A 288,358-nucleotide genomic window follows, 5' to 3' on the forward strand; every position below is an offset into this window, starting at 1 on the left:
TTTACCGATTTGCCCGGTTTTGGCTTCCTTCGGGTCAATGCTGAGTTTGCAGCGAGCCCGGGGATTTCACAGGGACCCTTTCCCTCGCGAAGTGGGTAGAGAGAGGGGGGACGACGAGAGAGGGAGCGAGGAAGAGGAGAGTGTGCGCGTCTTTGTGGCTCCCTCTGCAATCGCAATTCAGATTGAGAGGAGGGGGGGGGGCGAGAGAGAAATATCTCTTCCCCCACGCAGATATTTGTGTTATTGTAAAAACTGTTGGAAATGCGAAGGTGTTTGGAGCGGAGTCGGGCTGCTGCTGCCGCTGCCGCCTGCTTGGCTGCCTGCGCGCAGGGAAGAGGAGAGCGAGCGAGACAGCTCCTTAGTTGAAAGGGGGGCAGCGAAGGGATCTCCGCGAAGCAAAGATCCGAGCCGCCTGGGAGATCTCGGAGCAGGTGGATCGAGCGAGACCAGGATGGATCCCGCTCCCTTCCCGGGGGGCGCCCACCTCAACCCCCTCCCGCCTGGCTCGCCGGGTCGAGCCCACCGCTCTCACCGCCCACTCTTTTTCTGCCTTTCCGGCGCCAGCCTGCTGAGCTTCACCAGACCCCTTACCTACTCGCCCCCCCGCCAGCGCTTCCCCCGGGAGACGGCCGTCCCTTTTGGGCTTCTTGCCAAGGGGCGGAGGAGGGGGGAGGCGGCTGCCCGGGCCCTGATCTGCCCCCTCCCGCCACCTAACACCCCCCAGACCTTGCCTGCGTCTCATCCTAAACCTGATCGGCGATGGTTTGGGAGAAAGGGACTCTCGGTCCCTCTTTTTTTTCCTGATTGGTCCTCTTTTCTTCCCCTTCCCCAGCTAAATTCTGCTTAATTTCATTTTGGCTGCGTGCTCCGCAGACGTAGCCCTGGCTAAGCAGTCGGAGCCGCGTGTGTGCTGGGAGTCTGTTTGAGGGTGGCTTTTCCCCCCTCTCCCTCTCTCTCTCTCTCCTTCCTCCTCTTTTCCTTCTTCTCCCCCTTCTTCTTGTTCTCTTGCAGGGTACAATGTTAAAAAGCCACCGCTAGTCGCCCCCAGTGCTCCTACTCTCTAGGTCTTTTTTGTCTCTAGTGCAGATTAAACGTCACGTCCGCACTTGAACTTGAATTTTATCCCATTGTACGGAGGCAGACCCAGCCATAGAGAGACAGAGCGCTCCCAGGGAACCAGGACTCCGCCATCTTCACATTGCAATATATCTCCTTAGTAATAGCCAGCACTAACCCAGAAGCACTGGGGGGCTTCCTTCCTAGCAAGACCCTGTGCCAAGCGAGGGGAGGAGGGGGGTTGAAGCCAGTGGCAAAGTGGTGCGAGCAAAGCAAAGCAAAAAAATAATAATATTATACAACAACAAAAAACCAACCCAGTGGCACTTGAACTGGCAAAGAGGAGACACAGTTTGGGCTAACCCCTTTTTCTTTTCTTTTTTTTGAAAAAAAAGAGACAAGAAAGCGAGAGAGAAAGAATTCTAATTAACCCAGGAAGGGTATTTTTTTTTCCTGCATTTTTCTCTGCGTGTGGGGAAATTCCAATTTTTCTACTTTTGTGCGAGCGTGTGTGTATGTAATCCATTTTTTTTTCTTTTTTAAAAAGATTCGTCCTGGTGGAAGAAGTGCACTTTGCTTCTCTCTCCCGCCCCCCTTCTGCTCTCTTGTTTTTCTTTTTCTCCCCCCCCCCGCCTCCAAAGCACTCTGGAAAAATTTAAAAAAAAAAGTGTCAGCGCTTGGTGAGGGGGGGTGGGAAACCATCCTTCTCTCCTGAAGTTCAAGAAAAGACCTGGAAGCGGTGAAAAGGAAAAAAAAAAACAAACCAACCAAACAAAACAGTTGTCTTGCGAAAACAAAAACCAAGGCTTCCCCACTCTTCCGATGATGATTTTTTAATTGAAGGAAGAATCTCATCTTGAGTGCTCCAAGGGGGTGTGTGGAACTGTTCCCCCCTCTTCTTCTTCTTTTTTTTTTTTAAGAAGAAAAGTACCAAGAAGAAAATAGAAGACCGGGAGGAAGAAGAAGATCGCTCCCCACCACCACCACCTCCAACCCGATCCCCCCCTACCCAAGTCCAGCTCTCCGGGCGATGACCGTGTAAATGCCAGGGCAATGTCCCGCCGCAAGCAGGGGAACCCGCAGCACTTATCACAAAGGGAAATTATCACGCGTAAGTTGCAACTCTTTCAAAGGAGCCGGATCGGAAAGGAAAGTGGTGTTTCTATGTGTGTGTTGGGAGGAGAGCAGTGATGGGAAGTTGGGGTGCGTTTGTGCGCGTGGTGTGTGAAGCTGACCGGGAAAGATTGGAGAAGGGGTGTGTTGTGCGTAAAGTGAAGGGTCTTGGAGAGTTTGCAAAGCATTGGCGCGGGGGGGACGACGGTGGCTGACGGGGAGAGGGGAGTCGAGGAGAGAGAGAAGCGGGGGGCCGGCAGGATAGGTGTTCTGGAAAGTAAAGTTTGCAGGGTAACGGAGGAGGCCGCGAAGCCGGCTGAGAGCGGCCGAGGCGAGCTGGGGACGGCGGGGAAGACGGCCGGGTGGGGGATCCGCAGCAGGGACTTCCAGACGAGAGGCTGGGTTGGAAAGGCTGGTCCAAAGTTGGCGAGCACGCGAGAGCAGCAGCCGGAGCGGCAGCGGCGGCAGCCGAGAAGAGGAAGGTGGCTGGAGTCGGGGCTGGAGCGGGGGGAGCCTTAATGGGAACCACATGCAAGGGACGCCTGGCAGGCCGGCGAGGGAGCGGCGAGGCCGGTCTGGGGAGCCGGGAGAGGCGGAGGCGGCGCGCGGAAGGCGAGGTTGGGTGTGTGTGTGTTGGGGGGAGATCTAGCGACGGGGGTCTGCATCTCCCCCCATCCCGGCTTGGTACCGGAGACATAACAGGACCGGGCGTTGGGGAAGGGGCCGAGAGAAATGTCAGTGTACAGGTAGACCGGCAGGCGGGCGGGAGCCTTTTGCTCGACTCCCCCCTGGGCAAGGTCCGGCTGCCCTGCCCAAAGCGCAAGGTAGCTTTTGTATGCATTTATGCATGTGCTAACCTTGCTGCAAAATGGTGTGTGTGGGTTTTTTTTTTTGGGGGGGGGAGACAGACAGGGAAGGGGTACATTTTGCGTGCACGTTGCAAAGTAAAGTAGCAGCAATTTTTTTTTTGCAAAGTGAAGCGCGCGCACAGTTTGCAAAGCGGCGAAGGAGTCCTGCAAAAAGGCGCGCCACTTTTGCAAAAGAGCGAGGTGGTAGGATCTCATCGTAGTAGCAAAAAAGCAGCCCAAGGCAGCAGTGTATTGAGGGGTAGAAGCGATCTAGAACGAGGTGTTCCTTTCACAGGAGCCGAGGGTGGTGTATGTGTTGTGTATGGTGGTGGTGGGAATCCAGGCCCAGAGTTGCCTGTATAGGGGTCCAGATCCGGGGTGGGTGGTGTCAGTCTTCCTTAGTATCAGCTTCGCTTTGCAAACATCTCCTGCCCTGCTAATAATGAAGGACAAAAACAAAGCACCCAAACTCTGCTCCTCTTTATTTCGCTTCTGCCCACTCCGCTATTTCCAACATTGAAATGCAATGGAAACCCAACACACCTAAAGGTTGCGCCTTGAAGGTTTGCAGGCAGCAGGGATTGGTGCATTTTGCTCTCCTGACCTGGGTGATCAATAATAATCATTTTTTATTTTATTTTGGAGGCTAGTTTCAGAATTAAAAAATAAGAATAATGCAAGGGAAGGAAATCGGCCTCTGTTCCTGTTAATGGGGCGGTGGGGGTGGCGCGGAGGGAGGGAGAAAAAAAGGAGAAAAATCACAGCCCCAAACATAACGCCAAAAAGAACAGCTCCCTTTGCACGCTTGGCTTTTGCAAAGCAGCCGTTGCGCGTGTGGAGCCGGGCGAGCGGAGAAGGGGGGGGGGGCGCAGTGTGTGAGAGAGAGAGGGGGAAGAGAAAGAAGCAAGAGGGAAGGGGGCCGAGCCGGAGAGGATGTTGGGGGGGGGGCGCATAGAGAGAATAATAGAATATGTATGTTATATTTCTTAAAAATTTAAATAAATATATATATATATAGCCCGGCGTCTCCCCTCCCCCTTGAAAGCCTAAGACTAGCAGCCATCTGCCAGCAGCATTTGGTGACAGCGCTCTCTCTCTCTCTTTCCTTTGTTACAGCTGATAAAAATTGTTGTTTGTAACAATACATCGGAATTATATTGATTGGCGAATGCTGCCGTTCGACCTTGGACGGTGCTTGGCTTGCGAATTTCATTTTTTCCCTCTCTCCACTTTTATTTTCTTCTTCTTTTCCTTCCTCTCCTCTCCTCTCCCCCCTCAAAAAACCCAACCCTTTCTTGCCACCCCCTCTAAAAACAACAACAAAAAAAGCCTTTATTAACCAGCTGCAACAGCACCAATGAAGATGCGTTGGTTGATTTTGAACACTGTTTTGCAACCGGGGAGTTTGACGGTGCTTGCCGAACCATGGGGGGGGGGGGCGGAAGAGTGGATTTTCTTTTCTTCTACTTTTTAATTTTTCCGAAATAACACACCAAACCTGTAACACCTTTCGACCAAACTGTATTTTTCTCTTTCTTTTTCCCCATTAAGAAAACCTAGCCGGATTGTAAATTGGGGAGTTGTTGATTCACCCTCCTTTTTTATTTTTTTAAAAAACCAACAAGATCCAGATTATTTCATGTAACTCTATTCCCCCCCCCCGTGTAGTTTGCATGGGGGACTTTGCTTGTTTGAGGTTGTGTGTATGTAATGTATGTGAAAAAGGTAAGGCAGACAGTATTGTGTGGAGATAATAGAAAAAGGAAAGAGGCATGTTTGCAAATGTTCCAAATTTTAATTGGCGTGAGGTTAGTCAGGTGGGATTCTTCCTGATTTCCAGCTCTTTCCCACCAACTCCCCCACTATGAATTTTTTTTTTGGGGGGGGGAGAAGTATATGTAATTTGGAATTGGGTACCAGGTGGGTGTTAAGTATAATGGAAGGATACCTTTAAACATCTGCCTGAACAGTGTGGCTCAGTGGGGAGGAAGGTTTAGAAGGGAGAAAAACCATAGCCAGGTCTTTTTCTCTGTTCCCCTATTCATCCTCCCATCTGGAAAGGACTTAACAACAGGACTGACTGAGGTCTCTTAAACTAAGGTTAAGGCAAAAGGGAAGACGATAGATGGGCATAAATCATGTGTATTTGGTGTGCCTAGATTTGCAATGGGCAGCCCGGGTGGGGTGGGGGCAGGAATCAGGAAAAAGCAACTGGATGTTTGAGCTAGAGAGAGAGACAGAGGTGGTTTCACCATGAAAGTGGCTGGACCAGTTTCTAGGAAACAGTTATACATTATTAAAAGGGGAGCCTGTTTGGAAGAGAGAAGTTTGACCAGAAGGGCCAAATAAAGAAAGAATTAACTTAGCACGGCAACTCCCCTCCGCACATACATGCAAATATACCTGCACCTCTTTTTGCTGAAGGAATCTGGAGTCAGATTCTGAGGTCCGCAGCTGTTTGATGGAGCAGCTTGTCAAGGAAATGGCATTGCATTTGAGGGTATAGTGCTAAGTGGAGGAGCAGGCTGGCAAATGGGTTTAATTCTAACCCTCTTCATTGGAGTTTATTAGATTTTAGTCCCTGTGGGGTGTTGAAAGAAAAACTGCTATCCTGAATGGCAAACAAGCAGAAAGTGAGCGTGAGAAAGGTGGGTGGGTTGGGGGAATATTTACAGCCTGGTCCTATTCATGTTTACTCAGAAGAAAGCACTGCTGAGCACATTGGGGTTCAGTTTTGAGTAGGTAAGCATAGGATTTGCAGCCGGAAGGGTACAATCCAGATTCATTTCAGATCCGGCGAGGGTTTTGTTATTATATACAATAACTGACTTTATTGCCATAGTATGGTATTTTTGCAATTCTGAGAGAGGCTCCTGAGACTTAAGTTCCCCACCCCAAATATATCTCAATACCCTGTTTTTGACAGAGGGATAGCTGATGGAATGAGCAAATTTGGGTATGTCTCCAGTGATGGTTGGTTGTGAAAAATACAGCAAAGTTGTATAATAGGAAAATGACATCTCTTATGTAAAAATCCCGACAAGAGATGTTCTAGGACTGTTCTGAATGACAGATGATAATGTTGGCTGGACATCTGCGATAGGTTTTAACTGCTTCAACAGTGAGATGTGAGCACTAGTTGTGAATTTTAGGAATGGGAGGAATTGTTGAAACGGATCACCTTCTGCCAGCAAAGTGACCTTCATTATTAAAAAAATATATATGGTTGAACCCTCCTGAAGAAAGTTCTTGTGGGGAGGGGGCTGAAAGGAGAAAAGCATAAAATAATCCCTGTACAATTTAAAATTATTATTTTTTTAAAAAAATCAGATTTGAAGTCCCTGGTCAGCAAGTTATTTGCTTCCTGATTTGACACTGTCTGTTTGCATTGTGCCCCTATGGCTGAGAGAAAACACCCTTTATTTATTTATTCCATTATTATCCTGTTTTCCTTTTGTGGAATAATTCCTGTCATTCAAAGATGAGCAAGAAAATTAACAGACACAGCAAAGAAAACGGCACATAGATGTAACTAACAGAATTAGCCAGGAAGGAAATTGCAGGGATGCTTGGATTTTTTTGGGCGTACCTGTAGGGCTGTAGCACATGCATGTTGTTAGCAGGTGTTGCAAGCTTGAGTTATTGAAAATACTGTGTTCTCCATTAGCTGCGTCTGAGCTGCACATCATCAAGTTGCACATGTTACATTAAACTTAAAAGCTGCAGAATTTAAAAGGATAGGCTCTTCTCTCGTTTTGGATACTTCCAAACATTCTGTCCACTCTTCCCATGCCTCCTTTGAGTTGTTTGATAAGAAACAGCTTTGTGAATGGATGATGGAATAAGAAACAGATTTGCTTTTCATTGGAAGGCAAACACAGAGGAGGCTATTTTGTCAAGCTTATTGAAGCATTTTAGTAAGCATGGCTGAAGATCTTTTTCTCCCCAACGTTCCTTATTAGCAAGGCTTGCATTGGAGTGAATGTCTGTGTCCTTATTTAGCATCAAATTTATTGTGCCGTGTGTGTGTGTTGAACAAAAGACAGCCCTCTAGTACACAGAACACAAATGACGATCTGAATGATTGTGGTCCAGGTGGGGAAGAGGCCAAAAGATGCCACTGGTTCCCGTTGGCACCTATTCTGCCTCCTTTATCAGAGCTCAGTGTGCCTGGAGCTTGATCTATTGGTTTAGCACATCGAGCGCAAGGCTTTTCTTTTCACTTTACATTTCCTGTCTAGATCGCCCTGCACACTCTTGTTTGTTGATACAAAGTACTTTCCAAAATAAACTTTGCTAGCTTTTCAGCTGAATTGCAAGTCACATTTGTGGGTGGTTGGCGCTCAGTGACTTGCCTTGGCGGCTAGGGGGCGCTCGTAGCCTGTCTCTTGGAGAAATTTGGGTTTCCCAGCACCCGCGGAGGAGGCGAGGAAATGTAAAAAGGCACAAGTGAGCCGGTTCCCATTGCTGCAAAATGTTTTAGGTGTAAAGTTGTGGTATTGATTTTCATGCCGAGATCTATATGGTACAAGATGAGAGAGATTGCAAGTTAGATAAATCTATTTTCTAAGCAAATTATGACTGATTAAGCAGCTCCAGCAAGATAGATGTCTTTTAATTAAAATTAGTTTTTAACGGTGTCTTTCACTGTCAACTCCTCATCTTTTCGCCTTCCCAGTTTTTGAGTTGTTTGACTAGCCGAGAGCAAAGGGGAGGCTTCTGCACAAGTATTAAAATGCACATGCATGCTGTGATTAAATCTTATGGGTAAGTTTAGGTGTTGCGCACACACTTGAGCCTCAAGACATTATTACAGTGGGACTGATAAATATGAGCATCGTGAATGGGATTGATAAAGGGCCGGTTGAACGAAATCTTCGAGAAAATCCGGCAAAGAAGCTATGCATTCAAAAGGGGGAGGCAATGCGTACTAGTTCAGACGGATCATGCCTCTCCTCTGTGAATGAATGCGTGTGCGCACAAATTCAACAGGAGACTAGTTAACAGAATAATACACATGCATATAGTTCATAATATTGAATGCCTAATGGAACCAGATGCTTCAAAGACCCGTGTAGCAGCGCAGGGTATTCTTGCGAAAATCGGTATCACACATAGCAAGCGTTTTCCTGCCACATGCAAAAGCGTTTCAGTGTGCAGCAAGAGATCCGAATAGTTATGAACGTTTATGTACTAAACGTTATGTGCAGTTGTTACGATGTGTACAGCTGTGAAGGGACATAGCCTTTGGCCGATGCCTGATTTTATTTGTGGCTCTGAAGGTCAGAAAATCCACCTGAGCAAGTTGCCTTACTTTTAATTGCTCTGCCTCTCTTGGAACAACGACGTAGGTATTTTCCACGCAGAAAGAGATAGAAGTCCATGTGGAATGTACAAAAGTTTTCTCTCTCGTTTGGTGTGTGTAGAAATGCGCGCGTGCTCCCCTTTTGAGTGTTCCCCCCAGCTTGCACACACACCTTGCTTACGTAAACGTCATTGGGACACTTCCTTGTCAAATGTATATGCAGCTTAGTGGGTTATAAAGGGGGGGGGGGGAATCTGGGAATGCCAGGAGTGAATGCTTGCGAAGAAGTTTGTCAGGTTGTGGCATTGTTCCCTGTTCTGCAGATTTCTTTCTCATGTTAGGACACAGTCTGTGGGTAGATGTTCTTCTCTGCTGACAGAGGAGAGGGCTTCATTTGAACTTGAAAGAGAAATAAATTGGGTCAGACAAAAGAGTAGGGCTGTCACCCACTATAGGAAAAGCCTTCACTCTGAACTAGATGGAGGTGAGTGGGGGGGGGAGAGAATGAGGTTGCAATGAATCTGAAGGTTCCTTCCTTCATTTAGGGTTTTCTGTTTGTTGGAAGCATAGAGACAGCGGGCAGCTGATTTTTACTAACCTGGAAAAACGAAGTGATCAGGAAGCTCCCCCTTTTCCCCTCACCTTTTATTGAAAAAAAATGAATAACCTCCTCCAACTTTGCCAGTAACAACTTGCTTCACTCCCAGAACTTTAAAACTTTTCGCATTTTTGAAATGATAAGAATCAAGGGCAGCAGTTCTTAATCAACGAACTTAATCTGCCATTTGGCACAATTTAAAGCATCTCTTATGAAGATGGTTGCTGTCTTCAAACTGCTTTCTTTTGCTGAAATAATATTCCAACTCCTCGTTTGCTTGTTGCTCCTTGAATCCCAATGAAGTTGAAGAGATGGATAAAGTTGGGCTGGGGCTGGGGCTGGGGGCAGAAATAAATGACCACCTTCCCCTCTATGTTTACTCAGAAGCAAGTTTCTTTGCATTCAGGGGTTGCTTACTCTCAGGTACGTTTGCATTGAATTGCAGCCTCGGGGACATTTTGGGGCTGCATGCAGACATACCTTGAAATTTAGCCTGGCTAGAAAAACCACCATGGAAGCTGTTATATAGTCGTCATAGTGCAGATACAAAGATGAAGAGCTAGGGCTGCTTCCATTCATTTTGATGGGCCTTGTGCTGGGAGAAACCTTGCAGTGCTGTTCTGCATCCAGTTACGCCTGTCTGGGACTTTGCTGGGACCAAAGCACATGGAACATGGGCGCATAAGAAGTGCGCAGAGATGTCCGCATATATCTTCATAACAAGATGAGGGGAAGCCGGTGTTCGCACAGAGCGGGCATTACTGATAAATGTGCCATGCTCCCAGCGGCTGTTATAGTGACACCTTCCTCCTTCCCTGCTTATTTACTTTCATAAAATGTCCTCATGCAGTCCCTAAGCAATCCCTTTCCACCCTCGGCTATCAGCCTCGGAGGCGGTTGTGTATTCACAGTAAGTTGCCTCTCGACATCAGTTAGATATTCTCCCTGCTCCACTATCCCTTGGAAAAAAAGAGAAGCAAACTGCCAACTAAGTCTTTATACAGGGGGTTCTTAAACGGTAGGGAATCCCCTCTCCTTGTTCTTCCCAAGGGATATATATTAACAATGTCTAATGTGCCTTTTTTTTTTTTTTTTTTTGCAAATACTGTAAATGAAAGAAGCAAACACTTCATGCAATGTACTCATGTACCAGGGAGAGAGACAGAGGAGGTGGGTAGCAACCGTGGTAGCGACATTATAAGAATATAATCATTTTCTAGCAAAAGCGACATAGCGGTTCACTGTATGGCATTCGTCGTACCTGCCTTAGTCATTTTATTTTATTTTATACGTTTGCGAGACCTTTGTCTCAGTGCAAATAATAAATTTCCTTTTATGAAGGAGCTAATGATGTGTGCTGCTTGTTGGGGGCAGTGTGTGTTTGCCGTGATGCAGGAGGAGTGAATGGGGAGTGATTGTATACAGAAAGTTCCTCCACTTGTGTGTGTGTGTGTGTTTGTGTTTTACGAGCCTGGAATGAACCCACAAAATCCGCTGGGTGTTGGAACACCCTGGCTTCTGTGAATCTTGAAAAATGGCTCAGAGTTTGGGTGTGAGCCGTGCAAGGTGATTTACAATCCCCTTGTTGAGAAAGGAACTTGACTCAGGTTCCACCCGGGTTTCAATCCACAGCAGAAATCAAATGCATTGATTTCCCCCCTTATTTGGGCAGTTTTGTTTTGTTTTCTTCATACATTGCTAAGAATCTATAATTCAGGCAGCCTGTTCTAGTATAGCCAAAAGTATAGAAATTCCCTGTGCAGACTTCTCCACTCCTCGTTGAAGTATCTATTTCCTCCCCCCTCTCCTTTTTCTATTTCAGTTTTAACTAAAACAAATCTATTCACGCAGGAACAAAAGGAGCTTTTGTATCACATCATCTCAATCCCTGATTTATCTGTGAAGATTTACCGCTTTCGTGGTCTATACAAGAACCTATGCATTTTAGCCTCCCAATTGCAATAAATCTTTTTTCTTCCTCCCCTTTCTGCACCTCGAGCCACTAGTTTATTTAGCAAAACGTACATCACCTTTTGTTCCATTAACATTGCATGCATGTAGCCTTTGATTTAAATAAGTGCAGAGGCATGTCTTGGGGTAGAAATTTAGGGAAGCGGGATCGGGGGGGGGGGTCATGCTGGACATTCCAGAGGCTGGAAGTGACCACTGCACCATACCACGTTTAAGTGGCCTTTGCGAAATCACCGGACTTCAGTTCTGCTGCAAGGTTTTTGGTTTCTGCTGGAATATGCTGGGCATTTTATGTTTTACCTCCTTTCACTTCGTCCCCTACTCCCCCCACCTTATAACCACTATGGTTCCCCCCTCCTGTTATTCAGAGCCTTTTGCCCTACATTCCTACATTTCATCTACATTGGTGGGGTTAAACTTTGTTTTCTAAGATAACAGACTAGTTCTGTGAAAGGTGTCTGGCTTGCAGGTTTGCAGAGGAGTGCTGAAACTCAACAGCCACCCATTTGCAGACGTTTCAATGGGGGGACTCCAAGCTCCTCTGCTTTCCATAGTGAGCAGAATCTGGCAACACCTGAAGGCTGGCCAGTCATCTTTACAAAACAATATCAGATCATCGTGTTGGTGTTGTGTACTGAGAGCAGACTCCCTTTTCCTTGGGGCCACGTGCAAATCCAGGAGCAGTTGTCACTTTTCGTGACACAGCTTCAGTGGCAAGCTTAAAGAACGAAAAACGCCACAGAGGCTGAATTGCCTTTTCCCTTCTCGGGGGTGGCACTGTTTTTTTATTGTCAAATAGTGCATTTGAGGCTCTTGGGTATCAGATTTCTGCCAGTTGCAAGTGTTGTTAATGCAAGATAGAATGCTGAAGTAAAACCGAACATGCATGTTCTACGTATTCATTATATCCTTACTGCCTTTCAAATCGGGACATAAAAGTTTCCAGCCGACAAAAGAATGGGTAGCCCACAGATACCTCCGGACGTGGCTGTTTCTGTCCGTGATTAGGCAATTGGCTATTTTATAAGGTTGCTGTGGGACATTATTTGCAGGCTGATAGGACTTTGTGGAGCTGCCAGGACATCTGCTTCATTCTGTCCATGACCAGCAGAAAGGGCCACAGCTCCACTGTAGAACCCCTGTTTTTGCGCACAGAAGACCCCACATTTAATCCCCGGCATCTGCAGGTAGGGTTGGCAGTGTCCCCTGTCTGAAACCCTGGAAAACCACTGCCAGTCCGTGTAGAAAATACTGATTTAGATGGACCAGTGGTCTCAAGGTATAAGGCATCTTCCTCTGTGATTAATAGTCCTGGCCAACCATTTCACTACATTGGAATTGAGTTACTGTTTCTCATGTGTGTCAGTGGCATCACCTTCCTTTTGGGTTTATTATTTTTTGTGTGGAAATCAATGCAAAACAACAACAACACACCTTGGCTCCTTAATAAATAATAATAATGATAATAATAATAATTTATTGAATTTATATACTGCCCGGAGTGTCCAGGGCTGTGTTATTGGTGAAATGTAGACATGAAATCTCTATCATAATTAAATTTTCAGTTTGAAAAGGATTTCCAGGCTAAATATTGGTACAGGTGGGATGGTTGGGCAGGCAAAGGTTTTGTCCAACTGCGTTCTTTTAAGCTGCGGCATCTTTAAAACGGTCGGTGAGTGATCCAAGTTATCTTCTCACTTGCAGACTGCATGCGTGTGTACACGCGTGAAATAAGTGCTGATGGACACACAGCACCATCTAAAAAAGATGGTTTTATGGGTAGCATCTTAAAGGCAAATGTGCTTCCTCCAGTGGGCAGCTGGGTAAGGCTTCCGAATGTTCTTCACACAACCAATATTCAGAATTCTCCCAGCTGCTGCGCCCAGATCTTGGGAGTGCTGGAAGATCCTCACGGAGGGGGGCGGGGCAGAAGCGGGGAGACTCTTTGAAGTTAGGATTTCCCGGTAGAGGGGTGCAGCTGGCAAGTGCTGCATGATTCATCAGTTCATCATTACAAAACGCAGTCAGATCTGGTTAATCTGCAGTCTGCTCATCTGGGTTTGTGAAGAGATTTACATGGTAACCAACCTTACAGTACCCATGGCAATTGTAGCACCCGCTAGCACCTCTGCAGATAAGTAGCAGCAGCAGCAGCGGCAGCAGCAACAACATTATTTCCATAGGCTCCTGGGCTTGAACATCTTTCTGGTGTTGTGCAGAACCTGCATGTAGGCAAGAACCTTGGGAAGCAGCGAGACATTGGCCCCTGATACAATCCACTATTCTTTCCCCTCCTTAAAAAAACAAATAATCATCTTTGCTCGCTTACGCTCTGGATTGATAAGATTAGAAAAGGGGAGAGAGCGTACAGCCATCTCTTCCACCCCCCTCCTTTCATTTATATTTCTGCCACATGAATACAATTTGGATATTTTGAAATGACGCATGACCTCAAAAGGGACCACTTCACATATTGCATTTTAAAAAGATAATAAGAATGTGATGTGCATTCTGTAAGGTATGCTCTCGTTGAGGAGCTGGGATTAGCTTACAGCTTCCTCTTGACTGTAGGGTTGGGTGGCAACAACAATATGTGAATCGGTTCTCAGGAGCTTGATTTGATGTCCACAGCAGTTGAAATCCACGTGATTTTTCATGTAGCGCTGAGGGTTTCTTTGCTCGTGCCCAAAGCAAAGCAAATCAGCTTTGCCCAGCCAGATAGATGTTGCTGGACTCACCATCCCTGACCATTGGCCGCACTAGCTGAGACTGATGTGTGCTAGAGCTGACTCTTGGACCTAGGCCTTGAGGACAGTTTTGGAGAACGGCCCTTGGAAGATGCATTCAGGCAGTGCGATATCAGATGTTCGATTCCTTCTTTGGGGCTGAAATCAGCTGCCTCAAACCCTCCTTTCTTGTTTGAAGGAGAATCTGGAGTTATTCTTCTCCCTCCATCCCTTTCCAAACTACATGACGGAGAGAGCAAAGTTTTCCAAACCCCTGTAACCTTTGAAATTCAGGAACATGGCTGAGGAGAAGCTAGACTTAAATCTGAAACAGTTGGGGCCTTATGTATATTATGGCACCTGAGCATAATGTAGATTTCAGCTTGGACCTATGCTGGCTTTGGGCATGAACTATTAATTTCTGCTCCCCATAAATGTGAATCCCAGTGTCTTGGGAGCTGTATTTTGTGGATCATGCCCCATCCACAGTGGATGTGTTAACATCACTAAGCGAGGGCAGCATTTTTGAAGGAAAGAAAAGAGCATTGTTCTGTAAGTACTAAACAGAGATTCTCCTCACATTTGGCCATGGATAGGTGATCAGGTTTTTGGATATTTTTATTTTTTTATGGCAGGTTAATTAGCAGTGGAGGAGAGCTCTAGCCTACCAGGCTCCGTTTACTCTGGGGCAACCCCGTCAAAGTTAATAGACTTGCTCTAGAGTAAGCAGGCTATTGGTTGCAGTTAACAGATAATGCCTATCACAATCTAGCTGATAAGCTTGACCTTCTTAAATGAGTTACTTTAATTCTGACTGTAATTTAAATAACTTCAAAAAAAATAACTACACTTTTCTTGATTCCTTTGAAATTGATGATGATCATTCAGGAGGGCTTTGGTTGGGGGGGGGTTAGTTCAGGGAGTGCAAAGCTGATTTCCAAAAAGGTTAAGACTGCCAAAGAATGAAAAGGATACCAGATTATTATTATTATTTAAAAAAGAGCTATTGCAGACTGCTTTGATGGTGGGGGCAGAGGAAGAGGAGAAGATTTCTCATGAATGGGCACATGCGGACTTAACTAATTACGGTCAAATGCTACTGAGACCATCGTAATGCAAGATGCCAAGTTGGGCAGATAAACCGTAGGAAATGGCAAGCTTAATAACTTTCGATTCCCGGACCATCTTGCAAAACGGGAGAACTGTGCGAGGTTTTATTTTATTATTATAATAATCCTTCTGTGGGTGCTTAAACGATTAGTTAGAGAAATGAAAAGGGGGAAAAGTGAACAATTCAAGTTGCTGACAACTGAAGGAGATTTTGGAATTTCTACATTGACAGAGTCATGGGAAGCTTAGCAAATCTTGCAGTTTTCCTGCTCTCTTCTTTTCCTGGAGCGGGAAAAAAAAATCTCCTTTATCAAAAAGATAATAAATGATCCTCTCTCCCCTCCCTCCCCGCACTTTAAAACAACAACAGCGACACCACCCTAATGTGCGTAGCCCGAATACTCTAATTTCAAGAGGCTGTCTTAACTTCGAAGCAGAGCAGGATGGCTATAGTAAATGCCAAAAGGTGTTTTTGGATCCTGTGCTGCAGCTTTACATACCTTGGCTCTGTTCAGCTCTGCTGCTTACTTTGCCTCTTCCAGTTCTTTTACCTTTATCTCTCCTTTTGTGCGTGCGTGTTTTAATATTTTGACACTCTGCTCCCACCTAATAGGAATTCTTTTCTAGAAACGGTGCATATGTTGTCTAAAGGAGTCTTTTCACAGCACTCGTATCCCCCCCCCCTCACCTCCGTTTCTTTCTTTCCCTTTTGGCTCTAAAATTATGTATATGTAATTGGTAATTAAAGGTGCAAGCTCTCTTCAATATAAACAGTATTGCTCAATGTTAGATCATTAAAGGGAACAGAAGCACTAAATAATTACCTTTTGCATTGTGACAAACCGTTCGCACAGAAATCCACTCACTTCCCCCTCAGCACCAGGGTTATGATTACATTTTCACGATGGCAAAGAGTCTTTTCATAAAATAAATTGGTAAATTAATTACGTTGCATTGTCTACCGGCTGCTTTTAAAGTAAACTTAGAGGAAGGGGTTGGGGGGGGGGAGGCTGAAAGTAATTAATGGGTTTCACACACCATGCATTATGCCTAGAGTTGAGTTACCTAGTGGATTAATTTGGCTACAAGTAAGTGGAGGAAACTCAAAAGCTTTCGCCCGTGAATCTTCTCTTCCTTAGGCTGCTTCTTGTTCATACACCTCCGTCGACTGTGAGGGGTGGCAGCGTAGGCCTAATTTGAAGTGCTGCGAAAATAATAAGCACCAGGTTCTGATACGCTTCTCTTTCTTACATAATGCGTGTGCTTAGTGGGCAGTGATGCAGTTTATGATACGTATGATTCATGTACCAATTAGCAATCTTTTTCAGAAAGGGAAGTTAAGATTTGTTTCGACCTCCAAATAACCATTTCTCTGGCTGAACCTGTGAAATTAGCCTCCGGGTTAGATAAAGCAGTCTTCTCTCATTATTATTACTACTACTGCTCTTATAATTTTAAATAAAAAAAAAAGATACAGCAGCTTTAACAAAAAATAATAATCAGGAAATATTTGGGCAAAGTTCCCATTCAGTTCAGGGATTGCAGTTCAGAATTACGACAAAACGTTTTGCATTGTCCTGCTGCTTTTAGATCTCCAGGAAATTCGGAAGCAAATCACCAATGCCAGTATTTCCATGCGTTCGTTTCCCCCCCCCCCCCCCTGCAGAGCTTTACTATTCCCATCTCCAGATAAAACTTCAGTGGCTCATCTCTTTTATTTACATGCTGTTAGTTCTCTGCGTATTGATCGGGCCAAATGATAAAATTTTTGTTCAAAGCAAAAACCCCGCCAGCCAATGGGAATTGTGCCTGATTGAAGACCATGTTTCGTGTGGTTTTTCAATTAGGCTGCAATGGAAATATATATATATATAAAATAAAAATAAAAAGTTCGTTGCGCGGCAGCCTGTGAATTAGCAGCTTTGAATGCGTTAGTTTTTCATGCAAACTTAGTTCATCGCAAACTCCTGATTATTCAAATTCATGGAGAGATGTCAACCAGCCCCATTTCAGTATGTAAAGGAGCATTTTCTTTTTATATGATCTGATGGTCTAGAAAAAGGTTGTGCTTCCTCCAGACAACTTGCCTAAATGTGGGTCTACGGAATCTTTAGGCAAAGCAAAGTATGGTATGAATGTGAATCTGGAAATCAATTCCTGTCCCTCAAATGCCTTGCAGTTTACAGCATCTTGAAGAAATTTTTGTGATATTTAAGAGGCTTTGCTTAGCAGCCGGTTTCACTGAAATTGAACTTACTCCCAAACGTACATGAATATGCTTCACCTGTAAGTTGACCAAATTAATTTGGACTGAAGTGCATGTTTGTTTGTTTTTGAATTACAGTATTTTTCTGTGCATTATTATTATTATTATTATTATTATTAATTTCCCTTCCGGCTGCTTTAAAAGTTGCTGCTCAGTGCAGCTGCCCTTTCAAGTTCACATTCTGCTGCCATCAGGGTTGCATGCAAATCCAGCGACGTAACGTAAATAAAATGGAGACTTGAGGTTGCCACGACCTGATATTAAAATTCCATAAAACCAGCAAGTATTTGGGGAGAGAAGATGGAAGAAAGGATGGCGTGTGGGTAGAATTGCTATCCGACGGGAGAAAGTTTGGTTAGAGCAGACATACGACTTTTTTTAGTGCTGCAATACCTGAAAAAGATGTACTTGAAAAGCAGCAATAGGAAGGTATTCATAGTGCTGGATATTTTCCATAGGAAATTAAGCCAAATTCATTCTGGCATCTGCTATAATCTAGAATCTGAATGCCTGGTGTCTGTATGCCTGTGGTGTAGAGACTGACCTCCAAGAACCCAGTAATTCACAAGGAACCTCATGCCCTTCCGTCTCTGTACATGGGAACAACCATGTAACCTAAGGCATTTAAAAAAATAAAATAATAAGCATGTTATACAGTGATGTGTGCACAGCATTGGCCTTTAGGGGTGGGCAAGCTGAGTGCTGAAGGTGTTGCTCAGCTGAGCTCGGTGTTTGAATGCACTGTCTGCAGTGAGCAAGGATGAAATTGTTGAGAGGTACTTCTGGCATCTTCTCATGGGCACTGCTGGGAATACGTGCCTGGCTGCTAGGTTTTGTAGTCCTGCATGAAGCTACACAGCTTGACAGCTCTGCAAAATTAACCCCTGAGGAAACACACTCAAAGTCTCCTTTGCCTATTTAATCCTAGGATTGGCCCTCAGTTCTGGCTCCTTAGTTCTCTGTCAACCAGGACATTAAAGGCATTTCTGGTGGTCCACATCACCTTGGGCCAAGCGTGGGCAGAGGAGGAACGGCGTTGTGGCCTGATGGTCCCACTTGCTCCAGGTTGAACACACGGGGAAGGGAGAATAGGAAGCACATCCTTGGCTTGGCTTGGGTGCAAGACATGTTGCTTCTTTCTCTCATAAGGCCGACCGCCACTTTGGCTCAGCTGCCAACAACAAGAAGCGATTTTGGTGCTCGTTCGGGCGGTAGCCCCAGTGGTTCAGTCAGGTTTGTGTTGGGTTGGCGGGGTTTGTGTGCTGAAAGCCTCTTCCTGCTCAAAGCCAGCCCAGGAAGCCCCCCTTCTGCACGTTGGTAGGTTGCCCATACTAGCAAATGACAGGGACTTGTTTCCTGAGTTGGTTTTGCCCTTGTAGGGCAGTCTTGCCTTGGGCAATGCTTCCGACATTTTCCTGGCCACCGTGATGCAAAGACTCTGTCCCTGGGATTGCCTCTTCACCATTGAGAAAGGGAGCCATTTTTGAGGCTTCATCTTTCTTGACCATTCTGGAAACTGAGCACACAAAGGCCCAAACTTTTTTTATGTAAGGTTTTCTGTTTGTCCAAAAGCTTTGTCGTTCTCTTTAGGCCGCAAATGAAATGAGTCTTGTACAGTAACATTGAGATGAGCACACACGGTAGATTTTTCCTCACAAAAATCTTAGTATTATTATTTTTTTTAAATATTACTACAATATAATCTTTAAAGAAAGCAATGAATGTGTTATTGCGTCATCACTAAAGTTCTCATTCCAAAAAGAAGGAAAGAGTGCTCAGGTTTGTCCTCACAGATCACAATTTCTCCTGAACGTAATATGTTGATCTATACATTATTGCCATGTCCCCTATTTCTGAAATAAACATTCTGGCAGGGAGGGTGGAGTGGAACCATCGTGTGGTGACCATTTTGACATCCACATTCTCTGCCTATCCTTCCGTGTGCTCTTGAAGTGTTTTTTTATCTTGTTGAACTGTTGCGTGCTTTAACACCAAAAGCTTTCCTTCCATGATATTTATTTTATTTCTATGCCACTTTTCAGGCACGCCTCGTGAAGTGGTTTACGTAGAAATATTGGAAGAATAGAGATTAAGTAAAACCATGTATTAAAACTGCGGAGACAAGCGACACGGCTATGTGTGTGTGTGGTGGGACTCTTTGAAAAGCAGAATTCTCCTCCCCTCGGGGAAAGATGGTCCTTGAGTAGCCTTGTGGTGATGGTTGGGGCAAGGAGAAGCCACCTCAGCTGAGTCGCTGAAGGGTGAAGAGTTGGCAACTCATTCAAGCAGTTCTTCTGTTTTCTCTTTACCCTTCTTCCCTCAGCGCAAGATGCTCCAACTCCTGTGGTGTTTGTTAAGAGAGAGGGAGGCTGCCTCAGGTGGAAGCTCTGTAGCTCAGCCACAGAACATTTGCCCTGCATGCAGAGCAAATTTGGGGTCAATCCCTGGCATCTCCTCATAGCGTTGGGAGAGACAACCGCCTGAAATTCTCGAGAGCCTCTTCTGGTGCATGTAGACAATATTGCACCAGGTGGACCCAGTGGTTTTCCAGCCTAACTCTGTGGTCCTCAACATGGTGCCCATGGGCATTTTGGTGTCCTTCCTTGCTGGCCAACAAGGCTCCCCTGCTTCTTTCTGCAAAGCGTGTCTCCTTCATGGAGAGCACGTGTTGCGGTGGGGTCTAGCAAGTCATCCCTCTGTTGCTGGGCGGGTAAGATTAGATGGCCACGTTTGCGATTGGGCTCCTCTATGTTGTTGGGGAGATTTTAATGTTGCTATTCCTGATTGACAGCCTATTAGCTTTATATTCCCTGCGCGCAGCGTTGAGCTTCCTCTTTTCTCTCCCCTGCTGCTTTCTGAAAATTTTTTATTTTTTAAATTTATTTGGGGCTTTGTTTATTGTTGCTTTTTTGGGGGGGGAGATTCCTTTAATTTTTGGGGGTGTGTGATTGCTTTTTTATTGCCTATGTTTGTTTTGTTATAGGAGGAGGTTTATTTTTAGGGTGTTCCGAGCACTGCCAGTTTTTCTTTTGCAAAATAGGTATTTTGTGGAGCCCACAGCAGTTTGTTAGGTTTCCAAATGTGCCCCTGGAGCCCAGAAGGCGTTTCTTCTGAGTCCTGTGACTGTACAGTATTTGTAAGACCAATCCAGTATATTCAGCTCTTCCAAAAGAACCACTGCATGTAGAGGACCCTACAAAGTGCATGTGTCTGGGTTGGGGTGGAAGGAACATGAAGATATCCTAAACTGTATAGGATAGAGTAATAGGACAGCACTCGGGCTTATTCACAAAGGCCTATTTAAGAAAAAAGCTCTTGAAGCAATTCTTGCAAAATATCACCTTTTTTGTTTATACATTTTTTTCAAGTGTGTGTGTGTGTGTGTGAGAGAGAGAGAGAGAGAGAGAGAGAGAGAGCAAGCAACAACCCTATCAGGTAGGTCAGTTATTGTTTCCATTTTGCAGAAGAAGACACTGAGGCTGACTTGGATAGGACTGCTTAATTAGTCCATAGAAACAGTTGACACTACCCATTGGATCAAATCAGTTAATGGCTCCGAAGGCAATCGTAACAGGCTATTATTGTTCTTAGCACAATGCTGATGGGTATTCTTTGAAGATACATTCAGGAAAGCCACATCAGACCCGCCTGTTATTTTGCTCTGCAGACAGACTCGGTTGCAAAACATTTTTAAATCATTTGAAGAAAGACAAGCAGGATGGGGAATATAAATATATATAAATGGCCTCGGTCCTGCATACTTGAAGGAGCGTCTCCTCCCCCATCGTTCAGCCCCAACACTGAGATCCAGCTCTGAGGGCCTTTTGGTGGTTCCCTCACTGAAAGAAGTGAGGTTACAGGGAACCAGGCAGAGGGGCTTCTCAGTAGTGGCGCCTGCCCTGTGGAACTCCGTCCCATCAGATGTCAAGGAAATAAGCAACTATCCTGCTTTTAAAAGACATCTGAAAGCAGCCCTGTTGGAAGTTTTTAATGTTTAATGCTGTATTGTATTTTTAATATTCTATTGGGAGCTGCCCAGAGTGGCTGGGGAAACCCAGATGGGTGGGGTATAAATATATTATTATTATTATTATTATTATTAAAAAGGTAACCTCTGTGTTTTAAGACAACCCTGTTCTAAGTCAGGCTATAAGAATGCATAAACAAAATTGCCCTCAGTTCTTTTTCCTCCCTTTTCCCCTGACCCTCACTTTCTCTTTTCTTTTTCTTTTTTGCTTACCCACTTAAAGCAGAGGCTGACCATGTGGAAACCGCCATTGCCCACGAGGATGAGACCCTAGCGATAGGAGATCCGGTTGGGCTCGGCCTTGCGACGGGTGGAGCAGACCCCGACCTATTAACCTGTGGACAGTGTCAGATGAACTTCCCCCTGGGAGACATCTTGGTTTTTATAGAGCACAAGAGGAAGCAGTGCAATGGCATTGGTGGTTCCTGCTACGAGAAGAACCTGGATAAGAGCAGCCCTCCCCCATCATCACGCTCCGAGCTCAGGAAAGTGTCAGAGCCGGTGGAAATCGGGATCCAAGTCACGCCCGACGAAGAAGACCGTCTTCTCACGCCTAAAGGAATTTGCCCCAAGCTGGAGAACGTTGCAGGTACAGCATGTTTTATTGTTTTTATACATTAAGTCATGTATGGTCTTCCACCACTGTCCTAACAACCATCCTCTACTTTTCCAGAGAGAGAGAGAGAGAGAGACTTGTGGAAAGTCCCGATAATTCTTAAGACTTCTGTAGTAGCCAGGGGTGGGGTGGGGATCAAACGTCTGCCCCATGCTTTGGAGAACCCATTTCTTTTCAGGCTTCTGTGGAACCTGTTCTAAATAGGATTTCGTTCCATGGGCAGTAGAGGGCCCTTTGCCAATCTGATTTTTGCGAGGGATGGCATAGGCCATGGTGGGCATTGGGGGGGGGGGCAGGTTTCTGAGCCCTCATTTGGCAACTGTGATACTCAGTGCTTTTTCTCTCTCTAGAAAACTCACCATGATGTTGTTAGAGTAAGTGCCGCACTTTTTAACAACAGGAAAAGAGGTACTGCATACCATTGAGTACCCCCTGGAAAAAAGCACTGGTGCTACATGGGTAAGGGGTTAGGAAAGGCCGGCTACCTCTCCCCTACTCCCATCCGCGACAGGTATCGGCCTGCCCCATAGTTCACAACTGGAAGACAATCTGCTTGGCGATAATGCTGAAAGCCTCACTTAGAAAACTTGGCTTTGGAAAGGTCTCACCTGGACAAAACGCAACGCCAGAGTTTCAGAGACGTTAATAAATGCAGATTTCTTCTTTGAGCTGTAATGCAGACAAAGGTAGCATCTCCATTAACTAGAAAACAGAAGAAAAATGGTTGAGGTAGGCTTTCTGCAGGGTTAAACACCCTTGGAGGTAAATATCAACCCACTTTCCCAAGGCAGACTGATGTCTGGACTAGGTAAAGAAAATGTCTTGGCTGACTTTTCTGCTAGCTCATCTTGACCACAAATGTAGATGCACCCTCTTTGTCTACGCAGGACAGTAAGTCAGAAGGGGATATCCTTTGATGGGGTGGGGGGCTTTTCTTTCTAGGGGGCTGCACTCTATTGGTGGGCAAAGCAGTGGATGCACCTTTTGACGTTTGCACATACATACCCAAAAGCAAAAGCAAGAATTTTCCACGCCCTCTGCGTTCTTCAGACAAGAGGTGTTATCATTGCTCAGAGTTACATCCCAGCTAGGAGGTTGGGAAGCAGGACACCAGTGTGGTACATGGCGTGTGTGTGTGTGCGTGCATTCTGAGGGCTGGAAAGTGAACATAGGAAGGCCACATTTTTAAAAAAACTTTGGATTTAATATTTGTACGTTGCTTTCCCAACAACGTTGAGCTCGAAGCAGATTGCAAGAATAAGCAAACAACATTTCCACCAGTTTTAACTGTATATCCCAAATCGCAGCAGCATATAAGCACAAAGCGAAAGCAAAACCATTCCACAAACAACTGATGCTGGTAAATGCAAGCTCATAATAATTCAAAAATAACATTTGCCCCCTGGGGGCTTGAGTTTCCTGACCCCTGCCCATATACAGTGATGTGAGGGGGTGAGGAAGGGCAGTTGCCTTTGGTAGGAGGAAGACGTGAACCTGAACAACAGAAATGTGTAGACCGCAAATAAGAAATGGCTTCCTTTCTTCTCCCCGCCACCCCGCAGTGAAACCTGTTTGTTGTAGTTCCTGTAGGTTCTTACCACCCTTGCAACTCTACTATTGCCAGGTGTCCGCCACAGTTAAATTGGTTTAAAACTGGATTAGGTGTGCGCTTATAGACAGGACAATACAAAACTAAACAGGTGCGCTTGTAAGCTGGATGTGTTAAGGTGCTTGTGCGTAGGCAGAACTGATCTCATTGGTTTTGGAAGCCCTTGAACAGGCCTCTGCCATTTCTGATATTTAAGTGCCCCATATGTTCCTAAATCTGGAGCAAAGAAAGGAAAGAGAGAGAGAGGAAACCACAGCACCTTTATAAATGCTTCACCCCAGAAATGAGTTTCTGCGAAGTACAGGGCGGAAAAAACAGCGCGAGGTGGTCTGAGGCCAGAAGATGACAAGTATGGTGTATTTTCATTTCTAAAGTGCCTGGACGTTGCGGTGAAATTAGTTGTGTAGGTCAAAGCTGCCTTGAGGCTGTCTTTACCATGTGCAGTCAACACTTCTTCAGCAGATTGCCACTGGTCTTCTTAAAGGGTTATTACGGAAAGGAGGACTGTGCCATCCACCTGGATGAGCACCTTAAAGAAATTGCCTTGAACTGCGCACAATGCAGAATAACTTTTTTTCTTTTTCTTTAGCACTGGGCGGCCGTAGAAAACTCTCCCGGTCTCAAACCAAACTGAAACTAGTCCAGACTTAACTGTGACAGCTCTGTAGCTGAAATGAATTGAATATAGCTCTGGAATAGAGAATCTGATGTCAGGGTTTGGGGGTTTGTTTGTGTTTTGGTTGTTGGTATTTTTAGAAATGAGTGGGGCTGATGCCTCTGCCTCAGAATTTAGCTTTCTTTCAGCTTTGAGATTTTATGGCAAGGAAAAAAGAAGCTTGGTTCTTGGTATCTCCAAGGCTGGGGGAACCATAGTCTGGGCTGTGCATTCTAAAGCCAAGTCGTAAGATGTAGGGACACAGAAGCTGCCATATTAGATTTGGATTACTGGCCAGCAGCAGATCTTCAGGGGAAATCCTGGGAGATAGTAAAACATATCTAAGCTTAGAATGATATGTGGGATAACTTTTTACATGTGTGTAATATTAATCTTGCAGTGGGTGAAATGACTGGGTATATCCCCGCCGTCGCCCTTAGGCTTCAAGCCCTTGTACATTGCAGATCAGCTGTTGCATCCACTTACAGGATTCTGTAGCTGATTTGAAGAGTGCAGACCTAGCACCCAAATTTCTCTTAAGGTGCTTTCCTTTGCTATATGGTGAGTTGCATTCCAGACTGCGTCCCAGCCTTTCAGAAAAGCAGGTGCCTCTTTGAATGCTTGGCGGAATCTTGGAAAGTAGAGGTTATTCCTGCATTGAAGAGGGCTTGGATTCAATGGCCCTTGAAGGTCCCTTCCAACTCTATGCTTCTGTGATTCTAGGTGGAGTTGCATATGGTTAGATATGTATACTACAGTGCCATGCAGAGCATCCTCACAGTTTGTCCCTTCCCATGATTATCAGAAGCCAAATAAACTATACACTGGGAAAAAATATAGCCAAATGACATTACACTCATTAAGTTGGCACACATTTCAAAATACCTAGCTTAGATTTTTTTTTGGGGGGGGGCGGGTCTCGGTTATAGGACCCAGCCAAGCCATGACATCACTGATTGTAGCTTTCACATGCTGAATAGTTCCACAAACTTGCAAGAGCTATGTGATACTGAATGGGATGAAGTCACTCATCCTTTCTCAAATTTGCCCTGTAAGTTTGTCTGTCAGAAAAAAAAAATGTCACACGTACTTATTCTGGGCCAAAGCATATGTAGATGTGGTGTTAAATTGATTTTTGCATTTATTCTTATTTTTAAAATGGCAAGTAGCAGCTGCTGTCTCTGTGTGTGTCATTATTAGAACTGCAGCAGTTGGGAAAGGGGTAGTTTAAACTTTTCCTTCCCTATTGCTGTCCTGAAGAAAATCTCTCCTTCTTAACATGAATAGTAATTGCTAAAAATGCAGCTGTTAATCTGAATGATTAATATACCAACTGAAATGTCATTAGATGTTAATAAAAAAAATAAGAACCTCAGAAATTTAAGAACAGGGGAGGGGGAATAATTGATCAAGGAGCGTGGAAAAATTGTATCAATTTGGAATTATTTTGGTGTTAATTGGAATCTGTATAATTGGCAAAACTGTGGTAATATTGGGTAAATATTGGAAAATTAATATAAATTTATTTTGTTAAAAATGAAGAAAACCTCTCATTTGAGGCTGTTACTTGGTGACTGGGGGAGTGCTTTTGCCTCAGTGCAAATAGCAGCTTTGAAGGAGTGATCTTCGTTAGGGCAGGGCTGGGGAGGAAAGCGTTAAGCACCTCCACCCCATCTGCTGCGGTATCGATAATAATCACACACACCCTAAGATGCACGTTGCATGCAGTTGTGCTTGTCCGTTGTACACGTTGCTGCAACCAGGAAAGAGAGCCTGCAATAAGATTGCAGAGCTAGAGATTCAGGAGCAAGTCTGCCTCACACCTTAATGATGTCTCTGAGATGCAAACCGTTGCTTTCTCCCAGAGAAAGGAATAGCATTCCTGTTGTAGGATGCTGCATTTGGGAGCCAAAAACCTCCTTGCTCCTGTGCACGCATAACCCACTAACTGGTGAAGCTTTAGCAAACATACAAACATTCTCTCCAATTCAAACCTCCCATCGGAAGACGTTTTGCCAGCCACGTTGCCAGCAGGTGCTGTGGAACTCGGTTTTGCCCACCTTCGATTTTCACACAGGTTTTGGGGTTGTGCTAACTTGGGTTTGTTTCTAGCACACTTTTGCTTTTGCCGTGGCAATTGTGGAGGGTTAGGACCCCCCTCCCCTAAAAAGAGAGAGAGAGAGGAGGCAAAAGGAATAATAATGATAATAAGCAAGCACACACAAGAAAGAAAGGGAAGAGCTGGAGCTCTTTAATCTTTCTCCCATGCTAAACCAAAGATCAAATGGAAATAAGCCGGATATTTCGAATCTGCAAATAAAATAAAAGAAGTGGTTCGTTTGACTCCCCAGCCCCATTTCCTTGACACTGGATAAAAACTCCCCCGGTAAATAATGGCAGAAATAAGTCATTCTCAAATTAGGGATTGAACTCTGAGATAAAGAGGTCTGCAGTGTCCTATTTTAGTATAGGGTTTTTTGCTCACCTTCTACTCCCTCCTTTTGCTCCTTTTACTTCCTTTCTTTTTTTTAATAGCAGAGGATAGTTTTCAATAGTAGGATAAAAGCTTCATATTACAGCCATGGAGGGTAGCCATGGGGAAAAAAAGCCCTTACAGAAGTCATTCACTGAAAAGGCTTTAGTGGGATATACCAAGCCCCTTATTTATTTTTCAATAGAACGGCTTTCTGCATTAGCCAAGAAAATCAGAATCTGTATTTAACATTAAAGGTATTTCCCAGTGAGAGGCTGTAGAGCATTGTTGTTAGATTTGTTTAAAAAAGAGACTAAATACGATTTCATAAAAGGGAAACTTAATCTCTAAGGCAGCTTTCTCTCCCCCCCCCCCGCCTTTTTTTTTTTGGTAATAATGCAACAGCCTACAATATTTTCACTTTCTATGCGACGAAAGATATTCTTAGCTTTTTCTGTGCTGCGACAGGAAGAATGAAAATTTCTTTATTCCACCAAGAAATATGTAAAATAATCCTTTAGAAGAGCGGGGAAGATATGTTTGTTCAAAGCATTTAAAATGTTATTTTAATCAAAGGCACAAAACAGCCGACATGCTATGTCAGCTAAAAGGAGACTATTACATTTGAACTGCAAACTGCGCTCATCTTTTTTCTTTTATTTCCTTCCCCCTACCCCAGCCCAACCTCTTTCCCCCTCCCTTCCCCAGCACTTTGAAACAAATTTAGAATAAAAAAAAATTGAATAAAAAAAGAAGAAGAGAAATAAAGATTAAAGAATAAAGTGTGTGTTGAGGGGGGAACTTCAGTGGCTCAAATGTGTAAAAGTAATTTAATATGGCGGAAGCATTAATTATTTTAGCTTAATTGAATTCTGAGGACTGCAGCCGTTGCATTTTTGTTAGACAAGCTCTGTTTATTATTTCTTTGTGTGTAGATTAACAGTAAAGGAAACATAGATAACTTTCACTTATTTATTGTAAAATAAATGTGTCAATTCATGTGTAGAGCAAGCTGTTCAAAGATAATGGAGTCTTTATGTTTGAAGAGTGGGGAAACAGAAATGGGAGGGGAGGGGGCGAGAAAAGAAAAATAGAGATCTATGAAATGCACAGTTGCCCTCACAGAGCTACTTACAAAGCTACTTTTCTCAAACTCATGTCATGTTCCTTGATCTCTTTTTACTTAGAACGATTTGTGGATGTCGCTGCATCTGCCTCTATAATATAGTTCCTCTGGCCGTGTGGAGCCAGGAAATGTCAAGCACTGAGTCAGGCTAATTTTTGCCTGACTCCTTTTTCACGGAGTCTACAGGCTGGACCTGCGAGAGGACGAAGGAAGGGGGGAGCAGGACCAGCTTGACCCTAAAAGGCAGACTAGGAAATGCTAGGAACTCAGATTTCTAAGCAAGACACCAAATGACTCCTTAAACCAGGGTTACCAGTTGACAAAACCGAATGCCTCGTTACCATTTTTGGTCCAGACGGCTCAAAAGTCGTATTATTTTTTTCTTGCACATAGGACACTTCGTTCTGATAGTGCAGATAAAATATAACAGATTGAATTCTACAGGATGCGTTGCCAGTGTGTGAAAATGGTCAAGATCCAAGGCATGCGCCTCTAGACGGTGGAGTCATTAGGCACCATGCTGGCTCCTGCACCTCTTCACTTGGTCGCAAGTGGCCAGTAGCCAGGTGCAAAAAACACCTTAGCTTGCATCCCTTAAAATGGAGGGCGTCCCAGAATCCTCGGTGGCGTGTAGGAATGTTCTCTGATGTGTAGTTTGCTTGTGAAGGATGTTTCTGCTGGCAGGCCTAGAATGGCGGAAAGTTGAACCATAAGCTGATGCTTCTAGTCTGAAAGATGAGGACAACGGTGTTTCTGGCATCAGGGAGCTAAATTTCCACCACTTAGTAATGTATTGAAGTTGGCACTGCATCCTTGTGGCTTTCTAAGTAGGGCGTAGGGCTATTTCACAGTGCTACCTATTAGTGGTGACATACTTGGCTGTGGTGGTTGGTCAAGAGTGTGGAAATCTACATGGCTGCAGGCTATGTCACTCTGTTGAATACATGCCTCTTGCTTTCCACCCACTTGCGATTCTGAGGCCAAGCCTTTATTTCCTTGTTCGTCCTGAATGCTGCTAGTAAACTCAGCTACTAAGTCTGAACCTCAGCAGGCTTGAGCAACTTCGGGGTTTGCAGAAGTACAAAAAGGGGGGGGGAATCCTAAAAGGAATAATAATAATAATAATAATAATAATAATAATAATAATAATAATAATTTATTTATACCCCACCCATCCGGCTGGATTTCCCCAGCCACTCTGGGCGGCTTCCAACTGAACATTTAAAACACAATACAGCATTAAACATTAAAAAACTTCCCTAAACAGGGCTGCCTTCAGATGTCTTTTAAAAGTCAGATAGTTGTTTATTTCCTTGACATCTGATGGGAGGGCACCACCACTGAGAACGCCCACAGCCTGGTTCCCTGTAACCTCACTTCTTGCAGGGAGGGAGCCGCCAGAAGGCCCTTGGAGCTGGACCTCAGTGTCTGGGGTGAATGATGGGGGTGGAAACGCTCCTTCAGGTATATAGGAGGGCGTGAAGGAACTCTGAAACAGCTGGACTGAGTATATTCTGTGGGTACCAAATGCTTGCTGGAGAGTGTGTGCAGAATGGAGTGCCCTGGAAGTCGTCCCGACAGGCTGGATCCTTGAAAAGGAGAACTCAACTTTGCAACATTTTGTTGCGGGCTTGATTTATTAGTAGCAAACATACTAGTAAATGTATGCAAGTTCTAGAGTCGAAACACCGATTCATATTTTCTGATTTACAAAATGTGAGCATCTTTTAGTCCAGAATTTCAAACACAGCCTTCGCAACAGCATGGACATATGTATTATGAGCAAGGTTTTTTTTTTAAAATCAGCTGAACCTAGCTGTGCAAATCCCTCTTTGCTGTCCCTCAGATAAGTCATAGGTCTCTATAATAAAATGCAGTCTGGTCAGTGAATTGGAGAGGTGTTACCAGTATTATGTGTGGGTTTCCCCCCCATTTTGTGTTTTAACTGTATATTCACTTATGGGTGCAAAAGAATGGACACACACACTCTGCCTAATTTGCAGTGGGAATTCCAACCACACTTTGTAACTCGCTTTCTTACTGTCCAGACTTAAGTCCCACAATTATTATTTCTTGCTCAGCATGTCCTATTTCTGCTGACTTCATATTTTTTATCTTGTGCTATTCCATCTCCCCTCGAATTTCTGTGTTGTCTTCTATGTTTATTTTGAGATTCCCATTCTCATTCTTTACAACAAAGAACATTACATAACAATAACCTTATTGCATAAGACCAAAAGTCCATCTCGGCTCAGTATAGCTATTGTGGCTAAAACCTGCTGATAGACTTATCCATGGCTTGTCTAATTCCTTTTTAAATTGCCACCACATCACTCACTGTATCTTCGCCCTGTTCCCCATTTCACTTTTCCTAAAATGAGCATGCTCCTCTGCAACTGGCTCTCCTCATTCCTTCTTTTGGGCACATCCCTGCTGTAGTTGTAAAATTGAATTGACAGTAATTCCAACGCCCTGGTACCCCTGGGAACTGCAAATTCGGGGGGGGGGGCTTGGGATCTTGTCGGCACCCTTGTCAAGCTATGGTTCTCAGGAATCTTTAGGAGAATCCATGTCCACTAGATTTGTATGTGTCTTAAATGTTTGTAGAGGTAAGCCTTGACTCCCATCAACCTTGACCAGCATGGCTAATGGTAAGGGTTGATGAGAGCTGTAGCCCAACAACATTTGGAGGACCACAGATTTCCCATCATTGCTTTATCTTCTGCTATATTGATGCTCATGCCTGATGCAGCCATCCTCTCTCTTCCTTCCTCCCAGTTATCCTTTCCCCTTGGAATCCTTTCTCAAAACCCACATCTCCTGACCGGCTTTCCTTACAGCCTCATTTAAGGCCTAGCTTATTGCTGCCATGTGGTGTCATTTAAAGCAGTGTCTTGTTACATGAGTTTCACCGCCCTGTTGCAAATATTGGGAAAGAGAGGTTTATAGTGACAGGCCAAAAAATTCCCAGTCTGCATAGTGAGTTTCATTGCTGCAGAATAATAATAATAATAATAATAATAATAATAATAATAATAAAAAAACACAACAAGATCAGGAGTGGGGAACCTGTGGCCCTCCAGGTGTTGCTGGACTACAACTCCCATGATTCCTCATGCTGGTTGAGACTGATGGGAGTTGAAGTTCAACAACATCTGGAGGGCCACAGGTTCCCCATCACTGAGTTAGGTGTAGCAGCTGGAAATGGTTTCCATGTGATGTCGGTAGTATGTCAGCCCGCTGTAGGGTAGTGGATAAGAAATTTCTGGATCAAATGTATTCCTTTGGCAGCAAACCACTGTTGTTTTTTTTACCTCAGCTCCTTCTCTGTACCAAAGCAATGCTGGCCTGCTCTATAGGGCTGTTTTACTGAGATAAATGTATATGAAACACTTTCTAAAATTCTGTATGCCTGCTATGTATTTTTATTCTGGGCAATCTGCCATTCATAACTCATCCTTTTCCTAGTTACTGAACCAGTTCTTACCAATCTTCCTACCCAGACAGAATAGTAGCATGGTACAGAGGGATCCCCCCGCCTTGTTTGTTATCAGTGTTTTAACTTTGGGGATGCAACAAATTTGTTTTGTTACTTTTTCCCTAGTTTCATTTTTTTTAAAAAAAAACATAATTATTTGTTGTAATGCACCTAAAGAACTTCAGGATGTGTGGCGATGCATGAATGCTATAAATAAACAAATACTATTTCAGACTTCAAGTGGGCAACAGTATGTTTCAATGATACCTAGTATAAAATAACTCATTGTACATATGTTCAGGAAAAGGATTCTAGTTCAACCTTCTTCCTCACATGTGAGCACAGGGAATTTTTAATATGAGGGAGCATTTAAAAAAATGCCCCCCACATTTGAAATGGTGCCGTCCAGCAAAAGTTGCATCATGTGATTGCCCTGACCATGCATTTTGGCGCGTAGAACATGGAAATTATTGTGTCATGTATATGTGTTCGGTACAGCTCCTGTACAACTATTAACCAGCAACAGTAGCAGAGCAGTGCTCCTAGACTTTCAAACGTTGCTCAAACTAGTAGTGTGAATTCATTAGGCAGCTGTGTTAATTGCTGCAAAGATTGCAGAAGATATTACACGAACCCCACATTATTATTATTATTATTATTATTATTATTATTATTTATTCAGCCCACCGAAGCAGCGTTCTGGACTTCCCATGTACTAGAACTTGATATACATGGTGGGAGAAGAAAGGGAGATTGGCCGGGCTGAGGGGGAAGAGCGAGCGTGACTCGCTGTCAAATGGAGGATTAAACTGCAACCCCTGCTCTACGAGTGCTCGTTTTGGCCTTTTAAATGGTAAAACTGCCAGTGAGAGGAACGAAATAACTTGCATGTGCTGGGAGCTAGAGATAAACACTGCTGCAGGTTGCTGTGAAAAGAAGCCATTTGATATATTTAGAATTGTTATTTTTCCTCCAAATTAAGATTAGTTAAAATCCATGTGTGTTGCGTGAGTGATTGTTAACTCAATGGCATGGATTATCCTTTCCTCACATCATGACAGCTAATTATTATTGCTGTCTACCCAGAGACATTCACTTACACTGTGTACCATTATGGATCCGGGCACCCCATATTAACGTTTAGGAGTCAGACAAGCCACGGTGGCATCTTAAGTGGGAGAGGAGAAGGAGGCAGGGAAGGCGTTCTGCTACTTGGCAATGAAAAAGAGCCCTTGTCTGAGGGCCTGTTATGCCAGGCAGGTTTGGAGCAGGTGGTCAAAGAAGAAGCGCCGAGCTGGCAGCCAGAGTTGGAAATCAGTCAGTGTTGACAGGTTTCTCCATTTCTTTGGGGGCTGAGCTATTGACAAGAGTCGGACAAAAGTCTGAGTTGTCCCAGAACCAACGGACGAAGTCAGGCATTAAGGCCCAAGGAGCACACCAAGATAAACGGGAACTAGGAAGACCATCGTTGTGTGAGCAAAATCTCAGGAAGTCCTTTATAGCTCTTCCCATTTAGAAGGGCCCAATCAATGGTCAGACTGGGTGGGCAGGGCCACGCCAGAGCCTGGATTACTTTGCTTTCCTCAAACATGTTATGATGCTGACCTAATAATGCATTAACTCAGGACTCCTTATAACAGGCTCCCTCAACCTCGGCCCTCCAGATGTTTTTGGCCTACAACACCCATGATCCCTAGCTAGCATGACCAGTGGACAGAGATGATGGGAATTGTAGTCTCAAAACATCTGGAGGGCCGAGTTTGAGGAAGCCTGCCTTATAACAACCCCGTAAGGCAGGGGAAGGGGATCCCTGGCTCTCTAGATGTTGTTGCACTCCAGTCCCAGCCAGCATGGCCAGTTGTCAGGGATGATGGGGGTTGTAGTCCATTATCACCCAATGTGCAATTGGCTCCCCATCCCTGCCGTAAAGCATGCCAGTATTATTATTTATTATGGCTATTATTTATTATTATCCCTGTATTGTAGTTGTGAGTGTGAATGTTGAAGGAGGGGGTCTGAGGCTAAAAAATAATGGCTTGCTTCAAGTCATATAACAAATAAATTGTTCCGGAAAGATTTGAACAGAGCCCTACCTGCTTCATAATGTAGTCTCCTAACTTCTGTGAACATTAGCTTTCTCTCTCTCTCTCTCTCTCTCACACACACACAGACAGACAGACACACAGACACCCTTACCCCTAAATGGACAAATAAGTGTAAACAGAACTGAAGCAATAACCCTCCTTTGCCACAAAACAAGTTTTTGGATTGGTATCTGAACACAGTGCCACGTTAATGGCCCTCCTGTTTAAAAGATCCCTCCTTTTAAAAAGTTTATTGTCTCTTTGCTGGTTGTGTGTTCATAGCAAAAAAAACTATACTAGTTATGTGTTCATGGTAGAAAAGTATACTAGCCACAGGTTGATGAAAGGTGCACTATTGCATGTGTGTAACTACTGACTTGATTATTTCTTCAGCCTGTGGTAAAAAAACCCAGGGTTGATTGCTAACAGATCTTATCCTCCACACCTCCTAGCAAGGAGAATCAAACCACCAGGAGTATTTCCTGTGCAAATCTCATTGATAGCAGGGAAACGGTTGGGAACAGCCATAGCTTAGTGGGAGAGTATCTGCCAAGTTCAACCTCCGGCATCTCCAAGCAGGGCTGGTAGAGAGCCCATTTTGAAATCCTAGAGTCTAGAGACAGTACTGAGCTAGATGGACCAATCATCTGAATTGATATAAGGCAGCTTCCTGCGTTTCTATATGGTTTTGGAGCACATCTGCTCTGGCCAGCTCTTTGTGAACAATGAAAATTTATATTATAATTGGTGTATCCAAGAACATATGTCTTACAGTGTATTAGACAGAACAAATATGTTTTTAGTCATTGCTGTCTTATCTGGTGTAGGTGAAAAAAAAGATGTCATCCCCCCCCCCAAAAAAAAAAACATCGAGCTTTATTCTGTCTTACAGAATAAATGGTTGTGGAAAATGTACGTGGCCATTAATTAATTCCTCCCTTTTGCAGTATGCAGCAGGCTTAACTAACTACTTTGTTATAAACAATTAAGGTGACCAGTGTATTAAGGATGCACGCAGAGTGTGTCAGTTGTAGTTTATTTATTTCTTGACTACATTTATATTTCACCTTTCCTCAAAGGAGCTCAAGGAAATGTGCACATGGTTTTCTCCCTGCCCCTCCATTTTTATCTTCATAATAACTCTGTGAGGTAAGTTAGGGTGAGAGATATTGACTGGCCCAAGATCGCCCAGTGAACTTCAGGGCTGAGTGGGGATCTGAGCATGTGTCTTCCTGGTCCTAGTCCAACTCTCTTGATGACACTCCAGTTTATGTAGTCCTTATCTACTGCATTTGTATCCTTGTCTCGTGGCACCATTGTCACCTAATTCTGAAGACATCACCTGAACTTAAGTGGTATCATCACAGTTGCCGCCTTTTGACATGCAGACAGTCCTTCTAGGAATGGGAACACCCAAACACTTTTTCTTCTTTTAAACTTTTGTTGTTGTTGTAAACCAGAACATTTATAAAGAATAAAACAAAAAAAACAACAACAAAATTAGTACATTGCAGTAAACCATGTCCCGTCCAGAACCATATGATACGAGTTGCATGAAATAGAGTACAAAGCTTGTTTGTGCTGTCAGCAATAAAAATGTGGAGGGGGGAAAGACAAACATAAGAGCGTTTATCAAAGTTACATAGCAAAGTTAATGTCAATAAGTCGTTCTAGAAAGAGTGATGTGTAAGAAGCGGTCTGGGTTCTCCCGGATTCAAATTAATAAAAGTCAGAAAGTGCATCCAGTCGTCTGCAAATGTATCTCAGTTGGTTTTTCCTTTAGATAATTTACTTTGCTTTGTCACTTCCATCAGCCAGCACTGATTGCCACTTCCTGTCATACTGGGAATGCCAAAAAAATTACCCAGGCCAGACATGCACTCCATCCATGCATAAGCAGCAAGTCTTCTCTTGAAGCACTTTCACTAGATTATTTTTCAAATGTACAGTCTTTTTTCTTCTTCTTGTTTTCCCTTTCTGTTTTTCAATGATGAAGTTCAGGTGAAACCTGTTTTTCCTGTTTGTAGCTGAAGATGGCAGTGTACAGTGCTTCAGCTAAGCTTCCTGTGAAGTCACAAGGCCACTTCCTCCTTTTTCTGGAGCACTTTTTCAGTGTGTGTGTGTGTGTGCACGTGCATGCTTTAAAAATAAAGGAACAGATTAATGCAACTTTTTTGTATTTGTATTTTTTTGTATCTGTCACAGGCATTCTGATTGTGGGATGAATCCACTTACGGATAAATACATCCTGTAATTTCTCTTCTTTGGCATTGTGTTAATTTACTTTGGAGCTTGGAATCTTCTTGAGTAAAAGAGGAAAAAAAGAGAGGCAGTGGTGGGGAATCATAGTCTGTTTCTCCAGCATTATACCATACATTTCCCATAAGATTCCCCTCCCAAAAGAGTTACAACAAGTTATTTCACACATGCTCACAGAGAAGGGGGACACTTTCTTCAGCTAGACTACCATTTCTCCCAAACATTGTGTTTGGACAGCTTGGTGTGCTGACACTAGATTGCAACTGATAGTGCATTGCTATAGGTGAATAAGGTACTTTGTTTCCACACAGCATTTTTTTTTGGGGGGGGGGATTCATGCATCAGACAAATAAGGCTGTTCTGTGACAACCTTAAGAAAGGTTCTGGAGGCCATCAGGTAGCGTGAGGTATTGATGGGGCTGGATCCCACCGTAGCTTGTGGAAATCATTATACATGTTGGTGTAGAAAAGGGAACAAGGGTGCAAACATTCAGAATAGCTTGATGGTGGGTAACTTGATGAAGAAGTCAACTTAGAGTGTAGCAGCTGTGAAAAACCTTAGTAAAGGGTTTGAAGATAAAATTGCCAATATTACGATGCTGGAATACAAATCTGTAGTGAGATCACACTTAGAATACAAAAGGGATGTTGTACAGCTGGAAAAGGTTCAAAAAAGGAACAACTCCCCTTTGAAGGAAAGGTTACCTCGTTTGGGGCTTTTTAGGTTTTTTTAAGTGAGCAAGGGATTGCGTTATAGATGATTTTAAAATTAAGCATAGTGAAGAGAAAGTGGACAGAGACCTCATCATAGCTTTCAGGGTCATGCAATAGATTTGGAAGACAGAGGACAGGGAAAAAAAATAGTACTTTTTTCACACAATACATAGATAAATTATGAAATTTGCTCCAGAAAGCTGTAGTAAAATGACCACCAACTTAGATGGCTTAAAAAGGGAGTAAACAAATTAATGGAGCTTAAGTGGGTGGCAGCATGCCTTGGAATACCACTTGCTGGGAATTGCAAGCGGGAACAGAGTATGGTTGCACTCATGCCTTGCTTATGGGCTTCCCATAGGCACTTGGCTGACCAAGTAAGATCAGAATGCTGGACTAAGGTGGGCCTTGGGGTTCACCCAGCAGAACTGTTCTTAATCTTACGCTGCAACTCAGTTATGTTGTTGGCCATTCCTCTTTCAAGGTGCAGGCTTTTTTGCTGGCCTACATTTCCTGCCGTTTTCTTTCGTTTTGGGAAGCTGCAGCTTAACGTTAATTCGAGTTCTGGTTTTCCCTGAAAATGTGGTGAACTGAAGAGGAGCAAATCCATTGGTGCTTTCCTCTTGCAGGCATTGGGTGTGGTTTGTCATTGGACATCTGGTCCAGACTTAACCTGTGGCCCATGGGAAGCCTCCTGGTGGATTCTGTTGATGGAGGGACAAACTTGGTTATGTGAAACCCAGGTAGCATTTCCTGGCATTTGTTTTAATTTGGCCATAATGGTAACTAGATTAATGTTGGCATTTACTTCCTCTGTAATGAGACTTCACAGATATTTAAACTTCAAAGTGCCTGGAAAGACTCAGTTCTGTTCTGGCCTTTTGTTCTGCTGCAACAAAAAGCAGCTACAATTGTTGTTCTCACTTTAGCCTACGGGTGCTTCCAGACAGGAGCGTTATATTGCAAGTGGGATGCAGGGTTTTTTTTTGCTGTGTGATTGGCACATTAGCTTCCACACGTTCTGTTTGTTCACTTATGGATGTTAGTTGCTTTTCTGTTGTTTGCTGCCCACACCAGAGGGAGGACCTTGACAGGTTGTATCTGGGTTGCTCCTTTCTTCCTTCCTTCCTTCCTTCCTTCCTTCCTTCCTTCCTTCCTTCCTCCCTCCCTCCCTCCCTCCCTCCCTCCCTCCCTCCCTCCCCCTTCCCTTCCCTTCCCTTCCCTTCCCTTCCCTTCAACCACTCCTTGCCTGTCCTCTACTACCTTTTACTGTTCTGGGATATTTACATGCCTGTTTTCACTCAAACTTATCCAGCCTGTCTGGATGCATCTTAAGTAACTGCACAAGCAAAACAACTTCTGCAGAGGGACTCCCCTTCTCTCTTCTTTCCGCGTGTGTCCTGTACCATCCCCATATCTGCTCCAGAGGGTTGAGGGACAAATGCAGGAGGCTTGCAAGATGAGGAGAGGGGTGCAAGAAGTCCTCGCCGTGATGGGACATTAGCCTTGGTGCTATGTTGAATTCCACCCATCGCAACGATAGGAGGCACCCTTCTAATCTGGGGTTGGGGAGATATCTCCCATGATGTAGTTGAAATGTTCTTGATGGGTCATCTCGGTAAACAGATTGGGAAAGGTCAGTGATACGTCATTCCTGGCTTCTTGTCCACTCCTGTTTGTTTTTGCCCTTTCGTTTTGGTTGTTGGATACTTGGGCCTGTGTTGCTAGCTATGCTAGTGCAATGACACAACTTTGGGATTTGTGCAACACCTTTGCTATATCAGTGCAACTGGAGAATGCTTGGGAGGGTAGCCTTGGGATGATTTCCAAATGACTTCATGTGAGAATTACCGGTCTCATATTTCAGTAGCACACTGATTGTTGTCTCCAGTGCAGGCCTATTGAAGCCAGAAAAGAGATGCAAGCCTTGAAGACTGCAGATTGCTGTGACTCAGCCAAGCAAGTGAATCATGCTAAACACAGCACCAGGAATACAATGCCAAATAGTAGCAAGCAGATTAAAAGTAGAGAAATGCAATTCATGCGTCTGACCTCTTTTGTTTGCACTAATCTTAATAGGAACAGCCCATGCAATTCACGCTTTATATGCTTAACTGCAGACAGCTGCTTATACATTCAAAACTAGTAGCTGTTTGTTACAACTGGAAAAGACCCAGGCGATAGCTTATGCTGTTTGTCTCTGGACAAAACATACTGGACATAATAGAGATTTGCAACAACATTCAAATGGCAGGGCTGGTTTAAACATTAAATAAAGCGATCTATAGTGTAGAGACCCAGCAAAATGGAGTCTCCTACTGCAGTCAGATGATGGGATAGTGGCTTGACAAATATACCCACCTTATCTATCAACCTTCTACGGTATTCCACCCTTGCCCCAAAGAACCAAGACTGGCATACTACTGGTGCAAACCACTGATAGCATGCCTGATCCTATCCCGTTACCCATACTGGTTGCTTTCAAAGCACCTGCAACACTGATTGATTGGGCTATATTCAACTCTTAGTATTACTTGAGAGGGGGACCCATTAAAATTCACTAACGTAGGCCCATTAATTTCAGTGCGTTTACTCCAAGTAGAACTTGTTTGAATGGAAGCCATTGTGTGGTTCTGTCGAATGGTCTTGCGAGGCTGTGTTTTGGGCATAGAGGATGCCTGACTTGAGGCTGCATTTGGTCTGTGCTGGGGGTGGGGGGGAAGGTAGACCTGGTATTTCTAAAACAAAAGGTTGTGCTGAGGAGCTGTAGCTCAGAGCTAGAGCATGTCCAGTTTAATGAGTATTGGGTACCAGGGCAAGAAGATGCCTCTGTCAGGTTTCCATAGGAGTGTTGACTAGACAGGTCTGTGTTCTGAGCAGTACTGGCACTTCCAATAGTTTGGAGGCTACCTCAGGAAACAGATGCTTGCTGGTAGAACCAGTGACAAGTATTGATTGATTGATTGATTGATTGATTGATTGCCCTCTATACAATTGTCTGAAGGTGATGTACAATAAAAAGAGTAGAAGCAGTAAAACAAACAAACAGATGCATTTAAAACTAAATTAAACCATACATGATAGACATTCGTAGCAAGGACCCAATAATCCAGCTAGGAAGAAGAATGTCTTCCAGTGGTTACTGGAAAGGGGCAGATAGTGTTGTCAGCATTGACGTAAGATTCAGTTACCAGTCTGGTGGTTTCAGCACATGGAATGGGTGGAGGGGGCACTATTTTGCCCTGCGTCTCGGGTAGCAACGTGACTTGGGCCAGTCCTGGATCTGAGTTATTTCTGAGGCTGTTCCAGTCACTTTATCATCAGGTGGTGCAACCTCCATATTTCCAATTTGTCAGGAAACTTTCGGGAAGAGCAAAACGACTGTGTACTCTTAAGGATTGGCTTATGGCAATCAAATACGTGACAACGCAAAAGCTTTTTTGTTGCATGCACAAGATTGGTTGCATTTGTTTTAGGAATTTAGGAATCTGCTTTATGTCAATCGAAGTTTACATCCAGCAGAGTTTGTGGTGGAAGTAGGGGAGACAAGTTTTGCCAATTCCTCCTTCCCCTTCAGCCTCCTGAATGTTCTGTTGTGTTGCCTCCTGGGTTTTTTTTGGGGGTGGGGGAAAGGGGCCGCAGAATGAGGGGCAATCAGCAAAAGTCACCTTCCCCTTCTGCCAAAGAAAACATTCCATGAACTAAAACTTGAGTTCCATGCCATTGTGTGTGTGTGCATGCACGTGAGAGCGATCGTACAGGTTCCGTGTGTAAGGACGGCATATATTGACAGGTTGAGTTTTATTCGATGCAGAGATTGTAAAAATAGGCACAAGGCAGTAACTGCCCAATTTGCTAGCCATTTTCCTCCTGCTCTTACAAATAAAGTGTGGGGAGGTAAACTTTGAGATGGACAGTAATTATTAAAAACAAAAGGGAAAGGGGAAAAACAAAAGCTGTGGCATTTGTTAGAATGTAAGTAACAGGAAGAGAGGAATACCAGCTACTTCACAGTTAGTGGAGTATTGATTGTAGGAGACATGTCATGCGAGTCCGCTAGGGAATTTGAGGTCGCATGGGAAAGTGGTTGAAAAGAACAGAACATCAGCCTTACCCCCCCTCCCGCCCACCCCCCCCCGCCCAACTTCCATCAGAAAAGCCAAGCCCGTGAGTACAAATTATTTGACAGCTGGAGGCTTGTGGATGATCAATAAAAGTCACTCTGACTTGGCTTTATCATATATAAATAAATAAACGGGACAGAAAACTCCTTCTACCCCCCCAAAAAAAACCCCTTCAGCCTCTGCTACACTGCAAGAAGAGAGTGCCGCGACATCACTGGAGTTAAGTCTAGCATCATCTATTTCCAGTGATTGTTTTGAATTCTCGGCCTGCATTTGAACCTGTGTTGCACAAATGCTCATTGACCAAGTGAGCTGTGACACAGTGGGTTCTGTCCCCCCTACAATTTTCTTTTCTTCTTCTCCAGGGGCTTCTGAGATAGGAACAATTGTGTGTCGTAGTTTGAAGCGCGTTGTTGTGTGTTTGTGTGTGAGATACACACACACACAATAAAGTGATAATTTTTTTTTGTTCTAGAGTGGGTCAAATTTGTCTGTTGTGACCTATAGCTGAGAAGGGCCATTGCCTTGAGCCTTGGCTTTTCATACTGCCTCCAGTGAGGGGGTGTGGGGGTTCGGGGCTAAGAGCAGCATGCATGTACAATCATGCAAGGGGAAGAAGGTATGGGAGCAGGAAAAGACCCCCTACCTAAATAGCAAGTCTATGTGAAATTGTGTTGCTTAATTATTGAACCACACTGGAAGTCCCAGCTTGCCACAGCTTTGGAGAACATGTCTTGTCAACTTCAGCCAAAACATTTCCCAGGAAAAATATATATCTTCAAACACTTCTCCCCCACTTCCCCACAAGTGCAAAATAAGATAAAATACAGTAATAAGAAAAATCCCAAAACCACAACGACTACCAAAAGTAGCACTCTTGATATGGTTTGTAGTCATCTTATACACACACACACACACACACACACACATTTAGTGGGTGGGATATCTTGGGATTTAGTATCTAAGCTAAGGAGCTAAGCCGGAAATCCCAGCAATGTAATGAAAACAAAACGGACTTTTCACTCGCGCTGTGGCATTCTGGCAGTCAGAGTGCTTTCGTGTGCCAATGTTTTCATTGTAGGTTTTCTCGAGAGAAGTAGTGGAAACGAATCGTTAACCCCTTAACTGGAATAAATGCCTGTAGCAGCAACAGCAGCACAGGAGGCGGCAGCAACAAAGTGGTTTCTGCCTCTCCCAAGCCCTGTTGGAGGGCCGAGAGCAGCAGATGAGGGCGTAGAGGAAGGTAGATGCTTTCTGTCAACAAGTTGGGTGAATCAGTGGCAAGTGCGAAGCAGCTGCTTTCCCTTTTGTCCTCCCGTCCCTTCCACCTGACTATTTCATTCATGCCTCTGCCATTTTTTTGTGTATCGTAGTAATATTTTATATACGTTAGTCTATAAAAAGTATTTATTATATAGAGTCATGTGAGCATGAAATGTAGTGTTTGCACTAACAGGAAATAACGATTTTAAAAGCCTTGCCGATATCAGTCATATATGTATGCACAAAATAAATTCTTTTTTTTTTTTTAAAGCACCACTATGGAAGATCTTTGTTTCTTGGGGGTAGGGGAAAGGGGCTAAATGTTAGGCTAATTAAGTTGTCCTTGCATAACTGTTTACATGTGAAAAAAAGGCTGGGCCCCCTCCTGCCTCTCTGTAGATTGTGCTGTGATTTTATTCTTGATATTTTCCTTTCACCTTTTGATCGCGACCAGTGCTTAACAATCTAAGCCTCCCCCCCTCCCCACCATTAGGATCTTTTATCTGCATTTATGCTTGCAAAACTGGATGGCGCATCAGGCCCTTTACTAGAGAGCGCCTTAATCTAGGCTTTAGAAATTTGCAAAGCAATTAAAATCATTCAGCATCTCCCTTTTTGGTGTCCCGCAAGCCTGTGTCTTCCTGTCTGGGTTTACCAGTCTCAATCTTTGGAATTTCAGTGCCATGCATAATTTAGGCATAATTGCGCAGCTGCTATGAGAGGCCATGCCTCTCCAGCTGACCTTGGTCAGCATGCCTGCTCCTTGAATAGATGCTCTGCCTTCTTTCTTTCCACTTTGACAGCTCCCTCCCTCCTCTTCAACCCCCCCTCCCTGCACACACACTCCTCCTTGGCCCTTTCTTTCTTATTTATTTTTTTAAAAAAACTCTGTGGTGGTTTCGGTAGAGGATTTGTACAGTACTGTGTACCCAAAATTGCTACACAAACAATTAAACCCATGAATTTAGCAAGGATAAATATCAGTAACAGCAGTATACCTCTTCTAACATTTGCAGTAATTATCTCAGCCGTCCTCACACAACAACCCTGGGAAGCTTATGTGGATCAGCAAATGCAGATTTTCCATCAGGACACAGTTGAAGTTGGGAGTTCAAGGTTGGGAATCTGGGCTCTCAAGGTGTTGTTGGACTACAACTCCCATCATCCCTGACAGGAGTGTGTTTTCAGAAGCACATCATGTATAATTTTCTGTTTTGGGGCATCTGGTTTTGCGTGGCTTCTGCAACCAGGCAACTCCTCTCCTTTTTTGTGAGTTTGAGGGGGGGACCCTTGTAGAGTGCCCACACCTGCCACTGTGATGGAGGGGTGGCATGCTTGCCCCCATGCTTGGAGACTTGCAAAGTTTTGAGTGTCTACACCAGGCCTTGTTCCTTTATGGTGCCACAGGTCTCTTTTATCATACAAGGTAGGTAGTTAACTATTGCACTTACAGCATATTCGTGCTGTGTTAATAACATTCAGAATAAAAATACATCTCTGGGGAACAGAGGTGAACAGTTATTTCACCTAGGGCATGGAAAGCATCGCGGAGGGGCAGACAAGAGTGAATAACATTTTATGAAGTAATAAATAACTTACCTGCATTTGCTGCCATTGTTCCTTTTCCTAAGTGACCACACAAAAGGAAAAGGGAAAAAAAAGAGCAAATACAAGCAGGGTTTAAAGGTGCCTTGTCCTCCTTTATAAAGACGTTTATTATTATTTCCAACATCATCCTGGAGCCTGATGCTGTAAACGTGTCTGTCTGAACTCTTGGCTTGGAGGTGGGGTCTGAAATCTTAGACGCAAGAGCTGCTGCTTATTCTGTACAGACAAAGTCCAGGCTAGGGGACTTGCAGGGAATGAAAACAGCCCTCGAATTGTTTCATTTTGCATTTAAGTCTCTCATCCCCCCCCAACTCACCCCGTCTCCCCCAATTAATTTTCACCTGGCTTCCTACTGTTGTTTGCTGGAGAGGCCTGTTATTAGCTCGTTAAAAACAAAACAAGAGACTTGAAATCGAAGGGAAGTTTCCCCGAGTAGGAAGGTTTCCTATTCCACACCCCCCCCCCTTCCTTCTCCCACCCTCTCTCTTCCAGTTCGGGTAGCTAGTTTTGGCTTAGTGCCAACCTGTCTCTCAACAGGAACAGAACATTTCCAAGCTGAAATTTATAGAGCAGGGTCCAGGTTCCTAGGCTGGAGTCTGCCACCAGACCCAGCCTCTTTTGTTACTGATTAATGCTGCAAGCTGGTTTGCTCACCCCTGTCTTCTCTCCCCAGCACTGCCTCCTTTCCTAATAAGATTTTATTCTGCTGCAAGTTCTGTTTCTCTTACTTCCTTGCCTCTGTTTCTCTCTCTCCCCCTCCACCTCCTCCTCTTTTGCCCCAATAAGAATATCTTCTTCCCCTTTTCTGCCACTTGAGGGCTGAAGTCTTTCTTGCACAAATTCTTTATTTCTTGCTCAGTGCCTGTCGCACTGCTTGGGGTTTCCTGTTTCAACTTCGGCATCGACCAGCGAGGTCTGGGCTCCCAATGTTTTACTAAGAGGCGTTCAGTGGAACAAAATGGCTCCTTTCAGCCACACACTGTGAGGGAGCCTACCCTCAAGAGGCTCAGGAGGCAAAGCAAGACCCTGCAGGCCTGTTGGTTGGAAATGTATTTTGGATGCGCACGGTCAGCCTTTTGCAAGCACCTGACATGTGCTTTGATGCAAGCTTCTGAAGCGGCTACCTCCAATTCCCCTTGAATTTATGTAAATAAGGGGCATCCTTTAATGTATACCACAAGAGCTGAGGATGAAAGTAGCCTGCCTTTGCAAATCAAAGACTGGTCCATGCCCAGGTGAGTCTCACCAACACACTGTCTAGGAAATGTTGTTAACTGAAACAAGACATAGTGATAGGACTTCTGCACCTGTATAATTTTTCTTACATGACATCAGGGCGTATTTTCCTCATCACTTAATATGGATTAATTGTGTTCTTTGCAAGTTAGTAACCCTGGTCTGGTGTGAGGGATGATTTCTCTAAAGCAAGATGGATTTTTCATCAGGGCAACCCCCCCCCCCCAATATATTGTTCTTCACCATGTGTAAGGCAAATTCCACCTATGGCTGTTAGTAGAGTCCAGGGGTGCCAACCAGAATAAACTATTGTGGTGGGGCAGATAAGCCCTGCCGCACATAATTTATCATAAGACACAGTGCACACATACCATTGGAATGGCAATGACCATCAACTTTGAGGGGGCCCGGTCCCTTCAAATATTTTATTGGGGGGTGGTGGTTGAAGGGACCTCGGCCCCTAGGAGTTGGCTCCTGTGGTAGAGTCATAAAGTGAATCTTTTTGGGTCTGCGGAACATTTTGTCGGATTTACTTGTTTAATTGTGGCATTTGCACCCCCACCCTTTAGCCCGATAGGCTGCCTGAGGAACTTACAAAAATCCGCACTAGGATGGCCCTTTCTGCTCTCTGGACCATAGCCTAAAAAGACATGTCACATGAGGGAAAAGAAATGGGCTGGAGGAAGGAAAAGCAAGCTCAAGTACAAGTCATTCAAATGACAGTCCTTATAATACAGTTATAGAGGTTCTGGCAGCCTTTGTGCTTAATAAATAGCAGTCGCTTCCTAGAAGTGCTCTCCCCTCGCTCCACTCGATTGGATCCAGGAGTAGAGAGCAGGAGGACAAGGCAGGAGAACTGCCACATGGTTCATAAAGCCAGCTTGATGGCATTCATGGTCTTCACAAGAGAGGGCTTGATGGAGGTACCTTTGTTGAAGTCGGTGGTGTTCGAGACTGTTCTGCCATCCCTTGGAGCGCTTCCTGCCGCCTCTGCCTGCCCCACCGCCATCTGCAGGTGACAGTGTCCAGGCTAGGAGGACAGGTGAGCTCCTGCCACACAATTATTTCCCCAGACAGCTGATTTGGTGGCAGAATGAATTGTGCGGCTCAGTGTTTTTTTTAGGCGAACTTCCCCACTCCAGAAGTTTCTATGGTTGCAACCCTAGAACCCTGACTTCAACAACAGCCGACAAAAATAAAACTAAACAAAAAAAGGTTCCGTAAATATAAAGGCAAATGAGGAAGGAGAGCAAAAACGTTCAAATTTATTTATTTTTAATCCAGATCATGATTTGTCCATAAATATATTCAGGATTCTTTAACAGCTGCCTTGCATTTTCATATGTGAAAATAAAACTTCTAAAATAGCAAGAATGTACCTACTTCCCCCAACCCTCCCCCCCCCCCCAGTACCGTCAACTCAAATTTATTATTTTTGTGAGCAGAATCTGGACATGGCGTGCTGTGACTTCTAGATGCTTCAAGTATGTGTCAAAGAATAATGACTCACAAAAATCCACTGAAAAGAATCAAATTAGGTTGTCGGCAGTATGTGTGAAAACGATAGTTCGAGTTTTATTTCCATGGCCTTAATCCCAATATACAGATATAAATGAATAATTGAAATCCAAGTGTATTTATAGCGGACTACCCAAACGCAAGGAGAGAAATATATATATTTAACATCAGACCTAAATATAATCTGCAGGATGCCAGCGAAATTGACTATCCTTGCCTGATGCTTCAATCTGCTATGAATAGGTTAAAAAAAAAAAAAAATTGGATAGGGCTAGGAGCAAGAAACATTTTGACAGGGTCACGCTGTTGCGTGTTGTGCTGTTGCACTGCCCATCTCAACATCTAGAATGACGTACTTGGGAAATCACATTAGGTACAATCTACTTCCGTGGAGACAATTTGCTTCACAGATTAAAGAAAGTACTGTATTTTTCGCTCTATAAGACGCACCAGACCATAAAACGCACCTAGTTTTTGGAGGAGGAAAACAAGAAAAAAAATATTCTGAATCCCAGAAGCCAGAACAGCAAGAGGGATAGCTGCGCAGCCTGCATTCTCTCCATAAGATGCACACACATTTCCCCTTACTTTTTAGGAGGGAAAAAGCGAGTCTTATAGAGCAAAAAACACGGTACTTCATACAGTGAGTGGCTGAGCTATGGCATTTGCTGCCACAAGAGGTAGCAATGGCCAAACAAGGCTTTAAAAGAGGATTGGACAAATTCATGGCAGATAAAGCGATCTGCTAACCACTATGGCAGTGTTCTACCTTCACTGTTGGAAATGGCATGCATCAGAATATCTGTTGTTGGGAATTTCGGGTCTGGATTTGCTTGCAGGCTTCCCAGGTGACATGGTTGGATGAATTTGGCCTCATGCACCTGGCTCTTTCTTATCTTCTTAAGAGAGCTACAGATTCATTTCCAGAGTTGCAGTGCAGCAAACATATCAACCCAAAGAATCCCCATAAGTACTATAACTGTATTAGAAGGCACATAATTTCTTGAACGATAGCCGCCATAAAAGATGGAGGTATTCGGCACCACTCACTTAACATAGGGTGCTAGCTGGCGGCAAGGCTGGTTTAGGGGAAGTCCTCTGCAGATATAAAACAGGGGCAGCTTGGCTGACGCTATTGCACTGTGCATTCCTGCTGTAGTTCTGAATACATTGCCCATCTCTGACCCAGGCAAAAGGGACTGCAATAGAAACAAACCAGAAAAAGGCATGTGTTGGATTGTTAAAGCACCTTGGGGAGAAATAATGCGCTGTTTAAAAATACCCCACGTTTTATAAAATAGTGATGGAATTAAGTCCATCAAAAGGCTTTCACAATGGATCCTCTGAAAAACAAATGTTCAGGACAATTGGCTTGAAATTCAGACCTGTTTTTCATTACCATATTTCTTTTATATTAACCAGAAATAAAAACTCGGGTAGATACTCACTTTGTTGTGGGAGTTTATTATCCTTTCCCTCGCTGCCACAACTCCCCCCTCCCCAACTTTTAAATTGTTATTTAAAGAACTCAAAGAGCACTTCAAGAGCCAGAAAAATAAAAAAAAAAATAAAAACAGTATATGCCCTTACCGCAAAGCTCTTAAATTCTTGTTCAAACATTTCTCCAAAGCTGTTACTCCGGAAATAAAAAATGTGCACTGTTTGCCTATAGCAGATTCAGAGTTTACCTTTTAAAATGACACTCTCTCAAGTCTGGAGTCGGAAATGTGTTGATGTTTTTGTGGTATGCAGAAACAGGTCTGGACCAGACAGAATATATTTTAAACTAAAAGGGAACAAGTTGTTGGTTTTTAAAAAAGTGATTTGTAATCGCAGGTCTTTTCTGCATCTGTCTCTCTTGAAACATTTTCCCCCTTAATGTGTAGAAATAGCAAACATGAAGTGGCATGATTTAAAATTTTAAAAGGAAAGCTTGAGGTTTAAAAATTGTGCAAACTATTCTATAAGAGCTGTTTGTTCTATAAGCATGAGAAAGGGAAAGGTCCTAGAGGTGAAAGTGTGATCTGGTCCAGACCCCAACCCAATTATCATAAGCATAAAAACTGAGCATAAATAAATTGCAGACTTTGCTTGACGATATTTCTAGGAACTTACTTTCCTGTATACAGTATATGCACCTGTTGACCAGATATTGGAATGTTTTCTGGAGCTAATCACAAGTAATAAATATCTCACCAAGGCCACTCTCAAGAACGGTGTCCTAGTGGTGTTTGTAGTTTGTTCTTTATGTGACATGTTTCTCAAGAGCTACTTGTCCCAGAGTTCTTGTTCCTAGACAGGAAGGAGGGACAGTGGGATCCACTGTTTCTAGTAGGATTTGCAGACATAAAATATATTTGAGTTAGTGGGCTAGTGCAGTGCTCTCTCATTTGTATACACCTATCATGTTTAACTGTAATTGTGTAAACTGATACTTAATATAATAAAATATATTAAATATAAGAAAAATATTGTGCCTTTCTCTCTCTCTCTCTCTCTCTCTCTCTCTCTCTCTCTCTGTGTGTGTGTGTGTGTGTGTGTGTGTGTGTATCTAGGTATCTGAAAAGCCCTAGTGTGGGTCATGGTAAAATTTCAAAAATGTAAACAAAATGTAAATTTAAGAAATACAATTGAAACCTTTATTTCATGATTCAAAGAAAGATGTGTGTGGGGTGGGTTCATGGTATGTGTGTAGAAGGAGACCTGTGTTTCAAGTTTTTACTTACCCCCACACCTCCCCAAAAATGATGGTAGGGGCACCAATTATGTAGGGTTGCAGGTAGATTCTCAAGGAGTAGTAGGTCATCAAGATTTTATGAGATTTGGTGGATTGTGTCCTGTGTCTGTAATAATCTGGTAAAGGAATCTGTTTCCTTTTAAATAATTGCTTATAATTTCCACGTTGGAAAAGCAACATGTATCTAAAACCTCAAAAGAGGAGCATCTAGGAAAAAACCGCTTTCGCAGCTGCCAAAGCCTGTGTGTGTTGATTCCCCGGGGTCCCATTTATAACAATCTAACAAGATAGAATCTGCCTTTGAATATCAGTAAATATGGCTAAAGATCACAAAACTGTACTCATAATTGTTCAAGTCAAAAAAGCAGAAAATTGTGATTCATTAACATTTATGGTACAGGGTATATTTTAGATGGTTGGTGGCTGGGAGATATCATGTTGAAACCAAACCAAACCAGTCTACATCTCTCCAAACGTACACTAGTCAATTGCAATTTTTAACCTGGTGATTTATTTTCAAATTTCAGCTTCACATAATTTTACCTTCGAAAATGTCATATTTGGTGGCTCAGCAGCCTGACCAAAGCTGCCCAGTCTTATTTTCTCTTAGTGGGGTCAGTTGGGGGAGTTGAATTAGTGAGAAAATAAGAACTGGCTTACTCTTTTCAGTACAGCAAGCCCACAACTTACACACATTTAATTTGTGCGCATTCAGCTTTATGTGCATGGCAAAAAATTCAAAAAGTTAAAAAGAGGGCTGGAAAGCCGGTCGGGTTCTGAGGAAAATGATTTTGGCCATCCCACCCAATGCTTATTGACTATATGTGATTTTGATCCCCAGAACATAACCCCCATATAAGTTGTGAGCTTACTGTATTTACTTCCTGGATGTTGGCTAGGGATGGGGGAAGAATTCATCTTAAATAGATTAGCACACAGAATTTGCTGGTTCTGACCTGACTGATTTTTGCTGGTATCAGATTGCCTCTTACATCAAATGCCTGCTTATGTCCAATCTTCTTATGCATTATCAGTTTGCTTTCTTTAAAAAAGCCTGACTAAATAAATGCAAAAATGGCATATATTACATGCTTAATACATATGAAAGAGTCAGGTCCCACAGAATGCTGTATCTCCGCACACACAAACATTTTTATACATTTATAGGCATTGTATAATACCTGGTTTAGAAATCTGTAGGGTATATGTGTATAATACTTTTAATGATGCATATTATATGTGAGAATGGTCAGGGTTTTTTTAGTGGAATAGTTTATTAAAACACTGTTGCAGAAAATCCCATGGCTGATGTTGTCTTTCATAGATGCCAACCTGGCTTCTCTAAGTTTGCTAAACTTTTATTATTAGGAGGGGAGAAATACCAAGATGATACTGAAATTTCCTAGCCAGTTCAAGAACATCTTGTGCCTCTTACTAATAGGCATAACTTAAAATACAAAGCGTATATTCCATTTTCCAGATGGCAGAACCGAGGCTGAGAAACTGACTTGCCCAGGGCCACCCAGAGAATTTAAAAATGATCAGGTGTTTGAAACCATCTCCCAGATCCACGACGAGCTGTATAAAAAAAGATGGTGGATGCTATTGAACTGCATGGCGCAACAATGCAGAATATTTAGCTTGGTTGTGGAAGACTGATGTTCAGATGCTATCAGATGAACAAAGCTCATTAAATGGCCTCAGAAAAGACAGAGCCTTCATCCAGTAAGGGGGGGGGGGAATCCCTCCTTCTCCCAGTGCAGGAGAAAATCCTAAATATGCAGCTGATTGACTTACGATTGATGTTTCCTACCCTCATACTGAAGCCCATCAGTTCAGCAGCAGGCCTTTACCTTTATACATAATAATAAAAAACCACTATTATTATTTAACACTTGCAAAGTGCCTAAAAATTTCTAACCACTGTACGTATATTAAAAGATAAGAAGCCCCCTGCCCAATGTAACAGACACATGACTCAAGAGAGAAAAGGAAGAAGCAAGCAAGCATTGGTTGATAGATGGGTTGGCCTCTCCCTTACACCACATGGGCACACTTGCACCACAAATTTAAACCAGTTTGAAGCAGGTGTGTAATTCTCTTGGCTTCCCCTCAAAGGGTTATAGTAGCATGAGGGTACTACAATTGCCAGAGACCCTTGTTGCATACAGGGGCTGTTAAATTGGAAGTGTGGACTCCTTCTGTTTTGGCCTAACTTTCCTCACAGGGCTGTTGTTGTTGTTGTTTTATCTTATTTTTTAAAAAAGGTTACCTGAGATGGGCTTTGTAAAGTGATTTGCACGCTTAAAGGTGCCCCCTCGCAGAAACGGTTAAGTGCAATTTTCACGAAAGTTGTGTTTTTTTTAATTGGAGCTGGAAGCTGCAATGAGTAGCTGTGGACACTGCGTTTCATCTCATTTGGTTATTGGTTTCGTGGCAGCCGCCTTCATCTTTGGCATACCAAGAGCCACCTTTGGAGCATCAGTGAGAAAATTGATTTTCAATGACTCCTTCATTGGTCTGGAAGGCTGTAGATCTTTGAAAGGAGGGGGTGGGTGGGGATAAAAACGCAGCCTGTCTGTGTGAAAACAGAGAGCCAGAAAGCAAGCAAGCTGACACCTTTTTTTATTGGATTACTTTCTGTTGGTGAGTGTCCAAGATTTCAGGCGTCATAGACCATGCATTCTGCTGAATAATTCAATTTAAATATGTCTTGTAAAATTGCTGGCTTTGATGCTCAAATAATAAATTACTATTAGCAGTAAAAAAAATATACATAAAACGTAGCCCTTTAAAAAAAAAAAAAAATTAAATAAATAAATAGGTGGGAACATTGCCCTCTGGGATTAATCCCAGAAGGATGTTCCATTTTTGGGTGCTTCTCTAAGGCTCCTTTGTTTTGACTTGATTAAGTTGGCCAAGAGTTTGCATTGAAGAATATATATCTGTTAAAAAGATAAGCAACGTAGTAATCATGATAATGATGTTAGGGATAGGTTTGTGCAACATTACGTCCAATTATCTGTGTATTCAGCCCTGCAGTTGTCTGCCTGTGAAAACACAGGCTTTGGCCCCCGGGGCAATAAAACAAAGGTGTCTAGAAGAGATGGGTGTTGCTGAGGCAAAACTAGAATCAGCTGATGGAATGAGGGAACGGGGAAGACACAGACAGGAATGATTTGTGAGCTGGTATTATCAGTAGCGGTTGTGAACTAGGAAATCTCAGGTTCAGATCTTGCCTTCATCAGGAACTCACTGAGTGAGTTTGCATGTAATGATAAACCATACATTGTGTGCGATCTAGCGTGCTCTTTACTAGTTGAGATTCCTGCATTGCAGGGGTTGGACCAGATTGGGGTCCCTTCTAACTCTGTGATTCCTCCTGGCCACTTCTGGCTACACCTCCTTCCCCAGTTAAATGGCCCCTCTTTGTTTTTCCAAATTGTTTTTATTCATTTTCCAAATTACTACAAATAAGAAAAAAAAACTTTTAATTTAGTAAAATTTCTTAAAATCAGGTTTCCCTCTCCTGTTGCAAGTGCATGTCGATCGTAGCTGCATCATTTTCTTATTTAATGTCCAGTGGCCATCCTTCACTTGTCATTAGTCCATTCTTCCAGCTGACCGCTTTTTCCTCCTTACAAACAGTGCCTCTGTGACATCTTAGGAATATAAAAATCCATTTTGCGTGTGTAGTCCTTCACATACATCGTTGTTCCAGACCTGGTGTGCTGGGAGAAATGGCCCCTGTTTGTTTGGGAGATAAAGTGGTACCTCGGTTTAAGAACAGTCTGGTTTAAGAACGATTCGGTTTACAAACTCTGCAAAACCGGAAGTAGAGTCGCGGTTTGTGGACTTTTACCTCAGTCTAAGAACGGAAGCCGAACGGTGGAAGGGCACCGGCGGTGGGAGGCCTCATTAGGGAAAGCACGCCTCGGTTTAAGAACAGTTTTGGTTTAAGAATGGACTTCCGGAACGGAATAAGTTTGTAAACCGAGGTACCACTGTAATATCAACCAACTTTGCAGGGTTGTGGTTGAGATTACTGAAAGTTTGGACATCTGAAAAACAGCTCTATGTAAACGCTCAGCATTACTAGTTCATGCACTAAGAGTCCATGATGGGTGACAAGTTGTTACCGAGGCATGTGAATGATTGAGACCCAGGTTCAAATCTCTGCTCAAGGCTGTGTCACATGTTGGGAGAATAATGCTTATTCCATGGAGCAGTTATCCTACATTCTTTGGAAACAGTGTTATATCTGTTGATCATGCGTGTATCGACTTTTTGGTATGCACACATGAATAATTGGCTATGTGCACACAGTAAAAATCATGGCCCCTCATATGTGATTATTGTAGCATGCAGGCAGTTGCATGTTTTTATATTCTGCTGGAAACCACCCAGAGTGGCTAGGGAAATAATAATAATAATAATAATAATAATAATAATAATAATAATTTCTTCACAGAGGTGCTTTCTGTGTAGAATCCTTAATCATGCTGCTGCCAATGTTTGGCCAGTGGAAGTTTGCTAAGTCTAATTTACCACACTGGACTGCTTCATGGGGAAAAAATTCAAATTGTGCAGTGCTCTCTGTTAGCTAGAAGGTGCTATCGAAATTATGGACTATTATGCAGTAGCCTAGCTTAGTGGCCAATCCCTAAAAGGAGATCTCATTTGACTGTCACCTCTTGTGTTTATTGCTGAGTGCCTCCCTTCTCTTACAGGAACTGATTTACATAGGAGGGCCAAAATGTAAACACTGTGGGAAGTGCATAACGTGAACTCTGAAACATTACTTTTTGGTTTCAGTGAGCTCAGCTGCAGGCCCCCTGTAATTACATAAGCCATTTTAAAATTCATGTTCTGGGTGCCCCTACTTCCTGCTTAGCAGTTGGGTCTGTAGTAGGTTGCTTCCCATAGTTCTACCGCCTGGGCAGCATCACATGTTGGGGCCGTCAAATTAATTCTTAAGCTAAGAATGCTGCAGTTTAGATCTCTGGCCAAACTACGGTCCTTGTAGTCTAATTAGTTTGCCTCTGTACAGAAGGAAAGGCACTTCTGTAAGTTCACATAGGATGCAACATTTTTACATCAAGTGTACAAGACCCAGAGTTGGAGGTTATGAATGTGGGAAGGGAAAAGGGGGGGGGGGGAATCTAGTGACATGTTATCGGAGATATAGCATGGAGCTTGAAGCAGCGCAGGCTGATTGCACAGCCATAAGAGAGTTGCATGGGTGAGAAATGTGGTTGGTGAGTTTATAGCCATTCTCCTCTTTACAGACGTGATGACTCCAAAAGTCAGGGCTGGCATCAAGGGCCAGCATTGTGGGATGCCTCCTAAGGCCCACAAGCCAACAGGAATCTCATTTCAATTCCCTGGAGGCTTCTAGTCTACCTTTCTCTTCCTCCTCGGTGTTGCAGCTTGCTCACTTGTCTTTTCTAAGAGAGGAGGAGGACCAATCATCTCCACATACCTTGTCTGAGAGATGATGCAGATTGTACCTAGTGAGGAAGACAGATGGATAGGCAGTGGTGAAGAGGATAAGGTTCATGCACTCAGGAAAGGGGATATACTGAGAACATCTTATCTCCACCCCTACCTGCCCTAAGTTTTCCATAGTTACTGGGAATTGGTAAACTGCTCATTGAGAGCTTTGCAAAAATAAGGAGTCAAAAGGACCATATTTTGCATCGTGCAGTGAGTTAGTGTCTAGATGCTGCATTAGTGAGGGTACCTTAGCTCACATAAGTCTTTTCATATTTTTGAGAAGTCTCTGTGTTTCCCCCCACCCTTGCAGGATCCATCATTGAAGTCACCTTGCACCCATTTCCTCCATCCATTCCAGCAGGTCAAACACTACATCAGCAGCCCTCTCCAACCCCACAGAAGTGTACTTTACTAAGCTATTAATCATGAATCCCTGTATGTCTCTTAGAGCAGTGCTACTCAAGATGGTAGTCAATAGACAACCTGTGGCAACCCCAGCACAGTCCAGTTTGGGTGGGATGCTTCAGGGACCAAATAGGGTATTGGCCCTTGGCACATTAGAGGGCAGGGGCGGGTTGCTAGTCTACCACATCAGATAGTTTGAGAAGCAATGTATTCTTGGTTATCTTGCTCCATGTCTTCAAATGAATGGGTTTTTCTTCATCTTTTGTTGGCAATAATCGTTTCTCTTCACTTTCATTCATAATTTTTCTACACTTCTGTGCCTTCATTCATCCTTTTTCTATTCTTTCTGGTTTAGTGACTGTTCTGTAATATGGGATTGTGGAAACAGACACTATTCTACTCTTGCTGTGGCGATCATGCTCATCCCACAATGTTGCACATCTATTTATGAGTACATAGTCATGGGATAAGAAATGAACTGCCTGCTTCAGTGCTACAGAGAGCATGTGAGAACATTTCTGAGGAGTTGATAATGTCTCCGTACTTGGAACTCTGGCTTTGAGTGACCCCTGGCTCTGCTGTGGACAGTTCAGTGTACAGCAGAATCTGGACGTTGTATTTTCGTTTAAATGTACAACCATGCAATTAAAACACAGGCTGCTGAACATTGGCAAAAGTGCTGAAAACAAATGTTTGAAAATGGCATATGGGAATTGAAGGAATTGGAGGACTGAAACATGCAGGAAGAGTGCCTAGGACTTGTCGCATCTCTCTCTCTCTCTCTCTCTCTCTCTCTCTCTGTGTGTGTGTGTGTGCGCGCGCGCGCGACAGAAGCATAATGTGGATGATGATGATGACAGTGATAATGTATTACTTATACCCCACCCATCCGACTTGGTGGCCCCAGCCACTCTGGGCGACTTCCAACATAATATAAAAACACAGTGAGACATCAAACATTAAAAATGAGAAGGGCATAAGTGATGGGTATTGCAGTTTGCAAGCGTCCCCTTGTATAGATGGGGAACATTTACACTTGCTGGAACTGGTGAGAAACACAGGAAGCTGTCTTACGCTGTACCAGGCCGTTCTTCTATCTAGCTTGGTATTGTCCACAATTCATTGACAGCTGATCTCCGGGGTTACAGATTTCCTGTCCCTACCTGGAGATCCAAGGGATTGAACCTGCGACCTTTTGCATGCAAAGTAGATGCTCTACCACTAAGCCATGACCCCCCCCACCCCGAAGGGTTTACAAAGGCCGCAATGCACACAGCGATCAATTATAAGGTTGTGCATTCGGAAGCCAGCTTCCCACATTGCGACTTGCAATATGTAGCGCTAAACTGTGGGAGGCAAATCAGAAAAAAAAGAAAAGGCACAGAGTTTCTCAGGATTGTGAGCAAGAAACCTGGGACAATATGTGATTTGTGTTGTACCACTAGGTCAGATCCTGCTAATCTGATGGCCTGAGTACCCGAAACAGCCTTTGTAATTATCTAAAAGGGGAGAGGTATCACTTTGGCAGCTTGCCAGCCAGCTTGCCCTCACCCCTGACTGCAGCACACATGGGTTTTTGTGTGTGTCCGGGTTTTCTTCTTTTTTAATAAAAGACTTTGTTCTGGTTTTAGTTTGTTATTGTGAAGACAGAGCAATTTGGAAGGGGGCGCACACATGCCAAAGTATTTGCTCCTTCAGTGGGTGTCCTGCCGCTATTCCACTGGTTACGTTTATATGGGGAGCATGCCACTTCCCAGTGCCACCCTATTATTGCAGTTTTTGGCACGCTGCCAAAAGATGGCTGCCGACTTCCTAATTGAATAAAGATCTAAGTAAATTTCACTTGTGATCATGTGACCAGACATTGAGCTTTGCTGCAGTCAAAGGGAAAAACTGGAATATTTTATGCTGCTCATACACGATTGTTTCTTCTTCTTTCTACTCCATATAATTAAACCAGAAGCTGTTGCTCTTGGACTGAATGGCAGATTTCGTTGCTGTGGTTGTTGGCTTCCCTGCAACCCATGCGTTTTGCGTGTCTGTTGTCTTCTGTGTGTGTGTGTTCAGGAGAACACAGAGTCGCATACAACTGCAGCCTATGTATGGAAAAACGAGGAGAAAGAAGATTGGCGGTGAACTCACCCAACACCCACACAAATACCAAATATTTTGTGTATGAATTGGGTCCATCGTTTTTTGTTAGTGGAAGCTTGTTCATTAGCAGCAGATTGTTGCCACTTTCCTTTTAACACACAAATATATTAAAACACTTGTGTGCAAAAAAGCCTGTTTGAACAGTTTATAAAAAGCACCTTTGCACATCTATAATGGATTCTCCCAACCCCCCCACTTTTAAAAAATCATCCTGTCATCCCTGTTCCCCTGCTCTCGCTTTTCTAAATGTAAGCAAGTTTTTGCGACGTCGTGCAGGAAAGGTGTGTTTAACACAGCTAAATAAATCATATTTACCCTTAGTGTGCTTCATGGCGAAATTAATAATAATAAAAAAAAATCAGTTGGCTGTTTTTTTTAACTTCCTTATTTCTCAGTGTTTGCTTCCTACCTGTTTTTGAGCGTGTGCCCAGAAATAGTACTTTTGTCAAGCAAGTGGATTGTGCCAACCGGCAGTTACCTTTGCCAAGTAAACTGCTGGATTGGAAAATTCAGTCCCTTTTTCCCAGCCACACTGAGATATCTCCCCCCCGCCAACCCGCTACCCTTCCAGTTAACAAAAGAAATGAGGATGTAGAATTGAGGGCATAAAAACCTGCAAAAAATAAAATAATAAAGGGAGACGTAACATGATACTGGCACTTGGTCCGAACCAGTTAAGAAAAATTAGAACGTGGGTTATTATGGCCCCCTTCCCCTCTTGTTTAATGACTGTGCTAGTGTAAGTTGTGGGGCTTTAATAAAAACCAATGATACTTTTTGTTTCATTTGCCTGCTTCTTTCTCCCTAGAGAACTGGTGGTATTGGGGCTTTACGTGCCACTAAGTCTTGCAGTCATAAGCTGGTGGTGATTACAGCCTTTGATGTAATCGGCTCTTGTTTCTTCTCAATTCAGATGTGCTCTGTACTGCATGGGTTTGGCTTGCTTGGGTCTGTCCGCACGTCAGTGCAGATTGTAGCAGAAAAGAACCTTCCTGGGCGGCCAGGTAGCATCTCTTCTTATGTGCCCAATCTAGGTTTCCTTCTACGAAAGGTGGTGCCTCTATAAATCAGGTGCTAACCTTTACCCAAATATCACCTGTGTTTTGTTTGGAATCCCCTTCCACTTCCAAATAGAACAGCTAGTTAGATTTTGACGACAGGTGCAATCCTATGCGTGTTTACTCAGAAATAAATCCCATTGTTTTCGTGGGCTTACTTCCAGATAAGTGTGTGCATTGGATTGTTGCGTTAGACACATGAATACTTTGCGAATAAATCCGGGGCTTGTGGGTGAAGCAGTACTAGCAAAACCTTTACAACAGTACTCTGTTTTTTATTTTATTTTTGTAATGAATATGCTAGGATAGGGCTTACGCTCGGACATTAGAGGCACATTATGTAAGCATCTGCTTCGCATGCAGAAGACCCCAGGTTCAGTCCTCTGTATTTCCAGGTAGGGCTGGGAGAGACCCTTGCCTGAAACCCTGGTGAGCTGCTGCCAATCCGTGTAGACAATACTGAGCAACATGGACTAATGGCCTGATTCATTTTAAGGCATCTTTCCCTGTTTCTTATGTGCCTGTGCTTTCTTTGCCTGGACCTGGAATCATCTCCACCCCTTATCCCTGCTTCATTTTATAGTTATAAAAACTGTATATAATTTGGTCCAACAACATACTCCTTTTCCAGCTACTTTTAATGCTACGGTCATTATTGCAGGATTGCTTGCAACCGTATGAATGGGAGCATCGTAAGAGCTGTTAAATTACACGTGGACTTAATTGTTATGTTATGCGAAAGGCTATTCCACGTTGGAATGAATGTAACCCAACCAAACCTGCCCTGTGACGGTTACCGTTGTGAGAAGGTTCCTGGCCGTGTGTGTGATGTTGGGGGGTTTCAACGGCTGCTGCTTCCCACCATGTGCAAAATCAAATGTCTAAGCAGCAGTAGCACCATTTACCTGTGTGTAGAGTTGATGCACATGAGGAAAGGAGTCTTTTTGTAGCCTGAGGTGTGGGTGCTACGCTCACCATCTTCTTCTGTGATGCTTGTCCAGGTGTACTCTAGTTTTGTCATGTAGTGTCTCCACATGGTTCTTCATGGCAGATCTATATCCTCTTGGCTTCTTCCTTGGCTGAAGATCTGACGCTTCTTGCTTCCACTCTGAATGGTTTCCTCATGGGTGAGAGTGCAGAATAGCACCCACCATTCTGGACTTAATACAGCCGTACTCATTGACCTCCTCAGAGGAATTAACTGCTGCAAGAGATAGGAATAAGCATTGGGCAGAGGGATGCCAAACTGGGTGGGTGGAAGTGTTTGTGCAGGAGAACCAGGGTTCTCTTAACAAATCCCTCCCCCCCCCGTCGCTTCCTTTCCCTCCAGAACCTGTTTATTTAGGCTTTGTACATATGTTTTTAATGAGCCAATTATTTGCCATAGATTATCATTTATTGCAAACGACCCTTTGTGTCTTCAAAAAAGCCGAATGAATCCTTCCTTTCCCTTTACTAAGCTTTGGGGGGGGGGGGGGATGATGAACGATGAATTTCATAGCGGGGGCTTTGTGGCGAAGAAATTAAGACAAAAACCAAAGTTTATATGTTATGATTCCCCTAAATTTCTGGTGGGAATTCTTTCTGATAGAAAATGACATATCCATGGAGGTTTCCCCTGCCAATTTGTTTAATTACATTAAGTAGTGGTATAACCCTCAGTAGAAACTAAACCTCTGCTAAATCCAGTTACTTGAATATTGAATCATAAGGAATAACTAGCCTAGTGTAACATATTATAACAATCTTTATTAAATTAGTAATTTGAAGTGCTACTGTTTCCTTTTTTTATATTGCAAACACTAATATGGCTGCACATTTTCCCTGAAAGGGGGATTGAATTCTGTTATGGGGGAAGAGAAACCTAGAAAGCTGTTTAGAATGCTAAATTGGGAGACTATTGATGATTTTGCAATTGGATCCCAGCTCATCTTTTAAAGAAAGCTCACCATACTTACACTGAAATGCCATCTATAGCATCAAAATTAGGGTTAAAAGGGCTACTTTGTTGAAAGTAATTACAGCCCCATTCATATTTTTTTAACTCAGTGACATTTTAGAAACTTGGCGTGAAACACAAGAGACCATAGAAAGATTTTTATTTTTTTTTACATTGTGACATAAAGCAGCAAGCTCTCAGTTTGAGTGTATATATACAGTTTCACTTAAAGCCAAAGCAAAACAGAAACCCACTGGCATTTATTTTACTAGGATAATAAAGATGAATTGAATGCATCCTTTCTCATGCTGAAGCCTGGTCTGTTGTTTGACCTCTGACAGCACAATGCTACCATATAGCTTGCGCCTTTTAAGAAAGAAAAATCTGCAAACATACTCGGTTAAGAAATAAATTTGGCTCCGCTTCTGAGTAACCGATGTAATGCATTTGCTTGTACCTTGGCTGGGAAACGAAATAACATTACTAAATCCGGGAAGCTTGATGTCAACAGGAGAGGGAGTAGAAATCTAGATGCTTCTTAAGAGGAGGCGGGCTGGTGGTCTCTCACAATTCATTCACACAATCAGGTAACAACTGCCCGTGAGGGAATTGCACCGGTTTATGTTTCACTTCCTTCTTTGGCTGTGTGCAAGCTTTTAGAAGCCATATTTCAGGAGTATTAGGGACCTCACCTGATCCACAGTTAACAATAGTCTCACCTTGTTCCACCCCTGGGTTAAGTTGTTTCTAATTCAGAAAGCTTTTCTGCCTGTGCAGTAATCACTGTTGCAGAAATGTTTAAAGCTTTTTAGTGGCTGGCAATTAGACCTTTTAAAGGTTCAGGCTTTCTTTAAGGGTTTGTTTGAAATTTGTATTTAGCATTTTTATGACTTAACCTTGCATTATTGCGGGTGTTTTTTTTTTAAAAAAATACTTTTCTATTATAAGTTGCCTTGAATAATCTGTATAAAGGCAACATATGTTTATATAGATATAAATAAATGTACAGATAATAAGAGGCATTGACCGTGGACGTTGTTCCTTTCATAATTTATTATGAGACATAATTTAATAACACAGGTAATTGGTTGTTTATATGGGACAGTTCCTTTGACATCCATGATTTAGGACTTCATGCAGCACATGGGTTCTAGCTGACAACTGCTGAGATCCGTTTAAAACCATAGGACTGGAATGGATTTGAGACTAGCATTGTGTTCTCAGGTAGTACCTGCTTTACCTAAAATCACATGACTGTCCAACCTATTCCAGGAAACTCCACCTGAAGCAGTTTCTACAAGAGCTGTGAGCAGCGTGCTTCTGTGTTCAGATCCCCCCCACCTTAACAACTGCCAAGTTCTTTTCATCTATACCTACTTCCTAAGTGCTGTAAAACCATTACTCTTTGTCCTAGCCTAAATGGATACACAGAACAGTTCTTCCCACACTTCTGTCTGACATGCCTTTAAATCTGGGCTGCAGCATATGGAATTCTACCTTACACAGAAGTTCAAAATTCCAACTGTGGTAAATGAAACTTACTCCCTAAGTAAGTGTGCATAGGAATGGAGGTCTTTGTTGACAGATTACTTAGCTTAAACAATTAGAAGCATTTTCACTGATTAAAAAGGTGCCCACGATTAATAGGCCAGAATACTTTTGTCGATATTTCATTATTTTTACAAATGATACAGGCAGCTGGCACCATCTAAGAAGAGAGATTATGCCTTCTCTCTCGCACAAAGCTTCTTCTAGGTTGCTGCCTGCTATGATGTGTGTGTGCATCCTCTCCAAAACTATTGTTTTATTCATATGCAAATTTATGAAAACATTGTTAATTGATTACCGCATGTGTGCTTATGATTTTTAATTGCGTGAGCACCCAACTTTAAATACTTGAAGACGGTTAGCCTATATCCCTTAAATCCTCTTTTCCTTAGGCTACGCATATCAGTTTTCCTCCTATATGTTCTCATGACACTTGACTTGGGGACCCTTTGATCGTCTTTGTGGCCTTCTCAATGCTTTCCATTCAGTCACCTTCCTTTGTGAATAATGTTCTAAATGCAGTCCCCTAGCTGAGTTGGTTAAAGCTGTTATCTTGCAAGTCTTGGAATAATGGCTGATGCAACTGAAAATGGCAATTGTCTGTTGGCTGTGGGTCAAGTGGTAGAACACATGTGTTCCATGCACAAGGTCACAGGTTCAGTCCTTGGCATCTCCAGTTAAAACAACCAGGTAGCAGGGAACGGATGAGATCATTACCTGAGGGTCTGAAGAGCTGCTACCAGCACATAGCCCATCCTGCTATAAGGGTAGCTTTCTAAATTCCAGTGGTTATCAGTCTAGGTTCCTAGAAATCCTGAGCATCCCTCGAAGCTAATAAATTTAAAAGAAAGATCAATAATGGCAGTGGAGTTTCCTGAAAGACAGCTTGCCCACCACTGTAAATCTTCTCTCCCAAAAGGAAGTTCTGTACGCATTCTAGAAGTCTCTGTTCGCTTGCAGCCATTGTAGGAACCCACAGGTCTGAATAGTGCTCTGCATAATCCAACTGTGAACCTTAGAAAATGTTCCAGAATGTGACACAGATGTGGCAGATGTACAGGGATTACACAGCATACTGATGTGGAAAAAAAATCCCTAAAATTAGAATGTTTGAAGACCACAGTGTTACATTGCTGACTCATGTTTAGATGGCTATCCACTGAAATCCCCAAATTGTTCTCAAATGTGATTATGCTTTTATAAGTTAGTCTCTCACATTTCAGACTTGTGCATGTTTAATTTGTTTTCTACTTTGAGTGTGTCTTTGATGAAACTCAGTTTGAAACCGGGCGTCCAGTTTTATTAAACTCATAATGGGTGGTACTTAACTAAGCTTTACTCAGAGTTGACCCGTTGAAATTAATGAGCATGACTAAGTTGGGTCCATCCATTTCAGTGAGTAGGTAAAACGTAAGCTGAATGCCACCCACTTAATGTTTAGAGTAGACTGTAGGGGGGGGGGGAGAAAATAGAGTAGACTGTAGAGCATTGTCAATCCCTCGACTGTCCATCTGTATACTTGGGCAAGGAAGCTGCTGTGTTAATCGCTTTCTTCCATGTTATAAATGGGAGGCTTACGATTTGTAATGTCACAGGGATGTATATACATACATACAAGAGAGTGTTATTGTTTTGTTTTTTTAATCTGGGGTGTTATTTCTTCTTTTGAAGCCAGGGGTTTGGAGACTGGTGGAAGAATTAATGTTGTTGTTTGTTGACTTGGAGTCAAGGTGGAAAGATTGCAGCAGGAACACTGAGGAGGAAGTTAGTGCATCATTTGAAAGCTTGGATAGGGACCTTTGTCATGCCATTGTAATTGAGGTGCATTTCTGGCTGTGAAATTGTACTCTTGCTAATAGCCTAGCTGTTGTGAAGTAGAGCTCCACTCTAAAAACATGCCACACACTAAAAAAGAGAAAGAAAAAACATTGTACACACCACGGAAAGGCAAGGGGGTTCTATTTAATATTTTTAAACTAATTTGCTAAGTCATGCTGTCATCCTGACCTCTCAACTTCCTGGACCTCGAGCTACATGTAGTAAAGACTTCGATATATGAAGTTCACACAGGCAAATAGTTTGCATGTACAGAACAATTTCATTTACTAAGCTCACATGGGCGTTTTAAAGCTAAGTTCATTTAAGCTTCTGCAGTACTTCAGCATCCTTGAATAGAAGCCATTAGAGGAATGAAAAACTCATTGGTATCAATTATTATTAATGAATTAGCACTCAGTATCTCCCTGCAGGTGGGCAATGAGAATTTTTGTGTGTATGTGGTTTTGTGCAGCTTAAGTGGAGAAGCTGTTTTTTTAAAAAAAACAAAACAAAAGAAAACATAGTCCTAATTTTCCCAGATTGCTTCTGTTCTCTGGAACGTGTTGCCCCTTGAACTCACTGAAAGATCATTATGGCGTGATAATGAGCAGAGGGGGGCTCTTTCAAAACACAATGGAGGAAATACCTGTTTCCTTTAGGAATGGACATTTGTGTAATACCCCCCAAACCATTGCAAATATCTTGCTCTGAATTGTTAACCCGCTTCATGGACTTTGTAGTTCTGCGCTCGTGTTTTTATATAGACAAACGTCTCAATTCATATTTGAGAATCAGACAAAAAGCTGTAATCCGCCACCTTTTAAAATTTCAGATGACGTAGGTTTATAGAAGCCTGCAAACAGATTAAGGCATACTGAACACCACAAATCATTTTAAGTAAGCTCTACTTTTCATAGTTTTCTTAAACCCCCAGTTTTAGATACATTGCTCCAAGATCTCAGGCCAACATGCTAGTGCAAACTTTTGGTATTATGTGTGTAAATGAATCTGCATATTGTGTGATAAAACTGTTTCTGGACTGTACCAGTTCTGTGTGTGTGTGTGTGTGTGTGTGTGTGTGAGTGTGTGTGTGCTGCTATAGTGGATATAACACATTTGAATGAACAAAAATCCCTACCTAAGTAATAAACCAATATAAACCATAAATGGTACTGGATCCTGGTCCATCGCTCGTGTATGACCTCTAGATTAAGGCCAGATTGTTGGCAGGGTTTCGAGTTCTGTGTTACATTCTTCCACTTACGGTGCTAGTGTCCATTAGTAACAGTTTTCTGGTCTTCATATCATTTTTGAGTAAGTCTCTAAAAAAATTAAGTAACCTGCTAAGTTCCCTCGACAAGTGGTAATTCTTTCTTTATTTGAGAAGGATAATAATGATATAAAAATCACAAAATTACTATTGTTTTTTTTAATTAGTGGCTGCACACCTCTCATTTTTACAGAAATGGGAAACTTTGTCTGACCTCCATGTTTTTTGTTAGTTGTCTGATGTTGGGAACATTGCTCTCTTCAAAAAAAAAAAAAAAAAAAAAAAGGCATGTGAGAGAGCTCTATGTAGCACAGCAAAACAAGATTCATTTCAGTTTGTGTGGTGGGAGTTTATTTTATACACTACTGCAGAACAATTACAACATTTGCCACGTGCTTCATTGGATGTTTGGAAAATGTGATTCTCATTTCCCCCCAAAACATTTTGGGGTACTACTATTTATTGGGTGTGTGTTGCTGCCCTTGACAAATATGAAAGCTTTGCAATATGCTTATGACCACTATTTTTGTTATATTCCCATTTTTTTTGCTTTACTTCCAGGGATTTTTTGCTTTTCTAAACAATTTCTTATCCAAAAATCAGTAAAGATATTTTATTAAAAATCCCTATATAAAAAACTGGCACGTCAGGGAGAAGGGTTTGGGTTTTTTTAAGAAGCTAGTCTTATGCATGAAGGGTTTTGTTTTGTGTGTGTGTGTGTGTTTTTAAGGGGGTGTATTAAAACATGCAATATCCTGAAATGGGTATGGCCCAGGAATTACTTCTCCAGGTGATCCATAAGCTAATTGATTAAAACCATTTCCAGAATATAAACCTCCCAAGTATGTTAGGTGGGCCTGGATCTTTTAGAAGGGCTGCTCCTTTGTTCTTCAGGGTAGCCTTTTGTAGAGTAACACCAAGCGTTTTGCAAAGAGAGATCTGGCCAACTACATGAAACTTGAAGAGATTCTGTGTTGTAAGCCAGAAGAGATTTAGCCTGAAAAGTTAAATCCCTCCTTTGGCCATGCACATAGGTCTAATCAGAAAACCCAGGAAGTACTATATTGTTTTCTTCTTCGTGTAAGAGATGACAGTGCTGTTTCTCATCTCTGAAATGCCAGAGAGCATTCAGCTTAGAGAAGGTGTAGAACTCAACATGCCCCATTCAAAATTGCCCCAAAGTTCATGTTGTCAGGTGCTAATTGAATGCATTTGAACCGGGGAAACCGTTTTGGCAGTGGATACCGTTTTTTACACACACCAGTGTGAATCTGTTAGTGAAGTTGTTAAATTGTGAGAGCCTGAATTCCTCCGATGTAATGTAACACTAGTAGGTTATTTTGTTAAACCGCTCAGAAATCCTATGCGAAAGGGAAGCCTCTTTCCTCTTTAGATACTTTGATGGTCCCTAGCTCGAACATGTGAAACTGCCTTATACAGCTACATTCAGCATTAAGGAAGAGACAGGGTTTAGAGAAAATGCAATATTTCCTGTAAAGAGGACCTGCTGTACACTTTCCATCCCATCTACTTGTTTGATATTAGCTGAACATATTCTAAGCAAGAGCATTTGCTGACCTAGATTACTGCTGTTTACTTCCACTGGCAGCAGTTTTCTAAGGTCTCAGGCAGAGATCTTTTCCAGCTCTGCTACTGATCCTTTTAACTGGAGATATCAAGAGCTGAAATTAGGGCTTTCTGCATGCAAAGCATATGCTATATCATTAAACTATGACCCATTGCTAACGATTCAGCTTCTGTGGAAATCCAGAGCATTTCTGTTAGGTCTAATACTATGCAAAGTTACACTCTCACCTCTTATCTAACTCATAGGGAAGGCTGAGAATATACCCTAATTCCACAGCAGCAAAGAGGGCAGAATGTGACATCCAACTTCTTGAGAATCTCAGCTGTGATTAAAATAACAAAACAAAAACACTCCATCAAGTTTCTAGCCCTTATGGCTTGAAAAATATGCTTATAAGTGAGTGGCACTACAGTGGTACCTTGGGTTACATACGCTTCAGGTTACATACGCTTCAGGTTACAGACTCTGCTAACCCAGAAATATTACCTCGGGTTAAGAACTTTGCTTCAGGATGAGAACAGAAATCGGGCTCCAGCGGCACAGCGGCAGCAGCAGGCCCCATTAGCTAAAGTGGTGCTTCAGGTTAAGAACAGTTTCAGGTTAAGGACGGACCTCCGGAACGAATTAAGTACTTAACCTGAGATACCACTGTACTTTCTAAAATCTCAAGTCAGAAAGATGGTCGAATCCCTGTGACTAACAAAACCAGATTAGTTATGCAAATTTAATCAATTTGCATAATCCACGTGAGTTGCAGAATTCAGCTAAATTGGCATACATTTTGGGTTGCAGAATTTTAATATCTTTTAGCCAAGAGAGCTATAGGATGCTATCCAAAACACAGTTCACAAACATTGCTTTGAGTGCGTAATGTACATACGCAATAGAAAAGCACGAGATTTGCAATAGTTTGATATTTTCAGTTTATTGTGTGTAACCTTTTCCGTACATTTGCTTCCACCCAGAAATGGCTTTTTGGGGGGACCGTGGTTCTAGAGATGATGATCTCTACACCTTTCATGACACAATCAACACCTTCAAGATCAAATTATGAAAAGCAATGTATGAATAACTCCCAGTAGAGTTATTCTTTTGTAGCTCTATCAGTTTCTAACCAGAAAATAATAATTAAAAAAAGCTGAATCCTCTTCTCAGGGTAGGCTTTGTGAGGAAATGGGCTTTTCGTCTGTGAGCAAACAGTATATTTAATTGATTTCCCCTTCTCTGATCCAATCTTACTACCCACTTAGGCCTTCTTTCCACCCACACTTTTTAAACAAAGCAGCTGATAAAATATTGAACCAATGCATTTTTATTTATTATTATTATTTTTAAAAATTGTATGATTTCAATTGGGTTATCTGCCTATCTTGTTTTTGAAATTTTGTGCTGTCTTTGCAGCACAGGCTGTGACTCCCAAATCTTCTGCAGCTCTATTTCCATATTCCTGCGTGCTTGTTCTTTGTTAATCACTTGGCAAGCGCTTATTTGAATATTAAAAATTTCTTTAATCATCAAAGGCAGGAGCACAGCTTCATGAATATTCATATTTTTTTCCTCCTCAGACTGGATTCTAGTTCATTACCCTGCAGTAAAGCCAAACAGTCATCAATCGCGCTCATTACTGCCGCTGGCGTTTTGATTGGCTGCCTGCTGCTGGTAGCTTTCTCTCCCCCCCCCCCTCCTGCTTTTCTCTATGAGCTGTCGTGTACCTGCCAACAACAACAACAACAACAAAAAACCTAACAATGCAAGAATAAATTTATCTGGTTGAAAAACAACTTTGCAAACTTGTCAAATGGCCCTCATCACTTCTTCCCCCCCTCCCTGTTTCAATTTTATTTTATTTTAAATTGAAAGAGCAATTTTTTTTTTAGAAAAAGGGAGAAACTTGAGCTTCAGAGATGAATATTTGTCAAGAGAGTTGACGTAAGTTTCATTTGCATAATGACTTTGTACTTCTGCATTAATAAAATTTGCATATGAAGCCATGTTAATTACTCCTGATCATGCTTTTTGCATTCATGCATAGTAATTTTCTCCGACTTGTGAGAATTAATGTCTTGGCATGGGAGGGGGGAATAGACGAGGGGGGAGGCAGTAAGGGGACTGTCAAGTTTCTGTGTGCCAGTGTCCCTCACTAGCAGTCTCTCTTCTTCCTGCTATCAAGATTGCTTTTCTTGATCTATGACTCATTTATACCAAATCAGTAGGAATCCTGGCTATAAAGAAATGTATCAATTCAGAAGGAATCCTTGCTTGCCAGAAAAACACACACACACACACACACACACACACACACACACACAACTGCAAGCAAGTCTAAAGATGAGTGTTAGCTTGAAGTCACTCAGTGTGTGATCTTGAGTCTTCAAAAACTTGCTACATGTGTGCCTGGTTTGAAAAGTATTAATGGCTTCTAAGGGGTGCATCTAACTGTGCACTTTATGTCTGCAGTTTTGGGTGCCCTTCTGCATGTTTGCGTGTGTATCTATGAATGTGTTTTTACCCCTGTGTGCTTTTACCTGGCTGCCTTGGTCTGCTTATTCTGTTACAAGCACTTGAACCCCTGTGTAAGTTTCCCACGCCTTACATGTCTGAGCAGTGCACTAGTTTCTGTGTTTGTGCTTTTGTACATAAGACACAGATATGTATTTTTAAATTAAAACAACAGCTCCGTGTTAATAGAAAAGCAACCAGCTTTTTTTCTTAAGAGCAAAAATGGAAAGAGAAGTGAATCAACCTGTTTTTGAAAAGGCTTTTAGAGATTTCTTACACAATTTCTTTGAGAATTTAGCAGAAGGAGGAGGGTTGCTGTTTTGAGTTACATATATAGAGAGAGATGCTCAGAGGTAAATGCAAAAACATAGAAGTAATTATACAGAGCTCTTTCTGAAGGCATACATGCAATTCCATGGTTCAGCCAATGTCCAAGAGGGACACTGTTACTTTTAAAGACTTCAATTATATTCTAGGGGCCATCCATCTGTTGGTATAGCCACACAAATGCTTACAGGCAAAGAGACTTGCAAAAGCCAGTAGAGTCCTTGTTAGACTGGACTTGAATTCGCTGGATAGCCTTGGGCAATGCTGCTTGTCTTGTAACATAAGGGCATTTGCACACTGGGGATTTGAAGCGGCTCTTGTTTCAATTGCTTTGCGCTGGGGATGCGAAAGCTTCATCCAGAGGGATGTTCATTCGAATTACAAATGCCTCTCCTTTGTTTCCTCTTCTTCTTCTGTATTTACCATGGCCAGATAATAAACTAACATAAATAGAGAGGTTCAAAGGCAATTCGAGTCTCACATGTGACAACTCTTCCGAGTCAGTTTTACATGTTCACTGTAATTAGCAAGCACACGTCCATATACAGCATGGGTCTGCATTCCTTGTGGCAGGTGAGAGCCACAGCCATCTTTTTTTGGACTGTGTACATGCTGTGTTTCAGTCCCAGGGGATCCAGAGTAACTGGCTCTGGGACACACACGAGGTACACAAGATTTTAAAAATGGGCATGCACATATAACATTGCAGGTACATGCAGTTTTCAGGTATGTGCGTTCTGCGTCTGTAGTGAACGAAGCAGCCTGCAGTTCTTCAATCAATATGGGGATGACAACAGTCAGCTGTGAACATTTTGTGCATGTGACTTGCACATTTGAAACAAGGAGGCAAATGAACAGTGTTTGTGCAGGCAGAACACTTTGAGCACCAGGAGCAGACGAAAGACTCTGTGACTATCTGAAGGGGGCAGCGGCAGGGCATTTAGAATGAATATTGAAACTGTGTCCTTGCACAGGTTTTTGTTTATTTTAAATATGTGGGTTCAGTTATGCATTTGCAGCATTTCCCAAAGTTCCTAGATACAAATGAAAATAAATGAGAACCATACCTTAATGTGGCTACTCGAGTCTTTGTGTGTAATGTTTTAAATTTCATTTGGATTTTGTGGTTTGACTTTCTTTGATTGCGCTCTCTTTTTGGGGGTGGGGGGTTTGCTGGAGTAATTTACGGGACTGGGAAAGGAAGTACAGAAATGATTCTTAGATGTGTTTGGTATTCATCAACGTCCACAGTCTCAAACCCTTAGTTCCCATCTGCGCTGAATATATTTAATCCAGGCCTAGAAACTCTGTTTGTTTCATATTGGGGATGATTGCTGAAAGGTGGGAGAAAAATACAAGCAATAATTAGTATTACTTCTGGTTTGTTTTTTTAAAAAAAATTCCTTTTCACCTTGTTGGGATCTAGCTTCTTTATGCAGGATGCAGGTAGACTGTGCTGCAGACATTGACTCTGTTTATGGGGAGATTTTCTCTTCTTTCCCCTAATGGCCATGCAGGAAAATCAAAGTATCAGATAGATCACATGTTCAAAAGCAGACTTAAATTCAAGCCACACTTATTGGCATTCTTCCATCAAACCAGGGGGCACTTATGAGAGTACCAGATAGATTGTGATATGGGAGACTCCGGTTTCAAGCCTTTCAAGGGAAAGATTAAAATGAAAACATCCAGCTGAAATTAAGCATTGAAGCTGGTTCTTTCATTAAACTAGTTCTGAAAGTGACCTGTCCACATAAACCATAGTTTTATAACATGTTACATTGTTCTACAGAGCACTCCGGTTTGTTGAATAGATGGATTGTATTCTGTATTACAGTATACCCCTGTTAGGATGGCCAAAGGCAACAGAGAATAGGGTTCCTGTATCTTTACTAATTTCGTAGAACAGGGAGTTTCAGCAGGTGCAGTTTGTCTCTAGAAAAGGTTCCATTGGCTGAAAAAGATTTTAGTTGGTTTCTTAACAACAAGACAAAACAGGAAGCATTTATACAAATGCTACTTCATGTGTTCCAAAGGCTGATCAGCGCTTGTATTGAATGGAAGTTCTATTGCTGTGCTGCCGCTCAAATCTGCTCTTTGTTTGTAAATGTTGATTGCCCACCTTTGTTTTAACTAAATGCAAACCATGTTGAGAGTTCTGCATTGCAGGGGGCTGGACTAGATGACCCTTGGGGTCCCTTCCATCTCTATAGTTCTGTGATTTTATGTGGACTATGTGTGAGTACTCACACAATTTGGAGCTTTAGGCTAGCACCTTACACCTATCCTTTTAGGCTGGCAGAACCAAACCTTTGCTCTTCACTGCCAAAGCCTGAGTGTAGTGAACAAGATAAAAGTATAATCTGCATTGTACTGGGTGTAGTGCAGTCTGGATTGATTTCAGTCATTAATTGAAGCCATTCTGGATTTTCTCAGTACAGTGCAGACTAGAATGCTTTTCATTGGAGGGAAGAAGTGTGGATTGTTTTGGTTTTTTTCCAAGAGAGGAATGAGATTAGCAAGGGAATCAGAATTTAGTTAACTGGGTACAAATTCACTAGGAAATTTCAGGACAAATCTAACTGAAGTGAGATATGCTCTCAGTGCATCTCAGTTGCCTGTAGTTGAGGTCGTGCTGTTCATTAGCACAAGATGCAGAATGCCGGAAGATGGAACAAAAGATGTTAATGCACAGCGTAAGAAAGATTAAAGTAACTTGTATATTCACAAACCAGCCCCGCCACCCCTGCTCTCCACTGTCCCTTACATAACAAGTCAAGGTTCTCTCCAAAATCCAGGGTAAATGAAGGAGCTGTGATGTGATTAACTCTGAAGTCTCTTAAAGCTACATCACAGAGGTTCAACCATAATGATTATAAAAGAAGAATTCTTTGCTGCTGTACAAAGCATTTAATGTGCTCAAAAAAATCGTCTCTGTGTCTCTGATGGGGGGTGTTTTAATATGCAAGTAATAAAACACATGACCTTAACAACTGGTCCTTTACAACATCAGCCACATAATTGCAATTGGTTGTGTATCCAGTGCTAAGCCTTCATTCATAGAGGGCTCTTTGATCCAGAAGAAGGAGGAGATTTGGATTTGGCAAATATCCCCTTTCTTCTGAAGCTTGCTGCATGACCTCCCATGCTGTAGCCCAACCCTTGGTGCAGAGCTAGGGAATGGGACGGGACACAGAGGGAAGGGGCAGTTGGTGGTACAATGGCTTGCTTGATTTTTGGTTCACGAAAGGCTCTGCTGGATCAAAGAACCTTCTGGAAGGACAGTACTGGGTGCGAACCAATATGTTCAGGTGTTGTTTTATCCAACAGATGAGGTGTTCTAGCCATCCCTGGCATACAGACATACACTTATAACCAAAGGCAAAAAGATACAATTTGGTTGTCAGATATTATTGGAGGGTTTGTTTTTTTTTTAAAAAAAGCATCACTATCACCTGTAATTGTTGAAATTTAACTTTATTGTCATGGGAGTTTCCTTTCAATATTGGCCTGTGGGGATGAGCCTTTGGTCCTCTCAAGACATAAGAGATCAGCGATGATGTTGGGTCCCATTGCATATTGTTTCTTCTCAGCTTGTGTACTTACCTGCTATTGTTTGGAATAACCTTCCCTTTTTTCACACTAACCTGAATCACACGGGTCTAGCAGAGGTAGACTGTAACACTGACAGTCTCAGGGTCATGTTGGCATTGACTCAAGAGCCTGGAGGCTGTGACTCAATGCAAGAGATATCTGCCACCCTCATATTTAATAGAGGTGTGGTTTATGGAGACAGACTGCACATCCTTGATCAAAATAGGCTGTGCTGCATGTTGAGGCCTGCAATGTACATTCTGGTTGCTTCCACGTCAGGTTGGTTCAGCTGCTAGAAAGAAGTGGGGAAATCAGAAATGTGAGCTTCTCCTTTCTCAGTTCCCGCTGTATAACATGCTTGGCTAGTTAAGAGAGCTTAGACGCGTGAGCTCCCAGGGTTATCTAGTGTGGCATCGTGGTTAGGACATTGAGCTATCAGTTGGAAGTCATTTCTCATCTCAGGTATTAACTGAGTAGAGTAATGTTAGCAGAAGGCATTACCTCTTGGCTTCAGGCCTTCCCAGTATGACCATAATAACAGTGGTCTCCTCCAGAGGTAAATATGCCTGGCATAATATATGCAAAACTCTTTAAGCACTTAGTACAAAGTATTAGTATTAAATTATTGCCTATGGCTCTCTAGAAGCAAAGCTGGCCCTGATGCATGACTTCAACAAGACCTTACGGATCCCCCATCCAGCTTCCCTTGGCTCTCTCTAATTCTGGGAAGCATTACAAGCAATTATTGTGGTGAACATGGACATGTGGAGAACTGACAACACACACTTTTTCCAGGCTCAGTGTCCAACAGACACATTTCCAGGTTTTGTGGCAACTGAGTTGAACTAACAGTGCCAATGGTAACGGTACGTTTTTAGGGGGAAAAATGTTTTAACGTTAGGAACCCTGAATTTGGGGGATTTTTTTTGTGTGTGAGGACTCCGTTGTCCGCCTGCCTTTCTCTGTGCATTAAAAGATCCTGCCATTATTGCTGCCCCCCCCACATTACAAGCAAAGTTGTTTCTGTATATTTAGACATTCCATGTTTGCCATCTGCTTTCATTGGTTTGGCAGAAAGAAAGTTACATCCAGATTGTAATGTAGATACAGTTCCCGTTAGCGGCTTCTTTTACCTGTTTGTATAGCAATTCGAAGTGAGATCAAAAGGTTGCAAAATAAAAGAAAAAGAATCCCCAGAGTCCAGAGAGTCTATTAAAAATAATAAAAAATAAAAAGCTGCTCAGAAAAGCACACAAATCTTATCCTTGATGCTTTGGCGCTCAAGTATTTACGCCAGGGATTTAGACCCTTCACTTGTGGTTTTGGCAACAGCTTCACACAAATGTTTTGCCCTGGTAGTCTCTTAGCCATTTAAGATAAATGACAAAATCAAATTCAGTCCGTGCAGACTGGAGTGCTGGATGCTTTGCCAAGAATGAAGTACCCCATTGGACTCACATGTATAGCTATCAGATCAACATGCTAGCTGTAGCTTTCAAACCAGGATGTCTTAGATGCTGAAGAAACCTTAGCAGAGGAAAATACTGTTTCGTAATGTTGTTCAGTTATGGAGGGTTTTAATTCCCTAATGTCTGCGTAATTGGGGGGGGGGGGAGTCTTTGTACAGAGTGGTTATTGTTCAAAACTAGTATTTACCAAACAATGATTTGTTCTCAGTATGATGTGTCCAAACAGAAGGAGACAATTGTGGCAAACTCTTGGTGAATTATGCTTGATACACCAGAGAATCCTTATCCTAACAGGAAGCTGGAAGGGAAAAAAGTATTGGGCAGGATTCCACAAATGAGGACTTCCGGTTGCACAATGGTGCGTTCCACTTCTCCCTTTGCACACTCCCCAAAATTTGCTTGGGGTGGTTGGGAGAACCCCTGGAATACCATGGATGTGGGTGTGGGATTTGTGTGGAGGGGGTGGTAATTAAGTCTGTCAAGTTGAAATGCTTGGCCTCATCAAATGAGTGCCTTAGAGTGATGTTGAATTCCTCCCGTTGTGTTGAAGATGGATATGGGTCTTGTTCTAAATGACTTAGATTCCACAGTCTCTCCTTCCACATCCCTTTGTAATGCCCTTGGTTGGTGTGGCAAATAGGAATAGTTTGTATGCTCAGAGAGGCATTTTTTACTGTATGCACCCTACTCCTAGCTTTGTTCTGCTCCTAAAAAAATTCCAAAATGTATGCATAGATGTCTTCTGGATATCCTGGCCTAGGCTTGTCTTTCATTTCAGTATTTGGTAGTTGTGTGCAGTTGTTCTTAAATGCCATTTATCTGTGTATCTTGTATACATGTATCATTGTTAATTTTTCAAGTTGTTGTCTGCCCTGAGCTCTGTTACTGTAGAGATCTGACTAAAATAAGCATGCCAGCCTGTTTTAAGACTTGTAAGCTTACTGCAGGAGCTGCTTTTGTTTAGTAGCTACCTCAATTCAAAGGCGCTTCAAGTAAACGTCGGCGTTAAATAAAGATATAACTGGAGTCACAGTTATTGAGAATCTGGATGCAGCAGCCCGACTGAGTTCTGATGAGTACTGACTGAAGGTTAACTTCACAAGATACGCACCTTGTGTACACATTTCTATGCTTTTATTTAATTGCTTAAGTTGTAGCGCTACTGCCAAGAGAGCAGGAAGAAAAGCTCTTCCAACAGAGCAGGAGCAGAAACGAAGTACAGCTTTAAATAACAGATGATTTTTTCAAAAAAAGGTATATGTATATGTGTCTTGAATGAATAATATATTTGGAGGTCTCGATATCAATTTCAAGCTATTAGGGGGAAAGGAGGGTTTCCACTTTCTTTATAGACTCGGTGTGGCAAATGGAATGCATAAACAGAACATGCAGAACGCATTTCTGGCTGTAGCTCAAGTGGCAAGGAAGCCACAGTGACCAATGAATGCTTTATTCTGGGAGCTTGAATCTTGGCATCCCCGTGAAGCTTGCTTGAGCTGCGAGGCACTGCACTCTGTCTGCGCTGGTGTGCCGAGGCTGGTTCGGTGGTAGCTGGGCAAACAGCCCTCTCCCGTTCTCTGTTTGGCTAGTTGCATTAGGATGGCCATAAAACAATAATCCCCCTTTCGATACGGTTCCCAAGCACATTCCCGGTGGCTCTGGCAGCCTCCCCCGGCTCTCATCCACACCACCACTGAAACAGGCACCTCCAGTGCCAGTCCTGTCTCCTCGCCTGTGTTTGCCTGAAGAATAGCTATGTTACCTCGCAGCAGCAGAAAAGGTGCTTGGCTCATTGTAGCATGATCTTTTACATGAGAAAGCTTATTTTATTAGATGCAGTGCACTTGTTAAACCTTGCAAATTATGGTCAGCCCATAATTTATTGAATTGGCAAAATTGAGTAGGCCATCAAGAAGCTTATAGCAACCCCATGATAATCATAGTTATCAAACACTGTGTTGGAAAACCAGTGTCTAATAGTCATAATTTTCTGTCTGCCTCACCAGTAAAACCATCCATCTGGAGACTAGAATTGAGGGGCTGGTTGGTACAGAGAGAGAAAGCAGAGATCCTGGTAATGTAGCCTCCCCCCTGATGCCCAACAGCCCCCCCTTCCTTAGCTGGTAGAAGCAGTTTTGGCAGTTGTGTTGGAGTGCCCCCAGACAATTGTACGAGGGGATTTCTGTATCCATGTTGAGGCCACCTTGTCTGTTGTAGTGAAGGACTTTATGACCACCATAGCAACTGTGAGGCTGTTTCAGTACCCAGCATATGGACCTTACACATCTAGTGCGACATACGTACAGAATGGATTTGTGGTGGTTGTCCCATATAGGGTGTGTGGGTCTTTTTTGTCACATTATCCCATGGTCATGGATGGACCGTAGCCTGGTGAGGTTTGGATTGACAGTAGCTAGAGGACCAATTAGAACTGTCTGCCCTGGAGACTTGCAGAACCCTAAGGATTCCTGACATCTCTGGAGGGTTTTCTGACTGACATGACATACTCTCCTATTGACTCCCTGGTCTTGCTATGGAATGGCGAGATGGAGAGGGCCTTCAGTGCGGTTGCTTCTAATTGTATTCTCCGTCACTGTACCAAATGATCAACTGCTTGCTTTTCCTGAGGTGCTTCAGCCAATGAAACAGGCAGGATGATGGCTGGAACGCAGGTGGCTCATATCTTGTAGCAAGACCAACTCGGGGACCATCTTTGGTTGTTGTGGCCTGAGGATGTGGACAAGACACTTCAAGGGGTTTGCCCAGCTTCATGCCTTCTTGATCTTTTTCTGTCCTGCCTAATAAGATTGAGCTCTAGGGAATGTGGCAAGAATAGATAATATAACACTGGTTCTATATGAACTGCACTGGCTGCCTATCTGTTACTGGGCCTAATTCAAGGCCCAATTCATCCCTTTTTCTGATGTCAACTTCTAATTTTGCAATAAGAGCACAGTACCATAACTAATTGGGCCAGTCCTTAAATGGGGGTAGCTTAAGCGACTTCCTTTTTTTGGCAGAGCGGTTTAGAGTATTTTAAATTTTTCATGCAAACAGTTCCTGGATTTTCATAGAAACAGCAGTATATAAGATGGATGAATAAGTAAGATGACATTCTTGTACAGCTATTTAGTTTTTAGTATAGGTCTGACAAACAAAGCAAGTTAATGAACGTATGTTTCTACAAAACAACCGACTTGGTGTTCTTCTTCTTCTTTTAAATAAAATAAATAAATACATACTCGATTGCTCTTCGGCATTTCTAGAAACGAAACACACATTTCTGAAGGCTGAGCTGACAGAAGCTGAATATAGCCAAACTCTAGACATAAATGTTCTTTCTGCTTATTCTAGATAGAGCTCCTCAACTAATATGGGCAACCTGTAAATGTAATGAACAGGTGGTAACCAGAGGTAGACTGAGATGGCAATATGTGTATATATAGCATAACCGTGGCTTGAGAGTTATAGAGGAAGGGAAGAAGATATCATAAGAACTAAGGACAATGGGTGAGATCTAACTGTGGTCTCCTGCCAGCAGAAAGTAATTCTTCTGGCACATCCTTGCTTCTCTCCTGCAACCCCCATGCAGATATACTTGAGGATGTGGAGGGCAAAGAGGAAAGAGGAGTCCTGTTACACCAGTGGAAGTTCACCTGTGCCATGTTGCATATCACCTCGTTCATTTATTTAGATTTATAGTCTCCTCCATCATGAAGGTTTAGGGCAAGTAAGAAGAGCACCCTCTCAGTTTCCCTTGAGCTTTTTCCCCAGCCCTTATGTACGTCTCTGCTCCTTAAGCAAACGTGCGCCGTGAAATAAAGCACAGCAGCTGCGCATCGCTCCTGCTGTACACCCTCTTTCCCTTCAGACGTAGGTACCACTGACAGATTTCTCTATTGTTTTCTCCTCAGGGCCGTCCAGGCCTGCAAAGCTGCCGGCGGCCTCCATAACTGCCTCCTCCCACCCTCACACATCGGTGATCGCAACACCACCTCTCCACCGTGCTCTGACCTCATTCCCGCCCTGCCTGAGCCTGCCCTGCTGCGGGGAGCGCGCAGTCTCAGTTGGCGGGTCTCAGACTGAGACTGGCACATTTGGATGTCATTGTCAGTTGTCAGGTAATAGAAAACGCTTTTATTGTCGCTATGTGAAGGTCAGCTGCCAACGCAATGTCCTCTTTAGTTATGGGAGCGCCAGTTCCGTTTGGATGTGTAAGGACACGGGTAGCAGCACACTGTATGAAAACAACTCCTGGCCATTTCTACGGCAGGAGTTAAAATTCACTTGTAATTTTTATTTGGGGGGGGGGCTGCGGTCTAGCCGACCTCAGACGTTGCCACAGGTCTGTTGTTGCTGGTTTGTTTATGTCAAGTTGGGAACTAACGTCTTGAGAATCCTCACACAAATGTGATACTCCGACACCAAGATTTTATCTCTCTGGGCTGTTTACTTTTAAGCTTAATTGGATAACATTTAGCATCTGAGGTCTTTCTTCCTAATGATTTGTGTTAAAGGCTTTCCTCAGATCTCAGAGGCACATGGCATACTTATGGTCCACACACTTTTTCTTCACTGCTTTTTTTTTTTTAGCCTCTCATTAATTTCTTCCTTGTTTCATCAGTGCAAAGCAAAAACAACCTGGACATAGCAGACTGTACATACTAAAAGGCTACTAAAAGATGCTCCCCAAAAGTTCAGCCGAAACCCTACAGGTATTATGGGAGACAATAGCTGTATGTGACCTGATGAAAGCCTCTCTCTCAGAATACTAGAGCCTAGAGCTCACCCAAGGAACCTGGATCCTGGGAGATTCAGGACTGCTGAAAGGAAATAGTTTTAACTCTGCGCAGAGTTGGGGGAAAAGCTGTGACGTTCGTTGTCACAAAATATGGCAATGGCTACCAAGTTGAAGGGCTTTAAAAAGAGATTAAACAGATCCACAGGTGATAAGACTATCAGGAGCTACTAATCATGATGGGTATATATAGTACCTCCAGGATTAGAGGCAAGGTGTCTCTGAATACCAGTTGCTAGGGCATAACAGCAGGGAAGTGATGTTGCCTTGAATATCCAAGGTGCATTTGGTTGGCATTTCCTCAGTTCCCGAGGAAAAGTTGCCACTGCTGTAGATTCCTCCATTCTTCAACGATTTCACAAAATGGGTCAGATCTTAGAGTAACTTCTGAGTAGACTGTGAATTCCATTGCATCTTAACCATCTTTTTCTGTAGCTCGTAATAGTGGCTGTTTATACCAGTGCTGGAGAGCTTGCTCCAGTAGAGTCTTTCCAGATGATCAGGGTTTATTTTATTTTATTTTATTTTATTTTATTTTATTTTATTTTAATGAATTAATTTTTCTTTACAATTGTTCACAGTATAAACAATAACAAAACAATACCCCATCTCACCCACAACTTTTCCCATGTGCTAATGAGAAACGTATAACCAAAAGAGGGAAAGGAATAAGAAGCAATAAAGTCGGTATGAAGAGGCAGAAAAAGAGAAAAGAGATAAAGAAGGAGAGATGAAGAGAGAAAGGACTAAGAGGTAGGGCAGTGGAGAACAAATGGGATAGAAGTAAATGAGATTTAGTACAGAAGCAAATCCAGAAAATTCTGGCTTTTTTTTTTTTTTTAGTGATTTTCAGGAGTCTCCGATTATGAGACATTGTCCTACTGCAGTAAATTCTCATTTGTTGCATTCAGCCCAGACGCATTCACTAAGATGCTTATTGTTTCTATACATTATATATCTTTATATAGGACATGACACTTTGCAATGTATAAAAGGAGAAGTCCCTGCACTGTGGAATTTACAATCTAAAACTTCTGTTGGATTGTTTTTTCCCATTTTGCACCTGGGAAAAGTCTAGTCTTCCTTCAGGTAGTATGTCAGTTGTGATGGTTGTTGTCCTGGGGAAGGTGGTTGTCTGTCTAAGTTACATTGTGATACATATCCATGAAAGATAAGTCATACGAGTGGCGTGAATACTGCTCCATATATGAGAAATTGTGTGGTGCATGTTTGGTTGGGTCAAAAGTGACGATGAAGCTAGCTCTCTGGTTTGAATCCATCCCTCGTTTGAAGGCTTATTTTCATCAGTCCGATGGGATACTGACAAACTGGATGTGACCTCATAGTGTATGCATCATGACCTTCATAAAATACACAATAACTTTCACACAAATTTCCACGTTTTTAACATATGAATCCATGCTGCTGCTGTTTTATTATGTCATCACCGTGCATGGAACTTTAGAATCATAATCCAAAGACAACCCTTTATCAAGGAGCTTACAGTCCAAATCAAACCAAATTCAATAATAATAATAATAATAATAATAATAATAATAATAATTTTTATTATTTATACACCACCCATATGGTTTGGTTTCCCTAGGCACTCTGGGCAGCTTCCAGCAAAATAAAAATCATAATAAAATGTCAAACATTAAAAGCTTCCTGATACAGGGCTGTCTTCAGATGTCTTCAAAAAGTCAGAGAGTTCTTTATTTCCTTGACATCTGATGGGAGGGCGTTCCACAGGGAGGGCACCACTGCCGAGAAGGCCCTCTGCCTGGTTCCCCGTAACTTCACTTCTTGCAGTGATGGAACCACCAGAAAGCCATTGGAGCTGGACCTCAGTGTCCAGGCCGAATGATGGACGTGGAGATGCTCTTTCAGGTATACTGGGCTGAGGGCCAGTAACTGAATAGGTGGAGGAGAGGGAGGCAGAGTTAATAATAAATGAAGACGAACCAGTGCATTCAAGCTACAAGAAAGGATATTCCCACTAAACATCAGAATGAACTTTCTGACAGTAAGAGCTGTTTGACAGTGGAATGGACTCCCTTGGGAGGTTGTGGACTCTCCTTCCTTGGAGACTTTGAAGCAGAGGTTGGATGGCCATCTGTCATGGATGCTTGAGTTGAGATTCCTGCATTTCAGGGGGTTGGACTTGCATGGTAAGAACAATACTTGAAGAGCTTTCGACTCCCTTCATATGCTTCTTCCTCCCCTCTCCTCTAGTGCAGCCAGTTCGGAAGCTTTTGCTACTGGTTTGCGCTAAGCACAGTTTAGTGGCTTCAAGCCAGTTGCGTAATCCATACCTCAAGGTAGTTTGTTTCAAACAGTGCCTAGTTCAGATTAAGTACAGTTTGTCACGTCTGGACATAACAAGCCGTGGTTAATGTAAACCTGAAGCAAAAGCTTATGCATTCCTCCTTGTGGCCATGGTGAAGAGGGAATGCAGGGTCTGAGACTTGGCATCATAATACTAAGACACAGTTTAGTGTGTCCAGACTGGGCCATTGAGATATGAAAAAGAGATAGTAGATAAAGTGAAGGGGTGTAGATCTTTAACACAATGAATTTATGTTACTGCACAGGGAGGGGTTACAGTTCAGTGGTAGAGCCTGTACTTAGCATCCAGAAGATTTATTCTATTGCAATTTATTGTAAAATAAATAAACCTGCTGTCCCCGCTTCAACGGTGATGCTTTAAAGCAGCTCACAAAACAAAATAACAATGATCCAGTAATGAAAAACTAATAAATTAAAACAACAACAGCATTTAAGCACACCCACACCCTCCAAAGAGAGCCAGACTTTAAACACATGGTAATCTAAGCAACAGTAAAATCATAAAAACTTGGGGATGAAAAAACATCTTCAGATGCTTGCAGAACACAAACAAAGAAGAGAGTTGCCTATATGAGGCACTGCATTGCTTCCAAACGCATGTCAGAAGGCAATGACATGGACATGAGGAACCCATTAGTTGATCTGAAAAGATGGGAGGGTTCACATGAGAGGAAACAGCCCTTCAAGTAGCTTGGTTCCAAACCAGTATGGGTTTTTGAGGTAATAGCCACCACCTTGAATAGCACTGAGAAACAGACCAGGAGCTAGCACAGCTGGATTCAGTAAGGATCCGAGATCCAATCCTTGCAGGGCCCTGGTGTCAGTGGTTGGCATGGTCAGGTATCTGCTGAAGACCCAAACTTCAGCAGAAGGCCCACTGTGACAAGGGCTCCCCTTCACCATGGCAACCTGCTTGATCACCTTGGCCTAGACAGTGGCGGTGGGAATAGTAAGGAGAAGGAGGAGCAACAGAAGCGACTGCCTGCTTGCTGATGGTCTCTCTTCCTAGCAAAGAAGCAGGTGATAGCAATGATAAGAAAGACGAGCAACAAGGAGGTGACTCCATGAGGGAGGGAAGCCTGTGGATGGTGTGTTGCTGAAGGGCACACAAGAACCAGGAGCCGTCTCCCACTGTTCCTTTGGGCATCGCAGCCAGTTGGAATATGCAGTACTATTTTATCTATTTAATGACTTGCAGGCTGTTCTTCAGGCAAAACAACAAGAACAAAACTTCCCATAGTGTTGGCAAACTATCCACAAACAGTACCAGGATAGATAGAGCAGTTGTCTTGAGTCCATAGGAGAGAGCTTTCTATGTTCCCATGTTCATGGTCTGAATGACGGGAGGGGTAGATGACTTTAAGTTCTGGAAACAAAGGAGTTGGCTAGTGGAGGCAAGAGCTGTTTTCCATGGTTTGTAACACCCCACCCCACCCCACCGACTTAGTATATGGGCCTTGCAATGATGAATTCAACGTTTCTCCTATAGATACTTTATTCTGACAGCATTTATTTGGCATAACATAGACGCGTGGAGTCTCTCCCGTATAGGAGATGTAGCAAGCCAGTGTGCTACCCTGTTTGCTCACTTCTTCTAAGACAAACATGCAGCAATAATGGAGAGAGTAAAACTAAGAATAGATAAGGAAAGAGTAACTCAATAAAGCACACAGAAGCAGGGGACGTATGCATTTTGCATTCCTTCACTTCCTACTCTGCCGGTCGTGCGCTGTTAGTTTTTTGGACTGATCTTATTTGCTGAACAAGTTGTGCCAGTTTTAAGTGGGGGGAATCGACCTAGTATCATGGCTTCCTGTAGTTACTGCTGTAATCTGCAGCACTTAGAGAATACGTTAATATCAAAGCACACACTAAACATTTATGACAGTAGTTGGTCAAGTTTTGTTTGAAATAAAACATCTTCTTCCCCCCACCCACCATTGGAGAGGAGGTTATTAGCCCCTTATTCAGTGCAGAAAACAGAAGAAATCAGGTGACATTTGAAGCATGCTGCGATGAAGAGGGTTGTTTTACGGGTAGTCAAAATTAGAAGAAGCTGATTTGCATGGGATTTGTAAGGGAGGTGATAGTGAGAACTCCAGTGATAAGAATTGTGCAGTTTTCCTTTAGCATTAAAGGTTGGTTTGAGAGGGAAAGTTTCGCCAAATTTTCAATCCCATCTTTTCACTTACCAGACCTCTCTCTACATTTGCCTTGCTTAGTTTATTTTTTTTAAATAATATTTATTAAAGATTTTCAAATATAACAGAAAAAGAAAAACATCCAAATTTAAAACCTTATTTTCATTGGCATCTTTCCAGGACTTCCCCTCCCCTCCCCCCTCTTGTATTCCAATTCTTTCAAATAGATTCAACAAATTCTTACCCCAAATTTTAAAATTATTATCATTGGCCCAATTTAAAAAAAATATTTTCCCATCCCCTAAAATCGACCTGTTCCCTTCCACGAGTTCCCGTCTTTAATATGCAATACAGATTAAGATAAACAGAAAGATAAAAAAAAAGAATAAAATGTAATTTAACACCCTTTGGATTCCAAATTTCCCTCCCCCCTTTCCCGGTTGCGTTCCCAATGTCCATCAATGTCTACTGTCATCCTGGAGCTCCCACATCTAAACCACAGTCCTTCACCAGTCCGCTTTGCCGTCTTTTTATTAGTCTTTGCCATCTTTTGGTCATCTTTGGTTTCACATGTCCAATCTTGGAAGGAGTCTATCTTCCAACTTTGTCCAGTTCTTGTTATTCTTATTGTTCTTGTTGTTCTCTCTCCTCCTCTTTTTTTTTTTTTCCCCTGCTCTCCTGCACAAATGTTCTAATTCCAAAAAGCTTCTAATTCCTCTGCAGAGGCTTTGTTATTCAGGAACAAAACATTACATCAAGTCCCTTCCATTCTTCAATAGATAAATCTATTGTCTCCTTTAGTGTGTAGACCTCTGTAGACAAAATAGTGTTCCATTTCTGCAGTTTCCCAGGCGATAAAAAGTCCTATTCAAATTCGATGCCAACAATACTTGTAGTGTCCCACAGCTCCTCTAGAGGGATTATAGTAACTCAGTTTCCTTCCCAGAAGTTGCTTTCTTCTGTTGTTAGAAATTTGTTTCTTTCTCTGAGCAAGGGTGTTTTTCCCCCAGCTCTTTTTGTAAAACTAAATATGGATCACATCGTCATCATCATTTTAATCTGGAATGTCTTTAGTTCGGATTTGAAGCAAAAGTAGAACGAATAAAGTATTTTGTTGTTGTTGTTGCCATTATAATTTTTAAGAAATAAAAGACTTTACCAAAAGTTGGGGGAATGAATCAACTATTTTTTTAAAAAAAACAACAACAACCCATGACTATAAAATGTCAATGTTCAAATCAACTTAAAAACAACACTCATACTTGGAAAAATATATAGGGAAAAAAGAAAAGAAATATTGCAGCTTTGGCCTGGACGATGGCATAGCACCTTTGCTGTTCAGAATTGGCACGGACAGGGAGCTGTTAAGAGAATGGCCTTAGATGCTGAAACTGCGGGAAATGGAGCTTTTGAGCAGTTTTGCAATTTACAGTAAACATTCTGCATTCCTGGCTGCCTGGGGATGTTTGGAGGCTGAAACATAAAACCTGCCATTGATAATACATCCTATTACTATTTCTGCATGGTGTTTTCTATTTGCAGCCTGATCCTGAGTCTTGCTGTCCTGACTGTTACACTAGCTTAGTGTCACAATCCATGACTTCTCATCTCATCTTAGGCACATATATGCAGATTTTAGTCTATTAAGCCTACAGTCCTGTACCCACTCCAATGAACTCAGTGGGGCTTACTTCTAAACATAGACATAGACTGTTAGTTGTGCAAGCAAGATTGTCCCATGACCACGACTCTTTTTGAGCTTCAGAAATTGCAGCAGCATTCACAAGACAGTTGTTCCCTATTATAAATTGACCTCCTTAGTCTTTCTTTTTCTTTCTTTCTAATGCTAGTTCAGTTTTCTGACAGGCTTTGAATTCTATATAAAGCCATCATAGGGAACAGACTTTTGCAAGATGGGCCCACTCCCTAAAATATTGCTTTTAAATATCTACAGGCGTCTCTGTTGCCATGTCCTTTTTTGCCTCCAAGGAGAGGCTTCTGCCTGCTGAATTGGATTCTCCCACTGAAACATGTTTAGTGTCTGTTTAATTAGAAGCTGGAAGGGAGTTGCAAAATTCACAGGCTTGTGGTGCATGGATCAAAACCAACACATTGCTCCTTTTTCTGATTAACTTGCTATGAATCCTTAAAAAAAGGGGGGGGGGAAACGTATAAAAAGTTGGAAGTAGTTCTGAGGTTTTAACTTTGATCAAGACAACTAAACCTAGAAATGTTTACAGACATCCACAGTAATAGGTAGGAAGGACACACATATTTTTGTGCACCTGGACTAGTAAAGTACAAGGCATCTAGTTTTTTCTCATTTATATCCCATTGCCCATATGCCTAGCAAATATCACTGATGTAGAAAAATGAATCTATTGCTATCCCTTCCTCCCCAAATACGTTATACCTCGGTGCTTTCCATTGGTGGCTCGTAATCTTAATTTATAGATATAGATTTATCTCGCCCTTTTCTATAAGCTCAGAAAACCGCACATCAGTCGCATGCAAATATGTTTATTCCATGGGGTTCAAAATTTAATAATAAAGGTTACTGTTTTACGTTCCTAAAACTATCTGCCATTTTTGGAATTTTGTACAGATGTGAGGGTTCTGAAGGTAACCCAATATTCATTTACCCACAATAGCTGTTCTCCCCATTCCAGTGAAGGAAGCAGATCTGCACTTCCTCCAGAATTCCTTCCTCCGTTGCAGTGAATGTAGCATCCCATATGGACATAGCTGAATATATGAAGTTGAGTTACGCCAGGGCAGACCATTGGCTCATCTTGTATAGTATTGGCCAGGGAGCTTTATGTGTGCACTGGAGAGCTGGGGATTGGGGTAAGAGAATTTGGAGATTCTTGAACTTGAATGTGGCATTGAACTGTGTTGCAGATGGTGTATTACTAGCTGAGTTGATTAGAATCATAGGAAGCTGCCTTAAACCATTGGTTCATCTAGCTCTGTATTGTCTACAGTGACTGGCGGGATTTCAGATAGGGGATGTTCCCAACCCTACCTGGAAATGATCTAACCTGGGACCATGTGTATGCATGAACTGCCACTGAGCTACGGCATTTCCCCTGGACCAGTTCTTTGGGTCAATGGTTGCATCCATACCTATGTGCATGGGGACATTCTTATACAGTGGTGCCCTGCAAGACGAACGCCTCGCAAGACGGAAAACCCGCTAGACGAAAGGGTTTTCCGTTTTGGAGGCGCTTCGCAAAACGAATTTCCCTATGGGCTTGCTTCGCAAGACGAAATGTCTTGCGAGTTCCTGCGGGTTTTTCCCCCTTCCCCCCCCCTTTCCCTAAGCCGCTTATCAGCTGATCCGCTGATAAGCCGCTTAACAGCTGATCGCTAAAAGCCGCTAAACCGCTAATAGCGCTAATCCGCTAAGCTGTCAATGGGCTTGCTTCGCAAGACGAAAAAACCGCTATACGAAGAGCCTCACGGAACGGATTAATTTTGTCTTGCGAGGCACCACTGTACAGTGGTGGCAAGCATCTACTTGGCCTGGACATGGCGACAAGCCAAGGCCCCCATCTCCTCTCCCCAGTGGCTTCTTCCTCACTTCTTCCTTACATTGCCTGGTCTGATTATAACATTTATATGTCATATTTTTGCCAATGCATTCAGGACAGAATACAGTGTAAAACACTGGTGTACGATCTGAACAGAGATCACACAAAGTAGAAAAGATACAGAAAGGAAAGGAGAAAATAAGTGAATTCAGATATGGTATCCTAGAGAAAAACAACTCTATTTTTATTTTTTTAGTCTCTGGTCTGTCTGCTGTGTGTTTTTGTAGCATCCTCCCTGGGGGCCAGATTTGGTCCCGATTCCTGTTCTAGCTGCTGATTCCTATTCTTTGCAAATGAAAAATGCAACAGAAAATAGCCTTATGCAAGTGGGGGAAATGAGGACTAGCTTTTCATGTGGGGTGGGGACTTTGTCTTTAGCTTCCACTACAAACCAGATTTTTTTTTACCAATATAGACCTTTGCTCAGAGCTCAGTGAAGCCCATATGAAGAAAATGAATTTTGCCTTAGATATTAGGAAGCAGTAAAAGAAAATGAAAAAGCCAAACAGATTCTGAATACAAAAGATGGAAAGAAATCACAAATTCTGCATATTTAAAAAACAGCAAGTGGCCATTGACATGCATGATTAATGGAGAAGGTGGTGGAAGTTCAAGCTTCACTGAGGAACACACAGAGGCCCGAGCTCTCAGAGTTTAAAACAATATATCTCAAATACAAGGAGCTTGGCTGCATTAGTCATTAAGGTGTTCTAAAAATTACTGAGCGATCTTGTAAAGTTAACATCAGTTTGTCTGTACCGCCTTCTGTTCACTGAATTCCTTAGCCAGCCTGGTGTGTTCTTGCCATTGTTTTAAAGGTAAAAGGATTACCTGTAAGTAAAACAATGGGCTTGAACTTAGTATGTGTGTTTAATATATACACATATATTAATATATAATTTTTCTCCTCTTCAATTATATCCTTGTATTCATTTTTGTGTGTGTGGCGTTTATACTCCCGAGTCAGCCAATGAGAATCCCTAGATCAGACCACCCTCGCTGTGAAAAAAAAGGGAAAAGAAAAGAAAAGAGCCTGATACAATTAATACAGTCTGTCTAGAAAGCAGCATTATTTCAGAAACGTTTATGTTAATGATATGGTATGTGTTCTGCACATTTCATACTCAAACAAGAAGCAAGCTTTTGTTTCATTCCAGACTGGGTTTTATTAAAACTGGAGGATCAATGGGAAAACAAAACAGTAATCAGAGCGGGGAATGTAAACTTATCCAGTTTGAAAAAAGAAAGAAAGCCGCGCCTCTTAACAGTGCACATCTACTCAGATATAAGTCCAGTTGAGTTCAGCGGCATTGTGAAGGTAAAGGGACCCCTGACCGTTAGGTCCAGTCGCGGATGACTCTGGGGTTGCAGCGCTCATCTCGCTTTATTGGCCGAGGGAGCCGGCGTACAGCTTCCGGGTCATGCGGCCAGCATGACTAAGCCGCTTCTGGTGAACCAGAACAGCGCACGGAAACGCCATTTAGTTTCCCGCTGGAGCAGTACCTATTTATCTACTTGCATTTTGGCGTGCTTCTGAACTGCTAGGTTGGCAGGAGCAGGGATTGAGCAACGGGAGCTCACCCCGTGGCGGGGATTCGAACCGCCGACCTTCTGATCTGCAAGCCCTAGGCTCCCAGGTAAATGCTTATAAGATTGCAGGCTTAAACCTCGCAAAGCTGCAGGAGAACCCCATAGGTCTTGCACCCATTCTCACACCATGCCCAGTAGATTGCAAAGCACACACCAAAATCAGGTTTAAAAACACGCTGCCCCAGTCCTCCCACTTTGCCCAGTGCCCTAGCCCTTGCATGAGAAAATGGTGAAAGGAAACTGGGCTGCTCATGTACATGTGTCAGAGAGAGAAAGAGAGAGAGAGAGGTAACTACAGCGATCTATACTGATGCTACATATAAAATATACAATATTGGGGAAATTTCACCAGGGTGGAATTTGCTAAAGTTTGTGCTTGGGAGAAACCGCCCTATTAGCTAGCGTTACTTAATATTTATTGATTTGAATAAAATATTTACAGCATCTAACAGAATGGCATTTGTGCATGATAGTTACTTTAAAGCAAATATGCTTTACATCTCTCAGTTTATTATAGGAAAGCAACCAGGAAAATATGGCTGAGTGTGTGGTTGTGTTTTATATTTTTAGGCAACGATTGTAGATAGGAGCGTTTCAGAAACTACGTGGAGAAACAAGACGAGAGCACTGTAAATATTCAGAGAAGGCTAAGAATCCATTTGGGCTGTGGGTTTTCTCTTCCACCCACAGCCCCTGGTGCTATTAATCTAAGTTAAGGACTGCCTTTGTTCTAAAGACATTCAAATCAATGTAACTCGGTAAATCCTCATCATGTAGAGTTAAGAAGCAGCAGGGGTAACAGTATTTAAAGATGTTTAAAAGTGCATTCTTGCCACTTCTAAGCACCCAGTCCTTGTCCGTGCGCTGTGTGTGTGTGTGTGTGTGTGTGTGTATGTGTGTGTGAAACTGCAATATTAGCAGGTGGAAATAGATGGTATAATCTAAACACAAAGAGACCTAAGGTAACCAAGGATGTAGGAGAGACAATGGCTCCAACACTTAGAGAGTTAACTGGATTTTATTCTAATACCCAAGCCCAAGAGCCTGAACTCTTCAAACACTCCAAATGTAGAGCTAAATCAAAGAATTCTGTTTCAAATCCGTACAAGATGTTGCTGTTCTCCCTCCCCACCCCTCCTCTGACAGGAGAAACATTTGGAAGTGTAGTTTCTTTCCCTTTCCTTCCTTCTTTCTTTTTCTTTTCTTTTTCTTTTCTTTTTTTAATAGCTATCTTAAAAAGGAGTTTGGATGTTTAGCACAGCTGGTGCTCGTTACATTATGCACTATCAATAAAATAGCATGTGTAATTAATTTTTAATGCGGTGCTCTATGCAGCGCTTTAAAGCAGTTACTGTATGGGGAGAGCTGACACTGGTCACCGGCGTCAGAAATATTAAAAGAGAAGGCTAGATTTTTGCATTTTTCAGAAGGTGTGGAAAAGAGACAGTAGCTGTCATCAGCTCGCTGTTCCTGGCCAAGCATAATCGCTTGGAATGCCTGTGTGTGTGTGTGTATGGGAGGGTTTTTGGAAAAAAGAAAGTTGCTTAAATAATAACCCAAGCCAGCGTGACACAATAGATGCAAGTTTTGCTCGGATGTGCAGGGCTGGCCGGAGACATTTTGTTGCCGGAGGTGAAAGGTGAGATGGCAGCCCCCGCCCTCCCAGTTCCACATAGAGAAGCCAACTGGGTAGCCAGTCAAATCTTATTTCAGCAAAGAGGATTGGATCCCTCCACCATACCTGAAAGCAGCAGGTTAGTTTGTGGGGTGCAGGATAGGCCTTTCAGAGCACATACAGTTCTGGTAATGGCTAGAGCAGGCACCCCCAACCTGCGACCCTCCAGATGTTTAGGCCTACAACTCCCATGATCCCTAGCTAACAGGTCAGGGATGATGGGAATTGTAGTCCAAAACATCAGGAGGGCCGAAGTTTGGAGATGCCTGGGCTAGAGGGACTGTGACTTTTTTGTATTGGATTAGGTTGTTATTATTAATGTTTGATGTTTTATTATGTTTTTATGTGTTGCAACCCAGCCAGGTGGGTGGGGCTATGATAATAATAATAATAATAATAATAATAATACAGTCATATCTCATGTTATGTTTGCTTCAGGTTGTGCGTTTTCAGGTTGTGTCCCACAGTGACCCAGAAGTACTGGAAAGGGTTACTTCCGGGTATCGCGGCTCGTGCATGCGCAGACACGTAAAATGACGTCACGTGCATGCACAGAAGCTGCGAATTGTGACCTGCACATGCGCAGATGCAGGTTGCATTCTTTTCAGGTTGCGAACGGACCTCTGGAACGGATCCCGTTCGCAACCAGAGGTACCACTGTAATAATAATAATAATAATAATAATAATAATAGGAAGTGGCCTGGGGAATTGCCACTACTGCCCCACTCTCCGCATATTCAGCACTGAATGTGGCTGTCATACTCTGCCCCCCCTGTGGATGTCGGGAACCTAGGTTCATATCCCTACTCAGTTGTAGTGCTGGCTTGGTGACATCTCACACTTGTTCTGAAAGACCACTTGGAGACCCTTGGAAATGAATGTAATGAGGCTTCTGGATACAGATGGTAACAGATTAATTGGCCTGGCTTTTTAAAAAAACTGGTTCAGGCTCTGCTAAGGGAAGGTTTGGCTTAGGAAACTCTCAAAAGAGGTAAATAAAGCGCTGGAGTGAGAAGAAAGTTAGTGCCCCCGCTACACACAACACTGTCTGACCGATCTGAATTAAACCCCATTCACAGCTTGTAAATATCAAGCAAGGGAAACCTCTGGGGAAAGACAAATTCGGTTGCAAGTCTAAAAGAAAACAAAAGGGGAAGAAGCTGGGTTCTATCCAGGAAAATTGTGCAGAAATAATACAAGCCTTTGCCTTTTCTTGTGGCTTTTGGTTGGTTACACTCAAAATAAATACCAAAACTTCTTCGCTTCATATTTGGGGAGTGACACTAATTTGGAAGACTGAAGGCCAAAAGGAATGGAACAAGGGCTACATCCTTTGCTCTGATAATTGACCAAATCATAAGCAAATCTATTTACACTTTGGGGTCCCCCGCCCCGGCCATCTATGTGGCATGAATCGTAGTAGATGCCAGACTTTCCTGGAGATGAAAACCAAAGGGGATTGCTAAGATTTAAATTAAAAAATGGGGAAGGGGGGGGGTAATATGTCAGCAGGACTTTTTTTTCTAGAAGGGCTACTATTCCTTTTATAAAAGTTGCATAGGAAGCAGAAAATTCACCAGGTGTGGCATTTCTTACCATGGTTCTACAGTGGTGGGGGAAATGTACACCTGATATACGTATAGGTTTCCCCTCCCTGTTAAAAGTACTGAAGTCCTCTCAGGCTATGGAGTTGCCATTAGAGACAGGGGAGAGTTTTCATTCAAGTTTGCTTTTGCACTTTCCAAAACAGAACAAGAACTGAAACACAGCCGTCTTTCAAACTTTGCACATTTCTGAATTTTAGCAATGCATTCACACAGCCAAGTAATTGCATATAGTAGAGAAAACACCATCTAAAAATGTGTTCTATTACGGGAAATTGCTTTGCTGATGTGGGAACTACGTGGTTACATTTCTCGGAGGAGCTCAGTTGGCAGGCCAGGGGCCGCTACTTAAAAGGCTTTGTTCCTTGCTGCAAATACCTTTACCCCCCATATTGAAGGGGAAGGGGACCATCCAAATTTGTGAGTGGATGGCATCACATAGGGAGGGATGCTTTAAAAATATATATGGGCCTTAATGGTTGCAATACCTCGTTCATTGGGGCTTGTTCTTGGGTAATCCGCACAAAAGCCCAAGCTGCATGTCTTTAAATATGGGTCTGCCCCACGTCCCATGTAGTGTGGGTGTGTGGGATCTGATTTCAGCAGCAAAAAGGGGAGGGGGTCCTAGACTGACCCTTGTCTTGGTCACTTTTCTCCTCTCTAGTCTTCACCAGGAAGGAAAGTACCTCTGGGGAAATGCTTAGCAGTGTCCAACTGGATGCGCCCTTTGCTCTTGCAGTTGGGCTCCCCACTTTTTCAGCCATCACCATGAGCAGTTTGGGCTTTAGTGGGAATTGTAAAATCGAGTAAACCTTTTTTTGGATCGGGCTGTAGCAGATATAGGAAGAGGTAGGAAAAAATGCTGAAGCATTTTTTCTAGCCAGTAGCCGGAGCAGGCGAACACATAGGTAAGATGTGGTACATTTCCTTATTCAGAAACCGGGCAGGGATTTCCATCTTTCGCAGCAGCATCACCTTAGCAACAGGGTGAACTACCATGGATGATTTGTGTTGTAAAATCAGCCACGCTAACTTACTCCTACAACTCCTCAATTTCGCTAAATGCAGCCAGTCAGCTGAATGTCTCTTTGCAAACACTTCATAAAAAAAAGGAAAGATTAAAAACAGAGAGGAGGAAGGCTTGTGTGAAAGAATAATCTGCTAGGAAATGAACCAACAAATTAGGGAACATGGTGCCTACATACACTTTCTGGCCTTGTTCTCGGCACTGAGATCCAGCGGTGGGGTTTTTAGACATGCGCATATAACAACTCGGTGTTTGCAACTGTTCTCTTACTGCCTCAGCAAAATTCCACTTGGTCGTGTGCAACGTATGCCGAGCCATTTGTTTTCATCTGATCACCTGGCATTTAGAGCAGGGAATCCTTCTGATCACTTGAAAATAAGTTGCCTTAAGTTCTCTTCAGGCATTCTTCTGCCTGACTTAAGTAAACACACTGGGGGAGCCTCGCCCCCACCGCTCTCTGCAACTTGGAAGGCAGACTTCTGGAGAAGACAGCCTCTTGGACTCGTGGAGGCTCCACAAGAACAGGAAGCTCCACACTTCAGAAGTCCACCCTCCCAAATTAGCACAACAATCCCTGTGGCCCTTCGCTCACACGCTTACTTAACTTGGAGAGAGGAATGCCCAAAGAGGAAGTGCTTTGCATATGTTGTGTATTCTGTACTCTGCAGATGGCTGCTTATGACAGTGTGTCGTGCAGGTAGGTGATGCCCTCAGAAAGTCTTCAGAAACCTTTGTAATGTTGTAAGAGCAAGAGCTGAAAGAGCGGAGCTTACCTCTCTTGCCCTGACCTAGCCACTGTGATCCACGCGACGGTCACCTCCAGACTGGATTATTGTAACTCGCTCTACGTGGGGCTGCCCTTGAGACTGACCCAGAAACTCCAGCGGGTGCAGAATGCTGCAGAAAGACTCCTTAAGGGGTCCTCGCTGCAAGATCACATTCACCTGGTGCTATACCAGCTGCACTGGCTCCCGGTGGAGTGCAGGATCAGGTTTAAGGTGCTGGTTTTAACCTTTAAAGCCCTATATGGCCTAGGACCCTCGTACCTACGGGACCGCCTCTCCTGGTATGTCCCACAGAGAAACTTACGGTCTTCAAATAAAAACATCTTGAAGGTCCCAGGTCACAGAGAGGTTAGGCTGGCCTCAACTAGAGCCAGGGCTTTTTCGGCTGTGGCTCCGATCTGGTGGAACACTCTGTCACAAGAGACTAGGGCCCTGAGGGACTTGACATCTTTCCGCAGGGCCTGCAAGACAGAGCTGTTCCGCCAGGCCTTTGGCCAGGGCACAGCCTGACTCCCTCCTTCAGCAATCTTCACAGAGCTCTGGCCCAATGGTTGCCAGTGGCTTGATTTGAATTAATTTTATAATGAATGATTTTAGAGTGTTGTGTTGTACTGTTGTACTGTTTTATTGTTGTTAGCCGCCCTGAGCCCAGCTTCGGCTGGGGAGGGCGGGATATAAATAAAATTTATTATTATTATTATTATTATTATTATTATTATTATTGTGTCCTGCACTGTCAGAACTTAATTCTTCCCCATGACTCTTCACAGAGAATGGGAGGTCTGCGCATAGCTGCCTTCACCAAGCTGGTGCCCTCCAGATGTTTTTTTTAAATAACATTTTACTGATTTTCCAAAAATAACAAAAATAAAAAACAACAATGCCAAAACAAAACAAATTGACTTCCCTCTAACCCCTTCCTTGGTTCTATTGTTTATCCAGATACTGAACATTCATTGTTAAATTTGTAACATATTTAAATCACCTATTATCCATTCATAATGCTTAAAGTGTAGCAAGTCAATAGAAAGTTGCTAATACTACACACCAGGCTACTCCAAGTTGGTGCCCTCCAGATGTTTGGGGCCGCAACTGCCGGCAACCTGTTAGCTTGGATGTTGCCGTTCAAAACATCTGGAAGGCACCAATTAGGAGAAGTCTGGTATGTAGTATTAGCAACTTTCTGTTGGCTTGCTACACATTAAGCAGCAGCCCCTCGCATGGTGAATGCTTTCGTCCTAACATGGAGATGGCAATGGGGAAAGTGGCGTCAAGTGGTAACAGGAGACAGGACAATAAAATAAAAGTTGGCAGCTCTGTACCATAAGAACAGGAGAAGAGCCCAACTGGAACGAGTCAGGGTTCTTCTCCTATTCTTACCAATCTTTACTTGGCCAAAATATTTTAGGCTAGATCTTTATATATGTGTGTTTCTTTCTGTGTCTGAGCACATGCTTATGTCACTGTGCTAATATTTAGCCTGAGGAATCTAGGTAAAACCCTGTATTTTGGCCCAGAAAGACATCTTGTTCTCCTCTTGTAGTTCACAGCTCAGGAAATGCTGAGCACATTTTTTTTACATTAATTCTCACAGTTTGTCGTGGGTAGCAGCTAAACCCAAGAAGTTCTCTGCAGAGTACACAGATTCTGTGGCTGGCATTCATGGTCTTCAACATGGGCAAATTGATTCTTTCAAGGCTGAAAAACTGGAAAACCACTGGTTTCATTGGGTTCCTTGCATTGCAGCATCCAGTGAAGTGTAAATAAATTATCCCAGCAGCTGGTTTGAATGAGTGTTTCTTTGTATATGTTGTGCTTTTGTAGTATTTTCTTTTGGTTGTGTAGGATGAATTTTTCATTAGTGGATGAAAGAGGATCACCTAGTGCCCAGTTTATTACCTTTTAGGTGTTGGATTAAGACATTTTTATTCTCCCAGTCATTGTAATGCTCTGTGCTTTTAAAATACTGCATACTGCCAATACTATTTAAAATGCTGGGAGTTTTTTGTTTTTTTTTAACTTAGCTTGCGTATTGTGCTAATTATGTTATTTATTACTTTTAATGGGTTTATTGTGTTTTTCATTGTTTTGTTTCAAATCGTGCTGTAAATTGCCCTAGGATTAATATTGTGCAGGATGATAAATGAATACCATGAATGAATGAATGAATGAATGAATGAATGAAATACTGGAAAATAAATACCTTCTTTTTATCATTTATTTCTCCACCTCTTTGTTGGGCATCATATTATTCCATATACTAAGTGACTGCAGTCACTAATATAGTTTTCTTTTTCTTTTTCAAACAGTGCCCCCATCTTTTTTTCTTTCCGTCTGAGAATGTAGAATTGTAAAGAATGTTTGATTTAGGACAGTGGGGATGTGGAGATCAGAGGTTGAAATTAAAGATGTAATGAATCAGTAAGATGTCTATGAGGAATGAAACAAGTCCAAATCTGCCCCAGAGAAGGTTTGCATTTTTAAAAAGAATTCAGCTAGAGAAGTCGGAGGTCTGGGGACTTATGGAATGAGGTTAATGTAGGTGTGAGTAGTTGAAATGACAAGAGCATTTGGAAAGTTTCCATAAATCTGCACTTTAAACAATTCTATTCCACTTTGTGGGAATTAGTGGGAATTGTGATAGAGAAGGTCCAGACTGATCTATTTTTGAATCAGATACCTGCTTTGCAACAATCAGTCCTGCTACTTTGTTCAGGAACCATCTATTTTCTTAATAAAAGATGTAAAAATAAAATACAAAACTGACCCCATTCCCCTGGTTTTGGTATAGTTTGTTAGTCTACACCACTCTGAATTTTGAAGACATTGTTTTCTTTTTTCTTTATTTTATATCCTGTGATTTGGGGTTTCCCCCCTTTTTATTGCAAAAGGGAAAAATACATAAAAGACCATAGGAAAAAGATATATGCAGATAGCAATGGCATACATAATACAATATAGTTAAATAAGAATCTTGATACAAAAATATAATATGATGATTCTAATAATAATTACACTGATGTAACTAGTATTCTGACCAATCTGGACTCAAATATCCTATTCCAAGTTGTTACCATCTAAGCTAAACACAGCTCACCAGCAACAAAAATGTCACATTTTTCTTGCATTCCTGGTACTGCCAAAGTGAGAGAGAAGGGGGAGGGTTTTTTGTTTTTTTTTAAGCGGGGCGGATTTTCATGCATCTGGCGGGCTGGAAATAATATGTTTTTGAGTTGGTAGGTCACTAGTTGTGAAAGTCTTATTTAAAACATTGAGCTATTTATGCCCAAATAATATGTATTATGACGATGGTTAGATTGTTTTGTTTTTATCCCAGAATCTAGTATATTCATAATACCTATAAAAAGGCTTTCTAATTATTAGAACTTTTTATATTCTCTCCACCCTCCTACAACATAGACTGGGATAAGAGATGGTCACCTCTAAAGAGACCCTGTGATCTTCAAGGCAATCTTCAGCCTAGACCTTCCATGGCCAAAACCAGCAATCTTTCAGTTCAGTCGCTCTTCCTGACTTCTTGAAAGTTACAGTCAATCCCTCTTCAAGCAGTTAAGGCAGAGATAGCTCTCATTGTGTCAGGGAACTGCCATCGGAGCCAGAGGGAGAGAGAGGGCTCCAGAGGGATTCCGGAGAGCGTCCAGGGATGGGGAGAAGCAGCCCATCTTCTGGGGAAGGGAATCAGCGTAGCACCAGTGGAGAAGGGGGGCAGATGGGGGAATCGGCGAGGCGGTCCCATGACTCCTCGCCGGGGACCAGCGGGGAGAGCACGGGTCCTCCGCTGCCCACACCCTCCTTGCGCAGAAGGCTTCTGCGCAGGGAGAGTAGGCGGAGACTAGGCGTCAAAGAGTTTCTTTGCTGGAAGAAGTTCAAGAAACGCCCACTGACAGATTCTGCCAGCGATTGAGACAGCCATGGGCGAGTGGCTGTCCGGACGGAAAAGGTTCACTCAGGCAACCCAGCCAGGTGTGGCGCCAGTTTACGCACGAGCAACCCCTAGAACCATTACACATTGTTTGTACAAAAATCACGTTGTGTTATGCAGCTGTACATACAGGGTCCCATCGCTTATTGCCAATAACCAGAAATAACTTTTATTATCAAGTGCAGTACCTTTCACTGGAGTCATATTACACATTCAGCTAAGAAATCAAGTGATGTATACACATTCTGGTGCACTCTTGTCAGTCATATCATCAGGTGTTCCCTGAAGGCAGAATATGCTGGCTGGGACTCATGGGATTTGTGATCTCCAGCTGTTTTGGACTATACCGGGGCGGGGCGGGGCAGCCATGACCGTTTCCGGCCGCTAACACAACAGTATTGTGGCACCCTAAAGACTAACAGGTTATTATGGCATAAGTTTTTGTGGCCTGAAGTCAACAGATCACAATACTTCTCCCTCGTTCTCTTTTTGTAAATATACCTGCCGGCAAAGGACAATAGCACTTCATGCATCTCCAGTCCATGGAAAACATATGCCTTAATGAATCTTAATGTCCCAGTGCTCTTCTTTCTTCCTCTTTTCTTCATGTTCTTTATTGTTTCTGCACCTGGTTCTTGGGGGGGGGGGTTTCTTATGAGCATAAAGAGCTTTACTCAATTAGATAACGGAGACAAATAATGGATTGTTTTGGACACCATCTTACACTTGAAAGAAGCGCTTAAGAGTGTCAGCAACCATGGTTTCAGCCCTGAATTTTCTTCTTCCCAGAACGGCTTCAGTGAAAATTCAGTTACAGATCTGCATTTGAAATAAGAGCTGAAAGTGTTTACATGGCAAATCAGATGAGACCAGGATCTCTCAGGCCCTCCTGTTTGCTACTGAAGCATGTACACTGATTGGGATATACTTATTTTTTAATAATGACAACAACATCAATAATGAGTAGTAATAATAGTAGTTTCTCTTTCTAACCACAAGGGCCTGCAACAACGTTTACAATGTCAAAACATACAAAATATAAAACAAAACAATGATTTGGATTTTTAAACGGTCACTTCAGATGGAACAAAATCATTAGTAAACAAAATTGGAAACCTATCAAACCTATGAAATGGGTTTTTTTTACAGCTTTTTAAAATTTATACAAGGTTGGGGCTAGCAATTGGGGGGTGCTACAGAGAAGGCACTGCTCTTGGTGGTCGGACATACAGCAGGGCCACTGAGGATTGTCATAATTTTTGGACAGGCTATATAATAAATGGGCTATAATATATTTATGTGTCCTGCTCTCAGCGTTTGAAGGGCCCCCTACCCAGAGGCCCCGGAATAGTAGCAGAAACCTTTGGGGTTCTCTTGCTCCTCAGCTGCTTACCAGCAGTAATCACTGGATCTTGTCTAGTTTCGGGGCTGGTTGGTGGAACTGCTTTTCGATCAGTTTCTCCCTGCCTAAATGAAGTCCATTAAATGGGCTGTTCCCTCTCGGTGTGGCAACCCAGTCCTCTTCACCTGCCAACACAACTTGGTCTATGCATCCTGCCCTAAGGATCCTACCCTACTAGCATCATGCCTTTTCCAATGACTGTCTTTTTTTTTACGGGGGGGCACTTTATTTGAAGGGCTGTCTGGTTGAAGTTCTGCTTATATGTAAAGAACCCTATACATAAAGAAATGGAAGGCACTGGCCTTGAAGTTGCCTATCAGCAGGCTGAGGAGGCCTAGTGGTTGCCTGGTCAAAGGCTCCCTTTCTACTGTGAGGTCTATTGTATTTCTATGTAATTATAGGAATTATTCCTGAAGTTGTGTGTGTGTCTGTGTGCAGCATCCTATCTGAATCTTATGCAAATTTGTGTCCTCCTCTGCCCCCATTTTTTTGATGTGTAAATGGCCCCACTTATTTACAACCACCCCACCAGTATATCCTTATGGAACACATGAGGACCACATGAGCTCAATATTGTCTACTCTGATTGGCAGTCGCTCCCTAGTGCATCAGGCGGGAGTCTCTCCCATGCCTACCTGGAGATGCTGGGGTTTGAACCTGGAACATTCTGCGTGCAAAGCAGATGTTCTTCCACTGAGTTATGACCCTTCCTCATTGGTGATTTCTTTCATCTCAATAAAGTTGTCTATTCCTTTCATTTCAGTAAAGTACCTCCTCAGGCGGCCTGTTTGGTCAGTTCCAATAAATCGCATGGATTATTTTTAGCCTAATATTTGTTGGACTCCTGAGCAAAATTGTTTTGATTGTAATTGTAATTGTAAAAGGAGAAATAAAATAAAATAAATGGAAGTGTTGGCTGGCTGGAAACACAGCTCTCCTCAGCAGAGAGAGAGAGAGATGCTTACTGTGCCAGCGCAAGCTATTATAGCAAGATCTTTAAAAAAATAAAATAAGGGCACTGTCCTTTTAAATCTGATCTCTCAAACTTTACTGGATATTTTACAGAGCCTGGTTTCATTTATAGTGGAGCCAGACTTGCTGTGTGAGTCGTTCGCATGCTGGAATTAGTCTTAAGCTTGCTTCTGTGGCGTTGCCAAATTCCATGTTTGTGTTTTATTTAGAATTCTTTTCACGGCCAGTCGAATCTGTTCAGGCATACACAGGCGGTGTTGCACCCCACAGAGAAAATAAGCAAGCTTGCGTTTTCTTTGGCATAGGCCTTGGCCACAAAAGACTGCGGTCTAAAAAACATTTTTTTCCTTAAAAAAAGAAGCTATTTTAACCCATAACAGATGTATAAAGTAGGCACAAGCATGCCAGTTTCCTTAGTTTTAATTAAAAAATAATTATGGCTTTAATGGGATGCTAGTGACAAATTTGGATGAATGGTGGGTGACAGTATCTCCAGGCCCCCTTCAAGTTTATAAATTAGTGTATTTCTCTTGGCTGATGAAACAGATGAAATTAAGAAAAGGGAGCAGTCATATATCCCCCCGCCCCCGCTCCAAAGACACACTTATTAAAGATAAAATAAAATATGCTGAAATAATAGAACACCATTGGCCCAAAGCATAATTGGGTTGGGGTTGAACTTTGCTTCTGCAAGACACCTGCAAAGGCATCCTTTGTGATTTTGCAGTAGCCACTCTGCCAAATCTTTGTGGTTTACAGCACCAGATAGTTTTATTTATAGCCACATAGTCAGCAGGAGCGTTTCATTCACAGAATTCTTAAAAATAGGAACTCATACCTGCACTGCTATTACCATTGCTAGCAGAACTGCTGCTTTTATGACCTCATGGGCTGACTACTATGAAACATTCTGTGTAGGGTTCCCCATGACTTGGGAGGGGGAATTCAGATGACTTCCTCCATGCATTTTTTTTTGGGGGGGGTATTCCTTACCACCACTTACGACCACCCTGTAAGTGAAGGTCCCCTCATGAATGTGTTGGAACATCTCATCAGGAATGGTCATCAGCATTTCCACTTTCACAAATACACACGCAGCTTGTGTATTTTAGCTTGTTGTTAGTGTATTGGGGTATGACTAGCCCATGCGGCATGGCAACATGTCTCATGTGCTGTTGACATGTCAGAAGGAACACATTGCACCAGTGTTCCTGCTATCTCCTGCCTGCAATTGAAGGTGCCTTTTCCTTCAACTTGCCTGACATGCTAAGGCTTTGGGAACACAGGAAGCTGCCAGTATGAGTCATAACATTGGGACATCTAGTTCATTACTGATTGACAGCGACTCTTTTAGCATTTCAGATAGGATTTTCTCCCAGTCCTACCTGGAGATGCTGGGATTGAACCAGGTACCTTCTGAATGCAAAGCAGTTACTCTGCCACTGAGGTATCTGCAGCCAATCCCTGAAAAAAAAAACAGTTGTGCCAACTATGTGATAGATACTTGACTGATCACCGGGTTGGCAAAACTCCTTGCACTGTGGTTCTCAAGTGTCCGACAGCCAGCTGGCTGTCGGGTGCTTGGGAAGCACTTTGACAGGTGGGTGGTACAATGTACTTGCCCATCATCTGATGTCATCATGTGGCACTATCCTTAGGGTGACGCTGTCTTTTCTAAGATAGCGTCGGCCAAGAGTAGATGTTTTCAAACTGTTCCCAAGAGCCATTTGAAAAGCCTTAGGGGTTCTTCAGTGATAAACTGAATTATGGCAGGGAAACTTATCTGACGTTACTAATCTTCCCTGGAAACATACAATTGCAGGGGTCTGTTGGGTCCATGCAGGGCAATGGTTAGGCCAAACAGGTCTGGTTGGTAGTCTATATGTGCTGAGAATACGCCCTATACAAGTGGCTCCCAACTGTTCCACGGACCTCAGGGGGGTCTGTGGCACATACCCGTCAACTTTCTGGTACTTCCCATTTTAGGGGGCCATGATCTCATGTAAGCATGGCGCCCCAAAATGCCCAAGATGGCGGCTGGACTGTGGTGCTCCAAAATGTGCGTTTCTGGACGCCGTCCACTCTTGCAAGTCATGTGACTCACACGGGACTGCAGCCCGGTTATGCGCTGGGCATGTTGGAGGGTATGGTGGCACCATTCACGTAACCAAAACTACCACAGACATACCAACATTTTCAAAAGTAGGGGATCCATGGCTTGGCTTTTGCAAAACGGGTGGGGGGGGGGTCGCAGTGGGAACCAATGCCCTAGAACTTACATAAGACTTTTGTGTGGCATGCAGGGATTCCTTGGCAAACCAACGGCTGAGAGGGCTAATTGCTTCTTGTAGGAATGTTGAGAAACACTGTGGGCTTAGGAGCCTGCGCACAATGTAAGCATTCAGCAAGCACATTCGCTCTCCCACCTCCCCCCCTCACTTCACTGCAAGAGGGAACAGAGGAGGGTGGGTACAGCTTAACCCCCCTTTTTTACTTCAAGTGGTATAGCTAGTCCTCATTACCATGGTGACCAACTGGAAGAAGAAGCCACCTAAGTTCTAAGACGCTCGAATCCAAGCCAAAATGCTGGATGCCTGCTGAGAAAAAGGACAGTTTGTAGTGATTAGCAAACTTTCTGTGCGGAATATCAGAGAATCGGTTTGACCGATGTCAATGTGCTGCTCTGATGTCTGGCTGGAATATGCCAAACATCTGGGTTTTCCTGCTGGGAACGTTCTAAGCAGGAGAGATGAGTGTTCGAAACATGCCCTTGTGGGTGGATTGGGGAAGGCTATTCTGCTTTGCATTACGCGTGAGTCACGCTATCTTCAGTGCTACCATTCTTATGAGTAAGCCACAGGCTCTGGCTTCTGTGGTCGAGGTCTTTCTGGCCCAGCTATGACAGTTTAGTGTTGCAATCTTCCCATGACATGAGCAAACTTACTGGGGTTCACGGGTTTCAGATCATGTCGGCGGAAAGCAATTACTATTAGAGCAGGTGCGCATTTATGTCGTGTTTCTATTTTCTTTTCTTTTGGTCTTCCAAGTAATTTTCAGCCTTTGAATTGGCTCTTGATGGAAATGACTCTCAATTTGGCATTCAAGCTTAATTCCACTTTTGATGAAATCAATTAAACTCAGGCCCCTGGTTTCAATGAGTATCAGAATTGCAGGCCTCTCTCTTTTGCTGCTGCCATGTTACCCAGTGACAGTAGCCAGCCACGTCAAAGCAAGGAAAACCCAGCATTGTCTCAAATAAAACTTTTACTGTAGGAGTTCGTTAGAGCGTCGTTTCCCAATTAGTTCTTTCCTCTTCAGTTCTGAACAGCACCCTTTTCCTGTTTGCCGGCACCCACTATATCCATTGCCTGCAATCATGCCAATCCATTTGCCCCTAAATGCTGAATTATGTACATTTAGCTATACACAACAAGGAGAGAGAAAATTTGTTTTGCTTGTGAACAGTGCAATTCTGAAAGCACAGTTCCAAATACCATGAGTCCTAAAAAAAAAAAAAGAACACGTTCCTGAGATTTTTTTGATTTTTTGATTTTTGAAGGGAAACATTGCATTGGTGTTAATCTGTTTAACTACACCTTATTACTAAATATCAGTCCAGTAGGCTTTCTACAAAGAGCCCCTCTTCCCACTGATTGGAAGTGATTAGCCTTTGAAAGCATCACCTGAATGTTTCAATACTCTTAAAGTTCAATTAACTTTCTTTCTTTCTTTCTTTCTGCATACATACATACATACATACCACGAAAGCCTGTTGCTTCCCTGCTCCTGGACTTCCTGGTTTTTGGTTTTTTTTTAAAAAAAAAGTGGGGGAAAGATAGAGGCTAATTTGATTTGTTCTGATATGTCTCACATATCTAATTGCTGCTGTTGAGAATGATTAATGTCCAGCTGAAGAGTTTCCACATCTATAAATGAAAAATGAAAACAGATGTTACTTTGATGAAAGTGTCTTCCAGCCCTCATCAGCAGTGGCTGACAGCGCAGGCTGCTGAGATACAGCTATCTGTCAATAGATAGATATTTGGTGCCAGATACAGTTCGTACACACACTGACAGGGAGCCAAGGCAACAATTAATGATAATTTCATCCAGTGAGTTCTCTCTCCCTGCCACCACCAAAAAACCCTCCCCCCCCACTCTATTTTTTTTTGGGGGGGGGTGAGCACTAATGCCTGGCTCAGCATTTTGCTAAAAAGATGTAACAGCTTAAAAATAACTTTAGACTTTTTGTCTAGTGCTTATCTGCCAAGATCTCTTGTTTAGCGCTCAGTCGTTCAGTTAGTTATCCTGGTCACCTGCGGACTTTACTAAGGATGAAGTGCCTGAAAATTATGTTAGGATATCCCATCATTCTCTTTTGCTTTCTAGAAAAGAAGTCGCGTTTCTCCCTGGGGTAGAAAGAGGCAACCTGAGAAAGGCTGACAACATTCTCGTTAAAAATTTAAAGCCTAGATGCACATATTGTACATTTATAAGAAGTGCATATTCCTGTTCGTCCTGCTCTTTAAAAGGGGGGCTGGAGAGCATGATTTGCCTTGCTCATGGCGAACAAGTCACCTCACTTGTGCCTTAGGCAGAAGCTGCCATTTCGCAAACCAGCATGGACTATCCAAATGGGGGTAGCCACTGAGCCAATTGTATGCAGAACCACATTTTTAAAAATGTGTTTTTTCTAGGGCTATTTGACCCACCTGCCATTAGCAGAGAAAAAGCAACTATAAGTACAACAGAAGTATGCATCTTTTATCAGTTCTGGTCGATACGTTAATATGGCAGGGACCTGGAAGTCAGATGAAACAAGTTTAGCATGCTTGCGATGGGAGTCACATTTACCATGAACAGTTGTTGCTCCACGTTCCCGGTGGTAGATTGCATGTAGGAAAGCCATGCGGGGAGCTGTTCCTCAGATCACAGTTTGGGGATAGGTTTCTTTGGAATAGCTCCCTGTGAGCCAGAAATGGAAAGTATTTAATGGACAAGAAATAATAGAATACAAAAAAAAAATGTACTAATTGCGGGCATCATTCGTTGGGGCCATCATAGCTTTTCTTCCCTGTTCTGCCATCGTTGGGGCCGTCATAGCTTTTCTTCCCTGGTCTGCATCACTGGTGGCCAGCAGTGAGGGTGGATGAACTCATAGAGTCATAGAAATGTAGAGCTGGAAGGCACTATGAGGGTCATCTAGTCCAAACCCCTGCAATGCAGAACTCTCTTGCCCAATGAGATTGAGAGTCTTGTGCTCTACTGATTGAGCTAATGCTAGCCTCAAATAATTCAGTGAATTGGACTAAATAATACAGCCAGAGACTGGAAAATTCAGCACAGTGACCCTAGACCTGGTTACAAGGCCAGCACTTTGCTATACCTGGGAAGATCTTTCAAGAAAAAGGCCCATTATTCCCAGGTAACCTTGCAGGTGCCAGGCATAGGGATAATACATACTTTGGGCCATGGGTGTGAAAGCTGTAGGTGGTTCAGGTTATTATAACATTATTTTCCAATATCTCTTTTTACCATATATAACACACACAAACACACACATTTGTATGTATATATCCCAACTTTTAACCCTTACATTGATGTCCATCAGGGCTGAAACACCCGGGTTTTAAAGATATAATTCATGGTAAATGTTGTAGCATGATTTCAAAAAACAAACATAGGTGTTTCTGAACCAAAAGGTTGGATAATGAAGCTTTTCACTCTTGTTAGGGTTTTGTTATTGTTGTTTTTTTTCAACGCGGGGAGAAATAGTTCATTGGAATCCCCCCTTTTAGATCTCAAAAATAAATAAATAAATGTCATCATAACTTGCACTTCAGCAAGCCCTCCCTTTCCAAAGCATATAGTAATCCTTGACTTTGTCTAACGACTCTCCTGTCGGTCTGGGGGGCATTTTGGTAGGTTTGAGAGAGGGCCAAGAATGAAGAAACACTATATCCTTGAGAGGCAGCCCACAGGGCAAGCAACAAGATCAGACTAGCTGCCTTCCTCTGTAGAGCCAAGGCAGAGGAAAATCCTCTCCTTTAGCATGATGTCATTGCATCCAGTGAGTGGGAGCTGTTGATACCTGCATCAAAATCTTTCTAGGGCGTATCTCATCATGTTGCTGGGGGGGGGGGGATGTTGAAGAACGCTAAACGAGCAATGTTGAAATGCAAACTTAGAGAGAGGCTTGATGGAGTGGGTGGGAAAATCTGCTTGATTTCTGACCAGCAGCTTGTAGGAAGGAGCATGGATTCAGATCTGTACTCCTCCACAGCTCATCTTGCTTTCAGTCATACAGAGGTACCTTCGTTCACTGAGTGCTAGGGATGGAGTGCGGGGGGTGGGTCATCATTTCTCAGACCTACTTATATCTCTTGATTAGCTTATTTGTTTTTACATACTATTGGACTATTGATACGAACAGTTAATACTGGTTTTATGTATCGGATATGCATGCCAAAGATGCTTTGCTTTAAATAATTGGTGTATGTGTGCATTTGCCATGCTTTTTTTCTTCGAAAAAAATGTTTAGGGGTACTCTCATTTTCTTACTCATATTGAAATACTGCCCCTCAATGAGGCCAAGCTTAGATTCACAAAACGTTTAGGGGTATGCATATCCCTGCATCCCCCCACCCAGAAAAAAGCACTGTGTATTTGTATGTGTGTGTGCGCGCACGCGCTTGCGTGTGTTTAAACACTTTCTCCAGTGTTAACAACATTGCAATACTTTTTTATGTGGTACATAAAAAAGGGAAAACAACCACAGTAAATAAAAAAAATATTCATATTTGCAATTAATATGTCTAAGATCTTGCTGAATCTTGCCCTCCAACTGAGGTGTCTGCCTACCTTTCTGAAGTGGAATTGGAGTAGGCCGGTGCTTTTAGAATTCCCCTCATACTTTCTATACAGCTGTTTTCACCCTCTTTTCAGTTGGCAGCGGTGAGATGAAGGCTATGCCTCTCTGATGGAAGTGCTGTTGCAGAGCCTTGTAGGCAAGCCCCCTAAAAATCAGTGGGTAGTACAATAATGCCTTCCTAATTCAAACACCTAAGCGTGAGAGAAATGGCTTTTTTAATTACAGCAGTGCTTCAAGGGACCCTGGGAAAGGAAGGTATAAACAGCAGAGGCTGCCAGTGGCTAGTGGCAGGTTTGGCCTAATAAACGGCAAGTAAATAACTTGGTGATTATCTGGAATTGGCAGGCCACTTAAGTGCGGCGTGGACTAGGCGGACGGGCTTCCCTTTCCACACTTTATTGCTAGATCGCATAATGGAGAAACAGCAAGAAAACACACAGAGATCTCCACAGTGTCAGTCACTCTGAACTTGTTCTGCAACGACTGTGACATCTCCGTTTGTGAGAGCTGATAAGAACACACCACAATTAATTTCTCCTCTCCCCCCCCCACCCCCCAGTGAAATATAAGTATGTTACGTCAGTTAAACCTAAAGCTCTGGTGAGATTTGAGAGTGCTGGTTTCGTGATTCAAAACCACAGCAGGTCGGTATTCCTGGTGCCTGCCTTTTTGTTAAGGGCAGTTCCGTAAGGCAGAGGTTCCTGTGGTGATTGCAAAGTCAGGTGGTGTGGCATGCATGTGTGAAACAGTCAGCATAGGACAACAATACGGAGAGGGCTTTTCATATGATCTGGTGTTGATTTTTCAGAAACGTACCATTTTTCGTCTGTGGTAAGTGAGTCATAAGAACATAAGAGCCTGCTGGATCAGGCCAATGGCCCAGCGAGTCTATCCTGCTCTCAGGGTGACCAATCAGATGCCCATGGAACATGAAATGAGGACCTGTTGCATTCTTTGCACTTGTGATTTCCAACAACTGGTGTTCAGAAGCACACTTCCTCAGAGCATTGCCATCATGGCTTGAAGCTATTGGTAGCCTTTTCTTCCACTAATTTGCCTTACCCTCTTTTAAAGCCATTCCCTGAGTGACAGCTCATAGAATTGAAAGGCATACAAAGACGGTTGTTAATAATAATAACAATAATTATAATTATAAATTATTGTTTCATCCACCTAGCGTTTTCAGTAGTTTCAGTAGTCTTTACAGTCACCCGCTCCTTGATCTTTTTAACTGGAGATACCAGGAATTTGGGACCTATATGAAAAACAGAAACAAAACATGTGCTTTACCACTGAGACGTTGATGATGCCATTAATACAAGCTGGGCATTTGTTTTGTTTTGTTTTTTGCTGTTGAGGGACTTATTTGCTTGGAGGTAATCTGCCATGGACATCATGCTGGTGGTGGATGGATCTGGAATCAAAAGGAAGAAAAGTTGGAGCCAATCCAATGGTGGATGGAACCATTTTTCTCTCTCGTCCTCCTCATTCCCCCCTCCTCCTTGGCACATTTGTGAAATTAGCCCAAGTGCTACATGATACCCTAGTGCAACAGTTTGCATTCCCTTGCGCCAGAATAATGGTATAGTCCGTTATTACTTGGATCATTTCAAGTCATTCCACTTCTGAGCCTTGTGAAGTGGGAAGGGCCTTGACTCTCTAAAGCAGAGGTTGTCAACCTAGTCCCTACCGCACATTAGTGGGCGTTTCAGGATTCTAGGTGGGCAGTAGGAGGTTCTGCGGCACAAGCTGAATCCTCCTTCCATCGAGCACTGGTGGGCGGTAAGGAAATTTTACCATCAAGAAAGACGCATTAGTGGGCGGTAGGTATAAAAAGGTTGACAACCCCTGCTCTAAAGCAATCTGAGTAGGAAAACATTCCTTAATGCAAGTATGGGAGGGGGAATGTGATGTGAGATGCTGGTCAGCATCTCACATGTGCAATGGAGAATAAGGAAGTGGCCCAGTCTGGTATAAGCCCAAATATTTCATAGAATTGTAGAGTTAGAAGGGTGACTCATTACCACAATTTTGAGAATGACTTTCCAAAAAGTCATTTTTAGTTTCCCATTTTCCCAGTTTTAAGTTTAGTTCTCCACATTTTCACATCAATTTGTGAATTTCTTTTTTTAAAAAAGGTCCTCATAATAATTCATCAGCATTTCAGTGCTGGTTTCTTTCTAATATACTCATGTCTGCATGCAATTTTGCCACATTTTTATATATCTGGTTTGTACTAACACGTGCATTTTATGCACTCTTTGCCCTACTCGATACTTTTTTTACCACATTTACTTTACTGGGGAATTGCATTGCAAAATTCAGAAAAGTGCAGATTTCAACGAAAAGCTGTGCTTTGTTTCATATCGTTTTGGAAAGGGCAGATTAGGTGAGTTCACCTTTATATGTGCAATGGATCAAACTTCTCTTCCCTCCTTAGTTCCAACAGTGGTACTGCAATTTTATTTGTACCTTCAAGGAAATGAATCTCTATACTGAGAGGGAGAAAGAAGGAAATTGCTGATCAAATTTGCTTATCCAGTGTTTTCATACTTAATTTAGGCCTCAGTCTCTCCTTTTCCCACACCTGAGGGACAGACTGGGCCTGTATTTGCCTTTACAAGGAAAGACTTCACCAGTGGCTTACGGGCCACTGAGAAGTGGCTGTCTGCTAAGGCCTTGGATCAAATCCTTGTGGTGCAGCAATAAAACTGCTAACACATTTGAAAAGGAAGCAGGGACCGGTATGATTTCAAACTGGATGGGGGACCACGTATTGAGATTCTTGAATTGCAGGGGGTTGGACTAGATGACCCTCGGGGTCTCTTCCAACGCTACAATTCTGTGATTTTATGAAATCTTTCTGCATGTTTGTCAAAGAGCATTGTCATCCATCACAAACCCACAGGGGTGCTTCCAGACAACCTGTTTATTGAGCCTTTGCCCTGACTTGCTTGCGGGGTGGGTGGGGGGGTGGGGGGTTAGATGACACCGGCTATTTAATGAACATCCAGCCTGATTTGTTTGTGGGGAGGTTAGTTGGCATTGCATCAAAGCAAGTGTTACTCCACACTTCCCAGTGCAATTTCCCTCATCACTTTCCCTTATTGCAAAAAGACTGTTCCTTTAGGGAAGCGGGTTTGTTGTGCAAAAAAACCTCCCCATTGACTATATCTGTGTGATTTGAATTTACTGGTTTGTGATTGAATCTCTGCTGAATGTAGCTACAGTTTGGCAGTGCCCTGGGTTTGAGATATATGAATGTGCCTTGAAAACAGGAGGCCTGCAAGTTCACTGGGAGCTTATTTGGCGCATGCATCAAAGCTTTCTTCTACTATCCAGTTAGCATTTCTTGCCAAAACACCTCTCCCTACTTTTGTCCAACGGAACAACAGAGCAGAATCTAACTTGCTCTCCTAGTCTCTCCTTCACACTCTCATACATCCTTGCCTCTAGTGATAGTTGTACTGAGCTGTAAGTCCAGGAGTGCTCTTGTTTCTAATTCCCATTTATACCTCCTGTCACCATGTTACCCTTTCTTTGGCAAGGTGTTCACCAGGTTCCTGCTCTGTGATATTGTTCAAAATTCTTCTCTAGGGTGCTGCTTACTGCTTACTGTCAGGGGATGTGGTAGAACACGGTTCCCCTCCAGGGATCTGCTTGTTTCCCAGAAAAATAAAATAAAATTGCAGAAGGAAACAAAAATGCAGACAATTTGGGGTGTGTGTGTAATTCTGACCCCCTTGCCTTAAATGGGAACTTACTTCATATGATGGGCCTATATTTGTTATGCCCAGAATAAGTGATTTCATAATAGATAGCTATAGCCTTCCCCTCTGTCCCGCTTTGGAAATTTAAATTGGAGAAATGGCATGGTGAAGGGTTAAGAGCCACCCCCCTCCCCACCCCCATACAACTGTTCTGAACAAAAGAATATGATATTGGGAGTTCTCATCATGGATCTCCCATGTTACATTTAGTTTGAACAAGACTATGCTTTTATATCCGCAAACAGCTAATCAAGATGTTTTAAGCCTTATGGGTGAAAATTCATGTATGTTTAGAAGCACTGCTTTTTAACCAACAGCCTGACACAGTTGCTGGACTGCGCAAGTTCAGGCCACATGTTGAGAGTAGATTATCTACTTCTTCCTTTAGAAAAAACACAATGCCCACTGCAGATGCAAGGCCAGCATGTCAGGGGGAAGGCTAGCATAGCAGGTCTTCCTGAAAGGCTCACCTTGTGTGCACAGGGAGTTTATAAGAAAAATCTCGGGGGACCTTCAGTCTTCATCCCTGTAGTTGCAACCTGAAGTAGTGCAGCTGAGGAACAGATTCGTCATGTGACGTTGGCGCTTCTGTGTCTTACCTCTAAGTGAAGACAGAGGGCAGGAAGTTCACTGCAGCTTGCGGCTATTGCCTGCATTAATTGTATTGGAGGAAAGACAGGAAAAATAAGATGCAGGTGGAGTTTGTGTTAAGGGACTGACACCAAGCCATGCAGCTAAGTGGGGAAGCAAGGAATGGCTCCCCACTCCAGAAAACTGCAAGTTCATTTGTAGGGAAGGACCAGCAAGATCTTCGAAAATACACTGCTTATCGTTCACTCCGATACTCAACTCAGGTGGTGCATGAGGTCACCGTGATGGCTCAACATGCTTTAGTTAAGATTCCTGCATGGCGGGAGGTTGAACCTTCAGGTCCCTTCCAACTCCACAGTTCTATGATTTTGTGCTGAGGTTTGCATCAACAAACAAACATAAGGAACAAACAAACATAAGGAACAACAACAACAACAAATATCCAAACTAGGCCCATTGAACAACTGTGGAAAGTTCAGTGTCAACTGGAAAGGAACTGGTGAACAGGGAGTAGGGTGCCTCACTTGGGCGATGTAGAGGTTATGGTATTTTGGGAGGAAGGCATGATTGGCAAAAGGAACAGCTTTGCTAAGAGTTGAGGATGCCGTGCTGTGTGTTGTGGCAGGTCCCAAATGCTTTAGTGCTTCTTCATATTGCCTCATTTGGAAATTAACGGAGGGAGCAGGCTAATCTGGTGTGGAGTTTCAACACCTTTAAATTTCTGTTTTATGTCTGAAAGGCTGGATTTATACATTCAAAGCATAGACAAGACAGAGTGGTGTGCTGTCAGGGCAGGACTTCAGGGAAGGTATCCATTCTGCAGAATGAGCTGAAGGGCCCCCTAATGTACTGCGTTTTGAAGCCAGTGGAGTAATACACCTTCACTAGCTAAAGACCTGCCCGCTCCTTCATGTAGAACCATTAAATCCAGTGTCTAAAGCAGGGTTCCCCCTTCTGTTCCTTTCTGTTCACCACATGCCATTCGTAGGCAGGGCCAGAGGCGAAAGTGGACAGAGCAGTGAATGTGAAATTTTATCTTCATACAGGAATCTAGTCCTGTATCCACACCTTGTTCTCCATCCTTGCAAGCAAGAGGCATAATTGGAGTTTGAAGGCACATTCCAGGCAGGCAAAAGCATCAAAGGAGGGTGCAAGTCAGGCTTTCTGAGGGATGTGTCTTAGGGGAGAGGCAGAAAGGGTTGGAGGGGCTGCATTTGGCCCCTGGGCTTGAGTTTTCCTTCCCGCATATGTAGAATTACCTGACTTCAGCACTGACCATGCAATCACCGAATTGCTGCACGAAGCTGGTTTGCAGCAGTTCAGACCATCTTTTCACCCCAAACAGCACTTCTTATCTCTTCCAGCTGGCCATGACTTTCCCAGGTATCCGCCAGAGAGGTCTTTCTGACGGCTGCTACCTGACATCTTTCTGATCGGATTTGCCAAGGGTTAAACCCATCGCTTCCTGCATGCAATCTGCATGCTCCTCTGCTGAGCTATGTCCCCTTCCACAAATATGTACAAATAAAACAGATTTAATTATAGAAAAGGAAATTAAGAGTGAACAGTTATTTCAGATGTTGTTAAGAAAGTGACAAAACCTGGACTTTGTAGGCTACATGAGAAAAAGACCGTTTCTTATTACAGAAACGTGTGTTTTTTTTAGCAAGGTTTTTTTTTTGTGTGTGTGTGTGTGTGTGTGTGTATGCAATAGAATCTGGCAAAAAATAGAAGCACACACATAAGGTTGCCTGATGCAGATGTCCTGAAACTGTTGCTAATTTGACAGAACAAAGCAATATACTGCAGTTGCCTGCCTTTATATCTTGCATATTCCAGCCAGATTCCAAATAGCTTGTGAAAGTCCACAGTCCATTGCGAGACAGGAGCTATTGAGCTGGGGAGGATGCTCTTAACAAACCTGGGAGGGAAAATAGCAGAAAGCTACCTTGGATAGTGAGTGACACTTGACTGTTGCCGAGATGTAACTTACTTTGTCAGTCTTCACTGAACACACTCTCGTTTTCTTTCAGCGGCTGCACTTTTGGCCAGAGCTGTTCAAACCCTGCAGGGTTCAGCTCACGACGGTGTGTTTGAAGTGAAGTCCGCTGTTAGGTTTGTGAGAGCTTGACGGTCAACTAAAGCCTGTCAGGTTCGCTTGGAGGTTGAGCCAGATAAATTTAAATCATATCAGGCACTCCCTCGCCCCTTTCGCTGCTTCCCAGGAGAGAAGGTCCTCTCCTGTCCTGTTCCATCTCAAGATTTTGGGGATTGGTGGGGAGGATTGTCATGAGCTGCTCTCTGTATTGTCTGTCTGCCGTGTTTTCGAGACGATGATAGCATTTGCAAAGTGCTTTGCTTGCTAACTTTTGGGCTTACTGTATGTGTTCAGAGAACTCTTTCTCCTAAAGACACACAGCACCCATTTAAAGCTGTAGCACTGAATTCTCAGCTTTTAAAACAACTTAGTAGGAGGAGGAGAAGGTCTCTTTAAACATGTACACGTGACCTGTAAGGACAGGAAATGGGAAATCTGAGCTGTTCCCTAGTAAAGGTAAAGGACCCCTGACAGTTAAGTCCAGTCGTGAACGACTCTGGGGTTGTGGCGCTCATCTCACTTTACAGGCCGAGGGAGCCAGCGTTTGTCCGCAGACAGTTTTTCATGTGGCCAGCATGACTGAGCCGCTTCTGGTGAAACCAGAGCAGCGCACAGAAACAACCATTTACCTTCCTGCTGGAGCGGTACCTATTTATCTACTTGCACTTTGAGGCGTGCTTTCGAACTGCTAGGTTGGCAGGAGATGGGACTGAGCAACGGGAGCTCACCCCATCGCGGGGATTCGAACCGCCAACCTTCTGATCAGCAAGCCCAAGAGGATCAGTGGTTTAGACCACAGCGACACCTGCCTAAGCACCTGGCAATCCCTACGACCAACCCAGTGTGAAAGGGGAAGACTCTTGGAGGAAGCCATTTCCTTCTGGTGAGGTTGATGTTGATTGTGTCCTTCCTTAACCTTCTTAGGGAATCTTTTTTTAGCCTTTCGCAGTAGCCTGGACCTTAACAGGTGTTAAATAAAGAGCATCACAGCACTTTCGGAACACTCCCCCCCAAGTGTGTGCGCCTGTAAATCCTTCACAGGTAGCAAAAGGTGTGTGACAAGAGGTTGACTATAGGTGCCCATTTTATCTAAATAGTAATCACCTTAAGGAAGTGTGAGCAGTTGCTCCTGTAGGCAGGAGCTACCTCCTGACCCCACCTCTCAGCCTAGATTTCATACTCAACTTGATGCGGCCAGTAGGCGAGTGTGGGCCTGCCTCTCTTCTTTTCATTGCTAGGCGTGGGTGTAAATTCATCCCTTGGTGTTGATCCAATGTTGGTGTTCATGGAGCAATCCCTTACTTTTTGCAACACCTTCTTTGCAACACCTGGGACAAAGTGCCAATATGACCTGGTTCCATCACTTTTTTCTTCCCATGTCCGGAACAACAGTGAGCTCTTCTTGCCAGTAAGTCTTTGAGTTACGCATGGAAGCAACAGACCATTTGTTGTTTTGACATGCGGAGTCCTGCGACAAAGGTTAAGAACCGCTCCCTTAGATTATACAATTCTAGAAGTCACCTTCTCTCTTTCTCCCTCCCTTCCAGTGCATTTATAGGCCTCGTTCACAAACAGGTGTGTTTTATGACATGGTGGGTCGGGGGAAGAATGAATCGGGAGTCAGTTTGGAAGAGTACAAATGGACAAGTCTAGACTGTGCCTGGCTCAAGGGCAGATTTGTTACTGTTTTTCACAGCGAGATCTGCATGCACAGGTCTAGGAAGGCCACTTGGCAGAACCATATATTTTTCATAAGATCCTTATGACAGCATCAGATCAGCAATGTTTGATAGAAGCTACTTTTTGGGTGTTATACAGGAAATACTCATTATTGTGCTGCATTCGTTCTAATTACACCCATTCACGACTGCTTTAGTCTTGTAGACCTTGTTATCTCTTTATCTCCCATGCTGAGTTTTGAAAGGATATAAAGCACTAAACTTGCTGCGAAAAGAAAACCTGTCCTGTTAATCCTTTTGGCTCAGGTTCACCACTTGTGATACACTGAATATAATCTTTGTTGGCTTTTATTTATTTATTTATTTATTTTATTGTGGGGGACTTTCTTACTGGTCTTAATATGCTAAAGTGTGCCTGATTGGTGACATTCTTTTTAGAAAGTTTTCCAAAGCACAGTGAATTACCTGGAAGTAGCTGCCATTGAACTCATCAGGACTTACTCCTGAGCAGATATGCTTATGATTTCGTGGTCCATGAATGTTGGTTCAACATGCCAAAAATCTAGTGTACAGCTCAGCTTGATTTGACTTTGATTGACTATGTAAATCATTCTCTAGTGATGGCTTAACAAACTTAACCAGTTTCAGAAAATTCGGCAGCCAGGTTGCTCACTGGGGCAAGACAGTTTGAGCATATTGTACCAATCTCGGCCCAACTGCACTGGCTGCCATTTATTTTCTGGGCCAATTCAAAGTTCTCATTTTGACCTATAAAGCCTTAAACAGCTCAGAACCAGAGGACCTCAAGGACTGCCACTCCCCATTTTTACCAACCCCAGTTTTGTGACTCAGCGGCCCTTCTTCGTGTGACTCCTCCACGAGAGGTCCAGAGAGTGGCAACACATGAATGGGTCTTTTCTGTGGTGGCTCCACATTTGTGGAATGCTCTCCCCAGGGAGGCTCTCCTGGCTCCTTCATTAAATACCTTTAGGTGCTAGGCAAAAATGTTCCTCTATAACCAGGCCTTGGGCTGATTAACATTCTGTGACATTTTAAATGTGTTTGTGGGAGGGGTTTGTTTTGTTTTTTATTTATTATGTATTTTGTGATCTCGTTTTGCATTTTTATGTTACGAACTGCCCTGTGATCTTTGGATTAATGGTGGTATACAACTTTAATAAAGAAAGAAAATTAATTAATAAAAGGGAGTGCACAAGCCTAAATTATTTTGGAAAGCGCCAAACCTCGGTTTGGTGTTACATCTGAACTGAGAGACAAAGAAACTCTGCTGCCTCTAAATGTAAATTCTTTCTCATTGTGTTTGCTAGTTCAGCCTTCGCCAACGTGGTGGTTTCCAGTTGTGATTGGACTGCAACTCCCATCATCCTTGACCATTGGTCACGCTGGCTAGGGGCTGATGGCAGTTGGGAGTCCAATAATAACTAGAGGGCACCAGGCTGGAAAAGCTATTTTAGTTTCAAGGATGGTCTAAGGAAGCATGAACTTAGCAAAAATACCTCCTTTCATTTCCCCCTTCCCTAAAGGCACCTTCAACTATTACACAAGCACCATACTTAGTAAACAAGGTAAACTTGATGCAGCTTTGTGACCGATCTTACCTCCCTGGCAAATGCTGTTGTACCATGTTATCTTGGTCATGTGCTATAATTTTCACATGGTGCCATACTACATGTTTTCTCAGCTATGCACAAATATAACAAAGACTGTGACAAATACCTGTTTACAAATGTTTGCAATGTGCAGGTACACTTGCCAGATTTCCTGCAGCGGCTACATCATTTACCCCACCTGAGAACAATACGGGCAAAGATGGTTCTGTTATGTACGGGGCATTTCAAGGGGTGGGGAGAAGTTGGCAGATGCAAATAGATAAGAGAAATAAGAAGACCAAATAAGCCCCATTTGGGGAAGATGTTTGTGCACGTGTCATATTGGCAACACCAAAGTGTTTGTGTATGTAGATATAAACACACACACACACACACACACACACACACACACACACACACACACACTGGTCCCCCCACCATATTCATTCCACTATGTTTGTGTTGCTTTTGCAGACTTAGGAGTGAAAGTAGTCAGGGGGAGCTGTTCCACAACAAATGTAGCTGAAATTCACAGGATCTTTTGGAAGCAAAATCTTCTTTTTTTAAAAAAAACCACATACACAAAAAACCCCCTTCTGTTCCACTGCCTTTATTATTAAGATATTCATTCTTATAAGAGGATGCTAAATAATTAAGCTTGCGAAGGGGGGCAATGTAAATAAATGCTGGAATATATTTAAATAATGAAGAACATCTTTAATTTGTCCATGTAAAATAATTGTGGGCCGATGGCAGGTTAAGCCTTTGAATTTATTAAGCCGTTCCCCCTCCTTTTCAAATGGAGCAAGGTTGCTGTGTGTTCTCCACTGTACAAAACCAAAGTCACTTTCCCGTCCTTTTCTTGTTGAGCACCTGGGCTGGTTATGCCGTGCAGTTGTTTTCGAGAAACCCCTTTGCAGGGTTAGGTTAGGGAGCAGGTTGCCCTGGACTATATTATGGTCCCACCACTGCTATATGCTGCAGTTTTTAACCTGTCACCGTTCACTTAAAAAGTGGAACAAATGCACAGTCTTTTTTATACATGTTTGTTCCCCCCCTCCCATGTCTGTTTATAAAATCAAAGGATATTCTGCTTATTTCTTTATTTATGTTCTTTATTATCCAAAAAGTTTTCTAAGTATCTTCTGTTCCAGTGTACAGTCAAAGTAGTATAAGTAATATCATCAGTGGAATAAAACTGTAAACTAATAATAATATTAATAATAGTAGTAATATTTATACCCTGCCCATTTGGCTGGGTTTCCCCACTAAACTTCCCTCATGCAGGGAAATTATTTCTCCATTTTTGGGGTGGCGGGATATCATTGGCCACAATCCCAAGCTCTGTAAAGCTCTGAAACACAGAAACCCCTTTTATTCAGTACTCTGTTGGGTATACAGAATTCCTGGCCACGGGGACGGGGAGGGAGGAATGAGGCGCTTCTTGTGCTCAGGAAGTTCTGCATAGAAGTCCCTGGAACTAGACAACTACGTTCTGAGCTTTAGAAAATATTAAAAGAAATCCTGTGTAGGGAGAAAGAGTTACAGGACTCTGCTCAGAAGAATACATAGGATAATGGCGAATACTGCCCTGCCATTGTATTGCAGCTGAAAACGTAACAAAATACCCTGGCCATTTAAATGTGGCTTCCAAAGGACTCTGTGTATTGACAGCAATCAGAATTCTCGGGCCATTGAAACTTCCCCTCTAATTGAACTGGGAAAGGTAAACCAGCTTCAACGCTCTGCGCGCTGTAATTGCAATAATTTAATTTAGCTATTTAACCTGTAATTCAGTGGTATTTATTAAAGAGCATAGGAGAAAATGAGGCCATTAGGAGCCAGAGATGAATACATTGAAATGAAAATGAACACTTCTAACTGCTAGTTGACCTTCGTTTTGTAGCAGTTTTTATTAGACTGGTCATGGTAATTACTGGGACGTGAATCATGGAGAAAAGTGAATAATTCTGTAATGAACATTTTTATTCATTATCTCACATTTTCAGGAAGCGGGGAAGTCTCCTGTAAGAGGACCGGCAGACGTTCTTCCCCCCTTTGTTTGTTTTTCGACAAATAATGGTTTGTGGACAGTAGCCCAGTGCAAAACATCATTCCACCAGGCGAATTTGTGTCATGCTAAATTGATGGGCCAGTGGTGTTCAATATGCAGCGTACCGACTTTCATAGTACACTCAGGGAGACATAGCTGTTTGCAAATTGAACAGGAAAAGTACAGGCAAACAGAAGACAGGCTAGTTGCACAGATTCAGAGGCAGGATGTGCCATGTTTATTAAAACAGGGTTTTCACATTACAAGATTCAGGTATGTTAGGTACATGAGGAGAATCGATCCTCGAAGGTCACTTGGAATCTTATGGAACAGTGCTTTACTTTCACTGTGGTCTCATCAGTTGGATAAAGTGAAATGTTTGTGGTAATTAATTTACAGGTAAACACCCGCCTTTGCTCCCTGTAAGGAAATATTTGCTAGAAATGCCTTTGTTAATGCATCTTCAGTAAGCTGTGTGTGGCATGATATGGTGTCGTGACATTTCTCTGTGAATGCTTCCTACTTAGAGGACGAATTAACATAAGCTGTCTCTCCTTTCTTCGTGGAAGTAACGGCGAGGCAATAATATACGTGTGTGGGAGAATAACGTTAAAAACAAAACAAAAGCAACCCTAAATCAAGGTGGGATGGTGAAGCTTTTAAGTGAAATTAAGTTAAACAAGAATTAAAAAAAATCAAACAAACCTAAGGTCATCTGTGGAACAGTTAAGAAATTCTTAAGGAAACTTTGTTGATCTATGGAACTCATTGTAGCAGGATACTGTGAAGCTTAAGAACGGATATTTTTCTCTAAAAGAAACAACAGTGACACAGAGCAACCTTTTATATTAAGTTGGGAGGAAATGAATTGCTATATTTTCCATGGAACATACGAATAATAATAGCTGGGGTGGGGGAATGAACTAGTTGTGCTTATATCCAGAATTTAAATGTTGGTCGTTTTTCAAATTTTGTACACTGCCCCGGAAGCATTTCATTCCCCACTTGTCCTAACATCCTACCATAATGCCTTCGATACTCCATGGTTGAGACCACAGGAGCCTAAAGAAATGTATTCTCTGTAGTTCCCACTATGAAACTACCGTACTTCCCTTTAATGAATCTCCAGTGAGCAGGTATTGTCAGACCTATCTATCGGTGCTGGTTTGGAAGAATGCCGATAGCTTCATATTTCAGTTTGATTTAATTTATTTTGTAATGATTTAATGGCTTGCCGTCTACTTATAGCCAGCCCAGGCCTTTGGGACGGGTCAAGCTGCATACATTTAAGAGCAACTGTTGAAAAGCTATAAATTGCCAAATACATAAAATAAATTTGAATGAATAAAATAAAATACAATACTGGAAATGAGCCACTTTTACTAGCCTCCCTGACAAGCTGCAATTGAGATGAGAAATCTTCCCCTGCTTGCTATTTTAAAAGTTGATAAGCTTTTTAAAGTCCCCCAGGCATGTCTCCCTCACCTGTGGGCATGATAATCCTAACTAATATTAGGAAAGTGCCCCAAGGAATATCCATGTTAATTACCTACAATTATGGTTATTGTATAATACAGGCATATAAGCATGAATTGCTGGAGATGTGATTCAGTTCTTAGCCTGAACATCTTTTGGCAGCCGTGTAAAAGCTACCTATTTGGATTGGCTTTTGGGTATGAGGATTTAAATGTGGGAAAGGATGCATCCATTTCAACGAATTTCATTACATTTTATTCTGTTCCACTGGAGGGCAGAGTGTTGTTTAGTTTTGACTGTTGTTACCTGCCTTCAGGACCGGGGTGGGCTGCAAATCTAAAATAAAGAAATAAATGTACCAGTTCTGATCCAGAAATAATCCTGTATCTGTTGCAAGTGTTACATAGGTACACTGCAAGCTTGCAATTCAGAACTGAAAAAGCCAAGCAGATGTTTATTTCTGAAAGCACATTGAATGATTTAGCCTTTGACATTCCAATTTGGAGAGTGATTAGAATGAACTCTTCAGATTACCAATCACCCTTCTGAGCTATCTGCCTTGCCTCTCATCTAGCTCAGCAGCAAGTCTTTTGGTTAAGTTTTTAGTGATCATTCCCTTCCTCACCCAACCACAGCAAATGTCTGTACCATGCAAAAAGCAAAACTAATAAAACTAGTTCTAGAACCTGCGTATCTGCATTTCAAATAAGATTTATCTACACTTTTTTTTAAAAGGCACAGCAGCTGTAGTACAAAATAGTGGATATGCCCTACAGGTAAAGTTTATTTCTTGTATTGGCAAACAAGTTTGCAGTGGCTTACTTGCCGCAAAATGTTTACCCGCTTGGGAAACAACTTCCTGGCTTCTGGCTTAGGATGACGTGTGTAAAGGTCTGTTGGTAGCCTTGCCTTCAGATGTGACTGAATCACAGCTCCCATCATCCCTGACCATTGGTGATGCTAGCTGGACCTGATGGGAGGCGGAATCCAGGAACATTTGGAGAGCCACAGGTTTTCACACCCTTGGTCTAAGTCACCTGTTTTGCCCAGATGATGCAGCTCTATAGAGAAGGTATCAGGACCTAGCAGAAGAGAATTTGCTAATATTTTCTTACAGGGGAAAGCAGCACATTACTCTTTCTTTGATAGTTGTTAGACTGGGTGAGGCAGCTACCCCGGGCAGCTGATTTCTGCTTTCATGAAAGAACAGTAAAAGTGCTCTTGGGATTTTCTTTCCAGGCAGGTGCAACAATAATTTTGCCAGCTCTGGATACCATGCACCTTCACTTGGGGGTGGGCAGCAGGGCATATGCAATTCCGCCTCAGGCAACAAAATTTCTTGTGCTGGTGTGTTGGTGTAAACCAGGGGTCAGCAACCTTTTGCAGCCGTGGGCCGGTCCACCGTCCCTCTGACCATGTGGTGGGCTGGACTATATTTTGAAAAAAATAATGAACAAATTCCTATGCCCCACAAATAACCCAGAGATGCTTTTTAAATAAAAGGACACATTCTACTCATGAAAAACATGCTGATTCCTGGACCATCTGCGGGCTGGACTGAGAAGGCCTTAGGTTTCCTACCCCGGTGTAAACTAACAAAATTATTGGCCTGCAAATGTTGTTGAAGGCCTCTTTGCAAATGCAGTTTGGTTCTGGCTGCACTGCACAAATTAGGCCAGTCTCCTCTGCTCTGCCACTGTTTAATACTGGAACTCAACATGTAGATGGAACACCTTTCTCCTTTACTGCTACCCAGCAGTGACACCCAAGCATCATAATGTACCATCGCAGGAGCTATGCATAGCTCATCTCCTATAAATCTTAGCATTATCTTCTTGCTAACCAGACACGGCTTCTGTAAGTGCAGTTGGCAGGCTAGTTGATGGGTAGCAATTGAGTTGAAACTGGGAGTGGGGGGTGGGGATGAAATCAAAGTACTAGGTTTACAATATCAGCTTTGTCCCTGGCATTGCTTGGAAATTCTAAGAAACCAAGAAATCAGTGCGGTTTCTAAAGGTTCAGTCTGCTCTCTTCATTCAAAGGGGTACCCAGTTGTGTCCAAACCAGGACAGAAACCTCATTGATCTCCTGAACCACCATGCCAGATTTGATTAGGATATCTTAAGAGGTGGCAGATGCATAGACCAACAGCTTTCCAAATTGTATAGCAGAAGAAAGGGAGACAATGCTTGAGATGTAGAACAGGCCAAGGGAATGTATGTTTATTCTCCTATTCCTATGGTTAGCTGAAACTGTCTTCCTGGGAGCATCCGTTGTGTACCAGGTTAGAATATGACACGTGCCTAGAGAGAAATTATTGGTGTTCAACCAAAAACTGAGAAACTTAGACCCAGGTCGGGCAACTATAACTTCAGATGCATGTATTCATCATGGGGGACTGAAGTGGTGGTAGGATGGGTGGTGGGGTGGGTGGAGCCAGTCAAGAAGTGCAACTAGATATACACCAGTATTTTGTTACCTGCAGGGTGGGGTGAGAATAGACCACCACTGTCATGTAAGAGCTTCTTCTGAAGTGGTGGTAGGATGGGTGGTGGGGTGGGTGGAGCCAGTCAAGAAGTGCAACTAGATATACACCAGTATTTTGTTACCTGCAGGGTGGGGTGAGAATAGACCACCACTGTCATGTAAGAGCTTCTTCTGAAGGAGAAGACAAGAGAGGAATCTGTATGTAAAAGCTAAACTAGAAAGTTGGTGAACAAAGGGCTAAGTTCATTGGATGTCTAGGAGGGGAGACTCCATAGTTATCCAGCTATTACGAATCAGGGGAGGACTTTGGGCTACTGAAATAGGACTAGCTGTTTTAAGAAATGGTTTGGCAGATTACTCTGTGCCGTTGTATGGTACACACAGGAGGGGACAAGCAGAAGGTGTCCCTGACATTATTAGTGATTCTGGAGTTCTAACTCTTGGAGCCAGGAGTGGTGGTGGTAAAATCTAATGGATAGAATTTGAGCATGTCTCCATGTGTGTGGAGAGAGGCAGGAACTGGAGGTAGGATATGAAGGAAGCGAGAAGTGGAGTTTGTTACCGATAAGCCAGTTGGGTGATGCTTCTACTCTGACAACGGATACCAACTCGCTGCATATAACAGGCAAACTCATGCACGGATAGAGTGTAATTTGCAAACAGGTAGGATCTGGTGTGTGTGTGCGGGGGAAGGATTACAACTCATAAGTGAAGTACAGGTGTATCTAAAAACAGATGTAAGCCTCTCTGGTTGAATCCTGCTCACCTAAATGATTAGCGGCAAAGCGATCATGTGCTGGAACTTTGAAACCCTTCTTCTGTCTGGTTGCTTGGTTACAGTTTCACTTGTCATGTATTCCATTAGAAAAGAGTGGGGGGGGGGGCTGAGGAGAAGATTGGATGTGCTGTTGAAAATGCAATGAGCCTATTCGATCATATCTAATTCCCATTCATATTACTGTGGACAACGCTACTGTCCAGCTGCCCTCTTGCGTGGCTCAGATTTATATATATTTGGGACACGAGTGAAGCTGGGAGGTGGGGGGGGGGGCGAGCCAGAATTTTCCTCCCAGCCTCCTCCATTATTTATAATCTTCTAGTTTTTAATTGTTTTCCTGCTTCTTGTGAGATCTTTATTTGGGAGGACTTGCAGGAAACAGCACCGGCATAAGACATGGTAACTAGCAATCGCATGCTACTTTGGCAGATGCAATTTTTTAGAATGGGCGGGGGGGGGGGGGGAGAGACATACTCACAAAAATATCCAAGTGATGACAAATACCTTGCCATTATATCAGGTCGCAATGCATAAATAAGCCCATTGCTGGTGACTGTGATTATATTCCTGTAGCCTTACCTCACATTTTTCACAGTTATGTTGCAAGACCATTAGTTGCTTCCCCCCCCCCCCCCCCGCACCCACCCCTTGGCTGCTAGTCTTTTCATTTACTGATGGCTTCTGGGACTTAACTCAACAGAAATGGGGGGTGGGGTGGGTCAGAAAAAAGCATGCCCCCCCACAAAAGTGAAGATACTTCTTCAGTTCCTTCCCTGAATTGTCTGGATGCAGGCCCATTGTGGTTTTATTCCGCCTGCAGTTGGGCACCTTTGAAAAGTTTGTGTGTTAACTCTGTGATAGTTTCTCTTGATTTAACTATATGTAGTCACAGATGCCTCGGTCTGAAGCTGCAGAGGGGCTCTGTAACTTTCCTGTCATGCTTCAACTGGAAATAATCCCATCTAATCTCGTTTATATTCCTGCAGGTGAGAAGATATTTGAAAGAGAGGAGCTAGTTCCCCCCCTCCCCAAGGACATTGCTTTGGTCATTGGTGTTTGGACATTGATGTTTCGGTCATCATTGTCCTTTGCCCCACCTGCCAGTTGTCGTTTTAATTTTTCAGATATTCTAAGAGCTTGAGCATTCACAAACAGAGCACACAGAAGCAGAAGCTTTGGGGATGGGAAGAGTGGGCACAACACAGAGTTTTCTCACGTCTGTTTTATATAATGCATCCATTACCCTTGCAGAAAAAACTCATCTTGCAATATAATGGTGTAAGCTAATACTGTATTGCCAAAGTGTAGTTGGAATAATGATAATGATAATAAAAATAGCTAGAATTTCAGTTTTTCAAAAATACTTGGGTGGGGTGGGAAGGAAATCAATCCAAAATGTTTACAGACCATGCAGTTTTAAATGACACGAGCTAACCTTTCTGTCAGGGTTTTGCTTTTTATTGACACATAAATTCAAATCTTTGAATCTGTATTATGTCATCACAATTTGAGTACGTAACGTACTGGCACTTTGGTCTGTACCAGTAGAACAAATTTTAACAGTGAACTAGAGCTAACCAGTTCTCGTTTATGATAGGGTTGCCATATTTCAAAAAGTGAAAATCTGCACAGAAAAGTTGTTAAGCTTTTTTTTTTTTTTTTTGGCCAAAGTTGTTGAGCCAAACACTGCCTACATGGGCTGCCATACACCTGGAATTTCCTGGACATCTTGCTGATTTCTGCCTGGGCACCACTTCTGGCTGCTGTATTCCAGATATGTCCCGGAAATTCTGGACTTAATGGCGACCCTATAACAGATTGAATAGGAGATATGTCAGTACATCCCTAATTCTTGCTTTGAGTGATTGGCTTGGGCTGAGTTATCACCTCTTGGAGTTTTTTTTACCTGCCAAGCCTAGCCACTTCTTATTTTTGAAATGTATAATTTTTATTTATTTTTAAACCACAGCCCCTTAAATTTAAGTGTGTTGATGCTTTTAAAGAAAAACACAGCTACTTCTCTATTATTTCTTCATTCTCAGATGCAACATCTTTTTCTTATCAGAGGGAGGGAGGACCATATAGACTTCAGTAAGGTGCAATATTTTTTGCATAGGGAAAAAAGTATATTTTTACTGGCCTCCACCTTTGCCTCTGTTGGGTAGAGCACCCTTCCACATGAATTCCCACTGAAACCAGCCTGAGGACATGTCATAGATTCAGTTATTGAGTGGCTGATTTAATTCCAAGAATTCTGATCTGGCCCTTAGTAAGAAGTTAGGATTTGGCTGTATAACCCTTTCTAGCTTTGTTAAGAGGAAATGTATGAAACCCTTCTGTAGAACCAGCCCTCCAGATCTACCCCTTCTGCTGACAATCGTATCAGTCCTTCAAGTCCTTTGGACCCAATCTAATATAAATAGAATTTTCACCATGCAAATCGTATTACCTAAACTGCCAATGAAACTAATGGGATTTGGAGTGGGTGGAAGAAGAAAAGAAAAAATACTCTGCAATGCGATGCACAGTTTGGAATATAAAATTAAAGGAAAGGAACCACTACAGCATGTGCTCAGTTGTTGTGATTAGTGTTGTCATCTGGCCTGTTTTTAAACCAGCCTGACCGCTTTTTTTTTTTAAAAAAAAAATAAAGCTTAGCTGCTGTGCTAAGCAGCGGGCCATTATATGCTTGCATACATTTGCATGAATTAACGTATGAAGGTGAACTGCTGGGCAGTTTCGGTTTCCCTGGAGAGAAGCGACCGACCAACTTGGGCCCTACGAGCAATTCTGCAGTGCCAAGTGCCTATTCATATCCCGTTTTTTCTCAGTGGGATAAGAGGGCAAAGAAGCAATGGTCTTCACATGAGCCGATCTCCAACGCATCAGCAGGAATTGTCCATTCAAAATGCATTTAAAAATGGGGTGGGCGGAAGGGGGAGAACTACCTCCCACATCCCCCAAGATTCCATTTCAGGGGCAGACTTATTGTAGAATTCCCACCACACACACAATAGGAAACCTCTTTGCCACAGAGGGCTAGCAGAAAGTATTAGGGACACGGGACGCAGTAGGATGAATTTTGATACCGTATTTGCTCAAGTGCAGTGCACACCTTTTTCATCCAAATTCGCCAGCAAATTTCATTACATTCGCCAGCAAATACTTTTTGGGCTTCAATGTTTTGAAAATGAGGTGCGTATTCGATTTGACGGCGCATTAGATTCGCGTAAGTACGGTAATTGCTAGATCCAAAATGGCCAAACCTATTTATATAAAACATGGGTTTTAAGAGACATAAATAAGAGAGTAGCTCCAGGCTGCCAACCTGTGTGGTATGCCTTGGCCCGAGGACATTGAAGGCAGATGGATTTTGAACTTGAACTCTGGGAAAAGCAAGGCTAGTGAGCGATCTTTTAGCTGTTATCAGTGCTTAAAAAAATGGTTGGTGTACAGGGCATGAGAAAAAGGCCGGAGAGCCCATTCGCAAGACTAAATTGTGTGACAATAGACAGGCAGAACGAATCCTTTACAGAAGCTGGCTGCATGGCAAACCATTCAATGAGTGCACCTCTACAGAGCCAGTTTGGTTTCTTCCTGTTGCCCTGCCCATTTGACTGGGTTGTCCCAGCCACTGGGCAGCTTCCAACATACATAAAACATAACAAAACATTAAACATTAAAAATTTCCCTGTACAGGGGTGCCTTCAGATTTCTTCTAAAGGTTATTTCCTTGGCTTGGGAGTTACATAACTCTATACCCCCAACATTTCTCCCGGTGAAAATAGGGACATTGTAAGGAAAAGCAGGACATTCCAGGATCACATCAGAAACCAAGAAGACTTCTGTAAATCCAGGACAGTCCCTGGAAAATAGAGTTGTGGGACACAAGCCATTTCATATCCTACCAGTGGGAAAGCCATATCATATTTATGGTTTCCCCTTGTATGGTTGCTTGAATCAAAATAAAACTTGCATCGTTTTACTGGGAATGCTGCTTCTGAGTGGATGGGCCAGGGTAGGATTATTGCTCGAATCGTTTATGAACCACTTTTACATTTTGATGACAATTTGCCATTTAGCCCTACAGTGAAAGGAGAATGAATAATTCTTTCCCAGTTTTTTTGTTTTTTTTAAAAAGAACACTTCAGAAAAAGCGAACGGAGGAAAGAACAGGAGGTCACAAAAGAAACAACTGAAATCTGTTGTTCATGTGTAGGGTTTTGTGGAGCTGATGATTATTCTTCCCAAAGAAAATAATGTCCTTTTTATTTGCTTTTAACATTTTGCCCTTGGCATCTGTTCCATCCATTGTGGACTAACCTAGACTGTGTTCTGACAATGGGTTAAAGTGAGCACTTATTGAAAAGTGTTCTGTACTTAATTACTTTTCCTTCTTCTGGAAGCTTTTCTCCCTTTTTTTCATAATCACATGTTAATTGTGTATTAGCAGGGCCTTCTTGATTAGTTGAAAACATAATAAAACCTTTGTAAACAAGGGGGAGAGAGAGAAGTAGATATAATAAAAAGGCAAACATAAGAGGTGGGAAGGGAGAATGGCTCTGATGGGGAGCTTTCTATCAGTAATGTTGGGGCTTAGGGCAAAATAAACTACATGCTACAAGAAACACAACATTGCTGCTGAAAGCAGAAGTCCTGGGTCGGGATCAGCCCTGGATAGCACCTATTTATTATTTCCATGTTTGTTTAAGAAGCTTAAACCTTTTTAAATTATCTAGGCAGCTTGCACCCTTTTTTTATATAAAGAGAGTTAATAACAGTATTAAAACATCATAAAAGATCCAGGAAATAAAAACAGCTAATAACAGCAGTTGAGACAGCGAGGAAGCAACCCCAAGTCCTAGCTGGGGAGCAGGAGGGCTGAAAGCAGCTGTAGAGTCACTATTGCACCTGAAGCCCCATCACCCAGGGCAGGGGGAATTGCTATCTCCCGTCCCCATATAATTTTTGTTGAGTCGGTTCTAGGTTGGCGCAGCAGAGAGGCCCAGGTCAGACCCCTCTCAGAAGATGATTGGCCTCGCCTGGCCCCATTTTAGGACATGAACACCACTGGTGGTACTCTTTATCAACAGCCTACATTGTCCATGGGCATAACAGGGGCCATTCTCCTGCATAGCCAGATACAGAGGAGAAGCCCGAAGCCACTCCACCAGCACAGAACGGGATAGGGCTGCTCTGTAAAAACAGAGGCAAAAACATTAAGCAGCAATTAGCATGGCACCTAAAATTCATCAGACTAGGTGCCATGTAGAAAATGGCAGGGCCATTCAGGGTGATGATTTCAAGTCGCACACGGGTTACACATTATGCCGTGTGTTTTCCTCCCCCACCCTGTACCTGGGGTAGTAAAGATGTACTGAGGAATGATGTCAAGACATAGAGTAGTAAGATTTATTATTTTTATTAATAATTACATGCGCTGTAAAAACACACACAAAATAAACAGATCTTAATACTGTATACTTTCATAGATGGCACAGTGCAAAAGGGGGGGAATAAATGAGAGATAAGCAAATTCAGATACCAATTCATATACAAATTATGCTAAGATGCTATGGATTAGAAGGAAGGAAGTTAGCACTTGTACTCCTTGTAATATGTAGTCTCGACCCTGATGTCATGGTCATTCCCATGGTGCAAATGGAAATGACTTGTTTTCTAGTGTTATAGATGATAGATAGATGATAGATAGATGATGATAGATAGATAGATAGATAGATAGAGAGAGAGAGAGAGAGAGAGAGAGAGATAGATATAACCAGCAGTGCAGATTTTCCAGCAGCATTATAGCCAAGATAGCAAGTTGGAATAGAATGGAGGGAGATGTGATCTAGCAGTTGCTGCCACCTTCTAAAGAGTTCATTTTCTCCCTGACATTCCCTCAGCTCTGTGAGGCACATGGCAGTAACTAGAGCCAGGGCCTTTTCTGTAGTGGCACCCATTCTGTGGAATTATTTATTTCATAAAATGTATATACTGCTTGATTGTAGGAAAAAACCCCTCAAAGTGGTTTACAAAATAGGATTTAAAAAAATGTTTTAAAATGTTTAACCATAATTTAGAACATGCAGAAAGTTAAAGCTACAACAAAATAGACTAAAACAAATTAAAACTCACACAGACTTTCCAAGTGAGGTACGTTTTTATAAGAATGCCTTTGGCTGAGTATCTCTTTGTGTTCTGGTGGCTACTTGGTTGCTATGAACTTGTTTTCGGGGGGTTGTATGTGATTTTTTTTCAACGTTATGATTTGGTTTGGAATTACGGACACTCTGCTATCTTATTGTTGCTGTCATTTTAATCTGTGAATACATTTTGAAAATTAGGTGAAATGTGAGGGGGTTTTATTTTCAAAAACGTGTTAATTAAATAAAGGAAATTGTTATCAGCTTGGAAATGTTGCAAGCAAACACCAAATGATTGGAACTCGTGAATCTCATTGAAGGGGAAGATGCACAGGTCACCCCTTTGGACATTATACCTGAAACATAAATTGGTATCACTTGGATATCAACTGACCTGGCTTCTTCCTAATTGTCAGAACCTTCCTTGAATGCCCATGTGCTCCGTGAGGGAGCCTTCCCAGACCCGCTGAAAGAGGCGGTTATTAAACCGCTTCTTAAAAAACCATCTCTAGATGCGGCCACGATGGCCAATTATCGCCCAGTCTCAAACCTTCCATTCTTGGGCAAGGTGATTGAGCGAGTGGTTGCTGAACAACTCCAGGCACGCCTGGAAGAAGCGGACCATTTGGATCCCTTCCAGTCGGGATTCAGGCCTCATCATGGGACTGAAACTGCCTTGGTTGCACTGGTTGATGACCTCTGGCGGGCTAGGGACAAAGGTGAGAGCTGTTTCCTAGTTCTGCTGGATCTCTCAGCGGCGTTTGATACTATCGACCATGACATCCTTCTGGACCGTCTTGAGAGGCTGGGAGCTGGGGGCACTGTCATACAGTGGTTCCGCTCCTTCCTCCTGGGGCGTGTTCAGAAAGTGGTGGTGGGGGATGAGTGTTCAGACCCCTGGGCTCTCACTTGTGGGGTGCCTCAGGGTTCTGTCCTCTCCCCCATGCTTTTCAACATCTACATGCAGCCGCTGGGAGGGATCATCAGGAGGTTTGGGCTGGGTGTTCATCAGTATGCAGATGATACCCAGCTCTACCTCTCTTTCAAATCAGAACCAGTGAAGGCGGTGAAGGTCCTGTGTGAGTGCCTGGAGGCGGTTGGAGGATGGATGGCGGCTAACAGATTGAGGTTGAATCCTGACAAGACAGAAGTACTGTTTTTGGGGGACAGGAGGCGGGCAGGTGTGGAGGATTCCCTGGTCCTGAATGGGGTAACTGTGCCCCTGAAGGACCAGGTGCGCAGCCTGGGGGTCATTTTGGACTCACAGCTGTCCATGGAGGCACAGGTCAAATCTGTATCCAGGGCAGCTGTTTACCAGCTCCATCTGGTACGTAGGCTGAGACCCTATCTGCCTGCAGACTGTCTCGCCAGAGTGGTACATGCTCTGGTTATCTCCCGCTTGGACTACTGCAATGCGCTCTACGTGGGGCTACCTTTGAAGGTGACCCGGAAACTACAACTAATCCAGAATGCGGCAGCTAGACTGGTGACTGGGAGCGGCCGCCGAGACCATATAACACCGGTCTTGAAAGACCTACATTGGCTCCCAGTACGTTTCCGAGCACAATTCAAAGTGTTGGTGCTGACCTTTAAAGCCCTAAATGGCCTCGGTCCAGTATATCTGAAGGAGCGTCTCCTCCCCCATCGGTCTGCCCGGACACTGAGGTCCAGCTCCGAGGGCCTTCTGGCGGTTCCCTCCCTGCGAGAAGCAAAGCTACAGGGAACCAGGCAGAGGGCCTTCTCGGTGGTGGCGCCCGCCCTGTGGAATGCCCTCCCATCGGATGCCAAGGCGATGGACAACTACCTGACATTCAGAAAACATCTGAAGGCAGCCCTGTTCAGGGAAGTTTTTAATATGTGATATTTTAGTGTATTTTTCATCTCTGTTGGAAGCCGCCCAGAGTGGCTGGGGAAACCCAGCCAGATGGGCGGGGTACAAATAATAAATTATTATTATTATTATTATTATTATTATTATGCGGGTAGGTGTCTTTAGACTTCCAGTAGTGAAAGTCTCCTTCACTTCAACTCAGTATCTCAGTTCATGATTTAAAATGCCCTCACCTACCCTCCCTTAACTTCACCTTCCAGATATATTGTGGCTAGATGGCTCTCAACCAGCAGCGAAGTGTTTCTTCAAGTTCGCACAAAAGTTGTAGGCGCTATTTGTGATTTATGACCTTGGAGCCTGTCTAGTTTAACCAGCCTGTTCAGTGCAATCCAGGGTGCAATTTCAGCTTCCCTGAGAGATGGGGGCACCCACCCACTGTTTTGAACATTTCCCACTGGCTCCCAAGGCCGTCTTTTCCACTGTCAAATAGCTCTTCCCTTTTAGGGAATTTCTCCTGACGTTAAAACCCTGCTTCCTTGCGATTTCCTCCCATTGGTTGTAGTCCTGCCCCCTGGAACAACAGAGAACAGATTTTTTTTGGGGGGGGGGGGGCAGAAACCAGGACAGTTGAAAATCTCCTCCTCTGTGAAAGTGTTACAATCTGTAGACTGGGCAGCCTGTAGTATACTGCAATTTAACTTTTGTTTCCCAGATACTTTGAGATTCATGGATTTTCATACAGGTGTTTATATTTCTGTACATCTAACAATGCTCCCCCCCCCGACTTTTTCTGTTGAGTCTTTCAGTTGCTATATTTCAGCCATGAGTATTATCCCACCAATTTCAGTGATACGTATCAGATCACATTTACCTCCCTCCATTATTGCTTTTAACAGTATTCATAAACTGCCTACTTAAAACAAACAAGCAAACCTCCAAACATTTTACGTAAGATCAACAGACATTAGAAACAAGTAGACCTAATAAAATCAACAGTTTAAGAACTGATATACATAATAAATTGCTTCCTTTTATACAAAAAGAAGCTTTAGTAGGCTTTGAAAACAGTAAATTGAAGGTGTCTTGTTAATATTAATTAATAAGACTTAGCATTCACCCTATTTTTTTTTTTTATTATTATTATTATTATTATTATTATTATTAGTTTATATCCTGCCTTTTCCCCTGGTAGGAACTCAAGGCAGCTTCACATCTAAAACATAGGGAATAAATCATTAAAGAAAAACTAAACATTAATAGCATTAAAGCTCTCTCCCTCTCTCTCTCCACACACACACACACACACGTCACACCAATCTCGAAGCAGGGTGTGATTTCGGGGGTAACACCTGCTTTACCCAGAGTTCATGCTTTGTTTCAGAAATGGCGTATTTATGATATACGGTTAAAACTTATATACAACCTGAGCCTATGATAGAGGGGGTCTAAATTCTCTAGGGAGGGAGTTCCAGAGTCTGGGAGCAAGCCACCCTAGAAGCCCTCTGTTCGTTTCCCATACTTCACGTGTTAGTATATTAGAATATTGTGATAGGGAACCCTGATCAGCTCAGGGTTCCTGATGGTGAGGAAGGGTCCTATATGTCCTGTAAGGGTCCTATATAGTTAACACTGTATGCAGACACTATATATTTGCTCCTAGGGCCCTTCTCACTTGGCTGAAGGCTTCCAAGGGATTGAGTCATGGGTGGGTATAGCCACCAGGCATGACCCGCTTCCCACCCACATTCATGGAGTATCAAGGTGCTTGTCGCGAGCATCTCTAAATGCTGAGATTAATCATGGTGCCTTTGCTTTTAGCTTCCCTTTCTAACATTACTCATCTGCTCCGCCTTTCCTACTGGGTGGCAGCCAGTGACGCAGAATGACATCGCAACTTGAATATGTATTATTAGATGTTAAAGAAGGGGAAGCTGGGAGATGGCAGCATTGGTTTCTCCTTTTAGTTGGAGCTTTTACATGGTAAGATAGATGATAGATGAGAGAGAGAGAGAGAGAGAGAGAGAGAGAGAGAGAGAGAGAGAGAGAGAGAGAGAAGACTTGCACTGTTCTTTTATATATGCTGGAAGCCAGCCAAATGGACAGGGTGCAAATAAATTATTATTATTATTATTATTATTATTATTATTATGCTAACTGGTACCTAGCATCTTCAGTTCGAGTGACTCAGCAGAATCAGAGTGTTTGATGCACATCCCTCTTCTCTCCTGCTTTAAAAGAAGAGGAAAAGTTATTGTCTTAAGAGTTTTATTTTTAATTAACTAAAGAAATATATTTTACAATCCACGCTTCCATTAAATATATATCCAGGCGACTTACAAAAATAATATAAACTTCCATGAAAAATAATTAAAAGCTCCATTAAAGCACCACCAGGATGCTGGCTGGTTAGAAAGGGAACAGAGCTCTGTGTGATAAAGCAGGCCTCTCCCAGCTGTGCCTTTCTTCTGCTGCTGTAGAGAGACGATGCTCAGAGAGATTTCGTGCTCTTGCGTCTCTCTCCCTGTGTGTTATTAGCAAACGGGCGGCTGGGACACTTAAAAATGGGAGAGCTACTGTATGGAAGAGCAATATCCACTGTAAGCACTCCAAGGGAAGCCTGCCAAGGCAGCATGTGAACAGCAGCCAAACAAAACACAGGCGCCTTTCCAGTGAAAACCAGCACACTTCTGCAAATAGAGGAAAAATTGACTTTCTGATTTGGAGTGTTTCTACAACTCAGAAGCAGTGCTACAGGAATTGTTCTAAAAATAATTTCAGGCAGTGCATTCTTTGAGGGTTTGAGATGCTTGCTGCTCTTTCATCATGCTTTCCTTGCAGTGATTAACTACAGTAATAATGAAGTAAAATTTGCAGAGGTTTTTTTTAAAATTATTATTTATAAAAAGAAACCCTGTTTCCCCAGCTCCCGTGGTGGGGCAATTTTAAAATGCCTCTGTGAAAAAGTAAAAGGGGTGAGTCTCTCTCCCCTTTTCGCTGGAAGTGTATTTGTGTCTGAAATCTATTTTGTATGCATGCTTGCATAATTCACAGTTATTATTTGTTGCTATTAATACGGTGCTTGCCAGTATGCACGACAAGGAACAGAGTTAGACAGGCAAAAAATAAATAAATTGATAGGTCCCTGCTCTCAAGGACATTACAATCAACAAAAGACAACGTAACAAAAATGCAGTGTGGCGCAGTTATAGTTAAAGCTTGTTTTTATTTAGGAATGAGTTTGGTTAAAGCTGGGAGTGAGAATTAAGGGGATAACCCAAAAGCCATAGAATGTGGGGTTTTGATCCTGCATATATTGAAGGCAGGTGTTTCATACACTGAGACAGCAGTGGAATATATTAAAAAGCATTCCCCATATTTTGGTATCTACCATATTTGGTATCCCCATATTTTGGTATCTTAAACCATACATTTGAAGCATGAACATAATCATTCTTAAATGTCCCTGGAACTGCCAAGCAAGGCTGGGAAATATCCTTAAGAGCCAGTCAGTGTTGCTAATATTTAGCTAGACTGCCCAATGATCTGACTCATTATAAGTCACTTTGCTATCTGGTTTGAGACCCATTGAAACCTGTGGGGCTTCAATCTTGCAGGACAACTGTGGGCAGGAGTCGGCTTGGCTGTTTTTGCATTCTACACTGTTCTTTCACCTCTGCCTGGGAATCTTCCTTTGCAGGATTCAGAGTCTTACAAGAGGCACGTTAACTATAAGACGCAACTGTAGGCTTTCTGACTCTCAGATCATTTCCATAATGATGGAGAATGTCTGGGATTCCACTTTTTTCCTCCCTAATACCCAGAATAAATAATATGTGTTGTTGTTTTTTTAAAATGCTCTTTTGCTAGTTTCAGCCACAATTCACATGAGGAAGGCTTAATAAGAGGGGCTTAGGAGCGCTGTCCGTTTATCTAAAATGGAGGAAAAGAAAGAGGGATGCTGAGAGTATTATTTTTCCCCTCTGAATATAATAGTGTAGTTGGAGAAGGCAGCAAAATCCCCTGAAGCCTAATTTCAACAGAGCTCTTTCTCTTTTTTTCTGTATTTCAGTCAGCATGTTTACTGAGTTTAAATATAAGTATTTAGCAGAAAGGCCTTGGGGAAGAACTAAATGTTATGGCGGCAGACCCGTCAAAGTTGCCTTAAATGCCTGTGATTTTTTTTGGGGGGGGGGTGAGTGCAAATTCAGGCAGGAATGTGGGAAGAGGATTCTCCCCTCTTCCTCATTTGTTTGCTCCCCTCCACAGCTCCTGCCCCCAGGCGCTTTGCTTCTGCCACTGAGCTCATTTCCAGTCTCACAGCAAAGAGCTGCTGGGTTAAGGGAGTGCAGGGCCTTCTCTGTGGTAGCCCAAATACCCTTTGCAGGGAGATTCATATGGCCAGCTTTAGGAAAACACTAAAGCCTTTTTTAATGTGTGGGGTTTTCATTTTTAAAACTGCTTTACGTTGCTGGTTTAATGTGGTTAATTATTTTTTAAATGTTTTTTTGAAAGTTTGGGATTTTAATATTGTATTTTATTAATTTGTTGTAACCTGCCTTGGGAAAGCATGCCCCAAAAGGTGGGCAAGAAATATAACAATAATAATCACCACCACCATTCTAAACAGAGGAAAATATTCAGTACTTCTCCCACACTTGCTGCTCTTCTGCTTGAAATTGTCCCCACAGATGAGGCGCCACAACTGAGAAGGCCCTGTAGTTATTAAAAATAATAAAATCTACGGGGGTCAAATGTCAGCACAATTTTATTTTAGCGTCGTGTAGAATTTGTTCCTAAAGTACTCAAATTGTCAAAATTTTAAAACAGGGTAAAAAGGTAAAGGATCCCTGACAGTTAAGTCCAGCTACAGATGACTCTGGGGTTGCAGTGCTCATCTCGCTTTACAGGCCAAGGGAGCTGGTGTTTGTCCGCAGACAGTTTTTCCGGGTCATGTGGCCAGCATAACTAAGCCACTTCTGGCGCAACGGAACACCAAAACCAAAGCAGCGCACGGAAATGCAGTTTACCTTCCTGCTGCAGTGGTACCTATTTATCTACTTGCACTTTTTGGCATGCTTTCAAACTGCTAGGTTGGCAGGAGCTGGGACCGAGCAACGGGAGCTCACCCCATCGCTGGGATTTGAACCGCAGACCTTCCTATCGGCAAGCCCAAGAGGCTCAGTGGTTTAGACCACAGCACCACCAGTTGACTTGCCAGATTCAATCCTCAACCAGAAGTTGCTTGTGTGATCCAAAATAACAATTTTTATTAGGTGCGAATTTGGTACCCACCAGTTAGTTCCTTGTAAGCATAGAGAGAAAACATTTACTGTCCCTGGTGCTATTAAATAGGTAAGTTGGAGAAAGCTCTCAAGAGCTAAGAGCTGAGTACAATGTTGGATAATTGGGGAGAAATAACCGTAGCATAAGTGGATTTTGAATCAACGCTTAATTTATAGATTCTTTTTTGTTGAGACCGGGAAGTTCAAGTAAACTCATTGAGTTTAAGGAGATTAAAAATAAATAAATTAATACCCAGCGTTGGCATTGTTCTCAAGAGGAGGGAGAGACAGAATAGGTGGTGCAGTCCTATACCTGCTTGCCTAGAAGTAAGCCTCATTTAATTCAGTGGGATTTATTCTTGAGTAGGCATGTACAGGATTGTGCTCATTAAGTTCTTGTTACTGGGTGAATCTTAGTTGGTAAAAGAGTATGCAGAGCTCTCAGGTGCAACTTAAAGGCATTCAGGCTTCCATATCAACTGAAGTTGAACTGATAAACAAATGAAGCATGAGATTCTTAATCTCAGGGTTATGGGTTCAAGTCCCTGGGCAAAAGATTGCTGCATTTCAGCGGGTTGGAGTAGATGACCCTTTCTTTCAGCTCTACAATTCTGTGATTCCAATGCTTCACCAATTTGAACCTCTTTTAAAAAAATGTTTTTTTTATTCGCTCCAGGGACAAGCCGCTTGCAATCACCTTCCATTGTGGGTCCAGCCACATAGCCGCTGGGGGTGTGGTAGATGCTTGAAATTCCTGTGTTTGCCGACTCTGGCCTGTGGCTGGCAGCTCATGCATCACTGCCACCGTGCTCATAACCCAAGCCTGAAAAACAACAACAGACCAAGCCTTTCTAGTAATTGGTGTGGCTCCCCCCCCCCTTTAAGTGAATTGTGATGATCACATGCCGAATGCATGGAATCAAGATGGAACAAGTTTCCAGTCCTCAGCAATTTACACACCATCCCATTCCTAGTCCATAATGCACAGCATGTCTGTAAATTGGCACAAGCAAAATAGGTCTGTAACCGTGCAACCATTTCTGTGTGCCCAAGGGAGCTGTGGGCTTGTGTTTCTCAAAAACAAAAAAAATTGGCTCCTCCCTTCCACGTGACAAGTGGATGTTGGAAACAATGGGATTTTCAGAAGCAGATTGTGATATGATATGATGGTTGCTGTTCCAAGGTGGGAGGGGAGAGCCAAATATCGCATTGTGAATGTCCAGGACCCCTTACGGGTGTGCCTAAAACAAGCTGTTTTAAATTTATTTAGACCAGGACATTTTTGATAAGCGGCTTCTTTGGTCTTGAATCTTAAGGATTGCAAACCCAATACGTCCACAACAGAACATTTAATTTGTGTGACATATGCCATGTCGAGTCACAGCAACCGAGCTCTGCATCTTTAAACACTGACTCATATAACGGTGGAACCAGGTGAGGTCTGGCCCCAGGTGCTGGCTGTTGCATGCATTGCTGAGCAATTCTGAGGTATGAATGTTAGGTTAGGCTGAAGAATAGAAATACAAGGTGCAGGAAGGGGGGGGGGGGGAGGAATAGGAGAAATGGGACTTTCCTTTTTTTGTTTATGGATTTGGGTGGATTTTAATGTCACAGAGCAGATTTCGAGCGACTCACTGGGACATCTGATGTATCTGCATCAATGCATTCCATTCCGTGACCCAGAACTCCTTTGATCTTCCAGGAGCCACCCATACCCACAGAACTTGTGCTGAATTCATGCGTTGATTATGTGTTTATTTAGCTCTAGGAATGTGCTAGGCTCTGTATAGAACACAGGAGGTCTGCAGCCCTGCATGGCTGTACAGTGTGCTACTGCTGTTAATCATTTGTGTAGATTTGTGTTTGGGTGGTGGTGGTTTTTTTTTTTAAAAAAGGAAACCCTGCTTTACAGTCTTTATTTACTTGACCTGCTTATTGATGTAATCCTGCATTGCAAGGGGTTGAACTAGATGACCCTTGGGGTCCTCTACAATTCTACGATTCTGTGACCTTCACAGTAACTCTTCAGGCTTGGCCACTGGGGTCCAAGCCACTCATTGCAATGCATCTTTGTGGAATTCTAGCTAAGTAGCTGCTTCTCTGTGGCAAAGCATCACCTGGAAGGAAAAGAAACTCTGGGGTCTCTACACAATTTTCCTCCTGCAGAGGAACCAAGGTAAACATGCCTCTGCAATCCTAACTCACTATTCGGAAGCAAACTGTGAAGCAAGGGTTTTGTGGGTGTGCTGAGGGGGCATGCAGTTCAGGGACTTCTTTCAGAGCAGGAGCACCATGGTAATTGATGGAAATAACCCCTTGTCCTGGCATGTGAATGGGTAAATAATGAGCCAGTAAATTTGACTGGGATGGCTGGGGCAACCCAGCCAGATGGCCTAGGTATATATAATAAAATTATTATTATTACTATTGTTTGTGGCAGAGCAGCACAGAGGAAATCAGAGAATGAAGAAATCAATCAGGCAGAGGCTGGATACTTCTTTTCTTTAATAGAGTTCCTACTTCAGGCTAGGAATCTAAATACAAGAAGATTGTTTGCATTTCTGATTAAAAGCTAAATGTCACATTTGTGCTGGCTGATTATGTTTCATTAAAGCACAGTGCGTTTTGCAAGTTGAATCCATGCAACTGTGTTCAGTGGAGCTTACTCCCAGGAAAACTATGCATAGGATTGCAGTCAGACCACTTAACCGATCAGGGATGCTAAGCCAGGTCTGCTCTGCCAAATTCCAGCATGCTAACCGCAATACCGCCCTTTGTCAGCTGAATATTCTGTGCTACTCTTTGTATGTGTCTGTCTATATCTATATACACATGATTGATCAACTGCATTTTGGACTCTCGTTGAAGACGTGGCTAAAGGGATTGTCATGATCAGCTCCTGCACTTCAAAATTTACCGCTACATCACTGACCACACCTATTGCCATAGTTGCACCAGGTCAGGTCTGAATTCCTACTATCCACTGCTGGGACCACTCAGTGTGGAGGATTCTGCAGCTGATAAACAGCACCATTGTCTTGTCTAAGGCCACACAATGATGCTATGTAGGACTTCAGCAAGATTCCCCCAGATCCACATCCAGATTTCCATCATTTAGGCAACGCTGGCTATAGGCCTAATTATTCTGGCTTGGATGCAAGTTCTGGTGAAATCTGAAGAAGCTACTTTCAGCCTGAATACATTTAGTATTGATGTGCCAGTATCTCTGAGGTGTTCAACTTATTTTATCTGTGACCAGATCTCCTTCGTTCTAGATTTCTGAATGGCAAATACAATGCAGCAGATTGGGGGAGACTTGTCAAAACGAATAGGATTGTGGGGTGGTTAAGCTTATCATTCCTCTATGTGAGCCTTGTGTACCTCAGTTCATGCCCCTTATTGTTCCGCGTACATAAAAACAGCATTCTTGTGTTCTGTGTCAATTCATCCAGAATACCTAACACTCTGTAGTCCCCTGTGCACGTTCACTAATGTGGATTACAATCCCCCCACTTCATGCATTTGAAAGGTTGAATGCCAAGTTTTTTTTAAAAAAGATCCATCCTTTAACCACCTTGTTTTGTGATTACATCAGGGTGGTTAAGAAACAGCTAATTCACATTAAGTGATCTCAAATATGCACCCCTTAGATCAGTATACAAACAAATTGTATAGTGGATTGCCCTTGGGGAGGAAGAAGGGGGGAAAATCACTAGAGTCATTTCAGTTTGAGTGCTGAGGTTTCAAATCTTCCTCACAGTTCATCCCAGGGCTTGGAGTAAACCCACTTAAATCTCAGGGTAACCAGTGAAGGGATGGTGGAATAATAATATTTTTTAAAAAAACAACCCTTATTGATCTTTATTGAAGGTTTACGGCTTTGACTTTAATTACAACAGTTTGATACAGCCAAAGGAGCTAGGGGAGGGGGAAAAAAGAGAGTCCTGTAGGAAGGTTTTATTCTGAGACATCTGTAGGTTGGCAGCTGTGCCAGCCATGTCAAATAACGGAAGCGGCAGAGCCAAGAACCTCGGTGTGTTTGTTGGTGACAGTGTTGTGAATATTGGTTGCACTGCACTATGACAGCATCTCTCCACGCCGCCCCCCTTTCCTCCTTTTGCATATGTTTTTTGTGTGAGTGTGTGTCTGTGTGTGTGTGTGTGTGTACATATGGAACAGAGAGGCTGCCTTGTGTTTTAATTCCAAGTAGCGCTTCCTTAGGTTGCTGTTTTGTGTGTGTGTGTGTGTGTGTGTGTGTGCGCGCGCATCAGCATCTTTGCAGAGCAATTTTGCTAATTATATTGGGCAATCCACTTTAAATTCAGGAACATTGCAACTTTGAAACTGTAACATTTTGACTGGCAAGAATGACCAGGCTTCTCCCTCCCTCCCTCCCTCCCTCCCTCCCTCTCTCTCCCTCTCCCTCTCCCCTCCGCCCCCCCTCCCCATTTCACAGTGAGCTAGTTGAAGGAAGCTGGCATTGTCGCAGAGTGAAAGCTCTGCAGAAGTGCCGCAGGTTTTTTCATATGGAAATGTGAAATAATGGGGTGATTAAATAGAGCTGTATATTAAAGTACATCTGACATTAGAATTAGCATAATGTGCTCTAGCCCTAGGCTGAGTACTTTATTTGCCATCTGCGTCGGACCAAAATCCCCTGGGGAAGCGCTAAAATATTCTGAATAAACTCAGCCCGAGTTCTTATTGAGAGTAAAATACCATTTGTGGCACGTCGTATTGATTCGTCTTAATTGCGGTGCAGAAAAGAACATTCAGTCGCCGATGACTTTTGTACTCTATGACAAGTCGGCTGGAGTTATTCTAACAGTGCAGTTGGTTAACCTGAACAGACTGTGGTGCTCGGAGAAGGAGGAAAAAAACCCTTATCTTCAGCCACATAAAGTACAATATCATCTTATTTTTCCCTTGGATTTTCTGAGGCAAAAGCCTTTTTTTTAAAAAAAAGGCATACGCATGCACATACATACATAAGGGCAGCAAAAGGCTAAAGAAAAAACTAGAAAACTAAAATTCTTACCATTCACACAGGCACAGTTCAACATGGATATAACTTGCTCATGGGCTTCCATCACCTGAGCCATTAGTTCATGAGATTTACTATCTATATTTCCTAAGCGCATAAGATATTCCTGTATTTGAAACTGTGCTGAGGTTGATTGTTGCAGTAGCGAGATGTGTTATTTTTCCATTCAAATAGGTTCGCTGAGCACCTTCCTTTATAATATGTATTTAAAAAAACGCACCACCTAAACATTTAGTCTAAAGCGGGGGGTAGGGGGGAATGGTGTAATCTGTGCAATTCTGTCAAAATTCGCATTCAGTTTTCACCCTATAATTTCCTGTCATTGTACACAATTTACATATTCAAACATTCCCAACAAACCTTAGCCTAGGATGTTTTTATTACAAATTCAGATCAAGGGAATAACCTTTAACTTCAGAGACAAATGAGACAAATTTACAAGTGCATGTCTGCTGTTTTCTTGTGTTTTATAAATCCCTGTGGACCTGAACACTTTTGCTATAACGCCACTCTGAACAATATACATATATTACTACTTGTTTGTAGTGCTTTAGTAATGAGTCCCCTTTGTATTAGATAACCTATATAATTCAGCATCCAGGCTCTCCATAACGTCAATTATCTCCTCATAGCTAAATGTACATTCCATTAAAACAAGATTTACAGCCCTTGCAATACTTCTTAGGCCTGAACGTGGAGATTTTGTGGATTCGGAGAAGCAGGGGTAGTAACTTGGTGTTTGTTAAAGAAGTCGTGAATTAAAATAATACACTCTTTCCTTTACTAGCTAGGAATAGATACCTAATATTCCCCAGAGTGTTCCTTGTTAAAACACGGTGAACATTCATGGCAGGGGGCATGTCAATTTCTTCTTCTTACTTTTTAGGTGCCATTTATCGTTTTGAAAATTCACACCGCATTTTTCACCCTGATTAATATTTCCCATCCTCACTTTCTCCTAAGTTTAGGAAACTGGATCGCGGTTCATTTCTGTAAGATCATGATCTCCAAAAACCGTCCTGAAAAGAAAACAAAAAAGGTGGGGGAGAGAAAGAAAGCAGGGAAAATCCTTTTGCCGGCTTTCAAACAAACTACTGTATAGGAGATAGATTTTAAAGGCAAGCTGCTGGCTCATTTCATACATTGTAGCAAAGACATTAGACATAGACATTATTTCAAATGGCTATGAATGTGTTATGCAAAAGGAAAAGACCTAAAATGTCCTTGAGAAGTATGGTGTTTCTTCTCAAAGGCTATAAATGTGGCACTATGTATAAAAACCACCATACCACAGGTGAATCATACAGCCTTTTCATTTCACTAATGGGTAAATCTTTTCCACCTTAAACTAATGTGCCTTTTCCTTCTTTTGTCAAACTAATGATTCTTCCAGTTTTATAAAACTGTTCTATAAATTTGCCCCATCCATCCATCTTCTGCCTACGTCTATCTAGCATTCCTATCTTGAATATACATTTTAAAAAAACAACATGAAGCATACATCAAACCATTTAGGTGCTAATTATAGGATTTAGCTGGAAAACATTGGGCGAAAAAAGGCTAACTTAAAAGTTAGCTCATTGCTTTATTATAGAAAAGACCTTTCCAGTTCCTCTGCATTTTTCTCTTTCTGATATAACAACTGTTGTAGATCTTAGAGTTTGATACTAATTTATAGGCATCCATGGAGATATAATGAAATTCACGGTTTTCTCTCATTTGCATAGCATACAGGGAATATAGATACATTCCCAAACTTGTTTAGTGGTTTTGAAGCAGCCACAGAAAGCAGAGCCTTTGTCATAAGCGGAGTACCCAGAATTGCTAACGACTACTTAAGAATCTGAAATTGCTATTTCTTTTTTAAATAGTACATTTGATGGCTTTATTTAGGGTTAACGACCTTCTCTCTCCATAGACTGTGTCAGAGTTCCTAGTCTGAGTGAATGTTACTTACATTTTATACAAATGATTTCTTTGGGGGGTGGGGTTCGTGGCTGTGGGCAGCATATTGGTGTGGTAAGTCGGTCTTTGTTGTTGTTCAGAACTACAGTGCCCTCTAGATGTTTCCTCAGCCACAAGGGACCTTCTTACCCATGAGCAGCTCCTATGTGGCTGAGAGAATGTCTAAATGACATACACATTTTCCCATGATGTATAGCCGGGTGCCATGAGGGTGACTGAACTCCCAGTCGTGAATGGCTTGGTCTCCAGAGCTAGCTATTAGTACAGCTGTCTCTCTTTTTTAATATTTGCCAATGACATTCCTGATGGGTTGGCATATTATTTTTGATCAACAAAGCGTGTTATTACAAATGTGTTGATGAGCCCTTAATTGCGTGTTGGTTGGTATTTGTTATTTGTGAATTCTTTAATTCTTGCATAACTCAACCTGTTAACTTTGAGAAGGACGAGGATGGAGGTTAGTGAGATGGCTTCATATTTATACTGGCGTAGTTGTGATCAGATTGTGATCGAATGCACATATATTTGATCATATTCAGTATGTCTTACCTCTCAGGTTGTCCCTGATATCTATGCAATCCATTCCTGGTAATGGCTGAAGAAGGCTCAACCTGGACTAACAATGAAAACCAGAGATATGTGTATCTTAATCTCATGGAAACACTATTTTTCCATCATGAGCAGTAAACAATTTACTTGATTACACTGTTTGTTAAAAGAAGGAAAGACGTACAAGTAGCAAGTATTTGGTCTTGACTCTTATCTGTTGTTGGTTGAATCTATGGCCCACTCAAGTCCATGAAAAGAAACACTTGCATTGTCTTAGGAAACCAAAAATTCATGCCCCTTATTAGCTAGGTAGAGAATTCTGATCTAGACTATTTAATATAAAAGCATACCAACTGTGGTAAGGTATGGGGCATGAAATAATTTACCAGTTATGTGTTTTCCATCTCATTGGGATGAAAGGTCTCATTTCGCATCTAACAGCAAACAATAGATTGTGGTTTGTCATGCTTGTGGAGATTTCTGCTTATACACTGCTCTCCTCTAGCCAGTGGGAGCAATGAACTACAATCCTTGCCTTAGAATTACATCTGAATTGGGGTTCATAGATTATTTCAGTCAAACCACAAGTGGGGATCTAAGAACAAAAATAGCTTAACATCATGGTTTGTTTGGAGAAACACAGAGTATGATCCTTGGTTTGCATGTTAATATTAGGGATCATGGCTACTCCTGCCAACTAGAGGAGAGGGGCAAAGTGAGAGCCTTGTGTGCATTCACAGTAATGTATTAATTATTGTTTACTGTGGCATGCAAACACCCAAAGCTATATTTTGTGAAGGGATACTTGCAGTGCTAGATATCTCATAATTCACACATTCACTGACTTGGTTTATTCTCATAAAGTTCTCCAAATGTTCATGACCTTTTGTGGGCTCAACTCTTCCGCTATGTTGCCCACTTTGCTGCATTCTTTAACTACAATCTCATATTCCTTCTACATTTGTAAAACTATTAAAATGAACACTGGTAGATCCAGTCAAATGTCTGTTTCCAACACTGGCTGGGCAGATGCCTCTATCGAGTACAGTATATACAACTTTCCCCTGCTCCCAACCCCAAGTCAAGCTTCCATTCTCTAGTTCCCATTAAGCTATAGTAATAATAATAATTTTTATTTATTTATACATACATACATACATACATACATACATACATACATACATACCCTGTCCATCTGGCTAGGTTTCCCTAGCCACTATGGGCAGCTTCCAACAGATTAAAAACAGAGTAACACTTCAAACATTAAAAACTTCCCTAAACAGGGCTGCCTTCAGATGTCTTCTAAAAGTCAGATAGTTGTTTATTTCCTTGACATCTGATGGGGGGGGGGATTTCACAGGGCGGGTGCCACCACCGAGAAGGCTCTCTGCCGTTACAACTTACACTTCTTCCCGAAATCCTTTCCTGCATACCACTTCATTTCCAGAGCAAGCTTGTGCAACTTGTGAGCCACCCAACCTTAATGTAGTCCACCAATCATCTGCCAGGTGGTTGACAACTGTTTTTGCAGTGCTAGGCCGTGGGGGTGGTGGGGTGGTGGAATAGGGTGCATTTGGCTTGGCAGGTCACAGAGTTGCAGGCCTATTCCAAAATGCACTAGCACCCTTGTCCTTTCCATCTCACCTTGCATCACTCAAATAATGCTTTATTTAGTGGTTCTGAAGTTCTTTTGTCAGTGCTAATGTAACACCGTGTTTTGTTGACTTCCTCTTGGTGACATTGTTGGCTTGTAATGTTTTGAGTGGGCACCAGAGCACCACCAGATGGGTGTTGTCTAGCGCCACTTGTACGAAGAGGAACAAAACATCATTCCCACCCCCCCACCCCCAGATGTGGGCTCCTCCCCTTCCTGTAGGAGGCAGTCTGTTTTTTGCCTCTTTTGAAGTTGAGTGTCTTTCTCAAGGGCTCCTCTGACCCGGCAATACCATTGGGGGAAAACAGCTGCAACTGCATCTTTACTCTTGGAACTTATGACTGATAGTTCGTCTTTGCTTCCTTTTATTTACTACTGCTTTTATTTGGCCTAACCTGTTGCAAGGACAGTTCTGTACATATCGGCCCTCTCCCCAAACTCTCACTGGACCGCAAACCGTGATCAAGAGCAGATAAGTTGTGCAGCACAAAAAAATTGCTTGCAGTGCAGATAGCTCTAGATGACTCAAGCAAGTAAACCGAGAGAAAGATCTTTCTTCTGCCACAAAATCAGGCCATTAATGAATTATGTTAATTCCCTGCCTTATTTTAATTGTTCGGTATAGAATGCCACAGTAGTGCTTCCTAAGGAGAGAGCAGGCCTTACTTATGATTAAGTGAGCTGTTTCTCTGAAGCTGCTGTAACGTGACCACATTTGAAACCACGAGGTAAATTCCATGTTAGATTTCAAGGAAGAGAGAAAAACAATGGGCTGCAACCTTGTAATCCTAATGGTAGCTAACCAGTGAGTCATTTAACATATCCACTTAGATATCGTACAGTAGCCGAAGTCACCCAAAAATTTGTGTGTGTGTGTGTTCTTACCTGGTTTGTGGCTCGCGCTTTCTGCTTCTGAAATTTCTGGCACTTGAAAAAGAGGAAATGGTTCATTCATTTTGCTATTTGGTATAGCACAGGAGTGTTTTTGGCACACCAGAGGTTCGGTTTCCATATCCCTTCCGGGGATATACCCTTAAACTAGATTGCCAGTCAAATGTCGAGTTCCCCGCTAGTTTTTGTTCTTTGAGAAACATGAAATCTTTTTCCCCCCATGGCTTCAATTCCTTTTTCTTTTTAATATCATCAACTGGTCTTATGAAAAGGCTTGTTAAAACCAGTGCTTTCAATTAAAGCGTTTTAATTCAATAATAATTCAATTAAAGGTGTGTGTGTTTTATTGAGCATCCACACTGCTATTATTGGTGGTATTAGAATACAAAAACGTAAGTGGGAGCAATTATTTAAATGCTCGTTATGTGGAGAAAAAGCAGTAGAGGTAGCTATAGAGGAGGCAGATACATGTCTGCTCCTGAGTGTTAATACTAAACATGCCCTCTCTTTTAAATCTTGCAAGTTGCTATTTTCATGGATTTCTAAAGCTGCACTGAAGCACCATTAAACATACCTTATGTTTTTATTGCCTCTGTTGCAGCTTTTTAAAGTGAGCATGCAGTGTTTTGTGAAGGAGAGGAAGTGAAGGAGAGGAAGTTTTTTTGGGGGGGAAATGCTCCCTCTAAGGGTGGCCCAGGGAGAAAATGGACAGAAACAGGATGGTACACTCCCTAATGGAACTATGCCTGTTACTAGCTGCCAATAGAGTCTTCATATTGCTAATTTACATAAATTAGAATTAATTGTGCATACGGTAATTGGAGGTTTTTATAAAAATAAAACTCTTAAGGACAGTGAAACCTACTAACTCCTTTGTTCTATTATTTTTCCCTGTATTGTAACAGATGAAAATGGTTTAGGTAAAGTACAAGAATGTAGTTCATTCTTTATTAGAGCCATTTGTGTGCTGCCTTGTAACATAAAAGTTACAAGATGGCTTGCAATAAGTAAGTAAAACGTTAAATAAAATAAAGGGGGGGGGGACTGAACAAATATATAAGAAAAGCAAAATGCACCGCAGCCCATAATTAAAACAGAAGAGTTAAAGCTAGTGATATATAAAATACTTTGGGTGTTAATTCAACCTTTGGCCTCCAATGAAAGGCAAACATTATGTTATTAAGCAACTGGCTTTGCAGGTGCAAGCCTATGCATTGTTTTGCTCATGAGTAAGTTAGCGCCATTCAGTTTAGTAGGTGTATACTTACGGACTCATTGTTAAAACTGTGTTTATGGAAGACAGTCTTACTCGGCAACGAGTGATCGCCAAAGAAGAAGATAGATAGATAGATATATTGCTCCTTATTGCAACATAAAAGCGAAAGCAAATCTCCCTTAAAGCATGATTTCCGGATTATTTTGCTTCATCTGGGTATAATACGTCTCACCCTGCTCCCAAGAAACATCTTTCTCACTATGCACTATAATTTGCAGAGAAGTGCAACTTTTAGTGAATCCCTGATTAGCTTTCAAGTGCTGATTTCTCTAAGCATGACAGCAGGAAGTTTAAGCACAAAACAATCCCATACTGACATCGTTTCTTTGTGAGTGTGTCTTGCTCCCCCATGTTAGCGCATGGTCAATCCTCTGCTACCTGCAGACAGGCAGTGAGTATGCCCATTGGCAGGATATCCCCGCCCTAATCCATGGGTAGGCAAACTAAGGCCCGGGGGCCGGATCCAGCCCAATCACCTTCTAAATCTGGCCTGCAGACAGAATCAGCATGTTTTTACATGAGTAGAATGTGCCCTTTTATTTAAAATGCATCTCTGGGTTATTTGTGGGGCATAGGAATTTGTTCATTTTTATTTTTATTTCAAAATATAGTCCGGTTCCCCACAAGGTCTGAGGGGCAGTGGACCGGCCCACTGCTGAAAAAGTTTGCTGACCCCTGCCCTAATCCCTCCCTCCAGGAGTAATGTTTTTTATTTTATTTTTATTTATTTATTAAATTTGTATACCACCCATCATTCGCAGATCTCAGGGCGGTGCACAACCTAAATTTACAATATAAAAACCACAAAAATACATAGTAAAAAATAAGAACAACAGCAAACCAATAATTCCCCCCAACCCCCCCACATTTAAAAGGGCATCGGATGTAAATCAGCCAAAGGCCTGGTTGAAGAGGACATTTTCTCCTGGCACCTAAAGGTGTATAATGAAGGTGTCGGGCGAATCTCCCTAGGGAGAGCATTCCACAAATGGGGAGCCACTCTTCTTCCTTAAAGTCCTTTGAATCAAAAGCAATATAAACTATCAACATTAACTACTGACTATATAAAAAGGGACTTGGCCGGGGAGAGGTTAAGTATGTCTGTGTGCCTCCTTGCAGCGGAGGAGGTAAGGGAGCTGGTAAACCTAGGTCAGAGTAAACCCAGCAGTAACTGCTCAGCGAAAGAAAGAAACAGACTCAGCAGAAACTCTGGAGGATGGAATTTGTCCTAGCTACTCTGGTGAGTGCCCAGTGCAAAAACTGTTTCAAACCCTGACAATGCCACAGTGAGAAACCATGCTTTGTGTGGGAGTACTAACTTCAGCTGCGCTTTTGCTTTGCTTTGTGCCCCCTTTTTTTTTTTTTAGAGCGCATTCACGTTTTGAACATAATGTCACCCATCACAGAGCAAGGGAGAGAACGATTATTTGTTTTCAGAATAAGTCTACCCTCAGAATAGGCAGGTGGGTTCAGCAAATGCACAGTCTATAATTACTCGCATAGGTTTAAGCTAAGGGATACTCAAAGAAAGGCTCTCGTTATTTAATTGGATTCGTTTGTTAGAAGTCATTTGCTAGATGCTTGTTATGCACCGAAATAGAATTGGGTGGCAAAAGAGCCACAGGGGTGGCGTGGTCTACGGGTAGACCTAAAGGTGGGGGAATTGGTGGTCCCTGAGGGGATCCACCCCACTTGGGAACCCAGAGGCAAGAGGGGTGTATGGTGTGGTTGATGGCTGCACACCCCGGAAATGATCTCTTTCAGCTTCTGCCTTCTGGAAGAAGGTACAGGGTTATAAAGACTAGGACTAGCCACCTGAGAAACAGTTTCTATCCAAATTCGATTTTGGTTTTAAATGCAGTGTAAGGAGTCTCTATGGGACTGTATTGTATCTTAAAAATGGGGTATCAGAGTTTTTAGGGGGCTAACCAGGTTGGGATAGCTGGGATAGCAGGCTTGTTGGTTTTGAATGTCTTATGTAGATTCCCCCCCCCCCCCCCAGTTTAGTTGTTCTGTATGGGACAATGACAATAAAGATTATCGTATCATATATATGCAGCTTCCCAGCCAACCACTTGGGGGAATGGTAGCAGGGCTCTGGTTCCTGCTCAAAGGTGGTTGGGAGAAGGGTCTGCTCATGTTCTGCTTAATAAGCACCTGCTTGGCCACTCTAGGAAACAGATAGTCTCATCCAAGAGGGCTTTGCATATGGCTCTTAAGTGCGTCTACAAGTGGCTGATTAGGAATTAGAATCTGTTAGCTAATCTACCCCCATGCTGCCCCTTCTTGGAGACAAACTCAGTTCTCCAGCCACATTCTCCACCCACTATGACATCTAGAGGCCTTGTGAATTCAGGATCTTGAGAGAAGTAACCACTGTAGAGTCCTCGGTGAACCTTACATCACAACTAGTGCATTATTTAGTCCATTTAAATGAATCACTGTTTCAGACACAGTGTGTAATAACAATAATTTATTATTTGTACCCCATCCACTCTGGGCGGCTTCTAACAAAGATACATCAAAATGTCACACATTTAAAACTTCCCTGAACAGGTGTCTTCTGAATGTCAGGTAGTTGTTTATCTCTTTGACATGTGATGGGAGGGCATTCCACAGGGCGGGCGCCACTACCGAGAAGGCCCTCTGCCTGGTTCCCTGTAACTTGGCTTCTCGCAGCGAGGGAACCGCCAGAAGGCCCTCGGCGCTGGACCTCAGTGTCCGGGCAGAACGATGGGGGTAGAGACGCTCCTTCAGGTAATAGAGTTCTGTGGATGAGGAAGGGGGTAGAGAAGAGCCATTCAAGAATAGTCAGTCAAGGATAATGACACAAGTTTATTGTATAACTGCAAAAAAAAAAAAAAAAATTGCTGCAAAAAGATAAGGCTGCATAGCAGTGCAACTGTAGTTCAGTATTCTGTAGATGTAATTTAGTCAGACACCACCACCCCAGAAGGACTGAGAGCATTGGACGTAACGCAAAGCAAAGAGGGCAAGGGGAGGAAGCCAGCGTGACTCAAGAGTCCCACTTTCACATCTTTGTACTGTAGCAAGTTAAAAGGAAAACTCGCCCATCTCTCCCATGGTGATAATGCTTGAAGTTGGCTGTTCCGTCAGGAGCTCAACCTTCCACTCCAGACTAACACAGGGACCACCCCATGTACTAAAAGCTCAGAATGTATTAGAAGTACATTTAGTTCCGTGTACTAAGGAAATTCTGTAAGTGTGGATCCTTATATAACCAAAATGGCACCTTCCACACATAAGATGGAGGTATGAACAGGATTTGGGGGACCCCAAGATTTGCAAAATTATGAAAAACATCCCTAGGGAGGAAAAAATGCTGAGAGGGATGTGGAAGAGAAACCCCAAACCGCCCAGTGAGGACTTTATCTTTCCCCCCAGTAATGTGTAATGTGCAAAGCCACATTGAGGACACTCACACCAAAGTAGGGTCCCCGCCAAGAATAGGCACTCTGCTTTATTAACTATAAGGATCACTTTATAGCACTATTTGACCGTTCCTGGGCATTTTTAAAATACTTAGCAAGTTTTAGCATATAAAAATGTTCGGAGTGGATCTTCAAAGACTTTTTGACATTGTTCTGTTCTTAAAAGTGAGCATCCACACTGCTCAGGGCAACTTTGAGGCAAGATAACCATGAAGTGATAATATGGAAATGAACATTTTATTTTTTTATTTTCTGTAAGTATGAAAAAAAATAATAAAGGAGAGTCTAGGGAGAGCCTTTGAGGGCTGTGAAACTGAAGCAGGGGAGGAAGAAGAAGAAAAAAAATAAGTGAATCTGTCAGAGCTGAGTAGCCTGCAGTCAATTTTGCCATTGTGAACAGGGGGCTGCCGAACAGAAGAGTTTAGGGGCATGAAAGAGAAATGAAAGAAAAACAAAGGGAAGAGCTGCTACTGTTATGACCGATAACTTGTCATATCAGTATCTTATGCCAGTAAAACACACTAATAAGCTGGTTTTGAACGGGAATAAGAAAGCAGAAGTAAAATGGATTCATTCTTTCACTTGCATTTCACAGAGGTGATTTTTTTAAAAAAATGCAAATTATTACTATTATTATTATTATTACTATTTAAAAAAAACATCACCAACACAAAAAACCAAAGCTTCTCAGCTGTATGAAACAATGCCAGTGGCTAGCCAGCTGCCATTTTAAGGCTATGTTTTTAATTTTATTTTTAAACCATCCATTAGACTGACCTTGGTCTTCAGCTCAGCCCACAACATACTGTTTTATCTATCTGCTTTTCCTGAGGTAAATCTCTTTCCTGAGGTAAACCTCTTTCCTGGCAAATACAGAAGGGGTGTGCGAGGAAGGGGGAACTCTGTTATTAGGCAAACCAGTTTCTGGGAACACTGAGAGAAAACAGATAAATAGAGAATTCACTCTGCGACTTTAAAGAAGGAAGACCCAGTCAGCTGTGGGAAATCAGTCAATTAATTAGTGTTTATAAAATGGAGGTAAAGGGTGCCAAAGAGTCTTTAATGTGAAGCTATATGACCTTGTAAGATTCTGCTCTTTAGTTGCTATTAGATCACACTTTTTATTATTATTTTTTAAAGGGTTTTATTAAAGTCCATTCAAGGGTGAGTTGAGGTAAAACATATTGTTAAAAAAAAGCTTTTGACAGAATATGCTATATATTTTAGCCTGCCTCAGTGATTTCTGTCACATTCTATACTACGTATAGTGTTGTTTAAGAAACATTAAAGGTCTAGACCTCTTTTTGTCACATTCATTCTTGAGAAAGAAAGGGAAAAAAATTAACTATTGGAAGTACTAATGGGAGCACTGACTGTTGAATAATCTTCAGAGCTGACATAAAACAACTTCTTCTGCCTGCCAGATGCCTCAGTTGCTAAGTTGATAGTAAAGGACATTTCTCTGTAGGATCATGGTCTATAAAATTGTTAGGGATTTCTGCTAGAATGCTTCTGGTTGTACAGTATGTCTTTTTCTTATGGGGCAACATTTAGTGTTTGGAAGCAGCAGCAACCAAAGCCATACAGCAAATTGCCCTACAGCAAGATTTTGGGTTAGGGTTGGGTGAGAATGTCATATTTTCCCCATGAATCTTAAATCCCATCACTTAGAGCGGGGAAGCAAGTTTTTCCTAAAGTGTGACTAATGGCTCATTGACACTGGACTTGCTCTAAAGTCTATATTGCTCCAGCTTATAACTTACTTTATCTACTCTTAGGGACTAGTGTGCCCCAAGATCTGTGTATCCTATGGAGTTTGCCTAGCTTCTCTGTTGATTGACTGATGAATGTCTCTCTCCCTCTTTCCCAATACTTAGGCTTTGTCCCGACTAATTGTTTATGTACAGTGTGCAGATACCATTAATGTTGGTGATTTCAATGGGACTCGGGGAAATCGTCCCCACATGCCGATATCTACATAATACTTGTTGCCTTCCAGCTCTTTGCAGAGAATACGCAAGGCATTCAAACAGCTCTAAGAGCCCTGTCTCTGCCAATCGGAACTACTATAATTAGGGAGTAGGAATCCAGATTTGTGATCTCTGTGTTGGCTTGGGGCATGTCTGTAGGGCATTTTCTCCCTTAAACGGCATGAGATGTTGATTCAGGCATGCAAATGCCCTCATTCCCATTCATTCATGTTCTCTTATCATACCCAGGGCAAGCATCAGCGTGCTTGGCCATCTGCCCAGTGTCCATTGGGGCACATCTGTGGGGGGTTTTGTGTGCATGCTCTAACACAGCGGTTCTCAACCTGTAGGTCCCCAGATGTTATTGGACTACAACTCCCATCATCCCTAGCTAGCAAGGCCAGAGCTCAGGGATGATGGGAGTTGTAGTCCAACAACATCTGGGGACCCACAGGTTGAGAACTGCTGCTCTAACAGGACAGGGAGCCGCTGCTCTAACAGGGAGAAGATTCTCTTGTCCCATCATGGCGGCTTCTTCTTCTTCTGCTTCTGCTTCTGCTTCTGCTATTGCCAAGGCCAAACAGGAAGGAATGGATACAGGGTGGTGGAGATTGCTATAGCGGATTGCCGCAACAAGAAGAAACCACTGCTTCTGCCACTGCCAGTGCCAGTGCTAAAAGTGGGCTGCAAGTCATAAGCACGGTTGAAAAAGAGCCAGAAATAGGAGTGGCAGGTCACAGGTAACAAGCCCTTGTGGTGCCTTTGAAATGTCCTGCACAAAGTCTTCTGCTCCTTTTTGTTTCCATGCTGCTAGCAACCAACAGAGCATGGTAGCAGGAACCTTGACTTGCGATAAGAGAACAGTGGTAGTTTCAAAATAAAGGAAATTTGGACACGACATCCCCACCCCACTCTCCATATTGGGCAATTCCTAGAGAATGGTACCATATTTAGATACACAGATACACAGTGTGCATGCACACGAAAGCTCATACCAAGAACTGACTTAGTTGGTCTTTAAGGTGCTACTGGAAGGAATTTTTTTTGTTTTGACTATGACAGACCAACACGGCTACCTATCTGTAACCATATTTAAAGGCATGTGTTTTACAGAATCCTTTTCCTGTTTCTCACTGAGCCAGTCCAGACCATCTGAAAGCAGTAGAGTTAATTGTTCTGGGCTGTAATAAGGGTCAGACTTTTGTTTTTTTTAAATAACAATTTTGTAAATATCCTTGCTGTGAGAATATATTCATTTTCCGGCAGAGCACCCAGAAATCAGCTGCCATAGTTTTCCTGTGTAAAACAGATAGCTCCTGTGAAAAAGCTGAATGTGACATTTTTAAAAATCTGGAATGTATCTTATATCTAGGAATTTGCCAGGTTTTATGGAAGTGTTCCTATTTAAGGTGATGATAAAACGTTTTGCTTTGCATATCCAGGGATGGATTTTTTATTTATTTTTTGATAGCGAAATAATTGAGTGCTGAGCTCTAACTTGCCCACACCTGCCTCTCTTTTTTTCCTTTTTTTTTTTACAATTCTGAAGAAGGAATGTGTTTTTAAATGTTCATTCACTAGCTGAGAAGACAAAGCAACAGTAGATTAGGAAGACAAACAAGAGAGTCAAAAGTTCAAACTTTTTTTGGTATTAAATGACACGGTTTGAGTACTTCTGTATATAACCCAGTTCAAATATGGCTCCGGTGTCTGTTAACAACTACATCCAACTGTTATTATGGGTTTTCATAATTAGACAATTATTTATCTTCTGACGTGTTCAGGGCTTTCAATAAACACAGAAGCAGGATGGTTTCTTCGCAGGGTACATTTTTTAAAAAAAGCTTAGATGGGATTCTAACACCACTGTTGTCGGTGAAAATAAGGCTGGATTAGAATATGGGAGATTGGCATTTGAAACCTACTTAGGGGTGTTCCTGGTAAAATCCCAGGCACATAAGGAACTGCCTTATATCAACTTGGCTCATTAGCCCCACCTAGGTCACTAAATCAATTGGCAGTGGTTCACCAATGTTTTAGCAGGAGCCCTCAACTACCTGGAGATGCCAAAGATTGAATTTAGGGGCTTTGGACATGCAGAACATTTTCTAGAAAAATAGCACTGAAGAAGCATATTCGATTAAACAGAAGGGCACACATATTTAACCGATGAGCTTATGTTTGAGGGTAAACTTGATTGTTTTGAGGCTATTTTGGTTCTGGTGCGCTAACAGGGAATGAAATAGAAAATGCTAACACGTCTAACTAGGAATGGGTAGCTTCCGTTTACTAAGCTGTTAATTGTTCCTCATTCTTCAATATCACAAAAGGCACCTCCACTTAATTTTTGCATCCCCCCCCCCCGAAATTTCACCTCTCCTCTAAGGAGCTGTTGGATTTGTGATTTTGCTCCCACCCTTTAATCCTCCCAACAAACCTGTGAGCTTGGTTATGCCCAAAGTCACCCAGTCCGCTTCACAGTTGAGCAGAGATCTGAACGAATAATTTTTGAGCGAAGCAGGGACTCTTCTCCTGCAAGTGGAACAGACATGTCTTACCCCAGCAGCAAGCCATAACTTTTTTGTTTGCTATACCGTAAACAGATTATGGATACGACGTAAACATGCATTTTCCTTTTTGTATTAGAAAACAGAAATAGAAACAGAAATAACACATTATAACTGGAAATATTTTTTGCTTAGAAGATGTCTGTGTTATAATACTGATCTCTCTCTCTCTCTCTCTCTCTCTCTCTCTCTCTCTCTCTCTCTCTCTTTTTGTCTCTTTCTTTCCCTTCTATAGGTAAAGATGAGCCTTCAAGCTATATTTGCACAACATGCAAGCACCCTTTTAACAGCGCTTGGTTCTTGCTTCAGCATGCCCAGAACACACATGGATTCCGCATCTACCTGGAAACAAGCCCTTCAAACAGCTCCCTTACTCCACGCATCACCATCCCTCCTCCTCTGGGACCCGAGACTGTTGCACAGTCCCCGCTGATGAATTTCCTTGGTGACAACAACCCTTTTAGTCTCTTGCGAATGACAGGTCCCATCCTGCGTGATCACCCTGGCTTTGGCGAAGGCCGGCTCCCCAACACACCTCCCCTCTTCAGCCCGCCGCCTCGCCATCACCTGGATCCGCATCGCCTTAGTGCTGAAGAAATGGGGTTAGTTGCCCAGCATCCCAGTGCCTTTGACAGAGTCATGCGTTTAAACCCCATGGCAATTGAGTCGCCAGCGATGGATTTCTCCAGAAGGCTTCGAGAACTGGCAGGGAACAACTCCACCCCTCCACCAGTTTCTCCCAACCGCAACAACCCTATGCATCGCTTGTTGAATCCTTTCCAGCCAAGCCCTAAATCTCCTTTTTTGAGCACCCCGCCATTGCCGCCGATGCCCCCGAGCAGCACTACGCCTCCCCAGCCTCAGGCTAAGAGCAAGTCCTGTGAATTTTGCGGGAAAACGTTCAAGTTCCAGAGCAATCTCATCGTCCACCGGCGCAGCCACACAGGAGAGAAGCCCTACAAATGCCAGCTCTGCGACCATGCCTGTTCTCAAGCTAGCAAGCTAAAACGCCATATGAAAACGCATATGCACAAAGCTGGGTCCATGACAGGGAGGTCGGATGACGGATTGTCCGCCACAAGCTCCCCTGAGCCCGGCACAAGTGAGCTCACTGGGGAGGGACTAAAGTCTAGTGAGGCAGACTTCAGGAACGAGAGCGATCCTTCTCTAGGCCACGACAATGAAGAAGAGGAAGAGGAGGAGGAGGAGGAAGAGGAGCTGGAAAACGAAAGTAGGCCCGAGTCCAGCTTCAGCATGGACTCAGAGCTGAGCCGTAACCGAGAGAACGGTTCCAAATCGCTGCCAGATGAAAAATCCCTCGTGCTAGGGAAAGTGATAGAGAATGTTAGCCTTGGTACCATCCAGCAATACAGCGACATGTTGGCTGAGAAGCAGAAAAGGAGCAGCTTCATGAAGAGGTCCTCTGACCAGCGAGACCTCTGCCCCCGAGACCTTTGCCAGAGAGACACCGGTGACGAAGACTCGGTAGCTGGAGAACTTGACCGTACTGAGGAGGGGACAGTCAACGGGAGGAACTTTGGTCCCGGAGAGCCTTTCCCCGGCCTGTTCCCTCGCAAGCCCACCCCCATCACAAGCCCCAGTTTAAACAACTCCTCGAAAAGGATAAAGATAGAGAAAGATTTGGACTTGCCACCAGCAACAATAATACCTTCTGAAAATGTTTACTCGCAGTGGCTGGTGGGGTATGCAGCGTCGAGGCACTTCATGAAAGATCCATTTCTTGGGTTCACAGACTCCCGACAATCCCCCTTCGCCACCTCTTCTGAGCATTCCTCCGAGAACGGAAGCCTGCGTTTCTCCACCCCTCCAGGGGATATGCTGGACGGCGGTCTCTCAGGGCGCAGCGGGACGGCGAGCGGAGGCAGCACGCCCCACATCAGCGGACCTGGCCCCGGCCGACCCAGTTCCAAGGAAGGACGGCGGAGCGACACGTGCGAGTACTGTGGCAAGGTCTTTAAGAACTGCAGTAACTTAACGGTGCATCGGCGGAGCCACACGGGAGAGCGGCCTTACAAATGTGAGCTCTGCAACTATGCATGCGCCCAGAGCAGTAAGCTGACGCGTCATATGAAAACACATGGCCAGATAGGGAAGGAGGTCTACCGCTGCGACATTTGTCAGATGCCCTTCAGTGTTTACAGCACCCTGGAGAAACACATGAAAAAGTGGCATGGCGAACACTTGCTGACAAATGATGTCAAAATTGAGCAGGCAGAAAGAAGCTAAGGCCCCCGCTGGGTTTTAAAAAAAATAAAAATCAGGGGTCTAGGTAACATTTAAATTGTACAGTTTTAACTATTGCCAACTGAGAAAAGCTGACCTAACTTGCCTCCATATACATAATTTAGCATAACTATGGCAGGTGCCAGAATTTGGCACTTAAATATAACCTGTGTCTACAAAGTTCTATTAAACCTGAGGATTGGTTAAGGCAGTAAAAATTGTGAAGCCTTTTAACTGTGCAATAATTTCTGTATTTATTGGGTTATTTTGTATTTTTTAATTTTTTTTTTGGCATGTGCAGGTATTTTTTTTTAAAAATACTTTCCCCTCCTGTTTTAGATTTCCTTTAAAATTTTGTTGAGTATCCCATTCTAATTTTCCCCACTAGTAACCTGAGATTATTTGCATTACAGGGGGAGATACATATCAATTTAAATTATAATTTTATAGGGCCGCTGCTTTGTTGAATCTTATGCTAAGCATGTGTAATTTCTTGTGAAGAAGCCAGCATTTTAAATAATAATTTTCTTCTCTCTCTATTACTTTTTAGCCACCCCCATCCCCTGCTTTTCTTTGAGAAAGAAAGAAAAAGGAAATCATTTGAAAATTAGGAAATATAAAATAGAACCGCGGATAACAATCTTAAAAATTGTAGCACTTTCTTTTGGATTTGGATCTAATATGTAGCACTGGTGATGCCACTAAAAATAGAGGCCTTTACATTTTTTTGTAAAAATATAAAATCCCAGACTTCCACAGTAGAAGTTATGAAAGCTAAAAAGAAATAGGCAAATTTGTTCCCACCCCCCTTAAAGGCAGCTATATTTATAAGAGCAATAGCAAGAGTTGTGCATTATTAATATGGAATTTGTTCCATTTACTAATGACTTACTTTCACCTTTCTGCCATCTTCTTTAACTTCATTACATAAAGGGAATGCAAGAGCCTTGACAGCTAGCAGCATGTGCAAATTTTAGAAAGCATGGAGAAAGAAAAGGAACCTTGCTTGTCGTCCCACCGCCCTCCCTGCCCCATGTCACTTGCTATTCTGGCCTTAAACTTTACGCACACAATAATTGAAATTATCACTTGACGACCTGAATACATGATAATGGCTGCAACGGACCGTTCTGTAGCAAATACACCAGTGCCCCTTTGGGGGACCGAGTTTGCAACCCTAACCCCATGTTAGGTGGGAGTAAGCCCCACTGAACTCAGCAGGACCTACTTCTGTGTAGACATAGTTAGGACTGCACTCACTGCAAACGTGGTTTCGTACCGAACCTCAGTTTGTGTAGTAAGTGCACATGTGTGGGCATGTGTGTGAACGCAGGGACGTGCGCGCACACATGCTATGGCTGTTTTGATTAGGACTGGTGAATCAAATTACGGTACCCGATGAATCACATGAAACCTGCATGATTCTTCATATGGCTAAAACAGTTGCTCTGAAGAAGAAAGCCCATGTTTTTTTTGGTGGTACATAGATGCATCACAGCGGGTGCCCATTAGAAGTGGTATTCCCTCCTCTGTATGCTTTGCATGCAAAAGGTTCCAGGTTCAATCCCTGGTGTCTCAAGAGAGGGCTTGTCTGAAGCCCTGGAGAGCTGTTGCCAGTCTTTATAGACCATGCTGAGTTCGAGGGATGACATTTTCTAATACGGGCAGCCTTTCCCCCCTTTTCTATTTAGAAGTGCTCTCCACTGCTTTTTTCATGGTCGCAACCGTAGGAACACTTGCCTGGGAGTAAGCCTCATTGAAGGCAGTGACTTATTTCTGAATTAGACCTGCACTGCGCATATATTTGGGGGGGGGGTTAATCCAACCAATTCATTGATTAAAGGTTGACATATTGTCATATGATCAGTTTTCTCAGGGTGTATTATCTATCACATCAGGCAATTACCCGTCACATTAGGCAATTATACAACAATGGGAGATGTTAATCCTTGTTGACACACATTAAGCAGGGCACATAAACTTGCATAAGAACTTTCGCTGTGTGAACTTGAAAGAGCCCCAGTTTACTCCCAACAGCCTTTGGTAAGGAAGAGTAACAACATCTTAACCCTTGCGTCCTTCCTTGTCTCCCTTAGTTGAATGCGGACTGCTTAGCTAGCGAGCAAAATAATAAACTTTTAACAAGCTGACCCCTACGGAGAGTTCTGGCCATATTTTGTCTGTTGTAGCAAAACAACTCAGATTCTAATGTAAGATATATGTTTGGCTTCAAGGTGCTACAAAACTCAAGTTTCTACATAAACAGGATGTATAGAAACCCAGTTTAAAATAATGATGTCTGGTCCAAATTCCCACCACAAGGCGGGACCAGCCACACATAAGCCCATCCCAAGCAACCCATAAAATCCACACCCCAGTGCCCCCTTAAGCAGTAAGTAAATGGAAGTGATTCTTGAAGAGCAGATAGCTCCAGATGACTCAGCTAAGTGAGCCAAGCTATATACTTCCCTAGGCTTGTTGGTCATTGGGACCTGATGGGAACTCCTTCCCTATTCCAGATACCAGGTGTTTTAGCCCCCTGGGCTACAATCTTCCTGAAAACAGTTCCCAGCACCATGGCGACACCCGACTCCCAATATTTCTTTGAGCAACTCGTGGGTTTACATTACATTTACATTACTCATGTTCCATGTTGTTATTTTACTATTTATTGAATTGATATACCACCCACAGGTCTCAGGGTGGTTCACAGAATAAAATCAGAATAGAAAACCACAAAGTACATAATCAAAATAAAAACAACAACAACCCAATAACCCCACCCCCATGATTGTAATATGGAGATAGAAATAAGGGGGCCGAACTTGCTGCCCCAATCATCATGTCCCCTGCTGGCTGAATCCCTTCTCCGTCATCTATAAACTAGGGAAATATCTTTAGACGTGAGCATATTCTACAAACCCAGTTTCACCTGATAATCTTGAGTTCTAAAACATGGGACAGTTGCGGCATGTGGTGCAGGATCCCCTGTAGAGACATTCCCGCCCCCCCCCGCCCCCAGCAGATGGGCATAGAGAGGCAGAGACCTAATGGGGATGTGAGATGGCCCCATTCTGTTCCCTCCCCACGATCACAGCCATGTAGATGATAACTTCTGAATAAGGCTAATCTTTTACATGCGTTTGTCTTTAAAATGGCAGCTGATTTAAAAATGAGAGTAGCTGTTTCTAATTTTCACACGTCTGATATTCAAGAAATACTCAATATTCAAGTACTATAACACTCCCATGGTTGCCGTACAGTTTCTAAAGGCAAGCCCAGTGCAGACCACCAGCTACTTCCGGTGGTCCACCACTGGTGTTTGCCTCGGGTCTGAAGATGGCAATTCTCGTGCACCAGACCTCCTGGGTCAAGTTGGCTTGGTGAATCACCGCTTGTACACTCTGTTTCACATTCAGTATACCACGCAGAGACAAATACACAAGGTTGCTCACCACAATTATGGAAATGCTTCTAAGGAATATCTGCACTTAAGACTGGGATCTGAATAAAACACACACACACTCTCCTGCATATTTGCGCACCCCATGACACCAATTTGTGCAATATTGTACAAATACGATTTGTTTACTTCACAGTGGTTTCCTTACGCAGTGGTTTCCTTCCTGGCTTTTGCCTAAGACTTCTGTATAAACTGTGCTCTCTAGCAAAAAGCAACAGTTATAGTTACAGCTGTTATTCAAGAGCAGAGTGCTAGCCTAGACTGCGAGGCATTTTGCCAGGGAAATGAAAATATTGTCTCTTATAATGCACAATTACGTTATTGTAAAGTAAATAGGCCAAATGCTCCCTTTTAGAATAGTGCCATTAAAGTAACGTGTAAGTATTGACGAGGCGTCTCTATAGTCAAGGTTTTGAGGGTTGCAACCTTTAAAAGGGTACTGAAATAAAAAGGTGCGTAAATTAAAAACTCCCTATATTTGGAAGTGCACGATTTGAGTTCCATAAAGCAGGTTGGTTTTGTTTCTGGTTTTGTTTGGGTGTTTTTTTTTAAAAAAAACACACCTCCATTATTTATTGAATTATAAAAACTAAATTAAAAGCCGTGATGTCCAATTTTTCTTTGGATAGATTTTTGAGTAATTTAGCACTGGGGAAGAATCCATAATTGTAAACCAATTTGCCCACATTCTTAAACTCCAGTCACACATTATACTTCGTTTAGGGTTACTGGATGTGCTTTGCTTATGCTAAATCTCATATTCCAGTTTGTAATATCTCACATAGAACAGAAAATAAGGACCCTCACTGGGAACACTAAAAGCCCTTTGGAAGTTACTGAAGGTGCCAGATCAGTCCTGTTTGAAGCTCTTGGCTCAGCCTTTTCATTCTGAACTTTCTTAAGGCAAATGATTAGATTAATTCCTTGATGGGGACAATGAGGTCAAGAGGAAGGCACCTATAGACCTACAGCTTGGTGCATTTGTTTGGTTGAAAGAGTAGGAACCCATTTAGGCAAAAATATTAAATAACCTGCTCTGCTCTGCTCTGCTCTGCTCTTCTGTTTTTTTAAAAAATCATTTTCAAGTCTGGCTATCCTGGGAAGATAGACAGCCTTCAGAGGAGACCCAGCCTCCTTTATGCCTTTTACCTCCTCACAAGTCAGATTTTGTATGTTGCCTTGACCGCAGAATCTAAGTTGCATTTTTCTTTACTTGGTGTTATGTTGTTTGACAGGGCTGTGGAATAATGGGACACTTTGTGGGCTTTTGGCTTCCGTATGCATCTTTCTCATGTGAGCATTCCACCACATGTGTCCATATGCCTCATAAACTTCATTTTTCTTTTAATATCCCAGATCAGAATAGGTGCCCTCATCCAAATTGCCCATCTTTCTTTTGTGCATTGGGTAGACCATATATATATATCTCCCCATCCTACTTGACCTAGGGAGGTTTTCTAGGGTATAATTTGGATTCCCCTGATTTAGTCTGTCAAGACAGTGGACAATGTAAAAGTTACACATTTTGATTCTGTTGACCCGCACTTTAAAGCTTTTTGTTCGCATTCAAAACCAGCGGCTTCTGAACAAGAAATTACAACAGCTTTGTCTTTGCTTGGCCCAGAGGTGGGTGAAACTATTAAGGGGGACATCTGAGATTAAGTGTCAGTGTTGCTAAGCGTGGCATTCACAATACTGGCACTATAAAGAAAATAATAATAACTTATTGGACAGTTTTTCTACTGCCATTCAATTTGATGTGAGTGCCTTGAAAACTGATCTTCCTATTTGAGTCTCTTGAGACAAATGCAAACATTTTTGTGAAATGAAAAGACTTTTAAAAAAAACGGTAGAACAAGAAAAGTACGTTCTTTTAGGGTTAAAACAAAACAAAAGAGCCACATTTACTTAAAAAAAAAAAAAATCCTGGTTGAAGATAGTGGACATGAAAATGCCATAAGACCCAATCAAATGAAGATGTATATCCAGCACAACTTCGGACATCAATTTGCTGAATTGTTCTCAGCCTCTCTCTTTTTTTTCAGGACAACGCTGCTTAGGAAATGGAATGGAAATGATTTACTGCTGAATTAAAACTCAAATGACACAAATTGCAAGTTGTTATCATTGAATGAAAAAAAATTCAGGAACAACGGCTAATTTTTTTAAAAGTTAAATTTAGTGCACTCTGTCTTAAAATACGTTTACAGTATTGAATACATACAAGGGTAAAAAAAAATTGTGTGTATGTGTGTTTGAGCAATCTCTCTTCTTCTTTTTTTCAAAGTTTGCTTAATAGGTTATTAAAAATGCCATAATGGCCATGTGTATATTGTTTTCATTTGGTGACGGGGTTTTAGTATATATTATATATATTAAAATTTCTTGATTACTGTAAAAGTGGACCAGTATTTGTAATAATGGAGAATGCCTGGGCATTTTACAAAACCAGAAAGAAAAAAAAAACTTTTCTCTTTTTTCCTTGAAAATGTTGCAGTAAAATTTAAATGGTGGGTCTATAAATTTGTTCTTGTCACTGTAACTGTAAAGTCTGAGTTTTAGTAATTTTTTTTTCTGCCTTGGGTGTTGAATTTTTATTTCAAGAAAAAAATGTATAGAAACTTGTATTTGGGGATTAAAAGGTGACTGCTACACCATGTAGAAAAAGTATGTAGGAAAAAAGTGCTTAATATTGTTATTGCTTTGCAGATTAAAAAAAAAATCACATTTCTGACCTGTACCTATTTTTATCTCTCCCCCCCCCTCCCCTGCCCCTATATCCCCCTCTTCTGGAATGGATATTGATATTGGTTAATTCATATAATGTAGGCACTTGCTGTATTTTTACTGGAACTTGTAATTTTTTAACTGTACGCTTGTCCTTTTAAAGGGATTTAATGTACTTTTTTGTTAGTGAATTTGGAAATAAAAATAAAAACAAACAAACAGGCTGCCATAATATATTTTTTTAATTTGGCAGGATAAAATAGTGCAAAAAATAAATAAATAATAATTGTATGTCAAGACCTTATTGTACAGAAGAAGGAAAAAAAATAAAAATAAAAGGGTTGTTTAACGACCTGTTGAGTAAAAGAAACAAAACAATTATTATTTTTAATTATGTGGTTTTTGGGATTCCTTTTATTCTCTTTGGAAGGGGCGGGGTATCAGGTTTTGTTTTGTTTATGAGTTGTTCTGTTCGCAATTTTAGTTGTGTGTATGTATATGTATTTTTTTTTCCTGTCAGAAATGGCCTACAAAAAAAGAAAAGAAAAGAAAAAAAGGAAGAAGCACTGTTCATACAGGGCAGTTAATGACTTTGAAACTGCCTGGACCCCTTGTATCAAGGCCTTTCCGGGTAGAGTTGAACTAGGATGGATGGCTGTTGCCTGTTATTGTTAAATGAAACTCAGTTTTTGTGAAGATGTTTGACGTAACATTCCACAGATGCCCCCCGCTTTTTTTTAGAGTCGGGGAAGCGGCTTTTGCCTGGCACACGTAGACTTTCCGGCCCCAGTCCATAAAACTGCACGGTGTGTGTGCTTAAGGTACCCGGTGCTACTGGTTTTGACATCACTGGCACCTATCGTGGGATGAAGGGCCATGTTTGCAGTCAGGGCACTCACCATCACTGGATAGGCACTGTTAATCCTCACTGCACCAACTATCTGCCAGGGCAATGTGCATCTGGACTTTCGCCCAATTGGGGCCTGATCCCAGGGCCCTTGTCGGATCAGGGCACCCATCCATTACCACCTCTTCATAGCCTTCATCTGAAGCGGTTTGAAAAGAAGTAGGGGGAAGGAAGGGGGACCAAACACTCTGTTGGTGCAACTGTGAACTGGGTCGGAGTGAAAAATTTGGCCTGGGCACATCCCACTTCTATCCCACCTTCCCTTTCCACGCCCCAATCCCTGTCAGAACAGGACCATGTACAGGTTTTGCCAGTCTGCTCTTCTGTCTGCTTTCGTTGCTGTTGACTCCTAATTGTACATTCCATAAATTTCTTAAATATCTGAAGGACTGGGATGAAATTCTGTGCCTTTAGGTTGACAGACACTCCTCCCTAGGATTGCTTTGTTAAGTCCCAATAATTAGGATTATGCCATGAGTTGAGCGTTATTTTTTTAATCTTTATTTTGTTTCTGCTGTTTCAGTTTTTTTAAAAAAATAATGGGGGGGACAGGGCAAGGCACCGTGCTAGGGACTATTTTAAGGTAAGGGAGAGCAAATATGAGGAGCCATTAGCAGTGTGTGAAGAAATAGAAGTGGGGGGGAAGGAGGGAAACACACGTGATTATGAAGTCACGGAGCCATCACAATGCCAAGGGTTGTAGAACTGGCCTAGCCATTCCTCCTAGCTCTTCAGAATTAGGGATAAGGTTACGCTAAGACCTTGTTGTGGAGCAACCTTCTATATGAAGACCAGAGAACCTGGAAAAGCCATCTTCTTACAGAAATATTTCATAGTATCCTACAACACGCACACCCCTTCCCCTACTCTGGAGTACATCCTGGAGTATTATTCAGAGATATTTTTGGTGAAAACCAGGCATAGGGTATTTTATATATATATATCCCTAGGTGCCTTGCTTTCTCCGAAACTAAATCCACAGCGAAGTGAATTCAGATTTCATTTTGAAACTGTGAGCACGACACTTTTCCTCCTGGATGAACTCAGATTTAAACCACCAGCAGCTGTCTTATTATGTGTCTTGAATCGATGAGAAACCAACATACAAGCACAAACATTGTGTTTCGTGAAACCACGGTGACCCCACCTCCTCCTCCCTGCTTTTAAGAATCCCTGCTTCACAAGGCCATAAGCACAATATGGCCGACATGCCACGGGTATCTCTTCTGTCGTGATTATTTTTTACACTGCTAATATCAGCAACGTTAACAGTGTTAAGTAACAATTATCCCATGCAGCACACCCCTGCTCCGCTTAAAATCGATGCACAAAGAGCATTTCTGGAGCAACGGCCCTCCTTTTTTTTAGAATGTGGACGTTCAAAATAGAGTCGTGCCCTTCAGCATTTCATCCTAGTCCTGATTAAATACAGTCCAAGGGGTTATTTTGTTTTTGTTTTTCACAGGCAAACTCATTTTATGGTGCTCTTTGTATTTTAGAACTGCAAAGCAAAGTAACGTTGATTTCAGTTGTTTGCATTTGTATCGGCAAGGCAAACTATTTTTATTACCTTTTTCTATTACTTATTGTATGAGCTTTCATTGTTTACTTGGAGGTTTTGTCTTTTACTACAAGTTTGGAACTATTTATTATTGCTTGGTATTTGTGCTCCATTAAAAAAAAAAAAAGAAAGGAAAGAAAGAAAGATAGGAGCACTTTTTTTTATTATGGGTAAAATGTTGAGATGGCAGGAGGTCATTTCAATATCACTTAGTGAAATATTTATTGTTCCTTTTATTCTCTGTACAAGACTCCTGACCTCTCCCCCATCCCACCCCACTTGTCACATTGTTGAGTTCAGCATGTGTCTACCATTTCATTTGTACGCTCGTTCAAAACAATGTTCCAGTTTCAAGTTATAAAAAAATAATAATAAATTGGACATTTGACTTGATCTCCAAATATTGTCTTTACTGCTTATTTGAAATTGGAGCTAAGGTGGATGGTGAGTTTAGTTTTTTGTTTTTTTTTTAAGGCACAGATTTGGGGGTGGAGAAACTTTGTCCTAAGGTGGCTAGACACATTATATTGTTCCAACAAGGATGCAGAAAGCCCTTGTGTAAAATAAGCACATGACTCAAGGCTTTTCTATAGTTCAAAGAGCCAGCCTAGTTTTCGATGCAACACATTGAGCCCTGTTGTGGTGGACATTTTGTTCAGTCTCATTGCTTCCTAGCACATCTTGTTATCTGACCTTCAGTTACATCTGGTACAGTTATTAGCATGTACTTCTGGTACAGGGGAGCCTTTACCACTGGGTATGTGGAGGGGGACAAAGTCAATTCAGTCTGCTTTTAAAGGCAAACTTACCAAAATTAAGTCTGGAACTGAAATTGAAATATTCGGCCGTACCTACCACTAAACAACTGAAGCAGTAGTAAAGCACTCAGCATCGTGGAGGGAGTTCAGTAAGTTTTTAGAATAGTAAGGCCACAATTTATGTGCATTTAACTTGTGCACATTCAGCTTTCCGTGCTTGGCATAATTATTATTATTTTTAAAAATACAGTTTAATTTCACAATACAATAAAAAATCAACCTAATCTAAACAAGAAATTAAAAAAGGAGATAGAAGCAGTGCTTTTTTTCCCCTTAAAAAATGTTTAGGGGTACTCTCATTTTCCTACTCATATTGAAATACTGCCCCTCAATGTGGCCAAACTTAGATTCACAAAATGTTTAGGGGTATGCGTCCCCCTCAATGTGGCCAAACTTAGATTAACAAAATGTTTAGGAGTATGCGTCCCCCCAGAAAAAAGCACTGGTTAGAAGAATACAAATATCTTAACTCGTATCCCATACAGAAAAAGGTGTACCCTCGCAGCTCTCACCTGGGAGCATCCCATTCTTCCCTCAGCCTCTCACCCTGGGATTTCTCCCCTTCCCTATCTCTCATGCAGGGTCCTTCATCTGGCTTGGCAAAAAAACATTAAAAAGGGGGCAGAGGTTCAGAAAAAAATACTTTGGCAATTCTGCCCCACATTGCACCCAATGTGTTATGATTACATGCAATCTGCGGAATGTAACTCCAGCACAAGTTGCAAGTTTGCTGTACTTGGCATATACAGTGATACCTCTGGTTGCGAACAGAATCCATTCCAGAGGCCCTTTCACAACATGAAAAGAGCACGACCTGTGCAGGTGCGTGGCATGATTTGGCGCTTGTGCGCATGCGCAAGCGGCGAAACCCGGAAGTAACCCTTTCTGGTACTTCCGGGTCGCCGCAGGACGTTAACCTGAAAGAATGTAACATGAAGCAAACGTAACATGAGGTATGGCTATACCTGTGTGCACTGTCCAAAGAAGGTTGAAGCTGTGGGTGCTTAAGGGCCAGAGAGGATGGCTGAGAAGGTCCCTAGACCCCAAAAAACTCAAAGACCGTCAGGGGAAGAAATGGGAACACAGCATTTCATAATTTTGTGTAAAGAACTGGGAGCTGTTCATTCGTACAAATAGCCCGGACACATTCTGGTATATGATTAATTGCTTGCTATGCTTGCTAAAATGCAGGGATTTGGGGAAGGGGTCGGCTTCTGACATTCAGCCCAGTCATTGCTCTTCCCATTTGGAAGCCTGCCGCAGCCGAAATTCGGCTGCTTTACGCTTTCCGAGTTCTTGAGCAATGCAAGTGAATAAGAGTAAAGAGTCAAGCATCATCTGCATGCCCCTGCATGCTACCTCCCCCTGCTCCCCATACATCAGCTTAAGATGTAACTAGCACAGGAACGCAGGAAGATGCTGCATACTGAGTCAGACCACTGGGCCATTTTGCTCAGTATTACACACTGCCTGAGAGAGTCTTGGACAGGCTCTCTCGCAACCCTACCTGGAGACACCAGGGATTGAGCCTGGGAGCTTTTACACAGAAAGCTTGTGCTCTGCTCCTCTGAGCTCAAGGTCCTTCCCTGAGCAAAACATCAGCATATGGTGATAATACTTTCTCAACAAGGAGAGATGTAAATGAGGCTGCACTCTACTTTCTCCATGCTTAAGCACCAATATACATTCTGGAAGAGACGTGCAAAGAGAACGGAGTCAGCATTTGATTCAAAATTGATTCTAACAACCATCAGGTGTGTGCTGGCTTCTTGAAATCAGGGATCACATCCTGTTCTTGGTCAGCTGCTTGTATACAGCTGTCAGGAAACACTCGATCTTTGCAAAACACCAGAATGTGAGGTGGGAGATAACACATGCAAGGCTGTCATATGCAAGGCTTGTAGCTGTGTTAGTTGATGAAATTATTGTTGGGACATGAGGCTGCCTGACCCACAGATTTCAGTTAGTGTATTTACTTATGCAAGTTTTGCAGTATCTCAACATCCTGTAAAACAAGGAAGGGTCATAGCCCAATGGTAGAGCATACCATTTGCATCCAGAAGTTTTCTGGCTGAATCACCAATGGCTCCAAGTAGGGCTGGGGAGAACAGTCACCCTCAAACGTTGGACAGCCACTGTCAGTAAGTGTCAACAGTGCCAAACTTGATGAACCATTGATCTGAAGCTTCCTGTATTCCTAGGAAACCAATCTCTGCAAAGACCCAATGTCATGCCAATGTTATGGGATGAGTTTCAAAGTAGGAGCCAAATGTGGAAACTGGCAAACTCTGGAAACTCAATACGTACACATTTCCTCTCCCTTGCACACATTCACACAAACAGATCCCTCGCATCAGGCAACACCTTCTCACCACTACTTCCCTGCTCAATCTGGGTATTTTCCTAAAAGAGGTGCACTGGAACTCTACATCGTCTAGTAGAGAACCAGATAGGGATCTATCCTAGGCAGGAATATACGTTTTTCATCCCACCAGCACTTATTCCTTCTAACCACCACTCTAAAGGTAAAGGAACCCCTGACTATTAAGTCCAGTCACGGACGACTCTGGGGTTGTGCCGCTCATCTCGCTTTACTGGCCGAGGGAGCCAATGTTTGTCTGCAGTTTTTCTGGGTCATGTGGCCAGCATGACTCAGCCGCTTCTGGCGAAACCAGAGCAGTGCACAGAAACACCGTTTACCTTCCCACTGGAGTGGTACTATTTATCTACTCACACTTGATGTGCTTTCAAACTGCTAAGTTGGCAGGAGCAGGGACCGAGCAATGGGAGCTCACTCCGTCACGGGGATTCGAACCACCGAACTTCTGATTGGCAAGCCTTAGGCTCTGTGGTTTAGACCACAGCGCCACCCGCGCCACTCTAGCAAGGGTTAATAGCGGACTCAATTGAAACTTATTTGGGTTGCAAATCCTTAACCTTCTACCATCCTTGGTAAAAACACCTCTCTCCACCTACCCCTGCAGCCACATGAAAGGCTGGGCAAGGATTTATTCGACCACTACTGAAAGGCTGGGACCATGGCAAGAGTTCATGCTTTGCATACTAAAGATCCCAGCTTCATCCCTCAGGATCTTTAGTTAAAAGCATTTCTGATTATTGGGGGTGGGGTAGGGGATGGAGGGACTCTGATGTGATCTGGAGACTCCTTGCTAGTCAAATTCTGGGAGGTGCGAGGGTAGACCTCCACTGGAATAAGAGGGAAATAGTTATCTTGGTGTTAATGAACACCCAGATTTCCATCTTCCTGAGGGATAGACCCAATTATGAACATGTGGCTGCGACTTCTTCACTTGCCTGTGATAATCTTGAAATCACTTGGCTGGATAATCTTGAAATGATGGACTGGGCGGTCATAACTGCATCACAGACAGCAAGGTAACACTGACCCATCTGACTTGCAGCATTACCTGCTCCTTCCCCTTCTTTTGCCTTAGGAGAACAATCAACATCTAGCTTTCCCAAGCAGGTGGCTATTGCACTCATGCCCTGCTTGAAGGCTTCCCATCATAGGAACAAAATGCTGGACTAGACATGTCTTTGGTCTGATCCAGTAGGTGCCTAATAAGCCCTCTTTCTCTCTTAAGTGGGAGAATTACCACTGCACTGCCACCAAACACCTGCAGATACCAGAAAGAACAAGAGGAACTTCCACTTTATGAGGTCGGTTTTGTAGGAGAGCAGAAGTCTTCACTGAGCTTTCTCTCTGGGGTGCAGCTGCCCTTTCAGCTCCTGTCTGGTGCTTGATGTTTTCCATTGGTGCAATGCTGGGCATGTTCATTAATGTCTGAAACCAAAATGGTATCATTGAGAATCTGGGGAAAACCTCTTTTTCCTTGGAAGAACAGTTCCACCACGATCACTGCACAATCAGCATGCTCTTCTTCTTTTTTTGCCAACCTCCTGAGCTTGACAAGGTCAAATCAACCCCCAAAGAACTTTATTTATTTGCTCATGCATAAAGAATGGAAAGTTCAAAAACAGAATATTGATCATGAATGCCAGTATTTGGTGAGTTAGTTCACATTCCATACATATGGTGGGGCCCTGGCTAAATCACCACAGCACATGTGATAAAACTGGATCACAGGGATCAGGTAGGCACATGTAGGGGTGTATACTGATAAAATAAATGCACAGTGTTTCCACTTAATGCATAAAATTATTAGAATGCTTAGTATGTGAACTGGTCCTGGTGGAAAGGTTTGCTTAGCTATTCTGTTTTATTTCTATTTTATCCTGTGAAAACTTGCATATTCCTTTCGTAACAGAAGCCAGTCCCATAAAAATCACAACATTCCTTGCCAGATATGGAAGGGATATTGCAGAACAATGTGGGAAACATATTTTGAATTAAAAAATCACACACATTCATGCCACAAGTATGATTCGGAGATTCGGATTTGAGTAAACACACACTTGTGGACAATTTTCCAGGGTGGTGGTGGTGGAAAGGGATGGTGATTTCTTATGAATTATTCTACCAGCTTTGCTAAATAGTGACCTTTAGTTACCAAATGACACCGTGTGTTCTATTTTTCTGACAGATGACAGCCTATTCTGTCCTGAAAAAGATTCTACATGTTGAAGATGATAAAGAGCTTAGAGTTCAGACTATGCATCCCCACAATCAAGGGAAGGCTGTTTCTATGCAGTATATTTCCTAGATGTTAACTTTATGCAGATAGGGTTGAGCATATTTCCACTACACTGTGGAAGTGTAAAAATATAGGATCATTAAAACGATGGGTGACCCTATTCTGTCCCTGACTGTTTCCTATCAACGCAAGTGGTGATAAAGGAGTCTCTTCTTGTAAAAGATGCAAAGGGGCTTGCAAAGAAATTGGAGCCATTGAACCTACATCTGGAACGATATGTAAGGAAGCAGAACACCTTTATGATACAATGCAAAAATAGGTAAAGCAGACAGTAGTAGCTAAGGACCAGGTGTGATTTCAACAGTTCCATTTGTCCAAATGTACAAAGTGGGGGGGGGGGGTTCTAATTTTTTTAAACAAAAGGGGCATGAATACAGAATCATCCCCTTGGCTTACCTCTCTAGAACCTTCTCTCCAGGCAGTCCCAACCTGCACTTTGCTATCAAAGCCCAGCTGAGGATTCATTTATTTAATTGCTCTTAATACCCTGCCTTTACTCCAAGGAACTCTAGCTTCTCCCCACCACCTCCCCATAGTTCCCTGGGAGTAAACTCCATTAAAACTCAGTGCTAGTGCCTTACTTCTGATTGCATAGATTTCATTTGTAGAGCACATTGAATGTTAACAAAAGACCTCCAGTAACATTTCGCTTTTAATTTCAAATGTGAACCATTTTGTAAAACAAGTGTTACTACATAAACTATTAGTGTAAAGTAGGGACGCCAACAAAGGAAAGTAGTAAACTCAAGTTTTCTTTTTTTAAAAGTATTATTTTGCAATACAGTCGTATCTCAGGTTAAGTACTTAATTCGTTCCGGAGGTCTGTACTCAACCTGAAACTGTTCTTAACCTGAAGCACCACTTTAGCTAATAGGGCCTCCTGCTGCTGCCGCGCCGCCAGAGCCTGATTTCTGTCCTCATCCTGAAGCAAAGTTCTTAACCTGAAGCACTATTTCTGAGTTAGCTGAGTCTGTAACCTGAAGCGTATGTAACCTGAGGTACCACTGTACATTGTTGCTGCCATATATATATATATATATATATATATATATATATATATATATATATATATATATATTTTCTAGGGGTTATTTGTTGTCTACTAGCTAGGCCTAGTACCTGGCATTGTTTCCCTGAAGCCGCCAGAGCAAGATAACAGAACCCAGTGGCTGCAGCTGTAATACACTGGACAAACAGTAATTTGTCTATGAATTTAGACCTTTCGATGATACATCTGGTTTCCTCTACATGTGCTCAACTAGACTCAGTGATTTCTATGATTATTATTACAAAAAGTGAACGTTCTTTATGATGTTCTACAATAAACCTTGCAAAGGAGTGGCGTCAATGTTTTCTGAAGCTAGCAGAACCATGGCTACAGCATTTCTCTCTCTCCTGTGTCTATATCTGTAAGAACATAAGAATACCTGGCTAGATCAGGCTAATGGCCCATTTAGTCTGGCATGCTCTTCTCACAGTGGCCAACCTGCCTGCTGGAAACCCCAAAGCAGGACCTGAGCCCAAGAGGACTCATCCCCTTCTGCACTGGTTTTCAGAAGCATACTGTGGGCAGAACATAGCCAATCATGGCTAGTAGCCATTGGTAGCTTTATATTTATCTATATCCAGGGCTTTATTTTTAAATGGAGCTCACTGGAGCTCAGTTCTGGCACCTCTCAGGTGGGTGCCATTGCCATTCTAAGAGAACAAGGGAGAAGTTAATGGTGAGCTCCAGTACCGCTTTTTCTAGAAAAATAGCTCTGTCTGTATCCATCTACAGTCATACCTCGGGTCACAGACGCTTCAGGTTGCGTTTTTTTTTGGGGGGGTTATGGACCCGCCGAAACCCGGAAGTACTGGAACAGGTTACTTCCGGGTTTTGGGGGTCGCACATGCACAGAAACGCTAAATCGCACTTTACGCATGCGCAAAAGCGCTGAATTGCAACCCACGCATGCGCAGACGCGCCTCTGTGGGTTGAGAATGTGCATCCCGCACAGATCACGTTCGCAACCCGAGCATCCACTGTATCTGTCCTAAGAATCATGGACAACAAAAGAGGTTTAAAGAGGTTCAAAGACTCCCTCAAGGCAAATCTTAAAAAAAAAAAGTAGTATAAACACCGACAACTGAGAAACCCTGGCCTGCGAGCACTCCAACTGGAGAACAGCCTTTACCAAAGTTGCCATGGGTTTTGAAGATGCTCAAACTCAGCATGAAAGGGAGAAACATGCTAAGAGGAAGGCAAGCTTGGCAAACTCTCACCATGATCAACTCCCGCCCGGAAACCTATGTCCCCACTGTGGAAGGATGTGTGGATCCAGAATTGGCCTCCACAGTCACTTACGGATTCACTGTTAAGACCGTGTTTAGGGAAGACAATCTTGCTAGGCTATGAAGAAGAAGATCCTAAGAATCTCTGAGAGGTGATAAGTGATTAATTGAGCAATAACTATACATATCTACTCAGAAGAAGAAAAACCCGAAACCATTAAGTTTTACACTCAGGTAAATGCATATGGGATTGATGTCTAAAGATATTATCTATTTATCATTGTTTCAAGAGAGGAGCGCCTTCCAAGAACATGAGGTGGAGTATATGGTCGGTTCCATTTCTGTTCCTTATCGTTGAGGTTATCTGTATTTATTTATTTTACCTAGCCGTATCTTGGAGTCTTGACATTTTCCATCCAGTGGCTTTTAAGGCTATATGGATTTTAAGAAGTATAATTTATGCCTCTGCCATTTAACGATGCACCTTTTAACCAACGATAAAAAAACTACCTCATGTTTCTTTTGATTTAGACCTCTTGGCCTAGTTGAGGCGGATCATTTGAGCAAAGTGTGTGTGGCCGGGGTGGGTGAGTGGGGGTGGAGTTGGCAGAGAGAGAGAGTAAAAAAAGGAAGGGAAAAAAAGGTCGTCTGCAGTGGGTATCTCCCGACCAGGGAAGCTACTTTGTCTTAATTACCTCAGGAGGAGAAACTGGCCCTGAAGCAATCATCTTTGTTTGTTAACACACCCTATCGGCTGCACTGCTCCGTATAAATAAAACATGACCAAGATTACAACGTCATGTTCTTGCGGACTCCAGACCCTGGTAACTGCTCAAGTCGAATGCACAAAAGCATCCCAGAGCAATCTGGTGCATATCAGAGGGCATCAAGGAATGTTTTTCATTCCTAAGCAACCGCATGTGAACTGGCTTCTAATATTAAACACAATTGTTTGCTCAAATGCTAAAAAGAAGTGTGTGGAACTCACTTTGTTTTGCCTTTGTCTCGGGTAAGCAGCAAGCCACAGCATAGTGAAGTGACAAGGCATTTAACTTAAAGAATGCTTCCACTCCTCTCTTTCTCTCTCACCTCCCTACTGCCTATTTTTAGTTCCATTCCCCCCACCCCACCCCACCCGGCTTTTTGCTTCCTGCCTACTTTATATTAGCTGAGGATTAGGCCCCGATTTTAATGAGCTCTAAAATGCCTGTCGGAAGCAAACAACAAATCTATCAAATTCAAAATGTGTTTTGTGTGTGTGTTTCTCTTGGAAAAAAAGAAGAAGCCCATTCAGCTTTTAAAAGCACATTTTTGGAAGGTTTGGGTTATAACCCCCATCTCCACCCCAACGTTCAGCCCAGACACCGAGGTCCAGCTCCGAGGGCCTTCTGGCGGTTCCCTCATTGCGAGAAGTGATGTTACAGGGAACCAGACAGAGGGCCTTCTCGGTAGTGGCGCCCGCCCTGTGGAACTCCCTCCCTTCAGATGTGAAGGAAAATAAGCAGCTATCTTATCTTTAAAAGACATCTGAAGGCAGCCCTGTTTAGGGAAGTTTTTAATATTTAATGCTGTATTGTTTTTAACACTCGATTGGAAGCCGCCCAGAGTGGCTGGGGAAACTCAGCCAGATGGGCGGGGTATAAATAATATATTATTATAATATTATTATTATAACAAAATCACTGCTTTTTTATATTTCATGTATCTTCATAGGTATTTGGGCATTTCACTTTCCTAACAGTGAATGCATTCCCTGAGTGTTGATATTTATTGCACAAGAGGGAAGCGTCAGCAGGCTTGGGGACGGAAAAAAAGTTTTACAGAAGTACAACAAAGTATGCATTACTGTCAGAGCTGTCTCTAGGTCCCAGCTCACAGAGGACCAACGCTAGGCTGTCGTAATGTACAAAAGTCTATATTGAAGTTCAATTTCCATTTCAAAGCCGCAGCGCGCAGCCCTACATCTTAAACCCTAGATCAGCGAAGTCCCGTCTGAATCTCCTCCCCTCTTACACCAGTTTAAGATCCTAGCCCTGCTCCACCTTTTCCGCTGCTCTCTTCTCCTCTGGGTCCTCCTGCCCGCTGGGGCATTCCCCTTTCTGGACTCCTCTGACGCTGAGTCGCTTAGCTCCTCCCCCTGCCTCCGGCGGGCTTTAGGACCCGGTTCCCAATCCTCATTCTCTGCTGTCCCACGCTCCTGTACATTTGAACTTGCCTCTCGCGCCAACCCAGTGACCTTCCTCCTGACCGTTACACTACTTCTGTCACTGCTTCCCTCTTCCGGGATACTGGCCGGATCTGACCTCCCCTCCGTTGTCTGACTCTCCGATGGAGGCGTGGTCAGCCCTGACTCCTCTCCTCTCCCTGCTGGGGGAGACGCTACTCCCGATACCTGTGACTCTTCCCCCCCACTATGCTCTGGTGGGGAAGCTGGTCCTGATTTCCAACTGCTGCTCTGGGAGTCCCCGCTGGCCCCTTGCTTCTGGGGTGTCCCCCTTGGGACCCCCCTTGCCCTGGCCACCGGCGCCCCCTTCTGTGAATCTTCCGATTCGCTGGAGAGGCTCATGGAATCTCTCGGGCCACTGTCATCTTCTCCTACGCTGCCCTCAGATTCTTCCCCTTCGCTCTCCATCTCCCCTCTTCTCTGTGCTTCTGCTCCTGAACCCCTGACGTTTTAAAAAGGGGATGGGGAGCAGTCCAGTGAGGACTGAGCAATGTTAAGTGGCCATGGAATGTTGGCATGGGACAAAATGGGAAACCAGGGGGAAATGGAATGGAGTAGCTTGAAAGGGGTATGGCTGGCTGGCTGGGAACACCCTGCAAACTGCAACATCTTGCTGCTGCTATTCAGAATTGACACGTATTCATTACTAGTTTAAAACAATCATGTAAGAATCCACACATTTAAATTCATATGTTACGACAGATTAATGCTGCAATTTTAAAATTGCCTACATGGCATTCAAGTGAGTCATTCTTGGATAGGGAACAGTTTCATGATAGTTTATTATGGGAATCTGTGTACAGTGGTACCTCGGGTTACATACGCTTCAGGTTACATACGCTTCAGGTTACAGACTCCGCTAACCCAGAAATAGTGCTTCAGGTTAAGAACTTTGCTTCAGGATGAGAACAGAAATCGTGCTCCGGCGGTGCGGTGGCAGCAGGAGGCCCCCATTAGCTAAAGTGGTGCTTCAGGTTAAGAACAGTTTCAGGTTAAGAATGGACCTCCGGAACGAATTAAGTACTTAACCCGAGGTACCACTGTATTGATATGTTGCCTGAGAATCTACACACCAAATACTGTATACAGAAACTCTGGCTGTTTCCCATAAACAAGTTAGGCAGGAGAGTGTGTCGGTTGATTTCCTCACCAAAGGTCATGACACCCTGAGCAGCAGCACAGATTCTGACCCAACCTGATGTGAGTGTGTCTGAATGCCAGTTGCTGGAAACCACAAGAAGGGAGGTTGCTGTTACACTTGGGTCCTGCTTTCAAGCTTCCCATGGGCTTCTTGTTGGCCACTTTGAGACAAGAGCGCTGGACTAGATGGGCCTTTGGCCTGATTCAGTAGGTTCTTCTCACGTTCCTATCCATCAGATGACCAGCACAGGAGCCAAAGCTGGTGGTTGCGAACATAGGTCTTAGCATCACCCGTGGGCTGGAGCCTATTGACCAAAGGCCTCTTAAGCCAGGGCCCTTGGATTGGGATGTTTAGAATCAATAACTTCCTGAGGAACCGGCCTCCTTTACATTGCAATGAGTCTGTAATGGGAGTAGGAATGATAACCTCAAGGTCAAAGAGCTGCCTCTTTATTTTTATTGATTTAATCTTTATTGATTTTATACAATGAATCACAGTTATAACTCTCCATCGGTAGTGTACATAGGAAAAGAGGGAGAGAGGAAAAGACCAAAAAAAGATAAAAAGAAAAAAAAGTGAAAAAGGTTAGAAATAAGATAAGGTTGTTCCCATATTGAGACTTCCCTCCTCCCCAACCTGGGTTCTCTGTGTATCTATATAGAACAGCATCTATTTTACAATTATCCAATACTTCCAAGAGTTATTTCACATTGCAGGAGTCATTCAAAGCCTGTCAAAGATTTTACATGCTTACAGTGATCTTTTACATATTGTCTATATTTCTCTCATTCTCTGTTGAATTTTTGATCTTCAGGATTCCTAACTTTCCCTGTTATTCTTGCCATCTTGGCATACAGTGGTGCCCCGCAAGACGAATGCCTCGCAAGACGAAAAACTCGCTAGACGAAAGAGTTTTCCGTCTTTTGAGGTGCTCCGCAAGACGAATTTCCCTATGGGCTTGCTTCGCAAGACGAAACGTCTTGCGAGTTCTTGCGAGGTTGTTTCCTTTCCCCCCCTTTTTCTAAGCTGCTAAGCCGCTAATAGCCGCTAAGCCGCTAATAGCCGCTAAGCCGCTAATAGCGCTAAGCCACTAAGCCGCTAATAGCCGTGCTTCGCAAGATGAAAAAACCGCAAGACGAAGAGACTCGCGGAACGAATTAATTTTGTCTTGCGAGGCACCACTGTACTTAAATAATTTTGTCTGTCATTCCATTTTTGTTGGTACTGTATGTTCTCTCCTTTCCAGCATTGGGCTAACAACATTCTCGCTGCTGTGGTTGCATACATGGATAATCTGCTTAAGTCCTTTGGTATCTCTATACCTATAATCCCCAGAAGAAAGGCTTCTAGGGTTTTATTATTTTTTTTTTGGGGGGGGGGGAGAAAGGTTGATTTAAACAATTTTTTTAGCTCGTTGTAGATCATTTCCCAAAATTCCTTTATCTTTTTGCATTTCCACCACATATGATACATAGTTCCTTCTATTTCTTTACATTTCCAACACTACTACTACTATTACTACTACTAATAAATTATTTGTACCCCGCCCATCTGGCTGGGTTTCTCCAGGCACTCTGGGCAGCTTCCAACCAAATATTAAAAATACATTAAAACATCAGTCATTAAAGTTGGAGCCAAAGAGCTGCCTCTTTCGGGCCGCCTTCTCCTTGGTACAGGAAAGCTCCTGGGTGGGGTGATTTGGCCTTTGGAGAATAAATAGCTTCAGTTCAGTGCCAGACTTTGGCCTGGTTCACACGGCATGGCAAGCCAAACTTTGACCAGAGCTTATGATTAGTGAGGAGTGAGCTTAGCTACAAGTCCTAGTGTAGATGATACACTAAGCTAAAAGTTGGCTTAGCTCCGTGCAGCATGGCTGTCAAGAGGACGGAAGAGGAACAAAGTTGTTGTGAACTTCTCTCTGGCAGCTGCACAGTCATGCGGTCCTGACAAGCCATAGTTTGGTTTACTGTGTCTTGTGAACGAGGCCTTTGTGGGAGGAAGTAGCTCACTCAGAAATTCCTGAGGTTCCCCAACTCCAGCTTACCTTGCTGCCCAGATGTACTCTGTGGGCTTCTATCCAAGGTAGGACAAGACACTGTTGAGGAATGAGGATGGTATCCAAAGAAACCATGTTATTTGACCTCCCATATGATCATTATTGGAGAGAAACACAGAGAAGTGCCACTCATACCACATTGTGTGACTTTGTACCTTAGATCCATTGTGGACCTCATGGTGTAGGAATCCTACTGAGCTTTCCAGACCCATCTGTGAGAGATGGATGCCCTTTTATTACCAAAGAGCTCACCCTGTCAATAGTTCTGCTCTAAGGGATTAAAAGCAATCCAAAACCATTTTTAAAAAAGCAACAACAACATGCTATTCTGTTAAAATATTTCAGATGACAAAGACACTTCCAGATGGGGCGATCTGTAAGATATCTACTGGGGAGTAAGCAGAGGGGAACATCATAATCCAGTAATCATTTGTCACTGTAGGCAATGACTAATGGTGTGATGGTCATTGCAGCAGGATCGACATATTTCAGAAAGTGAAAATCTGGATAAAGTTGTTGAGCTTCCCCACCAAAAATTCACCAAAATCGCCAATATACCCAGGATTTTCCACCCAGACGCAGTTCCCAACACCCGGATCCCGGATATATCTGGGTCATTCCGGACATATGGCAACCCTACACTACAGCAATGATTCTAGAGGGAAAACAACAAACAACTTCTGGGCCTGGCCAAGCCAATGGAGATGGCTCCATGGGGTTCCATTCAGTCCACTGCTGGTTCCATCAGTGTAAGCTGGTTTCCATTTGGAAAGGGTGCTTCAGCGCACAGGGGTTGAGGAGGAGGAAGAATCTCCTTTTGTGCTAGAGAGCATCATTGCACTGGCTTCTACTAGTTCGATGCTTTGGTTGAATACAGCCCATTGTCCCACCCATCCTTGGTGCAGCCAGGTGTGGTGGCTGATTATGGAACCAGTTCTGGGAGCAGGAGGAGCTAGTGGCAGTCAGTTCCAGCAGGCTGATGGAGGGGACTTTGCTATCTCACCTGTCACTGCAAGTGGGTACTGTAGTGTCTCCAATACTCTTCTTTTTATTGTCCCTCCTGCACATACTGTAGACTTGCATCCATCTGTCCACTATAGGAACACCTCTCAAGTGGGACCAATTAATGAGAAACTTACAGGAGCATCTTACAGGAAATGTTGAAAGGAGATGTAACTGACATGCTTTTCTTCCCCCACTCTTTTTTGGTTGGATATAAATGCATCCGATCATTAAGGTTGTGCCAGCGTCTCTGTGTTCCCTTAGTGCATGTTGGCACTCCAACGCTCAATCTGGGAACAAACATGCTTACATAATATGCATTTTTTTATAAGAAAAAAAAAAACAAATAATTTTGCCTCTTCAAAATGATAAATGAGGCAGTGAAGGGGGGCAGGAAAGAAGATAGTGCTGATATTTAAATGGCTTTGAGTTTTTCGGGGGGCGGGTTGGAGGGTGTGTTGCTTTGGCTCTAAAAGAAAATTGGTAGCATGTAATTGATGTGCAACCGGCATAAACACAGAAACTTAGAAAATCTTTATTAAAAAAAAAAAAAACCTAAACACAGAAACTTAGAAAGTTGCCTTCTACCAAGTCAGACCATCGGTCTCTCTACTTCAGTATTGTCTACACTGACTGGCAGCAGCTATCTAGGGTATCAGGCAAGAGTGGCGCTGTGGTCTAAACCACTGAGCCTCTTGGGCTTGCCAATCGGAAGGTCGGCAGTTCAAATCCCCGTGACGGGGTGAGCTCCCGTTGCTTGGTCCCTGCTCCTGCCAACCTAGCAGTTCGAAAGCACACCAGTGCAAGTAGATAAATAGGTACCACTGCAGCGGGAAGGTAAATGGCATTTCCGTGCGCTCTGGTTTCCATCACGGTGTTCCATTGTGCCAGAAGCAGTTTAGTCATGTTGGCCACATGACCCGGAAAGCTGTCTGTGGACAAATGCCGGCTCCCTCGGCCAGTAAAGCGAGATGAGCACTGCAAACCCATAGTCGCCTTTGACTGGACTTAACCATCCAGGGGTCCTTTACCTTTTTACCTCGCCCAGCCTTACTCAGAGATGCCAGGGGCTGGATGTGGGAAATTCTGCATGCAAAGGAGATGCTCAACCACTAACTTACAGCTCTTCCTCCTAAAGCATAAGGGCTGCCTAAATGGGAAAATTGGGATTGACTGGGAAAATTAAAGTGAGCCTCCATTTAAGGACAGCTGGCATTAAGAATACCTGGCACTGTATCTTTAAAACAACAACTTTCTTCCCCAAGATGGTGAGAAAAATGTTGTTGGCCCTCTAGGCAGGTATTCTTGCTTCAGAAAGTGGCTGTGGAAACTATAAACTGAAAGACGGGGTGGGGTGGTAGGAGCTCATAGAGATGCAGTCCATCAAAAAGAACTAAGTGGATGATCTCATTCCATTATTTTTAACTCTGTACACCATTGATAATTAATTTGTCTGACATCATATTGATTTCCTGTCTCTTGTTTTATTGTCAACATTTTGTTTGTAATATACAACTGGTTAGCTTCCAATTAACCCTTCTGTTCAAACAAGCTCTCAAAGAATCAAAAATAGGAAGTTTCGCACAGAACTCCCTTGCAGGGAAGTGCTCAGGAAATAAATGGCTAGATCCCGAGACTGAATTGTGGAGGGGAGGTAGAGATAATTTGGTAAGTGTAGACCTGAAAGAATTAAGAAGTGAATTCCATCTGTAGTGGGCTGTGATCAAATTGTCTATTTTTCTTCTTCTTCTTACCAGATCTATGAAGCCGCCCAGCTCACTTGGTCTTCAGTTTACCAATTAGCATTTTTAAAGCAATATTTACACGCGAACAAACCAGCGTGTGTTACATTCCTTGCTAGAACTTGATGACATTAGAAACCTCAATATTCTTATAGTACAAATACAATTTTGCACAGGGACACTGTGGCCTAATGTGGCTTTCGTTGTCTTAATTGCAAACTTCCTTACTTGGTATCTCTGGAGTATCACCAAGGATTTAATAGGATAATTAAAATGTTTACCCCCCTTTCTTGCCCTAATTCTCTTCCTTAGACATTCTTCTAACAACACCAGATTTTGTTTTCCAGCCACCATCATATAAATGTTTGGGCTTCTCCAGACATCCTTTTAAATGTTTAAATTCATGATGATTGGTGCTCATGATGGGCTACATGATGGGCATCCATCTGTCTCAGGAGGCCATGGAGGAATGTGCTTTGGGGGGTGAGGTCAAGCTCTTGGAAGCTTGCAGCTCCTGTTGTGGCTGTAGAGACTGACGTGGGAGAGACATGTTTTGTTGCAGCTGGGGCAGATGAAAGCATCCGGTTGTGCTGCTGCAGATGCAACTCCTCCCAGGGGTCATTTCTCCTCTGGCAATGCAGGGAGAACATTTCATTAGAATAAATGTTCTTTATTTATTTCATTTAAAACTATGCCAGCCAGCCTGGTGTAGTGGTTAAGAGCGGCAGTCTCGTAATCTGAGGAACCGGGTTCGCTTCCCCGCTCCTCCACATGCAGCTGCTGGGTGACCTTGGGCTAGTCACACTTCTTGAAGTCTCTCAGCCCCACTCACCTCACAGAGTGTTTGTTGTGGGGGAGGAAGGGAAAGGAGAATGTTAGCCGCTTTGAGACTCCTTCGGGTAGTGATAAAGCGGGATATCAAATCCAAACTTTATTTCTCTTCTTAAGATACTACCTTCCTGCCAAGGCGGTTCACCATTTTAAAATGTGTGTGTGTGTGGGGGGAGTGATATAAAATGCAAAGTTGGGCCTACGATGGGCGGTTGGTGAGGGAGAAGGGCTGGAAAAAAGCCTGACTTGAGCAGATGTTGCCATTCATTGCTCCCCTTGTTCTCGTCTTCCTTCTCCGTTAGCATCGTTCAGACTGTGCAGGCGCCGAAAACACCCTCCTCTCTTTGCCCTTCGCCTCCAGCTCTGAGCATTTCATACTTCTCTGCCTTGGAAAGTGTTTTTAAAAAAGTTCTCTTTGGCAAACCCCCACTGACATTAACTACAAAAGGGGCTTTATTTGGGTCACAGCAACTGGGACTCTTTGCTGCAGTCTTTCCAAGCTCCTAGAGGCTTCAACCTTTCTGGAGCAAGTCGTTTGAATCGCTTCAAAACGGAGGAGGCCTTGCCTACTTATCGGACAGCACTGGCACCCTTGAACCAAAAATAAGCGAGAGAGAGGGAATTGTATATCCAATATGGTTAGGCCTGGGAGGCTCTCCCTTGTTTTTCAGGGGCGCGACACTTATGGGAGAGGCAGCAAAGAGCGAAAATGTCCGTGGCGTTTGCTAAATGGAGGTCAGTGCGGATCCGTGCGCATGTGTGCGTGTGTTCCATTTCTCCAAATCCATGGCTGGAGTTGGCAGAACAAGGCTCCGCGATAAATATATTATGAAAGGTCTATGTTAATCATTTCAGCTTTTGGAACAGGCACTTTAGTTGGCTTTAATTTGTAAATCTCCTGAGTCTCTCTCAACTTGATGGGCCTCCTTCAGGGGAAACCTTTGGAAAATGGAGTGTGTCATTCGGCGCAGTAAATGGAGTTGGCGAGCTGCTCCTTCCCTCCTTCTCCTTCTCTTATGGGACTGTCGGTAAATTGCAAATGTATGATGTAATGCATATGGATGGGTGATAGGGGTGCAGAACATTTTTTTTTTTTTTACTACGGAGGCAAATTCATCCCGAGGGTTTATGCCATCGTGGCAGGGATGAAGTTGGATCTCTTGCAGTCTGAACTATCTATGTTTGGGCAGATGAAAACTTGCCCACTTCTTCCATGCTGAGAGACACTTTTTAAAAAATCACATTAGGAACCAGCTTGTCAGAATAAAAGTAACACAGGAAGCATTGCAATTTGGGATAAATGTTACATGCTTAATAATAATAATTTATTATTTAATCCCCGCCCATCTGGCTGGGTTTCCCCAGCCACTCTGGGCGGCTCCCAACAGAACATTAAAAACACGATAAAACATCAAATATTAAAAACTTCCCTAAACACGGCTGCCTTCAGATGCCTTCTAAAAGTCAAATAGTTGTTTATTTCCTTGACATCTGATGGGAGGGCGTTCCACAGGGTGGGTGCCACGACCGAGAAGGCCATCTGCCTGGTTCCCCATAGCCTCACTTCTCGCAGTGAGGGAACCACCAGAAGGCCCTCGGCGCTGGACCTCAGTGTCTGGGCAGAACGATGGGGGTGGAGACGTTCCTTCAGGTATACTGGGCCGAGGCTGTTGGAGCCATTTCCTTGAAGGAACAGCGCAATGGGGAAGCCGGACAATACTTTGTCTATCCCTGATGCTCTCGTTATCTAAGAAAATCTCAGCAGCTTAGTGATAAAGCTACCACATAAACTTCTATCCAAGTACAGTGGTACCTCAGGTTAAGCACTTAATTTGTTCCGGAGGTCCATTCTTAACCTGAAGCCCCACTTTAGCTAATGGGGCCTCCTGCTGCTGCCACTGCGTCACCGGAGCACGATTTCTGTTCTCATCCTGAAGCAAAGTTCTTAACACGCGGTACTATTTCTGGGTTAGCGGACTCTGTAACCTGAAGCATATGTAACCTGAAGCGTATGTAACCCGAGGTACCACTGTACTAATCATCTAGGACCATCGTAGCTTTCCCATCATCATCATCATCATATGTCCTCCGCAGGTATGCCAACTTGAATAAAATATTGGGGGAGGCAGGAAAGTCCTGCCCCACATATTTGATCACATGATGTGGTGCGTGCACACCATTTGAAAGGCAATGCTCTCAACTTGGGGGGCAGCCCCCTCAACTATTTCATTGAGGGGGCCTCAGCCCCTAGGAGTTGACTCCTATGCCATGGAGAAAAGAATCAGAATTGTAGAGTTGGAAGGGTCCATGAGGGTGATCTAATTCACCCCCTGCCGTACAGGGATCTTTTGCCCAATGTGGGGCTCTAAGCCATGACCCTGAGATTAAGAGTCTCGTGCTCTACTGGCTGAAAGCCTGTCTCACCTGTGGATGCAAAGCATATAACTCCCACCTGCAATGCAGGGTGTCAAAGGGGATTTTCATTCCTTACCTCTGTCTTGCAAAGCTGATAGCGATTTGGGTCCCTCCCGTTGGCTCCCATTCATGCCAAACCCAACAGCTGAACGGGGGCCACTGTCCGCTCTTGCCTCTGTGTTAATGTTGCTCTTTAATCAGGCGACTTGCAATCCTCACTGGCCCAAATCCTTGCCTGCACAACGTTCTAGGCTTGCTTGGCTGAGATACAGGAGAATGAGCTAAGGAGGTGGTCAAAGGTTTCGGAGCCAAGAGACCACTTAGTTAGTCTGAGCAGCCCATGTGCCAAATACATGATATAAACACCTTTCCTGTTTGTCATTTATGTACTTTTGAAGTATAATGAATTGTTCTGACTAGGTCTGCCAAATTCCTATATTCATAGAAAGCTGGCATTTCAGAAATATCAAAGAGTGTTGCGAGGTGAGCCAGGCTTCCAGAAATTTGGTTAGCATCCCTAGAGCTCCCTGCTAAATTGTGAGAAGAGCTAAATATCATTTCAACATTTTAGATGTGGGAAGACGACCCATCCTGTTATCTTTTTGATCATGTTGTATCACAATGCACCTACCATTTCTCACATTCTCCCTGCGCTGCTGGTTGGACTCTGTCCCACTTCCAGCCCAATGGGGGGGGGGAGCAGTGCTGGGTTAAACAGCACTGCTGGGGACCAAGGCAGGGAGGCAGAGCAGTAAACTTTATACCTGCTCTCCTCCCCATGTAAAACGTAATGTGCAATAACCGGCCCTATTCTAGCATTCAAATCCCTCACACCACAGGCAGGGTCCAAAATTCCCCAAGCACCTGGCAGGTTTTGCTACTGGCATGGGTCCAATTGTGACTACGTGGAAATTTATGGGCGCCAGGTTGGCAGCTGACATCTCCATCGAGCCAGCCGACTCGTGCACAGCAAAAGACGCAAGCCGTGTGCTTCTGTGCTGCCGGGCGAATCATGGACCCCTGGCAGGGCTTCTTAGTCCTCCATCATCCCATCAAGGAAAGCAAATGCAGGGCTGAGTGCAGAGATCTTTGACTGTGCTGCAGCTTTGCCACAAGCCACTCACAGTTTAAAAACCTCTGCCTTAGTCCAGAGTTAATTCCATTTCCATTTCCACTGTGTTTCTCCTACGGGACCGCTTCTCCTGGTATGCCCCACGAAGGACCTTACGGTTTGCAAATAATAACTTCTTGGAGATCTTGGGCCTCAGGGCGATTAGGCTGGCCTCGACCAGGGCCCTTTCGGCCTTGGCCCCGGCCTGGTGGAACACTCTGCCACAAGAGATCAGGGCCCTGCAGGATTTGACATCTTTCCAAAGGGCCTGCAAGACGGAGGCCTTTGGTCAGGGCTCAGCCTGATTCCCCTTCTCTTTTTGTATAAGAACTAGTATGAAAGAGGCCTCTCAGCATTCTCACAGGCCCATATACTGTTCCCAACCCCAATCCTGCAGAAAGCCATCTAATTAGATTTTAATTTGATCCTGACTTGTTTTTAGGAGGTAATTTAATTATTGTTTGATTTTATACCAATGTTATATATTTGATGTTAGCCACCCTGAGCCTAGTTTCAGCTGAGGAGGGCAGGATACAAATAAAAGTTTCTTCTTCTTCTTCTTCTTCTTCTTCTTCTTCTTCTTCTTCTTCTTCTTCTCTGGGACAAGAGCAAGGTACATTCAAGCAAAATAGTGGAGATCACAGAGTCATAGTACTGCAAGGGACCCAAGGATCATCTAAGTCCAAACCCCTACAAATAGACATTCCACTGTGGCAACCAAAACCTAGGTTTAAGGTGCCATTTAGCGCCTAGCTTATACATCTGAGTTTCCAGCACTGACCACCAGTGACAGTCAGAATGAGTGTGTCTTCTCCATCACCCTCCACAAGTTAGAAGCATAATTTTGGAGGTGGAAGCACCTTCTTACACATGTAGGCTCCTGGTAGAATTTAGAAACCTGCCTTCAGCTCTCCTGGGGAATTGGGATTCCTGAATAAGGCTACAGAGCATAAATATGGATCGGTGAATAGGCCTCATCCATGCAACTGATTTGTCGGGGTGCTGTCAGCTGCTCCCAGCTGGTTGCCCAGGAACATACAAAGACAAGGAAAAGTTTCTTACAGTCCTTTTTTATTTCAAACTTTACATAGAGAGGCTATAGAACCCAGCCTCTTGGAGAATGGCGTTGTCCTGAGTGAATCTCCACCCGCCGTCTCTCCCACTTCCTCATTTGTCATCATCAGCACCACCCCTACGGATGCTGCTAAGTGCCCTCTGCCTTTGAGCTCTTTTCTCTCCTATTTTTAAGGCTTATATATAATACTAAGTAACTTGAAACAGTAACAACTCACAACTAGCTAACCAATCAGGAGCGACAGTTTTCAATCCTTCATTTACATACTGGTGGCCCTGAGTGAGAACTGCCACTAATCTTAATACATAAGGCATACATAATGGTGAAGGTCTCCACCATTCCTCCTCCACTGCCCAGTCCCTGACAGCCTTGTATTAGCCTTGCATCATATTAGGGAAAATCACATATAAAAATGTGCATGTTAGGGGAAATTTGCACTAAAATGCTGATGGATTTTCATGGAGATTTCTTTCTTTCTTTCTTTCTTTTTTAAAAAAAGAAATCTGCAAATTGCTGCAGAAATCTGGAGAGCTGACTGTAAGATTGGAAAGATGGGAAACAGAGAGAAGTAAAAGTAATAGGCCCTTCCATCATCCCTGCTTATGACACACATACTGTGCCAATCCTGTTGCTCTCTGTGTGTAAAAATCTTAGCTCTGTCTTGTGGGGAAAACTGCTCTTCCTCCGTCTTTTGGTTTATTCATTCTTTAGAATGAAGGATGGAAAAGTTAAGAAAATACTCCTTTGTTTTACGCAGGAAAGGCCTGCTGCTAACTTTGACTGTACGATCACCAAGAGAGTGTAGCTTCTGTGCTAGGTCACGGGAGTTCAGCCGAGAGTTGTATAGTAGAAAGAGCTTGCCTGCAGTCTCTTAAAGATATCAGACTTCTGTAATTCTACAAGGCCCTTGGCCCCGGAGGGAAATCTGCAGACGATTGAAAGCTGTTCCATCCCTGCGCCCGGCGCTAGCTCAGAATATGGGCCAAGGAGGTGGGAAGCAAAACTTAACTTGGCCAGCTGGTATCCAAAGTGCATTTTTAAAAGGAAAGGAAGGCGGCGGCAGCAAAGTCTGATGTCTTTTTTTGGGGGGGGGGGAGTAAAACACATTTCAGTTAGAAAGCCATTGGTGTGCATCAAAGAATATTTAAAGAAAAAGAAAGGAAAAGTGAAAAAGAAATGCAGTGGCACCTCGGGTTAAGTACTTAATTCGTTCCGGAGGTCTGTACTTAACCTGAAACTGTACTTAACCTGAAGCACCACTTTAGCTAATGGGGCCTTCCGCTGCCACTGTGCCGCCGGAGCACGATTTCTGTTCTCATCCCGAAGCAAAGTTCTTAACCTGAAGCACTATTTCTTGGTTAGTGGAGCCTGTAACCTGAAGCGTCTGTAACCTGAGGTACCACTGTAGAGGTCTGTCAGTGCCTTTTTCACAGAGCGGCCCTCCACAGCTAACCACGGGCACTCCCAAACCGAGGATAAGAAGAAAATTAAACACCTGAAGGTGGAAGAATTATTTCTAGGGGTTATTTGTCATTTCGTATATAACTGAGTTGCTGTCACTGTGTTACTTTTTCAAAATAAATAATAATTATCTTGTATTTAAGAATAAACTGCATGGCTTTTCTAGTCTGTTGACCATAATAAGCCGGTGATGATGAGGGAAGTCATCTTGTAGAAATGTGACACTTAAGCTAAAAAATTAAGCTATCAATAACAATCACTAAAGTTCTGATGCTCTCTGTGCCATACATGTAAGGCATCTCAGAGAAGAAGCCTGGGAGGTAAAACACAGGCTTGTGGGGGATAGGGAGAAAAATAAATGAACAAACACGGGCAAACAGAATACCAGTCCCTAGCTGAAATGCTTCCCCCTAAGAAGGTCTAAAGTGAGTTCCTGTGTGCTCATCTTGTAGGACTGGGTTTAGGCACTAGGAGAGGATATATTATTGAGTTATTACCCTTCCTTGCTCACATGAGTGAGCAAGAGTACCATCCCTTGCACCTTTAAACTTGGAAGCTAAGACAAGGTTGATTTGACCGTCTAGAAACAATAATCCATGATGCTTTAAGGCAGACTGATATTACCCCCTTTCTCCCCTTTAGGAAGGACAACCACACACACACGCACACACACAGAGTTTGGTGAATAAGTAAAAGTAGTATTTACTTACATGATCTAGGTCTTGAAGCAGCAGTAACAAATCAAGACAGTTTTTATAACCACTACCAAAGTTACAAAAGTACAAAATCTAAATTCATAATGGTGTCTGAGCTGCAGAGCTCGGGCAAGCATGTGTGGTCAGCTTGGAAAAGTGCAGAAGGATTGTTCCATGTAGTCAAGTACTCCCCCCCCTCAAAAAACCACACTACTCCTGCTTAATGGACAATCTTTTGAAAGGGTGCATGAATTATGACAGGTGTGTGATGATTGGCGTGCAAATGTGCCCGTGGCTGTACTGCTCATTGGATTCCTGGTTCATTGAGGGTGTGATCCATCTCTGCCATTTAAGGAGAAAGGATCTAAATGTGTTGGAAGGCACAGGACTACCAGTTAATGTGGCATCCCCATGTCAAGTTTTCCTCTGTTCTCCAACAATGTCTGGTACAGTGGTACCCAATGTAGTGTCTTCCAGAGGCGGCTGGACTCCAACTCCCATCAGCCCCAACCAACACGGCCAAAGGGGCAGGATGATGGGAGTTCTAGTCCAGCCATACCTGGAAGGAACTATGTTTGCTACCCATGATCTAATGAAACTAACAGTATGGTGAATTATCACGGTATTGTGAGTTTCCTCATCTTTGTCAGGGGCAATCTGAGGAAAGTTAAAATGCAGTACAGTGGTACCTCGGGTTAAGAACTTAATTTGTTCTGGAGGTCTGTTCTTAACCTGAAACTGTTCTTAACCTGAGGCACCACCTTAGCTAATGGGGCCTCCCGCTGCTGCCACGCCGCCAGAGCACAATTTCTGTTCTCATCCTGAAGCAAAGTTCTTAACCCGAGGTACTATTTCTGGGTTAGCGGAGTCTGTAACCTGAAGTGTATGTAACCTGAGGTACCACTGTACATTCCCCTTCCTCCTAAGTTTACTATTTTGAACAGAGTTTTGGGGGGTGTTGAATGGTGGGCTCTAAGGAACACCCCCCCCCCGAAGGCCTGACATTCCCTTTTGTTTTCACCCAGGTCTGTAGCCACTGCCATTACTCTTTTACACCACAGATAGATAATAATAAGCCCCCTTCTTGGGAACAGGAAAAAAAAGGCTCTTATACATTTTAATGTGACCTTAGACAGTGCTTTTCAGAAATCACAGGCACATCTGACTACACTTGAGGTTGAATTGAGCTAATGGCATTCACCTCATCTTTAGATGCAAAATTGGAAGATAAAAAGACCTTGATGTGAAAAGGAAAGGGGAGGGGAGTGAGGGGAGAAGAGAAGCAGATTAGAGATATTGCTTAAAAATCTTATGATTGCTAGTTGATAACGAAATGTCTCCTCTTTCTGGGGAGGGAGAAGAAGAAGAAGAAAAAAACCCTGTGGGCTTGCAAGATGTCCTCACGCTTTTTATTTTTAATGATAGAATCTATTTTATTCCCTGGCCAAAGAAATTTCAATGTTGCTGCATATGTGACCAGGAGATACGCTGACCTTTAACAAATCTTATTTTTAAAATCTGATGGAACAGTTATTGCAATATTCCATCCCTGTAAGATTAAAAAAAAAAGGAGCTTTCTTCCTCTGTAATCAGAAGTGGATTAAATTTATTAAAGGTGCAGCACTCCCCCCCTCCCCCAACTTCAAAATGACACTTGCCAGTCATGCTCTATTATAAAATGCTGTTTGAAGATGTAGATTCTTCCTGGATTCCGCCGCCCCCTCTAAAATTCATACCAGGGTATTAGACAATGAGTGATATACAATTATTTGACTAGGAAAGATACTTGATGCTAACAAGAGGAGGTCACTCAGCACACACACACACACACACATAGCGAGAAAGAAATTAACCATAAGCACTTAAAGGTATAAGAAGGCACCTATGCAGAAATACGTGCTTAGAAACTCTAAGCACTAAAGGTGAACTAATAATTGAAAAGGTGCACCGGCTATAGAGAAAGCCCCCCCAACAAAGGGTGAATTATAGTTGCACACAACTGTGCTTCTGTTTTGAAACAGAATGTTGTGTACCTGCAAAACCAATTGCTTAATAACATAATGTTCACCTTTCGTAAAAGGCTGAAGGCGTCCTGTCTTGATATCCAAGGATGGGAAGTGATAACCATTTTCTTACCCAAAGAACACGTTGTCTCACATTTAAATGTTTTCCTGATCATCTCATACGAACAAAAGGAAGGCCAGGGCTGTGACTATTTAAAGCACGCCCCCCCCCCCCCTGCAATAATCCTGGGAAATGTAGTGGGGTTTATTATTATTAAAAAAACAGCTAGAAATTCCAGTTCTGCAACTCCAGTTCCCAGGATTCCTTTCCAGGGTGCCCACGCTTCAGATGGGTGGTGTGTATGCAGACTTGTTCAGTATTATTTACAGTGGTTTGCTGCAACTTTCCAATGTTTCAGTCAGGGAATCTTTCCCTAGAGATGGCCAGGGATTGCATTTGGGGCCGTCTGCATTTAAAGCAGATTTTCTAACACTGAGCCACAGCTAAATTTTCCCTGCCCTGGTTTAAAGCCCACATGCTGCACAGCTAGGATTTTCAATACAGCCTCAATGGAAAGGGAAGTAGAGGAAGCAATAGACAATGCAACAGGTCCTGAGCAAAGGTCTGTGTGTGTACATGTGTTTCTGCTGCTGAAAAGATCTGGATGAATAATAGTCCCAGCACGAAAGGCTACAGAAATAAAGCAAATGCACAGCAGCCCCTTTAACTTTTTGCATCCACAACCTCTACTGCATTACTGTACTGCTAGGAGATTAAAACAGAGAGGAAATCTTAAATCTCGCGGAAAGCCACTGGGTTTTGAAACTGTGTTTCAGAACGTGGTTGTTGACCAAATATAGTTGATATGGATTAGGTAGCCTATCATGAGCTCACTTTTAAGATTACTGAATTCTTCTTTTTCTTAACTACATTTGTATGCCACCCTGTGTGATCAAGTTCTCCTGGCAGTTTACAATAATTGACTCAAGGAGTTTAACAGATCCAAAGAGTTGCATTTCACCCATGCTAGTTAAAATGAGGGTTTTTCTTAATGTGATCAATTAAAGTTATTGCTTGATTATAGGAGTGCATGAAAAAAATCTTGGATGGGTCTAGAGCCACAACAAGCTTCCTTGCTCTGCAGCAGCCCCTTATACTGGCAAAACTGATCTCCCAGCACTAACACCATCCAACTCTGCACCAAATAAAGGTAAAGGTAAAGAGACCCCTGACCATTAGGGCCAGTTGTGGCCGACCGTGGGGTTGAGGCGCTCATCTCACTTTACTGGCCGAGGGAGCCGACGTACAGCTTTCGGGTCATGTGGCCAGCATGACTAAGCCGCTTCTGGCGAACCAGAGCAGAGCACGGAAACCCCGTTTACCTTCCTGCCGGAGCGGTACCTATTTATCTACTTGCACTTTGACGTGCTTTCGAACTGCTAGGTGGGCAGGAGCAGGGACCGAGCAACAGGAGCTCACCCCGTCGGGAATTTGAACTGCTGACCTTCTGATCAGCAAGTTCTAGGCTCTGTGGTTTAACCCACAGTGCCACCCGTCTGCACCAAATAGGGGTGTGCAAAAACATCTACTTCTGCTTCATTGACTATCCAAAAGCCTTTGACTGTGTCGACCACGACAAACTATGGCAAGTTCTTAAAGAAATGGGAGTGCCTGCTCACCTCATCTGTCTCCTGAGAAATCTCTATATGGGACAAGAAGCTACAGTTAGAACTGGATATGGAAAAACGGATAGGTTCAAAATTGGGACAAGAAGTATGACAAGGCTGCATATTGTCTCCCTGCTTATTTAATTTACATGCAGAATTCATCATGTGAAAGGCTGGACTGGATGAATCCCAAGTCAGAATTAAGATTGCCGGAAGAAGTATCAACAACCTCAGATATGCAGATGACACAACCTTGATGGAAGAAAGTAAGGAGGAATTAAAGAACCTTTTAATGACGTTGAAAGAGGAGACAGCAAAATATGGTCTGAAGCTCAACATCAAAAAAACTAAGATCATGGTCACTGGTCCCATCACCTCCTGGCAAACAGAAGGAGAAGAAATGGAAGCAGTGAGAGATTTTACTTTCTTGGGTTCCATGATCAGTGCAGATGGTGACAGCAGTCACAAAATTAAAAGATGCCTGTTTCTTGGGAGAAAAGCAATGACAAACCTAGACAGCATCTTAAAAAGCAGAGACATCATCTTGCCGACAAAGGTCTGAGAGTCCCATGGACTGCAAGAAGATCAAACCGATCCATTCTTAAGGAAATCAGCCCTGAGTGCTCACTGGAAGGACAGATCCTGAAGTTGAGGCTCCAATACTTTGGCCACCTCATGAGAAGAGAAGACTCCCTGGAAAAGACCTTGATGTTGGGAAAGATTGAGGGCACAAGGAGAAGGGGACGACAGAGAACAAGATGGTTGGACAGTGTTCTCGAAGCTACCAACGTGAGTTTGACCTAACTGCAGGAGGCAGTGGAAGACAGGAGTGCCTGGCGTGCTCTGGTCCACAGGGTCACGAAGTGTCAGACACGACTAAACAACAACAGCAACAATTTGTTCAAAAACACGCCCCCCCCACTTGGTGCTTCAGAAAACAGCGTGAGTCAGTCCAAAATGGTTCAGAGGTTGCCTGAAAAACAAATAATTGTTCTTCATTATTCTAGAGATTTTCCTTCCTTTAAAGATGACTCATAGTTTCCTGAGATACAGTGGGGTTGCCCTGAGCACACTGTGGAGAAAAGCACTCTCTAAAATCAACATATTATTATTATTATTATTATTATTATTATTATTAATATATGGGGTATACCTGTCAGCAAGTGCTGGGATGGTAGAAAGGAACTAATAGCCCTGTCTTCTAGAGACTTAACAGCACTACTTCTTTAAACTTGACTTTTGCCGGCCGGAAGCCTGGGTAGGAATTACAGTCGTTTCTAATCTTGTTCCCCTAATTGGCACGAGAAAATGAGTTGTCATCGAGACGCACTGGCAGCAAGAGGCCATTTTCATAATTCCCTCAACACTACACGCTGGAAAAGTCACCCTACCCGCTTGCCCCCACACCTTTCTCTCTCGTCTTTCATGCATTTGAACGATGTAAAATTAGAAACTTCGCCGGCAACCCACCCAAAAGGACTTGTGTAACGGTTTCAGCATAGGCCTCTTTGAAAGATGGCCACACATGCGGAGTGACAGGGGGAAATAATACAAGGCCCGTATAATCCACCCGTTGTTGACTTTTGCGGCAGAATATCCATGAATATTAATTGATTGGACTGAGCCCTGAGATACCGTCCTTGTTAAGGATGAATGAGCACTTTCTTCTTCTTCTTCCAGGGTGCCTGAAAGCTCGGGCTGCCTTAGGTGGTGGCTGGGTCGCCCTTGACATCTGCAACTATTAGCAAATCTCACACAGGCACCCACTTTTAGATGAACTTTAAATAATAATAAAAAAGGGGAGATAATGTAAGCAGTGCTAGTTGCTGTAGGTTGGGATTTAAGATTACAGAATTTAGTAAGATTATATATTTGATGAACATGGCGAGGTGGTGCGTGTCAGCGTTTGAAGGGGTTACCTCGCTTAGGAAGGAAGTATTAGCCGTGCCTCAACCCTACCGAGATTAATGTCAACAGAATCAAGAGTGGCATTAGCACTGTAATAATGTCAGCAAGCTGGCAACAGTTCCATAAGTTTAATACCGCCGACATTCGACAGATGGAAATAGGTATGTATAGTATGTTGGTGGGGGGGTCTCTGCTACTTCTAAGGATCAGGTCCAAACGGACCACATTCTGCCATCAAAATCCAAATTCCGATGCTCTCAGGGACATTGTTGCGGCTTGGGAAACAAGAGACTGAGAGGAGATAAGATAGCCAAATATCTGAAGGCTATTGTCACATGCAAGATGGAACAAGCTTGTTTTCTCCTGCTCTGGAGCGCAGGATTCGAACCAATGGCTTCAAGTTACAAGAAAGGAGATTTCAACTAAACATCAAGAAGTACTTTCTGACAGTAAGAGCTGTTCGACTCCCAAAATAGGTGCTGGGCTTTCCTTCCTTGGAGGTTTTTTTTTTTTTTTTAAAGGAGAGGTTGGATGGCCGTCTGTCATGGATGCTTTAGTTGAAATTCCTGCATTGCAAGGGGTTGGACTAGATGACCCTCGGGGTGCCTTCCCGCTTTACAATTCTATGACTCAATCCTAAACACACTTACATGGGGGTAATTCCCACCGGATTCAATCAGACATACTTCTGGCATACTTTAGACATACGTCTGCACTGCAAAACTGTTTCATTTGGTCTGCCAAGCTGACAAGAACAAATGTTAGGATGTTAGGGTGGGGCTATTATTATTATTATTATTATTATTATTATTATTATTATTATTATACCTGTTTTAGTTTTAGCATTTTAGTTGGATTTGAACAGCGTAATTTACATCTCCTTTGAATCTACTGTTATTCTCTCAGACTCTTCAGAATGAGCTGTAGGAAATTTAAATGTAAATAAATACAACAGAGAATAAATTTTCATTAGCGAAATGTTGGAGGTTATGGAGTTATCTGACCCCCAAACCATCTGAAGGCAATCCTTCAGGCAATCCAGCTATTCCTGGGGATAGCGGGCATCTCCAACCTTTGGCCCTCCAGGTGTTTTGGACTACAATTCCCATCATCCCTGACCGCTGGTCCTGTTAGCTAGGGATCGTGGGAGTTGTAGGCCAAAACATCTGGAGGGCCACAGGTTGGGGATGCCTGCTGTATGGGGAAAGTTTTTTTTAAAAAAAATGTTTCATGTTTTATTATGTTTTTATATATGTTGGAAGCTGCCCAGAGTGGCTGGTACAACCCAGTAAGATGTGTGGGGTATAAATAGTAAAATCATCATTATGGAACGGGATGTCCTTATTTTCATCGGAGAAATACTGGAGGGTATGGAACTGGGGGAAGGAGTATTGCTGGAATCCTGAAGAGGATTCTGTATGCATGTATGTGCAATGTGAGATTTTATATATATGAATCATGTTTGTTAAAAAAAGTCTAATTATTAGCTTAAGATATGTGAAGTGCTCCACTAATTTTATGCTGTTTGATTATCATTTTAAACTACACATTTCAAGCCTCTAATCACTTTGAAACTGAAGAGCTTTAAACCAACTGTGAAGTGCTGCAGTAGCATTTGAAATATGTTTAGCAACGGAGCAGAGTTCTGTAAACTTTTCAGACGGGTCTGGCTAACTTAAAAGAAGCAGCAATATCACTGCATTTACTGTGTCAAAAAAGTAACATTGGAGAGCGTTAGATTTCAAGTGGTCAAGGCTTGCCTAAAACTGCAGTAAAAAAATGAAGTCTTGTGCAGGTTATGAATAGGTGAGGAAAATAAGGGAAAACAAATAACGAGAACAAAAATGAGAACATTTCACATGGGAAGGTTCAGTTCCGAAAAACTGCAAAGTAATTGTACTTCATGAATCGCTGATTGAAAAAGTTGTTTGAGTTTGATTAATTAACTGCAGTTTACAAAAAGCCACGAAGAAAGTAAATTGCAAGCGATCCTGGGATCCCACTTTGCAGATTGTTTGTTATAAAAAAAAAGTTAAAATATTACAAGAATGCAGAAAGCGTGACAATATTTTAAAATGAATGTACTATTAACTTTGATCATCATTATTATTGTATTCCGTTATTAATGTACACAAGCACATCTGTTAATTTTGTGCTGAATAAACAATAGCTTTGTGCAGACATCAGTACCCACCCTGATCCCAGTATTAAATACATGAGAATCTGGTTCTGGGTTTGTGGTGAATCTAACTATGTAATGATTTTGGGTCCATAAATAATATTAACGAAGAAGGAGGACACACAACTTTCACTTGCAGTGTGACTCAGCATTTTGTACTGCAGCCTCAAGCACAACCTTGGGACAAGTCCACCAATTAGTTTTCTGACTCACAAACCCATCAAAAGGGAATATCTCTAAACTGTAAGCTATCTCAATGTTGGTTAAAATTTTGGACTTATAATAATCTAGGTCCCTTTTAGCTGCAATTCCTGCACTGCAGGGGGTTGGACTAGATGACCTCATGGGTCACTTCCGGCCCTATGCTTCTACGATGACAGTAAGAGCTGTTCGACAGTGGAATTTGCTGCCAAGGAGTGTGGTGGAGTCTCCTTCTTTGGAGGTCTTTAAGCAGAGGCTTGACAACCATATGTCAGGAGTGCTCTGATGGTGTTTCCTGCTTGGCAGGGGGTTGGACTCGATGGCCCTTGTGGTCTCTTCCAACTCTATGATTCTATGATTCTAAACCAAACAAAACAGGGAGCTGCCCCAGCAATAGGAAAGATGAAAGGCCAATCAAACGCCATGACCTGTAAGATGCACTGCGGCCTTTTGCATCTTCACTTTGAAATTGAGCCATAGATACATGGATCTCTCTCTTTCTCTCTCTTTTGCATTCCAGTTCTTGCTCCTTTTTATCTTAGCCTCAGTGCCTGGCAGCAAATTGTTCCAAATCTCTGTATATTTAAAAATGTATTTACATATGCAAATGTGCAAAGGCCATGGGTGGGCTCGCCACCCCTCTTCCCCGAGTGGCTGCAAAGTCCTATTCTGACCTTGGATTCGCTGGGATAAAAGGCCCTCTGTGACTTCGAGCTTTTGAACCGGAATTCACTCCACAATTCATCTATAGCTGCAAAACAACATGTGTTGGCATTCAGCTCCCAGGGGTTCCTTTTGGAACAATCTGAGCACTGGCATTGTTCAAAAAGGCAGGGGGCAGCCATGTTCACCCAGGGTGTCTAATTGCTTGGCATTATGCATATGCATTTGAGGGAGGGGCAGCTTTCTCTCTGTGTGTGTGTGTGTGTGTGTGCGTGCGTGCATGCGCAAAGCACAAAGCACTCTCAGCACTGCACATCTAAAACTTGCTTTGGCTACAATGCACCGTAGATTTCTCCTCTTTTGAAGAGTAAGTGCCACGTAGTCTTCTGCACTCAGGACTCCACTTCTGACAGGGTCTGGCTAGGTTTTTCCTCTAGCGAGCTACTATTCTTCCAGCCTCAGTTCTCTATTTGCAATGTGAGGATACTGATCTGCTGTAAGGATTACTGGGTAAAGACATTAGCAGCATTCTGAGAACTCTAAAGCACTTTATAAATGCTGGCGTTGTTGCTCTGATTATTATTGTTATCCTTAACATCTGCAAGGACACGCCGTTTCCTACAGCAATACCTCTCTCCGTATACAATGCAATGCAATACCTCTCTCCGTATACAGCTGTGGTTGCGCAAGGACTAACTGCCCAACATAAGACGGCGGGTCAGGCCAGCCCAAGGGTAGGCAACCTGAGGCCGGGAGGCCAGATGTGGCCCAATCTCCTTCTCAATCCAGTCCAGGAATCAGCGTGTTTTTACATGAGTAGAATGTGTCCTTTTATTTAAAATGCATCTCTGGGTTATTTGTGAGGCATAGGAATTCATTCATTCCCCCCCCCCAAAAAAAAATACAGTCCGGCCCACCACATGGTCTGAGGGACGGTAGACCAGCCCACGGCTGAAAACGGTTGCTGACCCCTGGGCCAGCCTGTGGGAATCAGAGGAAAAATGAGGTACTGAGTATTGACACAAACATGTCCCCCCCAGATTGGGGGGGGGAGGAAGAAAGTGAAGGGTAAAATGAAAACCCCAAATAGTGGTCTGAGCATGCTCAGTGGGCATGGAATACTGACTGACAGAGTGCCCGGAACAGAAGGACTTCACACTGCAACATTTAGTTGCAGAGCCTCACATATTGTTATTGATTTCAGTGGCAATTTGTCCTGCCTGACTTTTTAAAAAAAATATTTTAGTGCCTCTGTTCATGTTTCCTAATACCCTTGTTGTATTATATACCCCAATGTGCACAAGGCATCAGGCAGCCGGCAAAGCAGCTTATTAGAAAAGCAGACGTCCTTATTAGACAGATTTGTGCCACACAATTAATTATTTTGACTTTTGTTGTCTCTTTGTCTCTCCCCCCCCCATGCCCAGTATTAAATACAGTTTAAGTTGTTGATAACATTATCCAACTAACATTTTGAAGAAGAAGGAAAAATCATTCAGCGGGCTTGGCAGACGGAAGTGAATATCTTTTTAAGTGATAATAGACACAATTAATTTGGTGCAGTTTAAAATAAGAAAAGCGATGGTAAAACTGAATTAGTGATGTGTAATTGGAAATGGTTATAGAGCGGCGCGATTTACGGGGTAATTCAGTGACAACGGGAAGAGGAAAAAAAGGAAGGCCATGCATCACGATTAAAACAAGGTTACTGGAATTGGTAGCTGCGCTCTAATAGTATGGAGGGCTGTATTGGTGCTGGTTGTGTAGACGATGAATGGAAGGTGGAGACGCACATTTCTTTCTTCTTTTTTTAAAAGACACCTGTGAGGGCTGAACCAGAGAAAGATGAGTGACAACAATAGTTATATGAATTCTCTTTCTACTGCGTGTCCTTATGCAAATAAGGCTTAGAAGCCGGGTAAAACCTTAACTCTTGCTGGCAAGGCAAGCGCTTCCGTTGCCTTTATTTCATCTTTGTAGTCCCATAATAAACAGCTGCTATATGAAATGTTAATACCCTCGCAGAGCTTGATAGGGTTTAACCTCGGTACATCTGCTTTTGACACCGAAAGACATTTGAAAGACAGTGCGTGTGTGGGGAGGGAGTGGGGGGGGGGGAATGTGAGGATGTTCGACGTAGAGCTTGTGAAAAATGAGTGGCAAACTGTATGGGGGGCTCAAAAGGACAGCGGGTGGGCGCATTCAACACCAGTCTCCCTTCATTCTGTATCATCCACATTCCATGTCACAGTGGTGTTCCCTTTAAACAGAACGTGTGGGGCTATTGATGGCCACTAGGCATGATGGCGGGACGCAGGTGGCGCTGTGGGTTAAAGCCTCAGCGCCTAGGGCTTGCCGATCGAAAGGTCGGCGGTTCGAATCCCTGCGGCGGGGTGCGCTCCCGCTGCTCGGTCCCAGCGCCTGCCAACCTAGCAGTTCGAAAGCACCTCCGGGTGCAAGTAGATAAATAGGGACCGCTTACCAGCGGGAAGGTAAACGACGTTTCCGTGTGCGGCTCTGGCTCTGGCTCTGGCCAGAGCAGCGATGTCACGCTGGCCACGTGACCCGGAAGTGTCTCCGGACAGCGCTGGCCCCTGGCCTCTTAAGTGAGATGGGCGCACAACCCCAGAGTCTGTCAAGACTGGCCCGTACGGGCAGGGGTACCTTTACCTTTACCTTTAGGCATGATGGCTGGGATGCGGGTGGTGCTGTGGGTTAAACCATAGAGCCTAGGACTTGCTGATCAGAAGGTCGGTGGTTCGAATCCCCGCGATGGGGTGAGCTCCCATTGCTTGGTCCCTGCTCCTGCCAACCTAGCAGTTCAAAAGCACGTCAAAGTGCAAGTAGATAAATAGGTACCACTCCGGCGGGAAGATAAACGGCGTTTCCTTGCGCTGCTCTGGTTTGCTGGAAGCGGCTTAGTCATGCTGGCCACATGACCCAGAAGCTGTACGCCGGCTCCCTCAGCCAATAAAGCTAGATGAGCGCCACAACCCCAGAGTCGGTCACGACTGGACCTAATGGTCATGGGTCCCTTTACCTTTACCTTTACCTTTAGGCATGATGGCTAGGCTCCATGTTTGGAGGCAAGAATGTTGCTGGAAACTACAGGAGGGGATAATGCTCTTGCATACCTCTCAATTATTGCGGGAAAATGAGGACATCCCATTTTCTCACACAAGAGCATGGTGCCCATTATGGGCGCCACAATCTCACCCCAGAAAAGTGCGACTTGGTGTGGGTCACATGGCTCACGCGAGAACACAGTCCTGGAAGACATGCTTTTTCACCTTGACGTGTTGGAGGGTTTGCTCTTGTGCTCAGAGTAGGGCGGGGTGTGAATCATTCCCACAGGCATCTGGTTGGCCACTGTGAGAGCAGGACGCTGGACTAGACGGGGCCTTGGTTTGATGCATCAGGCTTATTTTATGTTCTTTTGACTTCAGATCCCATCAGCCTCAGCCAGCAAAGGGCCAATGCTCAGAGATGATGGGAACCGTGATCGAGCATTTGGAAGGTACCCCATTACCTAGCCCTGTTGTCCAATTTTTATTTTTTATTTTTTGGTCAAAGTAATATCTCCAAGCTGGGTTTCTAGTTCGTGGATGCTCAGCACACCCACAAAAACAAAAGCAAAAGCTGGCTATCACCAGGCAGAGCAAACGGGCATCTCATCTGGTTAGATCTGCCTTTCAATTAAGCCAGAATCCTAAGTGAGAATGTGATTCGGAAAGCATCTGAGCTGCCTGCGTTTGGTAGGGCTTGGGCCAACACCGGAATGGAAACTCTTTGAGATTGATGCTGCTGAGACTAGAGCTTTATCAAAAGAGAACAATTCCTGGGGATATTATGGCAGGCAGAGAGAGACGGTACTTGCTTTGCCTGCTTTTGACAGTCTGTCACATTGGATGGAGGTGGTTTCACATCCTGCATTTTGACAGTCCATAAAGGCTAATTAAACAAATCTCCCAGGTCCAAATGCTACCTCCTTCGGAAGACTAATTCCCCTTGCCCAAATAGTTAATATCAGATATCGTGGGCATGTGGCTAGCTAATGTGATATAACACATATTGCTGGAACTTACTGAACACAGATATTACCAATTAACACATGATATCAGCAATCAGCGTTCCTGCCATTTATAGAACACTCCTCATTCTACTTCTTGTAGCTTCGAGCCCTGTAACAATCTGAAGTCATTTATAAAGGAAGGTTTTGTGCGTCAGATGGAAAATTAAGAAGCTGGGTTAGGCAGAGGAGGGAGAGGATTATAAATAACTCAAAGGGACACACACAAGCACACTGAGGGTGTGTGCATGTGCATGCACAATTCAGTTCCCTTTGCTATTTAGTCCAGGGTAAAAGTACTAACTTTTTTCTATCCATCCATATGGCTCTAGGTTGGCTGAGGCTGAAGGGAGTTGTAGTTCAGCAACACCCAGAGGGCACCCAGTTGGGAAAAGCTGCAGAGAAGATAGGCTGGAGATACCCATGGTATACTTGTGGATACTTCTATCAAATTACTTTGAGAGAATCACAGTTTTGGCGTTCTGGGTGGGCCACGTTGTGTAGGTCCTTAAAGCTCCCTTGAGTTATTTATTTACCTTATTAAAACACTGCCCAATAACAATGTTCTCTGGGCAGCCTATGCTAGCCATAAAATATGAAAATAAAATAAATTGAAATATAACAATAAGCCACTAAAACAATAAAGCAGCAGATTGAAATCGAATTCAAAATATTTAAGAGATCTTAAATGGAAAATGAAGAGGGCTTTGCTCCCAAATGAGGCACTAAGCCTCCCTGAGGAGACTGTTTCACAGGAAAGGTGCCTCGACCAAGAAAATCCCTCTTCCAAGTAGTCATTCTCTGATTGGTTCCACCACCCACAGAAGAAGCTCTGAAGATGATCAGGTGTTGGTTGGGTGCATTTGGGAGGCCAAAGTCCTTCAGGTAGTCATGTTCCAAGCCGTTAAGGGCTTTAACGGTCAACACCACCCCTTGAACTGGGCCCAGAGGCAGCCCGGAAGCTGCTGACAAAGGGCTGACACACCACCCAGTCTCAGTTACAATTCAGGATGGCTATTTTGGGCTAACAAGGGATGCAGGTGGCACTGTGGGTTAAACCACAGAGACTAGGACTTGCTGATCAGAAGGTCGGCGGTTCGAATCCCTGCGACAGGGTGAACTCCCATTGCTCGGTCCCTGCTCCTGCCAACCTAGCAGTTCGAAAGCACGTCAAAGTGCAAGTAGATATATAGGTACCGCTTCGGCGGGAAGGTAAACAGCGTTTCCATGAGCTGCTCTGGTTCGCCAGAAGCGGCTTAGTCCTGCTGGCCACATGACCTGGAAGCTGTACACCGGCTCCCTTGGCCAATAAAACGAGATGAGTGCTGCAACCCCAGAGTCGGTCAAGACTGGACCTAATGGTCAGGGGTCCCTTTACCTTTATTTTGGGGTAACTGAAGTATTTTCAAAAGGCAACTGCCTGCACTACACAGGAGGAAGCAGACGTGTGCAAGAAGTGATGGATGCTGTGTTTGGCAGGCAGCATGAAACCTCTGGATTGGTCAGGCCAGGTGTAAACAACGGGGCCCTTACCTTCTGACTGAGTCTGGTTGATGGAGCAGTACCAGCTGCTCCACGCCTTCACATGGCCAAGCTCTGCAAACCAGGGGAGCTCCATCATCAAACTGATCAAGATTACCTCCCTGGCAAGCAATAAGCAAATTTGGACAGCAGCGCACTGATCAATCAACTCACCTGTCGCTGAAACAGGCTCAGCCTTATTATTTGACACACGGCATGCGGTCGATTGAACACACTTCTGGAGTCTGAAGAACCCTTACCAGGGTACGGTGAAGGATCCAGCTCTCTGTGGGGTTGCTGCAGGGAAGATAAGCAGGAAGGACTAATTCCTGAGGAGGGCTTGATGTTGAATATAGATTGAGGCAAGGGCACCTGATGTTCGCTTGTCTTCATGACAGCTGGTAAGGGGTGACTATGGAGAATCTTTGAGACATAGGGGCTCTGAAAGCTGCAAGGAGGAAACCCAATACAGGTGAAGAACTATTAAGAGAGTTTGCACATTCGTTTCTACTCCGCTCCCTAATTAGGTTTAAGGTGTCATTTACTGATAAGAGCCTGTACAAATAATAGAGAAACTCATATTTGTTTTAGTTTTTAAAGACGTCTAACATTAGCCGTGCAGCAGTCAAACTACAAGTGCATTGGCAAAGATAAACAGTTTAATATGGTTTAAAACTGGGTGGGGGGCTGCTTGTTGAGATTCCTGATTTGCAGGCGGTGGGGGTTGGATTTGATGACCCTCGGGGTTCCTTCCAACTCTATAATTCTGAATTATTCAGCAACATTCACCCTTGGCTCTGTAGTGTGGGCCAGAAGTCCCGCCTTGTAGTGGTGAATTTTTTCATAGGGGAACAGTTAGGGCCAGAGGTGCTGGCTTGCAAGGGCAATGCAGGGGGTTACATTGACGGAAACCAGCCGTCAACAGTGGTGCGCAGCATAGAAAAAAAACACAGAGACAATGAGTATCTTCAGGGTGGAGGGCAGCTCACTTGAGCGTTCCTCCTCTCTGGTATTTTTTTTATCCTCTCCTTTCTCTAACAGCCTACGTGGCCATCTGCCAATGTCCCACGTCACATCGCCCGATCATGGCTATCCTGCCCAGCAGGAACACAACTCCATATAAGGTCAATACACTTAATACACTGCAAAGCACAGACATGCCACGTCACCGAGGTCAGCGAGGCACCAGCGGCACTACAAGCCTCTGCCATGGCTTCATGGCTCCCACATTACATTGTGTTTGTGAGCATGGTGCTGCCTCCTTAAGCCAAGCAGTAGCTTCCTGGGCTTTGGGAAGGAGGTGCCAGGGGAAAATTAAGGGGACTAGCCTAGTTCCCCTAGTCCACTGACCGCACACCACTGCCACCTTGGATGTTGTAGAATGCATGGATCCTGTACAATAGTGGTGCATACATTGTATAGATGTAATAGCTGTTTAAGCCATGCAATGGATTGAATTTGGAGCAGCAAGTTTCTGAGTAACCTCAGAAACTTGCTGGGTAGCCTTTTGTATCGCTAGGGCTTATCATTTTGTCTCCTGAGACAGGCAGTCACATGTCAGGAAGGTTAATCACAATGCATCTTGCACCATTTATTAAACCAATTTACTCGTAGTATCTTCTCCTAGTTCCAACAGCCCAATATTCCACATTTCTTGGAGAAAGTTGGCTAGGTTCTTATTTGTATCTTTGTTACCATTCCTTTTTAATTATTTGTTTTGATTTAACAATTGGTTTGTGTATGATGATAATAATAATAATAATAATAATAATAATAATAATAATATATTAATTATACCCTGCCCATCTGGCTGGGTTTCCCCAGCCACTCTAAGGCTTTGAGGGAATTGTTTTATTGTGTATTTTAATTATGTACAGGTTTTATAATTAACATGTATACTGCTTAGAAGCCATTTTGGCATGCAAGCAGTATATAAATGTACTAGTATTAATAATAATAATGAAGTCAATCTTGGTTCTTACTGGAATTGAGCATTCTTACATGAAAATATTGATTGGCTTCCCTCAAAAGGTTTGGTTTGCATTTTAATGCAAACCTACTTAAGTTGTGGGATGTGGGTGGCGCTGTGGGTTAAACCACAGAGCCTAGGACTTGCTGATCAGAAGGTCAGTGGTTCGAATCCCCGCGACGGGGTGAGCTCCTGTTGCTCAGTCCCTGCTCCTGCCAACCTAGCAGTTTGAAAGCACCTCAAAGTGCAAGTAGATAAATAGGTACCACTCCGGTGGGAATGTAAATGGCGTTTCCGTGCGCTGCTCTGGTTCACCAGAAGCGGCTTAGTCATGCTGGCCACATGACCTGGAAGCTGTACGCCGGCTCCCTCGGCCAATAAAGTGAGATGAGCGCTGCAAACCCAGAGTCGGCCACGACTGGACCTAATGGTCAGGAGTCCCTTTACCTTTACCTAATTTGTATTTCTAAAACAATATGTGAATCAAAATGTACCTATCCTTCACATCTTGTACTTCTCAAAATTTTAGCAGTGTGATTATCCAACTGACTAATTTGGGGGGGAAATGTGCATATTGGGATTCCACAAAAAAGCCTATATTTGTAAGAATGGCATACCAAAAAAAAGGTGTTATATTAGGGAAAACTGCTGCTAAAAATGTGTCTATTAGGAGAAATCTGTGCTGTGATCCTGATGGGTTTTCACAAGGACTCTTGAAAATGATAATTGCAAAGTCCTGCTGAAATATGGAGAACTGCACTTAAAGACTGGGAAAAGGAGAAACTGAAATTGACAAGTCCACCCATCCTTATCTCTCCATGGCCAGTGATGGCTGCTCCTCCATTTGTGGGGATATGAATTCATCTCCTAGAGCTCCTGTGGCCATCCTCAAGTCAGCTCACATGATTTTTCTGTTACAATTTGACTCCAGCCGATAAATTCCCCTTATTTGATCCTGAACGTGGCCAGTTCTTTTTCCACGCTCGACAGACAAGAGGTTGAATAAAAGCATGTTGTGCCCTTTTGTTTGGCTTCCTCGTGAATTTCTCCCCAAGATTACTTACATAGTATATTAGAAAACCTACAGGCATTGTTTCTTCCATATATATATATACACACACACACACACACACACTTGCCACTGAAGAGTGAGGAGTGTTATTATTGATGGCTGGAAGAATGAAGGGAAGGAAGGAGAGGATGAAAGGAGGAGAGAGAGCACATAGAGTCCAGCATTTTGCTTAGGAGAGAAAAAGATCCATTATCTTTTTTCTTTTCCCACCTGTGCTGTGACAGATGGACGAAGGGGGCCCTGGAAAAGTGTTAATTGCTCTTTTTTATGCTCATGGTTCGGAGGTTCAGGATACCCTCTAATTAAAGAATCTGTGAGAGAACCGGTCGTCTGGCCTGTGCCATTTCAATAACATGAAGAAAGGGCAGTGGTTGTCCAATTACTTGACAGCTTGAAGATGCATACAGGCTAAAAGGCGGCGGAGTGGGGGGAGAGCGTTGTTGTCATGCTGTAATGCAAGCTATCTATTTAAAAACGTCTATCAAAATGAAGATGTGCTGGCTGTGCATTTCCCCAGAAAGTGATATTATTTATTACATTTATATCCCGGTGACCTCAAAGCGCCAGACTTAGGGAGGAATTCAATGGCGCATTATGTCAATCGTAATGTTGGGGCAAGTGGTTTGGCCTGCCAGGTGGAATGATTGCACCCTCTCCTCCCCCCATATGCTGGTCTGGGGGCTCTCCTGACTCACCCACCCCAAGTCAATTCCAAGAGCATGGAGCATGTAGAGATACGAGAGAGGGGGGAAAGCCCCCTTGCATGAACAGAAGTCCTACCATGGGCTTCACCTGATGGGATTGTTTGCTTTTTATTATTGCCATATTTCAAGAAGTAAAAATGTGGGTGATCAGCGGCTCAACAAAAGTTGCAAAATCACGAGCAGGGCCACCAATGTTCGGATCAGTGTTTATGGGGAGAGGTGGTCCAGTGTGGTGTAGTGGTTAAGAGCGGTAGATTCATAATTTGGGGAACCGGGTTCGCGTCTCCGCTCCTCCACATGCAGCTGCTGGGTGACCTTGGGCTAGTCACACTTCTTTGAAGTCTCTCAGCCCCACTCAACTCACAGAGTGTTTGTTGTGGGGGAGGAAGGGAAAGGAGAATGTTAGCTGCTTTGAGACTCCTTCGGATAGTGATAAAGCGGGATATCAAATTCAAACTCCTCCTCCTCCTCCTCCTCCTCTTCTTCTTCTTCTCCTCCTCCTCCTCCTCCTTCAGCTATTGCAGTCCTGAGTCATATATGTCAAAACTAGTACTAAGAATTGGGCCTGAAAACTGTCAGTGCAGTTGGGCTAGGATCAGAGGAGTATGCTCAAACTATCTTGCCCCATTGATCAACCTGGCCGCCAAATTCTGCACTAGCTGAAGTTTCCAAACCGCAATCTCTGCCAGTTTCTTCTGACCACAGTTTTCCCCCTAAGGCCTGAGGTCACTCAGTAAGCTTGATGGCAGATTTAAACCTGAGCACTTCCTGTTTCCAACCTGCCACTCAAACCTGCAACGGGACAGAATTCAACTCCATATCATTTCAGCTTTCATTTGTCGAACAATGTTTCTGGTACGTAAGGTTGTGACAACAGGCTTGAAAATCAGCGATGGTAAGTCTATCCATTGCTTGCACTTTTATTGGCCAGCAAGCCATCAGTTTGAATGAATAAAGTAGGCTGTTTTCTTATCCTCCCAAGACCTACATTTATAGTATCCGCCTGCCGGGGTAATTATTGCTAAATAATTTAATACTGTAAAAACTGACATATCCATTTAGGTGCATTCCTGTTATATTGTTTAACTGTATTGGGGTGCTGACCTCTATTATACAGCAAATAATCCTACTAAAGACCGGTCATTTCCCTCTCTCCCACTATCCCCCTGGTTGGATTTTATTCATAAAGAGTTTGCTCCACTCCCATAGGCTGGTGATTAGGACGTGGACTGGTTGGCGGCGAAGAAGTTCGGTACAATCATAATCACATTTGATTACCAGTTCCGAACGAGCCGGCGATCACAGTTGTAAATGAAAACGTTCTCTCTGTTTAATAGCTCTGGGAATTGTGTGTGATCATGCTGTGTGACCAACTAAAATAAAATAATAATAATAAAAAAATGAATTAGAGATTATTTGCTAATGCCAAGGCACATTAAATATTTTTTGACAACAATGAAGATGCTTTCTAAATTGTAATTAGACTGGAAATTATTGCAGAAAGTCAGCTTCACTGTAATCCTTTAAAATCAGAGGAGTTGTAATTGGCCTTAGAGATTCAATGCTGCTTTGTGTTTCATTTTCCAGAAGTTCTGGTTCTGCATATGTAATAGCTGGATCCTTTGTGGCTAGGATAGAAAAGCCCATCAGGGATGGGGGAGGGAGGGGAAGTGCAAAACAAGTAAAATGATTGGATTATTCCCCACACTTTCAATGCATATTAATGGACAGAGTGCTGCTCCAAACTGCGGTAGAGATTGCAGGTATCTGAAGTAGGGTAGTTGTTAATCTGGATGCTGTAATCCAGTATACAGATAAACCATGTGCAAACTATGCCTTGTGTTAGTGGATCAGATATGGGCTATTGGCCCATTTCCTAAGGGGACTTAAACTCAATTCATGGTGATTTTGGGAGAGGGGTCGGTATAGATCAAACAAGTGTTTCGGGGATATTGTTGTCTGTGTTGCACTGTATATCCAGAAAGGTATTGATTTATTGCGCCATCACAAAAATAATATTTTAAAGGTATTGTGGTGGCATATGGCAATAAAATTTAAACCATGTGTTGGAACTAGGTGCTCCACTCTGCTTGCTCCCCTTGCCAACCCCACCTTTGCCTTTGCCAGCTGCCCTTCCCCCACATCTGACGAAACCCATCTTCCTTTACACCGTGTGAAACCCCTCACTTATCCCCTGACAGCTCACCTCATCCCCTTTCCATGCAGCTCACTTCAAGCCCCTCTCCTCACATCTCACCCCGCCCCTTTTAGAAGAAGGTGTCATGGGCTGGCTGGAAGAAGAGGAGTGGTGGTAGGCACCAGCTGGGGAACCCCTGAGGGAAGATGGCTCAGAGCCAGGGGACTGGTGGTGGGACGATGATGAGGGGTCAGAGGGAGAAGGAGGTGTTGGAAGCAGAAGAGGCAACAGGGTTTCGTGAGCAGGAAGAGGCTGTGGCAGAAAGCAGTTCAGGCTCCGAGGCTGAAGCAGAGGCTGGAGAGGTGGTTGGCCAAGAGGCAGAGCTGATACAGGCTGCTGAAGAATCCAGAGAGTCACCCCCTCTGGTTGAGACCAGCTCCCCTCCCCCTGGTCTCCTAGAACATGCAGATAAATGAAAAGAGCAGAGGTTGGTTTTGTATAGATGCAATTTCTGACTGCTTGGGAAAGATCCTGGAGAGGAGAGAGTTGGGAATGTGGGGACCTTCAGTCCTTGCAACTGCTTCATTGCAGGAAGACCTACTGGGAAGGGTTGCTGGGATCACTAAACCCTATATGCCTGCACTGCTTTGGTTTCTTTTAATAAAGAGTTAAGTGGACTGACTGTGTTTTTTTATTGCTGACCTACGAGTGACTCTGTCTCCTCACAGAAGCAGGAGGTGCTTCACACAGCAGCTTGCTAAGCTGCTGTGTGAAGTACCTCTCCCTGCTCCATTAAACAGTTGCCCTGGGCCACCAGCACTGTTTCCTCACTCCCCTGCCTGCTGTTTGTCATCCTGGAGTTGGCGTGGCTGCCTATTGGCAACCACGCCAACTGCAGAGGGTGACAACAGCCTTACATTTTTATGTATATAGGAATACTACAGGGGACAATCTTGCAGCCATCCGTGATGCCATCAGAAGGCAAGGCAATGTTGGAAGCACCAGGGGTGGGTACTATTGATGGTCTGTAGTGGTCTTAGAAGCACATGTGTGGAATTTCTGGTGCTGTACAGTGAGCATGTGAAGCATACACTAGCACACATAGGAGCCAACTCCTAAGGGCCAAGGCCCCTTCAGCCCCACCCAATAAAATATTTGAGGGGGCAGGGCCTCTCCAAAGTTGATTGGCATTGGCCATTCAAATAGTGTGTGCATGCTGCTTCTTGTGATCAATTATGTGGGGTGGGACTTATCTGCTCGCCCCATATTTTATTCAATTTGGCACCCCTCCCTGCACAGCAAGCTGCTGTCAGCCTTCACCAACCTACTGAAGGACTACAACTCCCATCAGTAGCACTCTGAGGCTGATCAGAATTGTAGCTGAAACCATCTGGAGGGCACCAAGTTGATGAACGCTGCTTCAGCTCAGGAGTCTGAGGACATCTAGCAGACTCCACTGACATGACTTTTGTGAACAGCCTGTGACTCTCACACAATTCCTGTTAATTTTGCTGGGACTTGAACCGACCATGGATTGTGGCCAAACTCCCCCCCTTTTTTTTAAAGTGGTGATGAGAACAGGTCAGCATGGATTGAAAAGGAGTCCCCATTGGGATCAGGCGATTCGGCCAAGAACCATCTCAATCTGACAAAAGCGAAACCTGCTCATCACCAAATAATCTTCCCCTTTGAAAACCAGAACCGAAACGACGGCAGCAAAAGCCCCACAGCTCATCCCTTATGAGGGAAAAAATAACAAGGCAGATTTTGGTCTCGCTGGTTACTTTTGTCAGCGTTTTTTGAAATGGATCTCCTCCAGATCAGATTTATTTTCCAGCCAGCCTGGGGCTTCCAGCTATGAATGCAATCCTTAATTAAGGTCTCTTCCTAGGCAACATGTTAAGTTTTATTGCTGTCCCTTCAGGACAGCCAAACATTTTTCGTATTACAAAATTTTGGGAGGTTCTTTTTTTGCTCATCGCTGAGTGACACATCGAAGGCCCAGAAAGCTGCTCAAGTCCTGTTGCACAAGGGTTATATAAGTTCCTTATTTAGCTGATGTGAATGAAACTGGCAGAGATTGCACTCTGTGGGACACACTGGCATTGTAGGTGCAGAGGCGGGATGGAGGGAGATGATTTTACAATGGAGGCAATTCTACTCTGTTACACCATTTGGAATGTGCAGAATTAGAGGGTGCTTCAGACTGAGTCAGAACACTGGTCTCTCTCTAGCTCAGCACTGTCTCTGTTGACTGGCAGTGACTGGCAGTTTCAGACAGGAGATTTCTCCAGCCTTACCTGGAGATGCTGGGAATTGCACCTGGGACCTTTTGCATGCAAAGCATTAGAACGTAAGCAGAGCCCTGCTGGTTCAAGCCAATGCCCCATCTAGTCCAGCATCCTGTTCTCACAGTGGTCAACCAGACGCCTGTGGGAAACCCACAAGCAGGATCTTAGCACAAGATCACTCTCCCCCCCCATGTGGCTTTCAGAAGCATACTGCCTCCAACTGCATAGGCATCAGAGCTAGAAGCCACAGATAGCCTTGCCCTCCACGAGTTTGTCCAGTCCTCTTTTAAAGCCAGCCAAGCCAAGCCATCACTGTAGGAGGGAGTTCCATAGTTTAACTATGCAATGCGTGAGAAAGTACCTCCTTTTATTTGTCCTCAAGTCTCCCAACATTCAGCAAAGCATGTGTTCTGCAACTGAGCTGTGGCCCTTCTGTATATTGCACCGTACTACCCAAATTTTAAGGGATGCGGGTGGCGCTGTGGGTAAAAGCCTCAGCGCCTAGGGCTTGCCGATCGAAAGGTCGGCGGTTCGAATCCCCGCGGCGGGGTGCGCTCCCGCTGCTCGGTCCCAGCGCCCGCCAACCTAGCAGTTCGAAAGCACCCCCGGGTGCAAGTAGATAAATAGGGACCGCTTACTAGCGGGAAGGTAAACGCCGTTTCCGTGTGAGGCTCTGGCTCGCCAGAGCAGCGATGTCATGCTGGCCACGTGACCCGGAAGTGTCTCTGGACAGCGCTGGCCCCCGGCCTCTTGAGTGAGATGGGCGCACAACCTCAGAGTCTGTTAAGACTGGCCCGTACGGGCAGGGGTACCTTTACCTTTACCTACCCAAATTTTAATTATGTGGCATACTGTGAAGGTGTGGTCCATAGTTCCTGTGCATCAGGAAGGGACCTCGCCAAAGGGAACAATGGAGCCTCATGCTTCTCTTCTTCCCCTTGGCTGGGAGGGTACAGGACCCAGCACTGCAGCATGCCTGGTTATTGCCTTCAGTGGAATGCCATCTTGAATTCTAGAATTCTGTGCCTTCTCAGAGCATGCTCTGAGCACATAAAGCCCTGGGGAGGAGCAGTCGACTTGATCTCTCTGGGAGGCATGAAGAGGCCTTCCATCAATAGTAATGGCCCAGTTATGTGTCCATAATATGAACACGTACAGAGAGGCACTGGGAAAACATCTCAAATGCCAGTGGAGTCTGGGAAATATTTCCTAAATGAGAGCACTCATTTGCTCTGGGAATGCCCCAGCTATAAAGTTGGCTTAGTCAAGGAAATAGGTGCATTCTGAGGTCTCAGAGTTCCCCATGCTTTCTGGCCTCTGAGCTGTTGGCAGAGTGCCACGGACTGTTGCAATTGCATGCTCATGCCCTTTGGACTCACACTTTTATGGTCAAAACCCCTGTGGTCTTTACTGAAGGCTTAGTCGGGCAAAATTCCCTTTGAGTCACTGGGAAGCTCTCTCCGAGTCATCGCTGATTAAGGCTGTTGAGTAACTGCCCTCTAGCTAAATGGACTGGGTGACCTTATAAGAGCAGGTCTTTCCATCTTGGGCCTCAGTGGCCAGAAGTAGGAGACAGCCAGGATAATAGGCTGGGAAATGAGGAAGGGAGGATAATAAGGTGAGGTGCCTCCAGGCCTTATTGAACATCCCAGTTCTTCTCTGCTTGTACTGGGAGGGACCAGTTAGGGAGCAGTTTTGGTTTCGTCAGAGAACAATTGCACTGCAATCTCAGGAGATGGCCGTTGCTTCAGCCCACAGAGACGTATCGGGGCCAGAGGCCGATTTGGATGGCTCCCTTGCCTGACATTGCTGCTCCCTCCCATACAGAGAGCTCCATTGTGTGAGGGGTGACTCACACAGCCTGTGCAGATCACGATTGCTTTGAGCTTGCCCGCACAGGAATGTGCATCCCTTGACTTCCCCCTTTGATCCCACTGAAAATAAATACTGCGAGTGATATGAAACTTCTGTCCAGAGTTCAGGGGAGGGGGGCTGGCAAGCAGATGGCCCCAGGTTCAGTTCCAGATCAGGTAGCAAGTGCTTGAGAAAGGGGTCACTGCCCAAGACCCCAGAGAGCTACTGCCAGTCACAGTCCTCCAGGGGAATGTGATGTCCTCCAGGTGATCATAAAACCATAGAGTTGGAAGGGACCCTGAGGCTCGTCTGGTCCAAACCCCGGCAATGCAGGAATCCTGTCTTGGGTGGACTCAAACCACCAACCTTCTGGTTAACTGACACACACTCTGACGCATTGCTTGGACTATAAGCTGCTATCAGTCCCAGCTAGCATAACTGGTGGTCAGAGTTGATGGGAATTGTAGTCAAACAACAGGTGAACATAAGACGAGCCTGCTGGAACAGGCCAAGGGCCCATCTTGGACGCACAACTGCTGACCAGATGCCTGTGGGAAGCCAGGAAACTGGATCTGAGTGCCACAACATCTGAGGGGCGCCATATTGCCTATCCCTGCAGTAGACAATGCTAGACTAGATGGACAAGGATTTGGTCGTGGCAGGAATGTTCCTGTTTGTGACAGCTAATTCACACATGCAGCTGTCACCAAGTGATGAATACACATGTGTAGGGTTGCCATATCTTGAAGAGCACAAAAAGGGAGGGGGACAGCCCGAGCCTCTGTCAGCCCAAGTTGGGGAAAGAGGCACACGGGTGCTGGCACTTTCGAGAGGAATTATATGTAATGTTTGAACCAAAACTGCTACTGACTATACCAACTTATCTTCCCAAATCCCTCCTTAAAGTTGCTTCTATACAACCCCTTTTCTTTGCAATTGCCAGCCTTTGATTACTCCCCACCCCCCACCACTGCCATGTCACCTCCTGTGTTTTTTCCTCACACCTGATTTGTGGAGAGCTGTTGTTTTGGCAATAAAATGCAATTGCAGCGCTTGGCCTGTCTGGGATAGACAGGCAAAGTGGTACTGGAGCTTTTCATGGCTCCTGTGTCTTTAATTAAAACTCTTCCATTTGCAGGTTCGGCTTCTTTGATTGAGTAGGGAATCAATGATGAATAGTCTCTTCATTGCCCTTTATTAAAGGTAAAGGTAAAGGTACCCCTGCCCGTACGGGCCAGTCTTGACAGACTCTGGGGTTGTGCGCCCATCTCACTTAAGAGCCCAGGGGCCAGCGCTGTCCGGAGACACTTCCGGGTCACGTGGCCAGCGTGACATCGCTAGCCGCACACGGAAACGCCATTTACCTTCCCGCTGGTAAGCGGTCCCTATTTATCTACTTGCACCCGGAGGTGCTTTCGAACTGCTAGGTTGGCAGGCGCTGGGACCGAGCAGCGGGAGCGCACCCCGCCGCAGGGATTCGAACCGCCGACCTTTCGATCGGCAAGCCCTAGGCGCTGAGGCTTTAACCCACAGCGCCACCTCTTAATTCCCTCATTGTCAGTTTCTGTTATTGTGGTGTTTGGTGAGAGGCACTGATCACTCAGGAACCATTGAGTCAATCCTATTAGCTTGGATTATAGGGGCAGGGAGATCCTGTACTGAAATAAATGCAATCCATGGTGGCAGGGAAGGGAAGCACTATTAATTCTGAGACTTTGTTCCATTGCTTACTCCACATTGGATGAAGTCTTCTAGTGGCCCTCCTATGTCAGTAGGCTCGCTTTGGGGAAGTGATGGAATGTCAAGACCTTTGGAGGTCTTTAAGCAGAGGCTTGACAACCATATGTCAGGAGTGCTCTGATGGTGTTTCCTGCTTGGCAGGGGGTTGGACTCAATGACCCTTGTGGTCTCTTCCAACTCTATGATTCTATGATTCTATGCCCAGACCTGAAACCCATGGTCTCCTCAGAGAAACAGCAAGAAGGTTCGAATCTTCCAAGCATACCTCCACACTGGCTGTGACCCTGAGGAATCATGGGATCCACAAGTCCCTGCTGCAGAACTGCAGGTCTCTACACCACTTGCCTGGCCAGCTCTCAGACTCCCTTCCATCACCAGGACCTTCTTTCTTTTTTGGCGATCACTCGTAGCCGAATAAGATTGTCCTCCATGAACATGGTCTTAATAGTTAGTCTGTAAGTGACTGTGGAGTTCTGTGGAGTTCTGTGACTGTGGAGACTGTGGAGTTCTGGATCCACACGTCCTTCCACAGTGGGTACATAGGTTTCCGGGAGGGAGCTGATCATGGTGAGGGCTTGCCCAATGTGCCTTCCTCTTAGCTCATTTCTCCTTTTCACCCTAAGTTCGTGCTTCTTCAAAGTCCATGACACCTTTGGTAAATGCTCAAAACAAAATAAAAAAATTCCTTCCAGTAGCACCTTAAAGACCAACTAAGTTAGTTCTTGGTATGAGCTTTCGTGTGCATGCACACTTCTTCAGATATCTGAAGAAGTGTGCATGCACACTTCAGATATCTGAAGAAGTGTGCATGCACACGAAAGCTCATACCAAGAACTAACTTAGTTGGTCTTTAAGGTGCTACTGGAAGGAATTTTTTTATTTTGTTTTGACTATGGCAGACCAACACGGCTACCTATCTGTAATTGGTAAATGCTGTTCTTCAACAGAAGTGCTCACAGACCAGTTTTTCTCAGTTATCTACGCTTACACTACATTTTTTAAGATTTGCCTTGAGTTGGGAATAGAGTAGTTGCTTTGGAAGACAATAATCAGGGATCGGAACAACATGACAAGTGCAATGAAGTTGATGTTAAAGAATCATTGCTCTGACACTGATGATATTTGCTTCTTCTGGTACACTGGCATTAGATCACCTGTCTTCCAAGTGATGTGTAAATGTCCCGGTCCTTGTGCTTGTTGGTGCAGCACTTTGGTTTTTGGAGGGATGTTGAGCGAGAGCCAAGCTTTCCGTAAGCTTCTGCAAAGATATTTAGGATGGTCTGGAGGTCTTCCTCTAAGTGTGCACACACTATATTGTCATCAGCATATTGAAGCTCCGTGATAGAAGTTATGGTGACCTTATTCTTTGCTTTCAGCCTAATCAAGTTAAAGGCCTTTCCATCTGTTTGATATATGATTTCTACTCCAGTGGGAAGTTTCCCTTTGACAATGTGTAGGATCATGGCACTGAAGATAACAGAGTTGGGGCTATGTTTAACATCTGATCACACTATGAATGGTTCACTTTGAAAGCCTTTGTTATCCGTGATTGTTGCCATCATATTATCGTGGAGGAGCCGAAGGATGTTCACAAATTTATCCGGGCAACCAATTTCCAGAAGGACAGTCCACGGGGCAGTATGATTTACAACGTCGAATATCGTCAGGTCGATAAACATCATATACAGGGGTTGGTTTTGCTCTCTGCATTTTTCTTGAAGCTGTTGAGCAGTGAAAATGATATTCACTGCCCCCCCTTCCAAAAACCCTTCCCCAGGACCACAGGAAACTGAGAACCAGGTAGAAGCTTCCAGTTGTTCAGCAACTTGTTTGACTAGCTTAACATTTATTTATTTCTGGTATTTCTTACTTGCCTTTCACTATAAGGTCCCAAGCTGGTTTGCCTAAACTAAAGTGCAATCACAAAATAATGAAAAATCAACAAACTCAGGTGTGTGTGCATGTGTATAAGCATCTGCCCAGGCAATAGCCTATATAAGCTCCAAAACTCTTAGCAAAACTCTTAGGGCGTGAAAGACCCTGGGACCTAGATGGAGTTCCTGTTGAAGTGTCCTAGGTGGATTCAGAGTAATGCTAAGTCACCTGGCTCAAAATGTTGTGGAATGTGGGTCCATGGCAGATACAGGAGGATGTTTCATGGCAATGGCAGGCCAGGTGTGATGCCACCATATACAGCAATTCCTGGGTGGTGGTGGGATTGTCTGAACAGCTTCAAATGGGTCCTGACTATCTGCTGCTGCCAAGGAAAAATGTACAATCAACTGTGGCATCAGATTAAGAGGAGCTTTATAGAAAAGTTCGTTGTTACTGGAGCATAAAACAGCCTTAATTGTAGTAATAAGATCTGCAGCCATCAGGATCTATCAGCAGAGCAACATGGGTTGTGTGCAGGTGAGAACAGGTAATCTTTGTGAGGGTGATAGTTGCAAAATGTAAAAAGCTTCCTATTTCAACTCGGACCAGTGACTAATAAATAAATAGCCCCAAGACTTCCATGTCTGAATTTTGATGTGCATGTTCTTTGTGCTGAAGGCTTGTCTGAAAGTTGAGAGTCCCACCCCTTTGCCTCATCAAGAAAGGGGAGAGGAAGGGGAAAAAATACCTTAAGGAAACCTTCAACCTGAACATAACTCTGAGCTGTGCATCTTTGCCCAGGGCACATTTTTCAATGTTGAGTAATGGCTTCTCTCACAATCCACCTTTTATAATAAGTTCTATAATGGCACATACACTAAGCCAAAGTTTCCTTAAAGAAGACAGCAGTTTTTGTTTCTAAGTAAAAAAGAACTTTGCTAAACCCTGTTATATTGTTCTTTCCCTATATCAGTGAATTGCAAGCAAACTCCAGCTCTTTTTGGACCTTCATTCTCATTAGAAAGAACATATGGTTTGTGTATCTGTAGAATAAATACCCCCCCACCCCAAGTTAAGATTCTACAAAAATGTCTTGTGTTCCCCCTCTGACTCAAACTGTCCTCTTAAATGCATCCCATTCTCCAGATTCTACTCCTGTCTCGTGTGATAGACTAGGAGAAATCTCCCTGTAGGGCTGATTTTCAGATACTTGCTGCAGCCCTTTGTTTTAGATCCTTTTCAGGGAGCTATATATATAGCCTTGTTAAATGAACCAATTGGTCACCAACACCTGTATGGAGCCTAAATTCAGTAATCAAGGTTCCCGCAAGCCCTGTTCAAGTGTTCAGTGTTGGGGCTTCACTCCCTGGTCCTGACCTCTCTATGATGTCTACTTTGCTTACTGCCATCGCCCTCCAGGCTCCCCATGTGATTTTGAACCCTGGTTGTTCTTGTGGATGGTAATGGGATGTTCCTATGGTTGTAACATGGTACAAGGGTAGTGTCTGGGAGCATGTCCCCACTCTTCCCCTTTCACAATGGTAATAATGCCTGCAGAAGGTTGCATGATGCTAACTGCATATCCACCATTGAAAATGGTAGGCGTCTATCTAGCACATTACCTAACTTGTCGCATCTGCGGGATCTAATAATAATATTTACCTATGCAATGATGTTATGGGTCTTTGCATTTCCCCATCCCACATCATTTGGCTGTGACTTGTGGGCAGTGGGGGAATGTGGAGACCAATAACATGGGTCAACGTGAGCAGACTCTAAATAGATGTTATGGTCATGATGAGAATGAGATGCACATAGCTATGGGGTTCAGTGCATACCCTCCAAATATCCCAATTTTCCAGGGAAAGTACAGGAATTACGAAAGCCACAACAGCTTCTGATTTGATTTGCAGAGGGCAGGGTTGCCCCGGGCAGGAGAAAAGGGGGAGTGGAGCAGAGCAAAAGGAGTCTTGATTTTTTAAAAAATGCTTCGTGTTTCCAGGTCTAATCTTGCCCTTTCAAAAACTAATTCATTGTTGTGTGTTTTGCTTTTTGTAAATCTACCAAAGAATAGAATAAACTTGGGATTAAGGGGTTTTCTCAGGGCAGTGGAGTGTGTGTGTGTGTGTGTGTGTGTGTGTTGTGTCCTGTTGGTGTTGGGGTGATGGTACTAGCTCTCCTTCTGATATGAAACGCTCTGTAGTGGGGGAGGGGGCAAAAATGGAGGGGGGGTCAAGGAAGGTCAGTTGTGTGTTGGGGGGGGAGTGAGCAATGTCCCTGTTTTCATCTGAGGAATGTTGGAAGGTAAGTTAGTTTGGGCCAGCTCTTGTATCCACAGCAACAAGAAGTGAAAGAAGCCATTGTGAAGAGGAAAAGAGAATGTAAAGAGATCTCATCGCACTACAAAGTGGAGATAAAATTGATTGCCTAAATCTGCTATACAATTATTTTGAAACTCTCGAAAAACGCTCATTAATTTGGGGCCCAATAACGTTCGAGCCGTGAAGTGTGTTAGAACTCATCTTGTTCGTCAGGGGCCTGTGGCTACAACTTGTAAGAGACCAGGCAATGGAGCTTGCTGGCAAGTAATTGTGTTTGGAATTACACGGCTAGGCTACAATCCGACGGGCACTTACAGGGAAATAAGTTCCATAAAAATCAATGAATGATACTTCTATAACCACTTATGTAGGGCTGAGGTTTGAATCATTTCCGCACTGTAGAACGTAGGAGTACACTCACTTGTGAATTTGTCTAAACACTCTTACAAGCTATTTAATTAGTGGCCACCCCTACATCTTGCGGCAAAAGATTCCACAAGCAGCAAAGGTGGAGTTTATCCCCACTGGAGAGGCTAGTGTGATACTTGTTTTGAGTCTGGCTGAAGAACAGTGGCCTTAACTGCATGATTCGGGCCTTGAGTGCAGGTTTTTTCCTCCTTTTCCCTCGCACAAATTGCCAGCAAGGAAGCCCTGATCCAGATCAGGAGTCTATCATAGGGGTGGAGAAGACTGAAAACCCTTAAGCCCTTAGCTGTCAACGTTTCCCTTTTTTAAAGGGAAATTCCCTTATTCCGAATAGGATTCCTCACAAGAAAAGGGAAAAGTTTACAGCTATGCTTAAGCCTCCTATTGTGGTCTTGGTTCCTCCTTTGAATCACCGATTTATCTTCACAATTATTGGCCAAATTTGTTGGGAGTGTTAAACCTCTTCCTGGAACCAGTTACTATCTCTCACAGGATACATATTGTCACTGCTTTTTTTTTAATGTTTAGGGTTACTCTCATTTTGACTCAAGAAAACCACCATTTTATAGTTCAAATCAGGAAAAATAAATACAGTAAATGGACAAAAGTACAAAGATTCACAAAATGTTTAGGGTTATGCATACTGCATATTGTTATGAGTTTAGGGGGTGGGTGGTAGTCAGTCTGGATGAAACCCTGGGTTCCACATCTGGGAACCTGTACCGTTGTGAGGGCAGAAAGTATAAGAGGAAGCTGACCAAGCCAGTTCCTTTATCCAACGAATGGCTTTAGCTGGCTATTAAAGCACCACGATTTAGCACATGCAAAGAAACTGTTCTGTGTCATAGAACGAATGGGAGGACCTTTTCCTCACCCCCATTCCCCTCACCTGGCTGGTATGTGGAACAACAGCCAGAGTTGGGAGCAGGTGAGCTGGAAGCTGGAGACAGAGGGACATGTCTTGCTCTGTGCTGGATCCTAAGATAGATTTTGGGTTTCCCCCCTGGAAACTAAAGGGGGAACAAGATCTGTTGGGGGTGCTAATGCTGTGAGCCTCTCCATCCTGCACTCAGGTTGTACATATGTGTAGTTATAAAAAAAAAATACCCCATAGTCTACACTGGCCTTCGTTCAAAGGATAGTCAACCTGGTAAGTTCTGAGAGCCCTGGAGTCTCTCACCACACACACACAAAACTCATTCATATATATGTATTTTCTTCCAGTGTCTTGTGCTGTTAGTAAGTGACAGTTTTGCAAATTGCTAGTAAAGAACTTAAATGTCTAATTAGATCTCGAAGATGTACAGGAGTTTGAAGAACGTGATTGATGCCCGCAAAGGTGCGGCTTCCTAATGGAGCCGTCCTGACAGCAATTGCAGAAGCCCATTTAACATCTGATGCTTTGTTGTGATCCACGGTGTCATTTTTTCATTACTGATTAAAATTAAAAATCTGCTTGGCAAATCCATTGTAAAAGAATTCCTTCATGAAAATCGACGGGTACAAATTATTTTGTCAATCGCCTGGCAGTCAAAATGCGAGTGGAGATTGTTCCATGCCCATTTTATTTTATTTCCCCCACTCCCCCCCCCATCCCTGGCACACCAACATATTCTTATAACAAAGTTTTCAAGAAGCATAGGTGGCTGCATTGAATGTATGTGTATTTAATCTATCTTATCTTATCTATCTTCTATCTATCATCTATCTATCATCTATCTATCTATCTATCTATCTATCTATCTATCTATCTATCATCTATCTATCTGTCTATCTAGTTTTGATTTGATCTTTCTGTGCCCTTTCCCTTATCTTAAGGGTGGGGAAAAGAGAGTTCGCCACCCCTCCTTATTCTATGTCTCATTCTTATTCTAATGCTCTGTGCTGCATAATTCTCTAATGGTGTGTAATGACAGGTGAATAATAGTAATAAAAGTCTTTATTAGGGATAGAAGTCTGAGAAACACACACACACACACACACACACACCGCTATTTTTCTGCCACCATCTGTAGAAGATGTGTCCTGTTTTCAAACAGTTAACAACAACAACAGCCCCAAATCTTAGGAAAAAAGGTGTCAGCTGACAACTTTTCAAATAGCCGCTGAAGCTGTGTCTTTGATATTAGCTTGATGTGAAGGTATTAGTAATGGCTCACAGACCCTCCAAGTGTCCCTATTTTCCACTTCCGGATTTACAAAAGCCACCCCGGTTTCTGATTTGATCCTGGAATGTCCTGCTTTTCCTTGGGACATCCCCATTTTCATCAGAGAAATGTTGGAGGTATGGAGTTATGCAATCGCTGAGGCAAAGAGATAAGGAACCATACAATCTTTAGAAGACATCTGAAGGTAGCCCTGTATAGAGAAGTATTTTAATGCTTAATGTTTACTGTATTGGCCTGAATATAAGCCGCACCCGGATATAAGGCACACCTTTAAAATTGATGGGGAGGGGGGGAGAGAAAAAAAGGAAAAATACAATATATAAGCCGCTTCGTTCCTTGCTGCTCATGACTGCATACTGGGGGGGGGGGGGAGTTGCACTGTGTTGCTGGCAGCCTTTCCCCTTCCTTGCTCACTTCCTTCCCAGCCTTGGGGGAGAGGAAAGGGGGCTACGCACAGGGCGGGCACTGCTTGCCCCATGCTCCTGGTTGCATACCGTAAGGTTGCGAATATAAGCCACACTTTAACTTTTCACGGTCAGAATTTGGGGGGGGGAGTGAGGCTTATATTCAGGCCAATACGGTATTATGTTTTTATTTAAGTTGGAAGCTGCACAGAGTGGCTGGGGCAACGCAGTCAGATGGGCAGGGTATAAATAATAAAGTTGTTGTTGTTGTTGAATAGGACATCCCTATGGTATGGGCTCATGCATATTGTGAGGCCATGTCACCAGAGGCAGCATGGGGTGCCTGGTTAGAGTGTTGGACTAAGACCTGGGAGATCTAGCCATGAAGATGACTGGCTGACCTAGGGCCAGTCATTTTATCCTCACGGCGTGGTTGTAACAAGAATATTGATTGATTGATTTTCTACCCTGTCCTTCCTTCCCAGGGAAGCCCAATGTGGCAGGGGGAGAACCGTGTACACCATTGACACTTCACCACTCCAGCCCAGGTTCTTCTCAGAGTGGAAAGATGAAGTAAAAAAATGAAATAGAAATGGAACTAAACCAACCACTCAACCAGGTTTGTAAGAGTGGACTATTCAAATTCCTTACAATGACTCGGACCACTAAGCCAGACTTCATCTTGCATAGCCTCCGTCCAAAAACTACAGCTGCTTTAGTCTCTTCCTCCTCCAATTTCATTACACTCCATGGAGAACATTGACGTGGAGGTGGAGGAAGAAGAAGATGAACAGGAGGAAGAAGAACGCTCTTATGTTTTTCTTGGAGTTTCAGATGTGAAGATATTGATCTTTTGGTTTCCCATTGAGATCTTTCTTATAGATATATATTTTTGTTTAAAAAAAATCAATCCACTTTTGTTATGCTTTGCCCTTGGCGTCTGTGCATCTGTGTGAACAATTGAAGGGAGACAAAGTGTTGCAGTGTATAACATTATCTTGCAGTGGTGACCCAGATGTGCAATTCTGTCTCTTCCTAACCTTTGCCTTTATGTATATAGCTTTTGTGCACAGGTTTTTTAAATAAAATGCAAACGTTTCCAGGCTTTCCAGAGGAAAGGTCAGTAGAGAGCAAATATGTGCGTTGTTTTGGTTTTTTGGGTGGGTTTTTTTTCTCCTTCTTTTCAGCTGTTGGTAAAGTTGCATGCAGATGTTGATGCATTGTCCTGCTACACTAAAAAGTACTGTGGGGTTTGCTGCTGCTTTCCAGACAATTGCACTGAATATTTGCTGCTTCAGTGGTTATTGTTCGTGGTGTGGGTAATAATTGAAGACAATGGGTTGAGAGGAAGAAAGAAAGAAGCAAAAGGGCAAACCAAAGGCCTTGGATTTCCCCAACGTGACACGGGTCTGTTTTAAATAAGGATTTTACAAGTTGCCAAGAAATACTAATATGTCACTGTTTGTTTATGCCTTCAGAACAAAAGCATAAGAGAATATTTAGTGGGGTGATGGAGGGACAAGTGTCAACCTCAGCTTATTAATGACAAAGATTTAATGTGACAGGGCCTCTGGAATATTTCCTGGGCACTGGAGACAGGTGGCATGGAACAGCGTTTCCCAAGCTGGTGCCCCCAGATGTTCTAGGGCTACCAACATCCTTGATGGTGGGGGCCGATAAGAGTTACTGTCCTGTCACATCTGGAGGTGCAAGGTTGGGGAAAGTTGATGCAGAGGTTGTTTCTCGCTGCCGTGTGTGCGACAGATGTTTCCATGCCACAACCTGTTCTGGGTGGACTCAGTTGGTAGGTCCCTTTTTAAAATTTTTAGTTTGCATGAAGAGGAATCAGGATTCAGAGGCTGGTCTCAAGGCCCATTCCTAGATATGTATCATTCCTAGATAACCTTTTTTTAAAAAACACACATAAAAAGCTGTGCATTCTCTAAGAATACTGGTTTCGGTTAATTGCTTTTCCAATTTCAATAAATCCTCATGTGGCTTCTCTACATAGGAGCCTGAGAGACTGGGGGACATAGAGTATGCTGTCCCTCATTTTGAAAGAAAAGAACAGAAACCAAACTTTCTCAAATCTAATCTTTTTTAACACGCCCTGGATGACCCCCCCCTTTCTGCATAAGGCTAACTGAGAGGGCTATTTCCCCACACAGGCTTAATCCAGGTCTCCATTGGTGGCTCTGATTTGGCTTTCCAATAATGAGTCACAGCCAGCCATGCTGCTGTCAACAAAAAGAGCACCAGGTCCTTGTGTTTTGTCACTGGGGTTATGTCTCACTTTCCAGCAATAATAGAGATGCAGGTGACGCTGTGGTCTAAACCACTGAGCCTCTTGGCAGGCATAGGCAAACTCGGCCCTCCATATGTTTTGGGACTACAATTCCCATCATCCCTGACCACTGGTCCTGTTAGCTAGGGATGATGGGAGCTGTAGTCCCAAAACATCTGGAGGGCCAAGTTTGCCTATGCCTGCTCTTGGCTTGCCGATCAGAAGGTCGGTGGTTTGAATCTCTGCGACGGAGTGAGCTCCCGTTGCTCTGTCCCAGCCTCCTGCCAGCCTAGCAGTTCAAAAGCACACAAGTGCAAGTAGATAAATAGGTACCACTGCGGTGGGAAGCTAAACAGTGTTTCCGTGCGCTCTGGTTTCCGTCACGGTGTTCTGTTGTGCCAGAAGCGGCTGCATGACCTGGAAAGCTGCCTGAAAGCGAGATGAGCGCCGCAACCCCATAGTTGCCTTTGACTGGACTTAAGCATCCAGGGGTCCTTGACCTTTACCTAACTTTTCAGCAATAACAGGGGCTAAGGATGAGTCCGCCTGCGAATTCACCAGGATTTTAATTTCCCTCAATATATGCTTTTTGCAAAGCAGTTTCACCCAACACAATGAATTCCTATCTTGTTTTCACAAATATACACATTTGTGCACACACTTTACCCTGGTATGTCTGTTTTTGTAATAGTTACTATGCTGGAAAACTATTACAAAATTCATATACGTGCGAATTTTGAAAACGGGCTGCATTTCAGTTTACTTATTGTTTCAGAAAATGCAAATTAGGTGGTTCGCCCTTCAACTGAATCAAGTGTTCCTTCCCCTAAACCATACGCAGGCCTGCCATTTTTGGCAGAAACCCTGTGTTTCTCAGGAAATGTAGTTCCACCCAGAGGGCAATAGTGCACAAGCCCTGGGCACCACCGAGGCATAATTTATTTCATTCCCTCTCTTTAATACTCAGTCAAGGCATTAGTAAAACATGTGCAGCTTTGAGTTTTTGAGACTGTTTAAAAAAGAAGTGTGAAGCCACTAACTTTGTGTGCTTTTTTGCCACTCTTGTAACCTAAAAGAATTGTCAAATAATGCAAGCCATATTTTGAACACACACCAAAACAAAAACACACAGGATATTTCTCTGGTGTTGAGATGGCGGGTGCCAAGTTTCAGTTCTCTGGCAAGTTTTCCTAGGCTGTGATGTCAGCCTCTGAAAAACAGAACATGTGGTGGAAGCTTGGCCTACTGAGAAGGAGGGGGGCAAGCGCTAATAATGCCTGGGAAAGCTATACCAGGCTATATCTGAATCACCTTGCCAACAAAGGTCCGTATAGTAAAAGCTATGGTTTTCCCAGTAGTGATGTATGGAAGTGAGAGCTGGACCATAAAGAAGGCTGATCGCCGAAGAATTGATGCTTTTGAATTATGGTGCTGGAGGAGACACTTGAGAGTCCCATGGACTGCAAGAAGATCAAACCTCTCCATTCTGAAGGAAATCAGCCCTGAGTGCTCACTGGAAGGACAGATCCTGAAGCTGAGGCTCCAATACTTTGGCCACCTCATGAGAAGAGAAGACTCCCTGGAAAAGACCCTGATGTTGGGAAAGATGGAGGGCACAAGGAGAAGGGGACGACAGAGGACGAGATGGTTGGACAGTGTTCTCGAAGCTACCAGCATGAGTTTGACCAAACTGTGGGAGGCAGTGGAAGACAGAAGTGCCTGGCGTGCTCTGGTCCATGGGGTCACGAAGAGTCGGACACGACTAAAGTAAACAACAACATGAACAGGTTTGGTGTCATAGCTTTCCAACCCATTATGCATTCTCTTCAGATGTTCAAGTCCTCTTCAGTTGCTTGGAGACTCCCCATGGGTATCTGGTTGGCCGCTGTGTGAACAGGACGCTGGAATGGATGGGCTACTGGCCTGATTCTGGCTACTGGCTGTTCTTAGGTTATGTTCTTATGCAGAGAGAATAACTGTTCTCTGTCTAGTTTCTCCACACCATACAAAATTTTAGACATCTCCAGTGTGACTTCTCTTACTTGTCTTTTCTCTATAAACATCCTCAACCCTACGTGGAGATGTTTGGGATTGAACCCGAAACCATCCGCATGCAAAAGAAGATGCTCTTCCACTGAGCTATGGCCCTTCCCCAAATGTAGCCTAACAACAACAACAACCTTTATACCCTGTCCATCTAGCTGGGTCACTCTGGGCAGCCTCCAACACATAAAAAAAATGACAATGTAGATTCCAGGTGAGCTTTCCCAAGGAGGGCATTCCACAACTGGGCTAGCACCCCAGAAATGATCCTCTACCTGGTCATTGCTCCCCTCCCCTCATTTGGAGGGGATGACTTAAGTACAATCAGCAATGGGTTTTGTGCGCATACTCCTTTGCACCGAGTTTGTGGAGCCAAATTCATTTGGGGAATTTGGTGTGTGCAGCATAATGTAAATCAGCTTTCAACTGCATTTTCTGAGGGGTGTGTGTGTGTGTGTTGTAGGGAGGGTGGGCAAGGAAATAAGATATGCATATATTGGCAAGACAATCTTTTGCCCATAATAATGTTTGGCCCACATTTGACAAAATGTCAATGCGATAAAAGCCACATGGCATGTGTCCAATGCAAAGTGTCTCGATATTACGGAAATTAAGTAGGTCTGAAAGAAAGGGTGACCCCTGCGTTCGGCATTTCTTGCAGAACTGGATTGCATACTGGTGAAATTCAATGTAGCAAACAGGCTTCCAAAAAAATAAAAAAGAGAACTGTATAATGTCACAAACTAAGCCGATCTAAATGAAAGGCTTCTATCCTAACATTTAGCTTTTATAGAGCTCGTTACTACAGTAATAGAAATCTCAGCAAATTTCAAACTGAAATTTCCATCTGAAGTGTTTTTGGAAGGCTATTATTACCGACCTTCTAATTTCCACTGTAGCTAAGCATGTATTAATAACAAGGAGAGGTGAGGCAACTGCTGATATATCCAATGGTGCTTGACATTTAGTAGATGAATTAAAGTTTACAGTCCAATTGGTTTTTAACCAGTAATATTAGAGATCTTTGTTGCGAGCTTTTCTTTCCCCAGTTCTTTTCTCCCTCCCCTTCTCTCCGCCGTATTATAATTAGCCATTTCTATTATTTATATTTCTCTCTCCTCATTTGCCGTGTATTTTATGGCAATGGAACGACAAGCATGGTGCGTGCAGAGGCCAATCTGCATTTTGCAAATTCACAGTCTTGAACACAAAGAGCCTGGGCTAAATTCTACTCTAATTTATACCTTTAATAATCATGATATAAAGGGCTTATCTACACCATAGGCTTAAACTGGCTTAATATCCATTCTTTCTCCAGGGGATTCTGGGACCTGTAGTTTGGCAATGAGTAGGGAGTGTTAGGCGTATTTAACTGAGAATTCTCAACACCCTTCACCAGAGAACAACCCCCCCCCCCCGAATTATTTTGTGAAAACTTTGACACCAAACAGGATTCTTCTAGTGTTGGTCTTGGCATCTATCTGTCTCAAGAGACACTGGAAGAGTGTGGCATCCGTGGGTAAAGTCAAACTGTTGGAGAGTTACAGCGTCTGCTGTGGCTGTAGAGACCAATACAGGAGAGACATGTTTTACTGCAGCTGGGGCAGGTTAAGGCATCAATTCCCACTGTTACAGATGTGCCATGAAGTTTCTTCTCTGCACAACCTGACTGCCTCTCTCTAGGCACTGCAGTCCTCTGCAGGGAATTCCTACATGGCGGGGCTGACGTTTCCAGCGCTTTAAGGTTCATTAAAATAACAATAACAACAGCCGCCGCCAAGTGGTGCATAACTTTTATGAAATAAATAATAAATGAATAAGAGGACTGATCTGAAGTAGGAATGTCTGAATGGCCAGCTGAATGCACTCAGAAGACTCCCTGCGATTGCAGTTCCTGATTGCAAAGAGCCCTGCAAATGCATCCAGCTGAACTTAAGTTTGAATCCCTCTTCATATCTTCCCACTCAAGGCAGGAATGTTGAGGTGCAAGGCAGGGCTGGTGGGGTGGGGTGGATTTTGTAAGTGTACAACTTGAGTAGAGTCCCGGGGGCCAGTACAGAAGCCTGTACCTTGACCCCTTATCCTAAGGTTCCCCCATCCCTCATCTATATTATATAGAGTGAAAGAGCACTCCCATAAGAACTGCTTTTGTTATTTATACTAATCCTAAATAGCCTGGGACCTGGATACTTTAAAATCTGCCTTCTCCTATATGGGCCTGCCTGAACATTGTCAACCACTGTTCTGTGGCCAAACTACATATGAAGTTGAAGTGTGTGTAAGCAATTAATGGTCACATTTTAAATAATGTAAAGAGCTATTACGGCGCTGGTGATAGTGGTATGGCTTTGAGAAGGCCATGACCAGAAAGGAAGTGGTTTGAACTTGCCATTGTCCTGATGAAAATACCCCGCCTCTCAGAAGCTCCCACTGATACCGATGGGGTCATCTCTCCCAGAGCAATATTATTTTCAGGAATAATTTTAAATGCATTTTCCCCCACCCTAGTGTATATATTTTGCACGTGTTACTTGAAAAATTCGTAAAACTGAGAATTTCAAAGGATGGGTTTGCGGATTGTTTCAGAAAGTGCGGATCAGGTAGATCTGAATGTGAAATGAGTCTCTCCCCATCCCTGCCTCAAACAGATGCTGTACAAACTCTTATTTTGGCAGCCGTTGGTTCCTTCAATAAAATGTTTTAAATGTTGTGCTAGTTCTTGCTCGCTATCTTCTTTTGCACTTTGTTTTTTAAATATATGTATTCCTGATTCTGTTTATTGGCATTTTAAAATGTTAGCGGTTTCGATAGCCCTTTAGATGGAAGCGCAGGATAAAATAATTAAGCATTATAATGGGGGGGGGGCATTCTCTGTGCACCATTCTTCATGGAGGCTTTGTGGTGGGAAGGTGTTCGAGAGCCCTTGAAATGTCCTGTGTTTAATGGCCAAAGGACGGCTTTTTACCAGGGGCCTGGGGGAAATCGGGAGGCCCTCAGCTCAACTCTCAGGCCTCCTGTCAAGTGAAAATAATATATCCAATGTGGGCCTAGCGAGCAACAGAATAACAGCTTTGTGACAGCTGTCTTCAGTGAATCTTCTGATTCTGGCAAAAAGGCAGCAATAACTTTTGTGTGAACATGTGGGTGGAAGAGCTGTCTCCGTCCTTGGTTCCATCCTGTCCTTCACAGATACTTGAATAAGTTAATTATAAATTGCTACTTAATGACATAACTAGGCTCCCTGATTCCCACAGAATAGCAGTCTATGAAGAAAAGATGGCTTCATAAGGTTTCTCAGCTCGCTTAAAAGAACTTGGTATTAAAGAGGCACGTTTGTAATTAAGCACACACATTTATCAAACGGAATTAGTTCACACAGGAATAACAACAACAACAACAACAACAACAACAACAACAACAAGGCTGCCCACCACTGAATATTCCCCAGGCGGCTTACAAACAATACAGTATTACAACTGCAATATAACATAATTCAAATGAACTGTAAGCAATGAAAGGCAGCAAAAAGTGTCCCTAGTAATGGAGGCAGGATTACAGCTTGAATTAAAAACACTAAAGACTGCGATCCTAAAGCCACTGGGATTCAGCCCAATTAAATCCAACAGGACTTGCTTCGGAATGCAGATATGGTTAGGATTGTGCTGTAAGCAACAACAGACCAAAAAGTTGGTTTAAAATGCAGTTTAAAGCTAGGGTGAATACCAAGGTATTTGAGAAATGTCATGGTGCATCTGCAGCAGCACAACCAGATGCCTTCATCTGCCCCAGCTGCAGCAAAACATGTCTCTTCTGTATTGGTGTCTTCAGCCACAGCAAGAACTGCAACCTTCCAACAGTTTGACTTCACCCCCAAAGGCACACTCCTCCATAGTCCTCCAAGACAAGAAAGATGATGACAACAGTTAGCTTCAAAAGTACCACAGAGATGACATCTGGGGAGGCTGTACCATAGCTGTGGTGCTGCCACCACCAAAACAGAGTTCACTGTGAGTCTCTTCATACATTACATATGGCACAAACCTAAAATTTAATCTCCACCTAAAAATCTAAAGCATGAGAGTGAAACACAGGTGTTTGAAAACATGTGTTTGAAAACATTGCATAGGTATCCTTGTCAGAGAGAGAAGAGACCTGGAAGAGACCTGCTGGATGTACTTAGAAGGTGCTTTGTCAATTAAGCAGTATATAAATTAATAAGTAACAATAATACTGAGACTCATTTCATTTTATGCTCTTAAAAATCCATTGGGTGATTATTGGTTGACTAACACCACCCAGGGAACTTCATAGACAAGTAGTGATTTGAATCCAGGTTTCCTCCTCTGTCAATGCCACACTTTATTTGCCGCAACAGCTCCCAGGTTTTTTAGTTCAGTGGGTGGGCGGATAGCTTGTCTACGGACAGCTCTGCAGACCGGGGCAAAGCACGTATGCAGATTATAATGTGTTTGCAAAATGCTTCTGTTTGCCGTTGCTCATTCTGAGCTGAAGGCGTGGGAAGGGGACAGACAAATAAGTAGACCCTGAAGCCTGTGTAATTGCTGTACAGCTGATCCATGATTTTCAATATATATGTTCTTGAACTTTTAAATTTGACATCACCATCCTCACATATTCATACATATTCTAGGCAGAAAATCCAGCTGTTGACTCTTAATAAAAATGTGAAGCACGTAACCACTCTGGTTATCAGAGATTCATAGAAACGCGAGGTAGAAAATAACAATTGTCATACAGTCTATCTCCCTGTTATGGCAAGAACATTCCCCACTATATTGGGTGTTCTACTGCTCTGACCTTCCTGTCTTTTAGAAGTCCACAGAAATGAAGACTCCATTATGATGTATTGGTTATCCTTTTGTATAAACGTCAATGGTACGCATCCCATTATTTTCTTATAGGTGTTCTTGGCTGTCTATGTCTGCATATTCACAATGGTTAAAGCATTAACTGGTAGATGGGCACTGTAGTTTTCTGAGCCATGGGCGGTGGGGGGGAGGAACCCCCATACAAACTCAGTATACCTGCATGTATGCAAAATCTATCCCAAACATCTTAAAATATATAGACTTGAAACATCTTCCTTGAAGAGGAAAAAAAAAGAGGCTCATCCCAGTTTCTTTCATTCTTCATTAAAAATAAAATAAATGCACTTAATTCTTCTCTGGTTAACCATTGCTATAGTCCTCTGAAACAAAAATCTAGACATTAGTGAAGTAATCATTACAGGTAAACTACAAAGAATGTTACAGTGAAGAGCAACTGCTAAGATTTTTCTTTCTATGGAGTTGTTCTAGAAAATTTTCTTTTTTAAGAGAAACCACGGTTTCTTAGACTAAGAACTGGAGAACATGATGGCCCAATACTAGCTCTCTGTTTAATAAAGCATCTGAACCAGGCTATTGACTAGCAGCTGAGCCTTGCCCCCAGCTTATTGAAACTGAAACCTACTGTCAGAGCTGCCTCTAGGTCCCAGCTCACAGAGGACCAACGCTAGGCTGTAGTTATGTACAAAAGTCTTTATTGAGGTTCAGTTTCCATTTCAAAGCCGTAGCGCGCAGCTCTACGTCTTAAAGCCTAGACCGGCGAAGTACCGTCTGAGTCTCCTCCCCTATGACACCAGTTTAAGATCCTAGCCCGGCTCCACCTTTTACGCTGCTCTCTCCTCCTCTGGGTCCTCCTGCCCGCTGGGGCATTGCCCTTTCTGGAGTCTTCCGACGCTGAGTCGCTTAGCTCCTCCCCCTCCGTCCGGCGGGCTTTAGGACCCGGTTCCCAATCCTCATTCTCTGCTGTCCCGCGCTCCTGTACATTTGAACTTGCCTCTCGCGCCAGCCCAGTGACCTTCCTCCTGACCGTTACACTACTTCTGTCACTGCTTCCCTCTTCCGGGATACTGGCCGGATCTGACCTCCCCTCCGTTGTCTGACTCTCCGATGGAGGTGTGGTCAGCCCTGCCTTATCTTCTCTCCCTGGTGGGGAATGCACTGGCCCTGATCCTTGGGACTCTTCCCCCCCACTCTGCTCTGGTGGGGAAGCTGGTCCTGATTTCCAACTACTGCTCTGGGAGTCCCTGCTGCCCCCTTGCTCCTGGGACGTTCCCCTTGGGAACCCCCTACCCCTGGCCACTGGCGCCCCCTTCTGTGAATCTTCCGATTCGCTGGAGAGGCTCATGGAATCCCTCGGTCCACTGTCCTCTTCTCCTACGCTCCCCTCGGATTCTTCCCCTTCGCTCTCCATCTCCTCTCTTCCCTGTGCCTCTGCTCCTGAACCCCTGACACCTACTATTCTTCGACACTCATAGTGGAAGTCTACAAATATGTCCCAGTGTTCATGGTGAGTTTCGGCAGCTCTTTTTCTAGAAAAATGGCACTGGTGAAACCTAATATTCTTCAACACACAGTGGAAGCAAATAACCTGGCCTAGAAATGTGACCCAGCAGGCCTAAATTATTTTAGGCTAGAACCAAGTGATATTGTTCATGTATTGTCCATAGCTAGACATTTCATAGACTTCATAAAGTATGAAATCCATATTCATTTAAGAAAAAAATGATTGTATTCTTGAACACAATATTTAAAGTGAAAAGCTTATACTGTAACATGACTAGTAGTTTCCAGAAGACAATCATAAAAATACCATGGCTTGCCTGTAACTAAGTCATCCTCAGAGTAGACACATTTAAATGAATGGACATAAGTTGGTCATATCCATTGATTTCAGTGGGTCTACTCGAGTATGACATATTTGGACGCACCCACTAAAGCAGGAGCATAGATCTTGTGCTCTCTGGATGGTGTTGGACTATCTCAGAAGGTTGGCCATGGTCATTGGGGTTGATGGGAGTTAGAGTCTGACAACATTTGTAGGGCCACAAGTTCTCCATCCCTACACGAAAGCAACATTAATTAATATTAGCACAACCAGAGAAAGTAAACATTAACAGTACCTACCAGTAAAATGGTTCAACCAGTCAATCTGCATTCTTCCCCCCAAGTCTGCACAGATCAGAAGGCCAACAAAGAATAAGCTATGTTATATGTACCAACAGGGACCAGCAAGGCTGAAACAGCACACCTGAGCCCTGAAAACAGAGCTGTCTGGGGCCAACCTGAACTAGGAAGTCCCCAAACGAAGGCAGGTTAGGTGTCACTCCCAGTTAAAGATCAATAAGGCCTTTAAGGTGATTTATTTTAAAAAATGGACTACAGAGAAGCATCCTTTTAGGAACTACTGTGAATACAATAGCTGTTTGCTCCACCATATTGACATGTCCTTTCTGTCTAAACACGCATTAAACTTGGACAGACAATAAAAATTAATCCTGTTCTTTCATAAAATGGAAGGTCATTTCCTCTGACCATCCCTAAGGGAGATGATGTCATTTTGCATGCTTGGATGTTTGCATTAAAATAAATTATCCAGATCAATATTTAGGAAGAAAGGAAGGTTTAGGCTGGGTAACTTAGAGTGTATTTGTGGTAAGGGGATGTTGTAAAAGGGATATATAATGAAGAGTGAAATGTCTGGTTACGCTGACAAAAGAAAGGGGGTTATGTAGCCCCTGCTACAGGGTGTTGCAAGGTATAAACCTGTTTTTCAGCAACCTAATGTGACAACTTTTAAAACAAAATGATCCTCAATGGACCACAGGACCCAGTAACGCTTTGGCTACCCTTCCTGAATCCCAAAATGGTTTTTGACCTTCTAGGGGTATGGTGGACATAATTTTCACTGCTCGACAGCTTCAAGAAAAATGCAGAGAAAAAAATCAACCCCTGTATATGGCGTTTATTGACCTGACTAAGGCCTTCGACACTAAATCGTACTGCCCCATGGACTGTCCTTCTGAACATTCGCTGCCCAGATAAATTTGTGAACATCCTTCAGCTCCCCCATGATAATATGACAGCAACAATTGAGGATAACAATGACACTCAAAGTGGTCCATTCACAGTGGGATCAGGTGTTAAACAGGGATGTGTTATAGCCCCAACAATAATTATTATCTTCAGCACCATCATCCTACACATTATCAAAGGGAAACTCTCCACTGGGGTAGAAATCATATATCAAACAGATGGAAAGCTCTTTAACTTGAGTAGGCTGAAAGCAAAGAGTAAGGTTACCATAACTTCCATCATAGAGCTTCAATATGCCAATGACAATGTAGTGTTTGCACACTCAGAGGATGACCTCCAAACCATCCTAAATATATGCACAGAAGCTTACGAAAAGCTAGGCCTATCGCTCAACATCCACCAAAAATCCAAAGTGCTGCACCAACAAGCACAAAATAACCCCTCTGCAGCACCACAAATCCAGCTTAATGGTGTAACATTGGAAAATGTCGATCACATTTCCTACTTGTGCAGTTATCTTTCTACAAGGACTGACACTAATGCCGAAATCCAGCATTGCCTGAGCTCTGTGACTGCAGCTTTCTCCCGATTGCAGTGCAGAGTGTTTGAAGACCAGGACATTCACAGGGAAATGAAAATGCTTGTTTACAAAGCTATTGTAAGGTAAAGGTAAAGGTACCCCTGCCCGTACGGGCCAGTCTTGACAGACTCTGGGGTTGTGCGCCCATCTCACTTAAGAGGCCAGGGGCCAGCGCTGTCCGGAGACACTTCCGGGTCACGTGGCCAGCATGACATCGCTGCTCTGGCGAGCCAGAGCTGCACACGGAAACGCCGTTTACCTTCCCGCTGGTAAGCGGTCCCTATTTATCTACTTGCACCCGGAGGTGCTTTCGAACTGCTAGGTTGGCAGGCGCTGGGACCGAGCAGCGGGAGCGCACCCCGCCGCAGGGATTCGAACTGCCGACCTTTCGATCGGCAAGCCCTAGGCGCTGAGGCTTTAACCCACAGCGCCACCTGCGTCCAATCTTACACTTGTGAAACATGGACCACTTATAAACACCATCTCCAACTCCTGAAAAGATTCCATCAATCTTGTCCCCCCAAAAAATTACACATCACTTGGGAAGACAGGTGAACTAATGTCAGTGTACTAAAAGGAGCAAAGATCACCAGTGTTGGAGCAATGATTCTTCAACATCAACTTTGTTGGACTTGTCATGTCGTTCAGATGCCTGGTTATCGTCTAAGCAACTACTCTATTCCCAACTTAAGAATGGAAAGCGAAATACCGGTGGACAACAAAAGAGGCAAATCTTAAAAAATGTAGTATAAGCACTGATAACTGGGAAAAACTAGCCTGAGAATACTTCAGCTGGAGAACAGCATTCACCAAAGATGTCATGGACTTTAAGAAGCATGAACTTAGGGTGAAAAGGAGAAATGAGCTAAGAGGAAGGCACATTTGGCAAACCCTCACCGTGATCAACTCCTACCTATGTCCCCCCTGTGGAAGGACGTGTGGATCCAGAATTGGCCCCCGCAGTCACTTTTAAGGCACCGTTAAGACCGTGTTCATGGAGTCCAATCTTACCCAGCTACAAGTGATTACCAAAGAAGAAGCATAATGCTTCAAAAGGGAAGATTCAAATTCTGCTCTATGGTTTTTGATGGTGTGGTTTTCACACAATACTCCCAGGAAACACAAACATTTAGCAAATACTCGCCACACAGCCCCAGTATTTGACACCCAAGGGTTTTGCACAAGCAGCCAACATTCAACACTAACCTGACAGCTAGCATGCATAGCCGTCAGAACTTTACTATTATCTGATGTGAAACTTGTAAGCATTTCACAGGCAGGATCTGACAGGTGGCAAGCAACAGATTTTAGAAAATTTTCAAAAGGGTCTAATTTTGAAATGTTATGTCAGATTTGGAATTCTGCAATTTGAATGTCAAATTTCTTGGTCAAATTTTGCCCTCTGATTTTTTGAAATCGTGGCAAATTTGAGAAACTGACGTAACAAAGCAGGATGTACAAAGAGGTGATGAAATCTGACACATCTGCACAAACTTGGGGGCCCTTATTGTGTGTGCTAATAAGAAAGGTTGCATGAGGAGGCTACTGGCCGCTCAGCTTCGCCTGGGAACCGATTCACTTTGTCCTCACTAAATGGGATTACTATAAGCACCTATGTCATTAATACGGCTAGTCAAAACTGGATCCTGCCATCTACTTTATGGATTCTGATACTGACGACTGACTCACCACAGAGTTTACGTATTGTTAAAGCTTAATACTTCTCCAAAATTAATGAAAAACTACATTTCAAAAAGAAAGAAAAGATGTTGTTGTAAATCATGCTTTAGCCCTAGAAAAGGGGGCTGAAATCGTATGGGGATGAGGCAGAGCAGCAGTGGAACTTTCCCACCGGCACTGTTTTCAGTGGGACAGGGATGGGGTTGGGCAAGGTGGTGACAAAGACAGGGTAGCTACAGGTTGGTGGCGTTGGCAGCTGCCAACAACCCAGGGCTCCCCCAACCTCACCACCACTTTACCTTGCCCCACCCCATCCGAGCAAGCTGCCACCCCCCTTTCATGAGCTGCTGATGTGGCCTCTGTTTTCCTCCAATGAAGATGCTCATGAAAAGGATGCCTGGGGAGTATCCCACATGTTTTCAAATGTGTTTGGTAGTCACACTCTTGCCCATAAGTGACAAGCAACTATTGGACAGTGACTATGACATCAACTGCCACGTTGCTAGTGCCATTCTGACTCCCTACCAACTGAGATGAAAAGTTTTCTTTTCCTTTTCCTTTTTTTTTCCTTTTCTTCAGATGCCTAATGCTCACACAGCAGGGCTACCGCCATAGGAAGCCACTGGCTGTGTCAAAGCACCCTGGATTAATCAGATAAAAAGAATGAATAACTATATACAAAGTGTATTACTAATTAAAAAGTGCATTACTCATTTTCTGTACTCAAGTTATGACATCTGTGGAAAAGTCCTTTTCTTAAATAATTTTTTTAAAAATACACATTTCCAACAAGACTTTTCTGTTCTGTTACTAAGAGCTATTTTGAGGGCTGAAAATTTATATGTTGCATTTTTAATGAGAAATGATGAAAACACTTAACACAATGGATAAGCTGCTCCCCTCACACTTATTTAGAAATCCAAACCAAATAAGCATTTTATTCCTGACAACAGTACACCATACAGGAAGAGAAAGATCACCTGACCTACATCAGTTCCGGTTCACAGATGCTTTTCATACTGAGTGTATAGGCCAGTTACCAAGTGAAAAACCGTCTTTTAAAAATGTCATGAATGCAGAGGATAGCTCTATAATTTTCTAATGGGGGTTCTATTTCCCTTCTGACATCCATTCAGTGTGCTGTTGCCATGTTGGGTGCACCCAACATGCACCTCAATTTCTGAGCAGCGGGGAACTCCAGGGGGTTCCAGTGCTTACCTAGGGTTTGGTTTCCTTGGAATGAAGGTCAACAGAGACTGTGTCTTCAGGCTTTATTTACACACATATACAACCTGAGCATAGGTTGGCAGGACTCACAACCTCAGCACCCAACAGATCTTGCTTTTCCATTAGGGTTTGCAGGGAAACCCCAAGTCACGACTTTGGGTCCAGCACAGAGCACCCATGCTTCTATGTCTCCAACTTCCAACATCCACCAACAGATGCATATTTGTTGCATCTATAGCCCACCTTTTTCTCCAAGGAGCTCAAGGTGGCATACAAGGTTTCTGCTCTCTTCATTTGATCCCCACAATGAGCCTGGGAGGTAGGTAGATTGCAAGACAATGACTGGTCCAAGGTTACCCAGTGAGCTTCATGGCCAAGTGGGGATTTGAATCCTGGTCTCCCAGGTCCTAGTCTGACACTCTAACCACTATACTACAATGACTCTGTAACTACTAGTTCTCTGGTCAAAAATAGACACTCCAGTTTTTTTGGGTGATTCGAAGAAATGGCAGGCAGAGAGGGGTGAAGCACACTTTCCCCACTTTATCCACTCCCTCCCCAAAGTATTTTTTTCCTTTTGGGCTACTGTTGCACACGTACTTGTGTGTAATGTGTAGTTTGGCTTTTTATTTCTCATCCACAGAATTCACCGTTGACAAAAGCCTTAAGACAACAAGACAATAAAAACTTTGACATGACAACTAACATGAGATGCCCATAAATAATTTGCTAGATAAATAATTCCGAGGAAACACTCAGGGGAGGGTGGGGAAAAAAGATCACCCAGACTCAGGCGTTGTACACTCTGAGCACCATGTACAAATCAAGCATTGTGGAGCATGTGGATGGCGAGTGTCCAATTTGAACTCGTTAATCCAGCCTAAGTCTGAGGTTTTATTCCCCTTCCGTCGAGCTTCAATATGCATCTGATCTGAGGATATTGGATTTTCCCCCCCCTCCTTTGAGGAGAGAAATAAATGACTTATCTGGGGAATAAATTCCGTTCTACTCTTAACATATTGCTCACTGTATACACGGTGCAGAAATAAGGCTGGCTGTTTCTAATGTAAATCTCTAAAGCTGAACTGTGATAATGAGTTTCTGCATTCTCCTCCCCTCCCCACCTATGGTTGGTAGGTAGGTTAGAGGCTTCCTTGGGAGAAAGAAAGGGGGGAAACCACACCATGATTAGTGTTTGCAGCTAAGGAGACATGGTTAGAAACACAAATACCTTTAGGGTCTGTATCTCCTTGATATGGTAGCAAAGAGAGAGAGAGAGAGAGAGAGAGAGAGAGAGAGAGAGAGAGAGGCTGCTAGAACACATTTGTTTTGGTTTACAGCTGACCTGGAATCCTGCACTACATATGACTTCTTGGGGTGCTTTTGCCTCCCACCATGTTTTGTGACATCCAGTTCTGGCATTTAGAAAAGTGCTTTGTGCCTCTTGTCAGGATTGCTAATACGCCAGTGTAACCTGCTGCCATTTCAGATGCCAAAAGGAACCAAGCGAATGGCTTATTGTGAGGCTGTCTCCTTATACGTTGCAAAGAAATAAAAGGAAGAAAACTTAGGAAATGCATACCGCCACTCCACCATGCTGTGTTTTAAGGTTGTAACCCGCCCTGAGACCTTAGGGTGAAGGGCAGTCAATAAACAAACAAACAAATAATAAAGTAGGAGATGTGACCACCCACTCTACTTATGGCCCATTTTGTTGACCACAGAGGCCCTTCGTGGCAGTGAAAGTATAATGCCACAATCGGGTAAACAAGGGTTATAAATGGCCAATCTCTGTTGCTTCTACATAAAGGGACCTCAAGGAGCACAGCTGGGGGGAAAACTCAGTCCGAGACCTTGGAGAGTCACAGCTGAGACTCTTGTTTACAGCGGCTTCGTGCCTCCACATGCACAGCTCCTGCATGGTTGGGAACAATTCAACAGGTGCAGCTCTCTCTGGCATGCAGAGCTTGGAAACACTCCACCTGTAGATTTTCCACCTGTCACACAAAGCCGTCAGTGTCACTTGCCCTGCGCCAGGTGGGAAATTTAAACGGGAATTACTATTGAGTTTGGACACTGAAAAAAGAAAAGGAAGCCATTTAGCCTTTTGACTGAAGTCCAGGATTCTTGCTGAGGGATTATTTTTTCACAGGCCTCTGCTTTGGTTAACGGGGCCTGGTTTTCACTCAAAGCCAGGCGGCAGATGTCAGTCTTAAGAATTCCCGACAAAAATGGTGACCTTGCTGGGTCAAGGCCTATACAACCTGCCTTGCCTCAAGCTGTGTTAAACAGAAGCAGCAGAAAAGCATCTCCAGGCAAATCTGTCTGGGTGACTCGCTATCTCCAGTTACTCCTCTGGATTGAATTCCTTGTGAAATTCTACAGCTCTGAGGGGAAAAAAATAAAAGCCCTGACAGTTAACTTGGCCTTTTCTTTTTACTTGAGTCAATGGATGAGGCAGCAAAGGTGGTTCCCCTGCCCCTGTTTTCGTTTCAGGGGGTAAAGTCCTAACACTGTTATGCAGGCCTAATTTGTAGTAACAGTTTATACCCTCAAGAACGCTTCTTTAATGGATCTCCACAAATGGTTCACACCAAACCAGAACGTTTATAGATCTGCTCATATTTAGGGAACTTTGCCCATAATAAGTAGTAGTAGTAGAAGAAGAAGACGCAGTGTGTGTTTGTGTGTCTGTTTGTGAGCAATTTCTTACAAGAAACACAATCCGAGTGGATAGTGATAAACTCTGCATGGCATACCTTTCAACATTTCTCTGATGAAAACAGGGATGTCCTCTTTCATCATAATTTTTTTATCTATACTCCACCCATCTGACTGGGTTGCCACATATATTAAACATTTAAAAACTTCCCTATACAGGGCTGCCTTCAGGTGTCTTCTAAAGGATGTATATTTGGCTTGGGGGGCGTGTCACATAACCCCATACCCTCCAGTATTTCTCTGATGACAATAGGGCCGTCCTAAGGGGAAGCAGGAGAATCCAGGATCAAATCAGAAACCAGGACGGCTTCTGTACATCTGGGACTGTCCCTGGAAAATTGGGACACTTGAAGGGTCTGGCCTGGCAATCACAAATTTAGCAAATATGTACAAATGGCTTCATGCCATTTTGATGCAATACTGCCAGAAGGGAACATTTCCCTCTGTATTTAATACTACAGGTTTGTATCGTTAATAACTTTTTCTGTTAAAGGTAAAGGTAAAGGTACCCCTGCCCATACGGGCCAGTCTTGACAGACTCTGGGGTTGTGCGCACATCTCACTTAAGAGGCCAGGGGCCAGCGCTGTCCGGAGACACTTCCGGGTCACGTGGCCAGCGTGACATCGCTGCTCTGGCGAGCCAGAGCCGCACACGGAAACGCCGTTTACCTTCCCGCTGGTAAGTGGTCCCTATTTATCTACTTGCACCCGGAGGTACTTTTGAACTGCTAGGTTGGCAGGCGCTGGGACCGAGCAGCGGGAGCACACCCCGCCGCAGGGATTCGAACCGCCGACCTTTCGATCGGCAAGTCCTAGGCGCTGAGGCTTTAACCCACAGCACCACCTGCGTCCCTTACTTTTTCTGTTAGGAGGTAGTAAAGTGGTTGAAAAGAGAAACAAACCAGAAGCGGAAGTTGGGGGAAGCCTAGAAGGGGAGGGAGGAAGGAATATAGTAAATGTTGAGACTTTGAGATGTATGTAATGAATGAAAAAGGAAAAATGAATAATAATAATAATAATAATAATAATAATAATAATAATACAGGTTTGTAAGCTAGTTTGGAAGCAGGGTTTGATATCATGGTTTGGCAGGCCCTTGCAAACCACACCTTGTGAGCTGTATGTAGCTCTGTGTGCACACTGTAGCTCAGTGGTAGAGCATAAGAACATAAGAAGAGCCTGCAGGATCAGGCCAGTGGCCCATCTAGTCCAGCAACTGGTTCTCACAGTGACTGCCCAGGTTTCTTTGGGAAACCCATAAACAGGATCTGAGCAGAACAGCCCTCTCCCCTCCTGTGGGTTCCAGCAACTGGTGTTCAGATGCATTAATGCCCTCAACCATGGATGCAAAGCACAGCCATCATAGCTAGTAGCCATTGCTGGCCTTCTCCTCCATGAGTTTGTCCAATCTTGCTGTGCATGCACAAGGCCCCAGCCTTAATCCCTGGCCTCTCCAGGTAGGGCTGGGAAAAGACTCATGATTGAAACACTGGAGAGTTGCAGCCTGCCACTAGGAAGGTCAACTAAGGTTGCGCAACACCCTCTTCAACTGGCTTGGGGCCCATTGAGCACTTTGGATGTTGGGTTTTCTTAATGTTTAGGTGGTCAATGGTGCTTCTCAGAGGTGTGTGTGTTTGTAGTTTTGACCTGCATGGCAGCAAACCTGTGGGCTCTTGACAATTCAGCACACCTGTGGTCTCTCGACAATTTGACTAATTAGAGGGGGAGTTTACCTGCTGCACTGAAAGCAGCGATGTGATAGGGTAATTGATTATTTGAAAACTGTATTTAAGTTGATCAAATGTTTTGTATAGTGCTGGTGAGGAGTGGTGGTGATTTACAGCTGTTGATTGTTATATATTCAAAAATGAAAATAAGCAAAGACATTGCGGACAGCCTTTTATTTCAACGCCCTAGCTGCTGCGCACACTCGGTTGGCAAAGAAGCCCAACACCAAATTGTGGGGCTTGTACAGCCCTGAGCTTAATTAGAGTTTAAAATTGTAAATAAATATGCTGTTGGCTTAAATAGGGGTAGACCCTTTCCTTCATGGTCTCCTTCTCCCCTGCCCCTGACCAAATGTTTAATTAGGGTTTTAAACCATAATTAAATATGTGGTCAGCACAAGGAGGGGGGGGAGTAGAGCCTTTCATTTGTGTCTCCTTCTCCCCCCCTCATGACTGCATGTTTAATTGGGGTTTTAAACACTGAATCTCTGCCTGTGTCTTCTTCTTCACCCCACGCCCTTGCCACCAACCACATGTTTAATTCGGGTTTAACGTGTTCGATTAAAAATGCAGTTGCCCAACTGCCCCTCACCCCTGTGACCAGATCACTCTGGGTGGACCCAATCTGGTATGATTGAAGGCTGCCTTGACTTGCTTCAGGCAAATCCCAGATTGACTCAAATCGGCCCAATTTGGTTTGGGATGCTGGGATTTGTCTGGAGCCAGTGCACAGACAAATACTGAGGTGGACCGATGATGGACTGATGATCTGACTTAGTGTGAAGCAGCTTCCTAGGTTCCGTAGATAGATGTAAAAACAAACCAAAGTTTGCTTTTACAAACTATGATTTTAGGATGACATTTGAATGCAGCCACTGTGTCCTTGAGATAATGACACAGCGCTGTGTACTGTGTCTATGTTAACTCAATCCAAGTGCTGAAACACTTATAAAACTGTGTGAACTCAGTGGCTGGCATGAAAAGTGTGGTCGGGGAAAAAATGGACTAGTTCACACAAGAGAACAGGTTAAAAGGGAGCTATCCTATCCGGATGGGCAACTGAAATGTGTTACCAAATGTAACACCAACCATAGCCAGGAAAAACTCTTAAGAAATGAACACAACAAGACATTCACAGTGAATAAAAAGTCAATAGCCTGTATATATAAATGTCTGGGCATTGTTCACCAGATGTAAACTGTTCCTGTATGCTGAGTTTTATTGGGGCAAAGAGTACTTCCCATGACTGAGAACAGCAAATTACATTTGTTATACTTATTGGATTATTGGGAAATGTTCAGAGATGAAGGTTTAAAAATGTAATAAAAGTGGATCAATATATGTTCAAGGATTTCATCGACTGTGTATTAACAGCGCCAGTCCCTTTGACCTTTTTTTGCTTTACGCTATTCCCTTGATCACAGCAAAAACTGATATAATAAATTACTCTTTATATACATCTCTCTTCTGGAGTCCATACCATGCATTCTCATCTTCCAGATGAAAATTGGAAGAAGATGCAAGATTGCTAAACTTCTAAGATAAAGAAGTTGCCCCCTCATACTTGTTCAGACCAACGGTGCATTTAGTTCAGCCTTTTCTGCTCTCAAACTCATCTCTGTAGGATTTCACCAGAAAGCTCTTTCTTAAGTCTGTTCCTTAATGATCCTGAATAACAGATATAAGGGCAAAGTTTCCCCTTTGTCTTTCCCTCTTTTAAACATCATATTGAGGGCAAGTAAGTTGTGCACCCTTCTGTCTGCCAAGAGCTGAATTCCCTTTGGGTTACCTAGTGGGGCTGCATGCTGGTGATGGGTGTGGACAAAGCCCCCCCCCCTTTAACCTCTTCTCTCTGTTATCTCCTCACAGCTCTCTCCTTTCTTCTTTCCATCTGGTAGGCTGTAGGGGAGGGACTGATTTCTCTTGCTCTTGGGCTGAACATATATATAAAATTAAAGTCCTCTGAAATATTTTCCAGCATTTTAGTGCCCATTTCTCCTCATATACACATTTTGCCTAGCCTTCACGTTTTTGCAAGCAGACTGCCATTTTGGATGCTATTTTCACTGTTATATGCACGGTGTTTCCCCAATATACATATTTTTGTGTGTGTACATGCCTTGGTTGGAGAATTGCATCATGAAATTGGGAGAAGAGCGAATGTCAAGAGAAGCCCCCCCCCCCGGTTTACATACTGTTTCAGAAAATCAAAACGGAATTGAATTTATCCCCCATCCTTATTCCTGACCCAAGGAGACCTCAAGTTTGAGGCCTAGGCACAGCTGAACCTGACAGCCTACACTGACATTCTCTAGGCTAGACTCGATTGCATCTGGGTGGCATCAGGAGTTTCATGTTGCTGGTCTGCTCTTGCTGGAGAGACACGATAACTTTCTCATCCAGTTTCCTGATTTGTGTACCTTCTGGGCCTTCCATCACTGCCCATCTCCCCTGCTCCATTACATTACTCTGCCTGCTGCCTGCAGCATTCATTTCCTGTGCAATAGCTTATCCTCTGCTGATTAAAAGCAACGAGAACTAGTGTTTGTACTTATGGCTAAAGATATACTAGAAGAAACATAATTGTACTACAATATGTTCTCAGCCGTGCAAAATATACCTCAGCAGCTGCACTGTGAGAAAAGCCAGGCTGTGCACTGCGTGGTGCCTTAGTGTTCATATGCTTCCATTTCCATGCATGTGCACTAGAGACAAAATGCATCTCGCCCGCACTACCTCGTAGAGATTTAATTGTTAGAATACTAGGAGCAGGGGCTGGGGAATGGCAACTCACACTGACAAACAGGGGGGGTCACTTGTGCATCGCTGGAAAAAAAGGGGGGAAAAGATTTGCATAAAACATGCATATGCTTATTTATGTGCATCGATGAACATTCAGAAACAACCACTAAAATGTGAAACAGAAGTGCAATATATCAAAATTGTGAGCAGGTGAGCTGCATGCCTGCTTAGTCTTCCGTTGCAGGTTTTCATTGTGGATGGGCAACTTAAAAGCCCTATTTTATCTCACGGGTCTTTATCTTTAAACTGGACTTGGACCAGATAGTCCTTCAAACAGAGGGGATGCTATGAAGACTGTCCTTTGCAAAATAGGGCACATGGCCACCCTAACAGGAAGAAAGAAGGCACTCTCCCCACTTGTGATGGGGGGGGGGGGGTCCTCAGGAGATGTTTTCCTCACCACCAAGGATTTTCTTGTCTTTCTCTCCCATGATCAATCCAGTCTACAAAAACTTCTGTTGGTGGGAAACACTAACACACAGGACCTATTTCAGATCCTCCTGCCAAGAGTGTCACCCACCTTTCCCCTCTCTGTTGTAGACCTCACAGCGCTACAAGTTGCAGGGCTGGCTAGAAGGGAGAGGAAAGCGCCAGGCAACCTTTTTCTCAGTCTCCAAGTCTGCAAACCCCTGGAATAAAAGCCTGAATTCTGCTCCAGAAAACATTTCCAGGAAAACGGAACCGCAAAATCTCAGGTGGAATTTGCCACAGGCAAGCGTTTCTGTTCATCAAGAGCTAATGAATCAACAAATTCTATGGCAATGAAAACTACAGCACGAAAGTTTAAGAGTTTGGCTTGGAAGTTAAGCATTCTTCACAAAGACATTCATAACAACAGGTCCATCTTTTGGTGGACCCAGGGCAGAAGAAAGTGGCCAAGATGTTATTGGACTCCAACTCCCATCAGTCCAAGACAGGACAGCCAGTGGTCAGGCCTCATGGTTCAATAACATCCAGAGTGGGCAAGACCACCACTCCTTCCTCTTTCCCCTTGCTTGATGAATCAGCTTTCTGGTCTCCTGGAAACTTGGTTAGAGGATCAAAGGTCTTTGAATACTCTGCAATGTGCACTGGAATCTACTTAGGCTTGCCAAGCCCTGACATCAAGTTGGCAGGCTTCATAATAGCTACTGCTTTCTTTTTCCATCCCCAAAACTGAGATGTGTTAATCCGAATCCAGCCATGCCATTTTGCTAAGGTTAAAAATAAAAATAAAAAATCCCTGCAACTAATGTTCTTCTGCAGAAAACTTTTACTGCCAGTTATTTGTCAGCAAACTGGCCCAAAGAGTTTTGGGAATTGCAAGTGATGCTTTATTTTCACTTTCTCTTCTGCCATCACTTGCAGTAAGCCACATTCAAACAACTGCAAATACAAAAAAGCAAAAAAAAAAAAAAAAAAAAAAAAAAAGCAAACAAACCCAACAACCGAGTCTTGTTGCTAAGTGCCAATGGGACTACTCCAGAGTAAGTGGTGTGTGGCTTCTAGCCAGAGCCCGCAATCATTAAACCACTTAGTTGCCTCTAAGAGGAACACTCAGGACTGAGTGGTTTAAGGCCTGAAGCCAAATCGACCAAATTAGCATGTGTAATTCTACTCACTTCAGTAGATCTTGGGTTGATTTATACACAGATAGCTATAAATGTAAGCAGGCTGTTTTTTCTGTTTTTTCTTTTGCTGTTCCACATGTGCACAATCTTGTGCTTAAAACTGATATCTCATAGATATATGCTACAGATTTCTGAGAATAACTTCTTCATCTCAATCATCTGTTTTAAAGCAACCTTCTAGTCTTCGTGATGACGCCGATTTGCTTGGAAACAAATGTCTTCCCGTGGCTCATGTTTTTGTTCTTCTCATTTCAAATGTTCAAAGCAGTTTGTGTACATTATCTCAGATGTCCTTCATAGTGCCCTGTAAGATGGATGAGCATTTTTACCCCCATAATGTTGACGTTGGACTGAGGCTGAAGGAGGAGGAGTGTTACAGAGTGCATTTCAAGCAATTGGGCCTTTTGTGGAGTTAAACAACAATCTCTGGACCTGGCGGCACAAAGCAAAAATAAATAAATTACAAAAGTACAATTGAGCCCAAACTAAGTTTTTCTAAGTTCCACTGAATTTAGTGGGGGACAGTGAAGCAAAAGGACGGTGTAGATCAGCAGTGAAACTGACTGCAAATCCCCATTTTAAACTGTGGATATTTTTAGATTTTATAGCAAGTTTTATTCTACTGAAAATTTGCGGTTTGTTAATTAAAACAAAAATAGCACAATTAGCTAAGCGCTCATAGATGCCTGGGAATGGAAGCTCACATTGCAACAGAACAAAGTCTGGCTTAGTCTAGACACGGCCTTTTGATTTTATACCTGATTCACGTTCAAGATCACTGCTGAAGAACTGATATGGAGCCAGTGGCCTGCAGCAAGCATTTTAGCACGCAGAAATGCGTGCACACGCAAACAGGCTGTAGGAGAAAACCTCACCTCTTTCTCTCTCCTCCCGACTGTCTTGTCCATCTTTGCCACGATTCATGCTCGGGCATTATGGGGCCCCACTCTGCGGGAAAGTAGATGAATGGGCCTCCTTTCCACAACACACCTCACTATGTGTGCACTAGGCGGTCTGTTCACATAAGAGGTGGGAATTCAGATGGCTTTGAAAGAGGATTAGACAAATTCTTGAAGGATAAGGCTAATGGCTATTAGCCATAAGGACTCCAAACTGTCAGAGGGAGTCTTCCCCCGAATACCAGTTGCTTGGAGTTGCAGGTAGGGAGCGTGCTGTTGCGCTCAGGTCCTGATGGTGGGCTTCCCTGTTGCGAGAACAGGTTGCAGCAACTAGGTGGGCCATTGAATTGATCCAGCAAGCCCTTTTTTATGTTCTCTTGGCCTTAATAATAAAAATAATTTATTATTTATACCCCGCCCAACTGGCTGAGTTTCCCCAGCCACTTTGGGCGGCTTCCAATCGAGTGTTAAAAATCAGTTCGCCAACATTCCAAAATGTACGCTCTCTACTGAAATGGGAGGAAGGAGATGGTGGGATCTTGGAACTACAGTGGTACCTCAGGTTACAGACGCTTCAGGTTATAGACTCAGCTAACCCAGAAATAGTACCTCAGGTTAAGAACTTTGCTTCAGGATGAGAACAGAAATCGCGTGGCGGCAGCGGGAGGCCCCATTAGCTAAAGTGGTACTTCAGGTTAAGAACAGTTTCAGGTTAAGAAGGGACCTCCAGAACGAATTAAGTTCTTAACCCGAGGTACCACTGTATTACAGAATGGGACTGAGACAGTCTGCCTGTCCTTATTAATAAAACCCAGTTCAGTTCCGAAGGGATGTGCAGCAGCACAATGTTAGGAGATGCTGATGAAACATGGCCACAGACCCACCCACCTGCCTGCCTTCTTACTTACAACCAGCCCTTCCTTCTCCACAGTGTTGACCCTGTACAACTCTGCAGGAAGGAGGGTGGTGGAGAAACAATAATGAGTTGGCTCTGCCCCTCATTGGCACTAGCGCTACCTACTGTGGGCCTCCCTGCCTTCTGTCCCATCAGTTCCAGTGGGCACCAGCCACCAAAGGTTAGGTTTAAACAATCGGGCCCTGTGCAGAAAGAACCTCTAATTGCTGGGGGGTTTGGTGGACAGCTTAATGATTTCCCCTGCTTGTTAGAGCAACTGCAATGTGCCGTGCCAGATGCTCTATAATTTTAAAACAGACATGCTGCAGACCACCTGAATGCAGCTCATGGGCCACTGGTGGTCTGTGGACCACTGTTCAAGAACCCTTGCTCTAATGTATAGAGCAGAACCTGAGAACTGGGAGCCTAATTGGTCTGGGCCCCTTTCCCCAAAGCTGAGCATGGAGGGGAGTGCTTCCTGCCTCCTGCAGACCCTCCAACATTTCTCCACTGAAAATAGGGATGTCCTGTTCCATAATAAGAATTTTATTATTTATCCCCCACCCATCTGACTAGGTTGGCACAGCCACTCTGGGCAGCTTCCAACATACAATGGACGCTCGGGTTGCGAACATGATCTGTGAGGGATGCACGTTCGCAACCCGCAGTGGCACATTTGTACACGTGCGGGTTGCGATTCAGCGCTTCTGCGCATGTGCAAAGTGCAATTTAGCGCTTCTGCGCATGCGCAACCGCTGAAACCTGGAAGTAATCTGTTCCGGTACTTCCAGGTTTCGGCGGTCCACAGCCCGAAAAAACACAACCTGAAGCTTCTGTAACCCAAGGTATGACTGTATATAAAAAACTTTCTCTATACCTTCCTGCCTTCTAAAGATTTTATATTTAGGTAGGTAGCCGTGTTGGTCTGACGCAGTCAAAAAATAAATAAATAAAAAATAAAATATTGTCCAGTAGCACCTTATACACCATGCACATGGAAAATTATACCAGAACAAACTTAGTTGGTCTATAAGTTGCTATTGGACAATTTTTTATTTTATAGTTACTTATCTACTTAGTTCAATGGCTGCATAACTCCATACCCTCCAACGTTTCTCTGATGGAAATGGGGACATCCTAAGGAAAAGGAGGACATTCTGGGGGTCAAATAAGAAACCGAGATGGCTTCTGTAAATCTGGGACTGTCCCTGGAAAATAGGGGAGCTCCTGGGAGATCCTTTGAACTTCCCCTGAAAGGCCTTCTGTGAGGGCAGGCCATAAAGAAGTGGCTCCCCCCACAAATGGAGCACCCGTGCCAGAATTGCATGGGCTCTGGACACAGAATTAGGGGTAGGGTCTGTTTGTGTGACCCTTATTCCCTCCTCCATGTATACATCTCTGCACACTTTGACTATCTGTACAGAGTTTTCCTGGCCCCTGGAAAAGAACAAAACAAAAAAACACACACTCACCACTTTTCCCCTATCTGTGCATGATAATGAAAACAGCATTAAAAATAAAATTCAATTAGATTAACAACGACAAGCAACTGCTTGCCCCGCCATTCCTCAGCAACAATTTATTCCTAGGGTGGTGAGAGGGACTCGAGCCAGCGGTCAGCAAGCCGACAAATCTGTCTTCTTTGCTGGGTGGCTGTCACTCAAATTGGGTGCCTGCTGATTGTTGTGGCGCTCCCTGTATTAACACCCTGCTGGGATAATTCTTTTTTATCCTGTTTTTTGGCCACCAAGAGGGTCTGCCACCACACTGCTGTTTTTCATCTTGTTAATTGAGTCATTTATTTCTTTAAAAGGTGAAACTTTATCAGGCTTTACGTGCCAAAATGTGAGAAGGCATTTTTAATGATACATCAAATGTTAGAAGCAAGCAGGTGCCTTGGTAAGGGGGGAGCAACGCTCTATAATAATAATAATAATAATAATAATAATAATAATAATAATAAGACACCGAGAGGGAAGCCGGTGAAAAACTGCCCAATAGGAACAAGCAAAAAGAGAGAGCTGGTTTATTTCAGTCCAAGCTAAACTGTGTCTGCACTACGCATGTGGGCCAGAGAGTACATCACTGAGCATTGTCTTCTGTAAATGCGTATGGTTAAACACCTACCTAAAAATCTCCCCTCCTCATGTTAAAAAAACATTCTGAAACATTTTGAGGCTCTTCTCCAGATCCACCCTCCAAGGGGAACTCAGAGCCTTATGACAAGAGAAAGGGCCTTTTTAGTGGTGGCTCCCCATCTGTGGAATTCTCTTCCCAGCAAGGTCCATCTTGTACCTTCATCGACACATTTTGGTGCTAGGTAAATACTTATTCCCCACACCCCTAAGCTTTTGACAGACTAAGATTATGTTGTTTTTCTACAAGTGTGCTGCCCAAGCTTCCTGTGGTTGCTATATGGGTGGTTGATTTCTCTGTTTTTATGGTATAATATATTTATATCTATGTTTCAATGCATCATAAGTCTCCTGGAGATCTTCAGGTAACAAGTGACTTAACAAGTCTAAATAATAATAAGTGGTAGTGGTAGTGAGGAACACAGTAAGCTGCCATACTGAGTCAGACCATTTGTCCATTTAACTCAGTATTGTCTACAGTAACAGGCTCTCCAGGGTCTCTCCCAACCCTGCCTGGAGATGCAGGGAATTGAACTTGCGATCTTCTGAATGCAAAACAGATGCTCCACCACTGAGCTACAGCCCTTCCCAGGAAAGAATCAGCCATATAATGTTGACAAAGCAGGGCAGCTCTTTGGAGTGAATTTAATGGTGACTTTGGCTGAAACTTCACATAGGACTCTGTTCTGCCTTGGTCAGACCACACTTGGAACACTGTGTCCAATTCTGGGCATCACCAATTTAAGAAAGATATTAACAAGCTGGAAAGTGTGCAGAGGAGGGCAACCAAGATGGTCAAGGGTCTGGAAACCAAGCCTTATGAGGAATGGATGAAGGAGCTGGGTATGTTTAGCCTGGAAAAGAGGAGACTGAGAGGAGATAGGATAAGGTAAAGGTAAAGGGACCCCTGACCATTAGGTCCAGTTGTGACCGACTCTGGGGTTGCGGCGCTCATCTTGCTTTATTGGCCAAGGGAGCTGGCATACAGCTTCAGGGTCATGGGGCCAGCATGACTAAGCCGCTTCTGTCGAACCAGAGCAGTGCACGGAAACACCGTTTACCTTCCCGCCAGAGTGGTACCTATTTATCTACTTGCACTTTGATGTGCGTTCGAACTGCTAGGTTGGCAGGAGCAGGGACCGAGGAACAGGAGCTCACCCCATCATGGGGATTCGAACTGCCGACCTTCTGATCGGCAAGTCCTAGGCTCTGTGATTTAACCCACAGCACCACCCGTGTCCCTAGGAGATAGGATAGCCATCTTCAAAGGCTGTCACGTGGAAGATGGAGCAAGTTTTTTTACTCCTGCTCTGGAGAAGTATAGGACTCGAACCAATAGCTTCAAGTTACAAGGAAGGAGATTCCAACTAAACATCAGGAAGAACTGGCAGGAAGAGCTGTTTGACATTGGATGGACTCCCTCAGGAGGTGATGGACTCTCCTTCCCTGGAGAATTTTAAGCAGAGGTTGGATGGTCACCTGTCATAGATACTTTAGCTGAGATTCCTGCATTGCCAGGGGGTTGGACTAGATGACCCTTGTTGTCCCTTCCAGATCTACCATTCTATGCTTCCATGACCCAGGGACAGGAAGGCTTCTGCGCTCTTGGTAAAAAGTGGAGATTAGGGCATGGGTGTCTGAAAGCTGGGAAGTTATAAGAAGAGGGCACAGAAAGCTGGCGCAGCAGAAGGATGGAAGTGGTAGGCAGAGAAATGAGAAAGAAGTACAGTGGTACCTCAGGTTAAGTACTTAATTCGTTCTGGACGTCCGGTCTTAACCTGAAACTGTTCTTAACCTGAGGTACCAGTTTAGCTAATGGGGCCTCCTGCTGCCGCCGCACGATTTCTGTTCTCATCCTAAAGCAAAGTTCTTAACCTGAAGCACTATTTCTGGGTTAGCAGAGTTTGTAACCTGAAGCGTATGTAACCTGAAGCTTAAATAACCCGAGGTACCACTGTATCTGTGGAAGGACAAAGGAAAGACATTGGGGGGTGGGGGGTGAGGCTGCATATACACCAGATATTTAAAGCACGTTTAAAGTACAGACACCCAATAATCTTGGGAAATGTAGTTTGTTAAGCGTGCTGGAAATTGTAGCTCTGTGAGAGGTAAACAACAGTTTCCAGGCTTCTCGGGAGTGCCTTAAATGCACTCCTTAAATCAGCTTAAATGTGCTTTAAATGTATGGTGTGTGTACACACCCAGAGACAGAAAAAGAGAGCTGAGGAACAGAAGTACAACATTTATATATGAGACGAGGAGGAAAAAACTAACACAGGACCTAGAAACTGGAGGAGCTGTGTGTTGGTATGGGGAATGGCAAAGGAAAGGATAGCAGCCTGTAGGTGGGAGTGACAGAAACTGAATTCCGTATATTGTTCGAAATACTAACAATATTCATCAAAATAACTGTGTTATTTTAAGAGCTCTGTGCCATCTCCACCGATTGGAGGCTTCTCAGAGCTTGGTGGTAACGTTCTGCCACATCTCATTTCTTTCTCTCTGAGGGTGAGTTGACATGATGAATGGCTAATACCTACTAAGATTAGCACGTTACAACTGCAGTTATGACTTGACGGCTTAAAAGTGTTGAAACTTCAATCAGATTAAATAGTTGAATTTTGCTCCGTTGCCATGCCAGAAAGGCGGCAGCCTCAGAGGATATACAGTGGATGCACGGGTTGCGAACATGATCCATGCGGGATGCACGTTCACAACCCGCAGCATTTGCAACCCCCATCTGCCCATGCGCAGGTTGCGACTTGGTGCTTCTGCGCATGCGCAAAGTGTGATTTAGCACTTCTGTGCATGTGCGACCACCGAAACCCAGAAGTAACCCGTTCTGGTACTTTCGGGTTTTGGCAGTCCATAACCCGAAAAAAACGCAACCTGAAGAGTCTGTAACCCGAGGTATGACTATAAAGCTATTGTGCATTTATCATTGCTTCTAGTGGTCCTCGCCCCAGGTCCCTTGAAACATCCATGACTATCGATGGCTGCTAGCCACTGTGGTTTTGCCTTGCTTCCACACTTGGCAGCAGCAAAGCTTTGGAAGACCATCTGTTGAAAGCCGTAGGGGCAGACCCTCTAAGTGTCCATATTTTCCAGGGACAGTCCCATTTACAGATGCCATCCCAGTTTCTGATTTAATCCCATAATGCCCTAATTTCCCTTAGGACGTCCCTATTTTCACTGGAGAAATGTTGGAGGGCAGTGCTTTTTTCCGGGGGGGGGGGGGGGAGGGACGCAGGAGTACACATACCCCTAAACATTTTGTGAATCTAACGGAAGAAACTCTCTCTCTCTCTCTCTCTCTCTCTATATATATATATATATATATATAATTTAGTTTCTTCTCTAGCACAGTCAATTGTCAGTTCCGTTGCAACCCTCAATGGCGGCCTCATTTCCTGTCACGGTGTTTCCTAAGTCTCAGGCAGAAGCGGGCGTTTAATGTGTGAAGTAGGAGTTGAATCTAGCACGTTGATTGGACGGTTTCGTTTTATTTACTGTATTTATTTTTCCCCATTTGAACTATGAAATGGTGATTTTCTTGAGTCAAAATGAGAGTACCCCTAAACTTTTTTTTTAAAGAAAAAAAGCACTGTTGGAGGGTATGGAGTTATCTGACTCCTGAGCCAAGGAGATAAGTAACTATACAACCTTTAGAAGACCTCTGAAGGCAGCCCTGGGAAGTTTAGTGTTTTATTATGGTTTGGAAGCTGTCCAGAGTGGCTGGGGCAACCTAATTAGATAGGAGGGGTATAATTAAAATATGATGATGATGATGATGGAATAGGACGTCCCTGTTTTATTAGAGAAATGTTGGAGGGTATCCAGGAGAGCCACTCAGGTCCTGCTTGTGGATTTCCTATAGGCCTACTGACCACTGTGAGGACACTACACTGGGCAAAGTAGGCCAGCAGGCTTTTTTTTATAATCCTTCGCATCTATTTTTGTGCAGACTGGAGCCCATTCCTTACTCAATTACTTTTGAGCTCATGCAGGAGCTGTTGCCACTGGCCAGCAGGCTTCATGGCAGAAGGTTGCTCTGGAAAGAAATGCGTTGGGAGGGAAAAGCACAGATGCCATATGGAGCCAGTTCAAGGAGGGCATGGCATCCCGAACAACCAGCATGGACGAGGTGGGTGGGTGGGTGGGTGGGGGGAAACAGAAAGACATTTGGAGGAAGAGCAAACAAGCAAGACGCTGAAGCTGGCAGTACTGCCAGAGCAGAGGGTGAGGGGGTGAGATCCAAATGGATACGTGACAAACATGATCCAGTAGGGGGAACAGAACTAGGAAAAGGCCTTGAAGCTTGAGAGTAGAAACTAAAAACCTGCTGTGTCGCAAAGAGAACAGAGACGGAGGGAACTACCTAGTGCTTAGTACTAGGCCTCAGAGCCACTTCTCAGTGCACGCCTTATTTACCCCATTGAAGCTTTCCACCTTTCATACTTTGGCAAATGTTTGGAAGGCAAGAGAAAAATAATGAAATGGGGGGGCGGGGGCGGAATTGAGCAAAGTCAGATATAGATGGTCAATGAAAAAGGACTGTTGTGATCCTAAGTAATCGGGTTAAGTACTTAATTCATTCCAGAGGTCCGTTCTTAACCTGAAACTGTTCTTAACCTGAAGCACCACTTTAGCTAATGTGACCTCCTGCTGCTGCCATGCTGCCGGAGCACGATTTCTGTTCTCATCCTGAAGCAAAGTTCTTAACCCGAGGTACTATTTCTGGGTTAGCGGAGTCTGTAACCTGAAGCTTATGTAGCCCAATGTATCACAGTATGTTATTTAGGAATATGCTTTTCAAATGATACTGTAAATCTTTTAGAAAACCAAGTCTGTGTCAGGAGTGGGTCAGCAATAAATCACGCGGAGTAAGTGAAGTTAACTCTCTATTAGCAGAAACAAGGCATGCTCAGAAGTGCCAAGTCTAATGAGCACAGCAACTCTTTCCGGCAGGTCTTGCCCCTGTGAAGCAGTTGTGGGGCCTGAAGGTCCCTGCCTTCCCACAGCTGCCTAAGCTTCCTCCTCTCCCAGGTCCTTCCTGAGACCCTGCTGGTGTGTCTGTCTCCTCACTCTTCATACCTCTTCTGGTTCTGGGAGACCAGAAGAGAGGGGAACTAGTTAGAGCAAAAAGGGGAGACGCCCTTGCTTCTTCACCAGCTGGGCTCATCCCTGTCTCTTGGTCTTCCTCATTCTTGCTCCTGCTTCTACTTCTGATTCTGGTCTTCTCTCTGCCACCTGAATTATTTTGGCAGAAAAAAATTTGAGGCAGAAAATCCCATAAGTGCCTCTCCCTGCTCTGTTGCATGGGAAAACTGCCTCCCACAATAATAATAAATTAAGTAAGTAACAATCAACTTGCTACCTTTATGTTACATCCAAAATCTGCTGCCTGAGCCAGCTGGCTCACTCTGTGTAATGGTAGGTCCTAACCTCAGTTTTGGGACGCGGGTGGCGCTGTGGGTTAAACCACAGAGCCTTGGACTTGCCAATCAGAAGGGTGGCGGTTTGAATCCCCGTGACGGGGTGAGCTCCTGTTGTTCAGTCCCTGCTCCTGCCAACCTAGCAGTTCGAAAGCACGTCAAAGTGCAAGTAGATAAATAGGCACAGCTCCGGCAGAAAGGTAAACAGCGTTTCCGTGCGGTGCTCTGGTTTGCCAGAAGCGGCTTAGTCATGCTGGCCACATGACCCGGAATCTGTACCCTGGCTTCCTCGGCCAGTAAAGCGAGATGAGCTCTGCAACCCCAGAGTCGCTCACGACTGGACCTAATGGTCAGGGGTCCCTTTACTTATACCTTTAACCTCAGTTTAAGACAAAGGAAGTGATCTGCAATCTGAGGCCTAGCCAGGTGGGAGAACTCCAGCCCACCTGATTCAGTCCTTTTTGCTAGAAGCTTCTGGAATATATCGACCCACCCTCCAAACCCCTCACCCATCATTATGGCAGGCATTTCCCGAGTTTTTAAATCAGAAATGTAGAGGTGGTGGCAACAGCCCTAATGGAAGCCTGAGCTGTGTGAACAGAATGAAGCGTTTAGCATTTTGGAAATGCCATTTGAGTGGGGCGGGGAGACACGACAAGGCTTTAAGGCAGTTAGCATGGGTTGAAGAGGGGGTGTAAATGGCTCCTTGTTGGAGCTATTCAGCGACTGAAAGAGGAAGGAGAGGTAGAAATTGGCAAATCAGTAAGCAGCGGCGAATGGCTCGAGTAGGAAATAGAGACAGCTATATTTCACTCAATTTAACTTGGCATTTACTAGCAAAAATTATAATTGTGGCTAGTGGCAGGGAAGATGCTGCTGGCAAGCATGGAGTCCAGAGACTCAGATCTGTCACAGAATTGTCACGTGGGCTTTCCTGTCTTTCAGTTGACTGAAAGTGGTTCTGCTGAGTTAAATGGAGATGCGTATCAGCTCATGCCTGCACACATGGATTTAGGATCAGGGTGTAGAAATGGTGCTGTCAAGTAAAATCAGACCGGCTGATTTTGCATTGCAAAAAAGAGAGGACCAAAGAGAACATCAATTTGGGGAAGGCTGTAGCTTTCATGGCTCCACCTCCCCTGCACCTTATGGTTCCTTATCTCTAAACCAGACTATATATATATATATATATATATATATATATATATATATTATTTATACCTCGCCCATCTGGCTGGGCCTCCCCAGCCACTCTGGGCGGCTTCCAACAAAATATTAAAATACCGTAATACATCAAAATGTGATCACTGGAAGGACAGATCATGAAGCTGAGGCTCCAATACTTTGGCCACCTCATGAGAAGAGAAGACTCCCTGGAAAAGACCCTGATGTTGGGAAAGATGGAGGGCACAAGGAGAAGGGGACGACAGAGGACAAGATGGTTGGATAGTGTTCCCGAAGCTACCAGCATGAGTTTGACCAAACTGCGGGAGGCAGTGGAAGACAGGAGTGCCTGGCGTGCTCTGATCCATGGGGTCACGAAGAGTCGGACACGACTAAATGACTAAACAACAACAACAACAATACATCAAACATTAAAAGCTTCCCTAAACAGGGCTGCCTTCAGATGTCTGGGATATGCTTGAAACAGAGGGCACCTTCAAACAGAGGACTGTCCTCTCTAAAGTAGGACACATGGTCACTCTAAGAGACATGCTCCTTCTCAACTGTACAAAAGTGACAAAGGTAGCAGAAAGCAGAAATTAGTTAATCCCGTGGTTAACAATGCTGTATAGCTACAGATGTCACTCATAAGCGGTAATAATATTGAGTAAAAACAACAAATAATACCAATGGTCATGATTTAGATCATGTAGGATATCTATAGCACCCCCAATTATTTCTGATTTCTTCTCAGGAATCTACAGATCACTAGCTGGTTCTCATTCCTATAAGACTAACATTATTTAGGGATTTGAATGCACAATCCGAAGCCTTGGTGAGTTCAGTCAAACTTGCTTCCTTGTAAACATGATTAGAAAGTCCACCTTAGGCCCCCATTCTATGCCCATTTACCTGGGATAAGTGGGACTGAACTCAATAGGACTTTTTCCTAATCAGACGCATCCTGCCCTCCCCCCTTTTATGTGCATCCTCCTCCACCAAAGTCCCCAGATGCTCTGCAGGGTTGGGGGGGGGGAATCTCAGAGGGGGGGGGGCAAAGGCAGCAAAATGTGAGGGAAAACTTCATTGCACTCCCAGAAGTCATTGCATTTAGCTGGAGAGAGCCCATACTTGTTTCAGCCCCAGGCTGGGATATCTAGCCTTAAATAGGTCTCACCCCCAAATTGTTTTTAAGGGTGTTTTCAGAGCTTGAGGAGTTCTCAGTGAAAGGGAATGTTTCATGGGGGGAAAACGAAATATGTGTGAAAACGATACACATATGGAGCTGATAACAAAGCTAATAAATATTGCCATTAATTGCCGTGATACGATTTCCACATTTCACTTTCTCAGCTAAGCAGAAACTTCAGTACTGTCACAGCTATTATGTAGTCCATGGGGAATAGTGGTTAAAGTGTTGGACTTGGACTAAGGACAGCTTAGTTCAGACCCCCCTGCAGCCATAAAGCTCAACTTCCATCAGTTGTTATCTCAATCTGACTAATCTCACAAGGCTTTTATTGAGAATGACTTGGGCAGGATCTGTACCATACATTTAAAGCCCCGTGATACCCTTTTAAATAGTCATGACTTCCCCCAAAGAATTCTGGGAGCTGTAGTTTGTTAAAGGTGCCTCTCACAGTTCTACAGTGTTCCGTATTCAGTGGTCTGTGTTTGCCTGAGCTTGAGTCTGGACTAAGGATTCTGAGCTCCTGTGTTCTGATTTGATACATGATGTCCAATCACAGAACGTTTCAGGATTTGGACCTCTGCCATTGGCCCTTGAACTCTGATTCGTGATTCGCAGCTTGGAAGTTTAGACAGCCAATTATGTTGGGAGTGGAAGTGGGCCAGGCTTTCAGGAATGTATATAAGCAGTTGCTGTGTCCCTGTTTCCCAGTTATGTAGTTCAATAAAGGTTCCTGCTATTATCACTGCATTTTGCCTTGTGGGAACCCACCTATACTTCATACAGTTTCCAGAGTTCTCTATGAAGCGAGATAAACCACTCTGAAAATTGTAGCTCTGTGAGGGGAATAGGGTCTCCTAGGATGCTGCACACCTGGACTGCTCAGTTGATTAGGCTGCCCCATGTATTTCTCTCCCTCGAAATCATCCTGTATCTGCAAAGCATCAGCTCTTCCTTGCATGGCTCTTTATGGTATATAACAGACGAAGTTAATTTTGCCATACAAACAGCGCTGCGCTGACAACCCACAAATTATAGCGGAGAATTACTCCAGAGTAAATGAACTCTGGGTTGCAGCCTGAGAGGTGATGATTATTTCGAGACAAATGTCACTTCCCAAGCTATTCCACCCTGCCAACAATCACATGACAAAGTTGAGCCGCACATTAGAAATCAGCAGAAGCAAATATCGTCATAGTTCCATTAGAGATAAAACCCTCACACTGTCAAACCCAACATACTTGCACTAAGACTGGATTAGGGCCACTGGTGCTTAGGTAAAAAATTTGCTAGCTGAAGTACTATGTTGCCTTAAAACAATGAGAGGTGATAAAACTGTTCCTAGAGCTCAGTTAGTAGAGCATGAGACTCTTAATCTTGGGGTTGTGGGTTCGAGCCCCACGTGGGGCAAAATATTCCAACACATCCTAAATATGGACACGATAGCAATCAAATAGTGCCTGTTGGTTGTAAATAAGTGCAGGCAATTCATATTTGGGTATATGCTTTAAGCACCCGATGAAGCCAAGAAGGCTTATTGCTATCACATGCTTTGCAGCTTCAGGTTTCACCTTTCCCTCCCGTGATTGATGCTGTGCTAGGGTTAGGTCAACTCTGCTCTGATACACAAGCTGTATCAAGTGTAATAGAGTTTAGAGATACCATTCGAACATGACACTGCCTGCTCTAGGTAAAGCAGAAAAAGCTATAATCTTGACAAAAAGCTGGGCCTGGAGGTCTTTCCCCCCAGATGATGATGGTGATCATCATCATGACCATGCAGTCGGTAGTAGCTCATCAGACACAAAACTAATGATTTTTTATAAACGTTGCCATTAGTTTTCCAGAATGGCTTCAGGCCATAAGAGAACAGCTGATTGTGAACTCTGCGGATAGCTTCTTGGCCTCTGTTTTGGAAGATCAGCAGCAGTTAGCCTTCTGTCAAAAGGCAAATTTAAGCCAACCTCTCTGACAGTATTTTTAATTGAGGCTTCTTTTATTATATATATATATATAGAGAGAGAGAGAGAGAGAGAAACAGATCTTACACCAATCCCTGCATCACAAATTCATAAAGTATTCTTTGTCTTTACAAAGGTTTTCATCCTTGCTTCAAATAATATATTTCTGCTTATCTCATATAATCCCCCGTCAGTGCTGCATTTTGTCATACATTTTGCAACCAATTTGTTTTTTGTTTTCTTTCAAAAAAAGGGAGTATTTTACAGATTTGGGGTGAAGCATGTGATGAGTGGATAGTGTCAGTCCATAGTTAGTCACAAAGTGGCGCTGGACTTAGTGGTATCTTGGTGGAGTCTGGAGTTCCTGTTTCCTGTTTAAGGCAGAACATAAAGTTCTTGTCTAGTTCCTGACTGTTGGGTCCTCTAAGCCTTCCATGACACGCAGATCCGGGAACTACGTAATAATGGCTTTTTCTCTGGTAAGCTATGAGCAGAACTGCAGTTGACTTTAAACACTATTGCAGGGTGTGTTTTTCATTTGTCAATTTCAATATGCTTTAGACACACCAGTGGGAGTGACACAGCTGCTGTTGGTAGGGCAGGCGAAAGCCATTTTAGTAACCTTCTCCCACCAAATAAATATATATATGCACTTATTCATTTAAGAATGACTGCCCAGTTACTTTCCATAAAAAGTAAAAAACCCCAATGTGTTTGTTATTTGTTTTGGATTGGAAGTGTTTAGCTATGGCGGTGGGGCATGAACTCTTACATCGCTTAAACGTTGGTAATTAGAAAGAGGGTGAGATTAAAGAAACAACAGTTATTTAGTTAGCACCATAACACTTATTCATTTTAAATGCTTTAATGCAAATAGGTTAACATTCAATATATATATATGTGGGCAGAAAAGCATTTAGTGCTCATTAAAAGTGATTACAAAATAGAGTGTTTGACCTTGGGAAGCTCGGCTGGGGAGGAGCATCATTTAATGGCAGAACCTTCTTCTGGACAGTGTAGTCAGCACCAGTTTAGATGCCCCAATGCTCAGTAAAGAGGCAGCTTCATATGCCCACATATTCTTCTCTAATCCAAAATATGGCAATAAGTAAGACTTTAAAGGAGAACTGAGTCCCATCCATTCCATCACAAGTTTAAAAGTTGATGAAACAACAACAACAACAACAATTTACTTATAACCCGCCCAGCTGGCTGGGTTTCCCCGTGGCTTCCAACAGGAGATTAAAAATACATTAAAACATCCAACATTAAAAACTTCCCTAAACAGGGCTGCCTTTAGATGTCTTCTAAATGTCAGATAGTTGTTTATTTCTTTGACATCTGATGGGAGGGCATTCCACAGGGTGGGAGCCACTACCGAGAAGTCCCTCTGCCTGGTTCCCTGTAATTTTGCTAATAATAATAATAATAATAATTTTTTACATCTCAACTATGTACCATCATCCTGTTTCTACCGCTTCAGAGAAGTGGAGCAACTTTCATTATGTTACAGCTTGCAGTCCAGTTCATGCTATTTATTACTGCAGTTTAAGCAATGCTGTTTATTCGTATCTGCTATTGGACAAGGGGCTGCAGATGGAACAGGGGATCAGGGAAAGGTGCCTCTCGCCTTCTGACAGCGAGAACATCTGGTGAGTGAACTCAGGATCGAAGCAGATGCTACAACTACAAGCCGGACTGTGGACAGGATTGTGGCTAGCTTACACTTCCTCTCTTCCCCTTCATTTTGTGTAACAGGGCACCTCAAAATATGATACAGTTTGAAATTCTCACAAGCCATTTGATGGGCATGGCTTCCCACATCAAATCAACTCTTTTAACGAAGATGAAGCACATAGCTCATTTCATGTGGTTTTGCTGCACAAGTTGAGTCTTGTTACTTGGACAAAATTCCATGACAAAATTCAAAAGTTTCATTTCCGATTCCCAATTCTGATTTTCATCCCCCGCGTCCCCATTAGCTTAACAGCATTCATATGTGATGATTCCTCACTGAAACTGATTTCTCACTTTTGTTTCAGCTTGTGTACTGTATTGTTAACGGTCTAGCCATTTGTGGGGGTGCCCTTCAGGGACTGAAAAAAACACACCATGTAGTTATTTATTATTATTTTTTAAAGACAGTCCTTGTCTCCAAAAGTGAACAGATGGAAGGTGAATTTTGAAAGGACTGTACCTTTCTTTAAATGTCAGTTATTGTGTTGGATTTCATTATGTCTATTTGGGACAGATGGCAATGTTTAGGATCTGGACTTGGTTTATACCTGTTACTGACACTCTAATGCTTGGAGAAATTGTCTATCAGCTAAGATGCTTCTTTTGGCGATTTGTCATGGGGAGAGCAAATTGCTCCATAGCAATATATGCAAATCGTAGATGATATAACAGTAATGTTGGCAAATTATCCCTTGCCCATGAAGAAAGGATGCTGTTAGCAAATCACCATGTACCTGAAAACAGACACAGGAACTAGCTGAAATGGCCATCCTATTTGGACATTAAAAACATATGATAATCACACTAGACTGGCAAGTGGGGAGGTGCACATATCTCCCCCACCTGCCACAGCAGCAGCCTCTCCACAATGCTATCCACATATTTAAGAACATGTTGGAACATTGGGATGGAAAAGAAACTTGCTTTGGTTGGCATTTTAATACGCACCCTATTTAATTCGTATTTCCCCAAACAATAACGCAACCTGAAACACAGCTCCCCTTTGAATTTTGTGATGCAGTTCTCCAATAAAAATGTGCGCATTAGTAAAACAACCACAACTGCAACCACAGCCCTGTACAAAAAATAAATAAAATGCATTATATTAGGGAAAATTGCTTGCAAAAAATTGTATATGCTGGGCAAAATTGCACGCAGAAATGTGTATAATAGGACAAATGCATATTTATGCTCATTTCCAATGAATTTTTGTTAGGAATTTTTAAACTGATGCAGAAATGTGGCAAACTGATTTTAAGATTGGAAACTAATGGGGAGTGGGACTCAAACTGACAGGCTAGCTTAAGAGGCATGTGACAGGCCTGCAGCACAGAGACAGTCTTACCATTATAGGCAGCATGAGACAATCACTTCACATGGCAGGTGCTGGGGAGGGGGCAGCACTGGCCGCTCCCCTGCTGCCCTTCCTGCTGCCCCCTCAAGCCATTCTCCTTTGTTGGAGACCAGAACTCTGTGCCACATGTGTGTCGCAGACCCTCTATACTGGGCTGCTGCCCTCAGGGGCCTGGTCCCATTGCCAGAGTTGAACTAAGAAGCAACTACTGGTCCAACTGGCTTCTGCATACAGTCATACCTCATGTTACGTTTGCTTCAGGTTGCGCGTTTTCAGGTCGCGTCCCGCGGCGACCCGGAAATACCAGAAAGGGTTACTTCTGGGTTTTGCCGCTTGCGCATGCGCAGATGCGCAAAATGACGTCACACGCATGCGCAAAAGTGGCGAGTTGCGACCCGCAGACGTGGGTTGTGTTCTGCTTATGTTGCGAACGGACCTCCGGAACGGATCCTGTTCACAACCAGAGGCACCACTGTATGAGATTTTGGGGGGCGGGAGGAAGCACCATTTTGTTCTTTGCCTCAGGCAGCAAAATGTGTTGGGCAGGCCTTGGTGGCACACATAGCTCTCTGACCACCAACATAGGGGAATGGCTGCGGGACTCAGGATGAAATGGCACTGTGTGTGTGTGTGTGTTACTGTAGCCCCCCACAACTACTTCCTCAGATGCCTGCCTGTCTATGTTCCTTCAACAGCCCTTGAGTGTTGCTGCACCTTAAACATGCGCCTCAACAATGCAAGGCCCGGGAGAAAGTAGTTATATTTAAGAGATGGCACCCACGTTTGAAACACCACCCCCAATAAAAAGCTGCAGAGAGATATAATTACATATAATAGCAGCCTCAGCTTCTAAACGAGGATATACAGGCTACTCAATAGGTAGTTCTTGGGAAAGTGTGTATCTGCCGATAGCAGCTCCGCCACCTGAAATATTCATGCTTTTGTAATTGTTCAAATCAAATCTCCATCTACAAAGGAACGTCCTCGGTTTCAGAAATGATGGAATGTGGAGGAGTCTAAGCATGTTTCTTGATTGGGGGGTGGGGAGAAAGAAAGAAGAGAGAGAGAGAGAGAGAGAGAGAGAGAGAGAGAGAGAGAGAGAGAGAGGCGCCGAACAAAATAAGATTATAAAAGAAGCCCCAAAAAGTCACACTTTAATATTCCACTCTCATTTTCATCAATCACTGAAGCAATACCCCCTAGATCAGTGCATTAACTTGTTTATCTTTTACAACGAGGGGAGAGGGGGAAAAAAAACTTCATAGCTTCATCATTCATTCCAGAGTGAGGGGGGAAAAAACAAAAGCCAGCCACCGAAATTTGCATGGTGCTCAATTATACATTAGTGAACATCACTTGGCAATCTGTTCATATCAATTTAATTGGATTTTAATACTGCCTCTGATCTTGTTTTCTAATTAACAGCAGTGCCTGGCAATAAAGCAGAACCATGCACCCAGCAACACCTTTGATCTCAACCATATGGAGCTGCTCCATGCTCTTGGAAAAAAAGTCTCCCTTTCCTCCGATGCAGGCCGAGAAATACCAGGGGCCCCCAGATGGCTGTATACCACTCATGACTGCGACTTCATTGATTATTTTCTCTTCTGATTGGTCCTGATTGAAAATAAATAAAACATGCACTTGGAACTGGATGCAAATTGGTGTCACAATCTTTTGGTTATGTTGATCGTTTTTCTCGGCTCCTTCTTTGGATGACAAGCATTTTAAGTAAACATTAATTGACTCAATGGTCTGCATTAGGAGCACAACTTCTATCACCAAGACCTTGTGCTTTATGTATAGCTACTGTCCTCCAAGCACAACATTTTAATTAGGACTGAAAGAACCTAACTGTGCATTCCTTATCTTTCCGATGCTATCATCATAGGCAAACTATTTAAGCCTGATTTGAGCACAGCGGAGTGCGATTTATATCTGCTTTTTGATGGCTCGCTGTCGTCAGTGCCTTTATTTTTCTTATATAATTCCCCCCGCCCCTTCCCAGGTCAAACTTGAAGTGCAGTGTGCACAAGGAGAGCAGATGCTGGCACGTCACATTTCATGTGTTCTCTTTAGTAGCTCGCATTCTCGTCAGGTTTCTATGATGGAAGGAATTGATTAGCAGTTTTTTATTCTTCTTGTGTTTGTGCATAAGAGAGAAAGGAAGGGGGGTGAGAGAGGGAAGGGGAGTAGGGAGAGATTTGCCTTGATCCTGGGAATTCTTAACAGGCCAGACCCTCCAAATGTCCCTATTTTTCCAGGGGCACTCCCAGATTTACAGAAGGCATCTTGGTTTCTGATTTCAACCTGGAATGTCCTGCTTTTCATTAGGACATCCCAATTTTCATTGGAGAAATGCTGGAGGGTATGGAGTTATGCGACCTCCGAGCCAAGGAGAGAAGTAACTATACAACCTTTAGAATAATAATAATAATAATAATAATAATAATAATAATAAAAAAATTTATTTATACCCCGCCCTCCCCAGCCAAGACCGGGCTCAGGGTGGTTAACAGCCGATATAAAAACAAATTGATTGAAATACAACTTAAAAACAATTTAAAAATACAACATTAAAACATTAAAATACAGCCTCATTTCAATGGAACCTCAAATCAAAAACTTTTTTGGGGATAAAAACGTCACGTCTTCACCAAGGCTAACTTTCCAGTCTGGTCCTACATGGGCCAGAAAAAAGCCAGGGAAGTCCCCAAACAGGAGTTCCATCACAGAAGGAGAAAGGAAAAAAGAAGACCTCTAGGAGACTGTATGCTGCTGGAAGGACTGTATATTATAACTGTATGTAACCTACAAGCTGTGGAACAGCAATTATACTGTCAGTAAAGGGTCTGATCCTACCTAGAACTGTCTGGTGTTTTACTATTCCGTTGGCACACTCCGCTGGCATGTTGAATGGGCACTCTGCACACACAACAGCATGTGGCGCAATGTCCCACAGTGGCCGACCAGATGCCTACGGGAAACCCAAAAAGCAGAACCATTCTTATTCTTCAACAGACATATATATTTGATGGTTGACTCCAATCCCCAACAGGTTATCATTTGAGTGATATGTAATATTCACTCATTCATTCATTTAAACAAATAAACAAACAAAATTTATATACTGCTTGGTGGTTAAACAACAACTACAACAACCTCAAAGCTTTTTTTTTACAAAAACTGTCACCGCTACTGCCATTATTATGGTCTCTGCTCTTGAAAAGTTAATGCTACCAGCATCCTGTGAGGCCACAATCCAGCACATATTATACATGTCCCATTACTTGTGGTACCTGAGCTCGAAAAAAACACGTGAAGTGTTGGTCTTTAAATTCAGCACAGCCTAAAATCTCACATTGCCGGCTGGTGTAATGCAGTCACAATGAAATGCATTAACTTTGAATGCTGAGTACTTGGTTTGACTAAATGTGTTTTTTACATGACAAAAGCAGGCGGTATTTATTATTTAGCGCATTTCAGAACAACCTCAATAGTGGGCTGCCATCTGTGATGGAGAAACCCCTTTTTGGATGCATTTTGATGCTCAAGCTACAGCTGGTTAGACAGCTATGACCATATCTGGACCGGGCTAGTCTGCCTACTGGTAATAATTAAGAAAACTTGTCTTGAGGGTTAATAATATTTCTAGGCTAGCCGTGTCTGTTGCACCTTACAGAGGCCAGTACACAATTTGAGGGGGCTGTTGGTTCCAAATAAACATCCCTCTGAGGGGCCAGCAGAAACACCTAGAGGCACGCAGGTCATCTAGTTGCAGGTGTCCTCATTATGGTGAGGTGCATTGTATTTCTGTTTTGAATTGCACTAATTATTTCAAATTTGCATTGTACATATACATTATCATATACATATTAGCAAATTTATGCAAATCTGTATCCTCTTTTGGGGCGATGGCTAAGTGGCCACCCTATTCTTTCTTAAAAAATATATTTTTATTTGATTTTCGAAGAAAATAGAAATACAGTGGACGCTCGGGTTGTGAACGTGATCCGTGCGGGATGCACTTTCGCAACCCACAGCATCCGCAACCTGCAGCAGTGCATCTGCGCACACGGGGGTTGCGATTCAGCGCTTCTTTGCATGCACGACTGCCAAAACCCGGAAGTAACCTGTTCCAGTACTTCCAGGTTTCGGCAGTCCATAACCCGAAAAAACACAACCTGAAGCATCTGTAACCCGAGGTATGACTGTAATCAAAACAAACAGAAAATAAAAAATAAAAATATACAACAACAACAACAATAACGCAGTACTCAATCCAAATAATGAGATTACTCTGAATCTCTTGTCTTCCCCCCATCTCATCCATGGGTCCTTTTGTTTCTAATTTCAATTGCATATAAATGCTTCTCCAAATTTCCATCATCCTAAATTATCTATAATCAATTACATTACAAGTGTATTTAAAATCCTGCTAATGCTTTGACCTGTTTACAATGATTTTGTATGTACATTATAAACATTTCCCATTCTTTTATAAATTTATTTTCTTCTTGATTCCTGAGCTTCCCAGTTATTTTTGCCATTTTGGCATAGTCCATTAACTTGGTTTGCCATTTTTCTCTGGTCAGAGCTAGTGGCCACGCTGTTCTTACCCTATGATGTGTTTCAGGTTGTTAGCACGTCCATGACAGATGGCTATCCAACCTCTGCTTAAAACCTTCCAGGGAAGGAAACTCTGTAAAATTTAATACTCCCCTTTGCCAGAAGGTCACAGGATGGTTTATGTCACAGTAACATAATCAGCACAATGCATATCCATATCATAATATCAATAAAATACAAAGAAAATGAGACAGTCAGATAAATGCAAATCATAATAATAATAAGCACTACATAATACATAATGCTAGGTGATGCATAATCACACATGGTACATAATGAGTAACACATAACGAGCAGCAGCCTCAGATTATTCACATTGTCATCCCAGCAATAAACACCATTCAACCTCTACAAAATGCAAGATCTAATAACATAAGTTATTGTCGACTCATGTGCCAGCATGGCTTCTGCAAGGCAAGTCCTGTCTCACAAACCTATTAAGAGTTCTTTGAGTCTGTTTGCAGGCACAATTCAAAGTGCTGGTTATCACCTATAAAGGCCTACATGGCTTAGGGTGGTCCAAGCTGTCTGAAAGACCATATTCCTTCATTGTGTCCCGTTCTGGGCGCCATAATTTAAGGAGGAGATTGACAAGCTGGAACGTGTGCAGAGGAAGGCAACTGTAGAAAAACAGCACTAGATATAACTCTTCCCAAATCTACCCCTGTTCCTTTTAGTTCCAAGCATGGGCACAAGGACCGATTCCCCACCTCTCCCTCTTCCAGCTAGACTGCAGCATCTCATTCCCATCATCATTAAGAGGGGGTGGATGCACATCGTCTCCCACCAAGACTTAGCCTGCCACACCTTAGATGCCCAGGAATGACCTTTGCATTCTTTGCAGTGGGTCTCTCCCCCACCCCCCAATTATCTTGTTTTCCATGGAAGAAAAGTGGAAGAAATGCATCGCTTGAGAGAGGATTTTCTAAAAAGAGAAAAAGAGGTGGCTATAAAAAAAATATTAAAATCCAGCTTCAATATGCTGATAAATTAACAATATGTTTGCTTCTACGGAGTGCAGTGACATTTTACTGATGAGGGAGCAGAGCTGATAAACAACAAGGGTTTCCTGTGAAACACGGACAGGAAGCCTTTGCTGATTGGCTACCTTGTGCCTGGATTCCTCTTGTGGTTTCAGTGTGCCCTGGGACCTGCTGCCCTTGTCATCATTAGTATGCTGAGATGCCATTTTGATCTTTACTGCAAATTTCCTTCCTCTGATAGTGCATTAGAGATGGGGGTATGATGCTCCCTGATTTGCTTACGAAGTAGTTGCTGCTGGTGTTTCTGGTTATGAACCTGTTCTCTCTCCCTGCTCTTGCCCCCACCCCAACCCTCCACAAAGTCCCTTTTTCTGTGCCTACAATTTTCTCTCTTTCTCATTTTAAAAAATTCTGAAACCCAATCCCCCAGTAAACAGCACCTTCAAGGACAAATAGAAGCACAAGAGGAGGGGGGTGATTTTTTTAGCAGAAAGCTGGTGGAGGTTCCCTTTTCTCCAACATAAAAAGAGGCTAGTTTAAACATACTTCTTCTTCTTCTTCTTTTTTTTATAAAAAAAGCGTGAATAGTTATTCACATGTAGTTTGCCTTACTGAGGGACCACACGCAGGAGATCTTCTGATTTTGTGCCAATACAAGTTGACTCTTCCTTAAAACCGGGGGGATATAAAACACTCACACTCTGGCAGGTGTTGTTATAAAAAAGATTGGCATTGATACATATGCCAGTTTAAGACCAGAGTTAAGGCTCCAGCTTCATAGAGCCAGGAAATTGGAAGTTAAGGATGATGCCTTAACAGATGTGCCCTTTGATTGGTAATGATGGCATGCAATGTCACAAATTGTGCATTCTTGCGATTTATTCTCAGTGTGTCCGCACACACATTTCCATAGTATTTCAAGTGGAATACCTGGGCCTGGCAAATACGTCTTACACTGTCTTGGTCCTGTATTGACTTATGAAGCACCCAAACCTTACTGTATTGCTAGATGAATTGTCCTGTGATTTGGCCCATGTCTGTTGTCTACATCAGTACCCGGGGAGGATTCAACACCATGTGGAGAACTTACATAAACAGAATAGGCTTCGTGGTGTAGACAGCAGGGCTGTGTGTGTGTGGCTGCTGGGGGTATGGAGCAGAGATAACTTGCGTATTCTCACTTCCACCCCTTGCAGGTGGGTTTAGCCCAGAAGATAAACACCTGAAAGGGCTGGTAGATAGATAGGTAAATGGATAGATAGATAGATAGATAGATAGAGATAGATAGATTAGATAGATAGATAGATAGATAGATAGATAGATAGAGATAGATAGAGATAGATATAGATAGGTGATAGATAGATAGATGATAGATAGATAGATAGATGATAGATAGATAGATAGATAGATAGATAGATAGATAGATAGATGATAGATGGATGATAGATAGATACAGTGAAGCACACAATCTAGTTTTGTAAACATGTCAAGCTATAAATCTCATGATGATTCATTCGTTTTGTCTTAATATTTCTACTGTGCTGACTCTGCTATAAAGGGGAGCTGGCTGAGACTGGCAGAGATGGGTGTCTCTTCAGCTTCTATCAGTCTCTGGTAGCTCTGATAGAAAGGAAAAGATTGTAAATGTGTTTAAACAAGCTGTCAGAACATTAACCTGTTTGTTATGATGTAGTAAAACTCTCCGTGTCTCCAAGTGTTGGAGGCGAATGAAGAGATCTATGAAAGATGGAGGTGTTTTCGGATACCTAGCAACAGGAGTCCTGCGATATGCACTCGGTGCTTGTTTAACACACACACACACAAAAGCTTTCTTGCCTTTGCAGTTATGTACCAATTGGTCACAACTTCCACATGCCAAGCAGAATTGCTGTTTAGAATTAGCAAACAAGTGGGCTTTCCTACTGGACGGCCAAGTCTATGTAGACTGCTCACATCTGCATCGGCATCTCCATGACCTAGGCCAGGCATGGCCAAACTTGGCCCTTCAGCTGTTTTGGGACTACAATTCCCATCATCCCTGACCACTGGTCCTGTTAGCTAGGGATAATGGGAGTTGTAGTCCCAAAACAGCTGGAGGACCAAGTTTGGCCATGCCTGACCTAGGCAATTGAGGTGGAGAAAGGTCTGCCTAAGAACGTGGGCCTGGAATCTGCCACAAGTCTAGTGCAAGAGGTGGAAGAAGAAGAAGAAGAGTTTGGATTTGATATCCTGCTTTATCACTACCCGAAGGAGTCTCAAAGCGGCTAACATTCTCCTTTCCCTTCCTCCCCCACAACAAACACTCTGTGAGGTGAGTTTGGATTTGATATCCCGCCTTTCACTCCCCTTCAGGAGTCTCAAAGCGGCTAACATTCTCCTTTCCCTTCCTCCCCCACAACAAACACTCTGTGAGGTGAGTGGGGCTGAGAGACTTCAGAGAAGTGTGGCCCAAGGTCACCCAGCAGCTGCATGTGGAGGAGTGGAGACGCGAACCCAGTTCAACAGATTACGAGTCTACTGCTCTTAACCACTACTCCACACTGGGAATGCCAAAAACCAGGGTGACATGTTGTGGGAATGTTGTAGATACTAGGAGAGGATATATTGATTTAATAGTATCCTTCCTCACTCACGGTTGTGAGTCAACAGCAGAGCGACATTCCCCAGTATATAGCAGGAAGCTAGTTGTTAGATTTGTTTGAATCTCTTTACTTAAGCAATCCAATCTGGCTTTGTTCAGACTGGGTTTTGTTCCTGGCAAGTCCCCTTTTATCCCTCCTAAAGAGAGTAAAGACACAAGAAGCTTATTTTAAAAGTATTAAGAAGTTTACTCACATTCAGTTCACAGTTGGATCCTTGAAGGCAGGCTTTAGCTTAGAGATACAGAAGAGGGTTTGAGTTCATCCCATATGGGAATGGGTCCATGTCCTGGTGGCTGAGAGCCAGCAGACAGCAAAATAAATCAGTATCAAGAAGAAGAAGAAGAATTTGGATTTAATATCCCGCTTTATCACTACCTGGAGTCTCAAAGCGGCTAACATTCTCCTTTCCCTTCCTCCCCCACAACAAACACTCTGTGAGGTGAGTGGGGCTGAGAGACTTCAGAGAAGTGTGACTGGCCCAAGGTCACCCAGCAGCTGCATGTGGAGGAGCGGAGACGCGAACCCGGTTCCCCAGATTACGAGACTACCGCTCTTAACCACTACACCACACTGGCATCAAGAGGAAGAAGAAGGGGGATGGCTGCGTGACCATCTACCTGGTCACACGCAGGGGGAGGTAGTTCCAGACCAGGTGTGATCCTGATCTGGCCAGTCCGTCTGCAAAGTCCCTTTAGGGGTCATAAGAGACTCTGTATAAGGCAACTTCTTTACGTTCCTATGCTGAGTGACGCTGTGAAGGTAGAAGGAGTTGGCTTTTTATTTGAGGCACTGACACAAACCCTGCCAGGCCTCAGCAAACCCACCTTTATGACAGATCTAATTCGACAATGCAAGGCATGCTTCATGCTTCGCTGTCCCTTGTGTAAAGGAATGTTTAACACCCTTGAATTATATGAATGGGGGAGCTTAATGGAAAGCAGAAAATGAAGCATTATTTGCAGACAATGATATTTTATTCATTTGCATTTATATCACGACATAAAATAAACAGGCTCTCCTATGACCCCCCAAGCACCATCCCTGAGTGGCCCCTGGCTACTCCACTTGTCCACCCAACTCGTCCGAGGGTTGTCCGCCCTGAGAAGGGTTAATAAAAGTTCTTAAATTGTTAATAATAGTCCCAATTTGATCTTGTTCTCTCCCCCCCTCAAGCAATAAGAGGATAAGTGCGAGTGATAGCCAGATTTATAAATTATTTCTTGCAAGCTGAATGCTTTAAAAGGGAATATAAAAACCTGCTATGTGTCAAGCAATCCATAGAGGCATTAGCGAGCGGAGCCGTTTTCACAGGCTCCCTGAAAGCAGGAGTGATAGTTTGTAAATCTAGCAACTGTATGTGCAGAATGGTAATTTGTCATTAGTCAGATTAACATGATCAGGGGAAAAGAATAGATTATTTACACATAAAAATACAGAAGGTCACTGGTTTGGCCTCAATGAATAAATACATTTTAATAAAATAATGTCAATATATTTTGGGGATCGGGGAAAGCGTTTTTTAAGCTGTCTTGCAGCACTGGGATTTAGCTTTTATGTGGTGTGAAATGCATTGCAATTTCATAATGGTTATGTAGAAAGAGAACTTTTTTTTGGTTGTCTTGGATTTTTGGTTTATGCTACACCCAAAACAACCCTAAATTGCTTTACTTTGGGTTCTTTTCTTTTTTTTAACACTAGCTTTCAAAATGCACGCTGGACGAGAGGATGTGCTTCAGCCACCATGGGATTTTCAGCAACCCATGCTAGTCTCTACCTGAAACTGTTCTTAACCTGAAGCACCACTTTAGCTAATGGGGCCTGCTGCTGCTGCCGTGCCACCGGAGCACAATTTCTATTCTCATCCTGAAGCAAAGTTCTTAACCTGAAGTACTATTTCTGGGTTAGCGGAGTCTGTAACCTGAAGCGTATGTAACCCGAGGTACCACTGTGTTCATTCTCATCTGTATTGCTATTTCTTACTTGGCTTATTTCATGCAAACTTTTCATCAACTGTTAGTATTGCTGTGGAATTCCTACAATGTCAGGAGGAGAAAATACTACATGGGTAATACAGTAAAATTTAACCCTGACCAGAGTGACACAGAATGACATCTCAGGGCCTACTAATCCTGATGGCTATACATGTTGATCAGAGGCAGCATGCTATGAAGTAACTTCTTCTTCTTCTTCTTCTTCTTCTTCTTCTTCTTCTTCTTCTTCTTCGGCAATCCCGTAACAGGAACATGTGGGCTTCCCATAGATATCTGGCTGGTCTCAGTGGAAAATAGGATGGTAGATTAGATAGTCCTTTGGTCTGATCTCTAAAGAATATGTAGTGCATTCTTTATGGAGCATATGGCTAGTACACTTGGGTATCATCCCATCTCATGCTGCAATCAAACCCTATGGTAGCTTTGATGGAGATTTCTGGTGATGGGCCAAGACTGCCCGGTGAGCTTCATGGATCATTTGATGCGTTCTGCCCCTCCCAGCTGCCCTTCAGCAAACCCTCACCAGTGCATCACAACATACAGATGCATCTAGCCATCTGTTTTCTCCCCAGGGACCTGTGTCAAAAAGCTACTCATGCTCCATGGGGGAATAAATTCATGCCCCAAATGCTTTTGGGGGAAAAACAAAAACAAACACCTTGAAATATATTGGTCCTTGCCTTACATCCAGCTCATGTTGAGCCATACATTAGTGATTAAACAGGTTCCACGTGTTTGTTTTCAAAATACTTATGTTTCAATCTTTTCTGCTACCTTAGTGGACAATCAAACTCTCAATCTGCAATACTGAGCTTTAGACGAAGAGAGTTGTGTATGCCTCTGCTCTATGTGCTCTATGGGCACATAGAGTGATACTAGCATCACTCTTGCCAGTGTGTAGTTCCCCATTCCCATCGCTGATGGACTTACTGGCAGCTGTAGCTCACAGAAAGCCCCCCAAACAGGGTGTTCTGTGAAGGAACTGAACTGTCCTGGGATTTAGTAGCACCAGGCCCAATCTAGGCCTCATTTCTATGTCAGCTACAAGCTGGTGTAGCCCAGAAGCAGCGACCCTGCCATAGCCACCATGTGCAATGTGGTTGTGGATGCACTGGTGTCGACACCAATCCATCACACCCTGCCACAGACTGTGAGTCTGGATTGCTGGTGTGAAGCACCTTTTCTCAACCTACCATACAGTCTACTTTTTATTGCCTTCTTCCCTATCAAAGTATTCAACACCATCCCCTTCAATGTTGCTGGCAACACCACTGTATTTTGTGTGTGTCCTCTTCATACACACATTCTTCAGTGTCTTATCATCTAATTGTACAGTTGGAAGGGACCCCTAGGGTCATCTAGTCCAACTCCCTGCAATGCAGGAATCTCAATTAAAGCATCAATGGCAGATGGCCATCCAATCTCTGCTTAAAAACCTCCAAGGAAGAAGAATCCACAACTCCCTGAGGAAGCCCGTTCCACTGCCTTGACTGTCGTCTTTTGGTCATCATCACCGTTCTTTTCAACACTGCCTCCCTTAGCATGGCTTACATCCATCACCATTGAACAGACCTTGTTTCTTCTAAAAGAGAGTTAACTTCACTTACTCCGTGTGATTTATTGCTGGCTGGCTCCAGCAATACAGGCATTGCTGGCCAATACAGGCATCTGGCTGGCTAATGTAAGAACAACATGCTGGACTAGATGGGCTGTTGGCCTGATGAATCCAAGTTAACTCATTTGGAAATAAGTTCAATTGGAATGAAGAGGGCTACTTATAGATACAATGAAAACTTAGGTCCTTTTCAAAGGGGGTAGGATCCACTGACATCCTGTCAGATATATAACCCAATTTAATTAATATTTGTCTAGCTTTATTCAAGGTCACTGGTTATCACCGTAGCTATCAAAGATACATTGATGGGCCCTCTTCCTTTTCCCCTTGACCAAGCAAGCTGAATCTCAATTTTCTGAATTTTCACTCTAAAACAAACCATCTATAACAATTTTTTTTCTGAAGAAATATTATAATCTCACTTCCACAGATACAGATCTGTAGTAACAATTCCAATTAAATGTCATAAATGAATAATTACTTCCCAAAACTAAAGATTTGGATTTAATAGGATACTTATTGTGTGTTAATTAAAGATTATTAAAATCATATGGTAGGGAGGCTGAAATTTAATATCCATGTAAGAGATATGCAGATAAAACGAAGTGATACATATTTTGTGTCTACTTGTTAAACCTCAATAAATATTGGTATTAATTTAACACACTGCTCCACTTAAACTTGCACATGGGAGAAACCAAAGTTTAAAAGCTTTCTCATGGTTCATAAAACCATAAGGTCTGATCTGTGCATCTCTTCGCAAGCAACGAGAAAATAAGTCAATGTGGCAATTAATGTCTTCAGCTCCAGTTTATATCACAACCTGGGCCATTTCATCAGCATCATAGTTTGATCCAAGACATGTTGGTGGTACTCTCAGGTTTGCTGGTCCTGTCACGTCAACAAGCAACACCTTTGCAAACTGGAGGCTGGCTGAGTATCATCAAAACCAGGCCATGCCAACAGGAAAAATTCCCACTCATAGTGAATGTAATGTATGAACACCTTTTATGTGAATGGACCACCAGCCCTTCCTGAATGCTGGCCAGTGACATGGATGGTTTATTTAAAATGTGTTCTTAATTGCCCTTCATCATAAGATTCCAGAATAGTGTACAAAAGGGTGAATAAAAACCAGCACAAACCCATAAGATATAAAAACCAATAAACCCCCCTGACAAATAAACCTAGCAAAATTCAGTAAGATGAAAGAAAACAAACAAACAAACAAAACAAACAAACAAACCCAAAATGGGCAAATACCGTATTTTTCCGTGCACAAGACTAGGTTTTCCCTGTAAAAAATAATGTCAAAAATTTGGGGGCGTCTTATACACGGATTGTAAAATGCACTTTTTTTCATAAATTGGAGTCCCCCAATTATACAGCGGGGTGTCTTATAGATTGAAAAATACGGCAATCTACCCTCTATGTTGAGTGAAAAGTAGAGTGTTCATTAAAAAAGTTAAAGGTAAAGGACCCCTGACAGTTAAGTCCAGTTGCGGACGACTCTGGGGTTGCAGCGCTCATCTTGCTTTACAGGCCGAGGGAGCTGGTGCTTGTCCACAGACTGGTTTTCCGGGTCATGTGGCCAGTATGACTAAGCCACTTCTGGCGAAACCAGAGCAGTGCACGGAAATGCCGTTTACCTTCCCACCGGAGCGGCACCTATTTATCTACTTAATTATTGTTGCTAAAAGCTGCAATTGACTACTGTGTGTCTACTGCGTCAATCAAGACAAAATGGTGACTTCATTGATTGCATATAATACAGTGGTACCTCGGGTTACAGACACTTCAGGTTACAGATGCTTCAGGTTACAGACTCTGCTAACCCAGAAATAGTAACTCGGGTTAAGAACTTTGCTTCAAGATGAGAACAGAAATCACGTGGCGGCGGCGTGGCGGCGGCGTGGCGGCAGCGGGAGGCCCCATTAGCTAAGTGGTACCTCAGGTTAAGAACAGTTTCAGGTTAAGAATGGACCTCCAGAACAAATTAAGTTCTTAACCTGAGGTACCACTGTACTTGTTTCCATGCCACACCTGCGCCCAATTTCTGCTTCCTGTTTTACATGAACAACCCTAGAGGTTTGCATAGGGCAAAGAGTCACAGGAAGAGCCCTCGGTTTCACACTTGGTTTCACACTTAGGTAGAAGATGGGACCTTATAACACCGTGCTTCCGGTTCCAGAAAAGGCTGCAAAGACTCAGTTCCTGAGCTGGGTGGGCTAAGAATGTAGAGTGTGAGACCTTGACCTCATTTCACCCCATAGATTTAAAGCAGTATCATAAAGTCATGGCTATACCCCAGAGAATCCCGGGAGATATAAGGAGACCTCCCATTCCCCTCACAGAGTTATAATTCTTAGAGTTCCCTGTGAAAAGGGATTGACTTTCCAACCACTCTGATACTCGTAGCTCTATGAAGGGAACAAGGGTTTCCTAACAACTCTCAGACCTGTTAACAAACCACAGCTCCCAGAATCCTTTGGGGGTAAGCCAGGGCTGTTTAAAGTTATATGATAGTGCTGTAAATGTATAATGAAAAAGTGGCCCTGCAGAATACAGGCAATCCATGTAGATTGGGTAAACATTTTTTTTTATGAGGGGGGTGGAGATTTTGATTCCTGTCACCAGCTGTTATCCCCCAGCTCATGTTTTAATCTGGACTTACCTAATTATCACTTCCTGAAATGATGTGTGAATTGAAACACAGCTCTTCTTCAACAATTTGTGATTCTTTCTGAGATGTATTTCTTTAGCAAAAAAAAAAAAGTGTACCAAAAGTGCATTAAAATGTGTATATTAAGAGAAAAGTGCACATAAATAGTGGTGAATTTTTGTGAGGATTTCCCTTACCATCTTCGACTGCCAAAGGAACATAGGAAGTTGCCTCATTCTGGGTCAGGCCATATCTGTTTAGTCCATTTCAGCTTACTTCAACCTTGCAGCTGTTCTCCAGGGGCTCATAACCAAAGTGTGCAATCTATATCGTAGTTCAACATGATGGTTCCTTTGAGCCCTGCCAGTATCTGCAGGGTTTGGGGAACAATGCCAGCAGTGCGTCGGCCTGTATCAGACATAGGGTAGGGGAAGGAATTCAATTCAGTTTGTGTTTAAAGTTGAACTTGCCTAATTCCCACTTGCTGAAATAATATGTGAACTGAAATGCAGCCATAATTTGCACTTCTCTGAATTTTGCAATGCAGTTTGCCTGCCAAGCAATGCACACACACACACACACACACACACACAGGCATGTATTGATGAAAAGAACATACAAACATGTGCTACATCAGAGAAAAATAGCTTGCAATATATAGATTTGTCCAAGCTGCAAACAAAACTGTGCCTATTAAGAGATATTAGCACTAAAATGCTGGTGGGTTTTCACAATGTTTTGAAATAAATTTGCAAATTCTGCAGACGTATGGAGAACTGGATCTAAGACTGGAAAAATGAGAACCGGAGAGAACCAAAATTGACTTACATATCCCTCCCTAGTCACACATTCATTGATCCACTTTGACCCTGAATGTTTGCAACACTGAGCGGAACCAGAGGAGCTTCAGATGATATGTGGATGTGCAGCAAACAGGAAGCAAACAGGAAACAGGCATACAAATTAGACCTTTTGCACCTCTCACTTTGGGGAGCTGGAGAAACAGCAGTTATATGTGTACATGTGTAATAGAAATTTGGTTGGATGAGGCAGATGGGCCTATTTTTGCTGCTTCATGTCCACCAGGTCATGTGGGTGGGGTGGGGAGGTTGCCGTGATTTTTAGAAAGTCATTAGCTTGCACCAGGCGTCCTATGGGAAAGACCCAGTTTTCTGAGTGCATGTTCTGGAAGTTGGGCAATAGGGGCAGTACAGGATTCCTATTGGTGTACCAACCTCCTTGCTGCACTAAGGATTCCCTGCCTGAGCTGCTTCAGGTCGTGATGGATCTTCTCCAGGAGACAGCTAGTTTGGTTTTCCTTGGGGATTTCAACATCTGACTCTGAAGTGCCCACTCTGATTGCATGGAGCCAGGACAACCCTGTGGTTCCCCTTGGAGCTGAGGGTGATGAAACAATAGCTGAGATCGCTAGAGCGCCAGTGGCAGAAAACTCATTCTGAGTCAGACTGAACACTGGTTAGAGCTCAACATCAAGCCTACCAAGTGGTGATAGCGATGGCCTCTACTGCATTTGCAAAGAAAAGCAGCAGGAGAGTCTTTCTGGTGGTTCGCAATCTAACAGAACCACATTTGCCATCAGGGCCTGGTGAGGACCCCAAGATCTCCTGCAATGATTTTGCTAAGTTCTTTGCAGATAAAGTCACTCAGTTTTGGAAAGAGGTAGACTCCACCATGGGAGCAGGGCAGGGGTAGGAGAGTGCTAGGGTTCTGTTTAGTCATGTTGAACGGGATCAATTCCAATCCATTACCTCTGAGGATGTGGACATGCTGCTTGGCCACCTGTCTCCTTGATTCTTGCCCGTCCTGGCTCATACTGTAAAAGCGAGCTGGGAAGGGCTGGGCAATGGGCTCCGCAGGGTGGTGAATGCTTCTCTCTGTGAGGGAGCCTTCCCAGACCTGCTGAAAGAGGTGGCTATTATACCGCTTCTTAAAAAAAAACATATTTGGCCAATTATCACCCAGTCTCAAATCTTCCATTCTTGGGCAAGGTGATTGAGTGGGCTAGGGACAGAGGTGAAAGCTATTTCCTAGTTCTGCTGGATCTTTCAGTGGCCTTTGATGCCATCAACCATGATATCCTTCTGAACCATCTAGAGGAGCTGGGAGCTGGGGGCACTGTTATGCAGTGCTTATGCTCCTTCCTCCTGGGCTGTGTCCAGAAAGTGGTGTTGGGGGATGAACGCTCATCCCCCTGGGCTCTCACTTGTGGGCTCCACCCTCTTCCCCACGCTTTTTAACATTTACAAGAAGCCGCTGGGAGAGATAATCGGGGGGGGGGGTTGGGCTGGGTGTCCACCAGTATTTGGATGATTCCCAGCACTTAATTCAGATTTATTCTTTCAATGGAAAATCCAGTAAGTTAAAAATGAATGAATGCGGAAATCTGAATGAAATGACGGGCAGAGAGGAGGACTGGAATGACACCTTGACAGTGTGCAGAAGCTCTTTCATCCTTCCTCTTCCAGATCTAACTTTTTGTTTCATCGTGGCTGCTTTAAAACTTCTCACCAGCTTGCTCAGTTGGTAGCACATGAGACTCAGGGATGCGGGTTTGAGCCCTGTGTTGGGGAAAAGATTCCTGCACAGCAGGGGGTTGGACTTGGTGGCCTTCATGGCCCCTTCCAATTCTCCAATTCTATGGTTCTGTAAGTGACTCTGGTAGGTACAGACATTGGCAGTAAGTTGTTTATTTGATTCTGCTGTCTAATGCAATAGGAATTCGGCTCCTGAGGCTCATACAAGTGTGTTCACCATCTTTTTTTTGGACGTGACGTCAATGTCCTTGATCCAGAAAACCTGTTAAAGGCAATCATATGAATGTGTGCATTTAGTCCCTTTAAACTCTATGTCCATTGTCCTGAGTCTCATGGAAGAAGGTGGGATATAAATGGAATAAATACATTAATAAAATATATCCGTTTCATCACTTGATCATTTATTTAGGTTATTTATATACAATTCTTTGCACAGGCCACAGGGAGATTTGCGATAAAAAAAGCAAGTAGACAAGAGCACACAAAACCTTTAAAAAACCCAGTCCATTAAAACACACAACAAATCACTGAAAGGCAATTATTAAAAACAGTAGCAGCAGCAATTGCACCTCTCCTCCCTGAGAAATGGATTTAGAGCAGTATGACCGGTTCCAGCACACTGGGTGCTGAAGAAGAAGAGTTTGGATTTGATATCCTGCTTTATCACTACCCTAGGGAGTTTCCAAGTGGCTAACAATCTCCTTTCCCTTCCTTCCCCACAACAAACACTCTGTGAGGTGAGTGGGGCTGAGAGACTTCAGAGAAGTGTGACTAGTCCAAGGTCACCCAGAAGCTGCATGCCAATTTGATATCACTAGCATTGCCATAAATTTGAATATCAGTTATAACATGGTGGTGGGGAAGGCAAATGGTTGGATATTATCCTGTCTATTTCTCCTTCCCAAAATTCATAAACAGGGATGTTTTCTCTATAAAATTTAACATTTTGATGGTTATATTGTCCTCCTGAGTAATACACCACACTGCCTCTCTGAGCCTAGCGAATGCTGAATGCCATATCTGTGACATAGTTAATTGAGCAGAAGGGAAGGCAAGAGACAGAGGTGGATGGGGTTGAACCAAATTTAGGCCTTGAAGAGGGCACCTCTGTGATGTGAATGACCACAGCCCACCCCTGCATAGGCCCTCAAAGAAAGATGTTCCTTTGACCTGAACCTGTAAAGAGAGGAGGCCGGATGCACATCCATAGGGAGAGAGTTCCACATGCAAGGAGCTGCCGCAGAAAGAGACCTTTCCCAGACCTTCACACTGTGCATCTCATTTCTTGCAAGGACCATCTTGCAGCACATATTTAAGCTACGGAACTTGCTCCCACAGCAGGCAGTGGTGGCTACCAACTTGGATGGCTTTAAAAGAGGATTAGACAAATTCATGGAGGATGAAGCCTCCAAATGGTTACTAGCCAGGTTGGCTTTGCTCTCATTTCCTTTTTTTTTTTTTATAAATATTTATTGAAAGGTTTTTTTTTTATAAATTACCATACAAATAAAGAAACAAGATAACACATAACATAACATATTTTCTTAACTTCTTTGGACTCCCTCGCATCTCCCGCTCCTGCATTCCTAATTTATAACTATCTCACCAGCAATTTATCACCTTATTTCCATTCTTGTTATCTAATTTTCAATGTTGTACCTCGAATTTTAGATATCCTTTATTCAGACCTTAACAGTTTAAATTTAGCCTAATAGTTATCCAAAATTTGTCTTTTCTTAAATTTGACTTATCTTCATATATCACTTCACCTAGCTTAATGGTGCCAAGTTATTTATAATCTAGCATCCTTCTTAACATTCATACAATTTACAATGTTTCTGTAGGTAGGTCTTGAATTTCTTCCAGTCTTCTTCTACCGTCTCCTCTCCCAGGTCTCGGATTCTGCCGGTCATCTCGGCCAATTCCATGTAGTCTATCAGTTACATCTGCCATTCTTCCAGTGTGTGTAAATCTTGGGTTTTCCAGTGTTTGGCAACGAGTATCCTTGCTGCTGTTGTTGCATACATAAAGAATGTTCGGTCCTTCTTTAACACCCTCTGACCGACAATACCCAGAAGGAAGGCCTCTGGTTTCTTAGGAAAGATATACTTAAATACCTTTTTCAGCTCATTATATGTCATTTCCCAGAAAGCCTTCACTCTAGGGCAGGTCCACCAGAGGTGAAAGAACGTTCCTTCATTTTCTTTACATTTTCCAACATTTATTATCAGACAAATGGTATATTTTTGCAAGTTTGGCTGGGGTCATGTACCATCTATATATCATTTTCATAACATTTTCTTTCAAAGCATTACATGCAGTGAAGTTCAGCCCAGTGGTCCACAACCTTTCCCAGTCCTCAAACATAATATTGTACCCAATGTCCTGTGCCCACTTTATCATAGCCGATTTGACCGTTTCATCTTGTGTGTTCCATTTTAACAGCAAGTTATACATTCTTGAAAGTACCTTAGTCTTAGGCTCTAACAATTCCGTGTCCAACTTCGATTTTTCCACCTGGAATCCTAACTTTTTGTCAAGTTTAAAAACTTCTTTAATCTGAGCGTAATGTAGCCAATCTCGCACTTTGTCTTTCATTTTCTCCAGACTCTGCAATTTCCAATTATCTCCATCTTTTTCTAATATTTCCCAATACTTCGGCCATTCGGCCTCCATACTGAGTCTTTTCCGGGCCTTAGCTTCCAGTGGTGAAAGCCACCTCGGAGTTTTATTTTCCAATAAGTCTTTGTATTTTGTCCAGACATTAAACACTGCTTTTCTGACAACATGGTTCTTGAAAGCCTTATGAATCTTAACCTTGTCATACCATAAATATGCATGCCAACCAAAAGCATTGTTAAAACCTTCCAAATCCAATACATCAGTGTTTTCGAGAAGCAGCCAATCTTTTAGCCAGCAGAAAGCTGCTGATTCGTAATACAACCTTAAGTCTGGCAGGGCAAAGCCCCCTCTTTCTTTCGCATCAGTTAATATCTTAAACTTGATTCTGGGCTTTTTGCCCTGCCAGACAAATTTGGAAATATCTCTCTGCCACTTCCCAAAGCACTCCGTTTTGTCCACAATCTGCAAAGTTTGAAACAAAAACAGCATTTTTGGCAATACATTCATCTTTATAGCAGCAATCCGGCCTAACAAGGAAAGTTTCAATCTTGACCAACTTTCTAAATCTCTCTTAATTTCTGACCAGCATTTCTCATAGTTATCCTTAAATAAACTCAAATTTTTTGCTGTTATGTTTACCCCTAGGTATTTTACTTTTTTAACCACATTTAACTCTGTCTCTTTCTGAAACCTTTCTGACTCTGTAACTGTTAAGTTTTTTCCCAGTACCTTAGTTTTTTGCTTGTTTAATTTAAATCCCACCACCCGACCAAACTCTTTAATCAATTGTAATACCCTTTTCGTACTAGATTCTGGCTCCTGTAAAGTCAAAACTAGGTCATGTGCAAAAGTTTTAAGTTTATACTGTTTCGCTCCGACCTGAATTCCTTCAACCAACCGGTCTCCTCTAATCATGTTCAAGAGCACCTCCAGGACCGAAATAAATAACAGGGGAGAAATAGGACAACCTTGTCGTGTTCCTTTTTCAATTTTAAACTCTTCTGTCACCACATTGTTAACTATCAATTTAGCCTTTTGTTCTGAATAAATTGCATCTATCCCATTTTCAAAACCCCTTCCCACTCCCATCCCTTCCAAATTTTTCTTCATAAATTTCCAGGAAATATTATCAAAGGCCTTCTCTGCATCTATAAAAATTAACACAGCTTTTGTATTGATATTTGTTTGTAGAAGTTCCAAAATATCAATAATGTTCCTTGTGTTAGCAAACAAATGTCTACCAGGGAGAAAGCCTGCCTGGTCCTTATGTATTACTTCATTTAAAACTTTTTTAAATCTACTTGCTAAAATGTCTGCAAATATTTTGTAATCCACATTTAAAAGGGAGATGGGACGGTAGTTCTTTAGTTGTGTCTTTTCCGTTTCCAGTTTAGGTATCAATGTGATGAAAGCTTCTTTCCACGATTCCGGCGCCTTCTTCCCCTCCAAAATTTCATTTCCAACCTCCATCAATGGATGTATCAAGTAGTCTTTCAGTATCTTATAATACTTGGCAGTGAGCCCATCTGGCCCTGGAGATTTGCCCAATTGCATATTCTGAATGGCTTGTTCAATCTCTAGTTGTGTTATTTTGCAATTCAGGATTGATCTATTTTCTTGTGATAGTTTTGGTAGTCCATTCTTTATCAAAAATTGCTCTACCTCAACCTCATTTTGCGGCCCTTGAGTATACAATTGTTTGAAATATCTCTGGAAGCACTTTCTAATATCCACAGGGTTCTGAATGTTTCTTCCCTCAATCTCTAAATTTGTAACTGTATTTAGTTTTTGTCTCTTCTTCAACTGCCATGCTAGCAGTTTCCCACATTTGTTCACCGACTCAAATGTTCTTTGTTTCATTAGTTTAACTTTCCACTCTATTTCCTGGTTTATCAATTTGGAATATTGTGCTTGGTAAAGTTTAATTTCTCTCAGAATTGGCTGTGACTTCGGTTTTGATCTTAATTTCTTCTCACATTCTTTAATTTTCTCCAAAATCTTATCTTTTTTCTCATTTTGCGTCCTTTTCTTTATAGCATTCTGTTGTATCAAGAACCCCCTCATCACTGCTTTACTTGCATCCCAGATGATTCTTTTTTCCACCGTAGTGTTCAAATTTATCTCAAAATAATCCTTCAAGACTTTTTGGGCCTTCTTGGTAATCTCCTGATCTCTGAACAAATTGTCATTCATCTTCCATCTGAAGGAGCCGGTTGGAAGTAGTCTCATGTCCATCTTTACTGCATTATGGTCGGAGCAGGTCTTTGGGCAGATTTCCACCTTTCTGATCTTAGGTGCCAGACCTCTAGATGTCCATATTTGGTCAATTCTTGTCCATGTCAGTTGGGCCTCAGAAAAAAATGTTCCCTCTCTTCCCAAGGGGTTCTTTGTCCTACAAATGTCAATCAAGTCCATATTGTCAGTCAGTTCGAAAAAAGTCTTAGGTAGTCTGCCATCTTTTGTCACATTTTGGCTTTGTGACTTATCCATGTTAGTTGATACCACCCCATTCATATCTCCCATCATAATGATGTTGTCATAGTCCAGATAATCCAGCATGCTCTCGTGCAACTTCTTGTAAAATTCCGATTTCCCCTCATTGGGTGCATAAATTCCTAATATCAAAAGCTTCTCTCCTTGATGTTGTACCTCAATTGCCAAAATTCTTCCTTGCTCATCTTTGAATACGAATTTTGGTGACAGGCTCTCCTTTGCATAAATCACCACTCCTCTTTTCTTCACTCGATCCGAAGAAATAAATTCTTGGCCTAATCTTTTATTTATTAACACTTTTTTATGGAGCCTGGTCACATGTGTTTCTTGCAAGCAAATAATGTCCAATTGTTCTTTTTTCAATATGTAAAATATCTTCCTCCTTTTTTCCGGGGAGTTGCATCCATTAATATTCCAGCTCAAAAGTTGCAGAGACATCCTGAATAAATCTGTTATTCCTCTAGTGATGGTATCTTTTTCTCTGGATCTTCAGGTTCCGAAGGTGGAGGTACAGCTAATGGTCCAGGCCCCAAAGGTATTTCAATCCCTTTCTGAAGGTCCTCTCCATAGGCAATCAGAAATTTATCTCTATCTTCAGCTGATTTAATTTTAACCTTCTTCCCTCTGAAAGTAAAGGATAGTCCCTGAGGGAATTCCCACCTGAAAATAATTGAGTTGCTCCTCAACAGTTTGACCAGTTCAAGATAGGTGGATCTAAGGTCCAGAAGTTGTTTCGGGATATCTTTGTAAATTTCAGCTCTTCTATCCAAAATGTCCAGTGACTTTCCGTAGTGTAGGCCTAGTATTTTATCTCTTTCCTCCTTCGATCTCAAAGTTATCAGACAATCTCTGGGCTTGTCTTTCCTTGCAAACTTTCCAAGTCTGAAAGCCGACACAATTTTAAAATCCTTATCCTCCTCTAAAGGCCAAAATTTAGAAAATTCTTTAGTCAGGAACTCAATTAAGTTTCCTTGTTCAAGTTCTGGTATTGACCTCAATCTTAAGTTATTTTCCCGATTCCGCAGTTCTATCATAGACAAATACATCTGTTGCTCCCCAACTTGTTTATGTAGTGGTTTCACCTCTTGTTCTAGGTTCTCAACTTTTTGACTGGTTGCCTCAGCCAATTTGCGGTTTTCTGCAGTGGCCTCAGATAACTGTCCAATTGATTGTACGTTCAAAGCCACTTGTTCAGTTATTTTGTTTAGGCAGGCTGCATTTTGGTCAATCTTGGCCGTTTGTTCATCCACTTTCTTGTCCAAAGATTCCAATTTTTCAAAGATTTTCTCTAAAATTGAACCAGATGTTCCTGCAGCCATATCTTCCAACTGTAATTGCTCAGTTTCTTCTCCCCCTGCCAACGGCAGAGTAGGAACAGAGGATCTACGTGCCTGTGAGGCTAAGGCTAAGGTTGTTTGTCTAGTTCTTACTCTGGCCTCTTTTTTTCTTGCACCGCTCATTCCAGTTTTGTCTAATAGTCAAGGTCAAACCAAATTGTTCCCATGGGAATACAGCAGCCCAGAGAGTAAACAGTCAAATAGGAGGAAAGGAAAGAGAAAGTAAAGTAAAGTCACAACTGTAAATCCAAAATCCTCTGGAGGGAGCTCAAAATGTCTTGGGGGAAGAAGCTAAGTTGGTAAGA

General features: G+C 43.2%; 1 protein-coding gene across 10 annotated transcripts; it reads left to right on the forward strand.

The window, feature by feature from the left end:
• The first annotated feature begins 843 nt into the window (after window positions 1–843).
• On the forward strand, window positions 844–166,908 carry BCL11B (BCL11 transcription factor B). 10 transcript variants are annotated; one of them, XM_079948074.1, is made up of 5 exons: window positions 2,660–2,786; window positions 21,244–21,609; window positions 77,600–77,806; window positions 155,841–157,643; window positions 163,358–166,908. In XM_079948074.1, coding segments are annotated over exons 1-5 (2,466 nt in total). In that variant the 5' UTR covers window positions 2,660–2,698; the 3' UTR covers window positions 163,360–166,908. The 10 variants fall into 10 exon arrangements, with proteins under 10 accessions (XP_079804196.1, XP_079804195.1, XP_079804193.1 ...); XM_079948070.1 differs by lacking the exons at window positions 2,660–2,786; window positions 163,358–166,908 and adding an exon at window positions 844–2,167 and having other exon boundaries at window positions 21,247–21,609; window positions 155,841–161,856; XM_079948069.1 differs by lacking the exons at window positions 2,660–2,786; window positions 163,358–166,908 and adding an exon at window positions 851–2,167 and having other exon boundaries at window positions 155,841–161,856.
• The last annotated feature ends 121,450 nt before the right edge of the window (window positions 166,909–288,358 follow it).

Source organism: Podarcis cretensis (assembly GCF_951804945.1).
Source record: "Podarcis cretensis genome assembly, chromosome: 1".
NCBI classification, from domain to species: Eukaryota; Metazoa; Chordata; class Lepidosauria; order Squamata; family Lacertidae; genus Podarcis; species Podarcis cretensis.

Excerpts from the sequence above, each read along its gene's own strand:
- BCL11B (XM_079948066.1), top strand. The coding sequence starts at position 2,699 with ATGCAAGGGACGCCTGGCAGGCCGGCGAGGGAGCGGCGAGGCCGGTCT. Across the intron at positions 21,610-77,599 it reads CAAGCTGGAGAACGTTGCAG|GGCCGTCCAGGCCTGCAAAG; the intron begins GTACAGCATGTT and ends TTTTCTCCTCAG. Across the intron at positions 77,807-155,840 it reads ATGTCATTGTCAGTTGTCAG|GTAAAGATGAGCCTTCAAGC; the intron begins GTAATAGAAAAC and ends TCCCTTCTATAG.